At 41.8% G+C, this 209,144-nt stretch overlaps 3 protein-coding genes across 11 annotated transcripts; 2 read left to right on the top strand and 1 right to left on the bottom strand.

Moving 5' to 3' along the window:
• Positions 1 to 6,849: 6,849 nt before the first annotated feature.
• On the top strand, positions 6,850 to 63,637 carry LOC117820936 (AF4/FMR2 family member lilli). 6 transcript variants are annotated; one of them, XM_034694887.1, is made up of 9 exons: positions 6,850 to 7,206; positions 48,938 to 49,145; positions 50,807 to 50,861; positions 50,969 to 51,059; positions 51,202 to 51,668; positions 51,933 to 52,097; positions 54,161 to 54,322; positions 56,437 to 56,571; positions 59,792 to 63,637. In XM_034694887.1, the coding sequence occupies exons 2-9, from the start codon at positions 48,991 to 48,993 to the stop codon at positions 60,374 to 60,376; spliced, it is 1,815 nt and encodes a 604-aa protein (XP_034550778.1). In that variant the 5' UTR covers positions 6,850 to 7,206; positions 48,938 to 48,990; the 3' UTR covers positions 60,377 to 63,637. The 6 variants fall into 6 exon arrangements, with proteins under 6 accessions (XP_034550778.1, XP_034550779.1, XP_034550780.1 ...); XM_034694888.1 differs by having other exon boundaries at positions 6,866 to 7,206; positions 50,972 to 51,059; positions 51,199 to 51,668; XM_034694889.1 differs by having other exon boundaries at positions 6,866 to 7,206; positions 50,972 to 51,059.
• Positions 63,638 to 65,584: 1,947 nt separating this feature from the next.
• Positions 65,585 to 120,954, top strand: si:rp71-79p20.2 (zinc finger protein 704). 2 transcript variants are annotated; one of them, XM_034696333.1, is made up of 9 exons: positions 65,585 to 66,144; positions 68,397 to 68,629; positions 98,505 to 98,605; positions 100,386 to 100,627; positions 104,450 to 104,550; positions 109,925 to 110,198; positions 111,246 to 111,386; positions 113,044 to 113,171; positions 114,627 to 120,954. In XM_034696333.1, the coding sequence occupies exons 1-9, from the start codon at positions 65,878 to 65,880 to the stop codon at positions 114,736 to 114,738; spliced, it is 1,599 nt and encodes a 532-aa protein (XP_034552224.1). In that variant the 5' UTR covers positions 65,585 to 65,877; the 3' UTR covers positions 114,739 to 120,954. The 2 variants fall into 2 exon arrangements, with proteins under 2 accessions (XP_034552224.1, XP_034552225.1); XM_034696334.1 differs by lacking the exon at positions 111,246 to 111,386 and having other exon boundaries at positions 65,594 to 66,144.
• Positions 120,955 to 121,769: 815 nt separating this feature from the next.
• zbtb46 (zinc finger and BTB domain containing 46) lies at positions 121,770 to 194,073 on the bottom strand. 3 transcript variants are annotated; one of them, XM_034695879.1, is made up of 7 exons: positions 193,754 to 193,912; positions 169,361 to 169,584; positions 168,262 to 169,201; positions 139,509 to 139,790; positions 133,769 to 134,109; positions 131,793 to 131,835; positions 129,009 to 131,684 (listed from the first exon to the last, which is right to left on the bottom strand). In XM_034695879.1, the coding sequence occupies exons 2-7, from the start codon at positions 169,544 to 169,546 to the stop codon at positions 130,900 to 130,902; spliced, it is 2,577 nt and encodes an 858-aa protein (XP_034551770.1). In that variant the 5' UTR covers positions 169,547 to 169,584; positions 193,754 to 193,912; the 3' UTR covers positions 129,009 to 130,899. The 3 variants fall into 3 exon arrangements, with proteins under 3 accessions (XP_034551771.1, XP_034551772.1, XP_034551770.1); XM_034695880.1 differs by lacking the exons at positions 129,009 to 131,684; positions 131,793 to 131,835; positions 133,769 to 134,109 and adding exons at positions 121,770 to 126,049; positions 127,780 to 127,955 and having other exon boundaries at positions 193,754 to 194,073; XM_034695881.1 differs by lacking the exons at positions 129,009 to 131,684; positions 131,793 to 131,835; positions 133,769 to 134,109 and adding exons at positions 121,770 to 126,049; positions 127,780 to 127,955 and having other exon boundaries at positions 169,361 to 169,581; positions 193,754 to 194,040.
• Between the last annotated feature and the right edge of the window lie 15,071 nt (positions 194,074 to 209,144).

The raw sequence follows: 209,144 nt of genomic DNA on the forward strand, positions 1-209,144 counted from the left end.
GGGTCTTTACAGGACTCCCTAAAAAATCCATCAGACGTCTGCAGCTCATACAGAATGCTGCTGCTCGAGTCCTAACAAGGACCAAGAAAGTAGATCACATCACTCCAGTTCTTAGATCTCTATACACTGGCTTCCTGTCTGTCAGAGAATAGACTTTAAAATCCTGCTGATGGTTTATAAAGCACTGAATGGTTTAGGCCCAAAATACATGATGATCTGCTGCTACTTTATGAACCACCTCGACCTCTGAGGTCATCAGGTACCTGTCTGCTTTCAGTCCTGAGAGTCAGAACGAAACATGGTGAAGCAGCGTTTAGTCATTATGCACCACATATCTGGAACACACTCTCTGAAAGCTGCAGGTCCGCTCCAACTCTCACCTCTTTTAAATCAAAGACTAAGACTTTATTATTTGCCACTGCCTCCTATCTTAGCTCATTTTAACTAACTTTAAATTATTTTTTTTATGTAATTTTTAATATATTTCTCATTTTTCTTTTCTTTTCTGTTTTATTATATTTTTCATTTTAATTATGCTCTTTTGTGCTTGTCTGAATGTTTCCAATGCAATTTAATGTTTTAATGTAAAGCACATTGAGTTGCCCTCATGTATGAAATGCACTATACAAATAAAGCTGCCTTGCCTTGCCTTGATTGATTAGGTTTATTTTGGTCTGCATCAACAACCAACACTTCCCTCCACAACATAGGAGCCATGTAAAAATTACAAATAAAAGCAAAAAAACAAAACAATCATTAAGGGATTCATCAAGAAAATATATAGAGAGAGTAGCATTTACATACAGTTGTGCTCATAAGTTTACATACCCTGGCAGAATTTATGATTTCTTGGGTAGTTTCTGTTGTCATTATGATTTAAAAAGAGTAAACACAGTTGTTTGACAATAAATGGCTTCACCCAACCACTAACCAAAAGTGGAAAAACATGTTTTCTCTTATCATTCATATTCTCTGAAAAATGGCCCAAGAAAAAATCACAACTTCTGCTAAGGTATGTAAACTTATGAGCACAACTGTATGTTACGGGTCCCAGGAATGTTGCCGTAACAAAAATGAATCCTGTAAGATACAGGTAACACTCAGGAACAATGAAGACACAGGAAATATCATTTGTTGTCCAGAATGAGTCTGTTATTCACAAGCTTTTGTGACAATTAGAACATAGACAAATACGTATTTCAATTTCAGTTTCTCACAGATGGCAGTACATTACATTCTCTACCAACAATAACATCCTTCAGTAAGTAAACCATATAAAACACTACTTATCTAATTGTACAAGGGTTCATAGCATTTTCTTGAAACTATTATATGTGTGGGAGCCTTCCTTCTTAGTATTTACAAACCTAGGGACATGTCTGCAACACAAAACTCTGGTATACAAACTCTTATTTTACGCGAGGGGCAGACAGGCAGCCTAGCAAAGCACACACATATTGATATGTACATGCATACGTACACATGGACACATACAAAAGTACATTCAGGCATACATAAACATGCATACACATCCACATATATTTTAGCCAATCACATGCTGACCAAAAAAAGTGTAGGCTGAAGCCAATTGGCTTATCCTGCCTACCCTTTAACATTAATTAAATAAGACACAAGCTCTATTACTGGAAAGTTAATTCCTGGAAAAAAAATCTGACTCCTTAGAAAAAAGCTTCTGCATTTTGTTGAATTTTGCATCAAGACAACCGTATTTTTGCATGATTCATTTTTGAGTTTTTTTACATTGAGGTTAAACAAACATAATCTGAATTACATTAAGTAAACATATTGGTACACATCGAAAAGAAACTGTAAGAGAGGCATGTTATCTTTTTTTTATTGAATTATTTATATGTGTTTACATATATCTCCCACTTTAGTCCACATTCCATACGTTTCTCCTTTTTTTAGTCTCCCCCTCTTCGCCCCAAATCCCTCTTGTCCTGCCTCCCTTTCTCCACAGGCCTTTTGTTTGGGATCTGCGTTTGCCTTCTGGGTAGTCGCTGCTTGGTATGATTTATAATAGAAAAGATCTTAAAAGCAACTCTCTCAGTCACCCTCCTCCTCCTCCTTTCCTCGTGCATGGAGGCTAGTCCCACCTCTCTCCTCCACCAGCTTGATGAATCTTTTACGCGTCTGCGGACTGACTGAGGGAACACTTCACATCTCATTTCATCACACACTCCTCCTCCTCCTGCACTCTGCTCCTTTAAAGTTCCTCTCTTCTCCTCTCTCTTCTCTTCTGCCGTCCCACGCCGCCCGGCCCACCTGCATGCGTCCAGCCCCAGGCCCAGGAGGAGCTCCTCCCCAACCGCCAAAATTAACCTCAGGGTATTTATGGAGGCGAGCTGGGAGGCACGATTTCTGCATTTATTCAACAAATAAAAACATTCTTTCATCATTTGAAAAAAGCGCAAACATCGTGATCAATTTGAAGCAGCTCGTGCATCACAAATATCTACCACTTGCACCTGCTCTATGGGTTTAACTTTGTTTGTGGTACATAGATAATTTACACTCCATTACTTTTATTCGTGTCATATTTTCTTGTCTCAGACTTTTTATGCAAAACAATACTGCAGATAGACATGATTTATGACACAACAGGCTACGTTTTTTCCAACAATCCAAACTCAAGATCCACTTACCTGCTTATCGTGTACTTTTTAACTGCATCACACTGCCTTTATCTGTTCAAGGAGTTTGCTCAGTGTCCTCTTTAAGTCCACCTTGACCTGTAAGAACCACAAATATACAAAGTTTTCAAAATGCAACAACAATGACGACTTAGGACTGGGTAATGTGGTTAAAAGCTCCAGAAATACGCTAGTAAGAAGACCTTGATTTGCTGTCTGTATCTAGAATTATGCATTTATAGCCACAGGATAACATAAGAAATAATGCAGGTGTTCTGTTACTGTTCACACACATTTTACAACAGTCTTTTGGAAAGTCTTGGCTTACATTCCTAATTCAAAGCAGTGCAGCTTCTCAAAAGCTTGGCGACTCCTGAGTTAGTTACAGATGACCCACCAGCTGCGGTCTAACATGTTACTAAATGTAAGAACCAATTTTTGTGTGTGTGTGCAGCCAGTGGCATTAACAAAGTTGTTGGACCATCTGCCATGCTTTATAGTTACACATGAAGGTGGTAAGTGCAAGGGGCTACTAGTAGAATACATTAGTGTCCTGCCCTTCTTCCATGCATGAAGCTCACTCATTCACAACTGCATTTCTTATGAGAACATGTTTCCTGAATGTGTGCCATAAAAATGTCTTGTGTGTGTGTGTGTGTGTGTGTGTGTGTGTGTGTGTGTGTGTGTGTGTGTGTGTGTGTGTGTGTGTGTGTGTGTGTGTGTGTGTGTGAGAGAGAGAGAGTGGGTGGAGGGGAGAGAGTAAGGCAGAAAGAGGAGAGTTGGGGCTGAAACAGGGTCACTGTTATAATTCTGTGAGGAGCCTTTATGGAAGTCCTCCTTGTGTTCCCATTTTGCCCATTTTAACCAACACCTCTTTATCGACTCGCTCTGTGTGTGTGTGTGTGTGTATGTGTGTGTGTGTGTGTCCAGAACATTTCTTTCATGACAAGTGTGTCCGAGCCCTCAGGGGCCGCTGTTCTCTACCAGGATGCTAATGTGAAGTGACAGGACAGCCAGTGGTGCGCTGCTCTGAAGGGACCTGCTTTGTGGAGGAGACCCGAGAGTCTGGCTCGTAGTGGACAACAATGGCAAAAAGACCTCAAAAGGACAAGGCTTTTTCTCTCTTTGAAAGCATCTCAGGCTGTCACTGCTGGTTCCCGCTCCCTCTTTTTTTCCTCTGTCTGCTTCTCTTTTCCCCTCTCTGTTCGTCCTGTCACATTTCTGGGTGCTCAAACACACAGAGCAAAAGAGATTTCATCCTTTCTTAGACTCACAGCAGCCAAAATAATTAGATTTATCTGATTTATTGTGGTGAATAATAGTGTGCTTTTACCCCAGCCTTTCAAAGATTTCATTATTCACACTGAAACACCTTATGTCACCTCAGGAGCTAATATGGATAACAATGTTTCTCGTTGCAGGTAACACATAATGCGCCACATAATCACACATCAGAACCAGCCTAACTTTAAATCTGCAAAATGAGCTTTCCCCTTTCAGCCTACAGGAAATGTATCAACACTAACTGCCCTACAGAGCTGAAAATTACAGCCACCACTGGCTGGCTGACAAGCATATGAATGCTTTCTTTATTTAGGCCCATGCTCATAAAAGTTTAACATTATGCATGTGCCTAAGGAGTCACAGTCTCATCACGTTTTTCTTCATTATTTTGCTCTGAAGAAAGTTCTGGACTCGATAAGGAATACAGAGGCTATTATGAGGAGCATGTCAATAATTTATTATGGGATTATGCTTTGGTGTAGAAGTAATGGTCCCTCGAATCATTTCGATGCTATTTTAACACTGGCCGCGTGGGGGCGCTCGTCTGTGAGGTCGGCTTTAATTGAATTGCCTTCAACAGTGCGTCAAATCAGACACAAACTAGGCATTCACAGGAAATGTTGCTAACATCCTTCAAAATAAAAGCACACAGTGAACGCCACCGAATAGCAAATACAACCTGTTGTTTACAAGTGTAACACTTCTTATGAAAAGTGGTCACCTTGCAAACATCCACATTATGACAAGCTTTTAAAAAAAAACTCCTTTTCATGTAGGAAATGTATTGCAACGTCTACTTCAGGTACACAATATCAGCTGAATATGTCTTTTCATTTATATTTGTACCTTCACACATTGGCTAGCTTTTTGTTTATTTTTCTGTGATGTGTTACTAATATGAGGCTACAGTACCTAATATTTTCTGTAAATGGTCGATGAAAATGACAAAGAAAATGTCATAAAGTAGTCCATGGTGAATTTTTATATATATATTTCAAACCTCTATTTCTCAACAGGGCGTGCAGACTCAAGCAAAGACTTCTGTTGCATGCAAGTATGCCAATGACTAGCTAACCCCAACTTAGACATTCACGTTGACACTAGCAACAACAATGAAACAATAAATAAAATAAGAAATAAGAGCTCTTTCACTCTCCTTTCCCTGGAAATGTTCTGTGGGTCCATTTTCCACGGTTATGACTTTAAAGGCACTATGAGGAGTTTTTCACCAGCTGAGAAACAGACTGAAACCAACACTGATGCCTCTTTATGACCTTTAAAAGCAAACAAAATCATAAACAACAACACTGATACCTTATCTGTTGTCATTTTTAATGCCTTAAACCACTCAGAGGGGGCAGGTATCAGACCACATGATTGACATTTGGCTTTAAAAACACCCTTTTTCGGCTGTTTTCATGGCAAATAATCACATTGAGTTATACATCTGGCTGTTAAAAGACAGCAGGGTGAGGTTTGTGTTGAAAACACTACTTTTGCATCTACAGAACAAGAAATAAGAGGTATCACTTTGTCCACCATGGGGCTCCAAAATTGATATAAATCAAAAGTTCCTCACAGCAGCTTTAAACAACTCACTTGCATAGTTTTTTGCACTAAAAACAATTGAACTGATTTCAAGTAAGTTTTCAATTCATCAAAATATTCTCTAATGACAGTTTACATACATATTTCACACCAGCATAACATAGGCCTAGCCAAATTGGATTAATTTTATACATGCAATTAGCAAACATTACACCTGGCAGGTAGTCTAGTTCTAAATCATAATGTTGGAAAACACTTGGACATTTTTATAAACTTCAGTAAACTGTAGTTTAGGGTTAAACTCAACTCAATTCAACTCAGAAGAATCAGAATCAGAATCAGAATCATCTTTATTGGCCAGGTATGCTTGAACACACAAGGAATTTGACTTAGTAAACTGTGCTCTCTTTGTACAAGGCATAAGAATAAGACATACAAATAAAAATAAAAATATAATAACAATAACATCAGCTATAAATACAAAAGAACAACAAATAGGCATGACTGATATGTACAGACTAAAATAATATGATAATAGTGCAGTAGTGAGTATCCAAGTTAGAAAACAACAGCAATGGTAAAATTACAAAAGGCATGATTATAAATAAAATACTTAAAAATAAAATAAAATCAATACAGTAAAATTAATAAAATAAGTAATAGTGGAAAGAAAAGTTAAAAATAAGGTAGCGTTAACAAGATCAGGTAAATACAAGACATAAATAGATAAATTCAGCTACATTCCTCATTACAATGTTACAATGTTACAATGTCATTTAGCAGACGCTTTTATCCAAAGCAACATACATACGAGAACAAGAATAACACAAGCAAAATCTAGACAAGAGGAAACAAGATCAGCAAGAGTAACAAAGTGCTTCAAGTCAATTTGGGTGCAGGTACTGCCAAGCAGTGTAAAGGCAATGCACAAAAGTATTAGTTCATTACATTTATTTCATTGTTATGCCCTATTTTCTGGTCTTTGCACTGATTCACCCTACCTCTGCACTACTCACCACTGCACTATTATCATATTATTTAAGTCTGTACATATTAGTAAGGTCTACTTGTTGTTCTTTGTATTTATAGCTGATGTTATTGTTATTATTATTATATTTTTATTTTTATTTGTATGCCTTATTATGCCTTGTACAAAGAGAGCACAGTTAACCAAAGTCAAATTCCTTGCGTGTTCAAGCACACCTGGCCAATAAAGCTGATTCTGATTCTGATTCCGATGCTGATTCTGATTTCTGATTCTGATTCTGATTCTGATTCTTACCAGTCCACCTAGCTTTTGTTTTGAAAGCTGTAACCGGAAAACGATGTCGTTATTGTCTCCGCCTTGACAATGGCTTCAGTCACATGGTGCTGCCTAACGGAGAGCTGATGGAGCCTGATGAGAAAAGCAGGAGGCGAGCCCCTCCGGTTGCGCGTCAGCATCTCCTCAAATAGCAATCCGCTGCTGTCACTTGTGTTCCACATACTGACAGACGGACGACCACAACCCCGAAACAACAATTAGAGGCGAATTCCATCTGGCTTGCAGCTGTATTTTTTTTTCATATGATGCCAGAGAAGAAGAGTAAGGTGAGGCTGTGAGGAGGCTACCGCTCTGCAAAGAATGATAGTGAGGATCAAGGCGCGCTGTCCCGGGAGAACTCATCGGAAGAGCTGGCCCTGAGAGACCGGGATGCTCCTCTAACGCACCTGGGGGCTAGTGAGTACAATCCATCCTCTCTCTGTCTCTCTCTTTCTGCCATTACTTTGGTGACACCTGCACAGGTTTGAACCGTTCAGCATGCCCTCCTCCCCTCTTCATCGCTGCTGAATTATTCTCGATCCCACCTGTCTGATCAATCATTCATAGGCTTCCTAGTAAAGCGCAGCATAACCGGTTGGTTGGTCAGCGATGTGTGAAAGTTGCCATGCTAATTTGGAAATGGTGCACCTTCCCCTTCACCCGCTTAATCTGCAACATAATGCATGCACGCATCAAGGTTTAATATCATGCGGAGTATTACATGCAGTGGGTGATTGGGAGCCTGATCGTGCCCCTTTAAAGTTTGGATTAGAGGGAACATGTGTTGCACACTGCGGCCACAGTGCTGGTGCCATGCTAATTAATAAAGGCTTTGTGAGGGGCTCTCCTATCACAGGCACTCATCATTAATCCGCTGATGGCCTGGAGGGCGTGGGTTGCTGTACAGTACGTGATGATAAGAAGAAGAAGAAGAAGAAGAAGAAGAAGAAGAAGAAGAAGAAGAAGAAGGCAGTCCTACTTACACAGCAGGGTCGATTAATTATGGAGTCAGATCTGATGAACTCAGAGACTGTTAGGTGCAGGAGAGGAGACACAGGCATGTCACACAGAAAAAAAAGGCCTGTTTTGTCTTCTATTTTCATCACACATCAGTGGAGTCTAGGGATTATTTCTTTCTTCCAAAGATGCAACTTTTGTCCAATAAGATACAGAGCTTGCTTATTTTAAGTCTGTCTCCCTTGTAATGATGTGATTTCGCAGTATATGAATCCATGCCTGTGTATCTAAATCAGTGTGTAATGATGCTCTCACCTGTAATAAGCTGCGGTGTGAGATCCTGGCAGTGCTGCTGAATGTGTGGGTGTGAGTAGAACTTCTCCAGCAGGCTCACTGCATGTAGATGAATGAAATCCACTTACTATGCAGCAAGGGTTCCCACCTCTGTGTGTGTGTGTGTGTGTGTGTGTGTGTGTGTGTGTGTGTGTGTGCGCGCGTGAGTGCGTGTGCCAATGTGTGTGTGTATCTCCCCTAATTACACTCATTGTGTTGACTTAAGCAGGAGGGTCACCCCTGAGGGCCCGTTCTCTTGCCTTATTTAGGAGTGATGCCCTGAATTACATCACGCTTGATGCACAGACGCATATTGGGAGAGGCTTTTTCACCTTAGTTCATGGCTGTTATTTTGACTTACACTTCATGTATGAATGTGATGTATATTTCCTGGCACAGATAAGTCAGTGCATTGCACAGTCACGAGTATGAAACTGTCCGCCACTCAGGACAAGTGTGTATTGTTGAGAGGTGCTTAACTCCTGGATCTCGTATATTTCGAATTTGCGATGGAGCTCCAGCTCTGGTTCGAATTCCGGGCAATTATGTTCACAGCCTGCCCACGCATACTTTGTACAGGAGCTCCTCTATTCTTGGTTGTTCTACAAACTGACACAAAAATACTGTCTCCCTTACAGCTTGTGTACGGCATCCTCCCGAGGCGTTCTCAATATTCTCCCTGTGTATGTATTAAACATCAAGCATGTCCAACTGCAGGCCTGCGCGGGGCCGAGCACTTTAAGGCAGAGTCAGCCTTCTGTGGAGGGTGACAGAACAGTCAGATGGCCCCCACAGGGCACAGAACAATTCCTGCTGCTGATGCACCCAAGGCGACAGGACCAGAGCGCTTCTTCCTCCTCCCTCCCTCTCGACTCATCCTCCCCTCAATCCCATCATCCCTCTCCACCTTCATGTCATGGAAATAAACACACTCTCTCAGGTTCACGAGCACACCTGCACGTCAGCACTCTATTGGTCTCTCTTTCGTCTGTTACGCTTGCATATACATAAACACATCAGGTCTCCAATCACATATGCAGACATGTGACCGGGGAGTGAATTTACGAGTGGCTGTTCAGATCATAAATAAAACCTGCTCTCAAACACAGCAACACTATACTTTCCCAAACACACTAGCACATCATCTTTCTCCATAATCATACAGTTTATGTCCCCACTATGATTATCTAAATCCTGTTCTACTCACACAAACAATCGGTTGTGGCAGTAAAAGGTACACTATCTAAATCTTAATCTTGTATGGTGTCTATTCAGTTATGTTTCAATTAATCAAATAATGAAATTGAATGTTACATCTTGTTATATTGGACAGCATTGTGTACTGTTAGGAGGTGGTTTTCTCATATTCTGACCCTGTTGTAGGTGAAAATGAAGGTAAAATGGTAAGAAACACCTCTCCGTATTATTATTCCAACTGTATTTTGCAATACCACCTTTAAATGTGGTATAAATAGAAATATATGTTACAATATGTTACGCTGTGATGCATTATGACGGGAGGTGATTCAGTACCAATCGATGCAATGCAGTACAATATGATAAAATATGATATGATAAGAAACAAAACGATACAATCAGAAATGATACAATACGATATAATAAAATAGGATATGAAACAATAAGAAACGACATGATATGATAATAAACAATACGATAGACTAGGATAGGATAACAAACGATACCATTTGATACGATACAATGTAATACAAGACAATACAACAAGATATGATACGACATGAATCAACACAATACGGTATGATATAATAAGGAACAATATGATACAATACAAGACCATACGACACAATACGACAGGATACATTATAATAAGGAACTATACGATAGCTTACGATAAGAAATGATACGATATAATACGATACAATACAATACCATACGACACAATACATTATGATACGACCCGAATCGACACGATATGATACGATATGATAGGGTACGATAAGATATGATACGATTTAATACGATACAATACAATACCATACGACACAATACGACATGATATGACACGCTACGATATGATAAAAGTGATAGGATATGATAAGAAACTATACAATTTAATACGATACGATACGATACAATACCATACGACACAATACGACACCATAGGATATGATACAACCCGAAACAACACAACACGACCCAATACAACATAAGTAACGATATGATACGAAACGATACGATAAGAAACTATGATATGATACAATACAACATGGTATTGTGCAACATAATACAGGCAATAGGATACATTACAATACAATATGCTACGTATGATATGATACAGTACGGCAGGATACGATACGATTTGACAGTATATGATATCATTTTGTCTTTATTGTCTTTTTTGAGGGAATTTTTTTTGACTGAAGAACTACACACAATTTAGCTCCCTCCACAGCAGTATTAATAAATAAAAACAATGAAAAATGAGCAAAAATCCACAGTCAATGTTTGGAACTAAACATACACATTTCCATTAGTTTCAACAAAAACTGAGCATTTTAAACTTTTATTAAAGTACTCTGTTTTTTGCCAGGCTGTTGTATTAAGTTAAAAAATATTGAAGGGACCCCTGAGTGAATAATAAATCATGCTCCATTGTAAAGTCCTGCACACAGTGCTTATTTCTCTCACACTCACATCCAAACCAGTAAAAAACAGAAGTGAATGGATATAAATTCTGATTCAGTGATGCCTCTGCAGAAACAAAAGGAAGCTGGTTGTAAATACCAGAATGACTGTAGTTTTGAGGTCAGTGTGATTCAGAGTTGTCACACAAACTTACATGTTAGCTCACTCTGTGCAAACAGTCAATGTGTCGTTGCCAGTTAGCAAATGTAAAGATGCTACACTGGCTGTTCTGGACAAGTAAACAGAGACTGGACAAACAAATTGAGCAAATTTGCCTGAATAAAAAGAGGTAGTGTGTGCAAAAACAGAATGATACATATGAGGATGAGTGTTATTTAACATGGCTGTGTGCCTAAAATCTTAGATTGAAGTGTAGCATTGCAGTTTCAGTCAACGGTTGGCTTACTGCTTTTAAAACAATGACTGCAGAACATAATCGGAAAAATCAAGCAACTGGTGACCTTGCTATTGTTCTAACAAAGCTCTGTGAATTTTGAAGTCGTCCTTCAATGTTCTGCAGCTTGATTTAAATTCTCCTTCAATCCTAAACACACAGCAAGAAAACCAACTTGGTAGGTGAACAGGCTTTTTAAAAGAAACTTCAGAAACTTCCTTAACAGTCTCCCTTTTTAAATCACAAATCCTCATTCGGAGAACTACAGTTTTACACAAGAACAGCCACAGTCTCACACACATAGTTTGCTTTTAAACACTGTAATTCTTTCTTAAACAAACCACCACTCTATCTCATAAGCATTGTATTGGGAGGGAATGTGATTGTGAGTCTGAGTGAGAATTATAGTGTTATAAGAGTAAACACAGCAGCTCACTGTTATTTAGGCTTTTGAAGGTGTCAGTCATTGTGGCCTTTGGTTGTTGCTTAAAGGTGCAAAAGTGTGACGTGAGCTTTACAGATAGAAGAGTAAATGGTGCGTGAATCCTCCTGGTATGTGTGCGCACACGTGTGTGTTTGTGTGTGCATGTCAGCTGTGTGCATAATAGCTCAGGGATCCAGGGCCCATGAATTGGCCAGTCAGCCAGACAGATGTGCCCCGGCCTGGACTTGGAGTGCAGGGGGCCTCAAACTGGCCTGCCACCCAGCATTAGTGCCATGGATCCATGACCAAAGAGCTCAGGGCACCAAACCTCACTGTCTGCATAAAATGCTCTCAATTATTAATGCTGTGTATAGGGCAATGCATGGGCGGAGAGAAGAGAGGAAATGGGCACTGAAGACGGAAAGAAAGAGTGGGAATAAGTCAAAGAGGAGTGAAGTGCAGGTGTAGATGAATGCATGTAAAGACAAATTCTTGAATAGTTTTCTTATTGCTTCAGGGTCATCCAATAGAAAACTAAGCATTAACGTTTGCACTTAATACCACATTTAAACACATAAAGATCACCATAGTAACTAGAAACAAAAAAGTCACAATACAGTTCAATTTTGAAGAGAGAAAGAAGAAAAAAGGGACCCTAACGTGTTAAACCTTCATCTTTTCACACCATATTACCTGCATACCTTAGAGTACATCCAACTGATTGTTTCAAATATCCTGATTTCATTGAAGTCATTTATTGAACAAGGAATTGAACAGAATTCTGCACTTATTAACTGTTAAATGCAAAGAAAGTTTATTATCCATCATCTCTGTGTGCACTAGATACATTTCAGCCTAGGTACAGCACTGCAGCAGCTTGCAATTAGAGCGGGGGCTCTGTAATTCACAAGTATTGATTCACGTCTGAGCAGCATTACAGCATAATGTCCCTGAACATGACTGTATACAAGAACAAGCACCATCAATACAAGCAGGGAAGAAAAGTAGTGAGTTACACGGCTATGCTATCAACTGCCCATTATTTCTAATCTGGTACAATCACATGGATATGCAATTATATGTCTCTGTTTATGTGCATTACGACATGTTGATAATGTACTCCATTTTCTGCTCCCATTCAGCTGCGAACAACGTGAACAGAGAGGCTCCTGCCCTGGAAATCGTGCCAGCTTTTTGTGCTTTATCAAATAGAAATTTAAAACACCTCCATGTGATGTGAGGTAAAAGAGCTTGGTATTTTTAGGCAACAACCTCTAGCGCTGAAATAATCAAACCAATGCAGGAGTACAAAAAGCTGTGGTTCCTCAAGTGATCACTTGCGGCCCATTAGATGGGCAGCTTGGGCGCCATTGGTGCCCCTATTAAAATGGCAATTTTTACAGCATGATTGGTCTCTGTACTTGATTTCCTTCTTTGTTACAACTGTACTGAGGGTGATTGGTTTTTTAGTATCTCATCTATTTTGATTATATCAAGGCTAGAAGTCATGCACAATTACTCATAATCAGGGATATGGCTGATTTCACTACAGGTGGACGTGTAGTAGCTGCTTACAAGGTGGCAGGGCTGTAGCCTTAACTCCAGCTCTTAGCTGGTTTAATATCAGCTGGAAGTTAGTTTGAGTCAACATTTTGAATGTCTTGATTGCCATCTTTGGGTATCATGACAACTCTTCACAAATCAGTGGGTGATGTAAAATAGGATACGAAACAATAAGAAACGACACAATATGACAGGATACGATACGATATGATACGACCCGAATCCACACAATACGATATAATAAGGAACGATACGATAGGATACCATCAGAAATGATATGATTTAATACAATACAATACCATACGACACAATATGATACAATACGACACGCTATGATACGACCCAAATCAACATGATACGATATGATAAGAAACGATACGATTTAATACGATATGATACAATACCATACGACACAATACGACACCATAAGATAAGATAAGATACTCCTTTATTCATCCCACAACGGGGAAATTCATGGAGTTACAGCAGCAAACAAAAAGGTGTACAGTACAAGAATTTCAACAAGAATATATATAGATAAGAAATATTCATCAGAGCCAACAGCTTGGCCATAATTCTCCTGTCAGCCACCACCTCCACAGGGTCCAGGACTGAGCTGGCCCCTTCACCAGTTAGTTCAGTCTTGCTCTCCTGTATCCTGTCCTCCCACAGCAGGTGAAATCCTTCCAATGTGGCATTCGTGTCCGGTGTTAGCTCTGTTGAATGATGCTACTCTGGTGCTGGGTTAGCTCGTCCACCTTATCATAGATAGATCTTACATTCCCCATAATGGTAGGTGGAAGGACAGGTAGATGTCGTCTTTTTCTAGCTTGCACCTCAGTACCAGCACGTCGTCCTTGCCTCCTTCTCCTCAGCTCGCAGGGAACATCGGACCTATTATCGTTTAGCATCAACATGCTACAGGCTGCTAACAGCTGATCTCGTATGTAAACAATGTTACCATAGTTAAACGCAGGATCTCCGGACACCCACAGGAACAAAAATAGCAAAAACACCACTGCAAATGTAGCAAGTTTGGTGTCTATGGCCAACAAATGAGTCATTAAAAGTCGTGACAGGCTCCAAATACAAAGATAACTAAACAGATATGAAAAAAAAAAATGAAAAAAAGAACAACGAAGAGAGAGCTACTGCAACAAGCAGCCACTCGAGCGGAGCTAAGCAAGGAAGGATTTGATACAACCCGAAACAACACAACACTACACGATACAACATAAGTAACGATATTATATGATACGAAAAGATACGATACGATAAGAAACAATATTAGATGATACAATACAACATGGTATTATGCAACATAATACAAGCAATAGGATCTTTGGGCTTCATGACAACTCTTCACAAACCAACGGGCGATGTCACTGAGATTACTTCCGTGTTTTCTGCAGTTTGTGGATATTTTGGTATAACAGAAGGCTTGAGTGTAAGCCTGCTGTACCTGTGTTGGCAGCAGGGGGTCTTTATTGAAAAATATTGTACTAGTGTGTGATTTAAGTGGTTGATCACAAACCACTTTAACCTGCTCTTTTTCAGTTCTTTCAGAAGCACTCACCTAACCTACAGCTCTCCTCTCTTTATACAGGCAGCGACTTGTCCTGCCTCACCTCCTACCGTTTATCTTTTCTGTACTTGTCACATCTTTTGACAGTTAATCAGCAACATTTCATATAAAGTTGGCCACAAAGCCACAAAGTTTTTTCTCAGAAAGACTACATTCTCACAACAGGAGATATAGCGTTTCACAACAATCCTGTCATTCTGCAACTGTAGTGCAGAATAACATCTGCAGCTGCAGTAACTTTTAAAACAGCGGTATCAGAAGGTTCATTTTCAACATGAGACATCACACCTCAGTTGATGCATTCCTAGGAGGTACGTTTTGTAACTTCTCATTCTCTCTGTCTCTGATCACCTGCAGCAGAGCACGTGTCGGCTGCTGCAAGTTGTCAGATGTGAGTGGCTGAAGTCATTGATCTTGGATGGCGATCTTACAGGGATTAGAAAAAGAAAGAAGAAAAATGGTCGGTATTATTCTTGCGCAGCCCACCCGGGTTGACCAGTTTTAAAAATCTTTATCATCATCCTGTGAAGCTTAAAAACACACGTTAAGCTTTCATCGAGGGGATAGTCCTTTCACCGTTCATAGTTGGTATTACTCTTTGATTTCTTTAGCCCTCTGATGATGATGTAAATCTTTTATTTATGTATATATGTGTGTTTGGCTTCTTACTTATCATTGATCACTGCCCCTGTCACCCATTCCTCTTCTCTTTGAACATTTGAGCATGTGTAGGTGTTTCTGCAGCCCCAGTTTTTGCCTCTCAAACACACTGAATACAGTCCCAGCTTTTGAAAACTGGGTTCAAAATCATTTTCATCGTGCAACAGATGCAATATATTTTCATCCAGATGAGTCGGAGAGTTTTTGGTGCAACAACAGAGAAAAATGTTGCAGGAAAAGCCCCTCAGCAGGTGTTTATTATTTGGAAAATGACATTTTTGGCCCTCTGTATCAGACCGAGCACAAAGGGGAGTTGCAGTAAATTCACTTTAGCTGCATAGCTTTGATGCCAGGTCCAAAAAGTGAGAGTTAACAACAGACAAAATATGGATGAACTGTCCACCAATGTGGCCTCCCGTCCTTCTGTTTGTGCAGTTACCAAGTTGATAACAGAGCAGAGCCACTATTTTAAGTAATGTCAAATCAATCTTTTGGTGTTTATTGACCTTGTGAAATTCGACTTAATGTATCCTGACCTCTTTCAGCTCTGTGAAAACAAAACACAGTGACCTCAATGCCCTGCTCACCATCAGAGCCACAACAAAAAGGCCTCACAGCTACAGCTACAGCAGGGTCCTCTATTACTAAGCAGAAAAAAAAAGAAGAGCCATTTTTGTTTTTCATTCTTAAAGTTGGAGTTTGTCACTTTTTGTGGGTGGAGAAGTGTTTATACCAACAACAGTTTAATCTGCGCAAACAGAGGGAATCATCTGGGTCTCATTAGCGGAGACAGGATGCTCCTCTCTGTGGCACTTCTGCTTTGGGTTTTTACGCTGTTAGATCGGCATACTTATAAAAATATCGCCTGCTCTCACTTTAAGGAAAGGGGGAAGAGTTATGTAACTGCTTTTCATGCTCTGATTTGGGTTGAGCAGCAGAACCAGTGACTTTCTGGTTAAAGGTGTGTTTCCTCAGACTTTGCGCCAGACTTCAACCTTACAAAGTCACATTTCATCTAAGTACAGAGTGTCAACAAACCAGAGCAGAGGTAGACAGTTATGAAGCTCAAATGATCAGGTAGAAAACCCAGCTGCTGTAAGAAATGGGCCTGCTGCATGAGGTGATGATAGCTTTTCTGATGCCATCATGTGCAGAAGCTAAAATTATAATTCTCAGAACAAAAGAGAAAGTAACTTTTTACTTGCTGACGAATAACTGTATGAGGGATCATTTATCCAAATGTGGCTTGTAATGCACAGGGACATAAAACAATACCCTCAGCTCACAAGACAAACACAATCTGCCTCACGATAATAGGTAAAAACTTAGTTTATGGTCAAACCTTGGAGAAGAGCTTACCTCCGAAAACTTAATTTCTTATGCTTTTTATTTTGCCCTTTTACTGCCTAGTGTCCAGTTAATTCATTTCCTGCTTAAATTACAAATGTGCTTTTATTCTGAAGGATGCATCAGTTCTTCCATTCGATCAAAAAGTTACAGGAGTGAATGAAAACAGATAAAGAAACAATCATCAGTAAAAATGTGGGATGTATTAGCACCCACTGAAGAAGAGGCCTATGCTCTTATGGTGTCTGTTACATTGTCGTAATTTATGATGTAATGAAATCTGTGACGTTCAACTCTGATCAATTCAATTTAATTAAATTCAGTTTTATTGGTAGAGCACATTTCATACATGCACACTTGATGTGCTTTACAGTAAAAATCAAGAAACAAATGAGATCAGAAAAAACTTAGTTTAAAAACCAATAGAACACAGGTTCAGGTATCATGGTAACAACCCTGACCTATTTCATTAAATCTAGAACACACAGGAGACAAAAGACCGCTCTGAAATAACAAGTACTTCAAGTTTTCATAGACCTCAAGTCAGCAGGCATCTTGTTCATCAAATCAGCATCACTGGGACTTAATTTTCCTGTTACATTGTTGTAACGTTGTAATAATGGTGTCGTAATACAATTGTTGTGTTACGTTGTTTGTTATGTGACAACACGTTTAGTGTATTAGACACAAGGAATCCCGGTCAACTCAGCCCTTTTGTTTAGGAACCAGCAGGAGAACAGGAATGGATGCTAGGCTTCCAACAGATCCAGCTCTACCAGGTTATTAAGCTAACTTTATTACCCGGCTTTCTTACTGATCTTCCGGTTGTGTAATAAGCTTGATTCTGATTGGTCAAAACTCCTTGACAGCGGTTATTAACATTCACTAACATGAGCAATGCCAGAGGCAAACTGATCACACGTCATGTCAAATCAATCCACCGAAAAGAGTTCAGACACATTTAGCTTCTGCTTGTTGACACCACAGACTGTAAGGGGAGGGGGAACCATTAGCTTCCGTTAGCGTCATATTAGTAAGCAATGTGGCTAAAACGTTAGCTTTGGTTAGCATTCTAAATCAGCAGGCTACAGACTTTTACAAATTGGATCCTGTCCAGCAATATTAGCAACGGGAGCAGAGCAGGTGAGAGAAACTTTACGTTACCGGTCTCTATAAAGAAATTTAAACCATGAGAGGTGATGATAATAGCAGCAGGGTTCAAAGTTGTGACATTTGTTTATTTTTAGAGGTGTGTGAACCGCAGAGCTCAGAGAAGAAGGAGAGCTGAATGAGGACAGTTTCAGCAATCCATCACCATGGAACGCTAACTGACGAGGAATCACTGGGACTATTTTTATAAGCTGCGTACATAAATCACTTTAAATCAATCATTGTTTTCTGACAACGTGTTTGTATTTTAAGTTAGTAGCTTTCGCTGCTCGGCGGTCTTGTCTCACCCTGTCGGGATTCTTTTTCCCATAACAACCTGCTAACCATACATTATCCCTTACTTAACAAACTCCAACCAAAGCACCCTCCTTTTTGTAAGCGTTTGCTCTGTTTGGAAATGTTCTGGTGCTTTACCTTGTCACCAGAAATCCCTTTTGGACGGGGCCCATACATGGCAGAAGTATTGATGTAGAGCAAGAGAAGTCAAAGCAAAAGTTGTCCTCTGCTGTTTGAAAAGTGGAATTGTTCAGTTTTTATCTCCCCGATTACAGAGTCTCCCTTTGTATCTGTAATTTTTCACCTGTCTTACAAGGTACAGTTACATTGACAGTAACGTATGTCTTTGCCTGGGTGAACGTTGTAATGCAATGTGTTACTGTACAGTGTAGGATTGATGAAAAAGAAGCAGGCTGGTTGAGGAACATTATATGAACAGGATGTAATGAAGTGTGTGTGTGTTTGTGCAGTAATATTTGTGCTTCTCCACACCTTCCTGAGCCATCTGTTTGTGTTTGAATATCAACAGAATGCCTTTATTTGCACGTTTTCTGGCTAATTGGCAGCACAGTTGTAGCATTAACATGGATATGAGGTGTGTCTTCCTGTTTGAGACACAGACAGCTGGCTGTGTGCACCCTGGTGGACGAGCTCACCTTTGCAACAGTAGCTGTTTATTGATTCCTCTGACAGTCACACAGGTGTTAGCGATGGAGGATCAGGCTCTGCGTTCAGAGAGCGTGAGGACAGCGAGGCGTTCATACTGACTGCCATGTTCATTTATTCATTATCAGGCGGTTTGCTCCTCGCCTCTACCGCCGAGGACCGTTTTCACCTGTTTCACCTCCTGAGGTTTGAGATAGCACTGCATTCGGTATCAGACTATAGTCTCGAGTGTGAAGCAAGCTCACATCCACGCCGCAGCATCCACCCTTCTTCCTGCCATGAATGAGTGAAACAGTAGTGACAGTGAGAGCTGGAGGAAGGGAAGAATGAAGGGTGGAGTCGAGGGCTCTGGGGACCATGGCGAGGCAGATCCTATATTGATTGGTTTAGTAAGAGAATCCGCCAGCTTTTAGTGGTGCTTCTTAATAAGAGTTGCTTGTGGAAAGAGAGATCACATCAGCTGAACTCCACTCCAGAGGCTGCCTTCGTCTATAAGGAATAGTTCACGGCAAAAATCAAAACAAGCTGAAACAAGACTAATCCATTTAGATTATAGCTTTCAGTACCAAACTTAAAACATTTGGAAGTACCTTTTTCAATGTGTGATTGACACTTTTTAAGGATTAAAAAATTTGAGCTGATATTGTTTTTTATGTCAGAAATAACAATGTAGCCAATAGCTAATTCTGCTACTGGTAAATAATTAACAGGTGTTTGGTGTTGTTAAAACTCCTATAAGGAATTTTGGGTTGATTATTAAACACACTGAAATGAATATTTTGCCTCTTTATGACCTGCAAAAGCCATCAAGACCATGAAGAAGAAGATTGACTGTTTCTGTACGGTTATTTTAGCATCTGAAACCATGGGCGGGGGAGTAGGTGTCACACTAAGTGATTAACTGAATGCTGCTGAAACAGACGACTTTTTTCCACAGAGAACACAGACACTCAATGGGTGATACATTTGAGGGTTAAGAAACAGAAAAATACACATTTACAGGACATCATTAGAACAAAGAGAGAGGGTACTGCTTCATCAACAAGGGCACCAAATCAACACAAACCAGAAATTCCACAGAGGAGCTTTAATTCTTAGATTATTTCCTTTCCCTTTGTAGAAAATCCAAACCTTGTAGTAAACTGAAACACAAGGCCTTCTAGCTTCTAACATTGAATTGATGTGACATAAATCACATCAATAAAGTGACTGTAAAGCCTCTTCCGATTATGCACTCCTTAAATATTCCAGAAATGTCATGAGCTGTGGCCCTGAAATATTTTCAAAGTAGCTTGATCATTCATGTCCTTCACAGCGTTCCCTGTTGGATGAGTGTGGTGGGGTGCTGGTGGAGGGGGAGCAGGTGGAGGGGGAGCAGGTGGAGACTCAGGACATTTCAATTACAACGAGACCTTCACTTCAGTGAGTTTTTTTACACCGTTGGGTTTTTTTGCTTTTTACATTTTGAAAATGATTCTCTTTTTTAAACTCTTATTTATTTTATTCATCCTGTTGTGTGTTGCTCTTCAGGTTAATTTCCCAATATTTACTGCTGCATTTTCACCTTGGCGAACCCCGATTTCTTGCAAGAATTATACGAGAGAGCTGGCAGGAATTAGTCAGGGAAAATAGGAGTGAAAATTTCAGTTTTTAAATGTTCACACATGCAGCTCAACCTAAGAATTTGGTACGTTTTCAGGGTTTTTGTGCATATGTGAATACTTCTGAGTTCCTAAATGCCAAATAATATGCAGATAGGCCAACATCAGACAACAGGACAAGTATCCACTGACACAGCTTGTAAGGCCCCAACATCCATGCTACGACGTCACAATTGCATCACCACCCATAGTCCAGTTCATTCGTCCATTCATCATTTCATCCACACCAACCTTCAGTCTCCAGTCCAATCCCAATGTATCAAAAGGGGCGCATTATCCAAATCCTGCCTCCCAGAAGCATTTTGGAAAGAGTGCGTTACCAATGTGTGAAAAAGCAGTGAAGAAACGCCGGCTTCCCTCGGGATAGTGCGTGCAGTGTAGTCCGTGTTACATGTTGAGGGTGCAGGGGAGCAGTCTGCATTGGCCGTGGATTATCCTGTGAGTTTTCCACACAATTATGGAATTGTGTGGGTTTTTACATCTGAAGAGCCTTCAATCACCGAATGTGCATTGCCTGATTTGGTTATTTTTGTATGGGTTTAATTAATATTTGTTTTGTTGGTAATTCTTTAATTTGTCAGACTTGATGCTGACTGGCACTCCAGAGACTAGATAAACCCGCTACAAGCTACTTAGATAGATAGAACAGTGCATCCCTTGTTTTTTATGAAGTTATTTTAGGTTTCAATAAGTGTTAAAAAGGTCATAAACTTTAGTGCAGAGCCACTTCCCCAGCTGTGTGATCTTCCTATATGGAAAGATACGCAGCAAGTACGAAACTTAAGCAGAAAGTCAGACTACCTATCAGACACCACATAACAGGATCACACAAAACAAATCTCCAGATCTCACGGTGGGTTTGTGCGCTTGTCGCAGCATGGATGTTGCAGGGTGTTTTTTGCATTGACACTCTCTCTTTTGCTGCACGCACCCCATCTGTCTATCTCGGTGTTAAGTCGTGGCTTCAGAGAAACGCTGAGCTATTTTAAGAGGCAGCAGATAGTGTTAAGCGAGGAAGTGAAGTGACACAACTGGGGTTGAGATTTGCTCTTGCCTGAAAACCTTGAAAATGTCTTTATTTAGTGCTCTGCTCCCCAGACACCTTGCAGATTGCACCTTGTAGCTACCATCAGATAATGGGTTGCCACAGAAACAGGCAGAACATCAGAAGCATAAAGAAAAACATCCACGCCTCTGACAACTTATCTGTTAGTTTTTATAGTAAAACAACATGTTTAAATTAGAGGTGTTTTACTCTGTTTTACAACCCCCCAAAATAGATCATCTTGACGTATGTACATTATCAATTTGAAGAAGGGCAGGATAACTTTGAAGACTGAAACATACAATATGTTCTGTGTGTATTTTATTGGTAGAAGAGCTCAGACTATTTTGGGCTGTTTTTGATGATTTAATTTTATTATTTATGCATTCACCTCCACATGAAAGAGAGCTGAGGTCCCAAGTGGTCTCTGTCTTTCTCTCTGTCTCTCGCACACTTTTTCTTCTCTTTCATGCAAACGCGCTTAAAAAATCCACATTTATTGAGACATTTTCGATGATATTTGAAGTATACAGCGCTATAGGCCCTTTTTTTTATTTCAAAGGAACTATACATGGTCGTTCTGTCTCTGTCAGAGTTTAACCGTGCAACGTAATCTGACACGCGTACGTCTAAGTGCAGTTCATTGTGTTTTCATGCGCTTGTGCTTGTTTAATGAAAGCACCTGCTGTGTTTTTGCCCTTCACTCACCCGTCTGATCAATAGCAAGCTGGGATCTGTCAGCGTGGTAGCTGTCATTGGATCACTGCTAACCCAATTATCCAAACTGTGCAGTAGCCTAATTAGCCGGACCTGTGCACTATATTAACCCAATACACACTGTTTTACACACACATGCTTCTCAGTGGCATCAAACACGCGAGGCCTGCAGGTCAAACACCAGGTATAAACACTGCTGGTATGAGGTGCTGCTTTCATGCTGAGCAGTAATTCCTGTAAAATATTAATGTGATGGTATTTTTGTCTCTGTGAGGTTTTCTCATCACCTCATGCTTAACAGGACTAACTCCACCACAGCCCTTCATGTAGATATACATCATTTAGATTTTTTAATATCATGTTCTAATCTGTTACTGGTTATAGCTGCTGTTAGTGAAGATTTAAAGCTTTTTTATGGTACAGAAGGGTAAATCTTCGTATTTTTCCCCTGCTGTTTGAATGTTAATTCAGACATTTTGACAACAAAACAACAAATCAAGAATATAACTTATCCACGGGTTAATGAACAACATAAATGGAGAATGAAAATAAGCAGTAATTGGTGGTTTCAGCCATAAAGCTGAGCATGTAGTTGCATAAAATTATTACAGTAAACTTTACATGCATCTATAATTTGCACCCACATGGATATTTAATGGACATAATTATAATAATATAATAATATACCTTATAGTATGACACAATAGCAGGCAATTTAGACATTCCAACAGGGCAGGGGCACTGTATACATACAATGGAAAAGGAGACTCTGTTGAAAATAGTAGTAAAACAAATAAAGAAAATATATTGGAAAAATATAATGTTTGTAAAACAATGTAAAAAAAAAAGAGGCCGGGTTGTTGGAGCTTGCACCCCATGTATGGAAACCGCAGACCTTGTCGCACTGGTTGGTCCCATTCTTCTTCTCTTCCCACATTACCTGTCTCTCTCAAGCCATCCAACAAAGGTTAAAGGTCCAAAACTGCAAAACTGCATCTCTTTCTACACTGCACATTGTTTATGCAGTCACTACTCTTATAGAATAGTCTGTCAGATACAGACATTTTTAACAAACCCCTTGATTACTTTATTTTCTGCCAGTTATGAAGGAAATTGATCACTTTAAGCTGCATGGACAGCCAGCTCAAGGATAGATAGATAGATAGATAGATAGATAGATAGATAGATAGATAGATAGATAGATAGATAGATAGATAGATAGATAGATAGATAGATAGATGTATAAAGTCAGAATTGTGCCGTGTACATGTCTATGTAGAGCTCCAGTTGTCATGCCTTATCCACACTGCCGTAAAGCAGTGTGTTAACTCCCTGAGACATCAGTCTTGCGATTTTTTCTGCCAAAATGAAACTGTGTTGTCACTGGTATAGAATTGCAATATGGAAAGGGCTGTACTTACAGGAAAAAGGCCACACCCTAAACCCCTTACAAGCTTTCTTGTTACCAAGTCAACTCATTCCACTCTGTATGTTCAAGCCACCCTTCACATCCCCCTGTCATTTCTCATTCTAAGCTCAGTCTGCATCATAATCAGCTCAGGTGGAGTCACACCTGAGACAACCTAGTTTTGGGTTTCAGCCTGCACCCCTTCACATATGTGCCGATCCATATGGCATGAACATAAAGACACCCAAAGCCTCCATTAAACACTTGAATCACTAATGTTGAGATGTGTTGTAGGTGTGTGGTCGTGAAAGCACTTACAACTGAACTTGGTGAATACCAGCACACTGGAGGTCTGTCCTGCCACAATAGACGTGCCTTTCTTTTCTCACCACCTAACACGACTCAACAAGGTGAAAGACATAAAATGATAATGTTTATTTTGTACTCAGCGTGAGTTATAGCTTTCTGCCTCAAACACCACTCGTCATTCTCAGCGCTTGCTTCAAATTAGTCATCTGCTACTTTTCTTCAGTGTCAGAGGCTGTGAGGAGTGTAATGGATGAGCAGGCGTAGTAACTTGGCAGGAGCTGTGCAGGAGTGGAGGTGTAAGGTAGGTGGCCTCGGACAAGAAGTGTAATAAAAGGCAGCATGACTCACCTAGAGAGGAGCCTGCACACTCCATTGAGAAGCAACCCACAGATCTCTTCCCTCTCTTTCTTTCTTGTCTCCTCGCCATCTGCAGTGCCGCCGTTCAGGGTAAGATGAGAGAAGACGGATGGTGATGGCAAACATGTATGTAGGTTAACATTTCACAATTCACCTGGGGTAATGGTTTTTCCATAAGCCGCCATTGTTGAGGTTGACCCGGCTTTTAAGACTGAATCAAATCGATGGCTTCTAGACTGAGGCTGGGAGAGGCGGGGAAGCCTCTCTCTGTGTCTGCACAGCCACGATAACACTGCTCAATGGGCACTAACCACCTTTCAAATGGAAATGGAATATCCAGTGCAAATTAGACACAGTCATCTAAATTATACTGGGATGTGAATGGGGGATGCTAGCGTAGCGGTTTAAGGGTGTGTCGTGCTTTTGGCTTTGTTGTGCCGGAGCTTAGCTTTTAACGGGCAAATGAGTTTTATGTTGTGCTTTCTTCTGGCTTTGCAAAAAAAATTACACACCCAAACACACACACACACTGAGAAACTGTGTTGCATATCGTAGCATGTAAGATGGGATGCAAGCTTGCAAGTGCAGAGAGTGACTCACCCGAAACCACCGGGGCCTGTGCTTGAGAAAGTCTGCTAACTTACAGTATATGCACTCATCACAGCACCAGTTCATCTTCCTCTGCCCCCCCTCCTTCTTGCCACTTCTCTCCTCCCTATCACTCTCTCCACATCCCTCATTAGCTTGCTTGCAAACACACATGCATACACAGACAAACCCGGGATGAAGGGGAGGATTCATAAAGTGCTGACATAGAGAGCGAGCACTGTGATCAGATTGAGTACAGGCTCAGTCCCGTATAACCCCCAGGGAATGGTTGAAAATAAATCACTCATAGATTCTGCCTGCTGTAAAGATTAAAGTAGAGGGGAGTGTGTGTGAAAGCATGTGTGTAAAATGAGACAGCTAAGTTGGTCTGTAAGTGTGTGTGTGTGAGTCCTTTTGTGTGAATTTACGGTGTTTGTGTATCGTGTGTGTGTCTGCGTGCGAGTTACAGACTGTAAAGCTAATGAAAAGAGCCACTGGGCGGGTGTGTGGTGGTAAATGGTTGCATGGAAGTGTCGACATGTGTAACTGCTCCAATTGGCTCTGCGGAGTTGTCCTCAGGGAAATAAGAGAAGCAGCACAAGCAGAGATAGACGGTCACTGACAAAGAGTTATGTGTGTCCTTTATGTGCAAGTTCTCTCTTGTTTTAAGTCAAAGATCGACACCCAGAGAGGAAAGAGATTTGCAAAATGTGCCGATACTGGAAAAAATATTAAATATACTGATTCTTTTCTATTGGTGAGATACCACGACCAAGAAGCTAGACAATGAGACAGTTCAAACAACATGATACAGTGATTCAATGCAAGTCTGAGGTTGGAGGCAATTCAGAAAATTTTGAAACATTAAAATTAAAATTAAATAAAGTACTGCATATGTGTACAATTATGTGTGTTTGTTGGTATATTAGGGAAAAGGGATGCACCATATGGATTTATTTTTAAAGGATGCAGATAATAATCTGCTCATGGTGGCTGACACCGTTAAGATTATTGATGTTTTTTGTACTCTAAAATTTGTAGTTTATGCACACCTGAGGGTAAGAGAGGCTAAGATTTAGCAAGCAAAGATGCATACACTACCAGTCAACAGTTTGGCAACACCTTCTCATTCAACATTTTGTATTTATTCTATTTATTTGAAACACTGTAGATTAATACCAAAGGCATCAAAACTATGGAAGAACATATACAGAATTATTTAATTAACAAAAAAGCATTAAACAAACCAGAACATGTTTTATATTTTAGATTCTGTAAAGTAGCCCCCTTTTTCCTTCATGACAGCTTTGCACACTCTTGGTATTCTCTCAGTCTACTTCTTGAAGTGGTCTCCTGGAATGGTTTCTAATTAACATGAGCCTTGTCAAGAGTTCATTTGTAGAATTGCTTGCCTTCTTAATGTGTTCGAGACCATCAGTTGTGTTGTTCAGAGGTAGGGTTAGTACACAATGGATAGCCCTATTTGACGACTGTTGTAATCCATATTATGGTAAAACCAGATTATTTCATAGTTTTGATGTCTTCAGTATTAAACTACAATGTCGAAAATATCCAAAATAAATAAAAAACAATGAATTAGAAGGTGTGTCCAAACTTTTGACTTGTAGTGTATATATATATACTTTACTTACCAATTCTAACTGAAATCACTTTTTTTTAACATTTCTGACTCTTAAATTTTATTTTTATATTTTTTTACAGTGAACTGCAACGCTCCTGTTCATGTAATAATGTTCTTTTTCACATTTAAGTCTTCATCCAGCCATTGGGTCATCAAATTAAACATAAACACTAGGCTAATTTCCGAAGTATATCTGTGGTAAAACTTACATCACTGACATTGTTGAGCGAACTGTGAATATGTACAGATCACATCAAACAGGGCAGGTAGGGATACTTCTGAAAAGTAGCAGGGACTTGAAATACTGTAGGATAGGCCATTAGCTGGCAAAATTCTTGGTCCTCCTCGAATAAAGGTGGTTCATCAAGTGCTGTAGCTACAGCTAAGGCTGCTTTGAATTAATCTTCGTCTTGAATATCTCATTGTGTTCAAACTTGGGGAATTTATTCCTCTCTGGAAATACTTGCAACTCATTTTGCAAGTTGCAGTCAGGTTATCCTGCTCTGAAACAGGGAAAAACATCCACACAGGTGACGCCATTTTTACTCTCTGGTTAGCTTGTTGCAGCAGCACTTGTTGTAACTAGCTAGCTGGGCTTGCTGCAACTGCACTTGCTCTTCTTCTCTATATGATGGATCGCACACTGCCGTCTAATGTGTTGGAATGTGTAGGCTTGTTTAAAAGTAAATGAAAACAACTTTTATTGGTTGTTTTTCTTAGGGGAGAGTAATGGGAAGAAAGAAAACAAATACATGATTAAATCATGATTTTAGTAAATATAATACAGTGTATGGTTACACATAGATGATATGGTAGCCCTGATACCGATATATCTGATCGACAACATTAATTATTTAAAGAGAGAAAATGTTTTGCAAGAAATCAAAGACTTAAGTGTGACTAAAACTAGACTACAATGTTTAGATTTTTCGTCGACTAAAGCTAGACTAAAACTATAAATGGCAGAAAAGACTAAAATGTGACTAAAACTAACAGGCATTTTTGTCTAAAGACTAAGGCTAAGACTAAATCTAAAATAGCTGCCAAAATGAACACTGGTCCGAACGGAGTCAAGTTGGCTCCAAAAAGGTTTTGTACTCTACTTAAACAACTCATCCCCCTAATACTGCAACACCCTCATACCCTTGGTGAGAAGAGAAAATAATAGACAATTGCAATGACAGACATTACAGTTGGGTTGAAATTATGTTTACATTCATGTAAAATTTGAAATTATTTAACTTATTATCAGATTTTTATTTATTTAGTTAAACAAACCAGCTGGTAAGGGACATTTTTTTATCGAGAAGCAGAACATTTTTTAAGGAAGGCATTAAGATGTTTCGCTAAAGTGATCAAGAAACTGGGGAGCCATGCAACTAAGTTGGTTAATTGTTAATATAGCAGCTGAAGCCAGGTGGAATTTTTTCAATAAAACCGTGTTCTTTGAATTGAAACAATGCTTATCTTTTTTCCCCCAGTGTCTGTATAAGCTACTCACTGTCTGGGGTCCATGTTAGCAGCAAATCCAAAGCAGAAATACATAAACATTGTATACTTAAGTATTTGTTTATTTATCGCAAGTCATATCGTCATCGCAATATTCAACAACGTTATTGCATGTTTTCCTAATATTGCGCAGCCCTAATATGTACAATTCATAGATGGCTTTACACGCATACCTGTGTGTGTTTGCTGTAAGCTTTTATGTGCCAATAACTAGGTTTAATTTTTCAACAGCCTGTGTGTATTTGTCTTTGTTTACCTGCACACTGTGTGCAAATGTGTTTTTTTTTGTGTGTGTCTGTGGGCTGTGTGCACACTGTGTTTATTCAAGACTTCCTGGGACTCCATATGGTGTCAGGGGTGATAAATGTGCTCTAGGGGCAGCACTCAGCAGCTGTTTATGGACTCATGGTAGAACACACTGAGTCTGGCCTGTACTCTCTGATGTCTAAAGGTCTTTAGCCAAGTAGGTGTATACAAAAAAAACCCATCACATCACATACTGTACAACGGCCTCCCCATGCCGTGGGTTCAAATCCACCTGGAGTTACACCTTTCTCTTGTCCTTTTTTCTGTTGAAGCAATGACTTGCAGAAAAAGTAATGAATAAAATAATGTGTGGGAATAGTAATAAGTACAAGGCTTAAATATCTGACTCAGAATGTTCTGCTTTGGTTTCAGACCACAGGAGCAAGACTGTACAAGGTGCTTAAAAACCCCCTCTTGTGCACAAAGGTTAGCTGAGTTTCAGTTTTGCTGCTAATTCAAAAAGTATTTTTCTTTGTAACCGTTTATTGAGCTAGAGAGGATTGGAGGGTGCACAGTTGGCTTAGGGAGAAGATAAGGGAACTAATTCCTTCCCTCCTCTGCTTCTGCTCTTTGATCCTCACCTCCCGCTTCATATCTCTTTGATTGCCATGTTTATGACAGCTCCTTTGCCTTTTTTTTTGCTCTTGCCTCTTTCTGCTCCTACTGTGTGGTGTGGCATGTCAGCGGTTCATCTACTGTTGGAGGTCCTCTCCTTGTGCACGCGCGCACACTCACTCTGAGGCCCATACAGACATGCATACGCAGAGAACGCACAATCTAAGCAAGACGCACTCACCCTCCGCCCTCCCTCATAGAGGTAAAGTGAGTGCACCAGCATCCGCGATGAATAATTGAGTTATCTGGCTCCGCGCAGAAATAGCAATCTCCCCGCACAAGTGTGAAAACATCACTTGCCACCCGAGACCTGGGAATGAGCGCTGCCATGTGGGTCTTCATGTGCATGTGTGTGTGTGTGTTTCTGTTTGCATTGATGCTTGTCTGACTTTTGTGTTTCTGTTTTATGTGAACACTGTAATCCTGAAGTCGATGTGGCACTGAGTTTGTGACATTTTTGGATCTGAGCAGCAGACTGAAAACCTAACGAGTGCAAAGATGAAAAAAACATCCCTCCTTTAAACTGAAAAATCTAAATATTTACAAACAATAAATAAGAACGCAGGAAGTAAGCTTTTCCTGTCAGTCTGTGAGATCTTTTTTTCATAGAGTTGTGATATGATTGTGATCCCTGTATGCTGACATTAATGATTTGTGTCTCTGTGGTGTTTTTGAGTGTATCTTTAGCAACAGAAAAACATTGATTCTCAATCATTTAAAATGTGCACACAGCTTCAAGCATAGAGAACATATTGTACATATATTGAGTTAGTTTATTATGCAGAGCTGAACAATCTAATGCAATCCAACACAATAGGCCTGCAATCTATCTTTCAGTTTTAATGTACTTCAAATGTAATCTGGATATTGTCGCTTTAATGCTGTCATAACTGTTTTGGAGAGACGTACTGCATTGGTGGCAGGTGTTTCAAATATTTTGTTCATCTCTATTTGCATGTAATCAGCTTTATCTTGTTTAAAGAGAAGCCACCTTTTATATGTGTTCTGATCATTGACTGTATATAAACATGGACGATGTGCCTCCATCTTTCCATTGTAAAAAAAGTGAAGCCAAAATCATGACGACAAAGGCATATTGCACTGGAGGAGGTGTTTCGGAGCCAGGACGCTTGGAGGAGTGATCTGGCTGTTTGTGCCACAGCATCAATGTCACACCCTTCCTGCTAAAGGCTGATTTATACTTCTGCGTCTCCCCTACGCAGCAGGGGCTGACGCGGACATGAGCACCACATACTTGTGAGTCGATGTGTCCGTATCATGCAGCTATTCTCTGCCGAAACGCCTGAGGGCAGTGTGGTCTCTCTGATAGACCTGCTTCCAGCCCGGCCAGGATCTCTGTTTACTTTTCCACAGCGATTCAGAGCGTGTTATGTTAATCTACAGCTGATACATGTTGCTGTTTATCATACAGATATAATTACATGAAAAATAGAGAGGAGGAGATGAAATACACGGCCGATGAGCGGGATCCCGGAAGTGATGTAAACCGGAAACAATGCCGCCAAGCGGACAAATCACAGGGCTTGCAGTCCGCGTCGATTCTAGGGGTAGTTACATTTTGGAGGAGGTGCATGGCAGCTACATGCGTAGGCCTCTGCGTAGGTACAGGAGCTACGCGAACCCCTGGTGTAGGCTACGCCGTCGATTCGACGCAAAAGTATAAATCAGCCTTTGCCATCCGTTTAATTCAATGATAAAACCTCAGAGATCCCTCAGATTGGATAAGTCTGACACTCATGGTTATTGACATTTCAATGATTTTTGTCTAGGTGCACATGACATTCTCTCTTTGTTTCTTCTGTTTTTTTTAATCTGGTGAGGAACGCAGCATTTGTCAACAGAGCTGTCAATCATGCCACATGACGTCACATCCCCTCCTTTAATATCAAATAACTGAAAACACTAAACATCTGGGGCGCTGGAGGCTTAGCGGTCTAAGCGCCCCACATACAGAGGGTACAGTCCTTGTCGCAGGGGTCGCCAGTTGGATTCCCGGCCGGTCGACCATTTCCTGCATGTCTTCCCCCGCTCTCTACTCCCCATATTTCCTATCTCTCTTCAGCTGTCATATGAAATAAAGGCACAAATCCCCAAAAATATGACTAAAAAAACCCTAAAAAACTAAACATCTAAAAATCAAGTGTCATAACAGCAAGCATGTTTGAGAAAACTGTATTAGAGGTGTTTGACCCATGTTCCACCTGTTTGTATGGAAGAAGCAGGCTTTATGACCTAACACTGCAGTCAACCACCAGGGGAAGCTCTAACTGTTTTGGCTTCACTTTTGGGGAAGTGGTCATGCTGTCGATGTGTTTACAGTATATGGTTTGGATACAGATCTTCAATACTACCCAAAAGGCAGCATGGGGGAATGAAAATATTAATGAACTAATCAAAATGTCAGCAATAGTTGCTTCTCTGTAAATACTTTTTTATACTTGTAATCACACTCGCATCAAAAGGGAACTCAGAATCATTCACTGCTTAGGTCTCGATCTGAATCTGTTAAGGGAGGAGAAAATTATACCAGAACATTTCTAAAAACATCTCTCCTGTGGTGCAAATCCACAATTTTTCTGCAGATGTGCAAAGCATCCTCAGTACTAAACAATGAATGCTGTTTGAAGAGTGAGACCTATTTTTACAGCAAGCTTTGACTGTGATGACGGCACCTCCTGAGATTATCATGGGCTGCTTAAATCCTCATAACTAGGGCTATTGGTGGAAGCTTTAGCAATTCAGACCGTCTCTGTAAAAGACTGACCTGATGTAAATCAGCTCAGAGGCCTGGCATATACTCTCCATGTGCGCGGCTCCCGGGAGCCCTTTGAAGCAATCCGAACGGTGACACGACAAAGCTGAGGGAGCAGAATCACAGCAAACTGACAAATAAGGCCAAATCTGACAGGCGAATCCTCAGAGCAGCTTCGCAGTTTGACAGATCCTTCAGCAGAGGAGCGCGGGAGCCAACGCCCTGCACAGCAGCAGCAGCAGCAGCAGCAGCACCATTCATTAATGCTATTTCATAACACTACAGTAGGGATGATCCCACATGAGCAAGGCTGCGTGAAATAATGAACCTAGCGCCACATGTTAGATGTGATACAGATAGCAAACACTGTACAGCATTAGTGTAAAGGGAGGTTAATGCTGAGGTCTGAAGGGAAAGGTAGCCCGCGATGTAGTGTTGTAACTCAGGCCTGGACAGGGAGGGGAGGGGTGGGGGTGGCAACCAGCTGTTTGGTCTAAAAGCTCTGGTATGAGGGGAAGGCTGCAGATTAAACAGCAATCTGACTGATCCAGCCCACACACTCCCTCCTTTCCCCTCCAAAACACAAACATAAACACATCCATCATGGTAAAGAGGTGCTGCTGTCTAAGAGTAACCACTTGATCTACCGCTGGGCTGTGATGCTAAAGAGTATCTGGCCTGTACGTGTGACAGCCTGATGCCATAGTAGGTAACAAAAACTACAAAAGCGGGGGCGAGGATGAGACCGGGGCCGAATGTGTGGGGTTAAATCTGGGGCAGGCTGTCCCAGGAAGGACACGAGCGACAGCTGCCAGCGTGGACGCAGCGATGCTGGTGTTATACTGATATTATCGAGGCTTTTGGGGTAGCAGAGTAGGGATGGTGACAGGGCATGCAATGAACAAAATTAAAAGTTCCCAACATCCTCTTGCAGTTATTTTAGAGTTTGCATATGTTTGACTGCAGTCTTGCACTTGCATTGACACTGCAGCAGGGGGGGTGTAGCAGAAGTGCACAGTTTCGGTTTCAGGCTAGAAGCAGTGAGGTGAGGTTCAGGCCCGAGGTCTTAGCTCCCTCTGTGTTTTCAGCGGGGTTAAGAGCCTGTAACATGGAAATCGTCATTAATCTCCTCGGGGCAGACAAGTCAGGCTGAGCTGGGAATATCAAAACATATACAGGGAGAAGTCTCCCTGGATCAGTTGAAATTCTGTTTAGATGTTTCACCACATTGCAAGCTGAGAGATCGAGCCGATCCTGCTCCCGTTTTTTCCCCATCTGTCTCTCTCATTCTTTTGTTCTTGTGTTTTCCTCTCCCTCTCCTCCTTCCTTTTCTTCGTCTTTCTCCTTTTCTGACATTCTTAGCTGTGACTTCGTCTTGTCTGCCTGTCTCTCTCTCTCTCTCTCTCTCTATCTCTCTCTCTCTCTCTCTCTCTCTCTCTCTCTCTCTCTCTCTCTCTCTCTCTCTCTCTCTCTCTCTCTCACTTCTCCTCTTTTTTGGTGCTTGCTGGGGGATTGGGGAGGGTTCCTCCAAATTGGCACACAGATGAATAATGCATCTAAAGCGAAAGCAGAAAACTGGGGTTGGATATATCTGTCTGTCAGACTCTTTCTCTGTATTACAGTTATGTTGGGAGTTAGGCTGATACTTCTGAAGGGAAAAAAAAAAATTGTTGCTTTTCCTCCCCAGCTTCCTATTTGTTCTCCTCTCTGTCATTAACTCTCATTGTCTGTGATTGGGTACATGCATGGTCACAGAGCTCCATGGGTGTCATGCAACTTACATGGCTGTGCAACATCCTCGAATTTTGGAAGTTTTTCAACCAGGCTGCTGGTTGTTTTTGCTACGACACACATACATAATGCATGCGTGGGATTTTGATTTCATTTGATTCTCTGTCGCTGTTTGCACGAGGAGTTTGTGCATGCGTGTGAGTCTCGCTATTTCTCGCTATTCCCAAACTGCTGTGTTGAAAAGCAAACTGCACTCGTGAGCATAAGCTCGCCGTAGCACCATCATTAAAGTAATGAGCAGAAAGTTAGCGCTGAAGTCAACCATATGAGAGAGAGAGAGAGAGAGAGATCCCCAATCCCATAAGGATAAATCTTAAATCCTGAATGTTGCTTCTGACTCATTCTGGTTAATTAGGTCCAGTCAAGTGAGAGGAAAATGGGGTCTTGCCTTGGCTGAGTGTATAGGATCAGCACTACACTGTAGTTGCAGCTTATGAAGTCTCTCACTGGAACTGCCCCCTGTGCACTCACACAGCACAGATAGAACAAACTGTATCTTGTCTATTCCTCCTATTTTTATTAGCTTGACCCGCACTGCCTCTTTGCACATGGAAAGTCTCGCACACAGCACATACAGCTTTAAATTTACATACACACCAAGAGAATCAGCTCCCATTCAGCTTTATGTTGCAGGGGGAAGTACACTAACAGAGATTTTTTTTTTTTCATCTTTTAGCCTCCAGTCGGGGCAGTTGTGTGATTTTTTTTATTTTCGCACATCCTGCACTCAGCGGTTAAAACACAACCCGAAACTCAGAGCAACAAAGAAATCTGTCGAGCAACCTTTGGGATTTTCTTTGTTGTTTTTATGGTGGAAAGATTTCGCCATGCGACACAGGATGAGGCAAACGAGTGAAATGTCAAAATCCTGTGTAACTCTAAAAATAACACAACACAAGGGTTGCCATTTGAGGACATCAGACACTCAGGATCGGGTGTGGAACAGATAAATACAAACAGTCTTTATACCCAACAGCAACCAGAGCGGAGCTGCCAACTGTCCTCTGCTGAGAATAGAGAGGAGTGTGTTTTTACAAATGTTTATGTGTTTAACATTTTAAGATAAGATATTTGATTCTATCTCTCTTATCCTCATGATGGAAGAACAACAGGCGGCTTTGCATCAGTTAAGAATAGCATCATGATCACATATCAGGTCAATGTGCAGTCACATACACAGCCTGTAAATTATTCATTTACATATGACAATAGATTTGGTAATGTAGTGATGATGATGCAGGGGAAAGTGTTACACTTAAACAGAATCACAGGATTGTCAATTTTTATGACCATCAAGATCCTCAAAGAATAAGTCTGACTTTGAGGGTTTAGTCCTCGAGATGGGCCACCCAGGTTTTATTCAAACCTGTAGTCTTTTACCGCATGTCATTCCCACTCTCTCATCTAGTTTCTTGCTCCACCGACCTATCCTCTCAATAAAAAACATAAAGGCCCAAAAATAAACTTCAAAAATTAGTAATCAACTAATCACAGAAAGAGACTTTTAAAAAAGGCCAAAAGGGTTGAAATGAGCTCATTTTTTATTTTTAAGATATGCTTATTTTTTCAAGCATGTAAAAACAATACAGGCAACACGAAAGAACCCCCCACCCCAATCCAAAATACGAAAAGAAGGAGAAAAAATAGCACATCCTTGATCACAAATTTCATCAGATACATTCATATTCAGACCACATTCAAAACAGTTTCCCATCAAATGACAGACAGATGAAAAAACAAGTCAAGAAAAGGATGGATGATTGCAACAAATTGGTTTACACCCATAGTCTGTATAAATAATGGAAGTAATATCCGTGACGTCACCAATCGGCAGAGGCAGCCGTATTGGTAATGCTGAACTCAACCAGTCAGAGTGTGACGTAAAGGGGCAGGGGTTTGAGCCTCCTAGCCAACAGCTATGTGTTCTCGACTGTCAGTCAAGTCAGTCATGTCCTTATTTGGGCAAAAACTCATAATCTAAATATCTTCTGAACCGTTGTGTTAGAAAAAAATTCACCCCGTACAGTGTGTGCCGATAGTGAAATTAGCTACGTAGAGCCAAGCCGTTTTTTGAACCAGGCTGTAAACATGTTTATTAATGCTGTAAAGATCGTGTGTTTTTAATTAGTATGTGGTTTCCGGTGTTTCTGCACCCAGCCTCAAGTGGATTCTCGATGAATTGCAGTTTATAACACTTCCGCATGGGCTTCATAGTTTCAGACAGGAGGTTGCCGCTTTTTTACACCAGACATATAACATTAGTTATTCGTATGGAAATGTTAGTGAAGGATCCCGGATCTTATCAACACACTTCTCCAGTCTTCGTTATAAAATGCCAGTCTCTCAAATGATAGCTATTTCTCCCAAATAAGGGTGGGAATCACAGGTAAATGATAGGATGATACACTACTATACTACACCATGTGACGCGGTGCAATGCGGTGCGATGCTGTGCGATGCGGTGAGGTGAGATGCGGTGCTTTGTGGTGTGTTGTGATGTGATGCGATGCAGTGCAGTGTTGTGCGATGCGGTGAGGTGAGGTGCGATGCAATGCGATGCAGTGCAGTGCTTTGCGGTGTGATGCAGTGCGGTGCGATGCAGTGCGGTGCGATACAATACGATGCGGTGCTATGTGGTGCAGTGCGATGTGATGTGGTGCGATTGGAAAGGAACCTAAACAATACAAAGCGAAAAGATTTGATACGTTACATCACGATACAATACTTAACACTGCTACTATGTGATACAACATAATACATGACACGTGGCCCACGGCAATGTAAACATCACGATACAGCAATTCTGCAATGATTAATATATTGCAAGACAACTTCACCGTATCTGATTAACTGAAGAAACTCCAGTGTGCATGTTTGTAAATTAAATAAACAGAACTTCAGAAAAACTGCAAAATTGTCTTCAAAAATAGATTATTCTCAAAAAAGACCAAAGAAAAAAAAATACATTTAAATGCTTGAACAAGTGTAACAAGCTCGATGACCATTACCCGTAACAGCTACAGCTCAAAATGCAACAATGTCATCATCAGCAGTCTTTTTCAGTCAACTTCCATTCCTCAATAGCCTTCAGGAAAACGTCTGCCCTATGAGCACCCTAAATCACACTACTTAGTAGCATGTATGCATTTCCACATGTAGTCAATGAAATTGGCAGTTACTAATGAAGTCCACCCATTGCAGGTGAGTGCTACTCTCTATCTCCTCACCATAATAGCTTTTCCTTTCCTTCTTCTTTTTGGGTTTGAAGGTGATTTGCCCATCTTTTATCTTCTCTCACTGCTGTCCGACATTATCCCTCTGTTTTCTTCTTCTTCTTCTATTATGCCGCTCTCATCTTCACCTCAGGCTAATTAACTTCCATTTATTACTCTCCTTGATGTCATTGGCACCATTGCGAGGAGTTGTAAAATTACGCATTGGGTCAAACTGGCAGGGAAATCTGTCTGGGGCGCTGTATTTTTAAATTAAAATATTGAAATTTTATGCTGACCTATCGATAATTGTATCACCGAAGTCAGGGGGATGATATATTCATTATTCATATCATTATTTTGTCCCCCTACTCCCAGAAAATATAGGTGGGTACAGAGTCTGCATTAGTTTTTTGCAGTCACCTATTCCACATACAAAAGTTAAGAAGCTTCTGGCTCCAAGGCTGACTACGAGTGGATCAGGTTTCCAACATTCTCCAGAAAACCAATAAAAGATGCTCTCCTAGTTTTGCAGACAGTTTACTGTTAGATCTTAAATATGTTGTCTCCAAACTTACAGTAGATCAACTAAATTTTTAAAGCTCAGTAGTATCCTGAACAAGTTCACCAATGCAGGTTTATTCTGGCATGTGTTACTAAAACAGGAGCAAATAAAACATTTGTTGTGATCGTTTTCAAAATCAAGATGAATACCTATTGTGTGCTTTAGTGAGTATGAGCAGCAGCAGGATGGTGTCAGTGGGATAGACTCAAAATAACCTGCAGTGTTCCTTTTAATGAAGAAATATGTCATGCAGTGCAAAAAACGCAGTCCTTCTGATGTATTTTTGGTGAGAAATGGAGGCCTGTGTCACTGAGGAATATGCTCCGCCATGCTTTTGTCTTTTAGAGGTGTTAACTGTAAAAAGAAAAAAGAATGATACAAATATTCTACTTTAAAAAGATGTGTGTATCATAGAGCAAGAGAGGCCAGAAGTGCTGACCCTACTGGTGTCACTTAATATTGTTGCTCATTAAGAGATGGATGTTACCAGAAGCTTTACGCACACTCTAAATCATATTTGTTTTGCTTATGAGATTAGGATGTAAGTGCAGGACAAATAGCTCAGCAGGTCATTTCCTTTTTTGTATTATTGGATCTGTTATATGACCACTTGTAACAGGTCACTTTGGGATAGGCACTAAAATTGCAGCCTGAATTTCCAAGTGCGGTTTCAAGGCCTGAGTCCTTGCCGGATATACTGTATGTGTGTGTGTGTGAAGCTTAGAGATAGCCACTGGAGCTGATGGCAAAAAATGTCAGAGGGTTAATCCGTCCCTCCCTCCTTCCCCTCCTCTGCTGCCTCGCTGTCTCTCTGCCTGCCTCGCACGCCCTTTTTTTTTTCTCTCCCCCCCTCTCTGTCTCCCCATCATTCCGTGTTGTTATGCACAGTGCAGCGGTGTCCCGCGGGGCTGCAGATTGCCGTGGACATGATGTGATTTCTCGTCTCCTCTCAGATGTAATATGCTGTAGTCCGGGGCCCCTGATGAACTCGCTAATGTTTGGAAGTCATGTTGTCCTCTATATGCGCTCTCTTCTTTTCCCCTCTACCATCGCCATTTTTCTGTCCATCACAGATTATGTGCGCATCACTGCCTGATCTTTAGATGGCGTGATAGATTGATTTGGAGGTGGAGCATGTAGAGGGCAGGCTGCTTTGCAGGTTTGATATGCAGTAACAGGTCAGTGCTGAAGAGGTGATGTCATTAGGAATATTTCACACTGCCTCATGAGGACTGTTAGCCTTTAACTGCTGTTTAAACGGTGTTAATCCCATGAAGTACCATAATCTAACTCAAGCAAGAGTAGTGCTTTATTCTCCGTCACATACTCCCACACTCATCAGCATCAGTCCTCATGTCTCCTGGGGTCCACTCTGTTGTTACCCTTGATAATAATCACTTAGTTGGATTCGTCCTAATGTGATGACAAAGACTGGAATCAGCGTTCAGGAGCGTGAAGTTAACGTATCAACCTTGTGAGTCTCTTGCTACAATTAGGAAAATTGCATGGATGCTGGCTCTGTTAGTCCAATGTGGGAAACAGAGGGGCAAAGGGCTGCTTTTTGGGAGATCTTTATGTAATAAGTGCACGCAGCTGTGCGTGGGAATGAGAGAAGATACAGTGACCAGCAGAGTGTGGAGCTGAATGAGAGGGAGTTTTCTATTTCAGGTGAGGAAGAAAACAAGGTCAAAGGGATCCTAATCTGACAGCAGAAATGTCTATATAAAAGCAGTGTTGGCATGCATCATAGTACTCCCTTTATAGAGGGGAGAGGAAGAATTCAAAAGGTTTTCTTTAGTGAAAGAACCACCACACTGTAAGACAGTGGAGTGAAAGTTCATTGAAAACTTTTCTTGAGTAAAATTAGGAAAATACACCTTAAGTATTTTAAAGTAGCAGCTCTACTAAGTGCTGAAAAATGCCAACTACAGTACATATACCATGAAGGGATGATGTATAGGGAGTGGGTTGTGAAAACGGATTGAAACCTCGACATAGTGAGCTGTAACAACTCTTTCACTGTAAATTGTTCCGCTTATTACACAGCTATTAAAGTTAGTGTTGGTAGTCACAGAAAGCTAGCATGAATTTGAATGTAGCATTTCCTCAGGAGTCCGTCTGACCCCTCCCCCCCCTCCCCTCAGAGCTCCTCCAAAACGTTGCCCCCGCTGACATGCACGAGCACCTCTTGATCGGCGACCATATGATCGGGACTGATTCAAAACCGATCCTCAGCAGGGGGCGCTGGTGGCCTAGCGGTCTAAGCCCCCCACATACAGAGCCCACAGTCCTCGTCGCAGGGGTCACCGGTTTGATTCCCGACCGGTCAACCATTTCCTGCATGTCTTCCCCCTCTCTCTACTCCCCACATTTCCTGTCTCTCTTCAGCTGTCCCATGGAATAAAGGCAAAAAGCCCCAAACCCCCCCCCCCCCCCCCCCCCCCAAAAAAGAAAAAAAAAACAACGGTCCTCAGCACATCGTTTGTGTTTTGCACTACGTCAACTCATGTAAGAAAACACCAAAACATTATCATAGTGAAAGTTAAAAACACAAACAAACATGAAATGTACGCGCAGGAGGCGGGCAGAACGGCAGGACAGGATTTGATTGGTTTCATAAATTGGCTCCTGATGGCAGGGTTTGGTTGGTGTTTTCCCAGGTTTACTCCAGCTGTAGATAGAGGCTTTTTTCACTCTTTTTTAAGAACACATTATGTATTGATTGCCATCAGGGACATAAAGATCATTTTAAGCAGTATAACAAAAAGTGTATCTAAATCTAACTACCAACCCCAGATTTAACTTGAGAGATTAAAATCTTGAATTGATTAAAATATTGATTCAAAACGATTGTATGAAAACAGTCTGTTACACTCAGCAACCTGACGAGCGTCCAAAGTGACAGTTAACTCTGTAGCCTTCTTAAAAGGAGCTTGCAGGCTTATAAGTGTCACTATACACGTAACTCAGAACATTTCCACTGGTGGTGGAGTCAAACAAGGTGAACAGGACCAAATGTAATAGCCCCACAACTGTCTGAGATTTTCTGTCTCATCACTGTCAGAGTCTATGACATTTCCTTTCCCATTTATCAGTCCTTTAACTGCACTGTAACCCAAACCCTGCTGCATTTAGTACTCATGTACCATCTTCAATTTGGCAGATTTCTCTGTCATAGCCTACCGTTTAAGTGTCTTTAACCTCTCCCAAGTTTGTTGATTGTATCCACAACAGAAGAAAATGAATGATGGGCCTTTACCTTCGCATTGATATGAGTACTGTTGGTCCTTTATAGCTGTATGCCAAGCACCTGTGTGATCTTCAGTGCAAGTAATAGTAGACTGTTGCTATGAAAAGCGGTAATGTCATGACTAATCAGAATCAAGAACTTAACACATTCATGTAGTAATAAAACATTAAATCATAACAGAACTAGAGAACACGAAAAAGCTGTGAAAGTGAAACAAACCTAAGTGACAGATATAACAGAAATGGAGCTCAATTAGTTCTCAATTTGCAAGGCGGGTAATGATCTGTTGTCAGTAAAAGCTGCTGAGAGTGACTGGTTTTTTACCTGCAAACACACATAAAACTGTATGTTTTGAATGAAAGTAATTTTGATGTGTTTTTTTTATCTTCCTTATAAGGAAACAATGAGAAAAGGTTCACTTTCTAAACCTAGCTTTATTTTCCATGTTTGTTTTTTCCCAGTCAGATACTTCACTTATACTGTAGTTCTGCAATAAGCTGATACAACAAATACAACAAATACAACAAATACATCAGTAATGAAAGATCTGGAGAGAAATAATTGACTCTGCAACATTCAAGTAATCATGATGTTAGTGGATCAAGCCTCTCTTCAAAATTCTCTGCCATACTTGGACCATTGGGGTTTTTTAAACTCCTCTATATGTCTTCCCTCATACCTCTGATCAGCAAATACTGTACTTTTTGAACATAACATCAGTTTAAATCTTTAATGTTCAGAGGGGTTCATACATCTTCAAATTTGTTGGTCTATGAATGTGTTGCTTTTATTAGTAAAGGATTAAGTATGTCTATACATTTAAAAAAATCCGCTCAGTCCTTTTTAAAAATAGATTATTATTTTCAGGCTTTTACACCTTCATTTGGAGAGGATCAGTAGATAGAGCAGGAAACCAGGAGAGGCAGATGGCTGTCTGACATGAATCTGGTCCTGTTGGAGGTTTCACATCGTGACATGGCAATATTTGCCCATTATTCTTTACAAAAAAGCTCCAAATCCATCAGATAGTGAGGGCATCTCCTGTGCACAGCCCTCTTCAGATCACCCCACAGATATTCATCTGGATTCAGGTCTTTGCTCTAGCTGGGCCGTTCCAAAACTTTAATCTTCTATTCCTGAAGCCATGCTTTTTTTGATTTGGATGTATGCTTTGGTTTGTTGTCGTGTTGATAGGTGAAATTCCTCTTCATCTTCAGCTTTCTAACGGCACATTTATCTTGGTTTCATTTTATTACATCACAAAACCTGGCAGTTTAACAAGGGTGTGTAGACTTTTGATATCCACCGTACATCAAACCTCCTAGCTCATTCATTAAACAGACACAAAGAATTTTAAAAAGTAATGAACAAATCTCCTTCCAGGGTTTGCTTTCTGCTGGGTTCTTGTTTTAGTTAGTATCAGTTTTGGTCCTGGGTTTCACAATTTGTGCATCTTAGATATATATTTTTAAAAAAAAACAACCTGTGGATAAGCCTGAAAATGCATTGTCACCTATGAAACAGGTCTGTTTTGTATAGCTCATGAAAAGTGGACTTTTTGAAGTGTTACAGGAAAAAGAAAGATAATTTTACTGCACTTCCCCTTTATAAATCTTTGTATAGATGATTTGTACGCAACGTGGATATTTTCACAACGTATAGTAATTTGAAAGAAGCAAAGTAACATAATTTTTACCAGAGTAATTGTTTCAGTCACATCACTGGCTGTCTTTGAAAGCTTACAGGAACTAGCAACAGTTTACCCAATGTCGAAGTCATAAATCCGTCAGCACATACTCACTTCTCTGACTTCCCCCGATAGTTTTTTCTTCTTGCCGCCTATCAATCAGAGGTGAAAGGATGTGATAGTAGATTCTTATAAGAGATCCTTCCAGCACACAAGAACAAGAACAGCAGCTGAACATATGAGCTGTTCAAATTTCTTTCATTTGAGACGACTGTAGGGAATCACCTGAGAAACGCTGAGGTTAACATTAATATGCTTCATATACACTCAGCCTCCCTAAAGCTGCCTCGTCTGTGCTGTGTACAGCTTTTGGCTCTGTTGTTATTGAAGTCAGTTCTATTGAGTCTCTCTGCCCTTTCAGTAAAAGCTATCCATACACACAGAAAGCTGAACCAACATCTCCCGACTGCTGAAAGCATTACCAATTTATGAAGACTCATGATGTAATTCAGAATGTAACTGTAAATGTAAGTGTCAGCCCCTGAATTGTCACTGAAATCAGGTTAGGCTTATTTTTAAACCTCAGTGAAAACGCCCCACATTTGAGGGAGAGCTGCGATCCAATGGAGCAGAAGCGAGATATTTTCACAGAGCGAAGCAGTGTTCACAAAAGAAGCCTTGTGGTAATTAATCTTATTCAAATCTCTGATTAAACAGATGACACGTTAAAAACACTCATTCATTTGGACAGGACAGGCAGCATAATGTTATCAGGGTCTGATGGATCCTGTAACCAGACAAATGTTACCTTTATTCTTCTGTTTTTGAATGACAGCTGCACTCTTAAACAGTCAAAGGCACACAAAATTAATATGAAACGGGGTATGTTTAAGCCAAGAGCTTGAAATTAAGCACATAAACCTCTTAGTGGCTGGAAAAACAGTTTTTAGGGCACATGAAAATTTAGCTGATTTTCTTTGCCACAGTCTATTTTAAGCACAACTTAAAGTGGAATGTGCAATTAGCCTCTGTTGGGTTGTTATTGCATAACAAAGAGGCTGCAGAACTTTTACTTCTAAAGGTGAAGCAGAGCGTTGCGTTTGACTTTTTGTTGCAAAGAGATTGAAGTTAGATTTGCAGCACAACAGTCTTATTTCTTCTGCTGGCGTGTGTGCGTGTTTTTTTTTTTCTTCCCCTATGTGCTGCTTTCTTTGCTCTGTGTGTGTCTGTGTGTATGTGTGTATGTGTGTGTGTGTGTGTGTGTGCGCGCATCTGTGATCTCAGAGACTCAGAGGAAACCTTCCACCCTGTGGTTGCGCTGCACCGCTGCATCCTGCTCGCTGCTCTACCAGCTCTGCTGCTGCCTGCATCCGCCCCTCGACGCGTCTTCGCAGCTCCCACTTTGACCTCATTATCACCATCATTACCATCGGTATTGGTAGCTGCACCCTTCATCATCATCATCATCATCATCATCATCAGCAACATCTTTATGATAATCATCACCAGCAGCAGCAGGCATGAAAAGGGCTATCACCACCATTGTTATCATTCTCACTATGCTGGTATTATTATCACTGTCATCGTTTTTACTCTTGAATTGAAGACAGATGCTGGGAAAGCTTCTTTTTTTTTTCTGTGCTCTAACTGTGCATCGTTGGCGAGCGTGCTGCAGGGGCGTTGCACAGAAACTGTCTCTTCTCCTCCTCCTGAGTCTCGTCCGCCACTTGTGCACTTCACTGTCAAGTAAGCTGTGAGACATGTGCTCATTGTATTCGCTTACAAGCGCAACCCCTTGTATGTGTTTCTCCTCTGAATATTTCAGAAGGGGGGCTGACAAAATGTAGGCAGAAACAGACCGCTGATGACCTCCTTCTCATCGCCTCCTCCTTATCCTCTCCCTCTCTCTCTCTGTGTCTCTGCTCCCCTCCTCCCTGCGCTCATCGCACATTCTCCCAGGCTTCCCCGCTATTTCTCTCACTGTCTTCATCTTCCCTGTCTCATCACTCTCTCCTCTCTTTCCCTCCCCCACTGTTTATCACACCCTCTTCTCCTCATTCCCCCTTCATATTACAAGTATGCACCCCCTTTATTTTCTCCGTACCCCCCTCCAGGTATCTTGCATCTTCCCCCCACCTGTCTGTCCTTTCATCCCACTCATTTGCTCCTGCTTCTCATACCTCTCCCTCTTCATTCATCCTCTCTCACTCCATCCTTTTTTTTCTCCCTCTGTTCTCCCCGTCTGTCTGCCTGCCTGCCTGCTTCTCTGACTGCCTGTCTGTCTATTCCATAAAGGGCTGTCTGAGGCCTCCGCTCTGTTAATTCATTCGCTGTGCATCGCCTCACATATCTGCAGGGTCAGGCAGACAGACAGCGAGAAAAATGGAGAGAGAGGAAGAAGGAGGAGAGAGGAGGACGGGAGATCTGGAGGAAGAGAGAGGGAGAGGGACCAAGAAAAGAGGACATGGGAAAAAAAAAGACGCAGTTTTATCTCCAAGAAACAGAAAGCCAGAGCCAGATCCTGTGGTGGTGTATTTCACAATCTCCCTCTCTCACTCACGCACACACAACACATACAAGAGCTCGCCATGACCTCCTTCTGCTTGCTGCTTGCTTTGTCATTTGGATCCGTGATGTTCAGCTTTCTGTCAAATTGAATACTTTAACCACATTGCTGCCATTGTCTCTGTTTATAGAGGAATGTACGGCGTATGTAGAGTGAGCATGTGTTGTCATTGTTGTGCCCCTTGAGAAATGCACAGGGTATTGAGTGCAGGTATTGACTTCTGTTCCAGATTCAAAATGTCTTGTGTTGATAAGCTAGTAATGGGGGGAAAAAATGACACTCAAGCTGACCATATTGTTCTATCAAGTGATTCCTGATTCACCAGCTTTCTATTGCACACACTCTCATTTTGATGTAGGTGTGTGTATGAAGACTGTATGATGAGATTTTTGCATCACTACAGTAAAAGAGGTTGCACCGCACAGCTCAAACAGTGTATTTGTAATTACTAAACCCTATTGTCTGAATCAAATTCTTAACAGCCTGAACCCATATATTGAATCAGTCACTCTTTTGGCAAAACCATAAGCACTTTTCACCTGGTTAGACACAACTTGCAAACACATTCTCACTCACTAAAACACATGTTGCACTGTGATGCACTTTTTTTTGCATAATGGTAAGCACAGGTAGCAAAAGTGAAACACATTTGAAGCACAGGTGTCACAGCTTGCAGTTTTTTTCGATTGCTTAAACACGATTTTGAGAACAGGGCCCATTATGTCAAAACACTACACACAGTTCACACAACCACACACACAAGTAGCAGAACACCTCAGATCCTTTGCAAAATGAAACACTCTTGTAAAAACTTTACACTAATTTGTCAAAACCATATTTTGTTACCATATGAAACACACATTTCACATGACTTAATTCTATTTGAACCAGTTACACACTGCTGCTGCTAACCTAAAACAATTTTAGCAATTCTACTTCTCAGTGATAAGAGTACTGTAAGTGAAGTACACAGAGAAAGTGCAAATATACAATAAATTCACCAAACACCACACAAGACCAATGCTGCAGACAGATGAAAATATCATTTATTTCTCTCTATGTACCCAAATCAGTCAACATGTCAACATTGAGAGTCACAACAAAACATGTCCCAGTTTTCATTCTACCTCAGTAGTGTGCATAACACTGTAAGCTCAGCAAACATCAGACAAACATCAAATACTTCATCCAGTTGCAGGTGAGCTCACCTGCTGCATTTTTACAGTGCTCAAACCTGATTGGCGTGTCTGCAATTAAGCAATCATGTGTTTGCGCACCTGATGGCTGTGTTTAATCAATCGGCTTATAGGTGTGGTAATTTGACAGTCAGTGCTTTGGAATTGAAGTGACATCATGATATACTTCTGTGTCTAATGTATACGAGTGTGTTTAGTGTTTTGAAAATCACTGTGTGTATTGTTTTGCAAAAAGTGTGAGGCTGACGTTGTGCTTATAGTGGTGCAAATCTGGATTGATTTTTTGCTCCTTGAGTGTAAGGTTTTGATGATTGTGTAATACTTTTTATTTTAGTGTTTATTCAGTCCTAAAAATCTATTAAGTCAAGTTAAGTCAACTTTATTTATATAGTACGTTTAAAAAACAACCTCAGTTGGCCAAAGTGCTGTACAAGCTTAAAAAACACAATCAATAAAAATAAATAGTAATTAAAAAGAACAGATATTAAAAACCCAATAAATAAAAACAAAAAATAAAATGTAGGATGTCTCGCTCAATAGGTATTAAGTAAAAAAGTAGAAAACTGTAAACACAATCACTCAAAATTGATGACACATGTGGCTAATGATGTGAGGAAACCAATATAAGCCTGGATCCAGCACACACAGGGGTTTCCCCCCAGTTTTCTAGACTTGGAGAATGTGGCCTGTGATGTGGATGAAGTCCTGTGGCCTGACCCAGCGCGTATACCTGATGCTGTGGCTGAATGATTGTAGATACTGTAAGCACTTCAGTTTGATTTTGTGGATTACACTGTAATGTGATTCTCATTTTCTCAGAGGATTTCTGCAAGCAGCAAAGTGGCTAAACTCTTCTTCAACATATGTAGTGAAGACTGGTCTGTACTAGCTGACCTAAGTCAACAGATCTAAGGTTCCTGTTGAGTTTATACATTTTGAACAAGTCAGATGTCATGGCCAATATATACCAGGCTTATACCATTCAGTGACTTGTAAGCTAATGCAAACACTTTAAAACCTGCTCTGTAGTTATTAAACAGATGCACTGCAGTGATTTTACAACCGAGGTAATGTGCTCCTTTTATTTTTAGCCCTGGTCAGGATTGAAGCAGCTGCAGTCTGAATGAGCTGAAGTTGATTCAAAGTCTAGTTCAAGACCATTACAGTCATTAACATGGCTTTGGGAGAAAACGATTAAAACCAGTTCATCATTGTGAAGAAGAACGTTGTAGATATTATTCATAAAACTAGAAATAGATGAACTCAACCAGTGCAACTGAGTCATGACTTCTTATCTGTTTTAATATATCAATAAAAACTATTCCTCAGTAGCACTAACATCAGATATCGGCATGCTTTGCTCATAAAACCTTATCTTGCTTAATTTGATGTTTAGAACTTCAGTTGCCTTATAGATACAGTGAGGTAAAAGTAAACATTTTCTCTACCTGGGGAGTGAAAAAGTATTAATTCTTATTTAGGACCAGTGCTGTTATAAGTACATGTGCTTACTTAATGCTAGGGTTGGTAGTCACGGAAAACTAACATGAATTTGAATGTAGGAGCCTAACCCCTCCCCTCGGAGCTCCTCCAAAACAACGCCCCTGCTCACATGCACGAGCGCTGCTGATTCGTGACCATATGACTGTGACTCAGCACATCGTGATTCGTGACCATATGACCTCAGCACATCGTTTGTGTTTTGCACTACATCAACTCATGTCTCACTCAGCGGTAAGAAAACACCAAAACATTATCATAGTGAAAGTTAAAAACACAAACAAACATGAAATGTATGCACAGGAGGCGGGCAGAACGGCAGGACGGGATTTGATTGGTTTCATAATTTGGCTCCTGATGGCAGGGTTGGTTGGTGTTTTCCCAGGTTTACTCTGGCTGTAGATAGCAGTTTTTTTGCTCTGCTTTTTAAAGAACACATTATGTATTGATTGCCATCGGGACAGAAAGATCATTTTAACCAGTATAACAAAAAGTCTATCTAAATCTGACTATCAACCCCAGCTTAATAACACATGTGGCACCAACTCATCTTTATTGCCTGCATGGCTTTGGCAGAACCTTTTGCAACTCTCACAATGATTTCAAATTGAGCCAAAATAAGACTCAACATTTCACAAATCTGTCTAAACTATCCAGCAGTGCAGGAACAATCTCCTGAGAGATAAGTCATAGGCTGAGTGTGCATGTGGAGTGGGTGGTAATTCCAGGATAATTCCCCCCCCCCGTATCACAGAGATAGCAGAACTTGACGCACGAGAAAGGTAAAAGCGTCACCTTGTTTGTTGTACAAAAATCACCACGATATGTACTGCTGTTCAAAAACTTGAAAATCCTGTGAGTGTTTGAGCCCCTGTTGATCAGAGAGAAAAACGAACATGCTCTGCCAGGAAATGAAGTGTGACAGCAGCTGATCTGGTCTCTCCGTCAGTGAGACACTACTCTGGGGAGCTCAGTTGGTTTTTCCAGTTAAACTAACACAAGACTCTCTCTGGCTAGTCAAAAGAATGTTCCGGTGTTATTTGATCTTTTTTTAACAACAAAAAGAAAAGAGTGTGATGAAACCTTTTTTGGCACGCTCGCACTTGCTGTCTTGTAAGGTGTTCTATTTTCTGTGCATTATTCTGCTTCTAATGAGTCAAAAATAGAAACTGATATGTCAGAAAGAGACAGCGACAAAAAGCCGGCGGCAAACTGAGCACACACACACACACACACACACACACACACACACACACACACACACACACACACACACACACACACACACACATACACACACACAGACAAACACACAGTCTCACTCTCTGCAGCATTTCTTCACTTTGTTTAATCTCTCATGTCACTCATGTTGTATCTTCTGTTTCTTTCTTTCTCCACTTGTATCTGTGCAGGTTTTCCAGTGCAGACGGTCTGTGTGGCAGAGTTTGAGCCCTAGTGGAAGTGAATGAGTGAGCGTGAGGAGGCGGGTGTCATGGACAGTCAAGGGAGAGATGTCGAGAACCCCACCTACCAAAACCTGCTGCTCCTGGGAGCCATCGCAGCAGCATCCGCCTTCGTGGTCACCATCCTGATCGTCCTCGTCTGTGTTGGCTGCCAAAGGTAAGAGGAGGGTCACTTGACTTTAAACTTAAAAAAAAAAAAAGTAGGGGGAGAACTAAAACAAAAAGATAAAACAGACTGAGTTGTATCATCTCTGCTGCAGGCCTTATGTGCCCTCCCACATCACTCTCATCATCCACTCCTTCTTTTATCTGCCCCCACTTCTTCTGAACTCTTCTCCTCCCTCCCTCCGTCCCTCCGTCCGTCCTCTCCGTCTCTTTTATCCCCTGCTCCGAGCAGAGTGGCAGTAATGAATGTTAATGGCTGTGAGTGTCAGATCAGATGAAATGATGTTTATGGAACACTGAGGAGACAGGGCAGAGTCAGAGCCGCCTCACGCCATTCCTCCTGCTCAGGAAAAGCAATGGAGCACCCTGCGGTTTTAAGAGGATCAGACTCTGAGCCCAGGCAGGAGCAATGGAGCAGCCTTTTCTGTCTTTCTTTCTTTTTTTTTTTTTTTTTTTTGAACCCCCGGGGACCAATCAGAGGCTGCTCTGTGGCTTTGTTGCCATGGGATACACAGAAAAGGATGTAGAGAAATGTCAAAGCAGCTCATGTCATGGAAATAAAACCACACTATTGTTAAGATGTAACGATGAAATAAATGCTCCTTAGTAGTTCACCAGTTCAAAATCACTTTGTCTTGTGCAAATACAATACAGCCTGCAAAAAAGAGACTTTACTACTATTGATTTTCTGCTATTGACTCAAAGACAAATCAATCCTTCTCTGCTTGTCCTCTATTCTAAGGATTACGGTAGATACCTTGTACGGTCTTTATCATAAAACCTACAGAATAATTGTCGCCATTCTTTTTACGTCTTCATTCCTCCTTGACATTTCTACTCTTAAGCCCTCCTGTTCCACGTTACAATGACAACTCCGAGGGGAGCTTTTCTCACCTTCTCGTCGTCCCCTTGGGGTGTGATCGCCATATGTTTGTAAGAAGAGGACTGAGTTCCAGATCACTGAAGGAGACAATAAGTGGCTGCAGCAACATGAGTCCAACATTACTGATTGTTGTACTTTTTTTCCCCTGTCTATATTTATGATTCCTGCAGCAGTTTGCAAGCTACACAAAGCTATCTATTGCTTCATTGTGTCTCGCAGCACAGCAATAAGATCTCACATTATATGAGATGCAGATCCTCATCCTTCAAAGTGAGAAAAAAAAGCAGGGATGGGGGGTTGAAGAGTTCTCACATTCACACCTGCACCCATGAGCTTTAGTTTTCTTATTTCATCTCCTCACTCTCACCATATCAACAGTTTCCTATAGCTACAACCTCCTGGGATACACAGGGATGCATAACACCACTCTTTAAACATTTGTTGCGCAGGATTAATACCAGAGGTTGGTAATGTGAGATGACAGAGGGAATTGGCATTTAGGTAATATGAATACTTGGTTTTATTGTGAAAAGAAGTAGAAAAAGAAGGTTTCTCAGTGAAGGACAAGCTCTGCTTTGGCAATAATAAAAAAAAAAAAAACCTGAGTCACGCTCCACTCACTGTTTGACTGAGCTTTTGTTACTAACCAAGGACTTTCATGCCCCGACCAGAGTTGGACGCAGATAGCATCTTTCTGCTCCGAGTGTGTGTATGTTTTTCTCTCTATCCACCGGCTCATGTTGACCTTCCTCTCTTTGATGTTGTGTCAGAAAAAGCAAGAGCAAGCACCCCCCAGCAGGAGAGAAAGGGACTTCTGTAAATATGGTGAGACATGCTTCCACTTTACTCACTCCCGTCTCCATCAGATACAGAATCAGATACATGTGTTTGCATCTTTTCTCCCTGTATTAACCTGTCCTTGTGTGTGACAGCAGGGCACCCTTAGACACCCGAAACTGAACTCCATGAGCAAATCTGACACCAAGCTGCACGAGATCAATCGCTTTCCCTGCAATGGAAACTGTAAGTGCTTAGGGACGCTTTGTTTGTGAGATTGAAAGGTTACACAACCCATGGTTGTTGCATTATTTCAGTCCCACCCCCCCCCCCCCACCCCTTATGCCGTCTTTCTCCCCCTCTAACCCCCTCCCTTTCTGTGTAGCAGTTAGCAAAAGTCGTCCAGCCAGCATGGACCTCCTGCTACTCCACAGCCGGCGCTCACAGACAGACCTGAGGCCCTCCCATGGGCGCCAGCTTCCCCAGATCCCCACCAGTCCCCAGGGGTCTAACCAGGGGGGAGTAGGGGAAGTAGGGAGTGATGGGGGAGGAGGCGGAGGAGGAGGAGGTGGTGGTGGTGGTGGTGGTGGTGTTGTTGGAGGAGGAGGAGGAGGAGGAGGAGAGACAAGAGACCACACCTACACAGAGGTGGGCATAAGGAACAACCCCACACCCATCCACTGCCTGGATGATGGCCTGTATGAAAGTGTTGGTGTCCGGGAAGGAGACACAGGCCCCAAAGTTGTCTCTGCACCACCTTCCACATCTTCCAACAGCACTCCGACTTCAGTCAGAGCTGCACAAAGCCCCCCAGCTCAGACCAATGGAGCTCGCAGTGGGAACGGGCCTGGGAACGTAAGTTTACACAAACACAGACTGTGATTCAGTAAAGTTAACTATCTAAACGGACTTACATGCCACCTAAAGAATCAGGTTTATCTGTTAGAAATGTTGTAAAGGTCTCTACCACCCTATAGATGCTAACCTGTGCTGTCTAAAGACACCAATTACAGCATTTTAGTAGATATGTTTATTTGGGATTCTGGCATAAATTATCAGGAAAGCTTCTCATTCTCGACAAAAACACATCTTTGTTTCTGTGTTTTTTTCTTCCCAAAGGGTGGCAGAGGGAATGGCAGAGGCAACGGCACCATAAACGGACCGATGACAGGAAGAAGTAATGGTGCGAGTGCAGTCAATATGTCCCCTCTATCATCCGTCAACTCCCTGGCCAGCCATGAACCAACTGCAGCCGAATACGCCTCCATACGGAAGTTCAGAAAGGTGAAAATACAAAGACAGTTTAATCAAAGCACAGCAATGCTCTTCTTTCTGATTATTGGAAGTGTATTTCTTACTGAGAAACTGTATCAAAAGACTTCCCTGGTTTGTTGTAGAGCCAAATGTGTATGGTTTAATAGACAGAAAACACGCTGGTGGGATCTACAGGAGGGTTATTGCATGACATTATCAAACAAAAAATGACAAATTACAGCACGTAAAGTTGTTTTGATTTGGAAGGAGTTTATTTACCACGTGGGCTGAGGTGACTGGTGTATCTTCCTTGTCATGTGACGTGTCTGTGGCTATAGGAGTAGGCGTTAGTGTGATGTCTATCAGTCTGAGGAAAAGCTGTGGTTAGAGCTATAAGTATTGTGACATATTTTTTAAATGGAGCGGTATGAAAGGAAGGAAATGAGCTAAAATTTAAAATCTGCATAACAAAGTGCTAGTCTAATCAGCATTACATACAGGACTTCATATTTGTTTTATTATTCATAAATGATTATTAATTAAAGCTGCTGTTGGTAGGAATGTTGTAAAAAACGTTACTTTTTTTCTGCTGGGTTTGGAGAAAAGGTCATAATACCCATCAGTACTCATCTGTAAGTGGAGTAATTTGAGATTATGACAAAATCTCTGTGTTTTCCAATGCCTTTGTATCAAGCAATGTTATTATTCCTCTCGTTCCCGTTATCACGGACCAATCAGAGCTACTCCCCAACTTTCTATCCTTATTGGTCGAGAAGCGGCCCCACTACGTTGCCCTGATATGCTGGGAAGCCACTACTTCCTCATAGAATGTGCACAACGATCTTTTGTTAGCGGGGTTACGACGGCAGAGAGGGGAGGGGCAGTGTTGACATTTGAAAACTCTCTCAGAATTGATGTTTATATCACGACTACCAACAGCAGCTTTAAGTTGCGTGCCCATATAGCGGGCGGCCCGGGTTCGATTCCAACCTACGGCCCTTTCCCATATGTCATTCCCCCACTCTCTCCCAGTTTCCTACACTATCCACTTTCCTCTCCTCTATCAATAAAGGTGTGAAAGCCCAAATTATAACTTAAAATAAAAAGAAGTATTATTTATTCTATTTTCGTTTGTAAAGGGACTGTGCACCATATTGAACATAAATGGAGCCATTTGGTAGGGGGCTGGTTTACTCCAGATACATACATACTGTTTATGTATCTGTTGAGGAGCTGCTGTATCAAAATGAGTTGTCTTTCCCAGAAATTAGTGTTACCATATGTTTCTTTTATGATTCCTATCCATTTCTCTTTTGCTGTGGCTCAGCATTTAAATAACCTTTATCTGATTTGATGGTTTAGTCACAGACTTTCCCAAAAAGTGTTATACTTTTCTTTCACAAATGTGGGAATGAAATTGCATTAAAATGTACAAAACAGTGAAATTTATCTTGCTCAGCACCCCTAAACATCTGATCCCAGAATCGCCCCTGGTTCAGAGAGTGACTTCGAATGTCAACACTATCCATCCCAACCAGATTTCCTCTTAGCCCCCCAACACAGATTGGCGTGTGCAGTCATGATAGTGCCAGAGTCATAACCAATCAAGGATGTTGTAGGGGCCGCCCCTTTGCCAATCAGGACAGATGATTGGCGATTAGCTATGATTGGTCCGTCATAATGGGAACGAGGGGAATAATAACATTGCTTGATACAAAGGCATTGGAAAACGCAGAGATTTCGCAATAGTCTCAAATTACTTCACTTACCGATGAGTACTGATGCGCATTATGACTTGTCTCCAAACCCAGCAGAAAAAAAGTAACGTTTTTTTACACCATTCTTACCAACAGCAGCTTTAAGCTAATTTGCACACACATTCCCTTGGCAAGTCACACTGAAATCACATAGTCACATAGTCGGAAAGCAGGTGCCCTACTATCAGCTTATTCAATTAACTTTTAATGCCTGTCACATACTTCCCTTACATGCATGAGAAGTCCAGGTAAAAGTGGTTATGCAGACTTTTTTGCTTTCTTCTTTGACTGAGTGAGCTGTTTGTAATGTTTTCTTGGCTGACTCAATACCTCAAGGTTGAGAAGACAAACAGGAAGGAGAACAACGGGGCCGACAGCCAGTCAGACAGCCAATCGAGCGTGAGTGATTCACCCTCTGCGGCTCCTCCTCCACTACATCGCAGTCAGGAGTTTCCACGGAAACCTCTGGAACCGTTTCACCTTCACTCCTTCCCAAAGGTACGAGAATCATTGGATCAATATGCTTTGGATTAACCCCAGCAGACTGTAACGCTGTCTGTGTGCCACCAGAGGGCACTGTCCACAAACATACAACTCGAAAGACTCTCAAACTCCAGGAGGAAAATCTTTTACTCACTTGATTTCTTCTGTTTGGAGCTTACAGCAGATCTGTACTCATTAGATAGCTTGATGGAAACACAGAAATTACACATTTACAAATGTCAGCTCTAAACAACCCTCTGCTTTTGAGACGTCCCCTTGTGTCAGGGTGTTTTAACTACATAAAAGAGGCATGGGTGCCCGTTGGGAGGTGTTTCCAACAGTCAAGGCCACAGTCGAGGGACGCTCTGTGAGGGAAGCAGACACACAATGATCGGATGGTGGTCAGCCTTTCCCCTTGGCATGCATATCTATTTTTTTATGCATTGTATTTGTTTTTGCTGTTGTGAGTGTGTTTGTGTGTTTGGCAGTGTATAAAACAGGCGACTGTCTTTTGTGTTTGAGATTCAGCCATCTGATAAAGCTGTTTAAACAGTTTTGTCTTGACTGTGGATGTCTGCCCAGTTGTTGGCCTGCACTTTTAATCTTTGCTTCTAAATCCTTGCGTATCCCTCTCTGTCTCTCTCTCTCTCTCTCTCTCTCTCTCTCTCTCTCTCTCTCTCTCTCTCTCTCTCTCTCTCTCTCTCTCTGTCTCTGTCTCTCGCTCTCTGTCTCTCTGTCTCTCTCCATCTCTCTCTCTCTCTCTCTGTGTGTAAGTGTGTGTGTGTGTGTGTGTGTGTGTGTGCTCTATCCGCCTCTCTGCGCTGTGCTGTGCCGTGCTGCGCCGCCAGTATTAGAGTGGCCAGAGTAAAGAGTGGAAGGATTGGATTATGTAAGAGCTTGGCTGGCTGCCAAGCTGCCTGTGTGTAGTCTCTGTGTGTGTGTGTGTGTGTGTGTGTGTGTGTGTGTGTGTGTGTGTGTGTGTGTGTGTGTGTGTGTGTGTGTGTATGTGTGTGTGCTGGTCTCTGTTCCCATAGAACCTATCAGCAAGTCTATGTAGAAAGAGCTAACAGGTAGCCAGCAGCCAGAGTGGGGATAAATAATGTTCCCATATTGAAGCCATTTACTCTGCCCCAGCTTCTATTACTCACTCTCACTGCACAGGGGGAGCATATAAAAGTTTAATCATCCTTGGTCGTTTGTGCACACGCCACTACATTCTTTCTAATTGGTTTCTAATTGGTTTGATCACCAGGGGTGCCAAATATTAGGGTATGTTACTTGTTTGGCTACTCTTTAATATTTGTACTGTCTTCCTCTTTTAAGAGAAAACATGCAAAAAACACGATATGCTGTAAACTGTAACCAACCATGCAGTGCTTGTTAAATGTAGCTTTTGTAATGTAAGGGGTTATAAATAGAGGATTCAATTTCTCATTAGATCTTTGCTCAAATAAGAGGCTTTTTTTCGTGATTGGCAGCGTTGCCTGTGTGTCACTGGATCACTCTGTCATGTGGATATTTTTAACCAGATACATTTGCATGAGACCTTGTGGAAAAGTTGGTCAGAGAGCAGGAAGGGAACTGATTAAATCCAACTCAACATTCAAAACGGGGCAGGCCCGCCATGTAAAAGCCTTTTGAAGTATAGCTGTGTTTGAAAAAAAACTCAGCAATAGCCTATCAACACCTCGTCTCTGTCTGACTGTACCACTGGCTGATTTGTATGTTTGTTTGAAAGCTGTCCCAGTAGAGAAAAAACAAGGTTTGGTCTGGATCATTTAACATGAGTGGATATTTTGGGAAAACAAGACAGCAGAAAGAAAAGCTTCAGATGTTCTGGCCAAATTTGATAAAAGGCATTTCACATTGAGGGGCTGGAGTGGTAAGCGCTGTTTCATAACAGCAAGAAGGTTCCTAGTTCAAATGCTGACTTGGGCATTGGAGGTTGAAACTCCTGCTACTAACAGGTCTTAGGACTTGCAACAACACCAGTGGTAAACAAAGTACACAGTTTCATTACTTAAGTCAAAGTATAGATACTCAATCACTGAACAACACACATACACACACAAGCTTGGTACATAATTGCAGTAGTTGCCTGACCTCCTGTATTGGTGTGTTTTCATCAGGAGGCAGTGTTCATGGGCAATGGAGAGCAGTACATCTGGAAGCCTCCAGAGGAAGATGACATCATCACCCTGCACCCACCTCCACTCCGCGGGGAGAATGGACAGGGGCACCCATTGCCTCCAACTGCAAAGGAGGTAGTATACACATATATTGGTTGGTGTGTGTGTGTGTGTGTGCGTGTGTGTGTGTGTTGTGGTGGTGGTGGTGATGGGGGGGGGGTATCTTTGGGCAGACGGACGGACAGCTCCCTGATTTGTGACTGCCATGTTTACTCATTGGGGCGCCCATTTGATTGGGTGCACCGTCATAACACTGCTGCCCTGTGACCCGCCAGTCATACGAGGTTTCTGCTTACAGCCAGAGGTAACGTTACACGGACGCAGCACTCCCCCAACCCCCTGCCTGAACCCTGACCCATATCCCCATGCCCCCTCCTGCTCCTGCTCCCTCTGTCTGTCTCCAACGCTCATATCAACAGATGCATCGGTCACCGGCATCACCTGCTGCAGAATAATTAGGTATCACTTTGCATTCATGGAGATGTTTGGTTAACTGTGGGGCTTCATCAGCCTACGCAGACAGAAAAGGAGAAGCCCTGACTAGGATGTGGGCTACGGGGTGACCTTAATATACAAACACACACACATAAATAAATGAAAATATATATCAGGAGAGAGAGAAAGTATGGTAGAGTATGTCTCGTGGTAAAAGGGGGAATCCACACTCCCCAGTCATGTCACACACACACTACATGTGCCTCCACGGGCAGCATCTCCACCCCCACCTCTTCCCCTCAATCCCTCTTGTGCTCTGCTCTCAACCGGACGCGGTGCATACAGAGAGTCTCAAGCAGTTGGGGAACTTTTAACCTGCCTTTGGGGATGTGGGAAGTTAATCTGAGATGGAGGTGTGTCCCAGAAAAAAGACCACTGTCTAAAATTAGTCTCTGTTTGCCTGAGCCTCTCTGTTAGAAAGTCTTTTTTCCATGTTATATTTACGACTGAAGAGTAAATCTGGAGGAGAAAAACAACTTGATGCAGCTTGTGGAGAATAAATGGTTCACAGGAGATTACATGAAGTAATCCAGATAAGGACAAACTGGATAGATTGTTTATTTATTCTACGAGGCTTGTAAGAGTTAAGTGAACTAGCAGCCCTGACAATCTTTAATCCAGTGGTAAGATCTTTGTCTAAACCAGTGTTGAGCGAGGAGTTTGGACATTGTATACAGAGATTAAAGGGTTAAGTCTCTGCTGGTTGGCTCATGAGTTAAACTCCTCCTCTGCCAGTCAAACTGGCACACATTGCAGCTGGCCTTGAATGCCTGCTGCAATCTATCCACGCCAATTTCTTTTTCTTTCTTCAAACTTTCTGTCCTTTTTTTTCAAACTTTTTCTCTCCCTGTGCTGCCATGTTTTTCCATTCCAGAATATGTTGTTGCCCTGACATGCCCCTATACTTTGTATCCTCTGGAGTTTGTCAGTTGCAGCCGTCAGGAGGTGTTGAGTTTCCACTCCCACCTAAATCTCCTCCTCTCCTCTGGCGCTCTCTCCCTCTGCTCCACTCCCTCTTCGGCTATAAAGAGGCGCTGCCTTCTCCAACCAATCACGTTGCACAAAGCATGTCTTACCAGATAAATATTGACTTCTTGCAGGCTGCTTAGAAATGTGGGCCATATTTGCTATTCATAAAGTTGATCACACACAGATGCATCAGTCATGCATACTGTTGTGTTTTCCGTGAACAATCAGTAGATGTTGAATTAAATGTGACTCCTCGGTCTGAGTAGCGAGCTAAAGCAGAATCAGAGGAGACATAAGAGAGGAGTACAGGCGGAGGGGCGGGGAAAGAAAACATACAATGTACAAGCTTCCTCAACAGCTGCAGCCCAGTTTTGAAATCCCCATCATCTTGTGACTTCCTTCCTCTGCTGCACAGAGCTGCAGAGTTTGTGTGCACAAATGCACACACAAACACTGCACTTTGTGTGCACACTTGTAGCATATGCTGGGGTCTTTGTTTATCCAAAAAAGGTCACACAAGAGGTTTGTGGGGGGGAGATATGTGTGTCACTTGAAGTGTGACAGAGATTGAGAAAGAGATGTAATGAAAGTCACAGTGGTTTACTTGATTTATTTTTTTGCCACTTTAAAGAAAGCTATTTTAGATCTTTGAAGTTAACATGAAAAATAAAGCCTGCATGCACAAAAAAAGAGCCTTCTCGGTCACCTCTGTGCTCTCAAATTTCAGCTTTTTGGGAACTGAACAAAAACAAGCCCAATCTGTGAGAGTGCATGTGTGTGTGTGCAGGAGAGAGTTTGCATAGCCAGTGTTTCTCAGGGGCATTGGAGCAGAGCTGCCGGTCTGGGTGTGAACACGGAAGGTAAACATTACCATGTCCCACAATGCTCTTCTCTTGCACTCCTCTTCAGGAATTTTGACACAGAAATGCCAAAGGTCACAGCACTGGTTTGTCCAAATTCCCCATAAGACCTGACACATGCCTTTTAGCTAGGATATAATTTCTGACATGATGTAGGGAAGGAAAATACACACAGTAAACATGTAAACATTCAGATACTGTACATTTATCACACTTACACACACGTGTACACTTACAGTTAATGCTGTCCACAAAAAAATGTACATATGCTTCATTCAAAGCAAATGAGATGTGAGCAAAGTCCATTAGTGAACACCACTTAGCAGATTTTTTTTAAGCGAGTTGGCTGTCATCCAGATCTTTCACACCATACCCTGCTGTTCTGTTGCCAAAGCAGTTGTGGTGAAATTTTAACAGGTCCATCCACTGCAAAGCTAACTCTGTCACTCTGCTTAGACCTCAGCAGACTGATAACACAGTTTACTCTGTCTTATCCTACCCTGTTGAAATAGGTCAGGTTACAGCACAGAGCGGGCTCTGTCAACACATTTGCAAAGTACGGCGCACACACCCACGCAATTTATGCTCACACATTGGTTTGCACACACTGTATTAGCAGCATTAGATGTTTAATTTCCTGTTCACATAATGTACCTTTATGTTGGGCATACAGAAAGAGATATATTCATACACAAATATAGAAAGTCTGCATATACTTGTAGCTCATGTCTGAGTTACAGTTGAGGTGGGTATCGGTAACTGATCAGTTGAATCCCAATGCAGTGCAGCTTGTGTATGCTATGTGTCAGTTGTGCTTGAAGACTTTACATAAAGAAAAAAAGACCAACAATGAGGCAGAAGCATTGTCACCTTCTGTCTAAGAGGCAGTGACCCTTACTCTGTAGGATAGAGTTTTACAGTAGTTCAGTGTCATTAACTGACACCAAACTCTCCTCTGTGTGTGTTCTCAGATTGCAGACACCTACTCAATCGTCTGTAAATCCCAGAGGAAGAAACCTCCCATGGAAAACAATGGGGCAAAGACCCTCCCCCGCTCCTTCGGTGGAGGTGCCCGTGGCCGGGGCCGAGGAGTCCAGGCCCAGGCGCGCTCTCAAGAGGAGCCCTGCTATGAGCCGGTGGGGGACAGGTCCTGGTCTTCATGTGCGATGGCTGAGTCTGACCCTGCTTACGCCACCATTGACCCCCACCGGAAACGTGAGCAGGCAGGAACCAATAACAGCACAGCTGGGGGTAATGCCACATTGAAGAGGAAGAAGCAGACACAACCTCAGCAACAGCAGCAGCAGCAGCAACAGCAGCAGCAACAACAGCAGCAGCAGCAGCAGCAGCAGCAGCAGCAGCAGCAGCAACAGCAACAGGCAGCACCAGCGGCACCTCAGGGCTCAGGACCCGCCGCTCTGCCTGCTAAAGGCCTCCCAGGTGGGGAAAACTTCTATGAGACCATCAGCGACGTGAAACAAGGGGGCAACAGCTCCAGCACCACCACCATCTTCACCTTCAATGACGGAATGGAGATGTACGTCACCGGCCTGTAGCTGACTAGGAGGACCTGCTGGTACAGAGTCATGAACGGGACCCTCCTGTTCACCTGCAAACAGGCTGCTGTACATAGATACCAGACCCTCTATGGACAAACAACATGAGGATCCACTTTATGATGGCACAAACAGGTACAAACAGGGTCTTAATCCAGGTTCAGACTTCCCTTGATTGGTCTGTACTTCAGAACCAGCCTAAGCGTAGTCCAGCCCAAATATGGACCAAACGTGTTTTAAATAAAAAAAGAAGAAAACTGGAATATACATCTCAACCTACCGTGTCACTGACAATACTCACCTGTTTGTGCATCATTTTCCATAATATCTTTATTTTTATATGAACACTGTACTCTTTGTAGAGTATGTGGTGTAACTCACAACCTTTATTATATATTATAAAAAATAAATGTGCATGCATTGTGCTTACACACACTTAAAAAAAACATGAGTAGCAAGGACCCTGGGTATGGTAAGAGTATGAGACACACAGTTAGCTATTGTCACCCATATACACCCACACTTGCACACATATATGCTTCATCTTTTGGGGATTTATGTAATATAAGCAGATGGATGTCACAGAGATTTGCGGTGCTTAGCTCTCCCTAAGCAAACATCTGAAACAGGTTCTCTGTGCGCACCCGCCTGTTGCCTGGCAGACAGCATTGTGCTGCTTTATTCAAACACTGGGCCCAGTATACGAGACCTGCTTCAACTCAGAAGTAATAAAGGCTGTAATCCCCGTTTCACAAATTACCATTATTGTGCTCTTAACTTATCAGCAGTTATTAGTAACAGTTCTCATGAAAACTATTAAAAATATGAGTTTGAATCAAGTTGTAAACTTCTCATGAATTATGAGATTAGTTGACAATCCCAGCTAATATTTGGCAAACATCTGTAGCCAGAGGCATCATGACACACCCCAGCACTCCCACACACAGACACAAACACACACACACACACACACACACACACACACACACACACACACACACACATATTCAGAAAAGTCATGCAGGGTAAAGTGACCAGGTCAGGGGCGCTGAGGTTGTGTAAAAATTTCCCCAGAAAGATGTGGGCGTGAGATTTCACAATGTGAGACCTTAAGTATATAACAATAAGAAAGTATAAAACAGCTTTATAAATAAGAGAAGAATATTTTTTAAAAATTAAGGAAGTGAAAGAGTATCTGGGTATGCACCCTGTGCAGTTAATATTCGATTTCCTTTGGGCGCTGTAAACATCTAATTTTATGACCATCGTTATTTTGCACTGGACAGCTGCAGGACTAGCTTAATTGCGCATTAACATGCTGTAAAGGGCGTTTCCCAGCACAGTTCTGATTCGCTTTCTGGTCTCAAGTAAGAGCCAGAGCTCCCTGCAGCTCAGAAGACTTAAGTCTGGTGGTTGAAATAGAAGCACAAGGTTGAGACTCCAAAGAAAATAAGGAGCTGGGCATAAAAATTGCCAGTGAGTGTCCTTTGGAAGTTTGCCCCTCGCCCTTTCCCCATCCTTGTCTCCAGCCTCTGCACTGAATTCTCTTCCACTGTAAACAAAGGCTTTCCCGTCCATCTTTGGGGAACATTAAAAAAAGATAGAAGAGAGGAAGGAAACAAAATATTAGACGCTTGATAAAGATACAAAAGAGAAGGGGGGGAAAGGGATACACACTGCTCATAGGTTGAGAGATGCATCATAATGATCTCACTGTGAGACAGCCATGCAAGGAGAAGACGGGTTTAGAAAGGTTAGTAACATAAATCTATAAAATGCTACTGTGTCAGAGAGTATGTAAAAACAAAATGCACTCTGTGTTTTAATGCACTGTTTAATTTTTCTTACTTACTGACATTGGTTGAATAGCTCATGCCACTGCCATGAAAACAATATGTTTATGTTGTTGGTGCAACTTTTTCCTGCTTGATCAAAAAAGTGCATGCTTTGATATATGGAGGTGAAAACAGACTATTGTGGTACTTAATTGATCTCTTGTTTGTTAATATTTTCTGCTGTACTTTTTATGTGATGCAAGAGCAGCATTCAGTCCTTTTTTAAAGCTATAACTTGGAGGAGGAAGGGGGAGAAAAAGAAAGTTAGTAGAGAAGCCAACGGGGGTTTAGGGCAGAGCTTTGTTTATCCTATGCTCTTTGGGGAGTGAAAAAAAAGAGGGATAGAAGTGAGGAGGGGGAAGGAACAGCTAGTATAAAGCTGGATGAAGATCACTGCAAATGGACACAAACTCCTCCCTCCAATATATGTTTGTGTGCTTGCACACACATGCACACACACACACATACACACCTGCAGGCACACATACACACTGCTACATTGAGCCATGTGTGTTTCCAGTTTAAGGGAGGGAAGCACATTTTGCTTCCACCCAGTCAGCTCTTGCAGATACTCCCTCCCCCAGCTGTGTTCATCCTCCAATAACCGACACAGACCTCTCTCTCTTTTCTCTGCCTCACCTCTCTCCCTCACTTTGCAGGGGAGGGGGCTTTGATGTCCAGTTCTGAGGGACTCAGGGAGTTATAAGAGGGTTGAGGGGAGGTGGGGGGTTTGGGGAGGGGCAGAGGCAGAGGCAGTGGGTCAGGCCAGCCCCTGTCTGATATCAACAATGCACCAACGGCTCAACAACTGCCTGATATGAGAAATGGCGAACAGCTGAGACGCTTAACAAGCTCTGCTGAGGCTTCCCGTAGACAATGCTGGCTGCAAAATTGCTATCACACTTAATCCTTTTTCTCTGGCTGTCACTTTACGTGTCACATTTTGTTTATCCTGAGAGAAAGCACTGATCTGATATATATTTTGTTGAACACTGTCATACACTGATTGAGGCAGATGTTCATTGCACAAATACAGTATGATGATGTAAATGTGTAAAATACTCTGTTGCTGTTCTGATGTTGTTCCAATGTAACATACAGTATACAGTATATTTGTTGAAAAAAGATGGTTGTCACAGACACATTGTACTTTGTGGATGCAAAATGTTCCATGCTTTCCATGCAGATACAGATGCTGTTTGTTGATTGTCTTATCAGATATAATTATGGGCCAAATCTGCTGTGACAGCTGTAGCCAATGTTGTATGTTCTAAAGCACAGGGTTTAGTTAAAAAAATAAATATTTAACATATAGTGTGACAGTGCAGATATGCAAAAGATTGTAATGTTTTATATTAACCTTCATAAAATATTAAAGTGAGTTTTTACTTTTCTAATAAAGTGGCACATTACAACATTTTTGTCATTTGGCTGTCATCTTATTGCTCTGTACAGGGTCTCAACCTAGGCATCGCACAGCCTTGGAGTAATAACTGGATCTTGCAATAAATGCAGCGTCCAATAAAGTGAGCATGTGTAAAACAAAACAATAAACCAAAGCTTTCTGAAAATGGTTGGATAAAGAAACAAGGAAGTGCTCACAACATCTGAAATCAACAGAAAACTAATGCAACTATATAAATAACGGCTTTTTGATCACATTTACAGCTTCACAGTTCTTACAAGCACTTCAATGCTAGGAATTATTTTAAATATATAGTTTAGAACAAACAAATACAGTTGTTTATTATGTATTTTATATAATTTAATTAGGCAAATGAGCATTTTGACACAAAATATGAGAAATAAAGTTACAGTGAAGGTTTATTACAGTTGCAATGCATAACAAAAGTAAGGAGCCTCTGGATTGTCCAGTAATACAACTAAATAAACAAACAAAATGACCTAATTATTGTTAGATATTTACCTTAACACACCTGTGTGAGGTCTTGTAAAACAGGGGTTCCCAAACTTTGCTTCATACTTTAAAATGAGTTTACCTTTATGCACTTGTGGCTGTGTCTCCTGTGCTTCTGAGAATTAACCTGCTGCTGATCCTTTTGTTAATTAGCTGTTAGCTAACCCTAACCCTAACTTTAGGAGTCATCTGGCAACAAAGAAAGGCAGAAAACTAATGAAATGTGCTTATTTGCAGGGTTTTATTTCAAATGTACGTACTACGGTTGTCTATATTTTTACAATAAGGGATGAAATAAGCAAATTTAGATAACTTAAAAATCAAAAAAAATCTGGAACACATCTTGCGACCCCCCTTTGGTGTCTCGCGACCCCCCAGAGGTACCCGACCCACACTTTGGGAACCCCTGTTGTAAAACATAACCTTGCTTTATCAACCCAAGTTTTTTTTGCGTGGGGTTATTCTCTTTGATTTCATAATTCCACAGGAGGTTATGCAATTGTGTAAAAGTCTACTTAATCCTCCTGTTATGTTGCAGGTCAAATTGAGTCATTTTAAAGTAAAAAAAAAAAAAAAAAAAAAGTTTAAAGTATTATTTCGCTATGAAACTTCTTCTGCTTAGCTTAATCAGCGTAAAGAAAATATACATTGAAAATGACGCATTTCACACATTTGCAGTATGTAAATTTGCAGTACATAAAAAATAAATGTATCAAAATGTAAAATAAAATAAAATAAACAAAAATCTATGTCATGTAAAACGATTGTATTTATATTTTGTGCTTTTTAATGTACATTAAAAAAAGGTTTGACATGAATTTTCATAAAAAACGAGTGAGTTATCCTCATTGAACCATGATCTGTGAGAATTAAAGAGCACCATTGCACTAAATATTGATTTAAATGGTTAGTAATGGAGTTAATAATGAGATTTAAAAAATGTTTATTGGGATTTTTTAGGGTTCGGACACTTTTGGATCATTGAATATGCCCCCGGTCAAGTTGACCCAGGAACATTATTGCTGTCCCCAAGAAACAAACATAACAGGAGGGTTAAAAAATAAAAACATCTACAGAATGTGAATTATACATAAACATACAAATAGCAAATCAAGGGATGTATTAACTTTAGGGACTAAACATGTTCATTTCCTTGACTGAAACCCCCCTCCGTAAAGAGCTGGTTCGTGCACCACTTGATAAGCCAAATATATAAATGCGCAGTTTGTGGCTGAGGCCTGCAAGCTGTTTTTCTTCTCCCTGCCTCCTCGTTTGTTGCCTCGCCGGCTCATCTACGTCGACAGACACCGGCCGGTAAACTGTAAGACACGCCCCTTTCCCTCTTCCACTCACATCTCTCGCAGCAGTACAAAAAAAGTGACTGACAGCTCAAATCCAGCCAATCAGGTGCCAGTATAGCATGGACGCGTGCCAGAGTGTAATGTTTATGTACGCAGTGGACCAATAGGAGTGAAGTGGAGGAGGCGTGGCATTCTTTTGGAGGAAAGAGGCAAAACAATCTTTTATCCCTCTGACCGGGCGGCTTTTTGGATATCCTGGGTTAGTAGTAGTGGTGGAGGTGGCGGCGGTGGTGGAAAAAACTCTACATGTAGACTAGATATATAAGTTAGGACACAGACAGACACAACTCTGCGACAATCCTGTTAAATGTATCCAGCAATTTGCACTAAAGTCTATAGAAAGCTGGGTTTCTTTCTTTAGTCTCGCCTTGTCTGAACTATATATATATGGATTCAAGATATATTGTGGAGAAGTCGTCGGTTGGGACGGTTGGGACGAGGGTCAGCGGTGCGGATTTTAACTACCGGGCAGGACTCACTGTGCTCCGCGACAGCCGGGTGCCCTCGGTGGAGAGACACGGTCCCATGCCGGCGTACACAACCGGCGGGCCCGTCCTCTGCACATTTGTAATGGACGGCAGCTCAGCGACGGAGGGTAGAAGCGAGAGAAGCTCTTCTAAAGTGAATGGACGAATATTGCACGATGTTGAGAAAGTAAGTGCTGGTGAACCGCGTTGAAAAGTGTCTGTATACTGAATTTACAGCACAGATAACATCCATATCATAATACTAACCTGTTATTACGCCGTCTCATGAACTGTCTGACAGCTTATAACGCTTTTTAAAACCCTTTTCAACCTTAAATGTTACAATTCAGTGGTTGAATAAAGCAGACTGGGACTCAACTGCTGTAACAGTTCTGTTGTGTGTGTCTCGAGCAGCCGTTTAACTCACTTTCTGTGTCACTTATTATTTAACCATGCTGTCACTGCTTGTTCTTGAGTTATTACGTCGTATCAAAACCGCTTTAAATGGCGGCTCGTTTTGTGTGCAAACTTTACAGAGAAGGGGGGCAGGGACTTCAAACTACTAGCGAGCCAGACCCCCCTCCCCCATTACTGTAGGGTGGAGCTTTAGGGAGGGCTTCCTGGGCTGCACAGTGCGGACCCGGCCTCTCACATACTTCACAAAAACCTTACTTGTTGTTGTTGTTCACATGCGGTAGGTAGGCTATTTTCACCACTGCTACATGTTTGTGTTTGCATGGTGTAGTTCAGGGGCGTCAAACTCATTTCAGTTCAGGGGCCCACATACAGCACAAATTGATCTGATGTGGGCCGGACCAGTAAAATCATAACATAATAACCTATGAATAATGACAGCTCTAAAATTTTCCCTTTGTTTTAGTGTAAAAAAGTAAACTTCAAAGTCTAAAGTCTTCTTTATTGTTCAATAAATTGCAGTATGCACTAGACATATGTATATTTTATATATTTTTTATTAGGACTTGATTTTTAGTGTCTGTCTATTTATGTTTGCACAGGGAGTACGCAAAAAATACTGGAGTCAAATTCTTTGTAATCTTGAGATACATTGTGAATAAAGTTCTTTCTGATTTCTGATTTCTGACATACTGAGGATTTGATATTACATTTCTCTCTCAGACCCTAGCAACGACAACAACAGATAAACATAGGACAGCTAGAAAAAGATAAGAAGTAAGCTAGTAAAAATGATAAAATACAAGTACATTCTGAAAATGTTCACATTTCATGAACTATCTTTCTAAAAAAATAACAGCTGTTGTATTTTCCACCATGATGAGTCTCATAGTGGGGCTGAATATTTTACTCTTTAAGCCCTGAAACCTGCTGCGAACACACCAACACACAGTTTACCCATTCACCTGACACAGAGTATACTGTAAAAGAACAGAGATTATAATAATGAAGAAGGTAAAGTTGATTATTTTGGACCCCTCAGCTCCAGCGAACAGTTTGCTTGCTGGACAGTGTTGTATGCAGGGGTGAAGTGTAGTGCTAGTGTTAATAGTTAGTGGATCATCTTAAAGTGCTCTAAAAGTCTTTATGAATCTCAGCCGGATTATGCAAACAGCAAGTAATCTAATATCCTATTAACCAGAGGACAAATTTGAAATAGCAGTTACTTTTATTGAAAAATTGCAGTGTATATCTTCCCTGTCATTTCTTCACTTTGCAAAGTCGTTTGCAGCCGGATTGGAACCTCTGGCGGGCCAGTTTTGGCCCACGGGCCTCATGTTTGACACCCCTGGTGTAGTTCCTTAAATTTCAAGTGGTTTTGCATTGAAGTTTCAACTGCTTTAGCCAATGCCTGCTTCTCTTTGCCGGGTCAGGAATTTAATCATGTCTTATGTTAATAATTGACCCTGCAACATAAAATATGCATAGATGACTAGTTGCCACTCCTGCTGTTTACATGGATCAGGTCACATTTTATTCAAATAGGTTGAGTTGGTCTGTTTATTGTGACATGGCTAAATGATGATAGCAGTTGGGTATGGGCCTCAGCTTTAGTGAACATTTGTTAATTGTATTTTTAGATACCTGATAACTAGTTGGTAACTTATCATTTTTCTTAGAGGTGCTTTTTATATTATTTCCAGTACATTTAAGAGTATGAGGTACAGCACAAGTCATCAGTTATTCAGAATATCCAGAATATCCAGTATGGAGCTAGTGTTCATGATTATTATTTTTTTGCTTCCTACAACCCAGCAGAAGACGAGACAGTTGTTCTGACCTACGACTTATAAAAATTCCCTCGTCATGCTGATTACATGGCATGACATCAGGGTTTCTGATATCAGTTTCGTGCAGCCAGAAGTCATGCAACAGCATCTCTTTTTTCCACATAAAACTTCAGAATATGCAGGCATGCATTTGCTATGTGTTCAAAAACTGATGTATCACTTCTTTATTCTCTAGACCAGCCTGGGGGACCAAAGAGACACCGGTTCCACTAGTATCCTGAAGAGGGCCAGTCCTACCCACTGCCCAGGCACAAACGGGCAGCTGCCAGGCGGCTTCATGCACTTGGACATCAGGAACCCAGGGAAACAAGCAGAGCTGGCCAGCAATGTCAGGGCTGCACAAGGGCGGAGTGTTTCTCTGACGGAGAGACAACCGCTCTCCAACCACATCCCTGTACCTAGAAACAGGTATGGAGAGGCTTTCTAGCCAAATAGTCATCTACTTCTAAATATCATTCTTTTTCAATGTTCAATAGAAGTTCAAAGACATCACCTACAGGCATTTACCAAAAAACATTCATGTTAGCCAGATATTTAATCATCTCTATGATTCTGGGGCACACAGTCTGACCTACTTTTGTGTGCATGTGCCGTTATTTCTGCGTAGCTAATTTAACTTTAGATTTGTGTTAATAAAAACAATCATTATAGGCATTTTCATACTCTACTCCAAGGAATTTACCCTCTCGCTACAGCTGGACAGTGGTCTGGGCATGAATGGTGTGGGGGCGTACTGGTCAACTGACCACATGTTTGGTGGTTCATCCAGAATATTTTTGAAATCAGCGCTGAGAGAGCCAACGAGGAGGGCCAGGATTACCCAATCACTTGATAGAAGGAGAAAGGAGTGAAAGGAAAGAAGGAATGAGGCAGTTACAGTGTTCCTGTTTTTATTTGTTTATCTAACGGGTGAATATGCTACAGTGCTTTCTTTCTACGCAGGCATTCCAATGTCTTGCCCGACTGTTAAAAGCTCAATACAACACTCTGCGTAATGTGACTGTGTGTCAGACAGCAGGGTGTACTTTCTTTCATGACATTTGCAGCTCAGTGAGTCTATAATGCATTATTTTCAAACACAGATACAATCACATTTATCCTGTGACATTTTTTTGATTGTCCTTAGGCAATCCTTCTTGTGCAAACAGACTGTTTCCCACAGAAGGAGCAGAAAATGCATCCAGGGACAAGCGCAGTGCACTGATAAGTGATTATGTAACCGTCAAGATGACTGGGAGAGGCTGTAGGTGGTGCCTAAGCATTTTTTCGTTATTACAACCCAGCTGATTGGTTAGTGCATGTGTCAAGACAGTGTCTGTCTATCAGGCGGCGTTTACACATTAACAGCATGCCTGCTGGCTTAGAGTACAGTACATTCTCAACACCGAGCAGATCTTTATTCATTCTGCATAGACTCAGGCTGTGTTTTTTGCGCAGCAATTTTAAAGCAATGTTAAGACATTCACCTTTAAACATAGATCATAAACCTATTATAGTCTGCAGAACAGGTTTCAGCTGCTGTGTGTCTGACAGTTGTGTGAAGAGATTTAGGGGGAGTTATAACTGCACTTTTTTCTTGCCTTCCTTCTCTCATCATCACATGAACTTCACCTGCCGCTGTTCATGTATGATGCAAGGGTGTGTCTCCTTGGATCATGCAAGACTGCACATGCTTTCAAACCAGAGTGATGTTTTTGTGCCACTGTAGATAACAAAGTGACTGCTCTCACCTCTACGTCCTCTACGTCTTCCACACAGATTTGAAACATCTCTGTGTCAGAGCGCTGTTGTCAAAAAAAAACACACACACACACACACACACACACACACACACACACACACACACACACACACACACACACACACACACACACACACACACTGATTTGACACTACACAGCTATGAATGAGTTGCATAACATTATATAACAGTGTGGTCCTATTAGCCAGGCCTGTCCTTTGTTCCATTGACCTTACAGATTAATCCCTGTTTTTACCTCGCTTAAATTGGCTTTTGTTTTGCAGTCGGTGACGAGAGGTTTTACACTTCCCTGACCGTTACACACCCAGCTTTCTAAAGCTTGATGAATCATGTAATCTATTTGAAGAATCAATCATAGTTGCACAAACTTTATTGAGATCATACCAGCATTGCCTGCCACATCCAGATGAATGTGCATGTGGTGTTCATCACACGTTTTCTTGAAGCACTTTGAGAAATGGGCTTCAGATGCTATTTAAACCTGTTTACAGAAACGTGGAAATCACATCAGTTTTACCTACTACTTTCACACACTTTTGTTCTGTACTGAGGCAGCTGTTTTTCTCTGAGTAATGGTAACAATGGCAAGGCTACACTAGACTTGATCCCAGTATGTTTGCACAGTTCAGTGTATATGGGTGTGACCTGATGTGCTTTTGCCGCACGCTGTGACATACTTTGGATTGTGTCAACAAACCGTTTATTCTCATCTCTTCCCAACAAGCTTAGGTAAAACTACCGCTGTGTTGCAGGATTTGTAAAGACTACTTCATTATAAGACTGTTCTGTGAGTTCTACTTGAATCTCTGTATCAGCCGTGTATTGTTTCTCACACACAATGTAATGCTTTCACACCTTGTCTTGTCAGTTTGTAAAAAGCTGCAAAGTAGGTCACAACGCGCTTTAGACAAGCCTGGGCATAGTTTTTGCAGGAAGAAAGAGGAGGAACCGATACATTCGCTTGCTCGCACAGGTTAATATTCAACCAAACACATTCAAACCTACACTGTACACTTTTATACTCCCACTCTTCTTGTTTGATTTTGCCTCACCGTGAACTAGTCTTCTCTCTTATGCATGATTTAGTTTCTCACACTCAGAAGTAGGGCTTTTTTCTACCTGTCAATGCTCACCAGTATTGGATCGAGCTCACAGATAACAGGACAAAGAGCAGCTTTGAATGACCAAATAAAAGGTCAAAGAAAATAAAGAGAGGGGGCATTTTGTTTTGATGTGAAAAGCTTCTTTCTTATCTGTCCTTGGCCAGGTACACTATCACCACTGTCTAGAAAATACTGAGTCCGCATAAACGAGACAGCAGAGCACCCAGCTGCACTGAGTGGGGGAGGTTAACATAATTACTGACCAGTCTTTGACTCAATCTGCTACAGCCTGGTTTAGACTTATGTGTGACCCTAGGCTGCAGCTGCACCACAGTGGTCTACACTGTTATGACCTCTTCATACTTGTGCGTTGTAGTTTCTGCGTCGCTCTTCAATACTTTGTGTAAATGCTGATGGGCTGTGCAATTTCTACGCTAGTCATATTAACACTTTCAAGACCTGCAGGGGATTGCGGCAACACCAGAAATGTTGTACATACAGAAATACGGTGCTACCCCGCAGACCAATCACAGGGTGTGCAGTCTGTGTTGTTTTGACGCATGACTGCATTTTTGAGGAAGTTCATCCAAGCAGCAACCTCCGGTCTGAAAATATGAGTCCAATGTGGAAGTGCTAAAAACTGCAGTTCATCAAGGATCCGCTTGAGGCTGGCTCCGGAAGTACTGGAAACCACATACACACCAATTCAATAAAGCCGATCTTAACAGCAGAAATAAACATGTTTACAGCCTGGTACAAAAGACGAGTGTAGTCTGGATAGCTCATTTCTCGATCGGCACACACTGTACGGGGTTGACTTTTTTTCAAATGCGGCAATTTTGAAGATATTGAGATTACCAGTCTTCCAATGAGAGGCACAGCTGACTTGATTGACAGGCGGGAACACTGTAGCTGTTGGCTAGGAGGCTCAAAGCCCGCCTCTTTACGTCCCAATCGCTCGACAGCAGCAATATGGCTGCCGCCGCCGATTGGCCTCAAAACAGCACTTCAGAAACAGACGGGTGACGTCACGGATACTATGTCCATATTTTATACAGTCTGTGATGCTAAAGCATGGATTTGATGCAGAAGTATAAATCAGACTTAAGACACAACGGGGAGCTGCCATGCAGACAGACAGGAGCAGGGTCCTCCACCTCTCTATCCCCCTCAGACCACCCCACCTCCAATCCGCTTCTCCCAAAAGAGACATTACAGCCAGCTGCTGAAGGTCAGAGTCAGTGGAGCAGCTACCCTCCCCCACTCCAGTCAAGTCTGGGATGGCTAACCCACATCTAGACTGCTGACATGGCATTCCAAGTGGAGAAACCAGCCGGTCCTCAGGTGTTACAAACCCTTCCATACAAACCTTGTTTGTCTGTAAAATGCACTTACATGGATTATCAGTAGCAAAATTCCGCCCAGCTTTGCTGCCCCCTTCCTGCTTCCAGACAACAAGAGGTTAAAGCTCTAGCACCGACACAGGCAGGGGTGAAAGGTCAGCCTCAATGAATGGAGTCATGGGAGAGGAGCAAGTCATATCAGGACACGAGCAGGCATCTGGCATGTCCCCTTGTTCAGCTTCAGGATCTGGGTTATGTGACAATTTCCACATAAGAATGTAGAAAACAGCACTCTTTCTTCCGTGAAGCTTTACTGCGTCCTGACTTTGAGGTCTTCTGAGGAGCAATCATAGAGCTGCAAAGACAAAAGTGATCCTATCTGTGCTTTAAGGGTGCAGCGCTGCGGCTGGCTCTGAATCACTCGGTCTCTAACGCTAATGAGGGCCTCTGGATGACGCTCTGCCTAATGGGTGAAATATCTGCTGTGTGTTTTCTGTGTGTACAATGCCCTAACGAGTCATTAATCATCCTCTGTTATGGAGTGAAGAAGAGAGCAAAATCAATTGCATAAGTGACGAGGAGAGTAGGAGGACTGAGGAATGTTTGCTGCAAACAGTCTGCTCTGTTGCAAAAGTAATGTTATGATGAAGACAAAGTTTCAAGAGTCTCCAAGATATTACGAGCCAATTCTGTGTTGACTTAAAAGCCTTTTTTTAACATCATCGCGCATGTATTGGTTGTTCGCTGTGCAGCTATCCTCAGGCAGGATGCCTCGGGACAGGGAGAGAAAGAAACACATATCAACAGGGGAAAGAAACTTGTTGCACAGCTCTGGCACTGCTGCAGTAAAATGCTTTATCGCTTGCTCACCCACACCAAAAGGCACTTACATAAGACCTCCTGTTCTGCCTCAGTAGCTTTCAGAGATGCCACAGTCAACTGTCTTCCTCTCCCTTCAACCGGTCCTTCTGTCTTTTCGACAGAGCAGCCAGCAGCTGCTCTGTGGCGTTCCCCTCTGTCGACCTTTCTCATCTTTCATCAAATCCTTACCACGTTTCTGAACCTTTGGGTCAACTCTGATCGTTTTCCAGTCGGTGACATAAAAGTTTCAGAAAGGGCCGGATTTGTTCAAACTTGTTTGCTTTGTAAACACCACACACCCCTACACTTTAATGTGTTTTATTTCGTCAATGCATCCACTTTTCTGTTGTCTCTTGGCCCTTTGTCCTCTGACCTTTTGTCTGAGGGATAACCAACGCCTAAATCCTATTCAGATTGAGGGAAGATGAAGCCCTCGGAACAATGCAGAGTCTCTCTATGCCAGGAGAGATTACTCCAATGCAAAATAATCTCAGTTCTTCTAATTCATCTGTGAAGTGTTTATTTTTCTATAACAAACATCCTTGGCATGGATTCATAAAGCAGGGATATCATAGAAAACATATTCAGGAATATTAATTAGGGATGCACAATATTGTTTTTTTGCTGATATCCGATATGCCGATATTTTACAACTCATTTAGCCGATTGCTGATACCGATCATTTTTCCACACACCTAATTGTAGAGATCACCAATTCTCTTCTGTATTGGAATTAGCGTACAGTATGATAGTGATACTCTGATCACATTTGTTATGTAATATTCACCAGCACTACAATGGCCCGTTAATCATCTGTTCTCACCTTTCATTCCACTACATGGCAGTTACTATGTAACTTGGCACATTCACAAGTAACTATTGTATCCATCTGAATCGCACTGTTCTTCATACTGTGTATGTTTGTTTAAATAACCTGGTGCAATTTTATCCGTGCAATAACTTAACTTATCTATTTATCAGATAGAAGTGTTCATAAGAAGACACAATATTTAATTTCATTTTTATGCTGACGACACACAACTATATCTCCCTGTAACACCAAACACCGCCACAAACCTCTCACTTCTCAACAACTGTCTGACAGATATAAAACTATAGATGTCAGCAAACTGAAACTCAACTCGGAAAAAACAGAAATACTAATTATTGGTCCAGAAAACATGCACCCTCCCCTCCAGTCCTCCCTTGGTTCCCTCTCACGCAATGTAAAAACAAATGTCAGAAACCACGGAGTGACCTTTGATAGCAGCGTATCCTTTGACAGACATATTAATAAAACCATCCAGTCTTGCTTTTATCACCTTACAAATATTGCCCGTATCAGATCCATGCTCACTTTCAATGACACCCAGACCATTATTCATGCTTTTATTTCTTCTAGACTAGATTATTGTAATGGGCCTTTAACAGGTTTAACACAAAAATCTCTCAATAGATTGCAACTTGTACAAAATTCAGCAGCAAGACTTTTAACTAAAACCAAGAAGAGAGAGCACATTACTCCTATTTTAATGAACCTACACTGGCTGCCCATTGCTTTTAGAATAGATTTTAAGGTTTTACTTATCACTTTTAAAGCACTTCACGGCCTGGCCCCCGAATATATATGTGATCTGCTGTCACCCTACCAGCCCAGGCGCAGCCTCAGATCCTCAGGCAGGAACCTCCTTAAAGTTCCCGCCACAAAGCTGAAGTCTAAGGGTGAGCGAGCGTTTACTGTGCAGGCTCCTCGACTGTGGAACGTGCTGCCTGAGGATCTCAGGCAAGCTACATCAGTATCTTCTTTTAAATCACAGCTGAAAACAATTTTTTATCGAAAGGCCTTCCTGTAATATTGTTTTATCCAAGATGCTACATTTATTTTTAATCTATTTTTATTCACTCATCGTTTTATTGTTTTACTGATTTTATTTGTTTTACTGATTTTATTTGTTTTACTGATTTTAATTGTTTTATTGTTTTAATTGCTTTTAGTAGTTTCTCTTTTAGCTTTTCCTCTTAAATTGTCTTGCCAGCCCATATACCCCCCCCCCCTTGCTTTTTTCTCTTTTTGTGGGTTTTTATGATGTTAAGCACTTTGTAACGTCTGTTTTGATAAGTGCTTTATAAATAAACTTTATTATTATTATTATTATTATTATTATTATTATTATTATTATTATTATTATTATTATTATTATTATTTATAGTGTGTATACATCTGTAATAGTTGCCATATTTTTTTCTACTTTATTTTATTTTATTCTATTCTTATCTATTCTATTTTATTCTATTCTATTTTATTCTATTCTATTTTATTCTATTCTACTCTATTCTATTTTTTCTATTTTATTCTATTCTATTTTATTCAATTCTATTTTATTCTATTCTATTTTATTCTATTCTATTCTATTTTTTTCGATTTCATTATTTTCAATTTTATTCTATTCTATTGTATTATATTCAATTTTATTCAATTTCATTTTATTCTATTTTATTCTCTTCTATTTTATTCTTTTTTCATTTTATTCTTCTTTATTTCATTCTATTCTATTTTAATATATTTCATTTTATTCTATTTTATTCTTTTTTATTGTATTCTATTGTATTCTATTCTATCTTCTATTTTATTTTATTCTATTTTATTCTTTTCTACTATATTTTAAATATGTTTTTTAATCATATTCTATTTTACCTTTATCATAACTATTATTATTGTTATTATATATTTTAACTATGTTAGTACATTGTTGTATTCCCCTGTCTTGTGTTGTAAGCTGCTGTAACAAAAGAATTTCCCCCACAGGGGGACCAATAAAGTATATCTTATCTTATCTTATATTCATTTCTTGTGCAAATTAGAAAAATACTTCATGCTTAAAACTGCATATTTATTTGTGACAATTGCTTTCAAACAAAACTCATACAAAAACATACATCCTACTTACTACCCAAATTGAGTTGCCCCTCTTGTATGAAATGTGCTATACAAATAAAGTTGCCTTGCCTTGCCTTAAAACTTGGATGATGCTCTCCCTGAGACAATCATAAAAACACCCACAACCAGGGCAAATTTGTCCAATTTTAGGTATGCTGATAATATCGTGCCTCCCTAAAATGAATAATGTTTCTTCTGGCAGTGAAATACAGATCTGTTCATTTAATCTTACAATCAAAGTGCCGATTAAGCGTCGAAATGTTCTCTAATCTCATTCTTAACTAACCCAGTCTGATAATGTTATTATTATGCATTAAACTGTAGATTATAACAATAACACTAATCCAGTTCCATTGCTTCTGGCAGATTAATCAACACAACAATTGATGGGGAAAAAAAACCCTGAATGTACTCTGTAATGCTCCAGTGAAACCTGATCCTTAGTGACTGAGAGAAAAAAAGCCCATTTAAATCTGAAGTAACTGTTTTCAAAATGTTCTGTAAGCCCTCAGTTTCATGGGTTTTGCTTTCCCCTGCTCTCAATTACTTATAAATATCCTCCCATACAAACAAACAACACACACACACACACACACACACACACACACACACACACACACACACACACACACACACACACACACACACACACACACACCGAACACACACACTCACATATAGCCTTGCGCAACCCTTTCATAAGTCATCCCAGGCCGCTGATGACAAGCAGTGAAATTCAGTCCAGACTGCGAGCGGAGATGAGTCTGAGAAACGCCTAACACTTTGAACAGAGCCGAGCTGAATGGCTTACATCTGTTTGATTGTTTTTGACTTTTAATTAGTGCTCAGCATGTAGTGGAAATTTTTACCACTTTCATTCTCTTGGGAATCTTTTTTCAGTTTCCTCCTCTGCTGGAAGCTATACTTACAGAAATAATACTAGTGATAAATCTCAGGCTGATTTTCTTCCCCAAATCAAAACAAGGAAACATGAATTCATCAAAGGTTTTTTATTTTTCAAATATGTACAAGTATCAAAGTGCCTTCCTTCCTGTCATGCGCCATTTAATTTTTTTCCCCTCATTTTGAACGGAAGAGGTTTCTGCATCTCAAGGAAACATCACATGTCTGCGATCTCACTTGTAACTACAGCTTTATCGGCATCCCCGTCTGTTAGTTGATACGTCGAAGAGAGTTGTTCTAAATTTCTGGCATCTCGATAGATTTTGTGTTCACACAGTTAAGTAATGTGAGCATTGACCTTTTAAAATGCCTGCGCCTGCAAGGGATTGAGTGAATCAAAGCCTGAATAAAAAAGCCAAGAGCACTGCATAGATGGAATAGCTAATACGCTGCTAGCAGCCTCATTGAAAATACATATCAAAGATCTAGCTTCAATAAACAGATTTAAAATAACATGCCACACCCAGGCTGCTAGGACCAGTGGGTCCAGTTCCTTGTAGGCTCCTTGCATGATCTGTAAGGGAGCACATCTGTGGCTAATAGGGATGTTCACAATTCATCGTATCGATCAATTGATTATTTTGTTTTTTGTGATCAGTTGTTTATTGATTATTTTACAGTGACGTTTTGCAAAACATAGCATAAGTGATGGTTCAGCCATGTCATTGACCCCCCCCCCCCCCCCCCCCCCCCCCCCCCGCACCGTATGGCAGTGTACATAGGGTAGTAATAAAAGAGGATAGGGTCATATACACCTTAGAAAAGAGAAAAGAAGAAAAGGACCCCAGATAGTAAAATAATAATGAATAAATAATAATAATAATTAAAGGTAAAAATATAATTATAATAGCAACAAAAATAATCAATTATTAATCATGATGACATTGATAATAAACTAAGAAAAATAAATATATTAATAGATAAAATCCCTCCCCCACTTGGTATCCCATTAGCAGTCTGTACATAAACTTAAACAACAATGTCAACAATGAATCAACTATCGATCAGTTGATTGTAAAGGACTTACTCAAACACATTTTTTTGTTTGGATTTTATATCGCGTGGAACAAACATCATGTGGTCTCATATTTCGTCAGCTATCAGGGAGGTGTTTTAAGTTTAAAGTATGTTTAGATGTGAATCAGCTGACTGAAGGTGTTGACGCTCAGCTGGGGGCTACAGATCATTGACAGGTCTCCATGAGCGCTTCTTTTCTCCGCCGCCGGACTGATTATAACCATGCTTTTTTTTTTTCAATAAGAACAAGTAGACAGAAAACTGGAAACTGTGAGTCTGAAATATATTTCTGCTCAGTTCCCTTGTTGAAGTCTGAGCCTTCACTTTATCAGACTGTATGTCCATGGAGATTATGAGCCTGCTCCACACGTTGATATTCAGCGTTTTACATTTTGTATGCCTCAATACGATCCGGAGATAGTCAATATGGTTAGTTATATACATTGTGTCGTGAAGGAAAATTTGATTCAGGGGAAAAAAGCATTTGGCATTGTTTTTTAAATGGAAAATGTTTACGTTTATTTGTTTATTTGTTATCATTATTATTTTTCCCAATATATGTTTTTATTATTTTAGCATTTTCAGAACAAAACAACAAAATTCAAGGGTCATTTTGTGTACAAAGCAGATTTTCAGACAAAGATATATACTGCCACACCTTACCCCAAGCATTAGCACATAATAAGCAATCCTCCAACTCCCATCCATGAAGAATGCAGGAAAAGTGATGTTGGATTTCTCATCTCTTATGTAGTTCTAGGCACCGTTTTCTTCCACTCTGAAGGGTACTGGCCTTTCAACAGTGTGTGTTTGAGATCTGAAGGTAAATAATCCAGAACAGGATTCCAGATCTTAAGGAATGAGCCTTCATTGGTCCTAAGAACTGCACTTATCCTTTCATGAGGCACAACATTGAAAATCTCCCTATACCACAGTGTTACTGACGTTTAATTTTAATGATTAATGGCTAATCAATTGTTAACATTTCCAAAGATCGATCAAGGAAAATACTTGAAATGTACATCCCTAGCGGCTAATGATGCATTTCCTCTGTCACCTCCTGAATATCACATCATGCACCAAAGTATATTTTGTGGCCCACTAATACAACCCTCTTATTGAGCATATCTTCACTATATCTTGAGAGGAGGGGGAGCACAGGGAGCGGAGGGAGCGTAGGGAGCGACAGTTTGTTGCTTTATGTGCATAAAGTTATTTTTTTAAACATTAGCTCGGGATCTGTGCTCCCCCTGCAGCTATAAACTTGTTTTAAAAAGATAAAGATAGACATTTAACATAGCTTTTCTGTTATGACAAGCTAAACCTCACAAATCCGGTTGTTTTATACCTATGCAGGATCTCCACTGGTCCTGCGGAGTATGTTTCAAATGTAACTGTAAACGGGTTTCTAAAGGGGTTGGTAGGATAGAGAGTTTTTAGCCTTTTAGTCTCTTTAAATAGGAGCAAAAACACACCCTGGACTCTCTTTTGAAAGCTGCCAAGATAACGAGGAGATTTCCGGCCTCGTGGGAAGTCAGAAAGTATCCCTGCTATAAGTTAGTGGTGGCGGCTTCCAGCACCAACATACCGCTGCACAAAGCATTGAGTGTGTGAGGCAGTCCAGTCTAGTCAGGTGGAGAGCAGGGCACCGGCATCGGTCCCAGAAACTCCAAAAGCTGGTCCAGAGACCGTGTGGATACTGAGATCATTTCACAATGGAGTTATTCTTGCTGTTGTCTGATCAGCTGCATTTCCACCCACACTTGTTTTCATCCAAAGAAGGAAATGGGCACATTTTTGTCTTGTTGTTTGGTTGACATACAATACGCATTGGTGCTGTCCCTTCGATCCAGACATATTTCAGGAGGTTTCTGTTGCTGTGATTTATGCTGAGGGCAAGGATAATCTTCAGTCCCTTGACTGAAAGCATTTGCTTTTCCTCTTTCTCGTCCAATCTGCCTCAATCCAGTTTGACCAAGAATCAACACTACGGTCATGAGATATTTATACTACCTCTTGTTTATTTTGTGTTTTGTTCGCTATAATTATACCATGAGGAAATTGTGGAACCACAAAGGAAGAGTCAGAGAGAGAGACAGAGAGAGAGAGAGAGAGAGAGAGAGAGAGAGAGGGGAAGGGAAGGGAAGGGCATAGCATATTGCATTATGTTCCCCTCATCTCCTTCTAGTTATAACTCCATAAATAAATCAGGAAGTGTCATTTTCCTACCTGATACCGTACTTGACATTTCTATTTTTACTTCAAATCTGCATTTTTCATCCCTCCGTCACTGTATTCTCAGTCTGCTGTCAGTCATGTGACATCCATGACACACATCATACTGAAATCCTTCATAAGCATGTTCCCTTTGAGGTTTCATTACTACCACCTCATCATTTTTTCAGTTAACACGTGGCATGTGTTATAAGATTGCAGGAAATGTAATCAAGATGTTGGTTGTAGTTAAGAGGCTTTAACTGAGTGATAACAATATTGTCCTCTTAAGCTGTCAGAGAGAAAGTGGGAGGTTAAACAGGGATCTCTGTACCTCTGTGAGTTCAGCAAGACCTGGGAGAGTTATACATTTTATAGGCCTGCTGAGCAGCTGTGTGTGTCTCTGGTTTCACTTCAGCACTCCTTAATAGGGGAATCATATCTGCTCTTTTACACTCGGCCAGATTTACAAGAGAATGTAAACTAAAGGGGACTCAAGGATCCGTGTTTTGTGCGTGTGAAGGGTTGTGGTATGTTTGGTATTTCTCAGAGTGTGTGTGTTTTAAGCCTCTGAAGCTTCACGAGCTTAACACAACGCTCCTGTCAGAGCAACACTGTCTTTAACACCGTCCTCACTACTGAAGCTGCCGTCACAAGACACTTTCTATCTGCTGATGCTAAGACTTCTGAAGGTCAAAGATGAATGAGGTTAATGAGGTAGATAGAAATGTATTGCGTAACATTTATTAAGAACTTCTGGAACAGCAGTGTTGGAGACAATCGACAGAAAAGGTCAGTTAACTTGTTTTGATGCTTCTAACTGGATCACATGTCCGACATCAGCAGATTTAATTTCCTAAAAAAAGCATGAAGATGGAACTGTAAATTTTAAATCAAATGTTCTCGCAGACAAGTCGCCATTTCTGCCATTTATTCATAAACCGTAGTTGCAATTATATAACCTTCCTGAGTCAGCAGTTTTTAAGGTTTTGCAATAATAAGCAAACCCATCTGTGTGTGTGTGTGTGTGTGTGTGTGTGTGTGTGTGTGTGTGTGTGTGTGTGTGTGTGTGTGTGTGTGTGTGTGTGTAATTGATTGTGCGTGTCTTCGACTCTGCAAGTGAAGACTGTTGGCTGTGGAAAGGCCTAACTGTTCGACAGAAAAACACTCGAGTCTCACAAGGCATGACTTTCCCTGTGCCAGGGCTGCTCGCTGTGTCTGGCATGCTCTCCCATCTGTCTGTTTGTCTGCTCAGGAGAAAGAGTCTGCCCTCATCTGACCATTGCCCAGCTTTGGCCCTGTTAGAAAATGCACAACTCACACAGGGAGCCCCACCAGTTGCATCTAACTGGCAGTCCTTTTCATCCCTTTTAGTGAAACACAGCCACTATATTTCAACATGTTTGTACTAGAGATGTACATTTCAAGTATTTTTCCGTGATCGATCTTTGGAAATGTTAACAGTCATTTATAGATTAATCATAACAAAAAAAAAACGGAAATGTTTTCCATGTCAAAAACAATGCCAAATGAGTTTTTTCCCCTGAATCAAATTTTCCTTTTTTTTTTTTAGATTTTTTTTAATTTGATTTAATTGTAAAGGGACCATGTACAATATTTAACATAAATGTCACCATTTGATGCATTGTACCAGAGTTAGCTTAAAGCTAATTTACATCTGCAGTCCCTTGGCAGGTCACCATTAAAACATCACATTGTTAAAACGCATGCATGCACGCACACACACACACACGCACGCACACAAACACAAACACAAACACAAACACAAACAAAAATACTCAAACAATACTGTATATCAAATTAAAATTATGAAATTACTGGTTGCAGTGTTGAGTGTCCTTTAGCAGACTTTTCAGTTTGGTTTTGAAGCTGCTGAGAGAATTACAGTTCTTAATATCCTCCGGTAAGGTGTTCCACTGAGTTGTGGCTTTCACAGAAAAAGCCGACTGCTCAAAGGCAGTACGGCGAAAGGGTACATTGCAATGACACAATGTATATAACTGACTGTATTAAACAGCTACGGATCATATTGAGGTGTTCAAAATGTTAAACACGCTGAATATCAACATGTGGAGCAGGCTCAGAAACTCCACAGTCATAAAGTGAAGGCTCAGACTTCTACAAGGGAACTGAACAGAAACATATTTCAGACTCACAGTATCCAGTTTTCTGTCTACTAGTTCTTATTGAGTAAAATAAGCATGTGAATGTGGTCAGGTGTCAGCCGGGAGCACAACTGGGTCATAATCAGTCCAGCGGCAGAGAAAAAAAGCGCTCGTGGAAACCTGTCACTCAGCCGCAGCCCCCAGCCGAGAGTCTCCGCTGTGTGTAACACCTTCAGTCAGCTGATTCACATCGAAACATGCTTTAAACTTAAAACACCTCCCTGATAGCTGAATGAAATCTGAGACCACATGATGTTTGTTCCACGTGATATAAAATCGAATAAAAAAAACGTGTTTGAGTACGTTCTTAACAATCAATTAAACGATAGTCGATTAATGGTTAACATCCCTAGTTTGTACATTTAAAAAAACTATCAGTGTGGGACTGAGTCAGGGTTTAATGTCCTCTCGGATGTGTCAGTGATGAGCAGCTCTCTGTCTTCCACAGCTGTCTTGAAGTAGACGATCGGTTTTATCATCATGATCTCTCTTGTGTCTCCATGATGTGCTTTAATTGCCTCCATTCATCTTATTAAGTATCCCACTGCTGGCAGTGCGAGGCGATAGAGGAGCCATTTTCCTTCCCTTATCCTCCTTATCCCCTAGAGTGTCACTGCCTCCTCCTGTAGGATGCTAAAACACTGATAGCAACGAGTATGGTGAATTGCTTTTACAGGCACAGAGCCAGAGGATCCTCTGGGGGACCTACATTTTAGTCAGAATCAAGCGGCAACCTCCGGTCTAAAAATATGAGTCCAACGCGGAAGTGCTAAAAACTGCAGTTCATTGAGCATCCGCTTGAGGCTGGCTACGGAAGTACCGGAAGTCACATACACACCAATTCAAACAAGACGATCTTTACAGCTGAAATAAACATGTTTACAGCCTGGTACAGAAGACGAGTGTAGTCTGGCTAGCTCATTTCTCGATCGGCACACACTGTAGGGGGGATGAATTATTTTAAATATTGAGATTACGAGTCTTCCAATGAGAGGCACAGCTGACTTGATTGTTAGGCGGGAACACTGTAGCTGTTGGCTAGGAGGCTCAAAGCCCACCTCTTTACGTCACAATCACTTGACGGCAGCAATTTGGCTGCCGCTGACGATTTGCCTCAAAACAGTGCTTCAGAAACAGATGGGTGATGTCACGGATCCTCCGTCCATATTTTATACAGTCTATGGTACCGCTGCATTCCTATGAAGAAGTGTGACCTTGAGTGAACTGGTTTTCATTGTGGAGATGTGAAACTTCCAAGTAATGCACAGAAAGGGGATATATATAGTCTCTCCACTGCTTTATAATGAACATATAAAGATATTTTTATGAGAGTTTCGACATGTATCCATGCAAAGTGTTACTAACAAACATATATCATAGACACTGTAAAGGTTTTTATGAACCGTCTTTGTTAAAGTGTTTTTAAATGCCCTACTCATTCAAGCATACTTTAAACTGGTTAAAATTGGAGATTTGTGTTATGACAAGATGCAAGATCCTACATCTAGATCAGTTTTTTTTTGTAGTTTTGATTTTGCTACTCAGGCATCAGCGTAGTGAGCGTTACTGCTGGCTTACTTCTCACATCACACACTCTCAAAAATCTGCAGCCAATCTTCCCCTAACTGATCTTCTCCTCCTTTGAGCTCTTTCTTGTAATGAGATCCAGTCCCCTCACTTTCTCTTTCTAGAAAAAGATACTGATCAGTTTATTTTACTGGCTTAGGTCTTTGTCTGTCTGTAGCTGCCCTGCAGATATTTGGCTTCGTGAGAGTAAGTAGAGCAAAGTGGCTTAGAAACAGCACTGGTTAGCTTGCGCAAAACACAGGAAACCAGGCAAAGGCCTGCTCTGGCTTGTGATGGCAGAAGGGCAAATGTGAAGAGCAGTGAGAGAAAGAGAGAGAGAGAGAGAGAGGGAGGGAGGGAGGGAGGGAGTGGGAAGTGAAGAATGAGGAACAGAATTAGAGTATGAATGCTGCAGAAAAGAGGACTGACCGCTCTGCTCAGGGCTCAGGGTTTCGAGACACGTCTCTGTTTAGTTTACTCAAAACTTTGATGTTTGTGCTTTTTGAAATCTCAAATCAAAGTCTGGTTTGTGACTCGGTCCCCAGCTTCTCCTCCCGCCCCCTGTTCAAGTCAGAGGGAGACAGACTTACTTGGTTACACGCAGATTGAACTCCTCTCTCTTGATTTGTTCTGGTTTCCTTTTACATCCACAGAACAAACAGCAAGGCAGCCCAATTGTTCTTGAGGCTCAGGAGATGACTTGTCTTTATGATCCTGGAGAAGCAAAAGTTCAGTCTAGCCCAGAGTGGTTTGGATTATTTAGATCTATGAAGCTATGGTTTGAACGGATGTCAGACAAGATTCAAAGTGTTTTTCAGAGAGAGAGAAAAAAAACAACAACTTGGGGCTGTCTCCGCTGGCACACTACTTCAACTCATGACTCAAATGAAAAACGACAAGCATTTTGATAAGGAGGCATCGTTTAAGGCAGAAGAGTCTTATCTTGCATGCTTCCCTTTGCAGAAGAGGGTAAAAAAAAAGGCCACTACTCAGGAGAGACTCCTTGCTCTCCCCTAGCAACAACGTTGTTATTGGACGGGACTGACAGAAGTTGTGAGGGAAGTTGCTATAGCTACAAGTTAATCTTGTTGTGTGGCCTGAAGCGACATGGGGCAATAGAGTACGGTTCAGCTAGTGGTTAGCAGTGGTTTCCTCAGAGACATGAACATTAGATCTGTTGTTTACATTTATACTAAGGATGTCAACAATGAATCGACTATCCATTAATTGATTGTTAAGAACTTACTTCAACACATTTTTTGGTTTCGATTTTCTATCACATGGAACAAACATCATGTGGTCTCATACTTCAGGGAGGTGTTTTAAGTTTAAAGCATGTTTCAGAATCAGCTGACTGAAGGTGTTGCTCACAGTGGAGATGCTCAGCTGGGGGCTGCGGCTGAAGAGTGACAGGTCTCCACCACGAGTGCTTTTTTGCTCCACCGCCGGACTGATTATGACCCGGTTGTGCTCCCGACTGACGCCTGACCACGTTCACATGATAACATCAGCAAGGAATCTTGGAGTCATTTTTGACCAGGACTTGAACTTTGAGCCACAAATAAAGAAAGTTGTCCACTCCTGTTTTCATCAGCTCAGAAATATTTCGAAGGTAAAGTCCGTTACTTCATCCAAAAACTTAGAAAATGGTTCACGCTTTTATTACCTCCCATCTTGACTACTGCCACTCACTATACTCCTCTCTCAACCAGAAATCAATCCACCGACTTCAGACAGTTCAAAATGCAGCAGCCCGGCTTTTAACCAGAACAAAAAAAAAATCCCTCATCACCCCAATTTTAGCATCCCTACTCCGGCTCCCTGTTGTTTTTAGTATCAATTTTAAGACACTTTCAATCACGTTTACAGCACAACATGGACAATACATTTCTGAGCTTTTATCTCCCTATGAACCAGGACACAGTCTGAGATCCTCTGGCAGTGCTCTGCTTGCTCCTCCACGGTCTAGACTACAAACTGAAGGGGACAGGGCCTTTGCTGTCAGAGCCCCCTGATTGTGGAACAGCCTGTCAGAGGAAATCAGACTTGCAGAGTCAGTCCTTCATTTTATTTCACTACTCAAGACACACTTTTATCGTAAAGCTTTTATTTTGTGAATTTATTTTGATCTGTAACGTTTGCTCATCAGTTTGCTTTTATTGCTTCTTAGCCTTTATTGTTCCTGTGAAGCACTTTCTTACTTGTATCGAAAAGTGCTATACAAATAAAGGTATTATTATTATTATTATATGCTTATTTTTCTCAATAAGAACGAGTAGACAGAAAACTGGACACTGTGAGTCTGAAATATGCTTCTGTTCAGTTCCCTTGTTTAAGTCTGAGCCATCACTTTTATGAATGTGTGTCCGCAGTGATTATGAACCTGCTCTACATGTTGATATTCAGCGTGTTTAACATTTTGAATGCCTCAATATGATCCATCAATATTCAATACTGTCAGTTATACATTGTGTCGTGAAGGAAAATTTGATTCAGGGGAAAAAACGCATTTGGCATAGTTCCGACATGGAAAATGAATAATCGATAATTGATTGTTAACATTTCCAAAGATTGATCATGGAAAATACTTGAAATGTACATCCCTAATTTACACACTATGTGGTATATACTCTGTCTACAGATTAGCTACTCAATATTTTTCCACATTGCTGTGTTTAATAGTGCTACAAGGGAACAAATGTATCAAGGACAAAATTAAATTAGTGGAAAGAAGCACTTAGGCCCTCTTTAACAGATTCCACCCATCAACAACCAGTGGGTGTGTTTTGGGGTAAGAGAAAGTAGAGGTCTGTCTGTGTGTGTGCACCTGTCTACTACGTTCAACCTGTGTTTTGATGTCATCCTCCGGAAGTAATGAGCCACTATATCTCAATCATGCTGATTCCAAAAGAAGCTCGCATGACATGCAAGCCATGGTGTGCGTCAGGATCTCCTCTGTCGTCAGCCGGTTTATTGCTTGTGCTGTGTCAACATTTTGAGGATTATGTGTTGTTAGCATAGCTCTGATCACGAGGGGAGGAATGTCCATGCATGTTGCTACATATAAAACAACCTAGAGCAATGTGTATGATCGTGCTCGTCATTACACATAGTGCCCACATGAGAAGTCAGACACATCAGAGGGAATCACGCCTTTCGCTCCGTGTCTATCCTCTATTATTTTGCCAGGACAGAGCTAGCCGTTATTTGTGCTTTGGCCTAAGGCTACAGATTGCATTCGAGGATCAAGAGACAGAAAGAGAGGGCTTTTTGTCCCGGCACTGAATAGCCATTACATTCACAGCCCACATTAAAGAGACACGGCTCCCGTCTAACAGCCTCTCCCTCTCCAGGGGGTTCAGAGTCTGGGGACTTACATAAGGGGCAACATGTGTACAGACGACCCTATCATGGCTGAACTGAGAAGATGGCTAGCCACATATTCATACAGATACATTTGTTTTTTGTGTGTATTTACATGCAGCTTTACAACAGAAGTACAAAACATGAAGAAAATAATCAGGACAGAAGCAGAGGGCTGGGGGTGACAGCTGTAAACATGGAGGCATGGGCTCGTCTTGTGTGTTTGGGGGGATAAACCGTTTCCTGCCAATCATGACTGTATCTCCACAGAGCGAGCAAGGGAGTGAGACAGAAAGAGAGAGAGTGAGGCGGCTGACATTACGTAATCCAGTGGAGTCGAGGCAGAATGATGGGGGACGGAGGGATTGCAGGATAGAGAGAGAGAGAGAGAGAGTGGGTGTTCTATTTATAGAATGTATATGGTCGGGGGCAGCTGGGAACACAATCAACAACACTCGCCTGGTCAGTCCAAATCGCCTCAGTTGTCACCATGTTGTCTCATTACACAGGATATACCAGTTTGACTGCATCATACCATCCCCTGCACTGTTTTTCTGCTTTATATATGAACACTGATAAAGTCACATTTTGAAAACCGTCATCTACATCTTCATCTAGGATTTCAACTTGCTTTAGAATAGCACACCGCCACATAGGCTTATCTACATAAACAGTGCATAGTCCAAAATCCCTTCAGAGCCAATCGGGATCCCTTGAGCCTTATTAAACAAGCTTGAAGGGTGAAAGGAGAGATGCATATCAGAACATGTGACACTGTGGTTAACAATGCTCTTGTGGGTTTGTGGTTCCCATCATCAGTTTCTTAGTCAGCCTCCCTCGCATTCACCCCATCTGAGTGTGTGTGAGGATGAGTGGTTCATACATATGTTTTTAGAGATGAATAAATGAAAGTCAGTGACAAAGAAGCAATAAAAGAACAAGGCTGGTGTGTACTTAATGTGTTTCCTATCAAACAGAGCAGTGTTTGGAAATTAAATTAGTGTCCCTGTGTTTGTGTGACAGCTTTTTTGGCTCTTTAACTACCAAGGTCACACACCAGTCACTAGGCTAATCTGAGGCTCACACAGCTGCTGGATATAGAGTAGCCAGCATATGCATACAGTACATACAGGGACACATAGATACACCCTAATGCCTGTTTTGGGGAGATCACATGAAGTAAATAGGTGCTATTTACAGCAGCCACCATTGGCCTGAAAGAGAGATCACAGAGTATTGCTGGTTGTATATAACACCAGTGAAAACTAGACCCATCACGCTGAACTCTACTCTAAGTCATCCTGATTAAAAATTGATAAGCTCTGTGGTCAGCCAACTCAAAAACAATGAAATCTACTGCTACCGCCCAGCCCCTTCCACCCTTTCTTCCTCTTGACCTTTCAAAAACTGGTTTCTTCCGAGCACCCTGTATTTTTTTTCCTGGTAAACAAGATAGACTGCTAGTGTGTTGTGCGGGGCTAAGAGCACCGTTGGGTTTTTTTTTTTTTTTTTGAGAATGAAACAATCCTCTCCTTGTATCCGTGTAGACTTGTGGGATTACTGCAAAATGTTCATAGTTTGTTTCTGTACAGACAGAAAGAGCCGTGTTCTGCTCAGCTGAGTCTTGGCTGTGCCAAACAGGTGGGATACACATGCAGGGGTGAGGAGTATTTAAAGTGCTTTCATACCTGGATCGTTTTGAGATGTTCCAAAACAGGGGGGGGTGGTGCGTTTTCCCCCCTTGGCTTGGATGGTTTGGACTTATGTCAACACAACTATCTTACACCGATGAAGATGAAAACAAGTAAGCTGGGATCGCATAGATGAGTGGTTACTTTGCAGTTAGAATGTAAACAACACAGCTATTGGAACAAACAGCTGCTCGACTCATCATTCTCGAGGTAGTCGATTATAATACATGCAGTCAGTTATAATATATCCAGTAATAGCGATAGGCTTTCTTCATTCATCGTCCATGTAAATATCAGCAGAAGAGCAACATGTTGCAACTATAGACTATATATAATGAACAGCGTAGCTCCACCTTTTCCCATTGTACGGTTTTGAAGCCAAAATATTCCATTCCATAGTGCTGCCATCTTGTAAATTTTCTGCAGCCAAAGTCTGCGCAGTAGGGAATTTGTGTGTTTCCTTGGTAACAAGTTCCGCCCTGCAGTGTACTGTCCGGAGGTCCTTCGGAGTTTCTCTCTCTGGCAGCTGTCAATCAAAGTAAAACCGGATGTAAAACCCAGTTTTTTAACCTCTAATAACTAATGAAAAAGAAACTTTTCAGAAAAAAGAGGCCTTGAAAACAAAACAGTCAAATAATAACTACATATCACCACAGCATACGGATGTGAGAAACATTCGTACGACGTGTATTTATTTTTTTAAGTTTGACCGCAGCCCCATTCAAATGAATGGGGGAGACAGAGTTTTTGACCTATACTGCAGCCAGCCACCTAGGGGGAGCAGTTTTTGTGGCAGCCTCACTTTGAGCTGATCAAGATGACGTCCATTTTCTATAGTCTATGGTTGCAACATCACAGCACTCCCTTTTGTATTCTTGTGAGTGGTATCCGAAATGTATTAAATATGCTCATCTGCCAAAGTATTAATTTTAATCGTATTTATTTGACCTTTATTTTACAAGGTAAAAAATGTTTGAGAAACAGTTCTCATTTACAAACATGACCTGGCCAAGAGACGCCAACAGGAAAACATACACATACAAACTACAGCCACAAATAGGCATATAAACATAAAATAGAGCAAAAATGAACAAGTAAGAAGAAAAGGACTGGTCAGCAGGAAAGTACTGTGTAGAATCACATGGCCTCTAGAAGTGAGCCTGTAGATTGCAACCAACTGATAACCCCCCATCCCTTTCAGTTGGGTAGGAGGAAAACCTATGGTGGTTGCAAAAACGTTTAAAAAGCCTTGTCAGGAGCCAGTGTTTGGGTTGTCCATTGGACCACTTATGTAACTGGAGTCCAACCATTTTTAATTCAATACTTTTAAGAGAGTCACCAAATCCTGGTTAACTCCGTAACAAACCTTTGTCACTGCTGAATGTTTGTATTATTGTTATGTTTCACGACACTGATATCTCTGTGACAGGCTCATATCAGCCTGATAATATATCAGTCAGGCTCGAGCAGCAATATGGCTACGACACATGGTGAAGTCAGGGAGAAGCATCACACATACAATGGGACGAAGTACTCATTCTAAGGTGATGAAAATGAAACCTTCAGTAATTACAGCAATACATCTCCCTCTAAACCCTACACACTGGTCCTTTAAATGAGCTTTTAGTAAGTGCAATATGCGCTACAAACCTAAGCAGATTGCGGTAATTCCTGCTGGGATGGTAACTGGAGTACAAGCACTGTGATAAATATAGAGGGAAGGCCTGGTCAACTCCCCAACAACAGGAGAGAGCCCACTGTAGGGGTGTATTGGGATAGCGGATGCCAAACATCAACACAACAACAATATATCACCAATTGCAGAATCAAAGTCCACGTCTCCCTAACATGACCGGGTGTGGAAGTCAACTGTGTTTTGACGTGGAAAAGAAAGTTAGACCATCAAAATGTTAGTCTAATGTCCCCTTATGAAGGAATGAGTATAAATCTTATAACAACATATAAGGACACATGATAGCTGACTCTTTTTGCACTTTGAGCTTGTTGTTGCTACTTTCTGCCTGGTCTCAAAGTGGTACTCTCTCCCTCCCTCGCTCTGTCTCACTCTCACTGTATGTGCCTGGGCCTGGCTTGTTGACTTTAGCTGGCCTATGTGTTGCACTGCTGCCAGAGGGGTTGGTTTCTTGGCTTAGCCAGCACCAATACAAGTAGAGGGAGGAAAGTAGGGAAGAGTGTGTACTGAATGTGTTTGTGCATATGTGAGGGGGTGTGAGAGAGTGAGTGTACGGTTGTGTTTTTACTCCTTCCAGAAACATTTGTACATGCATGTACTACATACACACTCACACACTCACAGGCACTGTTAAAGGGGTTTATTACTTGGCTTTCTTTTTTTTTTTTAAGTTATATTTTTGGCCTTTTTGCCTTTATTTGAAAGGACAGCTAAAGAGAGACAGGAAATGTGGGGAGTAGAGAGCGGGGGAAGACATGCAGGAAATGGTCGACCGGCCAGGAATCAAACCGGCGACCCCTGCACCGAGGACTGTAGCCTCTGTATGTGGGGCGCTTAGACCGCTTGGCCACCAGCGCCCCTATTACCCGTCTTTCTTACTGATCCTCCGGTTGTGTAAGAAGTTATAAACATTCACTAAAATGAGCAACACCAGAGACAAACTGATCACACATCATGTCAAATCAATCCGCGGAAAAGAGTACATTTAGCTTCTGCTTGTTGACACCACAGACCGTATTGTGAGTGGAAACCGTTAGCTTCCTTTAGCATCATATTGGTAAGCAATGTGGCTAAAAGGTTAGCTTCGGTTATCATGCTAAATCGACAGGATACGGACGTTTACATATTAGATCCTGTCCAGCAATATGATCAACGGCTGCGGAGCAGGTGAGAGAAACTTTACATTAGTGATCTCTACAAAGAAACTTAAACCATGAGCGCTGGTGATGATAGCAGCAGGGTTCAAAGTTGTGACATTTGCCTCGTTTATTTTTAAAGGTGTGTGAACGGCAGAGCTCAGAGAAGAAGGAGAGCTGAAAGAGGACAGTTTCATGTTAAATCCACCGCAACAGGCAGATAAGACTCCATCTCCATGGAGCGCTAACTGACAAGGAAATCACTGGGACTATTTTTAAAAACTGTGTACATAGGGGCGTTGGTGGCCTAGCGATCTAAGCGCCCCACGTATAGAGGCCATAGTCCTCGTCGCAGAGGTCGCCAGTTCGACTCCCGGCTGGTCGACCATTCACTGCATGTCTTCCCCCACTCTCCACTCCCCACATTTCCTGTCTTTCTTCAGCTGTCCTGTCAATAAAGGCAAAAAAACTGTACATAAATCATTTTAAATCAATAAAATCATCTTTTAATCAATGTTTTTTTTTACAACGTGTTTGTATTTTAAGTTAGTAGCCGGTTAATGTATGGTTAGCAGGTTGTTTTGGGAAAAAGAATCCCTTCAGGGTGGGACAATACCCCAACGCAAAGACTTCCCCCATTGAGGTGCTGCACCTATCTCATAAAACACATGTTTGTCAGTGTCTGGGCTTGTAAAACTGACAGCTCATACTATGAATAGTGTCACTACACAACATTAAATACCTTTGTTACCACATAGTGTGTATGTGCCTGCACATGCGCCTACAGAGGGGAGAACTTTCATGTTTATCATGTCATCATTAAATTTACAGCCACGCCATAAATGCACGGTGGTTGGACTGAGAGGTTTGTGTAAACATCCAGATTTGGGGAGTTTGAAAACCCCAAAGCACCCTCCCCCAAACACACACACACACAAACAAAGATATACCACACACACAGCCCACATTTGTTGACAGCAATCTCTGCTCTCCAATCAACTCTCTCTCGGCTCTAAATAAAGATTTCCCCTATTTAACTCGCTCCAAAATGAAGCCTCTCATAAGAAGATGCAGACAGATTTACTGTTGCATCAGTGCAGTCCCTCTTTAGCCTGTCCTCCTCTCCCACCAAGATTAACGGCTCTGTAGTTATTTCACAGACAGGCGAGAAAGTCATAGAGCGAGTACAGAGCCATATCATTTAGAGCAGGGGTTCCCAAACTTTTCGGCCCGTGACCCCCAAAATATAGGTGCTCGTGACCCCCACTGCCCCTTGAAGTGATTTAATTCACCACAAGTTAACAAATTATATCTAACAAAACCAACAAAGACAAGAAAAAATAAAAAAATACAAACATAATAATTATAATAATTATAATAAAGGAATAATCATAATTAAAAGTACAAACAAAAAGGAAGATAAACATAAGAAAACAAGGTATAATAATAGATAATAATTATATATATTTTTAGAAAACTTAAAAAAAAACATTCTGGAAGACATCTCACGACCCCCCGATTTGTGTCTTGTGACCATAGACTGTATAAATAATGGACGCAGTATCGGTGACGTCACCCATCTGTTCCTGAGCGCTGTTTTGAAGCCAATTGACGGTGGAAGCCATATTGGAAATGCTGAACTCAACCAGGCATAGTGTGACATAAGGGGGCAGAGTTTTAGCCTCCTAGCCAACAGCTATGGGTTCCCGTCTGTGAGTCAAGTCATTCATGTCCTTATTTGGGCAAAAACTTGTAATCTTAATATCTTCTGATCCGTCGCATTAGAAATAAATTCACCCCCCGTACAGTGTGTACTGATAGAGAAATTAGCTACGTAGAGCCTAGCTGTTTTTTGAACCAGGCTGTAAACATGTAATGCTGCAAAGATTGTCTTTCTTGAATTGGTGTCTATGTGGTTTCCGGTCTTTCTGCAGCCAGCCTCAAGCGGATTCTCGATGAATTACAGTTTATAACACTTCCACATGGGCTTCATGGTTTTAGACCAGAGGTTGCTTCTAGCTCCCGACCCACACTTTGGGAACCCCTGATTTAGAGTTTCTGCAGACATTGATATGTTGAACAGAGTGAGCGATGAAATGCAATGGCAAGGCCGTTATCTCTACCAGTTTATTTTATGATGGCAGTATGTGTCAGCCATATGCTTCCAACTGCATGCAGACATCGATATCCAAGACTGTCTGACTAAACAGTAGATTAACGTCGCCTCTGGCAGCATGCACAGGAGTTCATCTGCAGCTGTGACACACAAAGAGCGTTTCGAACACATGATTGTGTTGTTTATTAGTTAACACATGCACACACAGAGGCACACAAATACTTTCACCAGATGTAATGAAACCGCGGTGGGCTGTCATGGCTCTGCCGGGAAGCAGAGGAAGGAAAATCTCAATGTCAGGAAATCAGAGCGGGGTAGAGGGTGGGGGTAATAATAATGGGGTCTGGTGTGTGTGTGGTATTCCTTAGTGTGTGTGTGTGCAAGACAGAGAAAAAAAAAAAAGATATCAGCGTTTGAATTAGCTCTGGAATCAACTAATAGGCTCGCTGTCAGTTGATGTTTATGTTTGCTAATCTGTTTCTCTAAGGCATACAGAGCCACAGACTATATGTGCACACACAAAGCGGACATGCGTGACTGTCAGTGGTATGCCATAAGTATACCACTTTAGGCAAGTCCGCTGGGATTTTACCATTCTCCAAACTCTCATTTTGTTGGGCTAAAAGCAGCATTTCTTGAACTCCACAGAGTCACACTGAAAACAAGTCACCCACATCGGCAAAAACAGTGCAGAAATGTTATTAAGGGAGCAAAAGAGGCCTATAAATCAAAAGTGTGTCCCTGGTTGGCCCTGTTTAGCACTCAAAACAAGGCTAATGACTGAAACAGGCCACGGCTAATCTTGTTATCTCTTTATCTTGTCCAGACTGTGCATGTGTGTATGCATGTGTACATGTGTGTGTGTATGTGTGTGCACATGTACATTATCCGCCTCTCCTCTGGCTATGTCTTCTGTTTAAACCGCAGTGATTGTTATTTTTTGCATACAGCGAAACCCCTATGAGGTATTTTATAATTGCACATAACTGGTTTGCCAATTTCCTGCATCGCATTCAGAGGGCGAAAACATTCATACACAGACGCACACAAATGCACATCCAACTTAAAAAGTAAAGCCACATTTTGGAGAGAAATCTCTGCATAGGATTCAGAGATTCCTTCATGTCAAGTACATTCCTCTTGGATCTGTTTGCTCCCTGTCCAACACATTCTCATCAGTGTGGGAGCTGAGAGTTTCGTAACCTTTTTATGTGTCCATAAAATGCTCAAGGCCTCAAAGTGTTTTTTGTTTGTGAGTAGTTAAACATACTCTCACTGATTTACTTTTTCAACTGCAGAGAAAAAGTTTTTGCGTTGAGTTTTAGCGAGCCTACTGAGACTCTTGAGAGTGGATCTCTGCCAGAGCTCAGGGCTTGGCTGACAGAACGCCTCAAACCAGTTTACTCTGGTTGTGTAGTGGAGAAGTCTGGGGGCGGGATGAGGACATCTTAAAGCGGCAGACCATGTGGATCTGTGCCTCTGTCTCTCTCTCTTTCTGTTATGAGTTAGTCCGTCCGTGTTAATGTGTTCTTGTATCAACATTTAACAGCGTTTTTCATCTGTGTGTTGAAAACAAAGCTGCACATTGTGGTGCAATATTCAAGTCGTTGGCTGTATCTGCTTTTACATGAGAGCTTAAATCCATTGTTTGCAAGTGTGTGGGTTGATTCTTGGCCTTGCCTTAGATAATTTTCCCCACATTTTTCTTTTAAGGACACCAAGAACAGAGTTGAAGAGTCCAAAAGGAAAAAGATTACGACGATAAGTCAGCGTGAAGTACAGAAGTTTGTGTGTCTCTGCAGGGTGACACAATTTGTTTTTTTTGCTGCTCTGTCACATTTTTATTAGAATACCGGATGCTGAGGCAGTCTCTTTGGGGCTCTCTGTGCATGTGTTTTTCTGTGTGTGTGTGTGTGTGTGTGTGTGTGTGTGTGTGTGTGTGTGTGTGTGTGTGTGAACACTGCTAGCTCCAGTGGGTAGCATGAATAAGGTTTGAGCTGAGGGTGGACTGCTCAGCATGGGGTGTGCATAGAAGGAAGGGATGGCAAGCATCTCTTTCCCTCTCTGAAGGTGGTTGCCCACAAGCTGTGCAAAAACGCAACACAAAAACCCTTTCACTCAATGGGCTGCATTACAGCTCCATGATCTCACACACACAGACACTTACAGACTCACACCAACAGCCAGTTTATTCTACATATAATGATGTTTGTTTCTGCGCTGCAGCACTTCTTCTGTTAGATATGTTATTGCATAACCCAATACCTCAGAAACGAAGGGTAAAAAAATTGTCATTTTATCATCTAGAAACATTGCAAGAGTGCGACGTTCTTTATCGCAGGAAGATACCGAAATTTTAATTCATGCTTTTATTACAAGCCGCATTGACTACTGCAACTCCCTTTTTACTGGTTTGCCCAAAAAGTCTCTCAAGAAACTGCAGCTTTTTCAAAAGCTGCCAGAGTTTTAACACGAAAAAAGAGAAGTGATCACATAACCCCTCTTCTTAAAACTCTGCACTGGCTCCCTGTTTCTTTTAGAATTGATACTTTTACTTGTTTTTAAAGCTCTTAACAGCCTTGCTCCTCCATGCATCACAATTCTCCTGTCATTTTATGTTCCAGCTCGATCACTGAGGTCCTCAAATGTTTCCCTTTTAAATGTTCCTTGTGTGTCTCACAGAGAGAGAGAGAGAACTTTCTATTCTTCCGCCTCATAGCTATGGAACTCTGTGCCTCTGGACATCAGAACGGCAAGCTCTCTGGGTGTTTTTAAAAGTAACTTAAGACTTACCTTTTTAATGAAGTTTTTAATTTGGAGTAATTTATTTTTAGCCCTGGACTGCATTATTATTTTAATCATTATTATTTTAATCATTATTATTTTAATCATTATTATTTTAATCATTATTATTTTAATCATTGCTTTAACATTTATTTATGTTATTTTATTATTTGTGTATCTATTTATTTCTTGTATTCATCTGATCTTGTTAACGCTACCTTATTTCTTTATTCTATTTTTTTTTTAAGTTATATTTTTGGGGCTTTTACACCTTTATTGATAGAGGGAGAGAACAGTGGATAGTGTGGGAAACTGGGAGAGAGTGGGGGAATGACATGCGGGAGCGGGGCCACAGGCTGGATTCGAAGCCCGGCCGCCCGCTACATGGGCACGCAACCTAACCAGGAGGCCAAGTTCGTGCCAACGCTACCTTATTTTGAACTCTTCTTTCTACTATTATCTATTTTGTTAATTTTACTGTATTGATTTCATTTTATTTTTAAGCATTTTATTTATAATCATGCCTTTTATAATTTTACCATTGCTGTTGTTTTCTGTCTCTCTGTTATTCTGTGAAGCACTTTGGGCTGCATGTTTTTATGTATGAAAGGTGCTATATAAATAAAGTTGAGGTGAGTTTGTGATAGTGTGTTAACATAAATACCTGCATAATAAATAAGTAAAACTTCATGACGGAGCATTGATTCTTGCAATAAGACGATTGGCTCCTTTAGTTATTTCAACACAGCTGGGTCTGTGTACTTTTCACAGCAGCCACAGATGCTGCCTTTTCCACTTTTAACTTAAAAACAGGCGCACACTAGGCAATACTTCATGAACATTCTTGTAGATAAACAATTCTGGGGTGCTTTTGTTGTAGCTGAACAGAGAGACCTCTGAAAACGGAATCATTCAGAAAATGTAAGCACCATGCAGTTGAGACGCTCTAACAACATAAGGCCCGTCTCTTTCTGCTTGTGTGGATGATGGATTACGCTCTCTTTCACTTCTCGGCCCCGCTCGTTTAGAAACAGTCCAGGATGTTAAGTGTTTTCCTTGTAGTTTGTTTGTCTCTGCAGGGTGACACAATTTGTCTTTTTGCTGCTCTGTCACATTTTTATTAGAATACCGGATGCTAAGGCGGACTCTTTGGGCTCTCTGTGCATGTGTTTTGTTGTTGCGTAGAAGGAAGAGGCAGCATGCATCTCTTTTCCTCTCTGAAGCTGGTTGCCCAAGCTGTGCAAAAACACAACACAAAAACCTTTCACTCAATAGACTCCATCACACACACGCAAACACTTACAGACTCACACCAACAGCAAGTTTATTCTACATATAATGATGTTTGTTTCTGCGTTGCGGCACTTCTTCTGTTAGATGTTATTGCATAACCCTAACTTCCCATATGTTGATCATTGTGTAAGCTATTTCAAAATTGTCTTAAACAATCATATCAAAGGTTCCAAGTGAAGTGCTGACAAAAACACAGGTTTTATTCATCACTTGTTGTTTCCTGTGTGGTAAATCTATATTTGTGTGTGTTGCAGGAAGCCCTCAGGTCACGCTGATAAAGAAGTGATGGCTGCCACCGTCCTGACCTCACTGTCCACATCCCCTCTGGTGCTCAACCCTTCCTCTGCACCCACAGGTACCACTGCCTACAGACTGTGTCCCTCTAACACACCTGCAGCAGAAACTACTCTACTCTAATACAGACTCATCCATTGTGACAAACACATCAAGGCCTCTCTTAAAACAAACATCAACATTCATACGTATAATTGATCAGAGTCTAAAAGTATTATTAGCATTTTCCCCTTATCTTTGTAAACATATTTACCAAAGCCCTGCCCTTACTGCCAGCTGTGCGGCCTTGACCCAATCACCACCACTCCGTTGGCTGTTTTCACTACTCTGGTTGCCATCACCATACCAACACTGCCAGACGGTCAAAGTCCTACTTGCTTTTTTTTTTAAAGCTCAGCTTCAAACCAAGGCTACCTAAGATAAGGAGTCCACAACCCTGTGTGACGCTGCTGTAACATGAGGGCATGGTAGAAAGTAGGGCTGCGCGATAAAACGATAACGATAATTATCGTGATATTATTTTTCTCTATATAAATCTAACAAATGTACGATAAAACTCTGATATATTTAAACCTGTTATTACACCCCCCTAACTACTGGAAAAGCTAGTGTGTATTTTTTTTAAAAATATTTTATTTGTGTTTTTTTTTGTTTTCTTAACATATACACACTCACACACAATAGACACAAGACACAATGAAAAATACCAGAGGCATGGTGTTGCAGATCTAAATGATCCACAGATAGTCCTCAGATGCTAACAATAGCGACATCTACATACGAAAGGAAGGCTGCCCCTGCTTCCAAAAGATTCCGTGGTCTAACAACCCTTACTTATTTAAAAAAAAAAAAAAAAAGAGAACACCAACAGAAAACACACACACACAAACAAAAAAAAACCCATAAATAATAGTGCAAGTACGGACACTATTATTTATGGGTTTTTTTTGTTTGCATCTTTGGGGAGATGAAACAAGGCTGACCATGCTGTGATTTGTTTCTCCATTCCGGGGTGAAACCTGGTCCACCACAGGGCTGAAGTAATTCTGTAAAAGCATAGTAATCCTGACAAATTGATTTATGCTACATTTCATATAAACTGGGATTCATCCTCTGACATTTCTATAGGAGACACTTATTGGTTGGAATAATCTAATCCCCAGCATACATGATAGAAGGCTTTGCTCCATCTTGGGGTTTTAGGTTTTTATATATTTCACCTTGTCTTGCCACATTGAAGGTCCGATCAAGCTGGTGCGATTATCAGGTCTTATAGGTTGAGCTGTATTGCATTGGTCAAAAGGCCAAAGTGTATAGAAAGGGTTTGTGGGCCAAGACTTAAAGAAATAATATAGAACCGTGTCCAGGAAATTAAAGCTGTGTTGGGCTTAATGGTCAGCCTTCAGTATAGCTAAATGAAAATGTTATGATGGTAAAGTATCTACTACATATACGATATTAAAGATATTAGAAACAGTGAATTATCAAGCAGGCTGTGATGGTTAAGAGCTTTTCAGAGATTTTAAAATTTAATTTTCCTAACAGAGTGAGGATTTGGGTCAGGATTGTTAAGCATACCATTCCAACATAATGTTGGCAGTATTGATTTTATCTCCGGCCTACTGCAGTAGTGCACAACATCACTCATGTTAGCATTTAGCTTGCATTGCTTGTGTTCTTTTGGCAGGCTAACATGTCTTTCTGTGAATCAGATATTAAAGATAAAGTAGGAAATTTAGCACTAAAATTTAGATTGCTCAAACCCTAGATTTGTGAAAGCTACTCCCCAGCTTCTAAAACGTTCCCTTTTTAACCCTCTCATGAATCTGTTCTTGATTCAGCTGTCACAGAGCAAACCAGTAGGGCCTGGAAGGAGGTGCTGTCGACCAGCTACAGCAGTTCAACTAGTGGCAACTGGAGCTGGGATGCCAGCGACCAGTCAGTGCCCTCCACACCGTCCCCCCCTCTCTCCAACGACACCAACAAGAACTTCCTGCTCTCGTCCCAGGGCGATGATGTCAGTGAGGACGTCACAGAGTGCACGCACTTCATGTTTGAGGACCCCATACCACGGAAACGAAAGGTAAAAAGGAGTTTGTGATTGTTGTGGCAACTTTTAGCAAAAAAATATCTTTGCCTCTTCTGCAGGACATGTTATTTCTGACTCGTGCTTTGTAAAACAGGTTACTAAAAAATTAAATTGATGCCGTATAAAATTAAACAAACTAAGAATTTATTGAAAATATCGACAAACAAAAATCACTTCTAGTCGCTATTAAAGCTGCTGTAGGAATGGTGTAAAACGGTCATGATGCCCATCAGTACTCATCGGTAAGTGGAGTAATTTGAGACTATTGTGAAATATCTGTGTTTTCCAATGCCTTTGTATCAAGCAATGTTATTATTCCCCTCGTTCCCGTTATGACCAACCAATCATAGCTAATCTCCAACCCTCTGTCCTGATCGGTTAAGGGGCGGTCTCTACAACGTCCTCCAATTGGTTATGAGTCCGACACTATCGACTGCACACGCCGATCTGTGTTGGGGGGCTAAGAGGAAATCTGGTTGGGAGGGATAGTGATGACATTCAAAGTCCCTCTCTCTGAACAGATGTTTACTCTAACATAAATACTTGCATAAAAAACAAGTAAAACTTCAAGACGGAGCATTGATTCTTGCAATAAATCAATTGGCTTCTTTAGTTTTTTGAACACAGCTGTGTCTTTGTACTTTTCACAGCAGCCACAGATGCTGCCCTTTCCACTTTTAACTTGCACACACTGGGCAATACTTCATGAACATTCTTGTAGATAAACAATTTTGGGGTGCTTTTGTTGTAGCTGAATGGAGAGACCTCTGAAAACAGAATAATTCTGTCATCAGTGTAGAAAGGAGGGGGATGACCCAGGTGCAGATAAAAAAATAAGGGACTTTAATAAACTAAAAAACAGATATAAATCAAACTTACTTCAAAACAAAATCCAGGGAACTAAAGAAACACAGGAACACTGGAAGACAGGAAACCACATGGCACAACAGAAGCACAGAAGTACATGGAACAGGCACAGAAGTGAGGAAACGAGTAAGGACCATAGACTGTATAAAATATGGACGTAGTATCCGAGATGTCATCTGTTTCTGAAGAGCTGTTTTGAGGCCAATCGGCGGCGGCAGCCATATTGCTGCTGTTGAGCGATTGTGACATAAAGAGGCGGAGTTTGAGCCTCCTAGCCAACAGCTGCAGTTTTCCCGCAGGCAGCTGTGCCTCTCATTGGAAGACTCGTAATCTCAATATCTTCGAAATTGACACGTTAGAAACCCCCCCACCCCCGCCCCCCCCCCCACACCATGTGAGCTGATCGAGAAATGCTATTCAGACTACACTCGTCTTTTGTACCAGGCTGTAAACATGTTTATTTCTGCTGTAAAGATCGGCTTTTATGAATTGATGTGTATGTGGTTTCCGGAGGTTGCTGCTTGGTAAAGACACATAGGTGAGGACAACAAGACACAGGGGAAGATAATCACAAAGGCGGGAAAACACAGGCAGTAACACAAAACTTAACGCAAGAATATTCTACAAAATAAAACACTGAAAACCAACTATATACAACAGGAAAACACAGGTATCAACAAGTCAAAACTCTAAACACAACAGAACCCCAAAAAAGGCAACAGATAAATCACAGAACTTTAATAAAAAAAATACACAAAGTTAAACCAGAAATAAAAGCCATGACACTACAAAGAAAACCCAAAACAAAAGCAACCCACACATTCAGAAAATGTAAGCACCATGCAGTTGAGACGCTCTAACATAAGGCCTGTCTCTTTCTGCTTGTGTGGATGATGGATTACGCTCTCTTTCACTTCTCCCCCCTCTCGTATAGAAACAGTCCAGGATGTTAAGTGTTTTCCTTGTAAAAAAGATTTCTCTCTCCTTTCAGTCTATTCAGGGGGAGAGGTGGGGAGGTTCAATTAGACTGGATGAAGAGGGATGAACAGTAGGAGGTATCAAAAGGTTCAAAGGATGCATAAAAATTAGGACAGTCACACTCCGGGTTGCAGAGGAGGAGAGGGGTACTGCCACAAAACAGAAACAGCAGGAGCAATGTATCTCAATTTTTCTTGCAGCCATACAGGGACAGAAGAGAGCTCATATACTGTATAACATGTGGGAGTTTGCAATTCAATCTCTCTTGAGTGAGGCTGCAGTGTAGACTATTGAGCTGCCAAATATACAAAACCATAAAGACCAATGCCATACCATAGATAAGCAGACAGGAAATTAAGGAAACTGGCGGAGGGCGGGAGTACACACACATGCACACAAGTTGTGCAGAAGAGGGCTAAAACGTGAGGTAGCTTTGTGTTGCAGAAGCCAACCTCAGAGGTCTAAACCCTCCATGAGCAGCTGCCCCTTGGATTGTGGGCTGTTTGATTTTCCGCAGGCAGTGGGTTAAGAGGATTATTACACATGGCAATCAGCAGTCTTATTGTAACTATGTTAAGATGCAAGAAAAACGCTTAGGGAATTAAGTGATTTGTGATTGTTTGTGGGATTATTGACCAGCTTTGCTGTGTCACTTTTATTAGGAGGATGGGTTTCAACAGCATGGTGGAGAACAAAGACAAATCCAGCAGACGTTGAGCAGTGTAACAACAGCTTGTTGCTTTTGGAAGTGAATGACAGTCAAAAAGGAATAGTAATGGAAGGTAGAGTTAACATAACCATTGATAAAAACCTGTTCTTGCTCTCACTTCTTTGGCTTGGCTCCTCTCTCTTCTTCTCTCTCTCTCTCTCTCTCTCTCTCTCTCTCTCTCTCTCTCTCTCTTTCTCTCTCTGTCTCTTTCCTTGCCCTCCTTTCTCCAGACACTGCTCAAAGGTAATGAGAGTACGCACCCACTGTCTCTTTCATTGGTGGTGATGCAGGTTTCTGCCTGCTCACGGGACAGCTGCCAGCCCCTGATACGCAATGAGAAAAAAAAAAGGCTAAATCGAAACACCCACTCCACCTATCAATCCATCTCTTCTTGGCTTACTGAAAAAATCAAGGAGAGTTATCCAGGGCTTACTGTTGAGAAGGATCAGATATAATGCGCCTTTTTAAATGCTATTTTTGAGATCAGAGGTTAAACGGAGGTCAGTGTGGTTAACAAGTGTGTCTTTTTTTTGTTGTATTTTATGTCAGAAGGTTTGAATGTTGTGTTAAGCATTAGGGACACCCCCTAGGCTGAGCCCTTACATCAACCTGTTTCCTGTTAGATTTTTTTGCCATCGCTCACAGCATGCACAGACAGCAGGAAGACATCAAAGCAATACACGCAATCAATCTTTCAGTCAAAATGAAAATCCTGTCAGCTAGACAGAACATTGTGCGCTTTCAAACCTGTGTAGCTCAGTCTCCCTGTTTCTCTTTTACCTCGTGTGTGTCTGAACATGTCACATATCTGGTTTCTATTTTCATAGGCTTGGTGCTTAATAGCTCTCTAATGAGGTGTAGTGTTTGGCCCCTTGTAGAGTGGCACTCAGTCCCCCATGAAGGCCTTTCTAGTTAGCCTGCCAATGAGATTCAACAGGGGGAACATGAAAATAAATGCTGCATAAAGCTTTATTTCCCATGACACATCCCAGTGTTCTGCAGATAGTGTTTAGATTATTGTGGTTGACAGCTGTTATTTTCTTTCTTGTTGAGGCTTTCTTTATATTTTTTAAAATAAAGGAACCACAGGACTAAACACACACATCAAAGATCACCTCATTTCATCTGTTACCTTGCAATCAACAACATCTTGTGACACCTTTTCTGTGAGTCACTGTGTACCTCTTACTGTGACGTTTTCAGGTTGATCTAATCAGCTGTTGTCTGACTCACGCTGATGCTGTGGTGAATGTGTGTTTCAGAACTCCATGAAGGTGATGTTCAAGTGCTTGTGGAAGAACTGTGAAAAGGTCCTCAGCACCTCCTCAGGGATCCAGCGACACATCCGCACCGTCCACCTGGGGTGAGTTGTTGCTGGCCATGAGAGAAAAGCGTCCCTGGGTTTATGCAGCAATTATTAGCTTGATTATCTTATCTCTCTCTAATGTGTTGGTTTCTTTTTTTAAAGTATGAAGTCAGAAAGTTCTCCTCCTCAGTCCTCAGAGATTCCTTTCTCCGTAGAGTTTGACTTCTTGCCTACTTGTTTATTATGCTTCCAGACTTTTCTTAGCTGAACCGCTACACACACCCACACAAAATGCCACAAGGCAGTATGATGATCTGAGTCACACTGATGACCTTCTTTGTGACACTGTCAGAGTTTAAAAGTTTGTTTACATATTGACGCTCTTTCATACAGGATCAAATGTGTAAATGTAGATGTTGATACTGATGACATGTATTTGTTTTCACTGAACTGCAGGCTTTGTTTTTACACTTTAAGAAGTCTTTCACTGTGTAGGAGGCACTTAAGTAATCTTTATCTGCAGCCTCAAATATTATGACAACATAAGAAACGTGACACACATCTGGATTTTACAGCCTGGATGCTGTCCAGCGGTCTGCTTTTATATCTTACTGACAGAGCTCGTAATTTACCACTTCTACATTTCTTCTTCTTCTGTGCTTATAAGTATATTGTCTAATAAAGAATAATCTTCTTTAATGCAACGCATACATTTTATTATTAAAACTTTTATGAAGAGTCAATAGTAATATGAAAACATCAGATAGATGGAGCTGTTTAAAATACCTTTCTGGTGTATACTCACATCATTTATTATTATTATTATTATTATTATTATTATTATTATAATAATAATAATAATAATAATAATAATAATAATAATAATAATAATAATGATAATAATTAGGGATGCTCGATATTGGTTTTTCTGCCAATATCCGATATTCCGATAATGTCCAACTCGTCAGTATCAATGTCAATATGCACTGCCATATTTATTTATTTTTTAACATATTTTAGAGAGAAACATTTTGCCTCAAACAACACTACAGACAATATCAAAACAAGGAAGATGCATATCTTCAGTCCAGAGTAGTAAACAAACCTAGTCCTCTTTTATTCCAAGTTCAATGAATGAGGAAATGGCCATAACTTGGAAAATAATACAATCATTAAATTATAAACTTGGCTCCTCTGCCCTGCTCTCTTAAAATAGTGCAAATAAAAACAAGAAAGATTCTTCTTGAGATGGGAGATCAAATTTGATGTATGAAAGGAAGACGCCTTGTTTCCTCCTCAAATAACCAACGCTTTGAAGTCATTGCAAATTGCAAATTGCAAATTTACGATTCGTAGGTGACACTTGGAAATAGTTCCAAACCGTGGACATCTCATGCACCGGGTGAGCAAGCTTGTTAGCCACGGTTTGCAACCCACGAGTCTAGCGTGTAGTTGTTGTTGTTGTTATATGTCATTTTTAGGTCAATGTCGGCCGATAATGCATTTTATTTAAAGGCGCCTTTCTCAGCACTCAAGGTCACCGTACAGGGCAGAGTCCAAAAAAAAGAACAATATAAAAATTAGACAGATAAAATCAACAAGGCATGATAACAGTGTAATTAACAAATACAAATAAAATGAACAGGAACAGATACAGTGCAGTGAAGAAGTGTAATCAGAGTGAATATGACAGTTTTAAAAGATGTGTTTTGAGATGTGATTTAAAAATGGAAAGAGAGTCGATGTTACGGATGTCTCGTGAAAGGGAGTTCCAGAGGTGGGGGGCAGACCGGCTGAAGGCTCTGGACACCATGGTGGTTAAGTGAGCAGGTGGTGTAGTGAGGTGAATGGAAGAAGAAGACCTGAGAGTGCGGCTGGGTGTGTTGATGTGGAGAAGTTCAGGTCAAGGTTATGGAGAAGCGAAGTTATGGAGGACCTTAAAGGTGAGGAGCAGGATCTTGAAATTGATGCGAGTTTTGATCGGTAACCAGTGAAGCTGCTGAAGGACGGGGTTCTGTTGATAATACAAACAGCAGAGTTCTGGATCAGTTGGAGTTTATGGATGGATTTGAGAGGGAGACCAAAGAGGAGGGAATTACAGTAATCGATACCCCATGCAGGACATACTTGAGGTAATACAAATATTGCTCCTGACACCCACAACGTAGTTACAACTTCACGTTTAGCACATGTTTTTGTCTGACAGGTTTGAAAGAGGCTGTAACTTTAAAAGTTTATGATCACCTTTATCAAAGCAAAGAGCGATGGTGCCACCTTTAACCTCCTTTACCACCTTGCTCAAGGCTTACAACAACAAGTGAGGCCACACTCAGATAAAGCTTTCAAAAGTCTTTTTGATTCAACCTAAAGATTTAAACTAATCAAGCAACTCGTGATATATCAGTACGTGAGTAATCAGTCGTGTGATATGTGTGGATGAGTGAAAGTGTTGCGTGATGTTGGTGATGCATGCTCCAAACCAAAGAAGACAGGATGTGGAAGAAGTAGCAGGCCCAGCTGAGAGAGTGTGAGAATACGGTATGGTTGTTCTTGAGCCTGGTGGGACAGTTCAGGGTGTTTTAACCCTTTTCTGTCCATTGTTGATCTGCAGAGGGAGGCAGTGGACTCAAGAGGTTACAGGATACTGTGGACCAAGGCACCAAAATAAATACATAAAGAAATAAGGAAGTAGAGAAATAAAGAGGTAAATAAATAAAGAGAAAGTAAAGGAATCATCACTCAACTCCAAAAATAACTCCACCCACTGAACCCTCCATAACCCAGAAACCTCTGCCCGACCACTGCTGCCTGAGCTCATACCACACATCATGCACACACGCATATACACAGTACACTTAATACATGAAACACACATACATTAACAAACACACACACTCTTTTACTCTTTTTATTTCACTACTTCAGGTTATTTTATTTTCCTTAGAGAGTGAGAGCTCATGCCATCTCCAGATACCTGCAAGCCTGAGGAAACACATGGAGACTGAAACAAACAGGACATGCAGGCAAAGCTGGAGAGGTCGTCATACCCCCACCCTTGAAATGGGAGTCCTGACCAGGATCCCAAAAAAAGTCAACACACCAAATACCCAAAATCTAAATTTATACAGAGAACACATTGTTAAGCTCCAATATATGCAATACAGCCTGCAGGCTGACTCCAGAACTGACCAACCGGACCAACCCCTCAGTAACCGTGGAGCCTGGGAAGCACTTTTAAGAGAGGGTAGCCAAGACAGACAGAACGAAGAATTGCAGGTAGCAAAGACGCAAGGTTGCTTTAAACAGACACAGCCCTAGACATGGCATCAGCTTTTCAAAAGCAAAGGCTGCAGGAAGAGACACCAAAACGTAAGCCTGCGGTCTGGGTTTACGAGCGACGCCAACCTTAAATCGGAGGGCAGAACAACTAGAAACATCTCCTCCCCCTCAAAGCAGTTCCCCTGAGGAACCCACTTTCTCATCAACATAACCATCTCTGAGTAAATAGCCATGAGAGACACTCTCCACCTCATTTTCAGAAAGAACCTGGCTGTACAGATCCTGCAGTGTTGGGTCATTTCGCTGCTCCTGTATGAGATCGCTGCAAGACACGGGCAAAGGAAAAGCAGACACAGGAAATACAGACTCTCAAGTCAAGGCCTTCCTGTGGGGTCGTCACACCTCATACAGAGTTTGATTAAAGAGGCATCCTCTCAGCTGTGCTCACAGGTATTGACATTTCATCAACAGCCTGTTTGTTGGAGGACCTCTGCAGCACACTGGCTTTTACTGCCCCCTGCTGCTGAGAAGAGTAACCACCGCTGTGTTCTCTCATGCCCTTTAACTTATTGATACACCACTGTTCTTATCTTTTATACTTTTGCAAAAGCAGAGCACAACAGGCAAATACAGATTCTTTTTGAGCCCTAGGATGCCAAGACAGAATTTGTGTTCTCTCTAGCTTGTGTGGTTATAGTTCACTATTTAAAAAAAATCAAGAATATGGGTGTCGTGTGGAAAATATGTGCAGAATGTGTTTGTGCATTTTTGTCATGACTTACCTGAGCCTGAAACCACTGGTTGGAGATGACAGAGGAGGGATTATGTTATTGTTGATATTAGGTTCAAAGCATTTTTGTCAACCCTGATTATAGGTATGAAATACATCAGTATTTGTTCCATAAAGAAGAGATGCCCAGAGGATATGATTTGTAGTACTTTGCATTAGAGAGTGTGGCCAACAAAGTGCGACACAGCATTAGTAAATGTCCCTCATCAGCATAGATAAAAAGTTCAAGAAGAGAAGGCTTCAACAAAGAATATATGTTTTATTTTTTGTTTTTTTAATTCTTTATTTTTGTTATTGGACAGCAGTTTGTTGTACAGAGCATTGACATATAAAAGAAAGAATAATGTTTATTTCCTCTGCAGTCCTCTGTTTTTAAAGATTATTAGAACTAAATACAACCTGGGGGAGACGATGTGTAAACACTAGAGTGAGCCAGAAACATTTCAGGGACAGATAAGTGACAGAAAGTCACACACAGAAAAACAAATAAACATGTAATTAGCTAAGACAAGACAGCATCACCGGGTCCTTAAATGGTATCATCCACAAAATCTGTCTTGTAGGGGTTTTAAATACTTAGTCCACTTGGTCCAGAGTTTAATAAATACATCCTTCTGAAGTCGTAAACAGAAAGTAATCCTTTCAATAACATAAATATAATTCACTTTTTCAACCCACTCCTGTATTTTGGGAGGTTCAGCAAGCAACCAGCGCCTTGTCATGGCTTTTTTTTACAAGCATAGCTCAAAATGGCGAACAGGTATTTATCAACAGGCCTCGTCTGAAAAATCTACATCTCCTAAAAGCAGTGCAGTAAATTGTAGGGGCAGGTCAGTATTAATATGCTTTTTAATATTCTATTGAACTCTATCTAGAAGGGTCCTATGAATATATGTGTTTTTTAATCAGTTTGAAAGACATGTGGAGAGATCCAGTGCCATTTTATGAACACTACTAAACTGAAACTGACTTAAAACAGGAAGTTAAATAACCTAATCGTTTGTGTTTTGCACTACGTCAACTCATGTCTCACTCAGCGGTAAGAAAACACCAAAACATTATCATAGTGAAAGTTAAAAACACAAACAAACATGAAATGTACGCGCAGGAGGCGGGCAGAACGGCAGGACAGGATTTGATTAGTTTCATAATTTGGCTCCTGATGGCAGGGATTGGTTGGTGTTTCCCAGGTTTACTCCGGCTGTAGATAGCGGCTTTTTTTGCTCTTTTTTAAGAACACATTATTTATTATTGCCATCATTTTAACCAGTATAACAAAACGTGTATCTAAATCGGACTACCAACCCAAGCTTTAAGGGTGAAACGGACACATTTTAAGTTGTATTTTTTCTCCATCTGCAGGCGAAATAGTGATTCGGACTACAGCGATGGAGAAGAAGACTTCTACTACTCAGAGATCGAGGTCAACATGGACAGCCTGACGGAGGGCCTGTCCAGCCTCACGCCCACCTCCCCCACCACAGCCGGTCCTCCGCCTGTCTTCCCTCCACCACTCACCGAGCTCCCTCACTCTGAACACATCAACATGAATGGTTCACAGAGCCACGCCCCCACGCTGCTCAGCCAGTCAGCTCCCTCCACGCTCTGCCACATCCGCACTGACCATGCCTACCAGGTAACACACATACACATCTGGAGAGACATACGTACACAAAGCATACATCATAGTAACTCTAATAATGTGTAACTCTGCAGAACTAAACAAAGTGTGAACAACTCAAACATTAGTTGGTGTGTTTTTGAGCCACAAAGTTTCACATTGTTCGATCATATTGAATCTGCAGAGGCAGCTTTGAGATCAGTGTGGGAAAAAAAAGCTCTAAGGTCAGGCTGAATTACTTTACTCCTACGTTAGTGTGGGAGTTTCTATGAGGGAGGGAAAGACAACCTAACTTTCTAGAAAGTTTGAGCTTAAGGTCACACAAAAATGAAGTCTGAATATTTTTCAGGCAAACAAGTTTTAGTCACAAGATTTAATTATGCTGAAATTCCTGCTTGCAACTTTAACTTCAACTTAAAGTGTAAAAAGCTTTGAAGCAGCTCCATACCTCCTCTCTCTTTCTCCTCTTCTTCTTGTTCTTCTTCTTCTTCTTCTCAACACAGTAGGTAAGAACACATTTGGTTGTCTCACAGGATAAATCTTACAAGTATTCAATTTTGAATTCAGTCAGAGTTCTTCGTAGTAGTATTAAACTCAGTTGCCAAGACAACATAAATTGCTTGATATAATAGACCTAAAGCATGCATACAGAATGGAACTGCATAACTGCTTTGATTTATTTTCTCTATATCCCACTGTGCTCGTACTCTCGTATTCAACACTGCTAACTTTATTTTCTTCACGTCATTCTGTATGCTCTCTTTGAAACTCTTCAGTATTAAAGTCTACGAGTGCCTGCCAGTTTATTCAATTACTTTCAAAAAGTTCCCTCATGTTCTCTTGATATCAAACACAGGGTTTTATGGCTACACTTCTCTCTTTGATCATCATTGATAGAAAGTGTATTTCTCATGCAGCAGCCCGGAGTTGCCTTCCCTGCTCAAAACATGATTTTTGTTTCTTTCTGTTTTCTGCTCTCGTCTTATCTGCTCTTTTCTTACTCCTCCTTTCTGACGTGTCTTCCTTCTCCTGGCTTTGGCTGGGCGCTTGTCCATGCTCCAGGCCACTGCTCCAGTGAGTATCCCAGTGGGTCCTGATTTGGCTGAGTTAGGCAGTGTTAATGGGACCAGGCCTGGAATTGGGACTGGGAATGGCATCAGTGTGTCGTGGCAGTCACCTCCTGTCATTTTCAAAGGCGCTCCGGTGAGTGAGGCTTTGTCTCACAGCCTTTTTTATCCTAATTTCTACTTTTATCCTACTGTTCCACTTGTTGCTTTTTTCCCTAAGCTTTATGTCACTCTGAATTTTAACTCACCTGCTTCTAAATACCATGATCATTTTTTCAATACAGAGGCATCAAAATGTTGCACAATTTATTCAAAGATGCTGGTCGAAGTGCATAACATATACTTGGTATGAAAACACATCAAAACAAATGTTCATGCAGGTGCTTTATTGAATATGTAGCCAACATCAGTGCCTCATTACTGTTATGTAAGGTTCATGCAGTGAAATAGAAATAAAATATAGGGGTGAGTATTGCCAAGAACCTCATGATACGATACGCATCAGGATACTTGGGTCACAATACGATAGTATCACGATATATCACGATATAACAATATTGTGATATATTGCGATATTCTACATAGTAAACTAGGGAAAAAATAGGGATGGTGTATATGTAAATCACACAATATTACTAAAAACTGAAAGGACAAATGAAGTCAGAACTATTTGATTGAAAACAACTTTTCCACTTTATTGTTTTTGAAATACTGAAGTTGTATTTTAGTTCCAACTCGGCTAAAATGTGTATTTATATTTTATTTCAAAAATATTGATATTAAGAGTTGAAATATCGATATCATATTGGAGGTCAAAGTATCACGATATATTGCTGTATCGAAAAAAATGTACGCCTCTAATAAAATATGAAGCAAAGTATCCCAGCTTCAACAAAAATGCAGGTTTAAAAAAGGAAGGAGTAAAGAGGCTCTTGTCAAAAAAGACAGTTTGGGAATATGAGCCAACCAGGACACATACAAAAGACCTTAAGGATCTGAGGGGGAACATATCACATCTTAAAAGAACAACAGATGACTGCAGGCACAGAACTGTTTAAAGATTTACAAACCAATAAAAGGATCTTAAAATCAATAATACAACTGGCAGGCAACTGCTGCAGGGACACAGAAACACGTGTAATATGAGCTCTCTTGGTTGTATAAAAAACACATGTAGAGATGGATTTATAGAGATTTTGAACTGTGGCTTTGTTTTTTGGCAGACCAGAAAGAATTGCTTCAAGACAGTGTTGTCAGCTATTAGTGGAGGCGCAAACTGATCCCTCAACTTTGATCTTAGCAGTGTTTGCAACAGCAGCAGTCCTGGAATTATTATTGAAGTGTGAGATTAAAAAAACAACCTATAGTGGTATAGAACTAAATGACTTGATGACATGTACACCTGTTTTTTTCACCAGGGGTTCTCTGGGTCTTGTGTTTTGTCTGGTTGTATTTCAGAAAGCTACTTAAGTACCAATGTCTGTAACATGAGTGAGAAGTACAAGCACTCTGTGTCATCAGGAGTTACAGCAGGACACAATGATAATGGGAAGATAAGGATAAGGGAGAATTATTAGCAGAGTTCAGTCAGTTCAGTGTCAGGCTTTTGTGTTTGTCTACATGCATTCAAGATACTTTTACTCTTTATAAATCTGTATTCTTTATTAAGACAGACACAGAACTGTGTGTCCTCCTCCATGTCTGTCAGTGTCAGGTTATATAATAGGGTTGAGTTACACTGTTTCAGTGTGAAATTCCACAATCACTTATGATGTCATCACATTTTTTTTTAGGGCCCTGTGACTCATGTGCGGACAGTCTGCATCGGGGAGAAGAGACAGCCAGCGGCAGGCATGCACACCACTGTCAACAAGAGCCATGCGGTAACAACACAGGCCCCTAAATCCGCACTAGGAACAAGGTATGCTGTAATAAAAGTGTCCAATTATTCTGGTCCAATCAGGGAGGTGGGCCTGCTCTTGTTCCAGTTATGTTTCATGATTCAATATGTCGGTCTGGCTAGGGATTAAACATTAGATCTTTACTCTGCCACTAAAACAAGCTGCTTTCCCTTCGGGAGTTTGTTGTGTTAGAAGCTTTCATGATGAATTACAGACATTTACTGCTCTGAATTGTAAGCACTATTTCTTATTCTTCGAGAGGAAATAAGCTTTTAAAATCCTAGAATTTGCCCCTATTTTGTGTTAATATGAAAACACTTAATCACTATTTTTATTTGTCAGACAAAATATTTTATTTCCAGACGTGACTTTGGGCTCAGGGGGCAACTTTTACAACTTGCTTTGAATGAATATTCAGAATAATTTTTAGTTGCTGTTCTGAAGTAGTCATTTGTTAAATCTGCTGTAATGACAGGCCATCAAATACTGTAATTATAGTGCAGATTTTTTTTCCATCTTTGCGAGTTTGTTGTTTTTGCTTCATATTCAGTGACTGACATGTTTTTGAAAATGATTTATATATTTATAAAATTTTATCAGCATTTAATTTCAGAATGATGCAGGTCGGGTACATTTTCAAACTGAATGAATAAACCCAGAGAGCGTAAATATTTCAAATCCAAAACTACTTTTGATGGTTGTAAATAAATTGATTGGGGATGAATATTAAATATATGAAGTGCTTACATTGAAGTTTGAAAAGGACCTGCAGGAACAAGCCACAGGGACACATTTTTAAATCTCTCATCTAGAACCCGAGAACCCTGAATCAGATCACGTCTGATGTGAGATCACTTCTGATGTCAGATCACGTCTGATATCAGATCACGTCTGATATCAGATCACGTCTGATGTCAGATCACGCCTGATATCAGATCACGTCTGATGTCAGATCACGTCTGATATCAGTTCATGCCTAATATCAGATCACGTCTGATGTCAGATCATGTCTGATGTCAGATCATGTCTGATGTCAGATCACGTCTGATATCAGTTCACGCCTGATATCAGATCACGTCTGATGCCAGTTCACGTCTGATGTCAGATCACGGCTGATATCAGATCACGTCTGATGTCAGATCACGTCTGATGTCAGATCATGTCTGATGTCAGATCACGTCTGATATCAGTTCACGTCTGATGTCAGATCACGCCTGGTATCAGATCCCATTAAAGGAGCACTGCAGTTGGGTTAAATAATCCTTCCTCTTAAAGAACACGTCTTTGTTGACATTACGTTTATATCGATTTGTTATGAGGAAATTCTGTTCTTGTGACCCCGATCCTGCCTCATAAAAAAAACCCATTTATCTGCCTCTGAGCGTTGCTGCACATATATGTGATTTTATGCCCATGTGGGCGTCTGGATGTCTGTGTGTGCGTGTCCTTATGCTGTCACATCTGCTGTTACCAAGGAAACCCCGTGGGGAGGCGAAGAAGTGCCGAAAGGTGTACGGCATGGAGAAGAGAGACATGTGGTGCACAGCCTGTCGCTGGAAAAAAGCCTGTCAGAGATTCACCGACTAATCCTATCCCTTTCCCGCGTCCGCAAAGATGAGCTCCTCCCGACGGCGAGGTGGACTCTTCCACAGAGGAGATTTCATCACCGTGGAGCTCTCACTGCTGCTCCCTATAGCCCAGCATGGGTTCCGCCTTCTCTGTTTTCCTTTTCCAAACACAAAGAAAAAATAAAACTGGTCGGTAAAAAGAAACAAAAAGAAAATCAGCAAGAAAAAATGACTTTTACGCAGGTGACTTTTTCTAAGACTGAAAAAAAAAAAGAACATGGATACTGATTTGATTTTTTGTTTTTCACTTGCCATTTTTCACGGCCTAATCTCAAGGCTTTGTCTAAGGACTACAGATAAGCTTTTTGGTATACTCTGTTCATTATAGGATCATCATGTAATCTGCTGTTTATGGGGTGGATCATGACTCTTTAGAAGTTCAAGGGTTAACACCAGATTTGCTCGGTAAGAACTCTGTAGCATATCTGTTTTTTGTCACTGTTTAAGGGACTTCAAACTTACCAAAGGCTTCACGCCTGTTCACCTTCAACCAACAGTCAAAACCATTACATTAGCATCACTTTCTTCTGCAGCCTTCCTGGATACGGACAGTATGTCTAAGTACACACTGATCCCTACCTGTTCAAAAATCAAACTCAACACAGCCAGCTATACTTCATGTAACATTGAAAACATGCACAAACCCTCAAACCAAGTGGTACAAAAAGCCCCCCCCCCCCCCCCCCCCCCCTTTCCGGCTTTTTAAAATATTTTTGAGAGACAAATACAATGTACAAGATATATTTCCCTCTCTTCTTCTTCTTACTTGTACCCTAAAGATATGCACCTTGAAGAAATAAGTCATCTTTTAGAGAATCACTGTAACCACAGCGTGTGTCTGAGAGAGCGGAGATGTATTTCTTACATAGACTTTATTTTCAGCAGTGACATGCTGAAGCAACTAGCAGTTGCACTGTGCAATCAGCAGAATTACAGAATTTAATATTGTTTTTCTTGCTTTGTGGTTGTCATTGTTATTTAGGTGAGTCCCGGCTCTGTTTTTCTCCCTTGACAGCTGATGTGTTCAAAGAGATTGTTTACCCCAATGAATGATACAGCCCTTTGAAACTTTAACACACAGTCCGATTAACAACTTCTGTGAGATTTTAACTCACCAATCAGTACCTGATCATAAGTCAGGCATTTTGATTCATTTCTTGCAGCTGAAAACGGAGAGGTTACTCAATCACAAACCAGCATTACGACATTTAAGATACCAGATCTCACTTCACAGGAACCAAAACGTCTTTAATGTATTTTATAAAGGAGGTTGTGTCAAGTCCAGAAGAATTATTAACGCTCGGTCTGACCTTTAGAGTGATTGTGAGAATCTAAAAAAAGTCTGTGAAGTTAAAAATGTTTTACCAAAGTGGAGTTTAGACTTTAGAGGTCTGTTTTATCAAATGACAGGCCATCTGTTCAATTCTTTAGATGAGATATAGGTAGTAGAATTTTAGATACTTCGAAATTGTATGTTTTACTACGTCCCCTTTTAGTATGTTTCTTCTAGAAATCATAATATTGGCATATGAAAAACAGAGAAAATAGCACCCAACCTTTTTTAAAATTTGTATAAGATGACAATGCAAACAGATTGTTTCCAAGCATTTAAAGGAAGATTTACTTTTAGAAGCTTTAGGTGTTTTTTTTTTTAAATACGTCTGTTAGGTTTTATTTTAAAGTAACAGCCTTAAACTCGAAAACTTGATTACATGATCTTAATTGCGATCATAACACAAAATTACAAATCAGTAGTCCCAAAATAGAACTACTCCAGGCAGCTCCTGTACTTTGATACCCCAAGAAGAGTTTTTGTGAATTTCCTCCGAGTCCACTCAGTTGTAACATTTGGATAAACATAATGTATCTGAAGAAATAAGCTATCTTTTCTGGGTTATATCCTGCTTCCCAGTCACTCTAGAAAAGTCAATTTATTTGAACACGTCGCCCGAAATCCCCAAATTCGCTGCAGTGACACCTGCCACACTAAGACCCTTTATGTGAACAAGAAGAAAGTCCCCACATCAAAAAGAAACTGAACAGGTGTTTCTCTGCTCTGCTCTGCGAGTCATGACAGTAGATGTATATTTTTTGACGAGTCTCATCCCTGTGCAGTTTGTTTAGAGCTTCGGGATGTAGGTTCTACTGTGTGTCCTCTGCTTTCTTTAGCTCTCCTGACACTGACCTGACACATGTGACCACACACACACACACACCCACACACACACACACACACACACAGTGCCTTTTCCCTCCTATATAAGCAGACTGACTCTTTAACTGAGGTACAGTGCGCTCTCAGACCTCTGTCACCATAGAAACACCTGTGCTGTCCTTCGTCGCCACAGGGTCACTTATGCTGTCTGCTGGCGGCAGATATCACTTTTCCACATGCCTGAGTATTAATTGGTGGCTTAAAGTCAATTGTTTTAAAATGTAAAGCACATGTTACCAGTACAAATATCTCATTCAGCTTTGTTAAAAATACATTTATGAATGATCCTGCCTGTAAGTGGTTTACCCCAGCAGCATCCCAGATAAGCTAGGTCCCTCTCTCTTGTGTGAGAGGACTTCTCCGGTCAGAGACTTCACAAAGTGCCAATGAAATGAACAGAAAAAGGAAAAGGTGTACTGACCTAAACAAAATTTGCACTACGTTGCACTGCACAAAGATGTGTTTTATACATGGACGTTTTATATACACAAATTTTGAAGTGAGCGGAAATTTCTGTTATTTTCAAGGGGTGTCGTCACTGCCTGATTGGAATAAATGGGGTGTCAGGGATAGAGGTTTTGTACCTCCGGGGGTCCCCCCATCGTTAGCAAGTGATCTCGACAGCTCATGACAGCTTGCTTTCTGTTTCAGATGTATTGTACTTAATGTTGTGGTGCCAGCTGTTTCCCAGGTGTGGTACTGAGAAGTAGTGTGGTACTAAGATAGTCGGACACAGCACTTACCTTCTGTCAGTGATGGGGAAAACACCAGCCTCAGTTAGTAGAGATGACTGTATATAAAGATGGACGACGCGTCTCCAACCTCCCCTCGCTGTACAAAAGTGAAGCCAAAATACTGTGACATGAGCTGACAGGTGATGCTGATGAGACATGAGACAGTCTGTGTCTTTGTTCTTCCTCTTGTTAGCTTATCTGTTACACAAAGCCAGAGCAAAAGGGTGTCAGTCATGTCGGTATACCCTGTTGAATAGCATAGCATTGAATGACTAATCAAAACTAAACTCCTCAGATAAATTATTTTTTAAAGTTAGGTTTTTTGGCCTTTTTGCCTTTATTTGATGGGACAGCTGAAGAGAGACAGGAAATGTGGGGAGTAGAGAGCGGGGAAAGACATGCAGGAGATGGTCGACCGGCCGGGAATCAAACCGGCGACCCCTGCGACGAGGACTATAGCCTCTGTACATGGGGCGCTTAAACCACTAGGCCACCAGCGCCCCTCCTCAGATAAACTTGATCATAAAACATCATGATAAGAATTGAATAAAATTACTGAAACCAGGTTTGAGTAAGATTTATTTGACATGTGTCTCCCACACGCTCACATGGAGGGGGCTGTTTTTATTATGTATGCAGCCATCCAAATGTTTTGGCTTCACTTTTAGGGAGCTGTCATTTCATCCATCTTTTTATAGTCATTGGTTACTGGCTACACATTATCGTAACGGATGCTTTTACACTGTTTTATTATCTGAAGTTTTCACAGTACTCACTTTTTACCCATAAATCAATCTCTTCTTTGTGCTTTATCCACTTAAACACAAACAGGTTCCTGCTTATCAACATTTTACTGAGCTGATGTAGTAACTGTGTAGATACTTGTTATTAGTGCTGGATACCACTTTGCATTTTTGTTATATCTAATTTGGTCGTTTTAAAAGTGTTGCACGCAGCCTATCGAATCTCTCTCCATCTTCAGCGTTTAAGCACTTTTAGATTCCACCAGCAGGGTCAGAGGCAAACGCTACTTACTCTGCGTTTGCCGACTGCTTTTCCACCTTTTTTTCAAGTTGCACTAAAACTGGCCCAGTGACTATCAAGACCCAAGCTGCACCATCAGAAGCTTGACTCAATAAGTGCAGCTGTGATGTCATTACGGCCAGGAAGAACTGAGGGTACAGAGCTGCTCCTGTGCACAGATTTTTAGATACGAGATCTTAATTGGTGGATTTCTAAAAAAAAAGTAGATCAACTTTTACCTTGAAGATGGGAGATGGAGATTGAAGCTGAGTGTGGATGGATGGCTGTGCAGGGAAATCTGTGGAGGTTTATTACAGTCGATGGGAAGCAGACACATGACGCGCAGTGACGATGTAGATGGATTTGCAGTTTCAGGGCTTTCTTGTACATATGCAACATAAAGAGAACCGTGAGGCTTTTTTTTTCTCATATATTGTTGTTTTTCTTTGTTGTATCTTGTTATATGATTTTTTTTTACATAATAGTTGCTTGGAGTATTTTCTTTCTTTAAAAAAAAAAGTCAATTGAGAAGCTATAGTGATCATAACACGTAAATATTCAGTGTACATTGTAGCTTAGAGGCAAAGGGGAGAAAACAAAAACCTGTTGAATGTAAAACCCACAGAAAGAAACATCTTTTTGTTGTTGTTGTTGTTGTTGATGTTTTGTTTGCCGGCTAGTTTGTACCGCGTGTGGTGAATCTGTAATGATTTCGATATCCAAATCTTTTTTAACACCCACAGACAGCTGTCGCCACACTGCTAAGTTATATCAAATAACACAACCATGCAGTATTGCTTTACTATCTTATACTCTGTGCAATGAGATGCTTTATAATGGAACACAACTAACTTGAGCTTTTTGGTGACACCCGGGCTTCTCGCTCACACTCTTTATGTTTGTCCTTCTCCCTGCCAAATAGTCATATTTGTCTCACCATGTTTGGTTGTCGTTTGTGGTTGTGACGTTTAGTTGTTGTTAGGCAGGATAACCTTTGACCTTCTCGGTCATGATGAAATATTAACCTTGTGGGAATCTTTTATCCTGCCCCACACATTCCAACAGACAGCACGCTTTTTTTTTAGTGTCCTTCACTTGTTTCCTAATAGATATGTCCTTCCTGTTTCTCTCTGCAGTGATCCTTCTCGGATCACTTTGTCCCTTCTCCTCTTCTCGTGCTCTTCAGCTTTACTGTGGTCCCACCCAAGCCTTTACCCAGTATATTAAGCTAAAGTAAACCCTTGAAATGTGCATCAAAAAAAGCCTTCATATATATATTTTTTTTTCCACATGTCAAAATGTATGTGCTGCTTTCTTGAATGTCAGTTTTCATTTGTGTGTAAACCAGCAGCAGCAAAGCCAATAGATCTCCTTCCAAATCAAATGTAATGTAATGCATTGCAAAGGCAGCTCCACTCAGTCCTCCGCTTCTTCTTCTTCTTCCCTTCTGTGCTTTATTGTTTGTCCCGGCTTTTACCTTCTGTCTGTCACATCTCTTATTTGGTGACCTTTTATTTCTCCTTGATCTGTTTTTACTGAGCCATACCCTGGCTGCTGTGAAAACTGACTTTTGCTTGTTTTTTCTCATTGATTGATTGATTGATTGTCTGGTATTGTTTGAGGTTGTTTTGCATGTCTAGCATCGCTCATTTTTCCCTCCCCTTGTTCCTATTTTTTTTTTGTTATAGGAGATAAAACACTGAAGGGTTTAATGTGTTAGATTTCCCCTTTCAGAATCTGATAACCCAAGGCTGATGTTTGTTGTCCTCTAAAAAGTTAAAGAATACGCTTGTCACAGCCTCTCTCTCTCTCACACACACACACACACACACACACACACACACTCACACACACACACACACACACACACACATACACACACACACACACACACAGAAAGAGAATCAGACACACACAGCCAGACAGAGTAGAATGCGCTTTGAAGGAAACATGACGTCAGCCTTGGGTCTTCACTGGAGGGCAAGATTTCTCCTGTGTGTGGGCTCTGCCTCTGCTCTTCATCAGCAGTCCCACGCACAGAGAGGAAGCACTTTGCGAGGAGTGGTGCACTCAAGGAGTATTTGTGTGAATGTCAAGCCTATAACTAGTGCTCGAAAAAAGATGGATGACCATGTATGATGCTGATAATGTGATCTATGTGATGTAATGTGATGGAAAGAAAATAAACCTGAATGGAAGAAGAGGACGGCGATCAGTGTCTTAATTTACCTTCTGTATAAAAAATCAAAAAAGGATCCCAGTGGATGAATGAGTGCAGGATGTTCATAATGGACAATCCTTTACAGAAGGAAGTGCCCGATCAATGAACAGGACTCATTCCTTTGTGTCAATTTTCTCCAACTTGTCTGTTCTGCCCCCTTGTGGACAGCATCAGGTATTGAATGGCATCAGATTAAGAAAGGCACAGCACCAAACTTTATAACACCAAACCCATTCTGCAAGAATTTCCTGAAATGCACCCAAACAGACTCCACCCTCTATGTATTTACTCTTGTTTTTGCTTCTCAATCTCTTTTCTTTTCTATCCCTTTTTTTTTCAACTGAGTTTTTATTATTTCTTTTTTTTTCTTCCTTCCCCTGTGGTCTTAGTTATTTAACTTATTGATTACTCTTACTATAATGTATTGCCACATTACTACTCTTATTGATTGTTAATATTATTATTATCTTTCTTTCTTTTTTGTTCTCCCTTTTTGTTTTCTTTTTGTGTTTTTTTTTTATTTTTAATTTAATTAAATTTAATTTTTTCTTGTTTTGGTTTTGTTTTGTTTTCCTTTTTCCCCCCTCTCTTCTCTTCTGTTTTCTCTCTCTTCACAAGTGTATAAATATGTCCTTCCATGTTTTGTAATGTTTGTACTTGTTAGTATGTCTGTATTGACTACATGTTTATACACTGATTGGTGAATTCTAAAATTAAGAAAAATTAAAAAAAGAACACAGTCAAAAAGAAAGAAAGAAAGAAAGAAAGAAAAAAGAAAGGCACAGCAAACAGGTTGGTCACTTCTTTACAGCAGCAATTTCAAAATTTATTGAGACTGATTGGTTTATGCAAATAAAAGTCAAGCTAATTCTTCCACTAAACATGAAGTTAGAAAGAGGCTTGCATGGCCGCCGGGCCCGCCCCAACATCAAAAACAGGAGGCTCATGGTTGGCTGTAAAAATGGTTTTGTGATCATTACTATCAACCAAAAAAAATAATAATAATCTGCACAAGAGCACTTAAATCTGCCCAAAACGAAACAGGTGTAAAAACAGGACAGCTTTTTTTTTTTGATTATTTAACACATTTTTGTTACAAACACAGGTTTATGATAATCATCAATATAAAGTCAGTATCATATTGAACAATATTCCCAATGAAAATAAACAAAGCTCAAGCTTCAAGTGCGACCTTTTACAAATCAAAGCCCCTCCGAAACTTGAGAGAAATAAATAATATATAATAGTCATATAAATTCATATATATGAAGGTATACACACATCACTCTTAGTAGAAGAACAAAATCTAAAGTAAAAAGCGCCAATTTTGAAATATAGTATAATATAGACATACCCATATCTATGGCTTCATGATTTGCACGTGTGAATCAAGCTATACAGGCTAAATGAGGATTGCAATTTGTACACGTCTAAGAATACCCATATTCATCTGCAAGAGAGAAAACAGTTTCAGTTTTGCATCGTGTGGAATGAGACAGTTGTGTGCAGATGCCGAAGACGTCGCTTTGGTATGACAAAATGAGCACAGGCATGCAGTTAAGACCACAGAATCAGGGCACAAAAGGTCATCGAACACACGGTGGGAAGGAGAATTGAGACGCCGTCATGGTGTGTCTCTTTTTGAAGTTTTATCCTCAAAAAAAACTTTTTGCACCTCTAATCTGATCTTTCTTTTTTTCTTTTGAAAGTAAAATCTCTATCCGCCGACACATACTTACACACTCACAAGCACACAAGGTGAAATGTCATTGAGGCACATATTGAGGGGTTGATGGCGGACGTTTTATTTCCTGAAGTTACAACCCGGTTATGAGGAAAAAGACATACAGTACAGGTCGTGAGAAGAGCGCAGGGCCGGGGAGTCACACATTCATTCACATGTCTCTCAGTGGTTTCAAACAGCACCACAGGACAGAGATTTGTCACCGATCCTGGGCTCCTTCCACACCCACCTTTGACATTCATTAAAAAAACCTACCCCATTGTCTTTCTTCTTTTTTTTTTACCCTAAAAATTACAACTATTTGATTAATGGGTCAACAAAAACAGAATAAATAATACAAATAAAATAAAGACATTTGCCAGAAATGAAAGAACCAGATTGTACTGAGAGTTTCTCATTAGGGGATGATGGGAATTGCAGTCCATGGCAGCTGATGAGTGCAACCAGCACTTGCAACGAAATGTTTCCCAGAGTTAACTGCTGCAGTGCTCACTTTCCCACAGTGGAAATGATCGAGGGTCTAGCCAGTAAAGCACCGGCAGCTAGAAACACAGCATGTAGACTCAAATCCTAAGAGCTGAAGTTTAATCTGCGTGCTGCATTTCTGCTTGATTGTGTTTCATGCGAGGCGTGACACAGTTCAAAACGAGAAAAAAATGGAAGAAGCTGTCTTCTATATGTAGCCGGTCCTTTCATACAGCCCTTCATATTCACAACACTATAACATGTGCACTTTTTTTTAATAACTGTGACAAATAGTGACAGGTTCAAAAAAGTAAAACTACCCAACAACAAAACTGGTTAACCACGGCAATAAATCCAAAAACCACCTGCACACAGACTGTGAAACAAAAGCACTTCATGTATACAAGGTACTAGATTGTTTTTGGTTCCATAGTGATGCAAAAAAAAAAAAAAAAAGCATGTGCGGAAGGAATATATGTTTCAATCAATATTTAACAGAGAGGTTTGACAGTGAAGTTCCCCTTCGAAGAAAAAAAAATACGACAGAGAAAGCGTAAACTGGCACAATAAAAGGTTGATAAAAGCCCCATGGCTTGCTGTCCACAACAAGGCAAAGTATAAAAGCTTTTTTTTCTTATACAAGATATAAAATATCAAAAAAGAACACACAATAAAGCTTAGCATCCAGCACTTAATAATAATTAATAATAATAGGAACATCAACAACAGTAACCATAGTTCTGATACTCATAATAATAATAAGACATGTCATCTGCCTCACTTGAATTGTCAATAACATCGCCAAAAACAAGGAAATAATCTGAAGAAATCAATATATAATTTTTTTTTGGGAGAATGGACGCTCAGACATACAAACATTCAACCTGTCCATACACACACATACACACGTACACACACACGTACACACACGCAGACACACACACACACACACACACACACACGAATAGAAAGAAAGAGGGAATTACCCTACAAAAAGGCATCCACAAACTTTTTTATATAATAAATAGCTGTTAAAACAAAACAAAATTAATATTACACTCTACAAAGTTCAAGCACAATTTTGATCCTCTTCTTTTAACCTTACAAAGCCAGAGAGAAAATACGCCACCAAAAGAAAGATAAACCGTAGAAAGAGTCTGCATATTCTGGACTTGACAAAGTTACATGACTGACCGAGAAGAAAAGAAACAGGAGAAAAAAAAAAAAAAGAAAACAGATATTTTCAAAAAATAAAAGGCTGATCCTCCTTAGGTCCGATCATCACAAGAAACTGCACCAGAGACGCAGAGAGAGACGGAGAGAGTTAAAGTGTAGGTCATGTGGATTAAATGTGTGCTTGTGTTGATTTTTCCCAAACATGGACGCAAAAATTTAAGTCCACTTTGTGTACAAACAAAGAGATTTAAAAGTTGTCTGTACACCGTCAAACATCTCTTTCAATCTCTCTCTGTCTCACACACACCTCTCCCAACAAATCCCCCAAAACTGTATGTACATTAGTTCAATATAGTTGGAATGGATTTATAGAAACCGTGTGGTAAACTTAAGTGAAGAAAAGATTAAGGACCCCACTGAAAGGCATAGGCTCTATAAACAGCAATCTGCACAAAGATTCAGTGATTTCTATATCGTGATAACAGTCAAGAGGACATAAAGTATATCCTTAAAGGTAGGTGCGGTCACCGAGTTGTTTTAGGTAAGCAAAGATCAGATCAAAAATGTAAACCATGGGTTCAGGGCTTTGATACGAGTCAGTTGTCGTTAAAGTGCAAGTCTGTGGCAGTAGGACTCTGCATCAACAATGTGCCGTCGGGCTGCCTGCTCCTCTGACACACGAAGCATTGCAATAGATTTTAGACTCCCCCTTTACTCACAGAGAGACTTTTTTTTTTCCCCCAAGCCTTCCCTTCCCTTTCTGGCTATTTCCCTACACCGTCAGTGATCCTTGGTTTCCATGGTGATTGTGATGGCAAACATACAAAGTTGCAGTCTTAACGTCCTTGGCAGCGTCCTCGTTGATTCCTGTTGTGACAGAGTAGAAAACTACTGGACTCTGGCCTGAACCCTCGAGAAAAAAAAACACAAAACACTGCATCAGAAGTAAAGGAGGTAAGCGGAAAAAGCCTTGCACTCAAGCCATCTCTTCACCGTTTCTTCTTCTTCAACTATGGCAGGCAGTGTTGAGAATGGCCTAAGTGTGTGTGTCTGTGTGCGTGTGTATTTTGCGTGTGTATGAGATCATTGTCGCGCATCACCCTACAGCGTTTCCGTTCAAAGGAAGGCCTGCCCACGCTGGGACGAATGGGTAAAGAGAGCAGAGGGGTTCTGCCCAAAAGATCATGACAGATCTTCAGAGATTGGTCGAAGGAGCCGCTAACAGGAACCCGGAAGATTCTAGGAGATCCAGGCGAAGTCCCTCTCGCTCCCGTTCTGCTGCTCCCCTTCCTGTGCCGAGGAGTCGCTCTCCTCCTTCTCATTGTCCAGTGCTCTGTGTGCCTCAGCCCCCATCCCTGAGTCCTTCCACTTCCCTTCTCCTCCTCCTCCCTCCTCTTCTCCCTCGCCCATCATCTCCCCGTCCCCCTCCACCATCATCTCCTCCTCCCCCTCGCCATCACCGTCGCATTCTGCCTGGTCATCGTGGAAACGGTCGCCGGGATACAGCTCCTCCTCTGGGGAGATGTCGCCTCCTGTCTCCCCATTGTGGTCCAGCAGGGCAGCCATGCCCCGGCCAGAGCAGTCGGCACAGACGCCGTGACGCCGTGAGCCGTGTTTGATTCCCACACTGGCTGCTGACATGAAGACACGGCTGCACACTTTGCACACGTACTTCTTGTCTTTGCTGTGGACCTGTTGGACAGAAAACATCTCTTTAGACTACATTTACACTTTGGACTGCTGCAACCTTGAGGGCTGAGACATTAAGCCAGTACAGAAGTGCCAAAAACTGCAGTTCCTCTACTGGTCACTTGACGGTGGCCCAAAAATTTTGTTAAGTTTAAGCAGCAACCTCCGGTCTCAAAACATGAAGCCCATGTGGAAGTGTTATAAACTGCTATTCATCGAGAATCCCCTTGAGGCTGGCTGCAGAAACATCGGAAACCACATAGACACCAAAAAAGACGATTGCAGCATTAATAAACATGTTTACAGCCTGGTTCAAAAAAACGCTTGGCCCTACGTAGCTAATTTCTCTATCGGCACACACTGTACGGAGGGTGAATTTTTTTCTAACGCGACAGTTCAGAAGATATTAAGATTACGAGTTTTTGCCCAAATAAGGACATGACTGACTTGACCGACACGGAACGCAAGCCCTGTGATTGGTTGGGTTGGCGGCATTGTGTTTCCCGCATTCATATCACTTCCGCATGTATTTCATCTCCTCCTCTCTATTCTTCATGTAATCATGTCTGTATGATAAACAGCAACATGTATCAGCTATAGATTAACATAACACGCTCTGAATCGCTGTGGAAAAGTAAACAGAGATCGTAGCGGGGCCGGAAGCAGGCGACCGGCTATCAGAGAGACCACACTGCCCTCAAGCGTTTCGGCTGAGAATTGCTGGCGACACGGACACATCGACGCACAAGTATGTGGTGCTCATGTCGGCGTCAGCCCCTGCTGTGTAGGGGAGACGCAGAAGTATAAACCAGCCTTTAGGTGATGCTAGCTGGATGTATCCTTAGCTGATTGCTGCCTGTGTTTTCTGCCTTTTGTATTTGTTTTATGTGAATATCAGACAAACACTGTAACTTGTTGTGCGCTTCACTTATTGGACAAACAGATCCAGAAAGTCTGTGGCCCTGAAGTTCGGCAGCACGAACATTTCATGACTACAAAAAAAAAAGTAAACTGAAGGCTGAAAAATGTTCATCAAGTACAAAAACCTTCCTACATTTTGTTATTGCATGAAATACTTCTGAATTTTGGCATGTTTTTGTGTTTTATGAAACATTTTTGTGCTTGATGAAATACCTTTGGTGCTCAGTGAATTGATTTGAAGTCATGAAATGTTTTATGCAGTTGGCCCTCAGTCCTCAAGTTTGTGGACTAGCTTTTTTTGTTGAGTGAAAATCTAGCGTTGTGTTATTTATCTGTAAGAACTAACGCAGATATTGCTTTCTGTACTCACCATACCTAGATGTATTAGCTTGTTCATTGCTTTTTCATGGCTTATCCCCGTTGAGATATTTAAGGCCTGGAGAGGAGCGGTTATTTTTAAGTAACCTTGTTTGGTGGTTTACCTGCCAACAAGCTCTCATAATAATCTAAAGTCTAACAAATCCGGTCAGCTAGCCTCAAACAGAATCTCATTCTGGGAGTCAGCTTATTATTTGCAAACTAATGAAGTACACTTGGAGCTAAGCAAGGGGATAAATAAAGTACATTCCATCCGTCCTCTTGTCCAAATCCAGGAAACCAACACTGTGGCAGAAAAACACTGGACTGAGGTCTTAAACAGGCAGTTCAACAAAGCAGTGGGGAACGTCATGGTAGCTACGTCCATTATTCAAACAGTCTATGCTTTTACGGTGTCACTTACTGCCCCCTACTGGTGACTGTGCTGCACTCACCAGTGTGTGCCTCTTCATGTGCTCCCTTCTGGTGAACTTCTTGCCACAGATTTCACAGGGGTAGGGCCTCTCGCCGGTGTGGGAGCGCATGTGCCTCTTTAGGATGCACTGGTGCATAGCAGAGAAACTGCAGTAGGGGCACTTGAACTTTTTCCGGATCACCGTGAAGTCATTCACTGTAGAGACGGAGAGGAGGGAGAGAGAAAAAGAAGAGAAAAAAAGATTAGAGTTGAATGTTTAGTTTATTTTATCAATCATCGTGTCATGCACTGCAAAAGGTGTCTAGCCCGTACGGACTTACAAGACACTACAAAACAAAACAAAATAGGAGCAACAACATAAGAAGAAAATGAGTAGTTGAATGGGTCTGGATTAAATAAACCAAGACGTCACTTTTCAGTTATTACATTTAATTAGCAGCATGGTCTAGAAATGTACCACCAATTCCCATGGCCACCCCAATCCCAGTCAAAGCTACAGTTGCCCTGGCAACAGCTCTTCCTCCATACTAAAGCAATAAAGGCAAAGAGATACTATAAACACGACACAACAGTCAGTCTGCCTTGGTTTACTCTAGAAGGTCTCTGCTGGATGACAAAAACACAGACAGAGAGACAAACACAGACGACGACAAGAGGCTGAGGGTTGGGAAATAAAAATCACACTCACACTCAGGGAAGCTTTAGAGGGACAGAAAAACACAAATAATAAACAAATAATTTCAATACCATGTTCCAATCTTGTGTAAAGGTCTGTTAAGCCAATTATCTCAAGGTCTAGACTTAAATGGTGCTTAAGCCAGGTGAAGGGCATCCAAGTAAACAGATTGTGTGTGCGTGATGTTTGTGTCTGTGAGGGGAAACTGAACAGTGAGAGCATACAGTATGTGACCATGAAAGATCAGGGCTGGATTTATAAGGATACAAGTACAACACACACTACAGCACACACACACACACACACACCAACACATCGACTGTTCTTGAAGGAAAGGATCCAAACACACACGTTTAAGGGTTATAAGCTAAAAATGATACAGTATAATTACCTCCATCTGCAGAGCGACTTCTGCACTGAATAAACACTCACAAAAACATGCAAGCACGCATCAAGTGCACAACAAATTAAAGCATCTTAATCACATGTTTCATATGCAAAGACAGAAAAAAGGAGTTATGTGATTATGTGAAGACAGGTGCCTGCAACAAAAGACGAACACTACAGAGAAGTTTCAGATTTTCTGTCACGTTTTAATTCGAGCATCAAAACTACAAGCAGATTTTCATTCTTTTAAGAAAAAGTATATATCTGTGTACAGTACATGTTTTTGTTTTCAATGAGAAACACCATATTCTAGACTGACACATCTTTAAATATTCACAACAACTGAAAAAATATCCTCAAACAGCCATACATTGTTTGATTAACCCCTCTCCACGGGTGTCTTTGCTGAGTTCCTCATGAGTTTCTGACTCCTCTGAGCCTGCAAGTCTCTCTTTCAGCTGCTGGACAGGACTCAGTGTGCTACCTGAGATATGGGATTTTATATTAGAGAGGATTTGGCATTTGGGATTTCCCTGGGTATACACACAACAGCAAGGGGGGAAATGTTCCCAAAAGACACCAGTTCTGCTTTCAATGAGCACCTAGAAATTTTGAGTTCCATATGTTTGATCGAACGTGGCAAAATAGAGAGAAACACGTGGATGTTTCAAAATATGGGTTATACAATATGAATCTTTATTTCTGGGCTTTACTGAGTATACATCTTGGGTTTCAAGCTGCAGAGTAGGCCTGATGTAAACTCAAATGAGATTCTTCTTTAGGCAGAAATTGGTGTAAATTTGCATCAGTGATGATAATGAAGCCAGATTTCATCTGATTCAAAAATATTCCGGCTCACTGCCTCCATGTTATCTGTCTTCACTATTTCCCTTACTCCTCTCCTGAATTCTCCCACTTGATTCCCCCATTTTCCACCCTGCACTCACAACCACATTATTATCCGCCTGCAGCAGTGACATCACTAAGCTCGGCTAGTTTAAAGCGCATCCGCCCCCCTCGGCCCAAACTTCCTCTTCACAGGAAAGGTCAGGGGTTAAGAAGGGCCGGAGCCATGAAGGACCAATTACTGTCCAGCACCAGCCACACTCAGCCACTACAAGACTTACAGATCTGGGACAGAGGAGATGGACACAGAGAGAGAAGGGGGGATAAAATGACACCACCCAACCCCCATCTGAGCTGCTACTGCTCTATTGTTTTGCTTGCTTTGTCTCATTTGGTACATCCCCTCCATCTGTACTGATCTGAAAAAAGATGAAATGACTGTGAAGTAGATTCCATGTGTGCAGGGAGGTTTTTTTTATTGGTGTGCCTGAAAGAAAAGTAGGTGAAGTGTTTCTGTTGAAGTTTTAGGCTAATTTTTGCGCTGAAACTTGCAGGAGGAATAATCAGATATGGGTTTTTATTCTGCTCTAATGCTGCACTTCCACAATCTTCCTGCAGGGGGTGTGGTTGCGTATTTAAAGCCTGGCAGACAGGGACTGTTGCTGAAAGTCTTTGTGTCTTTGGTAATGCAGGGCTGGACACAAAGATAAAGATCTCTCTGCCTAAAAAGGAGAGAGGAGTTTTAGTCAGGCTGGTGACTGCATGGCGGCAGTAAACCAGACGAGTGGTTTAGGTCTGGGAGGCAGAGAGACGACCGCCCGTCTCACCACCCAGCCGGCACCGAAACACTAAGTAATTCACCTGTTGGAGTGTCACAAAATGCACACTCAAACTACACACGAAAACAGACCTAAAAACAACAGTTCTTTCAAAAAGCAGCTTTGCATAGCAGTAGTGCATTGTTGACATGTCAGCTGTCAAGTCATATTAAATCACCTGTTAAAAAATAATATAATGACATAAAATTTGACAACTGGTAAAACAAAAAGAATCCATAACTATTTATAATCATATCGAGAGACATTTACTCTTAAGAGCAATTCCTCCTTCCTCAGTGCAATGACACCACAGAGCTTCTTTTTTTGGCATGAGCGAGCGCACCACACATGTGAGGAGATGCTGCAAACTGATGGGTATTAATGTGTGCACACAAGCCTGCAGACTCAAGTCTTAGTTTTCCACATTGATACTGAGATTATCAACTTTCATCTCTTGAGAGAGCCTCCACAGTGAATCAATAACCCCCCCGCCCTGATACATTTCCATCCCGGTGCTTCCTCCCAGCATGCCTCCTGACCCTGACCCCATCTGGCAGCACACTTTAACATGCGTGGCCAGGTTCTTCTGGGTGCTAAAAGCCTTGGCACAGGCCGGGCAGGTGTGTCCTCTCTCTTTGGAGTGCACAGAGGACAGGTGCCTGTGCAGGTCTGTGCGGTCTCTGAAGTGCTTCAGACAGTACACACACTGCATCAGCTTCTTCTTGAAGTGGATGGTCTTCTCGTGGCGGTCGGCGTTGGATTTGAGGGTGAAACTGGCGGGGCACTGGGAGCAGAGGTAGCGGGCGGGGGCCGGCTCGGACGCTGATGGGCGGTAGAGAGACTGGTGCAGGTGGAGGGGCTGAGATTGTGGCTGATGGAGGGTCTGGCTGGATTGATGGTGGGGGCCCTGCATGCTTTGCCAGTCCAGGGACAAGGCCATGAGAGACATGGTGTGACGGTATTCATGTTCCCTGAGATGCTGCAGGCTGCTAAACAGCCGTTTGCACAGGGAGCATGCGAACCCCTGAGAGGGCCAGGCAGCGGACTCTGGCAGGATTCTTTTCTCATCACCCAGCACCATTAGCCCTTTAGACCTTCTGCCAGCCATGGACACTGACGCAGGCACTGTGATGCCCCCAGCGCAGCTCTCTACGCCCATCTGATCCTTCTCTATAGGAGATTGGTCACCCTCCAAGGCTGAGAGGGCAACAAGGAGGAAAAACAGATAAGCTTCAAATGCTTCAAAACATTCTTTAAGTTATAAAGATGTGACATACTTGTAAATCCTAACCTTTAAAGCCATACCTGTGCTGCTTTCTTTCATATTTTCTTTATCTTTCACGCCTTCCTGTAAGAAACAAAACATCCCGTTATGTCACACACGTACATTTCTACACTCTGTATGGAATGTTGTCTGGGCATGCAGGTGGCAGGCAGGTGAAACAAGCTGTGAAGACAACCTTTATTCACACATGAGGGGAAAACAGAGAAAGAAACACATTGAAACATGGAAAAAAGAAAAAGCACAGATCAAAATGGTTTTAAGACACAGATACATTTGAAAGATTAAAAAGCAAGGAGAGAAAAGAAGAGTTGTAAAAGCAGACACGTCCTGGATGCTAAAGCTGTCCTATGAAACAGAATGAGCGATTAGCTTCAGCTACAGTACTGATATTGTCATCTGCCTGATAATCACACACTCAAACACCTGTCCCCTCTCTTCATCTCATCTACATCCCATCTAAACTTATCTATCTACTCCATGTTCCTGCGATTCCTTCACCCCCACCCATTTCCTCTGTCCTTACACTCCACACCTCCTCCTCCTCCTCCTCCTCCTCCTCCTCCTCTTCCTCCTCCTCCTCCTTCTCTCAAAGAACAGAACACCATGCACTGGGCAAACAGATGGCTTGTCCGTAGAGATAGGGAGGCTTGTTGGGAGGCAGGTCCGCTGAAATCAAATGCTGCTCCTAAATGCTCACACGCACACACACAATCATACACACACTGACTGGCACGAAACTCATGCTCATACTGCCATACTCACACACACGCCCACACTCTCTCTCTCTCTCTCTTCCTCTCTCTTCCTCTCTCTCTCACACACACACACACACACACACACACACACACACACACACACACACACACACACACACACACACACACACACACACACAGCAGAACAAACAATTTCCTGGGCTGCGAGAGCAAACCTCTCATTGTCTACTTGTATTGATTCTACTCAGTCTCATCTCAGCACCTTGGCTGTTATCTGCCATCTCTGAGACACACCGCCATTGTGACTGGATGTGTCATCTCTAATGTAACCACTACAAACTACATCAGCGCTAATGCTGAGCAAAGATTCCTGGCTCTAACGGTGAATGGGGTCCAGCTATATTAAAAAAGATTACACTAAAAGGGACAGAAGGCTGAAGAATTGGAAAATCTGAAAGGGACAGAAAGCAAAACAAAACGTAGAGAAAAGACGGACAAAAGAAAGCAGTGTTTCATCTGGAAAAAAAAGTTAGATTCCTCATGGTGAATGAGATACAGAGCGGGGTTGAGCGAGGATGTTTATGTGAATATAAAGACTTTCACAGTAAGAAATCTCCTCATAAGCAGGGGCGTGTCCAGAGTTTTCTATTTTAGAGTGGGGTGGCCAAACTGGGGCTCTAACGAACACATGATGGAATAGCCTTGTTTACTATTTTGGTCTCCACCTATCACATCTACTTTAACCTCTATATGTGAAGTTACCAGACAGTCAATTCAATACTGTCCAGAGTTTATTTATTTTTAATAATTAGCTTAAAAAAGTGCTAACGAATAAACGGAGCATGACAAATTCTTCAATGGACGCAAGTAGATGCGTCTACAAAAGCCAAGGTGCCGAAAGAGTGCAAATACAAAACTAAATCCTGCCTCTGACAGGGCTGATCATAGTCTGTCATGATAGTTATGGAGTGGCACTGTGGGTGGTCAATCAGAAGGGGCCGTGCCACACCAGGTAACCACCTGTTTACGCCCCTGCTCATAAGTCTCATAGCTCAACGACTGTGTTAGTTACTTTCTGTTCTCTATCAGCTCAACCCCCCTCTATGTAAGCTTTTGTGTGCGTGAGTGTGTGTGTGTGTGTGTGTGTGTGCAGAAGCAGGGAGAAGCTGCCCCCTGGTTTCTAACTCCACTCATTCTTACAAACTTTTATCTGACTGGTGGAGCGGTACCCAGAGAACAGCCTCCGCCCTGGAGAAGAGCCAGGCTCTATGTTCGCTTACCTCAGGCAAGGTGGAGGGCTCAGGGCCCTCTGGGGCTTCTTCCACTTCCATGTCCAAACCTTCTGAGCGCAGTGGGGTCGCCCCAGCCCGCAGACCGGGGGCCTCCAGGGGCCGAGGCTCAGAGGGGTGCAGTGGCGTGGGTGGAGTGGGTGGGCAGTATGCTGATGTTGAAGATGAGGATGAAGATGATGGCGGTAGTAGTGGTGGTGGTGTTGATGGTGGAAGATGAGGAGGAAGAAGAGGAAGAGGAGGAGGAGAGGAGCCAGCCCCCTGTTTGTTATGAATAGTGGCCCCCGTGGCCCCTGGCCGGAGTGTGCTGCAGTAGTTGTTGGAGCGGAGCCCTGAGGAGCACAGGAAACGAGTCTCACCCACCCACTCACGTACAACTGCAAGTCTGCTAGCAGCTGGCCACCAGAACACAGCGGGAGAGAGTGGGCAGGGGGGCACACAGAGGCTGCCAGTGCTACGCTATCAAACACTACGGAGAGGGGGAGGAAGAAAAACTCTGAAGTTTCACTTTCCACCAGCCGAGGGGAAAGGGTTAGGGCTTCTCTTCTCTCTTTCTCTCTTTTTCTTTCGCTCCTCTGCTCTCCTTCTCCTTCCACCCACATGCGTGCGCAGAGGATGGCAGCGTGTGTGTGTTTTGTGTGAGTGTGTGCATGTACTTGTGTGAGCGGGTAAAATGCATATAAGGAAGAGGGCTCGAGGATCCAGTGTAGCGTGGAGGGAGATTGTTTTGGAGAGGAGCCATCTTGCAGCTCAAGAGAAGACTTTTTGTACACGCAGGGTAAAAGGACGACTACATGGACCGTGGAAGATGTTTACCAGCAACATGTTAAGGCCCGCTGGATGAGGAATTTTAAATTTCATACAAACCCTTTAGCACTCCATAACTATTCACTCAGAGCTTTTTCTGCTACATTAATATCACCATTAGCTGCAGCAGAGAGTGCATCTGTTTCTCCTATAATGAATCAAAGTATAAAGTGCAGGTTACTCTGGATAATGTGTGTGTATGAATATGAGCATGTGTGGGCAGCATTTTGGGGAATGTCTCCAGAGTTATGCAGTGGGTTAGCCATTCATCGCCCTCCTCTGCACAACGGACAGAATCACACAACCATGAGGCTCGACCATGGACGGATTCCTGGAATGTTAAACTACCGCGCCCGACACTCCCCACTCCCACTTACTGAGAACACACACAGATGTTCGACTCCCTATCTCCCATCCTCTCTCGCCCCCCCTGGAGAGACGGAGGAAGAACATTAAGAAGAAAGAGAGTCGAAGGATGAGCTACAGGTGAGGGGGGGACCGCTTATTAACAAATAGCGCCTCCACAGCGGAAGCTCCTTTAGGACTATCATGGAAATAAATCTTGAACTCTTGGTTCAAAGATCCTGCAAAACTTAACGTACAACTGTAAGTTTTGCAATCTTGTCTCAGTGAGTTTAATATTGCAGTCGTGCTCGGCAAGCTGTGAAGAATACAAATAACAGCAGGCTGACTCACTGCACAGCTACAAAAATAAAAAATACAACAAAATAAAATCTATGAATGCAGAGAAACTGATTCACTTAAACTGAGGATGGAGAAGACTGAAACGGAGGTGATGTATACTAAAACTTGCATGATTTCCCCTGCTTCCCATCAGGATGAGGTTACTATAAGGAGGCTGAACAATTGCCAATAGCTAATTCAGTAAAACTTGGTAAGCTTGTTAGCAGAAAATAGCCAGATAGGATTTGGGTTCGTCATGACTCCATTGTGAAAAGGCTGAGTGATGTGCTCACGATAAGTCTTTTATAACTCTACTTAAACAAATAACATTAAAGTATCAAAAGCATGTTATATACCTGTGTTAATACTTTTCAATTTCCAGAGAAACAACAAAGTGGCAACATATAAATCTTCTCATCTTGATTCTTTAAGGCAGGGGTTCTCAAACTTTTTGGAGCCAGGGACTCCTTACAGGTGAGAAAATTGTCCAAGGACCCCCTCATAATTGTAACACAGATTAAGCACATGCTTACTACTATTTGCACTCTTAGTTGCCCTTGGAACTATTTGTATTGTAAAACTTATCAATCTAAATACTTCAGACCTGTTCCATAGTGATAAACAGATAACACTTCAACTTGAATCAAGTAAATACCACTTGTATACTTGAAAACAGAGGGTCATTTCATTCCTTGTGGACTCAACATGACAGCATTTATACTTTTCAAGTAATTGATCTTAAACGCTTTCAGAAAATTAATACTATCAAGACTCACATATCCCTTCGAGCCACTAAATGGCATCATAAAAATGGTGTATATGCTGTTTTGTAATGACTCAGCACAATTTTATAATTTATTAGAATTGTATTCTAATTATTTCACAGACCTCCAAGCTATGGTTCGCAGACCCCCAGGGGTCCCAGGACCCCACTTTGAGAACCACTGTTTTAAGGACTCAAAAATGTCCAAAGTCACAATATGAAGTTATAATAGTGATCTGTGTATTTATAGCACCTTTAAATAGCAGAGGTAACAGGAACCTGACAAATGGACATGTGCTATGTTGAAATAAAAGGCACAACATAGTCTAAACATTCAATTTAAACAGAGGACAAGGTAAATTGACAATCATAGTTTAGGATTATGGGGTGGCACTTGAAGCGGCCAATCAGATTTCGAGAAGCCACCCCTTGCCACTTTTCTAGATCTGCCCCAGCTCCTCTACTCTTTTAGTTGAACTATACAAAGTGGTTTTATATCTTAGGAGTTGTCACCATAAGGTTGACAAAGTTCTGTACAGTCATGAATAAAGAAATAAAAAACAAAACCTCTGGGGATCAGTCATGGAGCCACTGAAAGCTACTGTACATCGTGAATCAATTTGTAAAAGTAGTTGTGAAGTGTAAGAGAGAAAAGTTCAATAGAGGCAGTATGATCCCTGTGGTTAATTGGATGTTCTCTACAGCCTGTACACATTGGAACAGTGGACCGGAGCACAGGGGATGGTCCAGCAAAATCCATTGTCTGGCATTGATTATGTAATGCAGAAAAGGTGTGACAGGGGCCCAATCCAAATGATCTTAATTGGATTCTGGAAGCTGATTGACAAACAGACAAGTTACGCAGGAGTTTGGCATTCCGTGTGGTCGGAGGAAGCAGTCCGTGACCCATGCAAAAGACGGCAAAGACGGGAGACGTGCATTCAAATTGCAAGGGGGGTTGGCTCATTTTTTAAACGCTAGATTTAACGGGAGAGACGTTTTCAGTGGCGGAACTGCTGAACATTGATTCTTCATTTTTTGAATGTATGAAACTTTAGGAGGAACATGTTTTATTAAAGAGTCAATTACACAGAAAAGAGAGAATGAGAGGAAGACAGGAGGGGGAGGGGGGGACTGAAGCTAAGTCAAGGCCTTTTGCTCATATTCACAGGTCTCTCGAATCAGACCAGGTGACCTTGCTCTACCTCCTCTCTGCAAAGATCAATACTTTCCCAGGATTTCAAACCGACATACTTTGATGCTCCACAGTTGAAGTAAAAGTGGGGGAAAGAGACAGGAGTGAGACAAATAAGGAGGAACTGCAGGGGCCAGCCGGAGTGGGGAGGGAGGGAGAGAGTGAGGGATGGGTGTTAAGGAAGGGTGAAGGAGAAATAGATGGAAGGAAAGGAGGAGGGGGAGGGAGGGAGGGGGAGTATGGGAGGGAGAAAAGGACAGGAAGGATGTTAAGCAGGGGTGAAGGAGAAACAGGGAGAACAGGAGGAGGGGGAAATAAGGCTGAATGGAAGGAGGGAGAGAGAGAGAGAGAGAGGCAGGGAGCAGCGATCTGTCAAGCCAGGCAGACTTCTCCTCCGCCCAGTAATCTGAGGTACAGTGTTTGTTTATTTTCTGTCCTCATTTAGAAGCAGGGACAGACTCAGGGTGGGAGGGAGGGGAGGTTGTTGGCCACCTCGACAAGCCCATTTCCCCAACGGCTATTGTGTTGGGAATTCAAAATAGGGTTCGGCTAACCAAAAACCTCCCCAAGGGTTCTCTGCTGACAACTGAAATACAGCTATAAGACTCATTTAACATGTTTTTTTCCAATCCAATGCAGGGAGCAAATGATTAACATTCTCTGAATTCTCCTTTTCATTTAGTCAAGGCTGGGTGTATCTGTAAAGTGTGAGTGCGTTTGAAAAAGCCTCCTCTTCTCCTTCTCCTCTCTTTTCTGGAGCGTGTGAGGCTGTCTATCTGTGCTATGACAGCATCTGATTCTGCTCTTTAAGCCAACAGAAACATCTCAATCCCACACACTTAACACTTACACAAAAGGGGGTGATGTGATGTGATGTGCATGCGCGGTGCGAGCGCCGATGTGCGACTGCAAACGTGTGTTTCGGCCTATTCAGTCACGGCCCTGTCTTTTATTTTGAAGGTGAGTGGGGCTCAGCTCAAAAAGGCATGACTGTGCTCGGAGTTGTACCCTTCCTTTTGCTTTTCTTCCGCTCATAAAGGCAGGCAGAACTCAGGACAAAAGATCCAATTACTAGCCAGTAGAAGCAAAAAAAAAAAAAAAGAAACACAAACACAAGAGTTGTGTATACACACACACACACACGCACACACAGAGAGAGAAAAAAAGTGCCCACGCGAACATGGACTCAAGCAAATATACACTCACGCTGGCACACACACACATAGACACACTGACAGTTTAACACCCTCACTGAAGGGAGAGAAAACTGACTGAAAGAAGAGAAAATCTCTGGTTAACGTTGGCTAATCAAGCACGAATAAGGCTGTTTATTGATCTAATATTGATGTGAGAATAAAATAAGAGTTTATTCTAAGTGAGGGAGGGTTAAAAATGAAACATTTTAGCTAGTTTTTACCACTTATAGAGAAAAACATTCAGACTTTCATGCAAACGTATAGTAAAAATCTGATGCAATTTCACAAAGAAATGAAACGTAAATGAAAAAAAAGGTATAATAAAGCTTGTAAAATCTGTTATTATCTATTTTGTATTAATGTCTCTATCATAAGGAATTAAGGAATCTGTATTCATTCATATATTTTTTCTTATTTTTATAGCAAGAAAATACTCATACATCATTCAAAAGTGCTTTTGGTTTTGTGCTGGAGTTGAGTAGAGCAAATCCCTTTTTTTCCCCTTGAAATAATAGTAAAAGAAGTTATGTGCGAACAGTTGCTGCAGTTCTGTTGTGTTATGTTGCTGCTGTGAAACACAGCCGTCGACCCACTGATACGCAGAAAGAAACTGTCACATAAAACCAAACAAATTTTCTCACGACACAGAGAGCGATCCCAGCAAAATGTTCTCTCACTGAATCACTGCTGACTAGTCATCACTAGCAATTGCCACACAAACTCTTTGTGCACTCCAGTCGCACCACACACATTCACATTCACATACACACACGCACACACACACACACACACACACACGTATATGCATTCAGATTTGTCCAAAAAAAGTGGCAGATGACGCTGGCAGCAGAGGATACTCATATCAAAAGTGGTCAAGCTTGTGTTGTTTCACAGGTGACCACATGAGCAGGTACTCAAACATGCACTAAATATAAAAATCTCTGTGTGAACTTAAGTTGTGAGTTTTCATGATGTGTGTGTGTGTGTGTGTGTGTGTGTGTGTGTGTGTGTGTGTGTGTGTGTGTGTGTGTGTGTGTGTGTGTTACAGTCATTATGAGTACATAATGTTAGCAAATAGCGACTTACAAGACAGGGAGTGTGCTCCTTTGGGCAGGTACTCAAACAGTAAGGGGTTATCATCTCCCATCACCTCAGCCCGCAGAGACAGCAGGCTGTTCTTACTCATCAGCGCCGCCTTCAGATTGGCCACAGATGAGATGGTCCCTACCCCGACTCCTCCCCCGGCCTCATCAGATTCATTAGGGCCCAGGTAGCTCGGCTCTGTGGTCAGAGCCTCCTCCTGTTTGAGGAAGAAGTCGAGGCGTTCGCCGCGGCTGTCTGAGCTGTTGGGTTCAGTCACGTCTGCACCTGAAAAGAGATGATGTAAAAGAAGAGAGGTGAGGATCCTTTTCTGGGAAACAATGACTGATGTCAAAACGTTTTGAAATTTGAATATACACAGGCAATCAAGTGTGTTGTAAAGGAAAATGTCTTGAATAATTTAATTGAAGTTTAAGTCAAGGATTTGATGTTTTCTGCCTTTATTGGGTTTGTGAAACACCTTCAAGGAGGATGAAAAGAGATGTTCATCAAACTAAAAATCCCTGACATTCCACTTGAATAGTTGTAAAAAAATTGTATGTTTCACCCAAGTGTCACAACATAAAAAACACAGTATTAAACTGATCCTTTCAAACCTCTCAGCCCAGTCATCGCTTACACCCTGTGTTTTCAGTGGCAACTACCAACACGTCACTCTCTGAATCATCTCCCTCTCTTCTCAACTCCCTAACATACCTCATCATCACCAGTCAACAAATATACAGGGAGATCATACGGAGACAGCCAGAGAGAGAGAGAGAGAGAGAGAGAGAGAGAGAGAGAGAGAGAGAGAGAGAGAGAGAGAGAGAGAGAGAGAGAGGTAGACGTGGTGTGTGCGTGCATGTATGTCTGCATGAGTGTGCTTAGCCGTCAGTGTCGTTGAAAGCAGAGTGTGTAGAAAAGCTGTCAGCAGCAGACATGTCGCTGGAGGTTCCACTGTAGATCTACAAGACTGTCAGACCACACTGCTGACGACAGCTCCGCTCAACACACACATACGCACACACACGGGCAAATACAGACACAAAACACACTTTCATTGCCTCCTAATTGACATTTAACTGATGACAGGTTGCTTTCTCCAACAAAGACGTGTACAAAAATACACATCACGCACATCACAGACTCAAAGACTTTGAAAGAACTGCTTGTCTACACTTTAAACAAACACACTCAGACTTCTTAATTCTAATACAGACTCACAAGTTGCCTCAGGGTGGATGCTTGTGGATTATTATGTGTGATTGTTTTGGACAGAAACCTTCTGACATCCTAATATATACAACTAGAATTCCTCCAAGCTGATGCAGTGATGGCTGAAAATAACCCTTAATAGGGAATAAACACAGTTCAGCTGTTAGAGGCAGATTTTTGTTCATTGATGAGTCTGGTTCTGCTCGAGGTTTCTACCTGCCTTTATTTCTAAGCACTTTGTCATTGATAGATGACAGTGTTGGACTCTCTTCTTGATGATGCTCTGTATATGAAGGGTCCTGAGATAACATTTGTCATGATTGGTGGCGATATTAATGAAATTTGTTCTGTTGATTGTTAGGGTTCAATCGAAGTGCTGGCTCCACTGGTTGCTCTTAAAGGGACAGTGACACCAGAGGGTAAATTGCAAAATTCCCTACTTTTGTGATATTAATACAGTCTTGGATATACAGATCAATATTTTTGTATTTGGTCTTAATACTTTAAGATGATGCTTCATATACATGACTCAAGAAATGTTGATTCCGGGGCGCTGGTGGCCTAGCAGTCTAAGCACCCCACGTAGAGGCTACGGTCCTCGTCGCAGGGGTCACTGGTTCAATTCCCGGTCGGTCGACCATTTCCTGCATGTCTTCCCCCATTCTCTACTCCCCACATTTCCTGTCTCTCTTCAGCTGTCCTATAAAATAAAGGCAAAAAAGCCCAAAATATAACTTTAAAAAAAAAAGAAGGAAATGTTGATTCCCTCTTCAAAATCCTGATTCTCATGACAATGTTGTGCTGATTTTGATACCAGATTACGTATTCAGTTTCTTATGAAACATATTATAGTAAACTTCACAGAATGAATGTTTCTTAATCTAGTTCAGGCATTTGCAGACTGCCCTTCTGATCTATCCCTTCAAAATAGCACAAAGGCTAAAACAACAACTCTTTCCTCATACATTTCTGGCTTAAATCTTGTATTCTAAGATCTTTGTTCTCATAAATTTATGACTTTATACTTGTGAATTTACACATTTTGGGGTAAATTTATTCTCGTAAATGTTTGACATTTTCTTGAAATCTCATATTTTGTATTTTTGTAAGGTGGCGCTCATACTAATAAATGTTATAGCATTTTGTCTGTAGTCTTTCAGGGCAGGTAAAACAAAAAAACACTTTCCCCTATTACAGGACATATCACAAGTCAGTTCATAAGACAGCACACATAATGACTCACAGACAGTGTGACAAACAAAAAGGACATATAACAAATCCACATATAACAACTCCTATTTAAAAAAATCTGCATGTTTTGGGGATTTGTTTTTCTACTAATAGGAAGTGGGGTTCCTACAGGATCAAGGGGAACAGACGTAAAGGAGAAAGAGATGTGAAAATGGAAGCGAGGGAACATAACAGCTCTATTGTCCATTTTAACTACAGTCAGGTAGTGCTAAGTTTTTCCTGTGCAGCCCGCTGCTCGTCTGCTGCAGGGGGAGTCAAGGTGACAGAGACAGTAGTTTGCCTCCACGTCTGGAATACCGATGGGTCTGCAGCCTCCTCACAGCCTACTGGGTCAATGTTGACCACTCTGTCTGTCTCTCTCTCTCTCTCACACACACACACACACACACACACACACACACACACACACACACACACACACACACACACACACACACACACACACACACATATACACACTCACACACAGTGTCAGTCATTTTTCACGCTCAGTATAGATAAACGATCCCCGATCAGATTGATGGAAACACGCTCTGTATGCACAGTTGCACCTAGATCTGAGGATAGGATGAAGGAGATGGGGCGCGACAGATAAGAGTGACACACATACGAGGTAATCAGCGGCCATCGAACTCCTTGCAGACGCAGAGGAAGATATAAAAAAAAGGAGATAAAGTAGGAGGAATGAAGAAAGAGGAGAGGAGGCATTGGACACGGAGAGAAAGGAAGAAAAAAAAGGCAGGGGAGTGTAGAAGCGGGGGTGTTGAGCTGTGGAGGAAGCAGCACAGAAGATACACACAAAAACACACATCCACGCATGCACACCCCCGCCCCACAAACACACACAAAGTTAATTAAGGAGGGGGTGTAGGGGTTGGCGCAAGGGGGCATGAGGTGCAGGAATTCATTAGAGCTCTGCCCCCTCCTTCAGTGGGCAGCCCAGCAGCCACAGGAGTCAATCAATAACATAGATCTGCTGTGGGCCAACAACAAACACACACACACACACACATACACACACACGTATATGGAGAAAAAGAAGAGGCAGACAAATGGAAGGAGAGGAAGCAAAAGGGGATAGAGAGAAAAGAGAGTCACCTCTGACCCCCATCTCCCTCCACTCATCTGTTCATTGGGCCAGCGAATGACCCTTGACCACTTTTCCCAGCATACCCTGAACGCGTGCATGTACAGATGGAACATGTCCGCCCTCTGCGCGGTCATACAGTAACAATGCTTCAATCATAATCACACACTGTGGCTTTAATGGCCGAGTTATGGAAAAGGCATGATTTTCTCGCATAAAACAGTCAAAATTCAGTAAATGTGTGAAATGAGTATCTCTGTTTTACACTTCAGCAAAGGCCTCCCTCTGTGCTGCTGAGACACTCCGCAGTGCTACTTATCCACATTTCTGCGCCTTATCGTAAAATATTAGAAATTAGTATTCAGCTGACCACAAACAGGCTGCCGCGCCAAATAATCGGAATATACCACGTAATCCTCCTTTACTTATGTAAGCTTTATCGGGCCCTGCATGTGTAGATGGTGGTGTGTTGCTTAAACCTCATCCTGTTCCGACAGATAAAATCATTTACCACACCAGAAAACAGTCGCACCTAATCCCATGCACGCAGCTTATGGATTTCATCATACGTGCGGTGGCTTTTGCCGAGGATTTGCAGACACACATATTGTGGCGTCTTTTCAGAGGCAATAGGTTTATCTGGAGTTTTAGAGACACTGCGGTTACATCATTCCTTTGTGCACATATGCTGAGTGTTAACATGCCGGCTGTCATGAGACAACCTATGAATTTCAATCGCATAGGATATGGCTTTGAAGTGCATGGTCAGACAAAAAAAACAATAGCATTATCCTCTTTTTTCTCCCCCCTCTTTCTTTTCTTCTTCTGCCTTTACAGTGCAGCGGTCTCTGTACAGTGAAGGGAGTTTTCATTTTCCCCATCATAAAAGAGTCCGAATAATTTAGATTTCTGCTTTCTGAAGAGATCCTCCGTTTAATTTGGTTGCCATGGTAGCCGGGCACCCTTGGCTTCAACATTTATGCTAAATAAAACCCCCTTTTAAAGGAGAGACAAATATGTGGAAATGGTGGTTCTCTTTGTTCGTGTGTGTGTGCGTGTGTGTCGGTGTGTGTGTGTGTGTGTGTGTGTGTGTGGACGATGCTGCAAGCTATGTGGGGGCTTGAGTGGGAAAAAGCAAAGGCGGAATAAGACTTGCCTCAGAATAAAAGATGTGTGTGTGTGTGTTGAACTATACTTCAAATGTTTTGTGAGGGATACTGCATTTATCATCCATTGAGAGAGTTACAGCTAATGGAAACAAGTTACAGTTTTATGTGCTAGGGTTGGAGGCTGCACTATACATCTGAGTGAAGTTTGCGTGCGTGTGTGAGTGCGTGCGTGTTTCAAAAGAGGAGTTGTGTTATCAGAGGGCGCGCTTTGACGCAGTTAAGAAGAGGAGGAGAGGGAAGGCCTGAAATAGGAGGAAAGGGTCAGCTGACCTGGTTTGACCCCCTGATCTTGTGTTCTGATTGTGCTCGAGAAGTGTGTAGTGTGTGAGTCAACAAATGCTATCAGATTCCCCTTTTTTCCTCCGAATGTAGCCAAACTTTTCTTCTCGTGCGAGGGAGTTTCTGTGTTCCAAAAATACAGCTTTGAGATAGATAAATGGAGGAATAAATGTTAAATGATACACACTGACCACTTGTGTACCCAAGCGTTGATGGACGCACTACTTTAACACCTCCACTCATACACACACACACGCACATATACACAAAAACACACCACGCCTTCAAATCAACTGAGACAGTAGCCAAACACAATGGAGAGAAAAAAAATGTCCAGGGTGGTTAAGCAACGAGTTACTGAGGCTTGTCGACCACAAGAGAGCTGTCAGAGAAGAAAGTAGGGCTTGTGTGCATGTTTGAGTATGGGAGTGCAAACAAAAGAGAAAGACTGTTCACTGTGTGTCCTTGTGTGTATGTGTGTGTGTGTAACAAAAAAGAGGCCTTGCCCCAAGTTGGCCTGGGTAATGGCTCGGTCAGCCTGAGGTTGAAAAGGACAAGAGCCGTGTTGTCACAAGACTCCAGCGCTCGCTGTGTCGTCTATACGCGACATAACAGCAAGAAAATGCCCCCCCTTTCACAAACATCACAGCAGACTGTACATGTGATTAGCGTGTGTTTGTCCTCGAGTGGACAAAGAGACGGGGAGGGAAAGGTGGAACCTGCTTCCTCAGCATGCCAGAGTTTGAGAGGGTAAAAAAAGTAATTTCAGCCGAGAAAGGGGAGTGAGGCACTAAAACAGCTCAAGAATTCAGAGGCAATTTAAAAAGCAGTGTGGGAGAGGGGAATGAAAAAAATGCTGGGTTAAAAAGGAGGGAGGATGGAAAGCAAAAGAGGTTGTTATTCTCTCTCTCTCTTTCGCTCTCCCTCGCTCTCTCTCTGTTGTTTTTAGGGACTAGCCGGGCCACAACCTCCAGGAGAGATAGGGAAGGGTGGGTGGTGGGTGGTGGTGGTGGTGGTGGTGGGGTGTGTGGATAGGGAGGGCAAGCATAAATCAAGCAGAGCCTGAAGGCTTTAGAGGAGGGAGGGACAGAGGGAAGAGAGTGGTAAAAGACAGGGAAGAGAGAGAGAGAGAGAGAGAGAGAGAGAGAGAGAGAGAGAGAGAGAGAGAGAGAGAGAGAGAGATGATGGTGCTGGTGGTGATGGTGGTACTGCTGGGGGCTTGGAGAAAAAGAGAGAGTGTGGGAGGAGGGGAGGAGAGAAGAGGAGAGGAGCGCAGCGATTGTAAGAGTGGTGGGGTGAGAGGTGGAAGGTGGGGTGATAGAGTGTGGGTGGGTAGGTGGGTGAGTGAAGGGGGAGTGAGGAGAGGTGAGGAGGAGGTTACAGAGGGTGTAGGAGGGAGGGTGGGTAGTGATGGTGGGGGTTAGCAAGTGAGTGTATGATAGCAGATCTAAAGTAAGGCAGCTGAATTTGAAAAAAATGTATTTTAACTCTACATTTTGGCCCCGGCTGTCAAACTATGTGTGTATTTTCACACTTCCCCCCAAAAAAGCTTTCTCAGAGCAGTGACTTTTGAGAGCATGCACAAAAAAATCAACACAACACATCAGAAAGACAACTGAGCACATTAGCAGTAAAGGCGTTATGTCAGGACAGAAAGCATTGATGCTGCAGCCTTATTCTGCACTTCAGCACTTTGAAGTTCACACTTTGTAAATCTTGAGACCCAGTTGCTGCTTTGAGGATCTGATTTTAAAAGACTTGTCCATGCCCGAATGTGGCCACTACCTAAAGAGGCTGTTAACACTCAAGTTAGCCAGGCTGGTAGTAGTAAAGATGGCAGGTTAACTCTCAAACATAGACTGTATAAAATATGGAAGTAGTATCCGTGACGTCACCCATCTGTTTCTGAAGCGCTGTTTTGAGGCCAATCATAGGCGGGAGCCATATTGCTGTTGCCAAGCGATTGTGACGTAAAGAGGCGGGCTTTGAGCCTCCTAGCCAACAGCTACAGTGTTCCTGCCTGTCAATCAAGTCAGCTGTGCCTCTCATTGGAAGACTCTTAATCTCAATATCTTCAAAATTGCCGGGTTAGAAAAAAATGCGTGTGCCAACCGAAATTGAGCTATCCATACACTTGTCTTTTGTACCAGGCTGTAAACATGTTTATTTCTGCTGTAAATATCGTCTTTTTTGAATTGGTGTGTATGTGGTTTCTGGTACTTCTGCAGTTTTTAGCACTTCCGCTTTGGACTCATATTTTTAGACCGGAGGTTTCCGCTTGCTCTTAACAAGCTGGACAGTCCAGCGAGCGCTAGTTAGTCCAAAATTTTACTAAGCTTCTTTCTTCACTGTATAAGCTATTTACTTTGTTTAGGTTGGGCTAAACATTCAAGCATGCTAAGCTGCCGCTAGCTGTGGTAGTGAGTCAATGGTTAACATGCTATTCACCTTGGCAACAATAGAAAGTCCCAATAGTCAACTTAGCTTTTTTTCTTACTGTACTATGCAATTAAGTCTTTTCTAAAATGCCTGCTTACTAGTGTGGCAAGCCAGCTATTAACACACTAACAAGCAAGGCTTCTGCTAGTTTTTATAGTGAGCTAACTGTTAGCTAGCTAGCTAGCCTGGCAAGCAATTGTCAGTCACAATAGCCAACAGAAACTTTCTTTTCTTTTTCATTTCTTTACTTTAAAGGAACTTACAGAACAGATCTAACCAAGCTAGTAGAGCTCATCACCCCTCCCTATTTCTGAAGTTTTCAGGCAACCAAGAATGATTAAATATATGCATTACAACCATAGACTGTATAAATACTGGATGTAGTATCCGTGACGTCACCCATCTGTTCCTGAGCACTGTTTTGAAGCCAATCGACGGTGGCAGCCATATTGGAAATATGGAACTCAACCATGCAGAGTGTGACGTAAAGAGGCAGAGCTTGAGCCTCCTAGCCAACAGCTATGTGTTCCCGTATGGAAGTCAAGTCAGTCATGTCCTTATTTGGGCAAAAAACTCGTAATCTTAATATCTTCTGAACCGTTGCGTTAGGAAACCCCCCCCCCCCCGTACAGTGTGTGCCAATAGAGAAATTACTACGTAGAGCCAAGCCATTTTTTGAACCAGGCTGTAAACATGTTTATTAATGCTGTAAAGTTCGTCTTCTTTAAATTGGTGTGTATGTGGTTTCCGGTGTTTCTGCAGCCAGCCTCAAGCGGATTCTCGATGAATTGCAGTTTATAACACTTCCGCATGGGGCTTCATAGTTTGAGAACGGAGCTTGCCGTTTGATCACAATCCCATTGAACATAGAAACAACAGTTAACATAACATTGACAATCAAATGAAATGTCTAATAAATGTATTAACATAAGCAGATAGTGTCCAAATTACAGACAAGACCAAGAGTAATTTTGAAAGTGGTATAGCATCAGGGTTGTCATTGCAGATTTTCATCATCACACCACCAATTTCTTTTCAGCCTTACAGTCTTTCATTTAATATTTATTTTAGGGCTTGAAAAGCTCTCTTGATCCACTAGCTTGCTTGCTAACAAGAAGATAAGCTCACAGTGTTTATTTTGACATGTTTGAAGGGCAACCATTGACTCCTGACTCTGTGTTTTCTAACTGTCTGCAAACTATTCTGCAGTAGTTGAACAGGGTTCACAAAGAGAGGCTGAAAAAATGGACTTCAATTCAACTTTCTTTTGCTTTAATCCTCTCTGTGATGACTATTTTTATAAACATGCCACTACCTCACAATATGACATCTCAGCACAGACAACATAGTTAGCCCATGTAGTTAGCTTTGGTGACCGATGTTCAAATGTTTTGTTCATTCAGTTAGGTACTTCTACTGTAAGGTTAATAAAACACAGTACAGGTGATCATGGAGAGCAGAAGGTGACAGACTGGGCTTAATGTGGCGGTGTGTCTGTCCCACTGCTTACCAGATGTTGGCAGTGAGGCACGATCAACAGAATTATCAAGTTATTTATTTGTTCAGTATTCAAAGGATCTCTACAAACATTTCACTAAAATGCCTTTAAAAAATGTAAATCCAGTTTATAAAATTGGCCACCTAGACGTGGACGTAGTCTGAGTGAGCTAGTGAATGAGTGAAGGAAACGAGGAAACGAGGAGGCGGTGAGTGCGTGGGGGATGGAGGATTGCAGGGCTCAAGGTAATCTGGGGAGTTAATGCAGCTTAGAGGGACTGAGAGGAGTGGGAGGGAGGTAGAGAGAGAGAGAAAAAGGGAGAGAGAGAAAGAGGGGGAGAGAGGGAGAGACAGGGAATGATGGCAGAGGGAGAGAGAATATAAAAATAATAGGGTCAGCAGGGAAAGAGAGGGAGAGAGGAATAAATGAAGATGTATCAGAAACAAAAGCCGAAGCAACTGAGGGGGGAGAACAAGAGGAAAAAGGGAGCGAGAGATGGAGAGTAGAGGGAGTGTAAAAACCGGTGAGATAGGAGAGTGGAAGGGGCGAGAGTGAGCCGAGTGAGTGTGCGAGATAAAGAGTGGGCTAATGAAAGGTAGGGTGAGGCTGAGCGAGTTGGCGGGTAGGAGGGAAGTCGTCAGAGAAAAAGAGAGAGAGAGAGAGAGAGAGAGAGAGCGGGGGAGAGGTCTGCATGGGGAAAGAATGCTGGGTGGGGAAGGAAGGCAGACACGCAGGGCTTTGTGCTAAAAGCTAAGAGAGAAAGAGAGAGAGAGAGAGATGGAGAGATTGAGGGAGAGAGAAAGAGAGGGAGGTTATGTCTTGGCTTTATGCATGCTCAGGGGAGGAAACTGGTGAGCGGCGTGTGCCCAAAAGCCCCATCCAGCGTGGTCCAGGGTCGTGTTTGAAGGGTGAGGTGGGAGAGAGAGAGAATAAGAGGTTGAGAGGAGAGATAATGGAAAGTGGAGGAGGGAGGACAACAAAAGTCTGAGGGTGGGGATGCTGTACAGAGCCTGTGGGTTATTGGTGTGTGGTTTAATACCCTCTGACCAGCTCAGAAGCTCGGGGGGGACTAACTAGTTATAATGACTTCTTTACTGCTCCCTGGAAATGATTTTAAGAGTTTGACAACCTTAAAAAAGTTGGCAGAGTCAAGTAGTATTTCCAGCTGGAAATTCTAGAGTGGATTACAAAACTATAAAATAAATGAAAGTAGGAAAGTTAACGTTAAGGCACATGAAATTCAAATTGGACATAGGAGGGGAATAATTGTCCCCATCTTAAGCCCAAATAGCACTTTCCATGGCTGAAGTTTCATCACCTGCTCATGCCTGAAAAAAAAATTAGACCTGACTGCGTGCGCCTTGAAGCACGCCATGACACGCTATGGAAATGTTCAGCATGTCTGAGATCACAAACACACACTTGAGGATGTACAAACAGGAGTGTGTACCTGCTGTCTGCCCCACTGGTTGTGTGCTGTCTCAGTAAACTCAATAAGTCAGGTTTGTGCCATCCAGATAGACAAATGGTTATGGCCTTTCACCAAAATGTTTTTGCATGTCATGATTTCCTCTGATCCCTGACTGACTCTTAGCTAAAAATTTGAAAGAATCCTTTGTAGTTTATTCGTTTCTTCATGTTCATAGATAACTCAATTTGTCCAAATAATCAGGTTGTATTGTACAGAGACTTCTTTTTCATATTCTTTTATTCGAAATCTGTTGGCAATGTGTTTTTAGTGCAGGAAGCTTTCACAATTCCCTCCAAATTGGTGTCACAAAGAAAGATACAAAAGAGAAATAGTTTGAACTCTGAAATATAATTTTTAGGATGATAACACCAAGTTGGAATAAATGGGTTTAAACCAGGAGCACAACAGAAGATTTCTTCACACAGTTTAAAGAAAATTAGACTTTTGATTTTTACTGAACAGTACGTTAGACTGCAATACCAAGACACCTGTCTTTACACAACAAAAAACACCATCTCTAATAACTCCAGTGTGCTCAAAGATTTTTCCTTTTTTATTGTTTGACCTTTTCAGTCTTTTGATGATGAAGAAATGCTCTCCAGACCTCAGGAGCACCTGTCAAGTGACTGCCAGCCAAATGTACAAGACCACAACAAATGAAGATGCGCATCGCCGCCACAACAGGCAAACAAAGAGCAGAGGACCAGTACAAGAGGTTCTCCACAGTCAGTGTCACTGTGCTCCATGCACACAGGGAGGGGAGGGAGGGGTTCAGGGTCTGTTGCGTGTCCTCAGTGGGGCATTATAGTGTGCAGTAAGGCCGCCCAGTGACCATATAGAGTACAAGAGCTATTGCCCCTCTCCCCCCTCTCTTTCTCTCTGCTCATCTCTCCCATCTTATAACATTACAACTGTGCCTCTCTGTGCTTGTATCCTTGGCAACCTGCCTCCAACAATGGAGAGAGCTCTGGCCTCAGCATGGGAGGAGTGCAGTGCCATGGAGAGGAAAAAGCAAGGGCGAGGGAGATAGTGGGAGATGGAAAACTGGCAGACAAGGCGAGGCAGAAAGAGAGAGAGAGACAGTGAAGGAACGGGCAGTGGCGGTGTTTCGTGGGGCACAGGCGCGTACAGGTCAGATTAAGGGAACTGAGCGCGGGGTTAAACCGGTGGAAGGAAGTGAGACAGATGAGACGTGGATGAGGGAGCCAAACCTGCACAAGCTGCGGGCTTAGTGTTAGTGGATCATTGGGGGATCTGTGTCAGTCTTAAGCTGATAAAAGTTGGATGTATCTCAAGACCACAGCAGGAAAGATCTGGACCCTGAACCTCTCAGCGCTCCTCACGCCTCTCAGCTGTCCAAAGCCTGTGAAGATGCCACCCTGTTTGACGCAGATCTAATTCCCTAATCAGAGTTCCTGATCTGCCGCCAACACTGAGCTGATAAAGCACAGGGATTGTGTCAATCCAAGTTTGCTTTTATAAGTTTTGATTTAAAGCCGATGTGTGACTGATATGCTTCATGACCTCAGGAGTCTTCAAACATTTCTGAAACACTCAAATGTGAGATCAGAAGGTGGAAATTTTGAAGGGACATTTGGTGGACAAACAAAACTTTCTTGGGAAAAAGCTCTGTTGTGCAGGAGGACATGTGATACAAAATTGTCCCAGCATGCTTCCTCTATGTGAAAGCAGCATAAGAAATCACACTGTGTAGACAGAGGGGGAAAACCAGAGAGGGATGCAAGCATACAGAGGGCTGTGTTCATCTTCTCTTCCCCCCACTGCAGCCGAGCCGAGCCATTGAGATTAATTGCTTATGATCAAATCAGCCGAAGCTGTGCAAATTAAAGAGCTGTCCCCACCCCAACCCCCACCCTCTCCCACTCCTCCCTCACCTCCACAACATCTCCCACCCACCCACCCCAAGCCAGAAGCAGTGGACAGTGCTTGCGATGAGCTTCGGCTCTTATTCAAGCCTACAAACGTGTCATTTCCTCTTTCCCTGGAGAAGAGCACAGAGCTCAGAGAGGGCCTGAAATGGAGCAAGGGGTCAGTCAGACACTGGACACACACACGCATGCACACACACACACACTTAGAGAGAGTCATCGCCCTAAGCAGCACTACAGTTATCTCACCCTGCTTCTTAAAAACTGCTCTGCTCTCTGCTTCTCTCTCCCACTCTGACTCTCTCATTAAGAAGCCATTAGAGAAAAGGGCAGCATGAGACCACATGACCCCTTTCTAACCCCTGCAACACACCCCTGGAAGGAAGGAGGGGGTGGCATGAAAAGCCAGGAAAGAGGGAGGGAAGGAGAGAATATGGGTAAAATGCATAAACAGAGTCAGAAAGGGAAGGCAGAGAAAGGCGGCAAAATAAGAGGGTAAAGGAACATTTGAGTGTAGAGTCCTTAGAATTAGGAAGATTTATAAAGAAAAATAAGCAGGACACAATATCTAAAATATGTTATTTTCAGCTATTTTAAAAGGTAATTTTGATACTTTGATATTTGAAATGAATTCTTTGAAAAACTTCAATTAAAACTTTCTGAGTTTTAAGAAAATTTCAAGGATTCCGATAAAAATAATTTTTAGAAGTGCACTTTCTTTTTCTTTAATATTTCAAAAGATATTCTGTATTTTATAATGACAGTTGTTGAAACACATCTTGAAATTTTTGACTGAAGTGTATTGCGATATTAAAATATATTTTTTAAATTTGAAAATGAAAATTTCATACATTTCACCATTTTTAAATATGTTCAGAATTTATTGTTGAGAAAGTTGGTTTTTTTTGCATGAACATTTCCAGACATTTCCAATTTTTGGAACTTAAGTTACTTTTCTAACAACAATTTTCTGAATCTTCAATGAATATTTCCTGAGATTTTCAGTTTAAAATTGCATCAATTTTCAATGAAATTTTTCAGAATATTTGGGAATTTTCAGTTAAAAATTGCATACATTTTCAATGTAATTTTTCGGAATATTTGGGAATTTTTCATGGACATTTTGAATTAATTTTCAATGGAATTTTGTATTTATTTTTAAAGACATTTTTGAAACTTTTGTAAAAGCGTGATAGAAATGTATTGAAACGTTTTCTTATCATTTTGTTTTCCCAAATGTTGCTACTTTTTCTTCTTTTTGTGAAGGGGTAGTTTTAGGTGTAAAATCTCTATTCAAAAATGAAAACAGCAATGGACTTTCAAGAAGCTCTCCAAGGCACACTGTGGTGCTATTGTAGAACTAAATGCCTTTGTTTCCCAAGGCAAAATGTCTTAAAATAGCTGATGTGTTTCAGCCTTACAGGTCTTAATCAGAGCCATTGTCAGAGGTTAACTCATGTCCTCTGCTACATTTTCCCCAAAATGTTAAAAGGTTGGTGTAATCAGGGCTTCCAATGCAGTTTTGGCTTATTTCTGTTTTTTGTTATATTATAATGACCGACAATCATCAGTGTGACATGAGACAAGTTTGGAACAAGGTTTTCCACCCATGAGGTTGACAATTATGTCTTCTTAAACTTTATTTACTCTAACCAAACAACTCATTCCAAGGTAATCAGACATTGCATTGTGCTCAATGGAAGAATAACGATGAAAAACATGGCAGATAGTCGAGGTGAGCATGAGTCACTGGAGGAGAGAGGTAGAGTGGCGTGTGATAAGTATGCAGTGACTCTGGAGAAGGGGATAATTTGGGAGTGGAGGGGAAGACGGCTAGGCTGCTTCCTTAGTCGGACACAGGAATGCAGAGCGGGCGGATCCCTGTGTGTGTGTGTGTGTGTGTGTGTGTGTGTGTGTGTGTGTGTGTGTGTGTGTGTGTGTGTGTGTGTGTGCTTTCTTATGTGTATGTGTTTTTTTTTTTGTACCAGACAGGAATCCCTTACCCCCACAGACTGCTCTGGCTCCTCTTATCAAGGCTTGAACAGAGGGGTACAGAAGGGGGGGGGGGTCCTGTGTTATCAAATACAACCCTAACCCCCACCTGTACACCGCAGACACACACACATTCAAACGTACATGGACACACAGAAACACACACTAAACCTTGAAGCTTGGTGTCTCTGAGGTTGGAGGAACCATGGGAAGGACAAACTGTCTAACCACGAAGTGGAAAAAAACTGCCAGGGTCACAGACAATTACACTACAAACATATGCAGACACACATTTTGTGTCTCTACCTCTTTCTCACACGTACAGTACATACACACACACTTGAAACATTCTTTCACTTTTCTCACCAGTCGTCACCTTGCAACCCTGAAGTACTTTCACTCAAGACTTCTCAAAGATTTTTCACTGAAATGAGACATAGTCTAAACTTCTGAATTAGTGTTAAAAAAAACTACAAACAAATGGATAAAAGTCATCCCTGTTATAGGAGGTCCCATCTACAACCAGCTCATGCTAAATTCAGAGATACTGACTTAGGAGGGGGAGTGATAGGGGCAGAAAAGACAGTATGGAGGACATCAAATAGATCAGATGGAGTTCTTCTATGTCTGCTGCTGCTGCTGGTGTATGAGGGTACAGAGAGAGGAAAGAGTTACAAAGAGAGAGAGTGAGGTGTAAACAATGAGGAGTACAGACAGGCATGCAGGTGATCTGGGGTAATGGGGTCGGGAAAAAGGGAGAAAAAGCAAGTGTGGCCTCTTTTTGTATAAATTTGCGTCAAATCTTTCACATTGTCAGTTAAAGACGGGACTTTTAAACCTCCCAGTCAATGTGAACAAAACATGGGAAGAATCTGCTTCTGAGCTGGCATCACTAGTAACAGTGGGGTAACACAGACAGAATGGCTTCACTGTAAATGCTGGAGTGGCCAAGATAGGGAGGCTGCTTTAAAGTGAATGTGTGTATGTGAAGCTATTGTTGTGCCCTTTTGCTCCTAAAGTGCTGTAACACTATGTCAGATTAGGGCGTAGTGATGGTAGAACTTTGTTCCAATGCTGCTGTGGACACTCAGTGTATAAAGGGCTAAAAAGACAGCTGCTGCAAAGAGAGTTTAAATAGATGTTGATTTAAAAAAAAACAGATTAGCATTTAAAAACTACAGCTCCCGTGATTCTCTGTTTCAGTTAACATATCGTATGCCATCATAACTTTTTCTCTCTTTCCTTCTTGCCCTTATGTTTGCTACTCTATACTTTTGGGATCATATTGAAGCTTATAATATAGATATATTTTTAAGTTATATTTTTGGCCTTTTTGCCTTTATCTTATAGGACAGCTGAAGAGAGACAGAAAATGTGGGGAGTAGAGAGAGGGGAAGACATGCAGAAAATGGTCGACTGGCCGGAAATCGAACCGGCGACCCCTGCGACAGGGACTGTGGCCTCTGTATGTGGGGCGCTTAGACTGCTAGGCCACCAGCACCCCATGAAGCTTATAATATTGAACTAGTGTAATCATTCTTACGTTGTCTTTTGCCTTTTTTTTGCTACTTTGGGACAGGTAGAAAAGTTATAACAATATCGTCTACAAATCTCATATCTTTATTAAAATCCAATACCAAAAAATGCTATATTAAACAACATTTGAACTGATTTGAAGTCGTGTTTCAAGTAAAAAGAAATAGAACTGGCTTCATAAGCTAAACTGCCCACTATGTTCGCCGGCTAGTCACTAACTCTGTTTGTAATTAGATCTAAGCAGGCAACATGCAGCTGTATGTAATTTTTTTTTCTACTGTAACAAGCTGATTAGACACAGAGTAAACCAAAACAGTAATGGCAGCAGGCCAGAAAACCAAAACAATGAGCTGAAAGTAGCACAAAGTTAAGGGAGCTACAGTTTTAGGTGTTTTCTCTCTGGGACTTTGTCTCGATACACACTAACAACAGAACCTGGAAGTTTTGGTTTCACAGGCCGACACACTGAAGCTCACAGATCTTAATGATGAGGAGGAAGTTACCCATAGGCTGCCTTTATTTGAAGCCCTTGGACACAATATGAAACTCAACGCACACACACACACACACACACACACACACACACACACACACACACACACACACACACACACACACACACACACACACACACACACACACACACACACACACACACACACACACGTCCTGTACAGCAGCCGTAGCTCCAGAGTACGGTGTGAGTCTTAACAGAAGTGACAGTGTGAATTTTACGGGATGGAAAGGACAGTTTAAAAAGACAGAGGGAAGGAGGGACAGAGGATGAAGGAGGGGACAGATAGTTGTGAAGGACAGATAGAGGCTTCCAGGACTGTTTTCATCGCCTCTATAACTATGAAACCCAAAACGAACCACACAGAAATACACACGCACACACTTGTATGTACACAGCCCAAGCCATAATTGTCCCCTGTGGTGATTTTGGCCTCTCCCTCTTAGTTTCTCATTGCTGTTGGCCAACTCCTCTGTGTCTTTAACACTTTCTTTTTTTTTCTAAAGGAGGAGGAAGAGGAGGACGAGGTGGGGGGTGTCACAAGAGAAGGAATGAGGGATGAAGGAGAAAGAGAGGTCTAAAGGAAGGAGGTGTGGAGGGGTGTGACAGCGGAAAGGGGGGGAATGGAAGGAGAGAATGAATGTGTAAGAGGAAGGGAGACTTTGCCCTCCAGCGGGAACACTCCCACGATTGTGTGTACATGTGTGTGTGTGTGTGTGTGTGTGTGTGTGTGTGTGTGTGTGTGTGTGTGTGTGTGTGTGTGTGTGTGTGTGTGCGTGTGTGTGAGTGTGTGTGTTTGTGTGTGAGCAGAGCCTCGGCCAAACCGACACACCCACAGGCTGTAGACCTCTATATCCTGTTCGGGTTGTCCGTTTGTCCAAACATCATGCGCCCTCCTCCCCTTTCTCTCTCTCCTTCCCCCCTCCTCCTCCTCTTCATCGTCTCTCCCCTTCTCTAACTGGTCTGACGGGGTAGAGGCCGCCGAAGGAGTGGGTACAGTAAATAGAACAAAGCCACCTTTCTAAAATAAACAGAGCGGGAAAGAGGAACTTCAGGTTGACTGAAGATGGGAAAGAAATCCAGCCAGAGGCTTACTGTAAAGCTGTTTTTTTTTTCTAAGGTTAAACTCTTCATGAAAGTTACAGTTTTCGGCTCTTTCCTGTCAGTCAGTCTGCCAGTAAGTATACCTGCCTCTCTTTCTCACACAAACTCATCCAGTCTCAATATTCCGGGTTCTCGCTCGGCTAACTCTCGTTGAATGCTGGGTACAGTGTGACACATGAGCCATAGAGAGCAGTGCTGCTGGGCTCACGGCTACAGGGCCCATTACCAGCTATCAGATCACTGGAGGAGAGAGGAGAGGAGCATCCCAGCTCACAGCACATCACATCCAGGGCTGCAAAATTCCGGGAATTTTCTATTTCAATTTCAATTTTTTACATGTGAATTAATGGAAATTTATGGGAACAAACAGGAATAAACTAGGAAATTATTAATTTGAAGGTTGGCTCTTAATAGGGAAGTTAAATATAGTTGGGGAAAATATATTTTACCATAATCCTCACTAAAACAACCAGATTTCATGCAAGTACAGTTGAATATATATGCTATTCCTCAATCACATGCACATTGCACACTGCTTAATGCAGGGCTATTGAGACCACGCCCCCTACATGCACATGCACACTTGATTTCTAGAATCCTGGACCACACTTTTGAGCCCAGAGCACAAGAATATTGAAGCGGAAGAGTTGGAGTTGGATGTTGAGGAAGAGCCCATTGCCTGACAGGGTTTAGCAAAAACACAGAGGCTGGGCTTGAGAAGCTTGAGGGAATTCCCAGTTAATTCCCAGAAATTTCCATAAATTCTCATGGGAAGTTAAGCTGGAGAATTTGGGAAATTTACCAGAAACTTTCTTTTTCAACCGCTTTGCAACCCTTATCACATCTTCATCTCACGGAGCTTGAGCAAGAATCTCCCATCTAGACAGAGAAGGTGTGGCTCATCTGTGAGGCACAGCTGAAAACATCTTTCAGAAAGGTTTAAGACTTCACTGCACACGTAAAAACGTGTTCCTTAAGCTGCTTTGATATGCTACATGTACATAACACCATGACTACTGGGGATGCTTCACGTTGGATGTATGTGTGTATGGTTTGTAGCCAGTTCAACCACTAAGTAACTCTTTATTCCCATACTGTTTCATTCAAATTATGGTATAAAGGAACTCTTAAATGCCCAGATGTTGCTATCAGAGTTAAAATGTGTCATTGTAGTTGAATAGCAGTGATCTGACCTCCAAAGATTGCATAATGCTTCTTTCACAAATGTACTCATTAAGGTTTCAAGACATTTTCTAGAATTTTCTGACCTTTTCAGGGGGTTCTGTCCCTGAAAATATCCAAAGTTGCTTGTTCACACATGTCCCACACAATGTGGAGTTTTCACTGAGGGGGATTTTTTAGGGTTGGGGGATGAATCTCTGAGAGTCAGGACACGACATTTAAATCAGACCACAAGCCACATCATGATGTTTACTAAATTATGGGCGACAAGCAACAGAGACCAACACTATGACGACAGTTTTTACATTTATATCAATGATGCATGCAATAGACGATTGTGCAGACATCCTCATTGTTTCCATCTTGAAAATAATTCTTCCTCCTCAGCCTTCAGATGATTGTATTCATCCTGTTACATGTCACTCTGAGCAGGGGCTGATGGCGTTTACATCATGCCATTTGGAAGACTGATTTTTTTTTTCCAAAAATGTCCTGCTGTGTTCACACATGAGCTCACCCTTGAAATTTTACCAGGTGGCTGGCAGGAAAAAGGCTGGGTAAAGTTAGGGTGACAAAATCCTCTGCTTGCATTCACACATGCAGCTCAGCTTTATGCACATGTTAATACAGCTTAAAATGTCCTTCGTACCGAGTTTGTACTGATGCCTTCAGCTCGCCGTTTTTATGCACCCATGAGGAGAACTAACTGGTATTCAAAATCTTTTATCCCGTCTGCTATCAGGCTTTTAAACTCAGATGGCAGTATTTTTAGTCATTTTAAATAACACTGGTATGACAAGAGATTATATTGTCTTTTAATCCTTGTCGTATCTTACTGGTATTTATTTATTTATTACATTAACTTATTACTGTCCTCCACAGACCCTCTGGTCCCATGTACAGACCCGGTGCTTCACTTGTGACTTGTAGCATGTATATATGATGGATGTGTTGTAGATGTTAAATGTTGTATGGTAAGCTATAAATGAATTGCCCTTCTTGGGATCAATAAAGTTGTCTGAATCTGAATCTGAATAAAAATCTAACTTTTATGAAGTTTTCATCTGTTTCAAAGCATAACAGTGATAGTTCCTGCATCAAGAGGTCAAGATAAAACTGAACAATCCCCTTGTGAGACCCGAGGTTCTCAATGCTTTTGACTTGGAAGGTGCATTATTGTGTGACTAGAAGACATGTGATTATTAACCTGCATGGAGGACCGAAGGCTGGTGGTGCTAGCTCTGCAAGTGTTAGCCACACTTTGCAAACCATTTGACATTATTTACCTACAGACTCTGTGACCCCGTGTTAAGCTGTGTTGAAAAGACTGTGCTTAACTTTGAATGTTTATTTTGAGTGTTTTCTTAACCTATGACAAGCTAGCTAGATAGAAGTCCCCTCAGAACATCTTATTTTTGACATCCCCCAACCTAAAGCTAAAAAATACTTCAGACTGCATCTCTCAGATTCAAGTTGTTGATCATGTTTAAATGACTTGCTCCATGGTGATATTATACTTTCTCTTTGGAATATCCAAACATTCAGAGTATGCAAAACCTTCTAATCAAACTTAGAAGAATAATGATAGGCATGACAAAATCGACTGAACTTCTACTTTTTCATCATTATTAGCATGACTTTACCAACAGGGGGGTGTGAAATTATACAACACTCTTTCCGCGCTGTGAAAGAAAAAGTGTATTTTGGAAAGTGAGCAGCGACATGAAGCAAAATGGTCTGAACACCCTCAGGAGTCCTGCTCTCTAAAAGACAGTGTTGGCTATTAGAATAGATACGTAAGCTCAAGTACAGATGACGTTGTGTTTGTGCTACAGCCTGAGCCTTCAGGTCTGTGACTGTGCGTGTGTGTGCGTCTTCCAAAGTTAACCACATCCACTGATAAATCTATGTATAGTCATTTTAGGTTATGATGACGGATATTTCAGTGTGTGTGTATGTGTGTTTGTTGATGTATGGGGGTGGGGATATATCTGAGGGGGTACTACTGCTGTGAATGTTCAACCACAGAAACCTCCTGACCCACCCACCTCTGCACCGTGCCAACAGGACATCCTGTCAGGATGCATTCTGGGTAGTTTGATTCTTAAACCTGAGCAAACTTGGCTAAGAGATGTGTGAGTTTAACCACAGATACTTTAAAGTGAAATAAATGGATTGTACGGATATTTTATAGGAGCTTTGCGGGTGTTACAAAGGCATTTGTGTGTCTACTTGTGTTTAGGCTTGTGTGTGCACAGTATGTGTGTGGTCATGGCTGAAAAAAGCACACACATGGGCCCAACCCAGGTGCACTCAGGGTGGGATGGCTAATCTTTAACTCCCCTCCACATATGCACGCACACACATACAATCCTTCTTCACTTCTCCACCCAGCGATTCTTCTCCGGCCTGTTCCAGGGGCAGGAGGTGGAGAAGTGGGGGGTGTTGACGTTTTGGAAAAGAGCCACGGTCAGGAGATGGGAGGGGGCAGCTTCCTGTCCAAAATGGCTCTTTTAAAGCCAGAGAATTATAAATAGAGCAGGTGTCAGTATTGAGAACTGAGAGAGAGAGATGGAGAGTGCTGCGAGAGAAAAAGACAGACAGCAAGAGTGTGAAAAATTGTGTGAATGTGTGTGTGTGGTGTGGTGTGATGGCATGGTGGTGGTGATGGTGGAGTAGGAGAAGAAGGGGCTTTTAGCTGGTGGACTGCCCACAATGTCCACCAGGATGTGAGGTCATATGACAAAGACGGCTGGTGGGCGGTGAGAATTGATTGGTTATGATGTGATAATGGAACTTTTTTTCTTTAATTTAGCTGGGACTGACAGAAAGGGGAAAAGGGTGAATGAAATTCACAAAAGAGCAGAAAAGAAAAGTCTTCAACCCTGTAATATACACAACTGAGGGTGGAATGAATGTGGGCACACAAAAAAAGGGAAGGAGAGGATGAAGGGAGCAGGGGAAAACTGAGGGAGGTGGGGTTAGCAGGCTACAAAAGTCAATAGGGTGGGAGGAAAGGGCTGAAATCATCCGTGCAGTCAAAGAGGACAAAGAGGGAGAGCAAATAGGGGGTGGGGGAGACGCACAGAGAGGACTGGAGCACAAAGACAGCGAGAGACAGAAGAGATAATAGACTGGCAATGGAAAAAGTGAGAAAGATGAACCAGAAGTTACAAAAAAAAAGGGAGAGAGACGGGAGAGAATACAGGAGGAGAGGCCTAAAATGATGGAGTTATCCAACCTGTGCGTGTCAAGCAGCAAGCCTTGATGTAAGGGGTTAAAAATTAAGTTCAAACAGTCTGAAATATATTAAATCTATTTTGGTTTTTAATGAAGGAGGAGTGAATTAGGGAGGAAATATGAGAGTAGATTATTAAACTGAGGTGAAAAAAGGTAGAGAAAACGCAGAGAGAAATGTGCGAGGGGTGAGGGGGGTTGAAATGTGTTAAGGTGTTTTAAATATTAAACCTATTTCAAGTTTAATGAAGTGCAAATACTATGGGGAGAGTCTTAACTGGAATACAGAGAGGAAGGGGGCGAAAGGGGGATCCGATTCATTATTTCAAGTGTTCACCTTTAGACTGCCGAGACTTAGGGAGAGGAGCGTAGGGAGGGAGTGGGAAAAAAATAGAGAAAAAGTTTGTGCAGAAGAGCAAACTAGAGGGCAGTTTCAGGAGGACACAGGTGAGTCCAGGAGGAGGGGGACGGAGCTGCAGAGGATGAAGGTCTGCGCTCAAACAAGACCAGACATGCAGCACTTGAACACTTGCTGCTAAAACAGAAAAGGGTTCTACAGAAAGATGACTTTACTTTTAGACGTGGGCTTATGTGTGTGTTTGTAACCATGTGTGTGTTTGCAGTCGAGGAGGGGGAACTCTGGGGCCGCAGCTAGGAGAGGAAGAGACTCAGATAAAGATGTTGGATTTTCAAAAAAGATCTCGATGTAATCAATGTGCAACAGCTAGAGGGAAATGGAAAGAACAGCCCACGTGTGATTGAACTGTTCACGTCTACATAATCACATGCTCTAAGCTGTGTGTGTGCGTGTGTGTGTGTGAGAGAGAGAGAGAAAGAGAGAGAGAGAGGGAGAGAGAACATCACACCGGCCATGTACCGGATTGCCAAAATCCCCCAAGCTGCCACTAAAGGTCACTGTGTGTGTGTGTGTGTGTGTGTGTGTGTGTGTGTGTGTGTGTGTGTGTGTGTGTGTGTGTGTGTGTGTGTGTGTGTGTGTGTGTGTGTGTGCGTGTGTGTGTGTGTGTATGTGTGTGTGTGTGTGTGTGCGTGTGTGTGTGTGTGTGTGAGAGAGATTTTAATACCAGGGAAAAAAAAACAAACAAAAAGTATTTCCAGAGCTGTTATAATGTGGGATGAAGATCAAGTTGGTGTTTGCCCCAAGTATACAGGAAGTAGGAGAGAAATCAATCGTTCAGTTGTGTTTTCAGCAGCTCTCACTTCTTTTCTGTTAGACTTAATGTACCATAGAGTGAACGGGCTCTGCCTCCAAAAAATACACACCTGCATCATGAATTTAGTGACACGTACACTACAATCATGATAGTGTTGAGTGTAATGAAACTACTGCATACTTCTTTAAAGGCAGAGGGTAAGGCAGGCAAATGACACATTCAAAGACTCAAATATGACTCTGTGTATTTCATGTGGTTATTTCTGATCATATCAATGTGTGCACAAAAGTGTCTATAAAGTCTGGAGTCTGAGGGAACTCATTTAGAAAGATAGGTATGTAAAATATTGATTTATTTGATCCAATATTGACAACTGATAATAACCCCCAAGATTACAGATAGTTTTATTCAAGCTAAAGCCATTCTTGTTTACACACACACGCAAAAAAAAAAAGAGTGTTGATTCTTCAATCGTCACATTTTTTTTTACAATGAACTGGAGCACTCCTGCATGCAATACTGGGCTGTCCAACTACGCATATGATCTAATATTAGATGTCCACATGTCCGAAATAACACTTGTATCAATGATGCTGTTGATCAGACTCTTAATAAATACTAGAGCTACATCTGCAAAGTAGCAGCGACTTAAAAGGGTCAATTTGACCCGCAGCATAACAGAAGGATTAAATCAGCATCAAAACTGCCTTTTTTTCATGCTAATGCTAGCTGCAGCTTCTACCTCTTTGTATTTCTTCAATACATCTTCGCTGCGATGACAATGACATTCACCCCCCATGTGATGCCATTTCCACTCTCTTGAAAGCTTGATGTAGGTGCGCTTGTTCTTCTTCTCTGTATGTTATGACCGATCGCACCTATTGTGTCTGAATATGTAAGCCTGTTAATAAGTAAATGAAAACAGCTTTTATCCATTGTTTTCATTGGATACGATTGTATTATTGATTGATTGATTCATAGTAACAAAATATTCCCTTCCATGGTCCAATAAACTCTTGTCTCAATTGTATGACCATGTACACATCATGAGCAGACATAATTGAATGAGGGAAGCAACTTACATTTTTTACTTGAACTATTCTGTCATATTTTAACTATCTATTCATTATTTAGTCAAAAAATATTTTAAAAACACTAAAAGTTGCTCGTCTTTTTCTGAGCCTGTGTTTCACAGCATAAAAAAAAAGAATATTCTATTTAAAGTCAAAAGAAACAGAGAAAGAGCAGCCAGTCCTCACATTAGAGAAGCTGGAAACAGCACATGTCTCACATATTTGGTTGATGAATGATCAATTAGGTATCAACATTTTTGTCAACTCATTTTCAGTTGATCAGTTAATGAATTACAAGAGCAGAGGCTGGTATGAGGCATCAAAGAAGAATATACCGAAATATTAAAACAAGCCTGACGCTTGATTTTCAAAAACACTCCGTCTCTGATTTGCAGTCTCTTTTTAATCCGGGTCTACAAGAAGCAGCGGGGGCCAAACTAAAAATAATTTCAGGTAATTATTTAAAGGCATAAGCAGACAGGAGAAGCGGAGACTATTTAAAACTCCCCTCCTCCAAAAAATGTCATCTCTAATATAGTATTGTGCAGCAAACTCCATGCACATGATCAGATCACTGGAAAGCAGGCGTTGCTGGTTATTTTTCTTCTTTCCAATTCATGTATATGATTTCAAATGTTTGTGTCAGCAGACAAGGTGAGCGGAAGAATGAGCGAGATCAAGCGTTAGCAGCGAGTGAGAGAGAGAGAGGGGGAAGGAAGTTGAGCGCTTAGTGGCCTCAATAATGTCATCAAGTGAACACAGCAGATGTTTGCAGGAGAAGGGGATCTAAAGAAAACAAATCCTAATTCCTGCAGCTGTTTATGTCAACACAGGCACACGGCATTTTCATAAAAAAAAAAACAACTTTCAAACGGCTGAGCGCTAATACACTGAGCCTCTACACAGCCATATATTATCCTTATATTACACAGTAATCCAGCCAAATCCTCAGTCAAACAGCCCCTGCGTCGAGTGTAATAGAAGCATTTATAATAGTAAAGCATGGACACCAATCACATATGAATGAGTGTGTGTGTGTGTGTGTGTGTGTGTGTGTGTGTGTGTGTGTGTGTGTGTGTGTGAGTGTGAGTGTGTGTTAAAGCACTTCTCATCAATAAAGAATGAAGCAATTAAGCTAATCTCAGACTGAAGGTGCCCTTTCTACTTTATTCCATATCCCTATGTGGAAACCAACTACTGGACTTTATGTACACTGTCCCGCCACACAAACACACACACTCACACACTCACACACTCACACACAGCATCACGTCTGCTCTTTCCCCTTTTGGAAAACTCAAAAAAGACTCATGGTTTATTATAATCCTGCTCTTAAATATGATAATTGACCCTGAACTTCAGAGCAAAACTAACCCATAAACAAAAAATGTCCAAAATAATGCTCTTCAAAACTCCTCATCTAGTGATTTATACTTATGTTGAATTTATGAGCAAAATAAAAAAAGCACCTTCAGATTTAAGTTTGATCATTATCTCAGCCACATTTATCAGGTCAGGGCTTCGCACGAGAGAATACAGTACTTGGTTAGTGACTTGGGCTACGTCTTAGCAAACATCTGTGGATGCATTTTGTAATGTGATACAGGGGTCCTGAGTCAATGTGTTTATTAATAATCTAATACAGTAAACAGTTCAATCAGTTTTACTTTACTTTAACAGTATGATTACCACAGGCACATATGTTCAGGTCAGATCAAATAAAATATTGCACAGTTGGTTAAATTGAACGGCTCATACAAAGACTACAGTGTTCAAAGTGGCTGCCTCAGGTTCGACTCACCTTCATCCCCTACTCCCTAATCCCTGTTTTTAACTCTAACTTCTGTCCTGTCTTCATAATAGAGGTATAAAACCCCCCAAAGTAACCTGAAAATGAAGTGTCAAACTTACACTATGATGGGAATAAGTCACATAAGTCGTGGGAGACTTTTGCAGAACAGCTCTAGACATGTCTCAGCAGGAAACCCACAGATGTAATCAATGGTCATGTTGTATTATTGGCAGCTGTGTTGCTGTCACAGTTCACACAGCCATAGTCCTGTTAACAGAGTCAACGTCTGATGAGAAATGGTCCATCACTATAAGATCAGTTGATGATGCTATTGATAAAAGTTTGAGGCATTGATCGAGGACATTGATAACTGTCTAGTTAATAAAAATAATAATTTGGTATTTGTTTTTAAAATAAAAGATGATGCTGTTATTTCTCCACTTGTTAATACTTCTTGACAATTGATTGCATTGATTGGAAAAATTCAATACAAATAATGGACAAAAAAAAGATGGATATTGTTATCTTTTATATGTATTCATCTTATTTGGTTTAATTAATAAGCAAGTTAATCATTTTAAGACTTAACTGTTGTGTCTAGAGTTCATCTTGACCTGTCATGGTGCTTTTTTCTGTCTTTCTTGTTGACGTCTGAAAGTAGCCCAAAGTCATTAAAAACCTTAAATAGAATCGTACATCACTTTCTAATTCTCCCCGTATGCTTGTACATCTGATTCGGATCTTCTGCTGCAGGTGACAAAATCTGGACTTAAGGAGACTTAGGGCTTAAGTCGACAAACTCTCAAAAGCCCATCCAGATCCTGAGTATTTTTGACTCTGACTTGGCAAAAGTTATCACCGACAAAAGTCACCTACTTGAAAGGATTTTCATTTTGAGGGCACCAGAACGACAGAAGTAGAAGACTCACCCACAACTGAAATGTCACATCGCCCCACATTACAGGCTCTAATAATGACCTTACAAAACCTGTTCAGCAAAACCCCTAAAAACTTCGTTAAGCACACAAAAACCACCTCCTGAGTACTGACTCAACACACAATGAAGTGAAACCAATCCTCACTGTCATACACTACCACTGTTTATCTTCATGTAAGCCCACTGGAAACATGATATTTTACTGCTAAATGGCAAAGTCAGGTCTGATCTGAAGGAGGAGGTGATAACCTCCCATTACAATGGCTCTTGTTTCCTAGTTTCGAAACCCATTTAAAAGCTGGATGAATGGTTGATTATTTGGCTAACGCCAGGTGAGTCTACACCATCAGGAACACTACACTTCCTCTAAACTTTAGGTGAGAAAACTATACTCTTGGTAATGGCTGCTTCACCACAGCCAGACTTAAACTCTACCTTCTACCAAAGTACACAACCCAGAAACTGACCAGTGGGCTTAATGGAGCCATTCAACTCTGAAGCTCCAGACAAGATGTACTTGGGCAGCTTAAAAAGGCCAGACTACAGGTTAGAAAATCTGGGAGTGAGGACACTTGAGGCTAAGCAGACAAACCCTCATAAACCCGTACGGATGCTATGTCTCCTCTGCCTGTCTTTTCTTTCTGTGCTTCTCTCTCTTCCTCGTTACCCCGCTCTGTCTCTCTCTCTCTTCCTTTTCCCTCCTCTTGCCCTTTCCAGAAGGTCCTTCCCTAAACCCCAGAGAGAGGGGGAGGAGCCTGAGATGGCGAGGACGCGCTGGTAATCCGTGCAGTGACCCAGGTCAATTCAATTATCCTGTTTTCTTTCGCTGTGCGACGCGTGTGCCCATTTCACAGCCAACTCCCTTAATGCGCCCAGGATTAGCTTCTCTTACTTTTAATGATCTACCTATCGACGCCTTGGGCCCGCTGGTGCAAACATACGCACACACACTTACACACACACAGACAGACACCTACACACACAAAGTGCTAAGTGTTTTCTAGATTCGTTTTTAGTGTAAAGGAATTCACTAAACTATTCCACAAGGCGGAGGATCAAGAGACACTTTCTTGAAATAAATACATGTGCCTTGAGTGAGTCTATGCTTTCTTGTTTATGTAGGAGTGTGTGTTACATAAACTGCAGTAAGATGAGGATTGTATTATCCATCTGCATTTACCTAGGCTTCACCTCACACCCCCAAGATTTGAGATAATCATCTTAGGCCTCACACGTTAGTGTAGAAGCTTGCTAATCTCAACCCCGGAGGTGGAAACTAGGTCATTTTCTCGCAGGGAACTGTGCGGATGTCTGACACGCACTGAAATATCCACGCAGAATTTGAAAAGTTAAGAGCACATGTCCTGTAAGAATACCATTTTGAGTTTGAGTGGAACAAAAGTGAATAAAACTGTGAGAATACTCGCACAAAAAGTGTGCTAAAACTGTAGTGATTTTAAAGTGGCTTTTAAGATAGGAGCACAGATAAATGAGATTCCACTGTGTTGAAGTGTTGAGACTATAGTTTCACCTCATTATCTAACCTAATCTTATTATCTCAGCAGTCATTTGCTAATGACATGACGGGAGAAGTAGGTTCCAGCCTTATGAAACAACAGCAACTCCAGGAAACTCTAAACCCTTAAAGTCATCAAATCAGCACTGCGGACTCCTATCCCATATAGAAGTGCAGGTCTGCTTCTCTTTGGCCCTCGTCCATACTGCCAGGTTAAATCCACCTGTTGTTGTGCTGCTAAACTCATTATCAAACCCACAAATCCACTATAAAAACAGGATTTGGATCTTGGAAACACACAGATTACTTTCACCAGTGCCAAGCTCTGACCCAATTCTGCTGCTCTGTCAGTTCTGCATCTAAAGAATGAAGATAACAGCGTGTAAGAAGCTGGTATGTGTCTTACCTGGGATTTCCTGGCCATTGTAGTTCCATCCAGCCACAGCCAACATGGAGGGCAGAGGAGATCCAGGCCTACTGTCCCGTTCTCTCTCCCTGTCCCGCTCTCTGTCCCAGTTCCTCTCAGCCTGCTGGGTAATATGTCTGACTGTGTCCTTGTTCTTCCGATTCTTCCTCCGCCCCGATCCTGACAGAGGTTGCCAGGATCCATCTCCACCTCCTCCTGTAGCCCCTCCAGCACCTTGCTCCCCCTGACTCTGTGCCGCCCCCCTGGGAGTGTCCCTGGGATGGGAGGAGGAGGCGGGGGACACCTGTTCCTCTTTGACGGTGACAGGCCTGTAGTCGTGCGGCCAGGCGGGCTGGGAGTCGTGGCAGGCTTCCTCCTGGCTCTCGTGGCTCTTGGGGGGCTCTTGGTCCTCCTTGCCGTACGTGCTGCCTCCCTCGTGGCAGCTGGCGATGGCTGAGTCCCCAGAAGAGTTGGCGGGGCTGGTGCGGCGAGCCAGCCAAGGAGAGGTGCTCCGACCAGACATGATGGAGGCCAGGGCTTCGGACGCCATTCCCACTATCCCTCCTCCTCCTCCTCCAACTCCACCTAAACCTGCTCCCACCACACCCCCTGCTCCTGCTAGACCAACTCCTCCACCGCCTCCGCCACCTCCACCTATACCAGCTGCGGCGACAGCTCCCATCTCAAAGTCGGCCAGTTCGTCAGCCATCTCGGAGCGGATGCTGATGTCCAGCGCGGCCTTAATGAAGCTGTGGCACGCCTGGACAATGTCGGTCATCTGCAAGTAGCTGGCGGCGGACATCACCTCGATCACGTTCTTACTGGTGAGGGCGAGGTGCGCTGAGTACATGAAGTCCAGGATTGCTTTGAAGCCTGTTGCTGTGACTATGTCCAGGTGAGTGACTGTAGTCTGGTGGTGAGGCTCTGACCCTTTTTTAACCTGGACAGTGAGAGAAAGTGTTCAAAAGTCTTCCTTATTTGTTCACAACACGACTTTCGACAGAGCTTTGGCAGGAAAGCTGCAGGACAAAACTACAACAACCAGAGAGAAAACAAGCACTTAACAGACCCCCTATCCCTAAGTGAAGCGGTCTCTTACCTGGCAGTAGAGAGTCTTGAAGTAGCGCGAGGAGCCCAGGAGGACATTCTTATGGGCTTTGAAGATCTTTCCATCCACAATGACACAGGCGTCACAGAGGATGCCATGCTGCCTCTGTTCATTGAGCTCTCGGAGGAGCTGACGGTAGTGAGAGGAGATCTCCATGTCCTCCTTCCTGTTGTTCATCTGTGTAGCTGAGCAAAAGCCTCTCCTCCAAACGTCTGCTGGGAGAAAACATTGACAGAATATCATTTTAGATGCAGCATAATAAAATGTCAAAGTTGTAGCGTTAAAGGTGCAGTATGGAAATTTGACTGTCCAGCAGCAGAGACATGCAGATTATAAGCTTTCAAATTAATTGTTCCTCATTTTAAGATAACAAGGTTTCAAAGTAACACGTTCAGGTATCTCTCCTGTAAGCACAAATATATAAGGTTGATCGCTTTAGTTAAATTCATACCCTGTCCACAGAATGATGTTTTCCCTTTTATGTAAAGGGGGAAAAATAAGCAAATTTACCCGAACCACTCCTTTACAGACGAGCCAGGGTAAGGATATGTGAGAAATGACTGTGACATAAAAACAATGACATCAATAGAAACCACATCTCAACTGCTGTAGTTTGATGTCTAAAAACAGCCCAGTTACAAATAGTCAAAAATCTCTGTTCAAACCGTGTCTGACAGGTTCATTTGTGTGTGTGCATGTGTGTGTGTATTTGTGGAGAGAGATAGAGTGTGTGTTTTAAGCTCATTAAAAATGTCAGTTAAAAAGCGTAACACTGTCACAAAACAGTCGAGCGGGGAGAAAAAAAACCACCTCATTTAGTACAGACCACTTTACCATTAAATTTATCAATAAACACAGCCTCAGTTCCTTGTTATTTTTTTTCCACATCTCCCCTGCGACCGCAAAAAATTCAATCAACTGTCTAGTTAAGACGAAAATTCACTCTTGAACCTTCACCTCAGTGTTTCTGATCTTGCACAGCTCGGTCTAGGTTGTGAGCACAAAGTATTTCTGAAAAAACTACAGAGAGAGACAGACCCTTAATGACAATTTGTGGAGCTGCTCAGCTGTCAGTGAATGAAGTTTCAGCTTTTCAGTATTAATTGACAGGATTCACAGCTGCGTGACAGGGATACAGACATAATTTATTATGTCTCTTACAAAATGAAAGCCTTGAAAAAGTTCAAGATTTAAATTTTTGGAATATATTAACCCATGACTCAACTTCTTGCTTTTGGGGTTTCAAATATTGATACAAGATGTTGGTGATTTCTGCCCCGTTGTATTCAAACCTTATTAAATCTGTTGTTTCTGTTGTATGCAGGGGGTTGGATGACATACAAGAGGCATCTTTAGCTTGCACAGAGGAAGGGATTCAGGTGAGGACGACGAAGAGAGAGGAAAGCAGGAGACAAAGGGAAATGTGTGCATTGCTATGTTGAGCCATTCAATGCGGTCGGAAAAACACAAACTACATAAGCTCTTATAAACGCACACACGCAGGAGGAAGACAGCAAATAACACACACACACACACACACACACACACACACACACACACACACACACACACACACACACACACAGCCAGGCAGTGCATTAGCCGAAGTATTAGCAGCCGCCGCTCCCGCTCTCGTCTTGGTGAGGGCTAAATCGCCGGGACGCAGAGTGTCACCAAACGCAGCAGTGATTTGTTTTGGGAACGCCACAGCTGTCAGCTCTCGTGGGCCATCCTGAGAGATGACAGCTCGGGTTGGCCGAGGTGACAGCAGCGTTTGCTTGGGGGCTGGCACACTTCAGGTCATGTTTAGCAGAACTCTGCTCAACCTGATGGCATGTAAGATCAGATAAATCCACAGTGTCTCTCCCACGTCTGCTCGGACAAACACACCTCCTATGAACGGCAGCGGAAGGACGGATGGAGCGATGGTGACAGTGTCTCTTTCTGGGTTTGATCAATGCACGGCTGGCTCACAATCTTTCACCTTGACTTGTGTTTCTTTAAGTCATACAAAGAATGAATGGTGAGGAGGAAGAAACTTCGATGTGAATGGAGAAAAACTGTGCCTCAGAGGCTCAAAAGGCAACTTTTGACGCAAGTGTTTTTATCCTCTGGCACACAGACTTCTTAGAAAAAATATATCGGTGTTCTAACCTTGAGATATACTTTCCTTTCTGCCCTGCCCTGATGGAGGTATTGAGAGTCTTCACCTCTCACCTTAGGAGACAAAATGAGCGGCTTTGTAGAAACAGCAGCTCCCCTCCTCCTCTCTCCTGTTCTTCTCTCAGGGCCACTGAAACATTGAGTTGTATAGTGCGGTCCACAAGGTAGACTTCCTTGCAGAGGCACATACACACCACAGAGAAAGGCATTTATTCTCTGTGAAATACCTCAATACTTGACGATTCCTGATCGTTTCTCATCAATGTGGACGATGAACCACAGGGTCACTCCACAGCACACAGCGTTAGAAACATGTGACTATCAGTTGCTCACAGGAAGCAGTGACAGATAGACAGAAATATCAAATCAACAGCTGGGATAAAACCACCATTACTCGAGAGTTGCATGGTTAGGAATCTCGAATCTCCATCTCTGTCACTTTTCTAATGTCTAAATAATTGATGAATAAGAATGACAACACTTGACGACAACAGCCACAGCCACTCTGAGAAACAGGGTAATGTAGCTCTGTGAAATGTTGTTGGTATGTGAAATCTTTCTTCCTGCCCTGAAACCTCAGATTTAAATCAGCAACGTAGCTAAATGTAGCCCAACAGCTGTGTTAAGCACTGCCAATATCAATTAAACTAAAAGTAACCAATCAATGAAAGATAAATAAGATCAGATTCACTTTTCTACTGCCACTCAGTCTGACAGAGTGACAGTAGGAAACACCATGAAAACACCTTTAAAACAAACAAATGTGTGCTTGAATTAAGGACAGCTGGACTGGAAAGAGATTTCTACAGTTTACAAACGACATAGTGATCTGTGGACAATGACATGTGGCCAGACATTTGGTTTCCTCATTTTAATATGGACCTGAGTTATAAACCAGGGAAGTAAAAAACAAAGCCTGCAGTAAATTATCATTTTGAAAATGAATGTGTTGACTTTACCATCTGATAAAACTCCAGCTGCCCACCATGTATTTCTAATCCCACAACTACACACAGTGCAGTTCTTAAACTTTAACAATGACACACATATAATTTCAGCAGTACAGGCAGGAACACACACACCAACATAACTGTAATATTTGGTCAAATGGAAGTCACGTTACTTTACTGATATGGTGTTATCTGCTATTTATAACGACACACTCATTATTTTTTATCTTCACTTCAAAAGTAGCCTCAAACAGACTCTGCAGGATATTAGGACCAAGTCTGAAACATAATTCAGTGTCCTTAGACAATGTGATCATTCTTACTGTGTGAATAATCTGCTGCTGGGCAATCAGGTAAAAAGAGGAGTTTAGATCCTCAGTTTTAACTGGGGATCCAAAGTGTCCACAGAGAACATTGTAATGTCATGATTAGTGGTAGCACAGCACTTTTCAGCCAATTTAAGGCAGAAAATTTGAACATAACCTGGTCCTGAGCAGGTTAGCTTTACTACATGTGTTAGCAACGTTGATCTTGCCAGGTTAAAAAGACAGCTAGTTGGACTTTTCCCTTTCCTCTTGCTTCATATTTCACCCGAAATTCTCCATTTAGAGATCTTTTTTGTGTTTTAGCAGAACACTGGCGCTGCTACCGACCGCAGAGACTGCACCTATTGAGACGTCATGTGCATACCGTCTTTTCAGTCACACCAAATTCACTTGGTCTGGTGTTATCACCATCCTGATCGTTCGTCCAACTTTGACATTTTCTGCCTCACAGATCTATGAGTTCTCCTCAATATAGTAGAAATTAGTGGGATTTTAAGCTGCTGTTGGTAGGAGTGGTGTAAAAACATTTGCTTTTTTTCTGCTTGGTTTGGAGAAAAGGTCATAATGCCCATCGGTACTCATTGGTAAGTGGAGTAATTTGAGACTATTGCGAAATGTCTGCGTTTTCCCATTCCTTTTAATCAAGCAATTTTATTATTCCCCTTGTTGCCTTTATGACGCACCAATCATAGCTAATCTCCAATCCTCTGTCCTGATTGGTTAAGGGGCGGCCCCTACTACGTCCTCCGATTAGTTATGAGTCCGGCACTATCATGACTGCACACGCCGATCTGTGTTGGGGGGCTAAGAGGAAATCTGGTTGTGAGGGATGGTGTTGACATTCGAAGTCCCTCTCTCTGAACAGATGTTCACTCTGTGACTACCAACAGCAGCTTTAATTTATAATGCCCGAGGTGATTAAAAACTTACTTCAATATATGAAACAACTTTCACTAGGAAAAAGTTTAGGGCCTGTTTTTGGCAGAAAAAAAAGCAGATCAAAAGAAGTCAATTCACCTGTATTGAATTTGGGTGGAGGCAACATCTTTTGGAGGAATGCCTCGAAATTTGGAGAAATAAAACTCAAATTATCTCCAAGGCTAGGTCGCACTTGAAGTAAGTAAGATGTTTTTGTGCTAGTGCTTTGCTTCAGGAAAATACAAACTTTAGAATTTTGGTGGTTTTTAAAAACCCAAGCAGCCAGGAGTGTGCAGATAAGGTCATGGGCTAAAGTTCATCATAGCAACTTTTCCTTTCTGTGTGGTAAAGCGTGTCCAAAGAGCTAATGATAATGTCAGTGTGGTGCTGCACTCTGACACAGAACACCATGTGTCAAAGGGAGTATTAAAGTTTTTGGGTGAGTGGGTGAGTGTAAGTTTTGTGTTTTTGTGTGTGGTGTGCATGTGCATGTGCAGCCAGGATTTTACCCTAAAGTCGTGTTAAATGGTGCCTCAAATTTAACAAAAACAATGATCAGTGGAGGGTAAAACAACAGCGACGGACTGGGAGAAAAAGAGGGAGAGGTCTAATCAGATTTATTGCTTCAATAGACTCAGAGACAGACTGCGTTAGTAGTTCGGCTGAGAAGAGGAACTTTAATGGAGAGCGCTTTGACCTCTACACTCTCTGCTCGCCTAATTGGCTTGTTTAATTTCAGCATGTCCAAATCCCTCCAGTCAAAGACCCCTTTTATTTTTTTTAGAGCAACCGATCCAGATGTACCCCCACAGCAGCACATAAGCACCCACAAACACCTCTTCAGTGTTCATCCCGGCTTTTCATTTCCTCAGAGAGCTACTCCATCTCGAGACCATCAACAGGACCAAATCCTCGCTCTCTCTACTGTGCGAGTACAGCCTTGATTTATAGCGCACTTTTTTTTCTCCAAATATACACTTAACACAAGATGGGAAAGTACGATGAAATGAACTTGTCAGACAATCAAGTAAAGAGAGGCAGAGACTTTTGTGTGTCATCCAAAGCATTAGCAGCCTCACCAAGGCTACAGAAACTAAAGCTTGCTTTCAGGATGTCAACGACAGAAAAGAGCTTTTCATCCCTCGATGAAAATTCACAGAAAAAAAAAATAAAAGCATGAAAAAAGTCGTCAGGAGGCAGGCTGACAGTCTGCGAGCGCTTCTATGTGGTCAGAGAGGATCGTTTCAGTAAAGCATGCCACCAGAGCTCCGAGTCCCTGTCACCCTTCTGAGGCCAAATCAAAAGTGAATGTCCTCCATAAGTCCCCCCCTCCTCTTCCCCCTCACATTTCTTCAGCCCCCTGCCCCTAAATACATAAACACACGCGAGAACTAGCGACACACACAAACACGTTCACACACTTAGCAGAGCCGTCATGGCGTCACAGCCGGTTTGTCCTGGTCACATCAAAGCAAAGTCACTTTAGGCCCTGGCCAGACGACTAAAGAGATGAGACGTGTGATGGAGTGAGAGAACGGGGGCTTCCTCCTTCTTGTGTTTCTCTTAATGCAGCCTGTCCCTCCGAGCCACTTCTCTGCCTCCTTGACCGCGCAAGACCGTGGGGAGACAGAGCGCAAGGTCCTTCTGGATCAAAGACAGAGCCAGACTTTATTTTCTACAGAGGTTTAACATAGAAAGCTTTCACAGAGACCTCATGCTGTGATTTCCCTAAAGTGGATGAAGATGCTATGACATGTAAAAACATCAGCATGCAGAGTTTTAATACATGATAAAACAGCCTGATTTAGCAAATCAAGCCTCCCTAATGACACATTTCGCTAAAACTTGCCTGATTCCCTCATGCAGGTACAAGCATCTTCCTTCATGTGTATTGGAACCATCAAGGCACTTTCACACATTTGCAGTTATATTTATTTTGAATTAAGGGATTTCCAGTTGGTCAGGGTAAATTATCATTTAGCGGCCAGTGTGCTGCCTACAAAATTGCCACCCTCAGCTAATCACTCCACATTCAAATTGTGGCCCTCTGCCTGACAAATGTAACAGTCCAGCTCATTATTTGATAAAGTGACTTTGGTTGGATGAGCGTGACAAACTGAGTGAACACAGAGCCCCTGATGTGGGCAGTCAATTAAATAAATAAACGAACAAAAATCCATTAAGAAAGAGAAAAATGATGAACATTGTTTATGCTCATGCACATTTGTTATGGAAGATGCCACTGCATTAGTGCATTTTTCAGGTAAATTTAAGATTAATGATACCTTTGCATATGTATGCGCATTTCAAATTCAAGAAATGGTGAACAGATAAACTTAAATATGTAAGGGGTTTATCATAAACCACAGACAACACTTTTTAGTTTTCATCACATATTGATGTTTTCATGTTTTTGCACTTATTTCAATATTGTGGCTGAAAATGTGTTTTCACTGTGTTTTCATGTGTTGTCAAAATGTTCAATATTTTAATATTTTTATATACTACCAGCTTTTGAACAATACACTACTATTTTTGTTTTTCATACTATCAATGTTTATAAAAAAACAGATCCACAGTCCTACTTTTAACCCATAGCTGCCACAAACAAGAGAAGGAGAGAGAGAGATAGAGAGCAGTCTTGGTCTATTGCCATAGATTTAAAGTAACTAGAGAGAGCACTGGTAAAGAAAACAAGTAAAAAAATAAATTTTCCTTTTAACACAGTGGTTATGTTCTCAAGAACTTATAACTATGTTCATACCTCGACACACACATGCAGGAAGATGCTGGGTTTAGTTTGTTTGCGGCTAATGCCACACCTCTTCTTGCCTGCGGTGTGACTCTCCGCTCCGCTCTCTGTCACGGTCACTACACCACTAACTCTCCTCATTCACAGGTCAACAAATATTGAGGTTTTTTTTTATGTCTATTTAGCATAAGACACACATACAGTATGATGCATACTGCAGACAGACTGAGGGAAGAGGAGGGAGCAACTAATGTCACCTGGTGTCTTGATCTTTTATGTAAGGCCTGGTGTTCCTCCTGCTGACAGGGAGCTCCACACCTCTGCATCATTTATGGTATAAAATTACCAAATTTGAAAAAATAATTCACTGCAACTCTAATTTACTGTACTGCAATTTCCTGTTTAGTACTGACTTTCACCATCTTGCTAGGGAACCAGAGCATTTACCGGAAAAAAAAAGCCTGATGGTTTATCCAGAAGTGGGTGGAGACCAAAACTGAGAAACAAGGAGAGCTGATCTAGGACTTTCATTGACCAAACAGCATTAAACAGAGATTTCAAATGAATGTGAATGTTGCAGAATGATGGCTAGATTAGTTAAAAAGTGTCTGTTTGCTTACACATGATAATATGGGAGTTTTATTAATTACAGGCCTATCCAAAAGGTACAATCAGTTAATGGCGATCTGAATTGAAGTTCTGGGTAAAAAAAAAAAGAAAATCAAAAATCCCATTCAGGATAGATTACTCATACTACACCAGAGTTTGTCGGTTAACAGTGCTGCTGTGCGGAGTATGACTCATCTAAGCAGAGATATGCAATACATCTCCAATCTTTATGTTTCAGCTTATAATCACTTTGTTTTCTTTCAGCTTTTGTGGTTCTTCTAATAGCAATGAAGTCCCTTCTTTTCACATCACTACTTTCATCTTGGCTCTGTCATTGAAAATCAGCAGGGGGAATTCAGTAGAAATTGCCTGAAGAAGTGAATGAATGTTAAAAGAGAGGAGGAGGGGATATTGAGCTAGAATTCACTTACAAAGAGTTGTTGCATTGATCAGCCAACCTGGCCTCACGCCTCAGCCACAAGACGTTATCCTTTTTGTAGTCTCATCTACGAGTGACTTGCACCAGCACACTACTAGACTACTGTATCATTGTGGGAAGTTTTCTCATTCTCATAGTGGACAAATAATATGGTCTGCACTAGATTTATTTAACATATTAACACAGAAATAAAGAGAAATAAACAGTTCAAGTCTAAAAAGAGATAGAGAAAATCTCTGATTTTCTGTTTCTAACACATGATAAATTTAGTGGTGCTTGGAAGTGGACTTCTTTGCAGCCAGTGAGAGAAAATAGTGGCAAAAAGTGACAGCCTGCATAAGTGGAATCAGAATGATATTTAGTTGGACAATCGAGGCACTGTTCTTTGATCACATGACACAGATAACAGCCAGTACTTCCTAGAATAAAATCCTCTAGTCCTTCCACTTAATAAAAAAATTAATCAATAATGTAATCTTGACTGGTAATGAATATTGTTGATATTAACTTTACATTGTATGAGGTTAAACAGAAATGAAACAAATTTAAGAGAGTAAAGGGCCGAAGAACGACACTGATTAAGAAGAGTGGAAAACAGAGAGAAGAGAGATAGAGCAGAATCCCAGATGCAGCGAGGCTAGAAAGATAGAGACGAAAGATAAAGAGAGGGGGAGACAGGAAGAGAGAGGGGAGAGTGACTCAGGCAGCCAATATTTTTTAAACAGCTTTGCTTCCACTCAACTGGGCATCAAGGCCATTATCCTGGGGTTAATCCCCAATCCGACGGAGCTGGCAGCCTTCCGGGACAAGCCAGGGTGGCAGCACATCAACAAGACAGGCACTGACAAAAATAACACACACACACGTGCACATGACACAAGACACACATACACAAAGCTACACAGAGGCACGCATGCAAGCTGCAATTAGAAATATAAGACAACAAAACAAGTCTTATTTTCCATGAGGGATACGCTACTGTTCATGCTCGTCTCTCATTTTTTATCTCCGTCACTGTCTTCTTTACATCTCTCCGCACGAGTTCCTGTTGCCATTTTCCCTCCTCTCTTTTATCACACACCCTCCATCTGTCCACCTTTATTCTCTCCACCTCTCCCACCAGCTCTAACCATGCCACATTTTGCACCTCCACCTCGCTCTCCCTTTCTCTGGCCCGCTCTCCGTTTCTCTGGCGGTCGTCCAAGGAGTCAAGGTGGAGGAAGAGATTGACTCAAAGAAGGATAGCCATGTCATGTGGAAAGGGACCAAAGAGGATCCAGGAGGCTTAGGAAGACTTAGCGCTACTCCCTTCATCCCCTTGCTCCCCCCCTTCCTTTCTTTGTCCCCTCCCACACATAACACCTGAAAACAATACCTGGACCCTCCACATCAATGTCAGAACGCCTTCATGCTGCACTACATGCTGTTGGTGTACATTCAGTAAACCTGCCAAAATGCCCGCTCTTTATAAGCCTCCAATCCAGCTTATGTCACTTTTGTGCACAGTTCAACACCTTCAACCCTCTCTGCCATCTTGTCCTCACACCTTTAGCCAAACAGGTGTTAAGCCCAGAGTGATCTTATGGAAATCCAGCCATAGTAAGGATGGATGAGGATCATCCTAGAGTGACCGGAAAACAAGTGTGGCGTTTTTTGGCTGCATGTCAACGTTACCTGAAGTCCCTCCAATGACCCACAAAGTGTCACTGATACTACTCCAAGCATCAAGAGCGAGAACTTGCCTTATCACCATCTCTCTTTTGGTTCATCTTTTTTACTGCCTACCTCTTCTTAACTTGTGCGTGTGTGTGTGTGTAAGTGTGTATGTGTGTGTAGTTTCTGGGCTATCTTTCTCTCTAGGCCCCTAAGCCTGCTACGTCTCCCCGTAGTAACTCCCTGACTGACGACCCGGGGCTTAGCCTAAATTCTCTCTCTATTAAAAGCTGTGAAATGCAAATAATGAAACATCTCATTACCACTGTCGGAGAACCCAAAATGAAAGGAGGAGGGGAGAGAGGAGAGAGGGAGCGGGATGAGGAGGCCAGGAGAAAAAGGGCTGTAAGAATGGGAGGAAGAGGTGGAAAGGTGAGCAGGAAATAAAGGAGTGGAACAAGAGGAGGAAAGGGGGGGGGAAAGGGAAGATATGGTAGACAGAAAGGGGGAGGAGAGGTGAAAAGATAGCCACACAGTAAGTCTATTGTTTGATATGTGTTGCCGTTAACATGGTGAGTAGGAGGGATTGGCCACCTATGCAAACAGTGGTGGAGCCACCATGAGCGGAGGTGTAAGTCAGCGGGTGTCATTCAAATGTCAAACGACCAGCACTGGAACCTTCCACTCATCGACCTCATGCTAAAATAGAACATCAAAACAGACCACCATTCAGCTGGTTATCATTCCTGCAGTGCAATCAAAAGTTGTGTTTCTCTAATTGGCCCAAAATGATTATGTCATCAACATATGGGTGTACATGTGTTGATTGTCATCAGTTATGACATTTTGTCTTCATTTCTACAGAATATCACAAAGCTTTCCTTGTAAGACTACTTCTATAGAAGTGTAGATAAGAGAAGATTGGCTGCAGTGGTAGCAGTGATAAAAACCACATCACCTTGTGTGGTCTATGGGAGTTCTTTCATCAACAAAAAACCAACACTTTGAGACTCATCTACTGATACATAAACTCCTGATACCACCAAGCAACTCAAGAAGGTAAAGCTTCAAGGTGTGACATTGTCTGTTTGCAGGATTAGTGCCTGACTTCTGAGAACTCTGTGTTGTGTAAGGGCTTTTTTTTTTCCTGTGACAGATGCATCCCACTCTGTATCGTGATGGTTAGAGTAGCAAAGGGGTGGAATTTTCCAGTAAATTTGCATGGGAAGTTAAGCTGGGGAATTTAGGAAATATCCAAAATTTGAAATTTTCCATGGGAATTTGTGGAATTAAGGGTAGTTTAATTGAAAGGTATCATATCCAAGCATAAATATTTGTTTTGTTATAAGCAGACATCCAGACAATTAAAGAGATTTACTGTAAGTAGAACTTTATCAAGTGTTAAATATTTCATTGAACAATCAATTCTTTCATTAAAGAACAAAAACATGAATGTTGAGTTAAGTTTTGCTCATCTCCCCCGACCCATTCAAAAAGTTATAAAAATGAAATCCCAACAAAGTCCCATTCAAAATGTTAAATGAAAAGAGCCCCTCTCCCTCCAAAAAGTCAAATTCAACATGCAAATAAAAAAGCATCTCCCCTCAAGCTTCTCAAGCCTCTGCCGGATTCTAGAAATCATCTGTGTATGTGAGTGAGGAATAGCATAGATATTCAACTGTACTTGCATGAAATCTGGTTGTTTAGTCAGGATTATGCGAAAATATATTTTCTCCAACTATATTTAAGTTCCCTATTAAGAGCCAACCTTCCATTTAGGAAATTCCTGTTAATTCTTATAGAAAGTGTTCAACTTGAAAATTCCTGGAATTTTGCAACCCTAATGATGGTAGTATAAAATTTGGTCTTACTCTGCACCTTTTGTATTCAAATGGAAAATATTAAAATAATTGACTATAAACACCAAATATATTTTAAAAACCATTTTCTACTTTAATTTTTTACTAGTCATTAACAAAATTATGAACACATCCAAACCCAGTGTGAAGACACCTGAACACTACCACTTCTGAAATAATAAACACCTTATTCCAACACAATCAAGGTAATTAACAAGCAGCTTTAATAGTCCATGCTCTTCTGGAGCTTTTTCACACATGCAGGTGAACGCCTGAAATCATCTGTAATTTTCAAATGAGCTGCATGTGTAATAGCAAAGAATTGGAGTTCCCTCCTGACTACACCTGAACTTTTTTTTCTGCCAGCCCCTGAGAAAAAATTTCACCAGAAGTTGAGATAAGTTCATGTGTGAATGCAGCCGGTAAAAGCATGGGTGGGGTGGATGACGTTTGAATTGTGCAACCTGTGTGTGATCTTTGCGCACATAATGAAGCTGCAACAAAACTCTTTTCAGACAGCCAGTTTGTTCTTTCCACGCCTTCATTAAAACTGGGAATACGTCTGTTTTACACAAAGTATATAAATACATAAAGGCAAGCATGATAACATAGTTTCAGTCTGTGCTTCGCCAGCCATCTTGGATGTCTTGTACATTACATAACGACTTCCCCTTCTCATCATCATCATTTTTAAGCCATGTCTTGCCTCCTGAGAACACCACACCATCCCTAAGGGAAACCTCATGCTGTGGGGAACATGTGACTAACCACTTTGGAAACTTTCAGGGGGAGGCTGTCGAGAATTTATCTGGAACTGGGCATCAGGAATAGTTTTCACAAAACTTTACATCCCTGGACGTTGTGATGTTAGACTTTGCAAACAGTTTAGTTGAGGTTGACTCAGGGCTCTGTACAGTCAGGCAAATTCTATTGCACTAACCATTCCTTTTTCATGTAGAGGAGGAAAAGATGCAGTCAAAACTGTTGCCACAAAAAAATGTAACTAACTTGACACCCATTATGAAAGTGACAGACATGCTATGGAATGAAGACGAGACAGTCCATATCATTTCGTTCATCATTTTCTATGCAATAAGGATTCTACCAGACACTTGAGTGGACTTTTCGAATGTACCAAATTCAAGTTTGACCTTCAAATTCATCACTTTGTTACACGCACAATAAAACGTAGTCTTTCTTGGAATTTCAACTGTAACATCTCAATTTTGGTCATTTGGCTCAAAACTCCCTGTTTTGAGAGTCACCACATCAATAGCTTTGCAGCAAAAGTGCTGATGACAAAGTAAGACTGTTGAAGCAGTTCAAAACTCATCTAACACCCACCCTGATCTGTAGCTCTGCCAGCGAACCGCTCTATCTGTGTTTGTGTAATTGCGTGTCGTTCTCCAGACCCTTCCATAGGTCTTAACACAAAAAAACCTGTCGCGGGGAAAAAATAATAATAATAATAAAAAATAAAACAACCTGTCACGACTCAGCTAGACACGACTGTACATGAGTGTACCACACAGAATGCAGGCAGTCTGTTCCCGAGCTGTTAGAAGAGTCACTGCAGCCACCAACTACAAAGGTCTCAGACAAGAACACACACAAAAACACGCAAGAGCGGATTTATAGAGCAAGTGAACAGTATGGAAGAAATAACACACACACACACACACGCTCACCAGGAGGAGGAGAATGTACAGAAATGAACATATGGCACAACAATATCATGCCTTAAGGAATAAACTTCTGAAACGTCTGAGGCTGAAATCTAATTGTTGTTTGTTAAAATGTGTGGTTTCTGAATGACTGAATGCTGGTGACTCACTGCTGGTGGCCAGTCGCTATCTGGTGCCGAGGCGGGTGTCCAGAGAGAGAGAGAGAGAAAGAGAGAGAGAGTGTTTCTGTGTGTGTATGGGTAACTTGGTGTGACTGTCGCTCTGTCAGACTGCAAACAGAGGCATCTTTCTCAAATCCACACTGGGCCGCAGCTTACAATGAGCTCATGCAAAGAAGGGAGCAAAAAAGGCCGCAGATTAAGTGTGTACTCACAAGGACAACAGGCACGCCCTCCACCCCCCCTGAGCAAATATTAAAAGAGACTTCACTCCCGGCTAATCTAATTCACAAACACTCCAGAGCACACGCAAACAAGAAAAACACATCATTTTACTAGATTAACTTAGCCCTCAACATGCAACATTCACTTAGAAGTTCCTAGCTAACGTTCCCACAGACGGCCGTACAAAAACCGAGCAGCTCAGTGATTTACATTTAGATAGAGATGTGTTTATAAAAACACATTTGTAATAATAGCCCGGGGCTGTGTTGTCACTCATCAAGCTGATCAAAAAGCAGCTACTATACAACACTGATGAATCTCTGAGCGCTTTTGCGAATCTGTCCTTCAACAGTCAAAGGGGAAAAAAAAAGGAGGTGAGATAAAGGGAGAGGAATCAAGGGGAGAGGAGAGGAGCGGCTAAATATAGAGAAAGACTCACATTTTGGAGTCAGAAAAGAGACGGTGAAGGATAAGGAAAGGGAGAGGAGAAGAGAAGGAGGAAACAGAAGAAGGAAAAGATGGGGAGAAAATCAGATAGACAGAGGAGAAGTACTGTAGAGTTGGAGGAAAGAGGAAGCGTCACGATCAATGTTTGCACAGCCTTGCAGGGTTTCTCGTCTACAGTAGGGCTGCTTATAGTGGACTACCAGAGAACTGGACTTTGAGGACACTCAATTTCGCCTGTGATACTTGAGAGTTCAATAGACAGTGCAGTGTATCACCACGGACGTTCATCAATATGTAGTGTCGATACTAAAGCACTGCCCCTTCAGTGATCTCCTCTACACAGGCTGGCTGCTGGGTAAATTCTCATAGTTACCAGAGAAAAAGCAAAGTGATTTAAATTTTTTGTCTTCCTTTGACTGTGTTCTCTGTGGTGATTGGCTCCTCAGGGGTTTAATGCTCTCCAAAGTGGCTTAAAACCCTTCCCTCCCTCTCGGGGGAAAAAGTTTTCAGCTGAAATGTAAATCCTGAAAACATTTACTCTTCTTATGCAGTTTGGTACGGGCGGTGATGTCGCTTGAGGCCACAACGTCCAGCCATGATTGACGAAGAGCGAGGTTTGACCAGACAAATGCCTCACCTAGATCCTCCTGTCTCTCCTCTTCTGTCACCCCCCACACCCACACCCCCCACCTGCATCCTTATCTGTCTGTCTTTTCACTCACAGTGTGTTTACTCCAACTTGGTTTGACGTTTGACTGTCACCTGTTGCTTAACATGTACGACTGGCATGGCTCGCAGGCTTTGGACCTACTGATGCCCCCTCCCCTACCAACATGACAGCAATGCAAAGAGCTGCTAGAGACACAAAGATAGACACAAAGACCAAGAGAGAAACAAAAGGACCCACTGTGTAAACTCTTATGATCATCGCTTAGGACAACACCCACCTTGGAAACTTAATTTGAAGTTACACATTCCCACATTGTGAGGCAGCGCCAGTATCAGGTGTCCTGTCCAAACCAACAACCCACCAATCAAAACACCCCTTACCCCCCCCCCTCTTTCATGACACCAGCGCTCACACCAAAACAACTAGGAGAGTTGGGGGGAGGAGGTGAGATAGAAGACATCAGGGAGGGATGGGTGCGGGGGTGAGAAAGTGAGAGTAAAAAAAAAAAAGAAAAAAAAAGAAAGGGGAGAGAAAGAGAAAGAGCTAGTAGAGACAAAGGCTGAGAGGAAGACAATGAGCAGAAAAAGTGAAAGAGAGAGGGGAAAAAAGAAAATAAAGAGGACAATATGAGCACCGTGAGCTTACCATGCACATTCACAGAGCAAGGAACAAAAAGACGGCAGCAGTGAGACTTCCACGTAAATGCACATTTCCGTTTGTGTTGAAAAAAAGCAGCGAAAAAGGCTGTTGTTGGAGTTTGCCCCACGCCACTGAAAAGGGGATGTGAACCTACTCACTTCTGTTCACCTAGTTTGTTCGAAAAAGGGAAGTTTACCGACACAGGAGAGCTCAGGGATTGTCCCCTTTAATTGAACATAATAGCACAAAAAGGGTTCTGTTTTTACAGAGCTGAAAAAGCTGCAAGTCAAAATGAAACCCTGGTTCCCCTTTGAGACGTCACACTCGGACCTAAAGAGAGCAGTTATTACAACTTTTCAGTTCACCTCAGGTCCAAATAATGCTTGTATTTAAACTGAACATGGGCATGGAGTCATTAGTTGATAAGGGAATGTTTGAGTATGAACGAGGGTCAGGGGGAAGGATAAATATGAGAAAGAGAACAGGGAGAGGGTTAAAAAAAGGAGAAAGGGAGTAGAGGATGGGTAAAAATGAGAAATGGAGTAGGGGAGGCCACAGGAGGCACCTGGCCCACTTACAGCAGAGGAGGGGGTGGTGGAGGAGGAGAAAGAGGAGGAGGAGGAGAGGTGGAAGATTAAGAAGTGGGAGGGGGAAAGAAAAGGAGAAGGTGGAGGAGGAAGAAGAAGAGGGAGAGATGGCAGCTGGGACAGAGCAGAGGGCAAAGGGAGGACGGGGCAAAGGAGCGGGGAAAGGAAGTGAGACGAGGACGGAGGAAGAAAATTTAAAAAAGATGTAATAATGGGAAGGGGGAGGTGAGCAAGAGAGAGAGAGGAGGTGGGGGCTTGAGAAGAAGAGTGGCCGTGTGATGCTGAGAATGGAGGTGGTGTATGAATGTGCGTGCGCTTTTCTGTGAGTGTGTATGTGTGTGAGTGGGTGTCTAAAATTATGACGAAAAACTAACACCTCAACCCAAAGTATGAATAAGCGACCACAACAGGCCAATGTAGGTTCAATCTCTTCTCTACCGCCTGCCTATAGCACTAATATCCCACTAATACCACCCACAGTCCGCGCTCCACCTCACATCAATGAATATTTCATGTCCTGATGGCACTTTTAAAGCAAAAACTAATTAGCAAATCCAAGTTGATCTGGCATTAGTCATATCAGGCCAATTAAAAGCCCAGTCCTACTGTACATGTTAATGGCAGCGAAGTGGAATAATTGTATGTTGAGCAGGGGAGAGAATGTTAAACAGGCCTTGTTAGCAGCACTTTAGCACTCTAGCCAGAGTCCATGGCTGGATTACAAAACTCTACAAAGCTGGATCTTTTTTTTTTCACACCACACACACACTAAAAGAGAGGCACACACGCACACACATCTTTAAAAGCGCCAAACGAAAACTCTATCCATTAATTAGAGTGTCACCATCAATTCCACAGGGTCAGGTCTGATACTTATAGCTAAAGAAGAGAAATATTTCCAGGGAAAATGATGGTTTTATGCCTCAGTAATAATATTAAACAGGGATCCGAATATTGTCAGAGGCTCACAGGTCAGATGTTGTGCAGTGTCGGTGGGGGGAAAAAACATTTTTATTCCTGCGGTCAGCACCAGTCAGCATAAGGTTGTTGAGAGACAGCATTGTGTGGTTTTGGAGAAGAGAAAGGTGTCGCTTTGTATTCGAGTCTTTCCGACCTTCCCTCTGTGTGTTTTTTTTACTGAGAGTTTAGATTGAGACAGACAGCACTGACACACACAGACTAAACTGTGCAGCAAAAAAAAAAAAAAAAAACCCGCGACAGAATAACAAGGGCTGGAACTCTTTTTCGGAGTGGATGTCTGTTTCATCACCCCCTTCTCCTCCTTCTTGTTCTTCTCCCTTCTCCTCCTTCCTCTCCCTCTCTCACCTGAGCTTTGATATGGAAATCTCTCACCAGCCACAGCCCGAGGCTAGTTGACTGTTTCCAAAGATGTATTTGCTCAAAGCCGCTCAATTGCTCATCAAATGCTCACACTGTGGGTATGAAAGACAAACTCTTTCACTGGGAAAATAACAACTAACAACCACGTTCTTATACGGGGCTTTCAGGAGTCTGCAAACACCAAAATTCAACAAAGAGGCTTTTCAATACCAGTACCTTCAAGTTCTTAATAGCTTAAATTAAATGTGTCAAAAAAAGATGGTGACATTCTGCAGAGGATGCTAACTTGTCAATGGATCACTTGGAGTGGGTGCGTGTTTGTGTTAACAGTTCTTAGCCACTCATTTACTAGTCCAGCGCTGCAAGGTTATGATACAGCACTAAGGATAACGATTTTAAAAGAAGTACGCTATCATTAAACTAAATTCAACTGAAAAAAGAACACTGGGGTTGTATTCAAAAAGGCACAGGCAATACTTTGTCCTGAGGAAACTGAGATCGTTCGACATGAGCAAGAACTTCTTTATGTGTTTTATCAGGGAGTCCTGGCTAGTGTCCTCTTTTATGCTGTGCTTTGCCGGGGGGGAGGCATTTGTTTCGATAACAAAAAAGAATCAATAAGCTGATCAGAAAGGCTGGCTCTGTAATTGGCATTACCCCTGACTCTCTTGAGGTTACCTTGGAGAGGAGAACAAGGACTAAATTAAAACTGTTCTGATCTTCGAAGGCGATCCTCTGCACAGAGTCTTTAATGGACTCAGAAGCTCCTTCATTGAGCGACTGGTGATGCTGCAGTGCTCCACTGAACGTCATAGAAGGTCCATTGTTCCTGCAGCAGTCAGATTTTTTAATGAACACCTGTAGTTATGGATCTGACTCATGACTGTTAATTATGCCTCAAATGGTGTGACTGTGTTAGTTATTTACTTGTCGTGTTTTGTGACTGTATTGTTCTTATTGTTTGTTGATTCTGTGAACAGACCCTTGTGGCACATGAGTTTCCCCCCACAGGGGATTATAAAGTTCTCTAAAATAATCTAATCTAAATCAAAGACAAGACAACGATTCTCTCAAGATTTGGAAAGATGTGAACATTTTTGGAATAACTCAGAGTCTGCTCAGAAGACAAAATATTTAGTCGGCTCTTGGTAAAAGAATGCAAATCATGAACAACAATCTGTTCCATGTCACCTCATTATCAGGGAGAGGCGATATCAGTGGTTGATGTTTAAAACAAGCTCATGTGTGAATCGTTGTCACGCTAATCTCAACTCTTCTAAATCATTTAAAAAGAGAAACGTTTTTTGACTTAGAAAAAATAGTTTCATTATATTCACTGTAGAAATACTAAAGTCTGAGTCACCTTAAACCAAAGGTGCATGATACACTGAAAACTGGAGGAGCTGATTTTGAAATCTTTTTAGGGACATTTTTGTCAAACATTTACACGAATCAGGGAGCTCATTATTAGATAATCAAATTTCCATCCCTTCTTTTGTTCTTTATTTAAACTTTGCTGAAAAAACAAAGTGTGCATGGTTTCTATCTGGCATGCATTACCTGACATGCAAAACAACTGCCGTCATCACTTCACTTGTTGCAATATTTGTTTTGACAGCATCTGAACTGGTGAAAACAGTCAGTATATGAAGCCAACAATTAGGAATGCCTGGAGGAGGGAAAAAAAGGAAAGAGACCGGGGACTTCTCAGACCGGCCTTGACGGTAGTCATTGGGTGGAATTGATAACTGATGTCAGAGAATGTCATAAATTCCTGAAAATAACTCATGATGCTGGTAAGCATTGTGTGATCATGAGGCTCTGCTTGGAAAGAGACGATCTGCCCCGCATTCCTAAATAAAAGAAAAAAACACACCTGATGAAAGCACACAAACTGAAATCCCTCATCTGTTTGCTCAGGAATGTGTGATCCAAAAAGGTGTTTTGCAATATCAACAACTCCAAAGAAAATTCCAACATCTTGCTATTTTCACACGAACAAGCTCCCCTATCTATTGATTATTTTTTGGCAATTAGAAAATGATCGTTTTTTGCTCCTGGACTTTTCATACTTGCTCGTGGATTATAAAAATTAGAATTAAAACTGCAATTCACCTTCCAATTATAATTCAGTGACAAAAGAACAAAAAGGAACAAGAGAGCTTATTGCTTTCATTGACATCCTACCCAGTGAGCACGCGCGCACACACACACACACACACACACACACACACACACACACACACACACACACACCTACATGGCTATGAAATATTAACACCTATGTGAAAAGACAAGTGGGTGTGTGTATGTGTGTGCAGAGTGGGGATGGCTTAAACTCACCTGTTCTCTCTGCTGGGGGGAGGATGAGCATGTCAGATAGGTGGATAGGGAAGACAGCTGTTACACACACACACTAACACGCACACAAACATCCCCCAAAGCATCCGTGTAACCCCGTGGGGATTAAGAACACCTGTATTCAGCACTGCACAATGAGCTATAGAAGCAGTTCGGCTTAAAGGCCTTGGGAGTTATTAGGGGATGGGGGATGTTGGGCAATAATGGGGGATGGTGGCTGGTTTAGATGCAGGAGGTTAATATGTGTGTATGTGTGTGTGTCTGTGTTATCAAGAAATCCGATGTGAGAATGTTAATATTCACAATGTGAAAACAGTTGTTAGAAAACTCCGGAGAGAGGTGTCATGTGAGATGTGTATATGTGAGTGTAAACGGTTCATTTTGCAGCGTGTTAGCCAAACAGGTGTTCCCATTAACAAGTGAGCTCCGAGGGGGGAACAGGACGAGGGAACTGGCAGAGAGTGAGAGAGGCACAGAGATGAATGGAGTACAAGGATGCTAACAAGCTCTTTCATCCATTTCTGGGGAAGGTACACAAGACTATGAGTGCACTTTACAGTTTATTGTCCTGTTGTTTTCATATTTGATTATCACAATATTTCCATCTGACTTGGATCTTTGCCATGTAATATTTAAAGCTTCTGTGAGAAACTTCATGTTTGTGTTGATTTTGGCACCTCCTCTGGCCAAACTGGCACCTCTTATAACTTTATTGATTTTGTCCTGAGCTTGTGTCAGTTGTGTTTTCTTATGAAAAATCTCATCCGTTTTATGTCTTTTATCAATCAAACACTGCTGTGGGAAATGTAAACAAATACTTTTGACAGCATGTAATCAATCACTTCACCTGACACCTACCCTAACCTTAGGCTTTAAAATAAAAATTGGAATGACATATCTTTCTAAACATGGTCTCATTCGCTTTTGTTGCTCATAAAGAGGTAACAATATTCAGATCTGTCTTTTTAAAATCAGCTAAACGTTCCTCACAGGAGCTTTAAAATACGAAGACCGCACGCAAATACATTGTGCACACAAACAGGCAGCCAAGCTCTTTGATGGCAGCTGTGTTTAACTTTCTAAACCTTGCTGTTTGATTATTATTTCTAAAAAGGGAGTAAATGATGGGAAGAATGAGGAGCCAGAGGTCTGAAATTACAATTTCTTACAAAGCTATGAGTTCAAAATGTGCCTTTAAATTCTTACAAAATAATGGTTTTGTTATTTCATTGGACCTAATGTCATAATAGGCACCTTTCCATTCAGTATGTCTTCCCTACATGGCCTTTACTGAAACACACTGAGCTAAAACTACAGAGAATTTAATTTATATATATGTAAACATAATACATAATATGAATATTCTCATACATTCTTTGTATTATTTTTAAATTAATGATTAAAAGATGCACTGAGGTTGTGAATGGGCTGACAGAGGACCTGTAGGCTTTCAGTGGAATAGGTTTGACCTAAACAGAACAGTATCACAACATTGCATCGCAGAGACATGCCTACACACTTTCATAGAATCAAATATAGAAATCTACATCCCCCTTATACTGAAAAAATGTTGGATAACAAAAAACTTCATATATGTACAAAGATCGTGACTTCACACCCTTCTGTTAGAAAGTTTATCGAAACTATTCCAACAATAATCCGACAAAGATCCAGGCTGGATCGATCATTTTTTTGTGGCAAAGAGTGAGATACAAGCTTTCCTTTTTTCATTGATTATTTTTTTTTATAAACACACACACGCATATATATGTTTTTGAGGGGGGTTGTGTGCGATATCTCCTGGGTGTGCGTAGTCGAAGCAGACTAAACTTCTACCACACAGTTCAGCCCACAACCTGCATGGGAGCACTGAGCACCACCTACATACCAGCAGGCTTACACACACGCACACACACCCACACACACACAATATAACACGCACACAGCTACAACGCAAGTGTCACGAGCTTCAAACCCGATCACCACCCAAACCAAACCTCTAGTTTTCTGCCCTCTTTTCACACCCTTCAGTCTGACACCTTCAAACCCTGTCAGCATTACGCAGATGATTTTAATGGTGACTTTCCCCAACAAAATCCCATGCAACTTTGGCTTCAAACTGAGAGGTAAATGTTACTCCCTAATCGTGTTTAATCAGTTCTCTAACTCCATTCATGAGAGAGAACACAAGTGCATCAAATCCTCCTTTTCCAATCCTACAAGCACATGCACTGCTATATTTTTTCCATCTTTCAGCCGTTCTCGCCTACACTCCTCCTCCACTCATCCTCGTAGCTGTTGTCTTGGTCTGTATTACATTTTCCTTGTGGAACACACAGATGGAGAAGGTGCAGACACATAAATTTACAGTGAAAACACACTCATGCGCACGCTATGTCCACTGCTTTTAAATACTATGTAGTCCCTCTTGCACAGAGAGCAGCGTCAGAGAGGAAACAAAGCAATCCTCGGACACAAAGCATTCAGGGACAAGTCTATGCCAAGATGCCAAGGCGTTGCTAGTAAGTTAATCAGTTTTAATGCTACTACAGATGAGAATTATTGATTTTAAAAGCAGAGATAGACTTTTTAATCTTCTGCTCAGGATGGCGTACTGAATAAAGGAGCCACAAACAAACATGCGCACAGACCTGCAATAATGAGTAACAAAATAAAAGACTTTGTGGGGGTTTATCATATCAAGAGCCAACCCTTAACTCTATTCGTCTCCTTGGACAAACAACCACACAAATCCAGGGAGGCCTAAGACTATTTGGAAAAATCAGTAGCTGTGCTCTTAATCCAGGGATCCATTTAGCCATTGTCAAACACAGGAAAATACTGTGATCTAATTGGATGTAGGCCTAACTCTTGGAAGCCAAAAGCCAAAGGGGGCTTGTTGGTAGGTTTCTGAGAAGTTCCTCAAACCATCAACTACAATACGGTGACGCATGTTTGCCAAAGTTTGCTTGGCACAAAAACTGCTCGCTTACAAGTCTACTGGTTCAAGATCTCTTCAAAATAAAGGATTAACATAAAACAAGGCAGATCAATTGAAACGCCTGAAAAAAGTTTGTCTCCAAAGTTTTTACCTTGTTCAAACTAAATGATTAGATCTAGTGTGACATGTAAAATCAGGCTGTTACTCTGTCTTTGGTTGTATAGCCACACCTGGCTGAAGGCTAGAGGTGCAGGAGGCAGTGTGCTGTATACATGGAGGTAGAGAAGTGGGTTTGTTCCCTCTCTCACATGGTAAGCATGGCAGAAAATGGTGGAAGACGGAACTGACCGGTTTGAGAGGGCAGAGATAGACAGCAGACACACATACACACACTCACACACACACACGCACACACACGCAGCTCTACAGAGACAGACAGAGAAGCGGTGAAGAAGAGTAGACGCTTCCAGCTTCAGTCGCCAATAATCAGCAAACACTTGACGCCACTTTTCAACTCTCAGTGATGATCAGCGGCTACAAAAATCACCATCTGCAAACCAACCCCTCTCCACCACCCCACTCTCCACCTCCTGTCTTCTTGTCTAGTGGTGGTGGTCGTGGTACTCTAGGGTTGGGTGTTGACGCAGCAGAAATTTCCAGCTGGAGAAATCCCCCTTTTGGAGGTTAATCGAGGGGAGAAGGGGGGGAGGAAGAGGGTTTAAGCCCTTGTCTTCCAGGCAACTGAGCGCTTTCATTTTGAATCCCCTCCAGACGGCTGCACAGAGGAGCATCACTCGTGTTTTATGTGGCACGATATCTGTCTGTGGATGATTTCCCCCCCAACAGCAGCAGATGTGGCAATACGGTTGTCATGCTGTTCAAAACTTTGCAGATTTTTCTAGGATGCGCTCGTTTTCATCAGCTGCTGCCTAACAGAGATGATTCATGTGTCTGAAAGTGTCACGTAAAAAAGCCTATACCTGCTTAGTTTGATTGAAATTTCTATAATTGTAAAGAGAATAAATGTGTGAAGATATAGGCTTTAAATTCGGAATATAGTAGTATACAGATTCCCAGCAAATTTAAAAGTATAAAGATAACTAAATATCAAATTATTTCAATCATAGAACTCTTTGGCTAGGCTACATGTTTGAAACACATGCCCAGACACATTAGAAAGTAGCGTTTTCACCGTTTTGAGAAAACTGTCTGTGCTCTATAATGTGTGAATATACAATGTGCGAATGACAGCTTCTCCCAATATCAGCACGCGCAACAGACAGCTGGCTGTCACGTATGGAACAGGTAGGCGGACTTTGAGACTGTCGCCTGCTCACTCGCTCGGCTATTTAGCTGTCAAAATACACTCACGCCGTGGCTAACATGATGCAAGTGACCTGAATTTAAAAAATAAAACAGACAAGACAGGCCTTCATACAGATATTCTCCCATGGTCAAAAATACAAATGACACGAGTTGCTTTGTGTCATGTCTCCAACCTGTACGACCACTAACTCAAAGCTCCGCGAGGCAACAAAACTAATTGTTGTCATGATTTAGCCTACGCATGGAAACCAAGCGATACACGAGCCGCTCCTGAATGAAACCTGTTCTCGTGAACGCGGGGCTCAGTGCTGATAACACAAGGAAGTCAGACATACCTGTTACCCCATGGGTCTGGGGTGGACGCGGTGTCGGTCCTTTGGAGTCCAATCTGCTTGTGACAGCCCGAGAGAAGAAAGGAGGAGGTGTCCAAAGCACCAGGTACTGTCCTTCCTCTCCTCTATGCTTTCTTGAAGTGTTTTCCCCTGTTTTCTCCCACTCCCCGCTCCTCTTCTTCCTCCACCAGCCCCTTTTTTTCTTCTCTTTTTCCCTCCCCTGCTTTTCCGTGTCTTGGTATCAGGAGCCTCCCCCTCCTCCTCCTCCTCCTCTTCCACTGTGCATGTCTATGTGTATCTCTCTCTCCGTCTCTCTCTATCTCACTCTCCCCCTACACACACACACACTCTCTCACTCTCCTCTCTCTCTCCTCCTCTCATCTCCGTCTCTCCTCTCTCTCTCTCTCTCCCCTCTCTCTCTCTCCTCTCTCTCTCTCTCTCTCTCTCGTCTCTCTCTCTCTCTCTCTCTCATCTCTCTCTCTTCGTGTCCCCGTATCTCCTCTCTCTCCGGCAGAGTCAGGAAATGAGACAACGAACGCACACACCGCGCGTATCCGCGCGTATCCATCTCATCTAGGACGAGTCCAGCTCATATCAGGACCACTCAGGCAAATTTTAATGGTAGTATTACTAAGAATAATATTTATAGTTCTAATAGTTAAATATTTAACATAAGCTTTTAAAATGTCTGTAATATGATGTAGGCTAGGGGGTTGCCATGAGTGCTCTCTGTGGTTCATGGGGGCTTCTGGCTCGTGCGTCTGTTGCCACAGGGCCCAGTAAGGACCAGGGTTTACTGTAACTGACCCCCTCTTGTGGCAACAACAAGAAAACACCAGACAGTCACACACAAAAAATGAAGTCTGACATTTACAGTTTGACACACTGTGCCTGGAAAACACCTTTGACAGCCATGTGATGTTACAGAATGCAGGGCAGTTTTTTTGTGGCAAAATTTTGGGGTAATTCCAACACAATCAGACCTCTCCCTTTCTCACAGTGTGGACTTTTCTTTTAACACTTGGTTAGGCAGGTACTATAAAGGGAAGAAATTGTATAAGGGACAGAAGAGAAAGAAGAAGTGGGAAGTGTGTACTTCACAGCTAGATAATGAGATAATAGTGTCTGTAACGCAATACACTTCCTGGTGTTAAATGTATGGGATTGCACCTGCTGGCTTAAAAAAAGAATCAGAATCACTTATGAACCAAATTCTCAGAGTTGGCAGAAGTTCTCAGGACCTTCATGTGTGTTCAAATCACACACTAACATAGCATTTCACAAATAAAAGACCGGCAGCCACTATCAGAACTGTTAGCAAATTGTACTATCTGTAAAAGCTAATTGGGATGCAAAATTACAGAAGTCCTAAGTAAACATGCATCCAGATATTTTATTTATCAGTTTTCTCTTGTTAACAAGTTAGTTTTAGTTATTATGTAAGGGATAAAGTATGGCTAGCAGGTTGTTATGGGAAAATAATCCTGACAGGGTGAGACAAGACCCCGTCGCAAAGCGTCTTGGGTCTTGTCTCACCCTGTCAGGATTATTTTCCCATAACAACCTACAAACCATAGTTTATCCCGCCTATTACCCGGCTACTAACTTAAAATACAAACACGTTGTCAAAAAACATTGATAAAAATATTATTTTATTGATTTAAAGTGATTTATGTACACAGTTTTTAAAAAATAGTCCCAGTGATTCCTCGTCAGGTAGCGTTCCATGGTGATGGATTCTTATCTGCCTGTTGCGGTGGATTTAACATTAAACTGTCCTCATTCAGCTCTCCTTCTTCTCTGAGCTCTGCGGTTCACACACCTTTAAAAATAAACAAATGTCACAACTTTGAACCCTGCTACTATCATCATCACCTCTCATGGTTTAAGTTCGTTTATAGAGACCGGTAACGTAAAGTTTCTCTCACCTGTTCCGCTGCCGTTTCTAATATTGCTGGACAGGATCCGATTTGTAAACATCTGTAGCCTGTCGATTTACCATGCTAACCAAAGCTAACGTTTTAGCCACATTGTTACCAATATGACGCTCACGGAAGCTAACAGTTTTACCTCACCTTACTGTCTTTGGTGTCACAAGCCGAAGCTAAATGTGTCTGAACTCTTTTCCGCGGATTGATTTGACATGACGTGTGATCAGTTTGCCTCTGGCATTTCTCATATTAGTGAAAGTTAATAACCGCTGTCAAGGGGTTTTGACCAATCAGAATCAAGCTTCTTACACAACCGGAAGATCAGTAAGAAGCCGGGTAGAAACTCGAGATAACAAAGCTTGTTTTCTTGTGATAACAGGACCGTTTTCTGGCGATCCAGAAAACAAAACAATTGGCACTATGATAGGCCAGTCCATGGCATGCCATGCAGCGACTGTCAACACTTATGAGGTAAGTTAAGCATATTTCTTTTTTATTTGATTATTTATCTATGTTTTTGCTATTCTGGGATGAATGCAGGTCATTATATAAGGCCAGGTGATGAATTTGGGGAGTTGGGGATTCATTTGCCAAGAAATATTCATTGAATATTATTCAATATCTTCATAGTTTTTTCGTCTATATGAGAGTGAGAAGTCTGCATTTTGCCTGTGACATTAAGCAGAGAAGAAATATTATAAAGGGGGTAGGTTAAAGTATTACAGGTTCTCAAATTGTCTCTTAAAGCTCCTGTTGGTAGGAATGGTGTAAAAACTGTACTTTTGTTCTGCTGGGTTTGGAGAAAAGGCCTTAATACCAGTCAGTACTCATCTGTAAGTGAAGTAATTTGAGATTATGGCGAAATCTCTGTGTTTTCCAATGCCTTTGTATCAAGCAACTTTATTATTCCCCTCTTTCCCGTTATCACGGAGAATTCAGAGCTACTCCCTGACCCTCTGTCCTGATTGGTCGAGTGGCAGCCCCACTATGTCGCCCTGATTAGCTGGGAAGCCACTACGATCTTTTGTGGGAGGGGTTACGGGTGGTGAGAGGAAATCTGGTGGGGAGGGGTAGTGTTGACATTCGAAATCTCTCTCCAAACTGATGTTTATATCAGGACTACCAACAGCAGCTTTAAGTACATTAATAGAGAGCTTACTTTTTACCAATGCAGTACACAGAAAACTTGTCTTTAGTCGTCAATACCGCTCAATGTGTGCGCATACTGAGCTTAGCATGTATAGTAAATGAATGAGGGCCAACTCTTCATTGTAACACAGTGCTGTTGAGTTGGGTTTGGTAGTGTTTTTTTGTCCACTCTTGTGGTCCAGCCCTGTATGTGAACGTCTGCAGCAATGAGGAACTGTGAAGGACTTGTTTCTTAGGAAATGAGAGTGTAAATCGTGTGAGCAGGAATTGTTGTAGGTTTGAGGAAGTGGGAGAAGTTTATGGGGAAGAGAGCTTGGTGGCACAGCGAAACACGTAGTATGTGTGTTTGTATGTATTTATGTATGACTGTGTGGGTGAAGAGAGCGATGTGTGGCCTGACACAGCAGGGGGTAGATCCGTGCCTCTATCAGTCTGTGTAGTTGGCCGCTGAGGGCCGGATAACGGAGAATGTCAGGCCATGTGGATTAAGGCTGTATGTCTGTAATACTCAGGCACAGAATCTCTCCCTCTCTCTCCCTCCACACACACACACACACACACACACACACACACACACACACACACACACACACACACAACACACACACACACACATTCACACTGCCTCTCGCTCGGAGTAGAGTCCGCAAACACAATCCCCGCCTGAAACAAGCTGCTTTACTCAAAGCTGTGCTCCCACACGCCAACGTGGCCTTCCAATCCGCCTGACACGACAAGCATGACCCTCGGCTCCCCCGAAGCCATCTCCTCAGCCCCACCTCTCCCCCTTATCCCCCTCTCTCTTCCTCTGTCTGCTCATGGATGGGTTTAGGCATCATTAGGACACTTACACATGTATTCAGCCCTAGAAACACTCATTATGGCAATCCACTTGTAAGGGAGAGTAGCTGTGTGAGGGGGATTCAAGGATTCTGGGCGACTGTGGTTCTCTTTGTGTGTGTGTTTGTTTGTGTGTATTTGCCAGTGGCACTTAAGTTTTCAAAGAGCCCTTGAAACCCAAGGTAATGGGTGTGGCTTGTTGTGTGCATGTTTGCATTGAGGAGGAGGGTCAGTACATGAGGCTGAATTGCTGAGGACCCAAAGGGACACTCACTCGTCTTCCCTATTCTTCTTTACCCCCTTATTTCACTTCCAGAAAATGAACGGAAGCATGCTGATTTGACTTTAATGTTTGTCATTCGGGCCAGTGAGAAAGATGGGAAAAGAAGAGGAAAAACAAGGAGAAGAAGAGAGACATTTTACTAAGCACAGAAAGTGAAACCAAGGTTTGTTTTTGAACCGTTTTGTTTGAACCATAACAAAAGAACGAGCTACGTTAACGCACTTTAGGAAAACTTTTTCAAGTCAAAGAATAATTTGCTCTCCCAGAGTCTCCCCCCTGAGGTACGTAGCGGCATAATTGGTCACATCGAATTAAACAGCTAAAAAAATTCTACAACTGTCATAAAAATAGCACAAGGCGCTTTCAAAGCCCCATCCACTACCCTTCACTATCAATTTACCGAGGGGAACAGCTGTGTGCTGCTTGTGCCATCCTAGCCCGACTTGTATAGAAAGCAGCGCCTGCAGCTGAAAGAACACTATCTCTACCAGGTGCAGGCAGGGGATGGGGGAAGGATGTACAAAGGAATATTTGGCACAAGGTGTGAGGCAACAATATGTGTGAAGGTGCAGCTTAGTGATACTCAAATCAGTATTGGGAAGCGACAAGGCCTTTTTTAAGGAGTCCGCCCTCAGAGAGAAAAAGCAAATTAAGAGTACAGGGCACCAAAAGAGGATGGAAAGGTTTGAGGGGCAAGAGGAAAAGAAGGAAGGATAGAAGTAATAAAGAAGGAACGGAAGCCAAAGAGTGAGCTGATTTCTCATAAAAGTGTTAATGAATGAATTCCAATGAAGAATGACACCAGGAGAAGCAGAATGAATCAGTGTGATTGGATTTAAAGGATGTATAATCATCTGGAGGATACAGAGGATGTGTTTGTGCTAGCTGCCCACACATTTGGTTACCGTGTAAGGTGGGGGTGGGGGGTGCTTGGGGTATTCACACCGCTGCGTGTCCTTGTGTCACCCATAGGACTTCCTGTCCTCGCCACAGCAGCAGGCCTTTGTGTCTCCATTGTATGTATATGATGGAGAGACGCCTCTGGACGAGGATGCAGATAACGCTCTTGTCGTCCCTCAAGTCGTGCTTTTCTTTGATAAGGACAACTTCTGGCTGACCTCACCATGTCCATCTGTACGCGATGAGAAAACATGTATTTTCCCCCCAGTTCAGGGCAAGAGGAATCTTCCTTGCAAATGAAAAATAGGCAGTCTCTTATTCAGGCTTTCCATGGCCTGGATTTTGTGAGGTTTCAGCCCTTGTCTGCTTCACTCTAACCCTCCAAGCCGCTTCACTTTAGGGCAATTCAGATCTTCCCCTGTTTATCATCTGAGCTCTCTGAGTTATGAATCCTACATTAAACTGCCCTCTCTTTGCTATCTCTGTCTCTCTTTCTGCATGTCTACCCTCTTGATCCCTTCCTCCTCTATCCTACCCCCCCTCCCCTCCAAATCTCATTTACTCCATTGGAAGTAGTAGGAGAAAGAGAGAGAGAGGAGAGAGAGAGGAGAGAGAGAGGAGAAGAGAGAGAGAGAGAGAGAAGAGGAGTACAAAACAACCTTCTCTTCCCCGAAGCAAGAACATCTTCTTATTGTGGAGGTCACCGTCTCAGTGCAGCCCCACGCTCTGAACACTACTCTGCTTGTTTTAATGATGCACAGAGCGGAGAGGGAGAGGGAGGAAAAGACAGAGAGACAGAGAAGAAGAGAGAGAGGGAGAGAGGGAGACGAGGGGAGTGGATGGAGATGGGAGTATTAGGCTATTTTTTTTCCACGACTCCTTTCACCCCCACCCCCACTCTTACCTTCCCTCCCCCTCCTCTGTGCACAGAAAGTGCACCTCTCTGTCCACATCCATCTTGAAAGGTTCTTCTAAGCTGTCTAACCTCTCAGCAATATTATATATTATTGCTTGCCTCAACCCACACTGAAACCTGGGTTGCTATGCTACAATAATATGACCTCTCATCTCTTCTCCTCTACTACATTTCCTCTCTCATTGCTTCCTCTCATTTCTGCACAGAGGCAGGGGAAGGGGTTAACAGCATTCCCCTTTCAGCTTCCCCAAATCAGAACTCTCCGTCTCTTTAATGACCTTCTTGTGCTCAGTGCCGCTGTTTGATTTGACCCTGCTGACCGTGTGGGGTCATGACCCCATTCCACACCACAACAAATTATCTTTGACCCCTGTGAAAGGGCTAAGACCGTATTTTTGCAAGTCAACATTTTTGTTTGTAATTAAATACAGTATGCACCATGCATCCATCTATCTATCTATCTATCTATCTATCTATCTATCTATCTCTATCTATCTATCTATCTATCTATCTATCTATCTATCTATCTATCTATCTATCTATCTATCTATCTATCTATCTATCTATCTACTATCTATCCTCCTTTCAGTTTGTTCATTCGACCACCATGTGGAACATCCATCTGCCCATCTATCCCTCAGTCCATCTATCTATCAAGCTAGATGGAATGCTGTTAGCCAGCTAGCTAGTCTTAATCTACTGATCTACCTAGCTATCAAGCTACCCAGCCTATGTCTTTTAAAAAATCAAAAGGGGTGACAGTGGCAAACCTGAAGATTCGTCTCCCAAATTCACAGTTTGACTCAGCTTCAATGAAGGTTATTGTTAGTAGTTAACTGTTTAGCCTGTCGTCCATTCCACACATTTATTGTTCAGGTTAACTGTCTCTGCTAGCTAGTACTTAACAATACCTGAACAGCGACAAGCAGCAGATAGACATAGTGAGCAACTAGCTTGTAAGCAGTGTTAGCATTTAGTAGCTGTTTAGTGAAATATTTATGATATTTCCATCAGGAGCAGGTAGAGGCCAAAAACAGAGCTAAAATTGGGCCATGTGGGACCAACAATCAAAATACAGATACAAATACAACTCTAAATGAAACATAATGTTGTTGGGTATACTGCTATACAAGTAAATAACTTGCTAATGTTAGTAAGTATGCCATTTGACCATAGACTATATAAAATATGGACGTAGTATCAGTGACGTCACCCATCTGTTTCTGAAGCGCTGTTTGAGGCCAATTGTCGGCGGGAGCCATATTGCTGCTGTCGAGCGATTGTGACGTAAAGAGGTGGGCTTTGAGCCTCCTAGCCAACAACTACAGTGTTCCTGCAGGCAGCTGTGCCTCTCATTGGAAGACTCGTAATCTCAATATCTTTGAAAATGCCGCGATAGACAAAAATTCACCTCACCTACATTGTGTGCCATTCGAGAAATGAGTATCCAGACTACACTTGTCTTTTGTACCAGACTGTAAACATGTTTATTTCTGCTGTAAAGATCGGCTTTTTGCCATTCATGTGTATGTGACATCTTAGCTGGTTCGTACTTCCAGAACCAGCTTCAAGCGGATCCTTGATGAACTGCCGTTTTTAGTACTTCCGCATTGGACTCATATTTTTAGACCAGAGGTTGCCGCTTGCATGTGACCTAAGCTATGATGATTTAACAGTGTTGTGTGTTTACAACTTGTTTCCACTGTCCACAATCAGCTGCAGGTTTAAGTAAACCTATGAAGAACATCCATATATAGAAATAAATCAAAGTCCTGCGTCTGAATTGAATGCAGTTGTGAGTCTTAGCAAGCAGTGAGCACAAGGTATTAAAAAGTAACATTATCTTACACAGTACCCCCACTTTCTGTTTCTTTGAATGTAAACAGTCTTAATAGGAATCTGCATATTAAAGCACTACAGTGGAGTCTAAAGTCTATAATTGTATCTCAAATAAAGTGGTGTAGCAGTATAAAGAAGCATAAAAACGCATGTAGATTACAAGAACCTCAACACTGTAACATCCAGACTGACTTCTGTTTGTCTGAAAAAGAATAATATGAAACTGGCGAGATAGACGGAGATATAGATAGATATGGTCTGATATGAACTGCTGGTTCTGAAACTCTCAACCCAAATCCTAATGCACAGCCAAATTCCCTGTTACATCATCCATCTCCAATCCCTTCCTCCTCCTCCTCCTCATTCTCCCTCTGCCATCCTCTTCTTTCTCTCTCTTATCTCTGCTGGCCCCGTCTCTTGGGGGTCGTTCGTTTTTTGTCATAATCACCTCGGAGATTGGGGACCGGTGCCCATGGCAGAGCTGAGCTGAGCTGAGCGGAGGAGAGGAGGAAAGAGGATGAGAGAGAGAAGAGAAAAAGAGTTGAAGGGGAGGAGGAGGTGGGTTGGGGGGTGACGGCTTGTCTGGCTCAGCCCCGGCTAATGTGAGGGGACAGCCTTGGCTTTGCCTTAACCACACTTGCGCCGTCGATGCCAGGCGGAGCAGGGAAGGAGAGAATAGACGGATGAAACGCTCTCCTTTTCAGCGCTGCCTTTCTCCCGCCTGCACTGACTGCATTTGGAGGCGCGTGGGGCCCCGATGTCACACCCTGTAGGTGTTTAAGCTGCTTACTTACACCAACCAGAGAAAAAGAGATGAGGCAATCGAAGACAGGGAGACAGAAAAAGGGAGAAGGAGCTGCTGAGAGGATGAGAGAGGGAGAATGGGAGAGAGTTAGAAAAAGATGGGGGCGGAGGTCACGGTTGTAGGAGGTTGTAATGTGTAAGAATCCCAGTTTGACTGTCTTCTCACCAAGGAAGGGTTTTTTGTGTGGGGGAGATTCGTCACTTATTACGCCTGTGCGGTTAGAGCTTTTTTTTCTTGCCTGAGTGTGACGATTATTCTGCATTGACAAAGACAGAACCGGAAGAAGCAGAGTCATCAGGGAGATAGCATGATAGGTTTTTCCCTTCAACCCCACCCCAGTGACTGTTCATCGCTACAAGTCACAAAATTCCAGTTTTTTTTGACACTTTTTGAGAGCGAGAGACTGACTGGGAAAGCGTGGGATGCAACAGTAAGGAGGAAGATCATCCTATCTTGCTGTCAGGCAAATGTGTGTTGAGACCTGTGTCTGTCTCACAGCGGTGTGAGGAGGTGATGATAAAACATGTTGCAGGTTTAGCATGGGGGCAGGGTGTGATCAAAGTGAAACATAAGGTAAAGGTTTTTTTGGGATCATTTAGGGCTTGAATGTAAGAATAGACACACGTATGGGGTCAAAGGTCACAGCGGGACAAAGACGACTCGCAACAACAACATTGGACACTCAGTGCTGCTCTCCCTGTTTTAACTCATTTTTCTGTCCTCTCAGCAGCCTCCTTGTTGTTGCATGCTGGGTAAGTTCTCAGACACTCCCTCCTCAGGTCACTGGCTCTGTTTGTCCTGGCCCTCCTTTCCTTCATCCCTCCCTCCCTCTCCATCTACCCCTCTCCTCTAACTCCTCTCTGCCTCTCCTCTTCCCGCCTGACCAGTTCCTCTAATTTGGTTTCTAATTTTTTTCTGTACCTCATCTCTTCTCCCTTCAGCTATGTGGGGGTAAAGTACAGCCCCTCCCCTTGGCTGTGTTTGCTCTGCAAGTGTGTGTGTGTGTGTGTGTGTGTGTGTGTGTTGTGTGTGTGTGTGTGCGTGTGTGCGTGTGTGCGTGTGTGTGTGTGTGTGTGTGTGTGTGTGTGTGTGTGTGTGTGTGTGTATGTAAATCCCCTAAAGTACTCCTGTTTTCGAGCTGTGCAAGTCCTTCTTCAAAATGATGATTTAACACCGATGGCCTTTGGGAAAACAAGCAGCGCGTACGACTCAGACAAAGTTAACATGCAGTGAAACATGTGGGCTTATGTCATGTCTACACACACAACACACACACACACACACACAGTGATGACAAGAGACTAGCAGAGCAGGGAAATGTGTTAAATGTGAACCACAAGTCAGTCTACAGTCCCGTTTTGTTTTACATCTGAGGCCTACAAATGTCTTTTTCAAACCTGACAGTGTGTGTGCTTGCACGTGTGTATGCGTATGTGAGTGTATGTGCAGAAGGGAGAGTTAGAAATTGAGCGCTGCATGGTGGAGCTTACAGTAAGTGGAGACATTTAGGAAAGCAGCAGATAGACAGACACAAACACACAGATCAAAGAGGTACGAGCATTACAATACACATGGGAACAAAAAGAATAGAGAGAGAGGGAAAGAGAGAGGGAGAGGATGTGAGTGAAGGTGAATAGAGACCCGGATCAATACACCATCCGAGAACAGCTTGAGCCGGCGAAGGAGCAGAGAAACTAAAAGAGGGAGATGGAGAGAGGAAAAGTGGGTCAAATTATGAAATGAAAGGATGAGTTTTTGCACAAGGGACGGAGATATAGAGGGGGATGTAGAGAACCATTAGAGAGCAGGTGTGGGGTCGGGAAAGAGCTAGTATAGAACATGAACAAGGGAGTCATGAGCTCCCAACCCCTGCTGCTGACCCCCTCAGCTAGGAAGGCATGAGGAGCTCCAGGCGGGGACCGGATGGGATGAAATGGGATGGGGGAAGGTCTTGGGGGAGGTTTTAAAAAGGGGAGGAGGTGATATTGATGTGGCCGAGAGACGAGGGAGGTGATGTGTACAGGAGGGTCAAGGGGGTTGGGGGTCAACTGAGAATCCAAGGACATCACGACCAAACCTGACAGAGTGTTCTTTCAAAATAAAACGTCACGTTTAATCCAACTTCACTCTCGCATCTGTCTTAACGGTTCTGATATCAACTGTCACTTAGCATCTTGGCTGGATTTCATTACATTTGAAGTTACTTTTCAATTGAGAGTGCTTTCACTCCAAACTCCATTTGAAAAGTAATCCTATTTCAAGTGTCTGCTATTTTGTAGTAGTGCCTGATTGTCTGGAGAGACTCAAATTATCCCACAATGTAGTGAGTAATTAGAAGATTAGTAGTCATTAATCAAGTGCCAACAATCATCATGTACTGTTAATGCTGGATTACCAACCAGGCACAGGCAACTTCCCTCAGGGGCCCATAAAAGTAAACCAAAGCTCCAGGCTTGCTGGGTTGCCTACAGTGTTCATTTTTTCTTGTTTTAATATCTAACGTGTATTGAAGAGGGTGCAGGTGCCTGTTTGGTGCAGGGACCACACAGTAGATCCCTGTCCAAGTAATATTCTAGCCTTTAAGAGCTTTCAACACACTGCTAGAGGACTTAATTGAAAATATTTTTTGAAAAGTTAAAGTGCGAAAAGCACAGGTGTAAAAAATTAAATTAAAAATGGCTGCATTCCATGTAGCTGCCTCAGTGTTAGGATCCTTATTTTGTGCATGCTCATTTACCTTACCTCTGTCACGGCTTGCTGAGGAGTTTAAATAGAACAGAGTCATCGTTAATGTTATTAGTTACACCTGTGCTTTTCTTTATGAGTCAAAATGTCTGCTTTGAAAAAGGTCTGCTGTGTTTCAATAGACAGAAAAGTGGCAGAACAGTTATCTGTAACCAACCAAAAGCAGTGTGTGATATTGCATGCCAAATGCCACACCGTATTTACTTCACACTGTCAGAATACGTGTTTGGATAATACATGAATACACAGACTTGAATCTTGTTAGTAAGCATTAAAATGGGTCTGTTGTCTGGTGGCCTCATAGTCAAAACACTGTTTTCTTTTGAAAACTATAGTTAGTACATGGAGGCGCATGCTCAAACAGTGATAAATGCGAATGTTCATGGAATGAATGTTATTGATCTCTTGAAAAAAGAAACTACTGGAGAAATATTGTTAAGCGTTAAAGAAAATTGAAAATGTGGAAACTAGTTTTGGTGAAGAAAACATCTGCCATGTTTTTTTTGTCACAAACTCAAAAAGCAACATTTCAAAACAACCATGTATTTCCATTTACAGGTAGTGCTTGGCAGTTATCTTGAACATACGCATTTATTTCTGTCCTTGAATTATGGAATAAGCCTGAATGTGCAGTTCAGTAGTTTTGATGAAGTTATCAGTCAGTATTGTTGTTCCTTGATATCATCCAAGTGGCTCCGGTCTCAAACGATGAAGCCAATGCGGAAGTGCTATAAACTGCAATACATCGAAAATCCGCTTGAGGCTGGCTGCAGAAACACCGGAAACCACATAGATATGAATGGGAAAAAGACGATCTTTGCAGCATTAATAAACATGTTTACAACCTGGTTCAAAAAACGGCTTGGCCCTACAACGCTAATCTCTCTAATGGCACACACTGTACGGGGGGAATTTTTTTCTAACATGACGGTTAAGAAGATATTAAGATTATGAGTTTTGCCCAAATAAGGACATGACTGACGTGGCTCCCGGTCGGGAACACACAGCCATTGGCTAAGAGACTCACACTACGTCACACTCTGCCTAGTTGAGTTCCGCATTACCAATATGGCTGCTGCCGTCGATTTGCTTCAAAACAGCTCTCAGGAACAGATGGGTGACGTCACGGATACTACGTCCATATTTTATACAGTCTATGATATCATCCTGCATCATTACATTGTTGCGTTTTTGTTCCATGTGTCCATTTTTTGTGACTCTTCTTTAAAAGTGTTCCCTCCAGGCTGGGTTATGAAATAAGCAATAATGTATAGTGAGTGGGTGGTTATGGGAAATAGAATCCCATCAGGGGAAATTGAATAGACTCTGCTTCGCGTCGGGGTCTTGGCCACCCTGAGGGATTTTATTTCGCATAGCCACCCACTCAGCATACATTATCCTGCTTATAACCAGGCAACCGAGATACAAAAAAGATGACACAATTAATTTGAAGACAATTATATTGAGTCAGAAAGTATTTATTTTTACACTTAAAAAATAGTTTGTTCAACATCTCGTTTGATCAGCTCTTTGTGTGGTTCAACATCCCTCACCAGTTGTCTGCGCCTTCCCTTGTCTTTCCTTCCATGCTGGTGGCTATTCAGCCATTAACCCCAGATAAAAAGTTTTGTGCTCTCTAAACAGATTACGAGTAATATCAAAAATATCCACCCTGATGTTTACAGATTCTATCAGAAACTAATGTTTTGCCACATTGTCAACAGGAAAATGTGAATTTATGAACTTTCTAAATGTGCTCTTTCCCCTCGACTGATTTGATGTAGTGTGTGAGCGTGTGATCTTCAGAGGTGTCAAGTAACGAAGTAAAATACTTTGTTAACTTACTTAAGTAGAAATTTTGGGTATCTATACTTCAGTGGAGTAATCATTTTTCAGTTTCTACTCCTTTCATTTTCACGCAATTATCTGTACTTTCTACTCCTTACATTTTAAAATAGCCTTGTTACTCTTATTTCATTTTGGCTTGTCATCAGTCAAAAAAAATCACATTATGTACATTGACATTCCAATAAGGCTATGATAACATGCCTGCAAAGTTTGACTTTTTGCACCATTACAATACTTATAAAGCAACTAGTCATCATATCTTCTGCTCTATGAAACACATTAATGCTCAGTAATACGCATATATGATTCTTTAATGTATTTGCATTGCACGAAAATGAGTTCATTTTCAATGGGCATAAAAGCTTGAGCTGATACTTCAACTTCTACAGAAGTATTTTAAACCCTAGTATCTATACTTCTACTTGAGTAATGAATGTGAATACTTTGACACCTATGGTGATCTTTTTGTCCCAAGTGTCAATCTTGCTATTCAGAATTAATAACTGTTGTTATGGGGTTTTGACTACTCAGAATCATGTATTTAAGAAAGCTGGGTAGATAAGAACATACAGTCCAAAAATGTACAGTAAAATTCTGTCAGATCATAAATAATACTACTTTATTACAGAGTCATGTTGAACCATGTTCACGCATTAATTTAATATACCAGACTGTACGGACTGTACCTCTAAATATTGAATTAAACTGCAGTTATCAGTTATTCTTATCTTGAGAGCCTGAGGTATATCTTTCATTTGTACATACAGATACGACAAAGTAAAAGTGTTGGGATGGCTGAGGCAGGCCAACACTATATGTTGAATATTCAAAGGATTCCTATTATTACTGTAGAGTATATATTTACTGGGTGAATGTGGAGGCTTTGAAACACTAATGTCTTTCAGCCTCTTCTCACATGTACATTAATACACTTATTGTGTCTCTATCAAGTCAAATCAATACATAATGCAGGATGTCGTTCAGCATAATGACCACAAGCAACGTTCCTCCCTCGATGCTCTTCACGCCATCCTTTCTCCCTCACCTTCAATTTCGCCTCTTCCTTCCTCCCTCTTTCCACCTCTCCTCTCATCCCTACTCAATCAATCAATCAATCTTATTTGTAAAGCGCCAAATCACAACAAACGTTATCGCAAGACGCTTTTACAAACATAGGAGGTCTAGACCACTCTATGTCAAATTATGAACAGAGACCCAACACCAGACAGGGTAAGACTCAGTCTCACCTTAATCCACCATGAGCATTGCACCTTGCAGTATTTTAGCTAGTTACAGCGGCGAGGATAACTCATTTAACAGGTAGAAACCTCGAGCAGTACCAGACTCATGTTAGACAGCCATCTGCCTCCTTTTTCTCTCTCTCTCTCTCTCTCTATCTCTCAGTCTCTGACACACACACACACAGTCCTCCCTTTCTTCAGCCTCCTCACAGTCCAGATGGCTGCCCCCACACTCACTCCCCCACATACACTCACTCCATGCACTCCACCCCACTCCTCCTCCTCCTCCTCACCCCTATGGGAACAGCACTTTTTCTAGAAGAGAAACCTAACCCCCCCTCCCTTCCCAAAAACATCATTACCACTTTGCGCTCGGAACACAATCGCAATGTATACACATGCCTCCCCCCCACACACACACATCACTACTGTCCCTCCACAGAAGACCACAGGCTTGTAACGCCCACAGGCATACGCACACACACACACACACACACACACACACACACACACACACACACACACACAAACCTTGTTCTAAATTCTCCTTTTCTACAGTGTGAGTATGGTTGGAATGCTGGTATTGTGCAGAAGTAGGTGTAATATATGGCATGGTGAGTCACTGCCATTAATAAAAAAAGAGCGTGCCTGTCCTAACATTTCAGTGTTTTTCTTTTTTGTTGTTTTCCCTTTCATTCAGTTAGATGATAAAAAAAAAACATTATTACATTTCTTTAAACATTCTTTATTCACGCAGCTGCCATTTCACCTGACATCACACTTAGAATGTGAAACTTAAAAGCAGTTATAATATAACACGACTGAACTCAAGGTGATAAGTAAAAGGAATGGAAACCTCACAAGTCCTTGTGATTTCAATTGCCTCATATAAATCAG

Source organism: Notolabrus celidotus, chromosome 11 (genome assembly GCF_009762535.1).
Source record: "Notolabrus celidotus isolate fNotCel1 chromosome 11, fNotCel1.pri, whole genome shotgun sequence".
NCBI classification, from domain to species: Eukaryota; Metazoa; Chordata; class Actinopteri; order Labriformes; family Labridae; genus Notolabrus; species Notolabrus celidotus.

Coding starts and splice junctions, on each gene's coding strand:
- LOC117820936 (XM_034694886.1), top strand. CDS start 48,991: ATGAGTGAGCGTGAGGAGGCGGGTGTCATGGACAGTCAAGGGAGAGAT. Junction 49,146..50,806: donor GTCTGTGTTGGCTGCCAAAG/GTAAGAGGAGGG, acceptor ATGTTGTGTCAG/AAAAAGCAAGAGCAAGCACC. Junction 54,323..56,436: donor ACCTTCACTCCTTCCCAAAG/GTACGAGAATCA, acceptor TGTTTTCATCAG/GAGGCAGTGTTCATGGGCAA.
- si:rp71-79p20.2 (XM_034696333.1), top strand. CDS start 65,878: ATGGATTCAAGATATATTGTGGAGAAGTCGTCGGTTGGGACGGTTGGG. Junction 100,628..104,449: donor CCATACCACGGAAACGAAAG/GTAAAAAGGAGT, acceptor TGTGTGTTTCAG/AACTCCATGAAGGTGATGTT. Junction 113,172..114,626: donor AAATCCGCACTAGGAACAAG/GTATGCTGTAAT, acceptor GCTGTTACCAAG/GAAACCCCGTGGGGAGGCGA.
- zbtb46 (XM_034695879.1), bottom strand. CDS start 169,546: ATGAACAACAGGAAGGAGGACATGGAGATCTCCTCTCACTACCGTCAG. Junction 169,202..169,360: donor TCAAGACTCTCTACTGCCAG/GTAAGAGACCGC, acceptor CTCACTGTCCAG/GTTAAAAAAGGGTCAGAGCC. Junction 134,110..139,508: donor AGGAGCACACTCCCTGTCTT/GTAAGTCGCTAT, acceptor TGTGCTCCTCAG/GGCTCCGCTCCAACAACTAC.